General features: G+C 38.7%; 8 protein-coding genes across 15 annotated transcripts; 6 read left to right on the top strand and 2 right to left on the bottom strand.

Annotated features, from left to right (window-relative positions):
• The first annotated feature begins 3915 nt into the window (after positions 1-3915).
• LOC124132858 lies at positions 3916-5090 on the top strand. The gene is made up of 2 exons (XM_046497001.2): positions 3916-4434; positions 4904-5090. Exons 1-2 carry the CDS (start codon positions 4109-4111, stop codon positions 5088-5090), a joined length of 513 nt encoding a protein of 170 aa, XP_046352957.1. The 5' UTR covers positions 3916-4108.
• Positions 5091-10858: 5768 nt separating this feature from the next.
• On the top strand, positions 10859-20374 carry LOC124132766. Its single transcript, XM_046496881.2, has 7 exons — positions 10859-10976; positions 12057-12437; positions 14389-14433; positions 15005-15385; positions 17068-17112; positions 17450-17511; positions 18620-20374. Exons 2-7 carry the CDS (start codon positions 12098-12100, stop codon positions 18773-18775), a joined length of 1029 nt encoding a protein of 342 aa, XP_046352837.2. The 5' UTR covers positions 10859-10976; positions 12057-12097; the 3' UTR covers positions 18776-20374.
• A 992-nt stretch (positions 20375-21366) lies between these two features.
• LOC124132767 lies at positions 21367-33510 on the top strand. 2 transcript variants are annotated; one of them, XM_046496882.2, is made up of 5 exons: positions 21367-21601; positions 28955-29266; positions 29535-29594; positions 29856-29914; positions 30982-33510. In XM_046496882.2, exons 2-5 carry the CDS (start codon positions 28993-28995, stop codon positions 31105-31107), a joined length of 519 nt encoding a protein of 172 aa, XP_046352838.1. In that variant the 5' UTR covers positions 21367-21601; positions 28955-28992; the 3' UTR covers positions 31108-33510. The 2 variants fall into 2 exon arrangements, with proteins under 2 accessions (XP_046352838.1, XP_046352840.1); XM_046496884.2 differs by lacking the exon at positions 21367-21601 and adding an exon at positions 28436-28638.
• Positions 33511-34322: 812 nt separating this feature from the next.
• LOC124132768 (FAD-linked sulfhydryl oxidase ALR-like) lies at positions 34323-38997 on the bottom strand. The gene is made up of 3 exons (XM_046496885.2): positions 38853-38997; positions 36705-36913; positions 34323-35318 (listed from the first exon to the last, which is right to left on the bottom strand). The coding sequence occupies exons 1-3, from the start codon at positions 38964-38966 to the stop codon at positions 35156-35158; spliced, it is 486 nt and encodes a 161-aa protein (XP_046352841.2). The 5' UTR covers positions 38967-38997; the 3' UTR covers positions 34323-35155.
• Positions 38998-49411: 10414 nt separating this feature from the next.
• LOC124132769 (serine/threonine-protein phosphatase PP1-like) lies at positions 49412-152968 on the top strand. Of its 5 annotated transcripts, none has more exons than XM_046496888.2 (11): positions 49412-49614; positions 116767-116896; positions 117876-118081; positions 118735-118842; positions 124230-124318; positions 139201-139271; positions 140972-141049; positions 142154-142267; positions 143384-143422; positions 150905-151009; positions 151752-152968. In XM_046496888.2, exons 2-11 carry the CDS (start codon positions 116825-116827, stop codon positions 151800-151802), a joined length of 933 nt encoding a protein of 310 aa, XP_046352844.1. In that variant the 5' UTR covers positions 49412-49614; positions 116767-116824; the 3' UTR covers positions 151803-152968. The 5 variants fall into 5 exon arrangements, with proteins under 5 accessions (XP_046352844.1, XP_048248402.1, XP_046352843.1 ...); XM_048392445.1 differs by lacking the exon at positions 49412-49614 and adding an exon at positions 56753-56775; XM_046496887.2 differs by lacking the exon at positions 49412-49614 and adding an exon at positions 109050-109145.
• Positions 64354-85829, top strand: LOC124149300. Of its 2 annotated transcripts, XM_048392442.1 has the most exons (16): positions 64354-64402; positions 71101-71182; positions 72915-73670; positions 74078-74216; positions 74590-74726; positions 75641-76013; positions 77167-77235; positions 77520-77573; positions 77856-78040; positions 79584-79863; positions 80371-80471; positions 80848-80897; positions 81448-81541; positions 83377-83441; positions 83889-83969; positions 85365-85829. In XM_048392442.1, exons 2-16 carry the CDS (start codon positions 71126-71128, stop codon positions 85534-85536), a joined length of 2613 nt encoding a protein of 870 aa, XP_048248399.1. In that variant the 5' UTR covers positions 64354-64402; positions 71101-71125; the 3' UTR covers positions 85537-85829. The 2 variants fall into 2 exon arrangements, with proteins under 2 accessions (XP_048248399.1, XP_048248400.1); XM_048392443.1 differs by lacking the exons at positions 64354-64402; positions 80848-80897; positions 83377-83441; positions 83889-83969; positions 85365-85829 and having other exon boundaries at positions 71090-71182.
• Positions 152969-156864: 3896 nt separating the features above from the next.
• LOC124132770 (methylated-DNA--protein-cysteine methyltransferase-like) lies at positions 156865-170122 on the bottom strand. Of its 2 annotated transcripts, none has more exons than XM_046496890.2 (4): positions 170044-170122; positions 160963-161169; positions 159351-159508; positions 156865-157486 (listed from the first exon to the last, which is right to left on the bottom strand). In XM_046496890.2, the coding sequence occupies exons 2-4, from the start codon at positions 161121-161123 to the stop codon at positions 157224-157226; spliced, it is 582 nt and encodes a 193-aa protein (XP_046352846.1). In that variant the 5' UTR covers positions 161124-161169; positions 170044-170122; the 3' UTR covers positions 156865-157223. The 2 variants fall into 2 exon arrangements, with proteins under 2 accessions (XP_046352846.1, XP_046352845.1); XM_046496889.2 differs by having other exon boundaries at positions 170008-170121.
• A 2024-nt stretch (positions 170123-172146) lies between these two features.
• Positions 172147-228420, top strand: LOC124132772 (ubiquitin carboxyl-terminal hydrolase 43-like). Its single transcript, XM_046496891.2, has 11 exons — positions 172147-173111; positions 203345-203662; positions 214198-214403; positions 214765-214882; positions 215214-215314; positions 215889-215969; positions 216511-216637; positions 217438-217560; positions 218452-218674; positions 219812-221044; positions 221390-228420. Exons 1-11 carry the CDS (start codon positions 172236-172238, stop codon positions 221848-221850), a joined length of 3867 nt encoding a protein of 1288 aa, XP_046352847.2. The 5' UTR covers positions 172147-172235; the 3' UTR covers positions 221851-228420.
• The last annotated feature ends 1036 nt before the right edge of the window (positions 228421-229456 follow it).

Here is a 229456-nt window from a genome sequence, read left to right as displayed (position 1 = left end):
CTAAACTTTTTTTCCACTAGTGGCAAACTGACTAGATGTGATGGTGCGAAGTGCTGTGGACCGTGAATGGGCGATTGCATGTAACAGTTTGCAACACAGTGTGGCACTCACAGATTTTCTGTTAATATTAGCATAAGTAATTAGTATTAATATTAACATTTAGATATTAATATATAATATATAGTGTATATCGTGTCTGATGTTGTTGGCATTAGTATTAATAGTAGCATGTTGTCTCTGTTTTTACACGCAGTAATAAGAGCGTAGACCTCGTGTATGCATATCCTATAATGCAATTCAGATGACGTTTCATGTTCTTTTTTTATTTGTTTTATTTTATAATCTTCTTATTGAGTGTTATTGTGTATTTCAGGGTGTAAAAATATAAACACACTATTTGATGACTAGCAAGTCATCAAATAAGCGGAACTCTCATTCGTATAGCAGTGTTGTTAATTTATTCAGCCACGCCCACACCTGCTACAACAGGACCCTTCAGGTCGTGGTGACGTTCCTCCGCCTGCAAACCTGCAACAGCGCGTCGGAGTGTGTAATGGCATGTGACTTTCAAAAAGGTCCCTCACATACTCCGTTCAACATAGGGGTATTATTTGATTTGTTTACTGGTGTCTGGTTAGAAAGATTCTTCCATTAAATGCCACAGTATCTGAAATTACCCAATGTCAGTGTGTTCTGGTTGTCTTTGTAGTCACTGAGATATGATGGAACCCCCGGACAGAGAAATATAGCACACACCTGCCAAGGACCACGTCATCAAGCCCCAAGGGAGGGGGGAGAATTGAAGAGAGGGAAGAAAGATATCTGGAGGTTCTGAAACATATATAGCAATGATCTTTATGACCTCGAGACATGATGAAAAAAGGTGTCATGTGTATGCCAGGAGATGATGGCACAAGCATCCATCAACTGTTGAGAGCTGCCCAAACAAAGAGGGCATTTATGAATCCCAGTAATAACTGGTGATAGAGTATTTCAAGCAATAGCCAAAATATCCGTTTTAGTTGTATAGAGGATATTTGCAGATTAAATGTAATATTGCGTGTGTTTCTGTAGTGATGTCATCAACAAAATGATTAAATACATGTTTGACAAGTTAGAAGTCAGTGGAGTTGGGCAGCTGAAATATGAGGCTTCACATGTTGAGTCAGTCGGTTTAGGCGTCTTACCAACTAAACCACAGCCTCGGTGGCATTCGTGACCAACTCGTGTTATTCCGGGACAAGCCGAATAGCGACTCGTGCCCCTCTCGTGGCCATTTTTGCGACCGGGTTCCGTCTTAGCGCAAACGGGCATACCTAGAACAATTGTCAACTTGTTGCGTAATGGTTCACATATATTTCCCCGAATATTATATATATATTTCAGATGCAATTTAAAGCACATCTGGACATGCTGAATTATACAGTATGTTTAAACACATTTAACTGTGTCTTGGGTATATTTTTAGATGCAAGACATATGTAAAATCAAATATTATTTCTGAGGGATTCTTTGACGAAGAACTTGAAATCATACGCGCATTCTGATTGGTTTGTCGTATTTTCGCACATAACATTCATCGGTAGGGGGACGAGTCTTCTTACAGGTTACGGAAAGGGGCGAGTAGTGACGAATGCCTCTGTGGTCCATATAAGCCGAGGAACCCATCGTCACCAATCGCCCCTTTCCGTAACCTGCATATCGGCTTGTCCCGGAATAACACGAGTTGGTCACGAATGCTGAGGAGCCTTGACTCTCAGTTGATTTTATCATATGTTTGATTTTCAAATTAAAATATCTAGCTACCTGTATATATAAACCATGAACTGTATTGTATCATAGTCAGCACTTATTTTTTTAATTATAATTTGATTTAAAACTTCTTCGTTTTAATGTTTTTCGCATAATAGAATCTACGTAATTGCTGATGGTTGGTTATCTTAGACATGTTATCTTTAAAAATCAATAAATTTGCTTTTTTGGCACATATTTCAAACATGATAGGAGTAGGGGTTTTATTCCACATTTATGTAATTGCTGCCATGTTGACCAGTAAAGCCAGTTATTTAACAAACTACTCCTGTTTCACCTATAGATATTCATTATGACTAACATTTGACGACAATCTATTTGAAACGTCGACCGACAAGTGATATATCGGTTAGAATGAATATTTACTTATATTTGCATCATTGACGCCTTATTTTGCCATGTAAACTGCCCAGCAAAAGAAAGCATACACCCATGTTTAATGGTGGCTGAAAATTTAACAAACAAGAAATGGTTACGTGGTTGATGTAGTTGATACCATACAAGGTGAGGTGAGGTGAAATGGGGTTTAACGTCGCGTCCAAGATTATTGCACTTCTGTAGCCACATGCATGCAATTGCGTGTGTGGCTGCTTGTACAAGCCCGGAGTGTTGCCGATTTTTAGTGCTAGCCCACTGAGATACCATGCCTCAGTTCAACATGAATACCCCACTCAGACACAGTATAAGGACTCCGAGCTGACCAGTCCTTGTTTTATCCCCTTAATGCCGAGCCCCAGAGAGGGTAACAACAAGAACCATCTTTTAACGTCTTTTGGTATGATCGAACCCCGGGCCTTCCGCTCTCCGGGTGGACGCTCTACCACTAGACGACGGAGGACCATACAAGGACTGCCAGCTGACTCGAGTCTAGTAGCCCCCTAAGAAGGTAGTTTAAGTCCTGCAACCCGTCATCCAACGCGCCTCATCGTGTGGGGAACACTGGTTGCACAGTCGCACAAGGAGGCGCAATTCGCGTTGCAAACTTACGTCCCTTAATAGTGCTAGGATCTTGTTATAGTGGGTTCCAATTCCAGATTGGCCCAATGTCTTTGCCAGCAAAACAGCAGAGTTCTTAGCTGTCACCAATATGACCTGTGCTAATTTTTCCATTCATGACTTTCCTCCTACTTTAAGCGGACATGATGTAATGTAACTGAATAGTGTTCAAAGCGGCTTTGAATCCAAGTCTCGAACACTCCATCTTCGACTTTAGTCAGCGGATTCTGTAAAGACCATTTCGGTTGAAGGCATACCCTCCAAACCCGCGCGCTAAACTAGTTTGAACCTCACATCTCAGGTGGGTGGTTGAGTGTCTGGATATACGAGCACAGGAATAGAACCCATGATCAGCGGATCCTGAAACGTCTAATAACCGCAACTCTGTATAATGGATTACGGCGACTTTGAGACAGTAAGTGTATTTACGAATCTAACTGTAGGCTGTGTTTAAGAAGGAGAAATAGAATAAGGGCATTTCTCTATTCACAGCGCTTCAACCTACGGGAATAATGCTTGCAGTGACAGGGTCCGTGGACGTTCACAGCTTTGATGATACCACACACATACGTTCCATTTGTTTCAGTCAGTGTTTGATGTTTGAATTGAATGTCTATTCGTGCCTAACATCTGCAGAATATTCAGTGAAACCAGCACAGCGTGTCAGAAATATAATTTTATCGTCATGCGCGTTGCACAAACACATTGTTTATTTACATATGAGTCATATAATTATAGCTCTGCTGTAATGCTTTCTGTACGAACACAGCAAATGTGCCTCTGCCCTGTCAAGTACTGTAACAGGAAGTTTATCAAGAGGGGGTAGAGAGGTGACGATTTGTTAGGATGATAAATATTTCTTTTTGTCTGAGACACAACACCTGGTGTGACGCTAGCACGACTTCGTTGCTGTCACATTCATATGCATTGATCACCCGTGATCCCTGATGGGGCTAAAACGAACATGATTTAAAATAAATAAGATGAAATATGAGTTACGTGATAATAAAGTAGATAAAAGATGCAGGGCTTTGGAAATAATCGCATGAACACAAATTGAAAATCACAGACATAGATGTGTGTCCAGACACGTCTGGGACTCAAACCGAGGCATCAGCTGTGTCATCATCCAGTTTATCATCTAGTGTGTGTCTCCCTGTGTGTCGTCCATTGTGTGTTCTCCAGTGTTTTATTCATTGTGTCATCAAATCGCCCAAAGTGTCCTCACATTACTTTACTACTCTTGTGGTAGAAACTCGGACGATGGTTGAGGCGTCAAGGGCGTCCAGATCTGTCTAAAATGGGATGCAAACAGACCAAGGTTAAGCCTTTCAAGCAGACATCTCCCGAGGAGGCTCTGACGGGCAAGATCAACTGTCCTCACGAGCTGTACTACGTGACACCGTCAAAATCCCGACTGTCACGGACGAAGATTCTTCAACAGTTACGAGACGAGGGTTTGGTCCCCGACCGTCAGTCAAGCGGAGGAGTTGCCTTCTCTGTCCCCGCAGTGGAGGGGGTTGTTCCCCGTGGCAGAGCTCCCCGACGCCTATGGCGAATTCCATTACGAGGTCATTACACGTCCGAAGAGAAGCAAATCATAGCGGATGTTTTCAGATATGATAAGTAGGTTATTTGTGGTTCTATACGTCACTGATTATTTCAAATATAATGTTATCGAGTAAATTACTAATCACAGTTGAGGAAAGAATCCCACCATGGGACTTTTCAAGAAAGAAGTTTACATAAATAAACAGCATAAGATACAGCCTGATCCTACATGTAACATTTATGTATATATATAGAGATGGGATTTAATCGAAAAATGATGGCTTATATATAATCTAGTCTGGACCAGGCTCAAGAAAACCATATTAAATGTCAAATGGTATCGGTTGGTCAGGCTCGCTCACTTGGTTGGTGAATGTCATCGTATTCCTATTGATGATGCGTAGAGGATGTCAATCAATGGGATTGTCTCGCCCAGATTCGATTATTAACAGACCGCTGTCATACAGCTGGGATATTGCTTAGTTCGGCGTTAAGAAACAAACAAACAAACCAAAATAAACATGATTGAACTGATTTTAAACAGGTTGGTGGAGCAAGTCCAGAGGAAACAACTGGACAAAGAAATAAAGCACAAAGCTGTCAAGGACGAGAAGAAGCGTCGCCTTTTCATCAAGAAAATGAAGGCAGAGTATCAGCTTCAGGTGAGGGAGGAGAAACTGAAGAGGCTGGAGGAAGAGCGGGCGGTGGTGAAGAAGCCAGCCAAGAAGTAGAAGTGGTGGTCAGGCTCGCTGACTTGCTTGATGCATATCATCGTATCCCAATGGCGTGGATCGATCAATGGATTGTCTGGTCTAGACTTGATTATTTACGTTGTCTTACGACAAGCATAGTCGCCTGCTACGGCAAGCATGGGTTGCTGAAGACTTATTCTTTCCCAGATCTTCTCGGGTCGCACACGAAGTAGACATCTGGGATTCCAATTGTGCACACGAAGTTGTTTGACAACGGTATAAGGATCTATACCGAAACGTCGCACTTTACAGTATTAAAGAAGTTGTTATCCATAACATTGTGTCTACCATATTTACACACCTGTCATATATGTTCATGGTCACTCGGGTGCTCTTTTATCTCACGACAAGCGTAATAAATGCAGGCGGTCAAATTATCCGTACATTTCAACCGCTGGTCACATGGATTACACCTTAATTTCCTATTATGCACAAATTGGGGTAAACGCTGTCTCTTAGTACATGCCACATAGTATTGTGATGCTGTTTAGTCAGCGAATCCGAGCGGACCTTTCCTCTTCGAAGGACGGTGTCGCCACATTGGCTATTTTACGAGCACTTCTTCCACCTCCACTGAGGTAGACACGCGTGGGACTAAGAGTGATCTCCAATCGCTCACTTAAATTTTGGATTCAACGCAACTTCGACACGCATTAGTTTTTGAAACATACAAATAGATGTTAAACCATATCATGGAATGGACTACTGTCTACCTCTTCTTTCACAAAGGATAGGATTGCCTCTGTCACGACACACACCAACTGGGTGTTGTTGTACAAAGGGATCCTAACGCTACGGTGATCGTAACTCCCATACTTTAAGACTTACGATCATCGTTGCGATAAGGCTGTTAGTTTTGTACTAAGTCACCCTGGTCAATTTTTCGGTGCCCTTTTTCACTTTTGTCACTGTTTTCAGATTATAGAAAACAAGCTAAACATGATGTCGCTGCCCCCCTGGGGAAACTCTTTTACCATGTATTTTTTAACACAAATGGTCGCTTTTTCTTGAAAAGGGGGTACGGGGCACAGTTCAAACACAATTTATTTTTCTGACCACACACTGATGTTCACAGCGAAACCTCATTTCCTCTAGTTTTAGGGGCGGTCGAGTAGCCTAGTGGTTAAAGCGTTCGCTCGTCACGCTGAAGACCCGGGTTCGATTCCCGACATGGGTACAATGTGTGAAGCCCATTTCTGGTGTCCCCCGCCGTGATATTGCTGGAATATTGCTAAAAGCGGCGTAAAACCATACTCACTCACTCCTCTAGTTTCATTAACTCGAATTATAAAAATAACTCGATGAAAGCTTCCTGGCACTTTTCTAGCCTATGGCCAACTATTTTTTTGTGTTATGGCCTACGTTATGTCTTAATTGAAAGTAAATTTTAATTTGTTACAACGGGAAATACAAGAACTAAATAAATGCGACAAACCCTTTCCACTCTGATCGAAGATTAGGAAATGTCTTCCAGGCAAGGGGCAACTAACGCGGGATCGGGTGGTCAGGATCGCTGACTTGGTTGATGAATGTCATCGTATCCCAATTGCGTAGATCGATGCTCATGATGTAAACCACTGAATTTTCTGGTTCTCGGTTGTTTACAGACCGCCCTCATATAGCTGGAATATTGAGTGTGGCGTTAAACAACAAACAAACATACATTTGCAATTTCGTTTGATTGGATATGTCCTATTTGGACGTTAATGTCTAGTGGTGAGATGACAGCAGTAGTTGTGATTCAGAGTCGGATGTTGTTGTATATACATTGTAGATCGCTTGAATGGACTAGGCTGCAGTGTAACGGACACAACCCTACTCTCACTGGGGTCAGGCAACAGCGCTGGCGGTCATTGTTTGGATATAAAAAGTAAGATTTGGAATTAACTTGCAATGCTGGGATGACACAGCACCGTGTGTACAGTGTCAGCCGATGTAGTTTACCCCTCGCTCTTACTCTAAGGTGAGGTGAAATTGGGTTTAACGTCACGTCCAAGATTATTGCACTTATATAGCGACGTGCATGTACGTGTGTGGCTGCTTGTACTAGTCCGGACTGATGCCGATTTATAGTGCTAGCTCACTGAGATACCATGCCGCAGTTTAACATGAATATCCCACTCAGACACAGTAAACTGACTCCGAGCCGACCAGTCCTTGTTTTAGCCCCTTAATGCCGAGCGCCAGACAGGGTCACAACAAGTACCATCTTTTAACGTCTTTTGGTATGACGCGGCCGGGGATCGAACCCCGGACCTTCCGCTCTCCGGGCGGACGCTCTACCACTAAACCACGGAGGCGGCCTCTTACTCTAAGGACTTAAAGCGTTATTATTATACTCCTTATGCTGTGAGTTTGTGGCCGTCGCAGCATCAGGAGTCCGGCTGGTTAACTTGACTTCCTATCTAATTGCAGAGTGAAATACTGAACTTTTGAGATAAGAAAAAAATCCATCGAATCATGTCATCTCACCGAAAGCAAACAACTTAAACGATGCTTTCATTTCACAAGCCAATTTATCCTTGAGAGTCTTTCAAATAGCAATTCTACGAGTCACTCGGGCCGCCAATATTTGGTATTTGGAATATTAGCTTGGCGGTAATCCATAATGGAAAAATAGTTGTTGTGCTGACAAACCTAGAAAAAAAATCAAGGCGAATGTAGGTTGTGGCACTCCTAAGGGACGCCACTCTTCAGAGCGTATTGCTGCGCTTGTGACGACTGTGGTGAGATAAATTGACTATAACATATTATGCATATGAGATGAACTGCGGTATTCATTCGTCACGAACTCGCATTCTCTCAGCAATGGATGTATGTGTTTCACAAATAACATCCCTGAGCACACTTTTCTAACGTGACATGACAAATAAGCGCGGGATTTTATTACAAATTACTTTTTATTCTTTAATAAGCAAATATTCATCAATATATGGTGTAAAGTGACTTAACTCACTTAGTCCACCTCAAGGTTCTTAAGAAATATTAAACGGCCTATGAGTTATGCTACTGGGGAAAGTTTCATTCAAAAGGGTAAAAATACATGTCACCGAACGCTCTAATTATAACCAGTGTTCGAAATACCTGCCTGCCCGACCGTCCGAGACGGGTTGATTTCAACTCGGGCTGCCAGATTTTCAAATCCACCTGCCCGACGGTCGGGTTATATTTCATATGTGACAATATTCTAAATATTTCCCGATGATAAGCATTAATTCACATGTAAAGATGAATGATAAAATGTAACCAAAAAGAAACCCCGTTAGCTTATCCTGAGAAACATATGATTATAGTGGGCAGGCAGGTTTTGGTCAGGGGTGGCAAGTATTTCAGCTAGCCAGTCCTGTGGTCTGGCTGTGAAGTTTTTAGGAGTTTCATACCCTGTTATAACCAACAGGGTGTGTCTGAGTGTGTCGTCACATTTGCAACTCGTAGTGCAGTTTGCTCTCGTGCCTGTGAACTAGTTCATTATTTCACACATACACACATAGCCACATGTAAATATAGCGGTTTGACAACTGTTCATCTGGCTATCCTGTTACACGAATCGAATTTCAACGTACTACGTGACCATGATGGGAAAAACCAAGGCGCTCCGGTCTATTTCCGCACTGAGTCATCGCCTTGTTTAATTAAGCAGGAGGAAGTTCGGGTTAAACCAGGGTATTTCCAAGTATGTGTATTTATAGAATGACTGTACAACACAAATACATATTTAATGTTTATGCGGGATTTGCACAAATGCACTCAGTATGGTATTCTTTACTGGGTGCCTGAGTGATTGACTGTGGCGCTCTTTCCTTTTCCAGTCTTTCATTAGAGCGAGTAAGTGAGTTAGCTTTATCAAATCATTTAACACTAATTCAGTGATATCAGGCAGTGGAAGCTGAAAGTAGGAGACAAACACCAACTGATGCCGGTCGTGAGTCTTTACCATTATGGTGAAGTCGTTTAGGGTCACTTGTTTTTTCCTTTTTTCCTTGAAATTTCAAGATATTAAGTTAAAATTTCAAGATACTAAGTTGAAATGTACTAGGCAGTTAGATAAGAAAATGCATCAGCATTCTCATTAATTGTCTTCGTTCCGTTTTGCAGGTTGTTTTTTTTCTGCCTGCAGTCTCAGTTCTAGTTGGCGATATTTAGATTTCTTTGGGCGTTGCTTGCCCTTGCCGTGTAGCTTGATATAATTGTTTGGTGTAGGCTTGCTCAGATTTGAAGATGTTGGTGAGTTTGAAGATGTTGGTGAATTTGAAGATGTTTGGGTGGGGAAATGCTAATGTTGAGGTTACATTCGAGTGTCATTCCTCGGCGTGGTTGGTGGTACGTTGACCTTGGGTTTTGAAATGGTTCCACGATGTTCTGCTGTAGTTGCCCTCTACCCAGTACGCAGTGACATAGTCTGAAAATTGCAACACCCTAAATTCTACCAGGGCGCGTACCCACACATCTTCTAGGTGGTGTTCTGGCATCAACGGCAGGGTTACTGCTCTTCTGACTCATTGCTGATCTCGGGAACGCCTTAGAATCCTGTCTGCAAACCGCACCTTTTTGGTAATATTCCAGGAATGTCAGGAAGGGGGCCACCAGAAATGAGCTCCACACATTCTACCCATGTGATGAAACAAAACCCGGGCTACACTGCCCTGATTCTTGTTCTGAAGCAGCGCAATCTCAACACACTTTACCTCACTGGCAGTATGGTAATTATCCAATCGCCCCTTTCCGTAACCTGCAAGAGGACTCGTCCCCCTATCGATGAATGTTATGTGCGAAAATACGACAAACCAATCAGAATGCGCGTATGATTTCAAGTTCTTCGTCAAAGAACCCCTCAGAAATAATTTTGATTTTACATATGTCTTGCATATAAGAATATACCAAAGACATAGTTAAATGTGTTCAATCATGCTGTATAAATTCGCACGTCCCGATGTGCTTTAAATTGCATCTGAAATATATATAATATATGTGGAAAATGTGTGAACCATTACGCAACGAATTGACAATTGTTTGAGGTATGCCCGTTTGCGCTAAGATGGTTGCAAAAATGGCCACGAGAGGGGCACGAGTCGCAATTCGGCTTGTCCCGGAATAACACGAGTTGGTCACGAATGGGTAATTATCGTGTAATAATGTTACGGGACATTCTATAAACTAAACTACAGCAACTGCTGTGTGAATTCTAGGGTTTGAATATGTTATAGAAAGCAAACTGTCATTATTAAATGTAACAGCTATATTCATATGTGCCTATAGTTGCAGAACGAGGGCCCACTGGTCTGAGGCACCTGAAACTACTAAACATAGTTTCGCCCTTAAAGGGCAATCCCACGGTATTGGTACAACTTTTGCATGGTTTTAGTTGTATAAATTAAAGTGGCATGCAGCTAGGCGTTCACACAGTGATCAGTTGAATACAACTCTGATTTCGTAAGATCTTGGACTTCTTCAGAAGAAATAGTTGCCCTGGCTGGCTAACTGCAAACGTACAACTTGTCTCTGAAAGACGGAACATATCCTTTGCCGTACAACTTACGTCCGACAAATTGCATACGTCAAAAGTTGGCCCGACTTGCAGGTTCAGACGATACAAGGTGTTGCATGCAACGGATTGTATACAGCTAGTTGTACGATGTGAACGTTCCTTTCGCCTTGCTGTCCCCATATGTTCTCGGCACGTGGTTTACTTATTGACGACGGGTACATATAGACGAGTATGTTCACCGCACGTGACCATTTTCAAAGTGATTTGATTGGGTGTATATCAAGGAAGTTATACGCTGATATAGATACACAGTCATACATCAGAGAGTTAGAGATTTTCTCGGAGTATGGCGATTAGGGAAGGGAGGCTGAGCTTTTGAGGTAAAAAAAGTGATTTTCAATATACAGTAGCAAATCCGTACATCTCTGATAATACCTGTATATAGGTGTGTCGCCAACAGACTGTATTCACTGTTCGTAGAGCACTATAGATTGCTATGTAGGTCGAGGACTAAGAAGGAAGTAGTTCTAATAATATGCTATTGTACGCAACTTTTACAGTAGGGAGTGGTTTTGATGTGTTTTTATAAGTACTTAAATAAGTGCCGGGTATTGAATTTTTTTCCGAATGTTTCAGGCCTGTCGTAAGTTTGTGGCGTGCGTCTGTGAGTTTCAGAGAGGCATTTCGACCAAGACTTTTACACTTTTGTTTGAAATGTCTCTTATCTGTGTTACGGGTTGTGGGATAGCCTGTGGTTAAAGAGTTTGCTCATCACGCCAAATGGCAGGGTTCGATTCTCCACATTGGTACAGAGTGTGAAGCCAATTCCTGGTCGATCATGACCAACTCATGCCAACAGGCCGAATGTAGCTTACGAAGAGATGCGAGTAGTGACGGTGGATTCCTGGAGTCCCACCGCCGTGATATTCCTGCATGGATAGCGACAAACGTATAAACATACACTCACTCTTCACTATCGATACGTTTCACGTGTTCCACTTGTTTTAAGTGAGTGAGTGAGTATGGTTTTACGCCGCTTTTAGCAATATTCCAGCAATATCACGGCGGGGGACACCAGAAATGGGCTTCACCCATTGTACCCATGTCGGGAATCGAACCCGGGTCTTCGGCGTGACGAGCGAACGCTTTAACCACAAGGCTACCCGATCGCCCCACTTGTTTTAAGGGAACACAAAAGGAGACCGAGGTTTGGGATATATCAAAGACTTATTAACGGGTTTTTTGGAAAGGGATCATTATGTAATCATTAGATTTTCCTCTTACGTTTGAACAGGCGTTTATATATACACGTGGCTGGCGTTTTACACAAGACATATATTTTGGTGCGTCAATCAATCCGGCATTTATTTTGGGCACAGTTTACTCGGGAATTTACGATTCTGCATTATTATATGTCATGGTGGTCGTGACAAATTCTAACTTAAACATGCACAATTCAGGTGTAAACCCAGATGATCTGACGACGACAGTGGGTGACGCAATGTCTGCACGGGACGACAATGTCACTGATGGCATACACAAAGAAATTTTGGAAATCTTTTTAAACCAGTGTTGCGCAAATAAAGAGCTAGCTTCCAAACTCAAATTACACCAGGACCAAAGGGAAACTCGGAAACGTTACTCTGGGTCCGACGAAGGAATTGACTCTCGTCCCAACTCGGAGAGTGTAGCCAGTGCAGGGCCTGTCCTACTTGTGTCCAGGGCTATGCGCATACAAGATTTGGGCAGGGAGCTCAAGGGGGTCATAGACGAAGTAGTGGCCGGCGTTCTCAAGTCATGTGGAGACGAGAGTCTACAAGCAGTTGGTGCTAGAATGTCGGGTAAGGTGCTTCTATACTTCAATTAAACGATTAAACAATTAAACAATTAAACAGTGGTCGAAATTTGAATGACAGCTGCATTGTTGCATTTGCCACAATCCGGCACGATTTTATGACGCTTCAATCACTTCGCACGATAAGTTCAATAACAACCAGACTGACTTGCGATCACATTCGTGACCAACTCGTGTTATTCCGGGACAAGCCGAATTGCGACTCGTGCCCCTCTCGTGGCCATTTTTGCGACCGGGTTCCGCCTTAGCGCAAACGGGCATACCTCAAACAATTGTCAATTCGTTGCGTAATGGTTCACACATTTTCCACATATATTATATATATTTCAGATGCAATTTAAAGCACATCGGGACGTGTGGAATTATACAGCATGATTGAACTTAACTATGTCTTTGGTATATTCTTATATGCAAGACATATGTAAAATCAAAAATTATTTCTGAGGGATTCTTTGACGAAGAACTTGAAATCATACGCGCATTCTGATTGGTTTGTCGTATTTTCGTACATAACATTCATCGATAGGGGGACGAGTCCTGTTGCAGGTTACGGAAAGGGGCGATTGATGACGAATGTTGCGATCACACACACACGCGCGCACACGCGTGTTTACGTTGAAGCATACCGAAAGTAGTTCCGACAGAAAGTGGTATTTCGATTTTGTGTTGTCAGATAAATACAGTCTCATCACTTAATACACCTTACATGTATGAATTATGTCTAGAAATGATTTACATTTATCCAGTTGATTTACACCGAATCAATTGGTGATATTTACCGTAATGTTCTAATGCGTCTTTTATGAATGTATGATTTGTTCTCGTCGTTATATGGGTGGGATATTGCCGACGCAAAGTCTACCTTTAACACACTCACTGACGCCCTGGCACTAATATGAGTAATAATAGTATTGCTCTATCCACCTGATCTGCATCCAACGTGGTCTAGAATTTCACACTCTTTCGCCCTTTGTGGCTGTGCAGAGGTACATCCATTGACCGTGCCAGGATCCGCTGGTCGTTGATTCCTGGAATCGCCCAGATTATAATCATGGTTTGTTAGCACCATACCCATGCCCGTTGGTTTCCCAAGGATATTTTCTCAGTAAAAGATGACCACTTAAAAACACTTTTTTTTGTTAATGTGTAGACTTTAAAAAAATAAAACAGATGAAAACCATAATGTGATTTTTTTAATGGACTGTGTAAGATGTGATGAGAAATTGCGCATGCAGAGGTACTAGGTTGATCGCAAGGAACTCTGGGTAGGAAAGTGGTTTAGCTTTCACAACGTGAGTGAGTATAGTTTTACGCTGCTCTTAGAAAATATTCCAGCAGTATCACGGCAGGGGACACCAGAAAGGGGCTTCACACATTGTACCCATTTGGGGAATCGAACCCGCGGCTTCGGCGTGACGAGCGAACTCTATATATAACCGCTAGGCTATCCCACCTCCCAGTCACGACGTGAGGTAACATTAATTTTCAAAGCTTCGTTAAACCAAACGCACTAGCTACTAATATGTCGTTGTGCATGCCAGAGATGAAAGGTATAATCTGCTTGTACAATGTCATTTCGTGTGTGTCTTGTATTCAGTTTATCGGTCCAACTGTAACTCTCTTCTTTTGCTTTTTCAAGAGTCGAGGCGCCGCGATTCGGTGTACAGAGTTGCTTCCCTTGGGCACGCCAGAAACCTATGATGTGGGTTCGAAACCCGGTTCGCCCCGATTATGTATCTAGGTTTGTCAGCACCATACCTGTGCTCGTGGGTTTCACCGAAGTGGTAAACGTCTGAGGTCTGCATCACTTCGGGCTTTCCTCCCACATTAAGCTGACACGGCCCGATATAACTGTAATACTGTTAAGAGCGGCGTAAAATCCAACTCACTCACTCACTCAATAGTCGACATATATTGTTTTCGTGATCGTGTTTCAGTCGCATCAACTGACAGCGGTCATGCCAGTAACAGAGCGAGTGGAGGTAAGGATGACGAGGTTTTCAATGTTGATAGAACCGTCATCTATTCACGAATCGACAGTAAAACAAACTAATTGAAACAAGAGTCCAGCAAGATGGGTAGAGTATGTTGAAAGTCAAGACCAAACGGAAAAAGTTAATTTTTATGTGATCAATTCAGAAGGGTATGCTATTTTATCTTATCTAAATAACGCATAATAATAAAGACGACTATAATGTACCCGGGGATTGTGTACCGCCTTATTGTGACGAGCGAACGCTTTAACCACAAGGCTACCCGACCGCCCCTCTTGTTTTAATGGAACACATAAGAAGTCCGAGCTTTGGGATATATCAAAGACTTATTAACGGTTTTTTTGGAAAGGGGGCATTATGTAATCATTAGATTTTCCTCTTACGTTTGAACAGGCGTTTATATATACACGCTGCTGGCGTTTTGTACAAGACATATCTTTTGGTGCGTCAATCAATCCGGCATTTATTTTGGGCACAGTTTACTCGGGTATTTACGATTCTGCATTATTATATGTCATGGTGGTCGTGACAAATTCTAACTTAAGTATGCACAATTCAGGTGTAAACCCAGATGATCTGACGACAACATTGGGTGACGCAATGTCTGCATGGGACGACAATGTCGCTGATGGCATACACAAAGAAGTTTTGGAAATCCTTTTAAACCAGTGTTGCGCAAATAAAGCGTTAGCTTCCAAACTCAAATTACACCAGGACCAAAGGGAAACTCGGAAACGTTACTCTGGGTCCGACGAAGGAATTGACTCTCGTCCCAACTCGGAGAGTGTAGCTAGTGCAGGGCCTGTCCTACTTGTGTCCAGGGCTATGCGCATACAAGATTTGGGCAGGGAGCTCCAGGGGGTCATAGACGAAGTAGTGGCCGGCGTTCTCAAGTCATGTGGAGACGAGAGTCTACAAGCAGTTGGTGCTAGAATATCGGGTAAGGTGCTTCTGTACTTCAATTAAACGAATCTGAAACAGTGGTCGAAATTTGAATGACAGCTGCACAGCTGGATTTGCCACAATCTGGCACGCTCACGAGATTTTATGACGCTTCAATCACTTCGCACGATAAGTTCAATAACAACCAGACTGACTTGCGATCACGCGCACACGCGTGTTTACGTTGAAGCATACCGAAAGTAGTTCCGACAGAAAGTGGTATTTCGATTTTATGGTGTCAGATTAATACAGTCTCATCACTTAATACACAATACATGTATGAATTATGTCTAGAAATGATTTACATTTATCCAGTTGATTTACACCGAATCAATTGGTGATATTTACCTTAATGTTCTAATGTGTCTTTTATGAATGTATGATTTGTTCTCGTCGTTATATGGGTGGGATATTGCCGACGCAAAGTCTACCTTTAACACACTCACTGACGCCCTGGCACTTATATGAGTGAGTGAGTGAGTTGGGTTTAACGCCGCTTTTAACATTATTCCAGTTATATCAGGGCGTGTCGGCTTAATGTGGGAGGAAAGCCCGAATTTATGCAGGTCTAAGACGTTTACCACTTCGGTGAAACCCACAAGCATGGATATGGTGCTGATAAACCTTGAAACAACTGATATGAGTAATAATAATAATGCTCTATCACCTGCTCTGCATCCAACGTGGTCTAGAATTTCACACTCTTTCGCCCTTTGTCGCTGTGCAGAGGTACATCCATTGACCGTTCCAGGATCCGCTGGTCGTTGATTCCTGGAATCGCCCAGATTATAATCCTCGGTTTGTTAGCACCATACCCATGCCCGTTGGTTTCCCCAGGATATTTTCTCAGTAAAAGATGACCACTTAAAAACACTATTTTTGTAAATGTGTAGACATTTCAAAAATAAAACAGATGAAAACCATAATGTGATTTTTTTAATGGACTGTGTAAGATGTGATGAGAAATTGCGCATGCAGAGGTACTAGGTTGAACGCAAGGAACTCTGGGTAGGAAAGTGGTTTAGCTTTCACAACGTGAGTGAGTATAGTTTTACGCTGCTCTTAGAAAATATTCCTGCAGTATCACGGCAGGGGACACCAGAAAGGGGCTTCACACATTGTACCCATTTGGGGAATCGAACCCGCGGCTTCGGCGTGACGAGCGAACTCTATATATAACCGCTAGGCTATCCCACCTCCCAGTCACGACGTGAGGTAAATTAATGTTCAAAGCTTCGTTAAACCAAACGCACTCGCTACTAATATGTCGTTGTGCATGCCAGAGATGAAAGGTATAATCTGCTTGTAAAATTGTCATTTCGTGTGTGTCTTGTATTCAGTTTATCGGTCCAACTGTAACTCTCTTCTTTTGCTTTTTCAACAGTCGAGGCGCCGCGATTCGCTGTACAGAGTTGCTTCCCTTGGGCACGCCAGAAACCTATGATGTGGGTTCGAAACCCGGTTCGCCCCGATTATGTATCTAGGTTTGTCAGCACCATACCTGTGCTCGTGGGTTTCACCGAAGTGGTAAACGTCTGAGGTCTGCATCACTTCGGGCTTTCCTCCCACATTAAGCTGACACGGCCCGATATAACTGTAATACTGTTAAGAGCGGCGTAAAATCCAACTCACTCACTCACTCAATAGTCGACATATATTGTTTTCGTGATCGTGTTTCAGTCGCATCAACTGACAGCGGTCATGCCAGTAACAGAGCGAGTGGAGGTAAGGATGACGAGGTTTTCAATGTTGATAGAACCGTCATCTATTCACGAATCGACAGTAAAACAAACTAATTGAAACAAGAGTCCAGCAAGAAGGGTAGAGTATGTTGAAAGTCGGGGCCAACCGGGAAAAGTTAATTTTTATATGATCAATTCAGAAGGTATGGGTATGCTATTTTATCTGATCTAAATAACACATAATAATAGAGACGACGATACTGTACCCGGGGATTGTGTACAGCCTACACCGGAAATTTACGTGAAACGTGTAGCTTGATAAAGATGGAATATGCTGAGTGCGCAACATTGATGAAACAACATTCATGATATTGTTGCAGGAGACCTGCACTTAGCTGAAACAACAACGGCGGAACAGGATCATGAGCTCCACAATCCGCCAGTAAGAAAATTGATTTATGGTTTAAATTTAATTCTTGTTGTATTCAGTCCCACTCGTGAAAATGTAACTTTATAGCTCTGGCAGAGATCCGGCTTGATTCGAACTACAGATTAGTCGACATATTGCCAATGGCTCTGAGTATGTCATGTAAGCGAGTTTTCTGTGTAACTCCTCCAAACCACCTGATACTTAGTCATTTAGCCTACCCGTCAGCAGTGTCTCACTGCGGGCTGGTTGACCTTGTAATGAGGCAACGTAATATGGCGTCTGTATTACCAAAATAAATATTTAGCCAAAATTAATCAGTTTGTTTACCTTATGCAAAACGAGGAGATACAACATTGCCTATAGCTGCACCAGTGTCCCTGATGTTTCGACGACGTATGGATGTAAATATATCATAATAATATAATATTAATTTATTACTTTTACAAAGCACTGTTTCCAGCGGTCTGTATCCGAATATTACACTGCGGGTCGTCTTTAAGCATTGTATTGCAGGTTATATTAAGATATTATATCGTGGGTAATATTTGATATTGTAAGTGCAGGTTGCTCGTGTGACCCAATACTTATATGTTTTAAATATGTGATTTAATTTATAATTTGTTTATATGTTAAATGTCTCTCATAACCCTGAATGGGTGGCCATGTTTTATCTTGTTGTGTTATGTATTTTGTGACCATGGGTGAGACAAAAATAAACAATTTTCTTCTTCTTCTATTACCAGACCTCTCTCAGCCGTAATTGTGGTTCGTCCTTACGTAGCAATATTAAATAGAACTAGCAGATCGTTAGCGTTCGTCACCTGCTACACTGCTGAAATAATGGGATGAACGGTAAAACCTGTTTAACTTTAGATACGAGAATGTAGGGGCAATACGGGATTTGAGCGTATCAATGCTCTATCAGTCATATTGTCCCTCGGCAGGGTGTATTGCCCTGCAAATAAAGCCTGCCTCTGGCCAATATGACTGACCTTGAACCTTAAACAATACAGATAACGTCATCCCAAGGCCAGCCAGGCCGCGCTTTTGCGTGTGTCATACTGTTGGTATAGCGGCCATATTACTTCCGGTATCCTAACCTCGCGTTACGGTGTTGCAGTTGTCGTTAGTCAGAGACTACGAGCTGGTGGAGAGGATGTCGGCAGCGGCCCTGAGCAACAGACTGACTCTGAGGGATGGACACCCACGACAAAGTGTCCCTACGGAGCACACCGAGCAGGAGGAACAGACAGTGCCCAAGAGACATGAGCAGTGAACATTTAATGGCCACCAGAATCGACGCTGCATTTATTAGACTTTTTGTAGGGAGAGGAAATTCAAAACGCGCTTGTTATCTACAAACTAAGCTATCCTTAGAAATGCGTGTACATCCATCTACTATTGATAAGCCACAAGACAACCCACAGTAACATGTAACATCCTTTTTATATACTAGTATTTCCATATAAGATTTAAAACGGCTCCTTTACAGGTTTAACGTCACTGGGACGTCAATTATATCTGTATGTCAATAATTGTTCATTCCAAAATACAATGTCAGCATCATTCCCGAGCCATCACGCAGCCTAAACATACTGGGGTCTGGGCCGTGCACATGCAACAGTGCTGGGTGGCATAGGGAAAGATCAGTGCGAACAGGGTATACGAGCAACATGCAAAGATGTCATAGTGACCGATTCCGGACAGCCGTCTTCAGGATGAACATTTAATGCCACAGTTAATTACCATGTAGCCATGGTATGAATGGCGTACGACTCTAGAATCACTCAACGGCCATTACTTATATGATGTTAATTCCCATTGTTAATCACCATTGTATTGTATTTACATGAACGAGGTGTGCTATGTCTTTGCTCATTAATTACTGTTGTATATATTCAAGACTTTATCCATGTCAGCATCTTCCTTCTACCCACACTGGACTTTTAAAGCCAGTTAACTCACTTGCCTCGGGAAGATGCCATGTCAGATGACCTTAGCCTCATATGTGGCAGCTGAAATATAATGTAAGCAAGAGTGCAGTTCTATACTTTGGATGCCCAAACAATAAGGTTCAAACCACTAATGTATCAATTGGCGATATGCATGTTCCACAAACGAAATCTATTAAATATGCAGGTGTATATCTTAGTATAGATAAATCATCACTTGAACGTACAGAATCTGCATGCGAAAAGTTACGTGTACTCATCAACACTAACCATAATAATGGGTTGTACTTTGGTGGTCTGAATCCCTTATCTGCAGCACGTATCTGGGAGATGGTAATCTTATCATGTGCTCTCTATGGATGCAGCGTTTGTGGTAAACTTCCTCTTAAAGAGTATATAAACGTCAATTACAACGTCAATTTTGTAAAAAAGTTCAGGGACTACACAGTCGCACTCCCAGTATTGGTGTATTGGATGCTATCGGCATCATGCCACTACAGTATTACATAGATAAAAGAGCACTCTACTTCTTAAGAAAGCTATGTAATCAAAGTATAACTGTGTTTTTAAAGTAATGGTTCTAGTTCAATGGGTCAATTTATGTGTACAGATAGTTTTACATGCAATGTATGGAGTAGAAAATCTCCGATATATAATATGCTACAGCTTGTACAGAAGTATAACCAAAGTGATACACTTGTTAACTATGTCAATAATTGTCAATTTATAAATAAGAAAGGCTGGTCCAAGGCCGTGAATGATGCTATTAAATCTCATCGAGATGATGTATGTTATGTCCATCTTTATTCAAGACTCAGTCTGTCACGATATGTTAGAATAAGATCAAGTAATGATTGTGCTGATTGTCACATATATAGTGTCTTGTATTTATCTACTTGTATATAATAAATTATTCTTGTATATATCGCACTCATAATTACTTCCCCCAAAACGCCACGTGTCGATATTGCAAGCTGCGTGACTCGGTATACAAAGCCACACATTTGTGCAGAGTCGGACAATAAAGCTTTGTAAAACGCAGTCAACGAATAGCAAAACAATAGCTATTCAAATCCTCAGAATTGTCTGGTTTATTGACGAAATTGCCAGAAACAAGCCTCTCGCGGACTTATGAATGACAGCCTGACGCACCTTGTTTGAATTGTACACGCTACACGCGGATATCAATTTTACAGGCAAGAAATTGTGTGTAACTTTGTGTGTACCTTTTAAGGCTATATTATAAAAGGGATTTTGTCAAACTATATACAAATGGGTATGAACGTGGGAGAGCACTTTACAATGAAGATTATGATATGATGTATGGGCTTTGTTGGTTTAGTTGACGGCATCTTGGGTTATACGTTATATTAAATCTTCATAGTATCATACATCATAATAGCACGACGATATGATACACTAGATAATAGAGATGTATTGCGGCGTCCTGTAAATAATGGAATCTTGAGCAGAAAAAACAGTTCATGTCAATATTACATGTGTGCAGTGGGGTACGACGATTCACAATGAAACAAGTTACGGGTGTGACCTCCCGATCCATTTAGTCGCCGCTTACGACTATAGGTTGCTCGGGAATGGGGATCTATTCTAACCAAAAATACTCAGGGGCCTCGCCATGACAATATTTAATATCACAGAGAAGTAATTAATATAAGGAAAATGTATTTCGTACTGAATGAACGTAACCTTGAGCTGTTTTGTGTGTGAGATGTTTTCCGCTTTCCTTTTAATCTTTCAATCGATTCATGATAAAACCTCCGCAAATTCATTCATTAAAGAATGCCCAAAACATCCGGGTCGGTCCTCATTGGTTAAAAACCAACCTACCCTTATCAAAATCCTCCTTTTGTCGACGGAAGGTTGTAAACCATTGCAAAGATCGACACGTTGTAGTTTAGACATCATTATCGTATGTTTATAAATCCCGCGAACCGATGTCATCATAACGATCTATGACATGCCGCGTCAGCAGACGACATGTCACGTGACTACATGACCTCTGACATGGAACAGTTTATCGGTGTAGTGAAACGTGTGGAGACTTAGATCCCTCTTCATACGGAAACAACTCCCAACTGGAATACATTCTTGGAATATAGACGTCACGTACACCTGTATGGTCATAAGCAGTGAGTGTCATCTGTTGTTTATTTGATTTTGACATTATTATACAGTGACAAGTATGTCATATTACCATGGGAATGAAAAATGCTTGTTTTACGTAACATAACATACCTCAAAATGTGAAATGTGAGATCAGACTTCTATTTGGCTAATATATGCGTGTCTTGATCCGAAGTCGTTCATGCATGTAGACATTGACCTAGATGGTTCTCCATTTGACTTTTGCGACATAATACCAACCATTTTAGGTCACTCCACGTTTTGATAATGATATTGGATATATCGAATGTGTTTGTATTTATGGATTGCTTTATCGATAAACCAATCGTCATTGAACAAGGCATTGACGTTACCGTGTCCGGGGCATGAGTCATGCGAACTATATTTAGGTCAACTGAGAATATCGAGTGTGACAGTTACGTGCCTTAACAATGTCGTTAAATCGCCCAATCCCTTAATTTAGGCAGTTATTGGACAGAGAGTGTCGGTATTCAAATTCAGTTGTCAGAAATATTGTCATGCAAGAGTGCGTCGTGTTGCTGGATACTGTCAGAGAAATTTATGGCTACCTTACGCAGGGTCATTCTGCGGGCTTGCCACACACATATCTATTCCCGGGCACGACGGAGTTCGGGTTGCTGTGGGAGTTATGAGTGAGTGAGCTAGTTTAGCTCCACTTCGACCAGTATCTCGCTTACATCATGCTCATTAGAGGGAAGCACAACGTTGCTCAGCCCGTGGACATGACGCACGTCGGTTGTTCACAAACCCATGAACACGGGAATAATGTAGGCAGAATGGTCATTATCGGGACGAGTCTGGTACTAGAACCCATAACCTTGATCCTTAACTGTATAGTTGAGGGATTGTGTTTCACGTCTATCCATGTAATAGGATGTCGTAGACGACATCATGGGGATGAGGATGAGGATGTTGAATACCTTCTATATATTTCTATGACTTAAACACGTGTACATGCAAAGTTAATGTCGAGCCCGGCCTCTGAGATTATTTGTTTGTTTGTTATTCAACGCCGCATTTAGCAATATTCCAGCTACATGACGGTGGTCCGTAAATAAAGTCTGAACCAGACAACCCAGTGAGTGACATCATGAGCATCGATCAACGCAATTGGGATCGATGGCATGCATCAACCAAGTCAGCGAGCCTGGCCACCCGATCCCGTTAATCGCCTCTTACGACAAGCATAGTCGCCTTTTATGGCAGGCAAGGATTGCTGAAGACCTATTCTACCCAGGATCTTCACGGGTCGCCTCTGAGAGTAATAGACGCTGGCTTTTATAAACTGTGTCTACACTTTAGATCTACTAATTGGTACTGTTTGATAGATTTGTTTTATACAGTAGTAATTATTTCAGTCTATTCGTGCATTGGTGAATAAGTTATTGTTTTAAAGGTCCGGTCTTGTCTTTTCGTTCTTATAATGAAATTATATATATTCACGGTATACAAAGTAGTGTCAGGGTGACATTTCTTGTTTCGGTTCCAGTATCATGTACCACTACTAGAAATAGGGGTGGGGTTGAGGTGTGTGGGGTGGGGGTGAGGTGGGGGATGAGTCATAGCCATGTCACACAGAATATCTGGTCTGTTTGTTTGATAATGAATGACAATTAAAATTCATCGTTTTAGGAATAAGTACTAGTAATGATTAATCAATACCCCTTTGAAAAGAAACTTCGCATACATGCGATATCTCTATTTAGTTGATGCCGACAAACCATCGAAGGTCAAGGTCACCACGGCGTCATTAAACAAACATTGCAGGGACCTTGAACAACTTTATATACTATATCCTTCAGCGGTCAGAATGTGCTCGGATTTGAGCAGAGATTGTGGAGTTTCAAGTTACAAAATGACATTCCATTAACAGGCTCAGTGCTTGTCCTTATGCAGAGAGGGCTGGGGATGGTGTATCTTGAGACAGATAACAGAGATCATATTACCAAACAAAAACCACTGTGTAACAAAGTATTATAATATTGCAAGGCAGTTACACCTAGGTTAGGTATCAGGGATACACATAGGTACCTGTATATGTCTAGAGGGCAGTGCTCTACCTGTAGCCTTCGCCGATTGAAGTGGCAAGCAGACGACTCGAAGGGTTGTGTACAAAGACTACACGTTGAAATCCAATATCTCGTCTCTCAAGGATCTACCGACTTCTGAACGCATATCGATGACCCGGATCCTTTTAGGGCCAAGGACACATTTTGGACGCCAGAGAATAATCAGACTCGATTACCTGCCGAAACAGATTTCAATGGGCGTTAGAGGCAAAATAGTGGTTACAATTATATGAATGGATCACTGGGAACCAATTATAACACCAGGTGTTCGCGAAAAGGGTAAACATGTCCTGATCTACCGGTCGCAACCGCCACTCGCACAGTTGGCATATAAAGGTAAGTGTGTTGCCTGACGCCGCACAAGCACAGGACACACATTTGGCACAAAGTGAAACTCCGTTAATCCAGACGGTCCCCACTGAAATCGTCCGGATTAACAAATGTCAGGATTTACGAATAATGGGAACATGGTAATATTTGTTTGTTTGTTGCACTCAGCAATATTCCAGCTATGTGACGGCGGTCAGTAAATAATCGAGTCTGGACTAGACAATCCAGTGATTGACATCATGAGCATCGATCCACGCAATTTGGGATACGATGACATGCATCAACCAAGTCAGCAAGCCTGACCACCCGATCCCGTTAGTCGCCTCTTACGACAAACCTAGTCGCTTTTTACGGCAAACATTGGTTGCTGAAGACCTATTCTATCCCGGATCTTCACGGGTCAGGAACACGGAAATTGTATAAACGTCCCCGGCAGTAATTTCCGGAAGGTTAGGTTTCCGGTTTAATTCAGTTTCACTATGTTTAGTCATCTTCAACAACGCCTGCTATGTGTGTTTCATGGACGAACAACAACAATAAGGTCATAAATCAGTTAATCAACGATTTGCTTTGAAATTCTACTGCAGTATGCACGTGATTTCACAAACCCAATATGTGGAATGTGTATGAACTTTACACGTTATCCTTTGAACTTTAAGCAATGTGACTTGAGCTTTGTAATGGCATGGGCTTTTGGGGAGGAAATGTACCAATGAGGATGGATAATGGGCCTGAATTGGAATGACTCTTGCTAGTTTATCTATTGTGGAATGTGGATAATGTCAAAAGTCAAATACCAATCATCTTCCCGAGGCAAGAGAGTTAACTGACTTTAAAAGTCCAATTTCCACCATTGCCGAACTAGGCTGGAATTAAGGAGTTAATATTTTCGCAGGACTGACGAGTTCATGCATAGTCCAATCGAAATCCCGGTTTATTAACAACATGACAACTGCCGCGCCGAATTCATTCGATTGCAGGATTTGCAGAACATGTGTACCGTCAACTCGGCGTCGACAGATATTTTCCAAATGTTTTCATGTTTTTAATCAAGGTGCTCAAGTGATGTGATACACTTCGCGAGTTAAAGCCCGTTTTAGTACAATGAAGATCGATGAGATCGTCTTGACTGGTCGCCGTCATTTTGTTAGAAGCAAATGTAAATGATATGAGAGTTGGAATCTGATTGGTCAGTAGTAGGGGCATAGAAGGGTCATAACTCGTAATAACCACTGGTTGCGCTACGATCAAGCCAAGATTGGTTGGTTGGTTTGTTGTTTAACGCCGCACTTAGCAATATTCCAGCTATATGACGGCGGTCTGTACATAATCGAGTCTGGACCAGACAGTCCAGTGATTAATATCATGAGCATCGATCCACGCAATTGGGATTGATGACATGCATCAACCAAGTCAGCGAGCCCGACCACCGGAGTGAGTGAGTGAGTGAGTTTAAAGTAGTTTTGAATTTCAGTTACATCACCGTGTGCTCGTTCAAGGGGGAATTCCCGAAGTTGTGCGCCGGCCTTAATAGACGTTAACCAACATGCAGAGATGTGTCTCTTAGCGTTTTGACATGTAACCAAAACAACTTCCAGCCTTCATTTTTTTTGTTCTTATGAGAAGACGAAATGCATTTTCTGTAACACAGCAGTAGCAGTAGCAGTAGCAATGGCAATGGCAATACCAGGAGCAGCAGCAGTAGTAGTAGTAGTAGCAGCAGCAGCAATAGAAATAGCAACGGCAGTAAAAGTAGCAGTGTATATAGTAATGGCAACAGTAGTACTAATATACACCAATAACGTTCTTTATGAGGAAAACCTATTCAAGGGGGTGTATTACAATAAGTACAACCGCCTTACATTCTTCACATACTCGCCAGCATTAAAAACGCAATAGTGTTATAACAGCAATATCACCTTTTGAGCACGAACCTAGTAAACGATGATCAACTTTGAATTGATCTCCTAGCTGTTGGGTGTTCAAACCATATTTTATCCAAAATAAATATCTGGTGGCAAAACACAATGTTGAACATGTAACACAACCACTTTGAACAAAGTTGTGCTGCGCGTGCAAACTGTGCATCTTTAAAATCATGTGGCAGCGTTCAATTGCTCCACCAAAAATGTTGATTTTTCCGAATGCCGAAACATCCCAAAGACAGGTTACAGGGCGTTATAGTAGTTTGCGGCGCGTAGAGTCATGACAATTTGAGGTGCACCTCGTGTGACCGGAATATCCGTTTTCAGCACCTTCGAAATCGTGGCAGGAATGCTGTTTCTTCTACCACAAATATACAACCATCTTTCTTAAATGTCCGCGTTGTAACGTGTTGTGTTTTGTATGAGGTTTGATTGTAACAATATATACTACCGACCCAAAAGAAGTTAAAGAATAATGGGTTCTTCTCTGCTACTACAGTTAATCTGTCAAGTTTCGTCGTGAATAATTTTGTCACATTGCTGATTCGGCGTCAAGTTAGTATTCATTCACGATAAATGAAATATGTACTTGTTCTACCAAAATATAGTGTGTGTGTGTGTGTGTGTGTGTGGCATTAAAATGGATGTCGTGATATGCTGCAGTTGGCATTATTGCGTTACATTACAATATATGACTGCACGCGCGTGACTAACTTTATTATTTTTGCGAATTGCTTAATATTTTGAGATAAAAATATAACTATACAAAATCTGTCCACCCTTGATGACGAAAGTGGACATCTTGATAAATTAGACATAGCACAGCAACTAGATTTATGTTTGGCTACATCCGTGAACGTCTGATATGGCCCTCGTGTAGACATACACGTATACATGTATATCGTGATAAGACTCCAAGCAGGATGTGCGGCGTAAAATAAATAATTCTGTTTCATACATGGTGATATATCGATGTTAAAGGGCCCGTAATAATTGGCACTTAATTCAAAAGTGAATTTGCTTTGGATATCTTACCTTATTTCAAAATATAAATCCACACTGTAACCGTTAAAACACACTTAAGAAGCACGTTTTCATAATAGGCATAACGCATGCAATGCACAGTGAACAAAACATTTTGGTGCATATATACTTCTCAAAAAAGTTAGAGGGCACATGATTCTTTCATATTATTATTATTGTTGACCTGTCATGGCATTGCATGATTAACTTTAGTAATATGAAGCATCGGTGTTCTTTAACTTCTTTTGAGTAGTATATATACTGATGCGGATGGGGATATTTCAAGAAGGGGATTTAACTCTGATAATTACCATCCCTTTTTACATGTACAGTAAACTACGGTTATAACGAACACGCTTATAACGAACTGGCGGATATAACGAAATTTGTGGTCCCTTTGAGTTCGTTATAACCGTAGTTTACTGCATTTAAACTTCTTTGATAGGCATTTAGAAGTTGGAGTACTAAGTAAGGATAAGATAACGGTGTTAGAACCTTCACCGAAACGTCGCTCTTAAATTGTAATAAAGAAGTTGTTCATCCATAAATTCTTATCCTTACTTATATTTGAAGTTCAAAACATACGTCAAAACGAGGGGCAAGATAATTTTACCAAAATGTCTAAAAACTACTGCCACATTTGAAGTTATTACGTTTTGGAATGAACATAGATCGCGAATTTCAAACGGGATCCTTCATCATTACACTGTTTGCGTGTGCGGGATTTACTTTGAGTTATATTCAAGTTAGTGTTTATGAGACGTCCATCTCTGGCTCCCAGTAGATAACGGCACAAGCCATGTTCAATCCTATGTTAATAATGAGCTGCAGCAAAAACTACCAAATGTATGTCAGACGATTGGTCCGATACTGTTGTCTGTTATCCACGATTTTCAGTGTATTATATCTCCATCATATTAATCATGATGTAACTGTGATAATACGAGAATGTCGATGTCTGTGACAGTACCCAGTTATGCATGAGGACGAGTCCCCTGGTGGTAGATTGCCTGGCAACCTTCTGGGAAGTTATGTAAACCATATCGGGGGGCGTCTCAAAACCGCGATTCCTCCATTAAAACTCCACATTTTCATTTACAATCAAATTATGATCGAACCTTTCGTCATAAACTAATCGTTTAATATGTACTGGTTTTAGCTTCATTGATAAGATACCTCGTACAATTGGGCAACATATGTTTACTCAACTGTAATTAGAGCAAAGTACACGCTGATATCGTTGGGTGTACTATATCCCCTTTCTGTTTGTCAGATACGAAAGGTAAACAATATCACTATCAATAGATTCTTTGACGTCAGCTCTGACGTCAATCAACTTGAACTATGAACCTCAAACAAAAAGTCGGTATACATAGGTATCTATTTTTAGAAACATTTGCATAATATACTATACTTAGCCAGTCACGATGCTGTCACAGGCTAAATAGATCGAAGTTTAGTTGTTATATGCATAGGGATTGTAAACAAAGCATGTGCTTGTATGTTTTCCTACATGGTGTGTGTGGGCAACGCAGCGTGTTTATAGAGAGCCTTAAGCCTACAGATTTGTCAACGAACTGAGAAGGGGAATCCCCTAGTGTGGGCCGACCGATGGCTTTGTATTGTGTTATACACATTCTGTCCTCAAACTAATCCTGGCGTTCTACCGAGAAGGTAGGATTTCGAATTATATCGGTAGCATCTTGTTAACTTGCGACCAGTTTGACCTAAATGTGTTATCGTGGACTTCAAGTGGTTTTAACCAGAGACCATATACCGATCGAATATGGTCTCTGTTTTAACTTCACGTGTGCAGTTACCCTATAGGAGTCTTCGGTCTCCATAGCCTGTGTACTGCCACTGCGAGACCAATGTTACACACGCGGTCGTGCGTATGTTAGGGCAGTCTAGACGCGACATCGTACACATAGATGTGTAGTATATGTACTCACAAACATACAACCTACATAATTACATTTCCATATTTCAGGTAAACGGTAACCTATATTGCGGTGCTTGACTCGCAACATGACTGCCCCTACAGTTTGGCAGCTGGGCGAGGAACTGAAGGGGAAGCTGTTGCCCTTCCTCAGAGAGGCCAAGGAGATGAAGTGCAAAATTGACCTTGAGATCAGCAACAAGCAGGACGAGATGGAGTACAGCTCGGTGGTGCTGAGGACGTGCAAGGCGCCGGTCCCGGAGGATCCTAGGAAGATTAGGAGGCTCTGTGAAAGTGTCATCGAGAACATCCAGGCCACGATGGACAGCTATGAGCGTCTGCACAGGATAGCAGAGCATGGTGGTGGGTCGTCTTGCACATCTTATTGTATTTTTGTTTCAAATGTTACATTTTTTTGTGTTTGCTTTTTCTTCTCCTCAGCCTCGGTAAAGTTTCATTTGTTCAAAGTACCAATAATTTACAATGTCAAAAGATTTCCATTCAAGTATGTGTGTGTGCATGCGTGTGTGGTGTGTTACAGTGAGTCTGTACAAGTCCTAGATGAACTCCCTCTGTGTATGAAATATGTGCATGATGTTGCACTTTTAATTCTAATTCCTTCCATCTTCAGGAGTGCAAGAGACTGGTCAGGTGACCACCACCTGCCCCGATGAGCTGGATGATGAAGCAGGTCAGTGTCCATTCTGTCAAATAATGAATGAATCCAAGATCCTTTTCTCGGATGCAATAAAAAGTAACTGTTACAGCTGTCGTATGCCAACTTTACATTTACTAGTTACGACAACCAACGTTACAGTAATAATTAGTACTGGCATACCCGCATGTTACCATGGTTACAGTTAGTACTGTAAAATTCATGCTGCCACCTGTACAACAAATATCTGAGAAATAGTTCCTCAACATGATGAACTGATCTTATCTTCCCCTACAGAGAAAATAATTCTACCAACTCCAGAAACTGAACCACCGAGCCATTTCTGTGAAATAATGGTAAGTCTTCTCCTTTGTATTGAAGTGAGTGAGTGAGTGAGTGAGTGAGTGAGTTGGGTTCAACGCTGCTTTGAACAGTATTCCAGTTTTATCACGGCATGACAACTTCATGCGGGAGGAAAGCCTGAAGTGATGCAGGCCCAAGACGATTACCAATTTGGTGAAACCCACACACAGGTATGGTGCTGACAAACCTTGAAACATAATTGGGGTGAACGGAGATTCAAACCCACAATCATAGGTTTCCAGCATTCCCAAGGGACACAGCTCTGCACTATGAATAGCAGTGTCTTTGACGAATGGGCACCCATACCACACTGACTGTGTCAATGCAGGACAAGCCTAACTGACTTCCAGTTAAACACACGAGTGACAGGTCATCACCTTTAACATTCAACCACAAGATCAAATGCATTCTTTGGGATGATCATCACAATGCCTACTAATCCTGGTCCTTGTTCTACAAGCGTTTTTTTCACTTCAAGTAAGTATGGGAGTTACGATCATCTCAGCGCTAAGATCAATTGGTGGAACAAGGGCCAGGGCCCACTTGCACAAAGCGATCTTAGCGCTAAGACTATTGTATGCCTATGTTAATGTATGGGAGTTACAATCATCTTAGCGCTAAGATCACTTTGTGCAAGTGGGCCCTTGAATCTATACTGATCCATTAACTGAAGATGGTTAGTTGATAGCAATGACACAATTTTCTGGATCATAACTACTGCAATGACAAAGAGGTTTGTATGAATAAAGCACTATCACTCTGTGGGCACCTTCTGGAGGTCAACAATAAATTCCGTGATATGCATCTCCTCTATCTCCAAAGTAAAAGTAGGAATCATGGGAGAGGAGGGGGAGCATGTCCTTTTCTTAAACATTGCCTCCTACCTGTATATATTCTGGTCAACCACACTTTGTATATCACTTGCTGGATAACGGTGTTAGAACCTACACCGAAATGTCGCTCTGAATTGTAATAAAGAAGTTGTTCATCCCTAAATTCTTATCCTTACATACTACTCCAACTTCTAATCAATCAAAGAAGAAATTCATGAACTTTGCAGGATACCCAGGATGTGAGTGAGACTGACATACCAGATAGACAAAGGCGGACATCTTTACGCCCACAGCTTGTACGCAGGGGTGCAGTGGAGCATGTCGAGCAGGAGACGATTGACCTTGGGAAGTAGGTCAGCTGATGTAGAGACGGGGAAGGGGGACTGCCGTTGGAGGGCCATGCACAAACAGAAGGGATCTCATGGAAGTTACAGGTTCTTATTAAGGATTAATAGGGGACTGTACATTGGGCACTGACAATGACTGTACACTTTAATACTGGAAGGTAAAAATATTTTCTGTGTGAAAACCTACTCTATCAGGCATTATTTGTCACTTTTGTGGCCTCTGGTAGAGTTGTTTCACCGTGTCAACATGGGTTGGAGTCCTGTCCACAGATCCAACTCAGTACTCCTGTCAAGTCTAGCTGTTGCAAACAGCCGTACAGCCTTCCAAATTCATGCTAGTCCACTAGCCCAAGACTACTAAATTGTGCAAAGGGCAGGTAAAAAGTAAATGTTGATAGTATTTGAGGGTATCATAACGCCTATAGTTTTATATACCCCATGATGCACTAAGATAGTCCACTGCTAATATTGCTCAGATAAACCACCTACATGTCTCAATTCAATCAATGTCTTTGCACTTGACCCAATCTTTTGCTAATATGAAGTGATGAACCTGACTAAAAAGACTAAAGTCAAATTGGCAAAGATATAGCATTCAATATCAAACAAGAAGTGAATTCATTCCCATTTCACTACAAATTATAATGACCTTGTCATGACCTAGTTTATCTGTTTCAGGACAACTTGTTATAATATGTATGAGGTTATCATATGTATTCTATCTGTACATGATTAATATAGAGTCATCACCACATTAAGGCCATATCCAGGCTGTTTCCATACACACACACAATATTTTCAAAAACCATTGTCTCAGAACTACTTTTTAATTTTTATTCCAGGGCTTTACAAGGAATTTTTTGTCTGAATTCCAGACCTTTTCAAGGTAAACATTTGTATTCCAGGCAAACCATGGTACATGTACCTACAATTTTGTATACCAATAATGCAAGTGAACTGGTTCATCTTTTCCTTAGACTATGCATAGCTAATTAGCTAGGTTCTTCGTCCTTGCGTGTGACTTAACATGTTGCATAAAAGTGAGATGAATTGAATAAGGTGCTAATATATCTTTCACAAAATATTCTAAATTATTTCACATTGCTGCCTGTCTCAGATGTATGGCAGTTTTAGTATGAGTAACAGTGGTGTTGTAAGACAAGGCAGCTTGTTTCCTATAAGATAGGCATGCAGTCTTATATCTGCCCAAACACAATTGTGCACAGTATTTTTACCATAAGTCTGCTCAATGTAGTATACCCTGTCTGGCGCTCGGCATTAAGGGGCTAAAACAAGGACTGGTCGGCTCGGAGTCAGTATACTGTGTCTGAGTGGGGTATTCATGTCAAACTGCGGCATGGTATCTCAGTGAGCTAGCACTATAAATCGGCATCAGTCCGGACTAGTACAAGCAGCCACACAAACACATACACGTACATGCACGTCGCTATATAAGTGCAATAATCTTGGACGCGACGTTAAACCCCATTTCACCTCACCTCACCTCAATGTAGTAAGTACTAACGAACTGCTGATGTATTATCACTTCTTTTATGATCTCTCTTGCCTATTGTTTACAAAATAGGAATTCCAATGTTGTTAAAATGTCATTAAAATCAAATCATTTCTATGAATCAACACCTGTAACCATGGTAACTGTCAAGATTGCACACACCCTCAATTGGTCACTTCAGGTCAGCTGTCTAGTCAGCCAATGACCGAGTTGGTTCTAAATTCTTGATACGAAGCATGCCTCTAAAAGGGAATTTAAACGGGTAGTCCCAAATGGGGTATAATAAAGGTTGGACCATACATGATGTGGATATTTTATACATCCTTTTTTTTTCGAGTGCATTGCACCCGACTCAAAAACAGTTGACTGTCAAGGGAACATTTGTGTTTTCATTGGATTTTCTTTTAAGATTAAAATTTCCAGATTTAAGAGAAGACATAAAGCAGAATCCTTTTAGAAAGCTGACATTCATTTGTTCAAGAAACCACATGACCTTCCTCATGAATGGGCGGTCGAGTTCACTAAGGGTTCACCTAACATGACCTAGAGGGTTTATCACATCTTCACAGAAAGGTACGGAATCGGAGTCAAAATCTGATTTTGATAAGCTTGAATGCCATAATTGTCATCAGAAACATCATAATTCAAAGGGTGCTTTGCAAATATCACATGAAGATGATTTTTGCTGTGTTTATTGTCCTGCTTCATTCCATAACCTATTGCCATGATTGCTTGTCAGAAAACCATACTCTCATGTATGTCAAGCTATGTATGAGTTATGTACAAAACATGTGTTCACTCTTAACATCTTATTCGTGAGGTGGATCATATTTAGTTAAATCTTGAAAATGCTCATTTTGTAATTTAATACTTTGGAAATAAATGTTTCAAACATACAAGACTTATGTATTCTTTGAGTGAGGTGAGTTGAAAAAATGGGTTTCATTATCATGTTCAAGATTATTGTGTGCGTGCATGCATGCGTGTGCAAGTCTGGACAACTGCCAGCCCACTGAGATACCATAGTTTAACATGGATACCCTACACAGGCTCACTATACTGACTCGGGGCTAACCAGGCCTTGTCTGCCGAGTGGCCGGCAGGGTAACAAGTACCATCTCTGTACATTGTTTGGTATGATGTCACCCTGGGATCAAACCATCAACCTTCAGCTATCTGGGCAGACAATCTATCTACTAGACCATGGAGGCAGTCTCTGTATTCTATAAGGGCAAAGCGATACTTCATTATCGCTCAAAAGTGAAGTGACTTTGTCTTACAGAAATTGTTTACAGAGGGCACGGGTGGCCCAGTCGTCTAAGGCGCCGCAATTCTCAGAATTGCATTCCTTGGGCACGCCAGAAACCAGTGATCGTGGGTTCAAATCCCGGCCCACCCTGATTATGTTTCTTGGTTTGTCAGCACCATACCCGTGGAAAACGTCTTCGACTTGCATCAATTGGGGCTTTCCGCCCATGTTAGGCAGACACGCTGTGATACACTGGAATGCTGGTCAAACAGCGTTAAACCAAACTCACTCAGTGTTGACCAAATGATTGATGTAATGGTGGATTGTAAAGTGTTCAGTCCCAGACTAGCCAAATAAATGGTCGCTAACTTGATCAAAGATCCATGTTGTCTGTGTATCGTGACATCCATTCAGTAATGAGGCGCTGTATATAACAGACATGGTACAGGTAAACATTACTTTGTGGGACCAAGGTACAAAAATAGATGCCATTTTTATTACAGTTTTCAGTAACAAGTATATAAAAAAAGCATTTACATCCTAACACATGACAAAAAAAGTACATTTCACATTCATTGCAACATAAGCAGCACAGAGGACAGTCATGAACAGTAGAATATACTTTATTCCAATCACATTGGAACTATCACAGTGATAAACACTTCTGGTTAATACTTCACTAATAAGGGCACTACCTCTCTAGAGATTACAAATTATATTTTAAGTTAATCTATACTGCAGTTATAGACCCTAACAGGAGGAATATATCAGTGTTTTTTGTTTGTTTTGTTTCTTGTTTAACGCCGCACTCAGCAACATTCCAGCTATATGACGGCAATTTGTAAGTAATCGAGTCTGGACCAGACAATCCAGTGACTGACATTATGAGCAAAAATCCATGCAGTGGGGATACGATGACATGCATCAACCAAGTCAGTAAGCCTTACCATCCGATCCTATAACTGTAGTCATATGAAAACATTGGATGTTTAACTTCTTTTGAGTACCCGGTAGTATATATACCTAACCTGGATGACAGTGAAGATGTGAACAGAGAAGCCACATATAACAGACAATTTCAGGATCAATCTTTAATCCTGTGAGCTATATTTCTAATTGTCGAATTATTGATGCAATTGTTATTTACATTATACAACATACTCTGATTCAAAGTCTCCTCTTGTTGCCATCCGAATACACAAATTACTAGCCCACCAGTCAGCTGGTCAACCAATGACAAACACACCAAACTGTTCAATCACACTTTTAAAAGAACCTAGATCTGTCCTTCGTCAACCACATGATCCATCTTTCCATCCATCCTTCCATCGCTCATCAACCCGTCTACAATCGAATTCTGGTTTCCCAAGTTTGCGATTCACGTCATTATGAAGACGGCATAGCCATTGTGAAAACTGATGTCTATTGCTTGTATCAGGAGTGTTTGTCTTCAGGCTGAGAAAAGAACAAAAACAAATATGTCATGTGTTTGTTAACAAAACAAATAAACTCTGCTGTATACTTCCTGAATCTAGCTATTACAGCTGTGACGTCACTCTGTTATTTCAACTGTAGAATATCTGTACCGAAATGGCAAATGCAAATTTTAAACTTGTCAAGTCAAAGGACATGCATTATGATTATACTGGCTACAAATCAAATCTCACAAAATGTTCGTAAAATATGGGATAGTTCAAATGCAGCTTTCATATCGAAGCACAAAGTTAAAAATTCTTGTGCATTACCGAATACCTTATATAGGTGTTGTATTTATATTCATTTATTTATTGATAGATTTTAAATATGTTTAAACATTTTTTTATAATTTCAAGTCTGTATAGATAACGCACACGAAACTAGACATTTGTTACAGATATTTGTAACATTATTATTACATTATTTGAAACATATGTCCAGTTTCTTACACCTTCACATACCTCTGAAAAGACAATTTGTTCTCGGAGGGGAATCAGTAAAAAACAGTTAATGAGGACAAGGTTGACTTTTGGATTTCAGCTTCTATATTCTTTCAAATTCTTTCAGGTTTGGCGTAACACTGCAGACATAACTGCACATTCAACTAAGTCAAAAGCTGTAGTAATGCATATTTGCATATTATCTAAAGAATGTGGGCATGTATCTGTATTTTAGTATACATTATGCTCAAAGTTTTCATCACAGCTTCCTGAACATTGTAAACAATAGGGGGAAAAGTGTATATTCCTAAAGATAATATATCTAATTATCACCCAAGATTGGCTTCCACGGGAGATACAGTGGAATTGCATCACAATGCTAAGCCATTGTGATGTCATTGTTTACCATTTCACCATCATGAAATGACATCACTAATCTCTCTACCACTGAAGCTGGTTAGCTTTTCACACTCAAGACACTGCTTATTACTTATTACAAACTGGAAGGAAGGTTTCGGATGATGAATGGAAACTCACCCTTGTGTCTTTTGACATCAAATATATAAACACTCATTGAGCGGCAAGCCTCAAAGTTTTAATCTTTTATCAACTCGTGTTGAAATATTTGATATCAAAAGACACTCAGTCAAAGTTCGAAATAAGCGCCTGCCCATAGGACCGTGGACGTCTTGTGTCAGCCCCTAGTTTCAGATTTGTATGGGTCATTATGGCTTGCAGTAAAATTGTGTGTCGATTTGTTTGTCACAATAAGCTGCAGTTTTTTTAATGAGGGCCTGATGAGTTTGTTGAGTTGTGGCCGGACACTTCCAAAGTCTGTGAGACCTGATGGCCAGTCACTTGGAAATATTTTTTATATTAAACACAGCGCTCGGGTGAATTCTCTGTATTAAGGTAGGTCTCTTACTTTTGCCTCAGGTCTTCAGCACAGTAATCACAAGGGTAGTACTTGGAGAAGAGATGGACAAAGTCCTTCATCTCTTTCTGCTGAACCTGTGAAGGAGACTCTGGGAAGTAGGCCGCCATCGTGTGTAGGAATGACCATGTATTCCGACCCAAGTCATCACGATCTAGAGGGCACTCAGCTGGTAGTGGGGCAGAATTGGTAGTTTCTTCCTGAAACCATGTTCAATCAATAAATAATTCAGTATCACTTCAAATTTTACCAGATATATTTAAATACTGTTCACAGTCATACTAAATAACCTTGGTTTAGGCTATTGTACTGTTCTAGTTTACTGTATCAATCTACTCAGGTGCTTGAACATGAACAAAAGGGCCAGATGATGCTGAAGTCTCCATCTTTCTTAAACAGGCAAAAACATATCTGAATTAATACAGAAAACTGTATCTGTTGATAAAGGTTGAGAATATTAGGTGAACAAAATTTGGGAACCAATTTTAACCTGGGACTCAGCGTGTTATGTTGTGCTCCATGAAGACATCTTTATTGTGGAAACTTAATGGAGTTAAACTGTATGGTTTTTTTGTTTTGTTTTTTGTTTTTGGGGTGTGGGGGTGGAGGGGGTGGGGTGTGTGATACTGTTCTATTTTATCAAATAACAAAATTATCGGGATGGGAGGGTCATGAATAAATGTTATATGTATTAAAGGGCATGAGAAAATGTAACATAACATGACGGCTCCACAGCCCTCCTGTGTGTATACATAGTGTCAAATGTGACCTGTACATCATTTGAAGTGAGGACAGAAATTAGCTTCTAAGTAAATTTTCATTGTACTACATGATTATTCTAGATAAGTGAAATTTTACTCATCAAAGTCTGCAGTTCTTTAACAGAAGTGCACAGTATCAATTCATTTCTTTAAACTGCTGAAGGATACTGTAAAATTCTGTAATAGTTGAACCAGGTCTGGATTCAACAATAGAGATGTATGTGTAAGAGTGATTATTATCACTGCACACCTTGTAATCGCAAGGCAAGGGAGGTAACCTGTGTTGTATTTTCCAAATGCCAGCAGTATTATGAATGCAATAAAACTTTCAGATACATTTTTTCAGTTAAATGCTATAAATGTGAAAAAGTATAAAAATGGAAAGTGTCCCACATTCATTCCTTATGCTACTGCTTGCATTTATACTTCTCTGGTTTCAAAAATTGATCTTATCAACTTTGAACACAGCAACCATTTACCTGATTCACTAGCGAGGTAATGACTAGATTGGACCATTTGGATCCTCTGATGTCACATCACAATGAATTATAAACAAAATTTGCTTAAAACAACACAATTTTGTTGATATATATACAATGTGTTACATGTTACATATATTCCAAACCTATAGCAAATCCGTAATAATACAAGAGAGTACTGTTGTGGTCGAGATGTCAAACATCCAGTAACCTGAGTTCAGCACCTTGAAATCTAGTGTTGTGTCCGGAACTGTTAACCATGTTAACCAGAGTCCATATACCCGGTACCGATCGGAGTTTTCAGGCGGTTTCACAATTCAAACCAAGACGGAAATAAAAGTATGACCACTCCTGCTTGGGATACTTCTCCTTGTTACACACAGTCTCCTGATATTGGTGAACTGAAACTGTAACGTGTATAATTTTGTTTGATTTTTTTAAACGCCGCAGTCAGCAATATTCCATCTTTCTGACGGTGATAGGTAAATAATAAAGTCTGGACCAGACAATCCATTGATTGATATCATGAGCATCGAACCACGCAATTGTCACACGATCACATTCATCAACTAAGTCAGCAACCCTGACCAGCCGATCCCGTCATCCGCATCTACTCGCCTCTTACAAGCATGGGTTATCGTCACGGGTCGTAACTTGTACTAAATGGGTATTAAGTAAGTGAGAATTAGAGTTTTTAATTTAAGTCAAACATGTTCAGGTGCATAATTTAGTCGATAATTCTAATCAGTTCACTTTGAATAAATCTATTACAGTTGAATACATCAATGATCAATGATTGACAGTAGCTTTCATCAACTGATGCATGATGAAATTGATGATGAGTCATGCCCACAACCATTGTGTCATGTTACAATTTAACACATATACTCCATCTTAACCTTTTTAGGGGTTTTCCCTTGCATTTTCATCCATGTTGTGAAATCGGTGCACGTTCTGCAGGGTTTCTTAGATTTCTGATCATGTTTACCAAAATCAGGCATGGGCGCCGCCATGTTTTATCAACACTTCCGTTTTGCATTCGGAACATTCTCGCATCAGTTAATAAACACACGATACATTTGTATCACCCACAATGCCGTAACTAGCCGATAAAAGCCGAACGACCCACTTCCTGTTGAAAGTGCGCATGTGTCAATAGACCATCAAAATGGCCGCAAGGAGTGCAACGAAAGGTAACTCACAAACAATTGCGACGATTAAACAGTCTTTAATGAGTGTATATAGTTCTATCAGTGTTCTAATTCTAACTTAAAAACTGTTAGAGAGTTGAGCTGACTGTCATGAATGCACACCATATTATGGAGTGACACTTTTGCAAACGCTTCAGATACCAAGTTTTTGTTTCACCTTGAAATATCTTCATTTACTAAAGGATATAGAGAATATATTATTCTATATTAATTATAATGTTTCTCTTTTCTGTTGTTGACTAGGTGTATCTCTCATCAAAAGAGGCTGGCATGAAATTCCTGAAGTGGTTGGTTCAATAGCCATGTGTGCATTAGGTTGGTATTTCAGGCCATAGATGTGTTAATGTAGATAGTTTAGGATACTAGACGATCAGATCCATGGAGATTCGTACCTACAGAAAATTGCTAAACTGTTACAAAAATTCCTGTCCAATTTATACCTGTGTTGGAGCATTCATATATTATTTGGCCCAAGTGTACACAAATTTGGAGGACCCATACACAAACCTAGATGATGCTTACACAAATTTGGAAGACCTGTACCCATTTATTTTCAATTCACATTTCACTCTCTATGTTGATTGGGATAATTGGTGTTTATCTCTTTGACTTGTGATTATCCCTTAGACTAAGCATCAATTAACACATTCAGTGTCCCACACAAGCAGTTCCCACACATCAATTAGTGATCTTTTTCCAGCGATCTTGTTATTTTAACTCTTTGTCATGTTGTTTTAGTATAAGTACTACAAGTCAGTCGAGGTAACAAGAAGTCTACACAGTAGATAATTGGACTACCCATGTGTTGTTAATTAAATACAAAACAAACAATATCTCAACATGCTCAATTGAAAACCTGTTTTGCTCGACAACAATATAGGGATCTATACCAAAACATCGCCTTTATAGTAATTAAGGAAGTTGTTATCCATGAGTTGTGTCTACTCTGTTTAATCAATGTTTTGCAGTAGAGCTAAAACTTTTCAGAGCAGTTTGGAAGTGCTAAACAGATTTTCGGGAATTCAAGCTATTGTTTCAAAATCACATCCGGTCACCACAGCATCTACATTTTCAAAGATCACAACCGGGTAATTGCTACAGATAAGAATAAATTAAAAGAAGTGAATAATGTTTAAAATCAAATAATTTGCATTGTGTATGAATAAGCTTTTTGAGTTGTCCAGTTGATTAGGTGCGGGTGGGTATGGGTTATCCAACATTTGGGTATGAGTCCACCAAAATATACAAGGTAAGGATCTCTGGGAGGAGTGATTGTCCAGTTCCTGTTTAGATAAATCTTCTGCATATTTGCCTGTTTACACCCTTAAAGGGGAAGTGTACACGCAAAAATCACTTTCTTTCTTTTTCTAAACAAAACGCAATTTTAGAATTAATTAGTATCTGTGTTTGAAAATATACGATCATTTTTTTCACAGTGAAAGTAGGAAGCTCACAATAGTGTGAAAATGATATGCCGTTATGAGGCCTTCGTTTTTCGAGCTAAACAGGCCTGAGTTATCCCCCTTAGATTATGACGTAATTGGTGCCAATTCAACTGGGTCCCTGTCTATTCTCAACGCAAAAGATATCAAGTACCAGTTTGCGGTAAAACAACATGGCCTACGACACACTCCGGCGCAGTGGTGACTCAGCATAACACTATGCTGGCTGGCATCTGAGACGCTAGAATCACACATCTAGACCTACACCACGTGAAGCGGCTCTAACAAAGCATGATGACGTCATAATGTTTATCAATTGGCACCAATGACGTCATATTGCAAGGGGCATAAGCCATGGTGTTTTTGTTGTGGAAATAGAACACTTGGTAAATGTGAAAAATATAAATCGTTTTAATGCGAAAAATATGTTAATTAATTGTGATATTTTTATATTTTTGTCTATGACACTTCTAGGTTAACACTTTTAATGTGGAAAAAGTACAAGAAAAATAGGTTAATTTCCGTGTGAACTTGCCCTTTAACACATATAAGGGACTGTTAATTCATTATAGTGTGTGTGTTTGAACAGGGTGTAAGCAAAATTTATCACAATATACCCCCATCTGCTATAGTACATAATAAATTACCAGACCTGTTCTGTCCTAATTTATTGATGAGCCACATGGCTCATGTTTACATCATTAAGGTCAAGGTCACTTAATGACAGGGAGTTCACATCATGTTCTGACATCATGTTATTACATTAAACATGTCCTTTGTTTACCAAAGACCAAGCTGACAAAGTTTGGGCAGAGGTCATTTGCCTACAATGCATGTGCTCTATGAAACCATCTCCCTTCAAATGTGAAAGCGACCTGTGAAGATACGGGGTAGAATAGGTCTTCAGCAACCCATGCTTGATGTAAGAGGCGACTAACGGGATCAGGAGGTCAGGCTTGCTGACTTGGTTGAAGCATGACATTGTATCCAAATTGCATGGATCGATGCTCATGATGTCAATCACTGGAATGTCTGGTCCAGACTCGATTATTTACAGACTGCCTTCATATAGCTGGAATATTGCTGAGTGCGGCGTTAAACAACAAACATCACATCAAATATGAAAGCAGAAGAAACTCCAACAATCTTCCAGTCCCAAGACATTCCTGTACACTCTTTTTATCAAATTTAAAATCAACACCAAGTGTCACGTCTATTTGTCTTGTATCTATGACCTAGTAGAGTTTTCCTCCATTTTATGCAGTGTTGTGAGCATCCATCTAGTGTAGGCATTACAAATGTAATTATTGTTATTACTGATGATGATGATGATGATGACGACACTATGCCACGCCTGTATTCAGTTTAGACTGCAATGTTGCGGGAAGTAAAGGGTCTTGGGGTTTGAGCCAGTTGTTTCCTTGGGTACAACCCTGTAAGATGACAGAGAGGTACAACAGAAATAACAAGCCCCCAGAATGAATCGATTGAAACATGATCAGATTATGTAATTGTATTACTCTTGCAGACTGTTCCAAAAACTTTTACCCAACTAGACATTCCAGATAGTAAAAAAATTTAGCCACAAGCCCTGGGTTAGTTCAGTGGCCCGTTATGGTACATCATTTAGGGACTTGTATGCATGTATCTCAGGTTAATCACAGGCTGCTAATTATTTAGAGTAGTACAGTTTCAGAACCATTGCATTGTTCTGCTGCATAAATGTGCATTAATTTGACAAATATTCTGTTTCAGTTATGTTTAATTCATGGTGTAGCAAAGAACGTATTTTGCCTATTCACCATGTTCACTGTATTAGTTTCAACTGGTTGATGACAGATTCATGTGAGGAAAACATTACTAGACCAATCAGGCTACCACAGAGAATGCTCCAGTAGTCCAACAGGCTGTTGTTCTGGACGCTTTGGACTTAAGCAGTGGCTAACATCACAGACTGCTCTTACCTTACCTTACTCTTGCCATTGACAATCAAATCACAAGAATGATCATAAGTTAACTGATTCAATTTATTTATTGTTCACCATGCCTTTTCATGTAAAATAAAGTGACTGAGCAAACTTTTTGCATGTTAAGTACATGAAATATGTGATCTTTACAGCATATGAGCATACATGGTTAAGGGTGCCATGCAATAATATCCTGTAGCTTCTCTGTCACATAGACCTATAGATCTTCCCGAGGCAAACATATCCACTAGCCACAAAGCCTAGTTTCTACCCTTGCCACATCTAGGCCACTTTTCTCGGCGCAACCCTGGCACCCTTCACGTAGATCACAAGATGTGCCCCTTGTAATAGAAATCAGATCGCAGTTCTTATCTTATATAGCTTCACAAAGATGGCGACTACCATAGGCGATGACCCATTCACAACTTCATCCCTGACAGAAAAAGATAGGCAATCGTTGAGATGTTTAAACAGTTAAAAGATGAAAAAGACATATTCCTGTCAACAAGGACATGCAGTGGTAAATCACTTTCATATTAAGGTGTACCAGTCGTTGATCATGTGTTGATGTTGATTTTGATAAAAGTTCTCTGATTGGACTATCCATATGTACGATAGTCCAATCATATTAAGCACACGAAAGTGGGCTTGATGTGGCAAGAGTGGAAACAAGACTTTGATAAAAAGGCTAGTGAACTCTCTTGCCTTGGGAAGATAAGACCCTGAGAGGATTACAGGTCAGAATATGTGATTATGTTTCCAGTTTTTTCTGCTTGCTGAAAGAGTCCCATTCTAATAATGGGAACTTGGCTGACTGTGTGTCATCCATGAGCTGTTGCTCATGCTTTCAATCACTGGTTTATTGATGGGTAAACATGGAATACTTCTGCTGTGTTAATCAACATTCCATTACTAACTCTCACATAGAATTTCCTGTTCTCTGAATAAAGTAGTGAATTATTAATACTATAAATAATGATACGACTCACAGAACAATTTTAATGAATGATATTATTTTCAGGTATAGCTTCATTTGGAGTTGGAGCCACCATATGGTTAAGAGACACAGAGTCGGCTCATCAACATAGATACACCTACTCAGGTAAAGATGAGAATTTAAGGGCAGCATTATTTCTGGAAATGAAGCTAAATGTACCTGGTGGTCATACTCAGGATTTCATTGATAAACTGTTTATTGTGAATAGTTTTCATAATATCAATCACTAGTCCAGATTATTTACAGGCCTCCGTCATATGGCTGGAATATTACAGTGTCAAACAAACAAAACAAGTCAATGGCTGGATTGTTAGTGATGGGTTTTTGAATTAGTGGAAATGTAACTAGGTTTTACAAGAAAACTGGATTTCACTGTTTCAAGACAAACAGGCAAGTGACTCAGAAATGTTGATGCTTGTTTGGTTGACAAAACTAGAATTTCATTGGTTTGTTTGAGCAACATTTAGACTTAGTCATCCTTAAAAACATGAGTACTCCTCAATACTACCGGTTGTTTCCTGTAGTCTCAGTGAGTCAACTGGTCATTCATGCAGTACCTAAGGCATGTAAGGGGACTTTAGGTTTACCGGGTATAAAAGTTATAAACCATCAATGCACTACTAGTTAGTTTGTAAAGAAAATCGTACATGGATTTCTAATTAGCATCTCGTGGGAAGTATTTTATGAAAATTCAAGCTCTTCACATGGATCATAGGCTATGTTGAGTTATCTCCCTTGTATCAGTTTTCCAGATTTCACATGACAAGCTGTCATATTTTAAAAGATGTTGCAATTAAATGTCAGGCGAAACGTCTAGTTACTTCCTAAGAATACTAGTATAATGAGATAGTAACTGAGACAGTGACTACAGCAAGGCAGACACCATGAGTTACATGAACTTGTCCAAAGGTCATTTTTGACTAGAACATTCCAACATAACTTGATTTTGGGAGAACACACACCCATCCAGAAGTTGAGTAGTAAACTTATGAACCAATGATCATGTCTACCCCTTCTAACTTTGTTTTAAATTTTTTAATTCAAGTGATTCAAAACCTGCATGGCTTCGTGCTTAATCAAAGTTTGTGATATTGTTGCAGCAGCTAATGATCACCCTAACTACACAGACACTGTGTCAGTTTCATCTTGTGTCCACACAGGGCAGTAATTACAACATCCATGGAATGACACCAGGCTGTGTAGCCTGGTTTCTTTCTTTTTTTAAATATGACTGCACAAGTACATTTATTGAGTTGATCTTTATTTTCCAGTTGTGCGAACATCTGATGTGGACCCAAATAAGAAAATATACAACTAGAAATATGTGATGTGTGTGCAGTGATCAGCTGTGAGGCCATCTAGCACCAAGATGTTGCTCCAAGGACACTGTCAGCCTGTGTGTATATAGAATGTCTGCTAGTAAATTTGTTGAAACAGCAATTGACGTTGTCCTTGTTTATCACCTGTTTCTGACCGCCTCCATGGTCTAGTGGTAGAGCGTCTGCCCAGAGAGCGGAAGGTCAGGGGTTCGATCCCTGGCCGCGTCATACCAAGACGTTCAAAAGATGGTACTTGATGTTACCCAGTCTGGCACCCGACATTATGGGGCTAAAACAAGGACTGGTTGGCTCGGAGTTAGTATATTGTGTCTGAGTGGGGTATTCATGTTAAACTGTGGCATGGTATCTCAGTGGGCTATTACTATAGATCGGTATTAGTCCCAACTACAACAAGCGGCCGCATGCACGAGCAATCACGTCACTATATAAGTGGATACTGGACTTCTATAGACATTTAAGGCCCTTGCCTCGGGAAGATGCATAATATCAATCAGAACAGGTCCTTATGCAGCAACACATGCTTGGAGAATAGAAGACTCAATGGATTGGTGGTCACACTGGATGATTTGGTTGATTACATGACATCTTACAGTCACATAGAATACTATCTATCAACATGAACATAGTCCCATCCGTTGTTCACCCACTTCTATACTGTGTACTATTCATTCTTCCCAGTTAAGCTTAGAACTGTCCAGGCACTCCTTGTAATACAGTAGCAATTAGGGGTTGGTTGGCATGTGTTCAATATCATGTGTGATTATACATTGTAAACCAATAGTTTGTGTGTTCCGCAATCTGATATTGCAATACCTCGCCGATTAGCCTTCTATTCCCACAAATCCACATTAGCCTCTTAACTGGGTATGAATAAATGAACGGTACTATTCCTCAAGACAAGCCAAAATATCTGAAGATAATTTTTCAATTTGGGAACCTATGAGGAAGTTTTTGGTTTTGACATGGATGATGTCATACTGGAAGAAGTCCTGAATGATGGTGGCAAGTATTTCATGAGTAATAGACGCCTCTATCAAGTTTACATTTAAGAAGTAACGCTGATTTCACGAATACTATCTTCATGATGTAACGGCGTTAATCTGTAAACAAACTGTTGAAGAAATACATCTCCAGATATAAAATGAATTTGCAGTCGTTGAGTGACAATAACATTCGGCAAATGTAACAAACGTAACTGTTTATCTTCTAATAAACGTGTAATGCTCGGTGCGTCGCCATATAATATGCCACGGTGTCACGAGGCCATGTTTATAATATAAGGGGGAACTGTGTGAACAAAAAGTAATAATTGAAAAATATATTATGTCCTGCTTGTATTACAGTAGGTTCAAACTACTGTGTTTTCGATTTCTCACATCTACTAAATATATATTTAGTTGGTCAAATGATCATTTCATAAGATGATGTGCGAATGGCACGTCATCTGTCGTATGTGTATCAGACAACAACCTTGATATCGACATGTGTATCACATCTCAAGGAATTGTATCGCATATGCCCTATTTCCCCGCATGGTGTGAAGCCCACGACTGGTGTCTCCCTGATACTAATGGAATATTGCTAAAAGCGGCGAAAAACCACACTCACGAAATCTGGCAGAATCGTTTATTTAGCCTTATTTGGTTACATTGCCTACACTTTTCTTATGTTGCGCTGATGCAGACAGGCGCAAACAATAGTTCAATCAAATATCATTTATTCGACATTCAGTGCGGCTCGTAAAACGTGAGATTGATTTATCATCCGAAAATTAACTGGGAGATATGACTTTGGCGAGATCAAGACATATCTCCAAGGATATATACAACTACAGTGAAATTGCAGCGCAATGTTTTGCAGACCATTTTGACCTCATCGGTTACCATGACGTCACTGTATTCTCTGCCACACTCGTTATTCCTTTTTACGAGATCCGTGACGATCCGGGGCAGAATAGGTCTTCAGCAACCAGGGCTTGCCATAAAAGGCGACTATGTTTGTATGAGGCGACTAACGGGATCGGGTGGTCAGACTCGCTGACGTGGTTGATGCATGTCATCGTATTCCATTTGTGTAGATCGATGCTCATGATGTCAATCACTGGATTGTCTGGTCCAGACTCGATTATTTACAGACCGCCGTCATATAGCTGGAATATTGCTGAGTGCGGCGTTAAACAACAAACAAACAAACAAACCTACTCACTCTAGCAGACTATGTATCCTTATCTCCTCGGGCCGTTGTACCCTTCTCGTGCAAGTATGGGCAGGTACACGCAGCATCTTAGAGGATATTACCAATGGTAATTAACTCATATACCTACTGAGTGATTTCGATTACCTCACATTCAGTAAGTAATGAAACAGTAATGAAATCGCTCTAATTGATATTACCCGCAGGGATGATAATCTTCCCTTTGTTGCCACTGAAAGGATGCAGCTCATGAGTTGTCGATTGAAAGGCAAAAGCACCAGATTGTGTTGTGCTGATATTGATTTCCCCGCGTGGTACCGTTACTTGTGTTTCAACATGTGAGTAGCTGTTGTGATTCACACTTTCTGTAGGCCAAACAAATTTGTTTGTTCTACATTTCACCCCCGCCCAAAAACTTTAGGGGTCTACCATGGTTGGTTGGTTGGTTTGTTGTTTAACACCGCACTCAGCAATATTCCAGCTATATGACGGCGGTCTGTAAATAATCGAGTCTGGACCAGACAATCCAGTGATTAATATCATGAGCATCGATCCACGCAATTGGGATCGATGACATGCATCAACCAAGTAAGCGAGCCTGACCACCCGATCCCGTTAGTCGCCTTTTACGACAAGCATAGTCACCTTTTACGACAAGCATAGTCACCTTTTACGGCAAGCATGGGTTGCTGAAGACCTATTCTACCCCGGAATCTTCACGGGTCGTCTATCATGGTGCATCATGGTGCATACTAAATTTTAATGTAATAATTAGATCCACAGCAAGTGTTTTTACAAGTTACAAAGGTGTAACATGTATACATTTTTTTAAATATGATTATAGAAAGGAAGTAATATATATTAGAATCCAGAGAAAATGCAGATACAAAATATTAGTTTCGGTTCTTGTATTTAACTAAGCACTATAACTAAACTAATATTTTGTATCTGTATTTTCCCTGGATTCTAATATATATATTACTTTCTGTTCTATAATTATATAATAAATGTGTATAAATGTTACACCATGGTAACTTGTAAAAACACTTGCTGTGGATCTAATTATTATATGAAAACTTTGTATAAATGTTGCACCATGATAGATCTGTATATTGTTGTCATTGCTTCCAAGTGTGATACAAACCTTTGTACACAGAGCCTTTGACGACGAGAACCCTGTGGAATGGGCTCCTGGAGGTATCGAACTTCAGACAGCTTGTGTTTTCCTTGGCCTTAGAGTTAACAAGGCATACTGCATTGACATTGGAGGAAACTGTTTCTTTCTATGTACGATTCATGATGACACTGACATGCATCAACCAAGTCAGCGAGCCTGACCACCCGATCCCGTTAGCCGCCTTTTACGGCAAGCATGGGTTGCTGAAGACCTGTTCTACCCTGGAATCTTCACGGGTCCACCATATAAGAAGGGTTTATAGCAGCTAAATGAATGATAAAACCATGCTTGGAAAACAGGTAATGGTGCCCACACTGTTCCATATTTATGCAAACAGGGGCCATTCTGGGAAGGACGGGCGCCCAGTTCTCCATCATTGTGGGTGTTAACACAAATTACAGACTGGCGGTTACTATATGGATGTCCTGCCTGGTTGTCTATCGCTGTATCCGAATGACGCGCAGCGTGGCTCATGCTATCAACCACTAGTTGAATGACTCAAATTGACATTTTCTAGATCAGTTGATGTGGCATGACAATTGCTGATAGTCGCTTCAGTTACACTGTGGCCCCTGGTGTATCTCCTCTAGACCAGGGGGCACGGGTGGCCCAGTCGTCTAAGGCGCCGCGATTCGCTGTGCAGAGTTGCGTCCCTTTGGCAGCCAGAAACCTATGATTGTGGGTTCGAATCCCGGTTCACCCCGATTATGTGTCTAGGTTTGTCAGCACCATACCCGCGCTCTTGGGTTTCACCGAAGTGGTAAACGCCTGAGACCTGCATCACTTCGGGCTTTCCTCCCACACTAAGCTGACACGCCGCGATATAACTGGAATACTGTTAAAAGCGCCGTTAAACAAAACTCACACACTTATCCCGACCAAAATACAAATATGATGAAGGCATATTGAGAAGTTGTGCTTTGGAGTATTTTTAGGTCATTCCGTCACCTTGCCAGCCACCTTGATCATAATATCTAAAACATTCCGTATCAGCACAACTGTTTTCACACTGTATGTTACTGGCACGCCCCTGAGACGACAGCTGGGGATATGGCAGCTGTTACCTTGCACATACGGTGTTACAATACCAGAGCTGCATCCTGGCCGAGACCACAATAATATCAACACTGAGTGAGAGTTGCATGGCGGAGCTCCAACACATTTAATACTGATTAGTGTGATGGAGATTTTTTCTGCCATTGTTGATACTTAATCTCACTATTTTGTCTGGATGATTCAGTTCAAGTTGTTATGAGTTCCACGTAACGTGTCTGGATACACCTTAACCAGTACAGCATGGCTGGAACTGGAGGCTTCAACTGCGATATATTCAGGTATGTCGGGGATCATTCCTGTGGGATTCTGGGGCAGAATAGGTTCCCAGTACCCCCAACTCTTGTTCAGAGTGACGACTGTGGGGGAGGGAAATTAGGTTTAGTGTGGTGGGCGCCTGGTAGATTTAGTGTGGGGGGACACCTGGTAGATTTAGTGTGGGGGGACACCTGGTAGATTTAGTGTGGTGGGACACCTGGTAGATTTAGTGTGGTGGGACACCTGTATATTTAGTGTGGTAGGCCACCTGGTAGATTTAGTGTGGTGGGACACCAGGTAGATGTAGTGTGGTGGGAGACCTGTATATTTAGTGTGGTGGGACATCTGGTAGATGTAGTGTGGTGGAACACCTGGTAGATTTAGTGTGGTGGGACATCTGGTAGATTTAGTGTGGGGGGACACCTGGTAGATTTAGTGTGGTAGGCCACCTGGTAGATTTTGTGTTGTGGGACACCTGGTAGATTTAGTGTGGTGGGACATCTGGTAGATTTAGTGTGGGGGGACACCTGGTAGATTTAGTGTGGTGGGACACCTGGTAGATTTAGTGTGGTGGGACACCTGTATATTTAGTGTGGTAGGCCACCTGGTAGATTTTGTGTTGTGGGACACCTGTATATTTAGTGTGGTAGGACATCTGGTAGATTTAGTGTGGTGGGACACCAGGTAGATGTAGTGTGGTGGGAGACCTGTATATTTAGTGTGGTGGGACATCTGGTAGATGTAGTGTGGTGGAACACCTGGTAGATTTAGTGTGGTGGGACATCTGGTAGATTTAGTGTGGTGGGGCATGTGGTAGATTTAGTGTGGTGGGACACCTGGTAGATTTAGTGTGGTGGAACACCTGGTAGATTTAGTGTGCTATGACACTTGGTAGACTTAGTGTGATGGGGCATGTGGAAGATTTAGTGTGGCGGGACACCTGATAGATTTAGTGTGGTAGGACACCTGGTAGATTTAGTCTGGTGGGACACCAGGTAGATTTAGTGTGGTGGGACACCTGGTAGATTTAGTGTGGTGGGACACCTGTATATCTAGTGTGGCAGGACACCTTGTAGATTTAGTGTGGTGGGACACCTGTATATTTAGTGTGGTGGGATACCTTGTAGTTAAGTGTGGTGGGACACCTGTATATTTAGTGTGGTAGGACATCTGGTAGATTTAGTGTGGTGGGACACCAGGTAGATGTAGTGTGGTGGGAGACCTGTTTATTTAGTGTGGTGGGACATCTGGTAGATTTAGTGTGCTATGACATCTGGTAGATTTAGTGTGGTGGGGCATGTGGTAGATTTAGTGTGGTGGGACACCTGTATATTTAGTGTGGTGGAACACCTGGTAGATTTAGTGTGCTATGACACTTGGTAGATTTAGTGTGATGGGGCATGTGGTAGATTTAGTGTAGCGGGACACCTGGTAGATTTAGTGTGGTAGGACACCTGGTAGATTTAGTGTGGTGGGACACCTGGTAGATTAGTGTGGTGGGACACCTGTATATTTAGTGTGGTGGGACACCTGGTAGTTTTAGTGTGATGGGGCATGTGGTAGATTTAGTGTGGTGGGACACCTGGTAGATTAGTGTGGTGGGACACCGAGTAGATTTATTTTGTCATGATACAATGTACAGGTTGATTGTCTTTACAACTGGTAGATTCAGTTTGTCATGACATCTGGTAGATTTAGTTTGTCATGACAACTGGTAGATTTAGTTTGTCATGGCAATTGGTAGTTTAGTTCGTTAGGACATCTGGTAGATTCTGTTTGTCATGACAACTAGTAGATTCTGTTCGTTCTGACTACTGGTAGATTTAGTTTGTTATGACAACTGGTAGATTTAGTTTGTCATGACAACGGGTAGATTCTGTTTGTCATGACAACTGGTAGTTTTGTTTGTCATGACAACGGGTAGATTTAGTTTGTCATGGCAACTGGTAGTTTAGTTTGTCATGACAACAACCACGTCACCTACATGTAAATACGCATTGTACTATAGGCCTGTGGCCTTTTAAGTACTGAATAAAACTGATTGATTGGACAACAGATTAGTTCGTTATGACAAGTGGTAGATTCTGTTTGTCATGGTGCCTGGTTGCTTAAGATAGTGAATAAACGAGCTCAGTTTTACCTACACAAAACTAAACTAAACATATTTTTTTTAAACTATTTTAACTATGTCACATCGGGAGACACCAGCAATCTTTCACGCACTGTACTAATGTAGTGAATCGAACCGCTTAAATAAGTAAACCAGCCGAGCCCAAGACGTTGCATGTGATTCAAAACACCTTGCATAGAATTATAGATTATTTCTAATATTCAGTATATATAATATATAATAAATAATTCAGTTAATTTAAAACATCAGGACATTAAATACACCTTTAAAGCTACATTAGTACACTACATTCCATGCAATACAGTCGTGCTATCTTAACTATAAATAATTTATGACAAGATGCCACGGCTCAAATATAGCTAATCATTCCAAGGTCAAATTCTTATAGTTCGAATTCCACATGGAAAAGAATATGAATCAACTGACAAGCATCTATGACACTGATCTATCGTAACAAAAGGTCACCTCATTCATCCATCTTTTTGGTTCAGGTAAGGTAAATATAATCTGTCGCAGTTAAATGCTGCCATTAACTACATGTTGCTATTCCGGGGTACGTCTGTTCCAAGTAACCTTGTGCTCGGTGATTTGATGGCTGATTGAGTGTCACCGTACCCCGACGGCCCGGGACGGTGTTCATGACATCACCCCCTGGTTTGTTTGACCCATACTCGATTATTTATAGACCTCCGTACATATAATGGACTATCGCAGAGCAAAACGGTAAGTATGTGTACTGCAAAGTAAAGGTGCTCAGTTGCTAGGCATTAACACGATATGGTTTAATAACACAACGGCGGCCTATTGTAAACATAAAAGAGAAACTTATGTTGTATCAGAAGCCGGCGTCTTTCCTGATTTAACCAATTAATAACACAATCGTATATCGTCCATCATTTTATGATGTCTACAGCCCAAGATAATGTCACTGTAGACATTCTGGAGCTGATGTTGTACTAATGTAAGATAACATTTGAAGACCGTATTCGACCAAACCTTATACTTATGAAATAACAGTCCCTTATATGTCGAAAGGCTGTGTTTGTTTGTTGTTTTACGCCTCACTCAGCATTATTGCAGCTGTATGGTGGCGGTCTGTAAATAAATGAGTCTGGACCAGACAATCCAGTGACTGACATCACGAGAATCGATCCACGCAATTGGGATACGATGACATGCACGAGCCTGACCACCCGATCCCGTTATGACAAGCATCGTCGCCTCTTACGGCAAGCATGGGTTACTGGAGATCTTTTCTACCCAGGATCTTCCGGGGTCTGATTTAGTGAATGTTGTCAACCGCCGCAGTCACGATTTTCCAACAATATGTCACGGCAGCTGTAAATAGTCGGGACCAAACAAACCAACGAATGAGCTACCCACGTCATCGGGGTCAGATGAGTGTCCCTCAACCACATGACAGAGTCTGACCACCCGATCCCCATGTTGTCTGCTCTTCCTGGGAACCCCCCCCCCCCCCCCCGGATGAATCCCGAGGGGGGAAACGTTAAAAAGATAACAATGATTAAATGATGCAAATGACACGCGCTATATTGTGCCAAGGCGGTTAGTCACTCATGCTATCAAGCACTGTTTTGTCGGTTCCAGGGTCGAGTAAGTTCAAGGGGTCGGAATATAGCTGTGTACAAATATAGGGCTAGCTGGGGCACTAAACAACATTCATTCACCCATGTGCCTGGTATGTGTAACTAGGATATTTCACTCGGTCAAAATAAAAATGCAGATGACATTAATCTTAAAGACTGGGGCGGTAGGGAAAGCGTTCGCTTGTCACACCGAAGGTCCAGTTTGGATTGCCCAAATGGGTACAATGTGTGAAACCCATTTCTGGTTTTCCCAACAGTGTTTTGTTTTTGTTTGTTTGTTGCTTAGCACCGCACTCAGCAATATTCCAGCTATATGACGGCTGTCTGTAAATAATCGAGTCTGAACCAGACAATCCAGTGATTGACATCATGAGCATCGATCCACGCAATTGGGATCGATGACATGCATCAACCAAGTCAGCGAGCTTGACCACCCGATCCCGTTAGTCGCCTTTTACGACAAGCATATAGTCGCCTTTTACGGCAAGCATGGGTTTCTGAAGACCTATACTACCCCGGATCTTCACGGATCCCCAACAGTGATATATACTGGATTATTGCTGGATTATTGCTGGATTATTGCTGGAATATTGCTAAAAGCTGCGCGTAACCATACTCAATCATTTGTAAATTCAACAAAGGCTGAATCATTCATTGAAACAATAGCGCTTATACCGATTATATTTTTAGCCAACAGTATGTCTAACTTCACAAACTAGTTTGCAATCTGTTTTCGTGATGTTCGCAATGATCATGAATGTACAAGCATGTGTGTCGTGTGTAGCCACCCATACCGTGAGGCTAGGACAAGTTACCTTCGGGTTTTAAGGTTGAGCCTATACTCAACATATAAAATAGTTTTTTTGTTGGTTGTACATGAACCTTAATTCTTTAAAAAAAACATTTTTTTACATCCTGTCTCTTGGCAATATTGACCATGAAATTCGTAAAAACAGGAAAATGAATTGGTCTGGCTACGAATTTGTAAAATAATTAATGGACTTTTCGTGGAACAAGCAAATGAAACATAATAGAAGCCAGTCTCGAAAATAGAACATGCAGGTCCAGACTCGCGGGTCTCGCCTCGAGGTAAATGACGCATTTGCAATTCGCTCAATTTACACTTATTGCTGACGCAGTTATAGTGTATCACTGCTGATCGAGCTTACGTAGGTCAGTGATAATATATCGTTTAAAATACTGCCTCTGATAAGAGCAATTAAATTAGCCTTGCTACAGGTCTGATGATCATATAAGTTAATATATATCTGCCAAGATTTTTAACAAGAATGAAAGTTCACCGTAGTTCAATTTCGAGGCGTTGGTTTTGTTTATCCCATGTTAAAGGTTTCGTTTTAAGGACTGAACACTGTAGCGATGTTAGACATGTAAACATGATAAATGAAATCGAGGCTACATTGGCTCCAATGTCGGGTCCCAATTTTTCCGTTTACGTCCGCTGCAGATAATGTACTTTGTGAATGAACGTAAACAGTCCATCAAACAGATGTCTTAATTTCATAAACATAAATAATAATAATAATAATAATAATAATAATAATAATAAGGGTGACCTTGAACTTATTGCCAATGGAGGATCCACACTGAAAAACAGATTCTCATTGTCGGGTCACGTCTAATGATATTGTCCTTTGGACTCGACAAATGCAACAATCTTCATCTGAAACGTGGCAACGTATTACTCAAATTACTTGGGGGAGGAGTTATTGACCATCTCGTGGAAGGTCAGGCCTATACTGTGGGATGCAGGATAGGAACAAACTCCAGAATGCCCATATCAAGGAAAACCTTCAGAGCGGAACGCTCGCAATAAAGTCAAAGTCACAAATACTTATGCTGTATCCGTCCTTTCGTATTCTTTTGGTGTTTTTCGTTGATTGGACGAAACAAGAAATTCAGGGTATTGACACCCTCACACGAAGAATCATGTCAGACAATAGATCCCACCACCCCCGCTCTTCCCTCAATGGCTTATACTTACCAATTATAATGGGAGGGCGTGGTTTGATTAACGTGGAGGCTCTTCATGATAGAATTGTACTGTGCACTTTTGCACACATTTATTTGTCTGTTGATCCTCTTATGAAGAATGTAAAGACATTCCACAGTTTTCTTAAACGAACCAAGGATGTGGGACATAATCCCAATGTCAATGTTGATTTTGTTGTTGTTGCTGGACGGTACAGAAATGAGTGTCAACCAAGCGAAGTGCCAGATCAAATCGACCCAGACTCAGTTTTTCAGGGAGAGGCTATCTGAAAGACCACTGCATCGCATTTATGTGCAGTGTGTAGAGAAGACAGGCAACCCTGGGGAGTCCTTCGCATGGAGGATGTCGGCTGGCCTGAGAAGTGAAACCGAAGGCTTTCTGATTGCTGCTTAGGACCAGTCAGTTCACACCCGAAACCGTCAATGAGTGATTTTGCATCGAAATGTAAATATGAAATGTAGATTTTGCAATGAATTTATTGAAACTGTCTAACACATTGTCAGTGGATGCCAAGCTTTGGCAAAAAACACAGTATCTTAAGCGACATGATGGAGTGGCTTGATCATTTTATTACCCTCTTCGCCACAGATGTCCATCCATGGTACGACCCACAATATGTAGATATATTATCGAAAATTATTAATACAAAATTCATTGGAATAGGCCCTTACACAGCCTCAAGCCTATCAAGGTGAACAAACCTGGTCGGGTTTGTTGTCAGGAATACAGCCCTTCTGACAATCTGGGTAATGCAGAAGGCTGCGGTGTTGGGGAGTCTTCACATTCTCCGAAAAGTTCTGTTTGGGTTTGACTAGGCAGCGTTTCCTAGGAGAAGTCGCATTCGCTGTCTGGGTTGTGTGTAAAGGGGGCCATATATTACCTACATTCAGCACATGAACTCGTTATCGGTCAGTTTGTGTAATGTACGATCCCTGGACAGTGAAAGTAAAGTGACCTCTAATGTTTAGGTCTTCATGTCTGTCTTAGACAAAGACATGAATCTTGGGGTTCTATTAATATACCACAAACAGTGAGTGTTTGGTGGACATACTTTACTCACTAGGCAAGATGGCGGAACACCCGAAAGTTGTGACGTCATACACATGATATTATACAAATGACGTCATACACAAATGCTGCTAGTAGTGTGACTACTTGTCAATCTAATACTGTACCGGGACCGTATATTACTCTCTCTGACTAATAATAACGAGGTCTTGTGGTGTAGAAGTTATGGCGCCGAAGCCGCGAAAAACAATTTTTTTGGTTGAAAATCGGCACCAATTTCCCCCAGAAAAAATGCATCGTGCCAGAAGTACCCTGCAGGGGAGTTAGCTATGCCAATTGTGTAGTCCTGTTGGAGAAACGACAACCATTACTCCCTGTATTAGACGCGTGCTACTCCCTATCATGTGCTGCCCCGAGGGGATTCCCGGTGAGACTATTGTGTTGGTCCCCTTGTCGCAAAATATATTTTAGGAGGTGACCGGGTGGTCAGGCTTGGTGACTTCGTTGATTGCGTGTATTTACTCATAATGTCAATCACTCGATTATTTACAGGCCCTCATATAGTTGGAATATTGTGGAGTGCGGCGTTAAACAAGTAACAAACAAATAATATGTGTTACACAATCCGAAGCTTCCCCTCTTATCTACAACGTTTGCCTCCGATTGCTATGGCTAACAACGTGTAACCAGAATCGCTAACGGTCAAAGGGAGATCATTCTTCCTGTCAAATGTCAGAGTTATTGCCCTTTGACCATTAATGTTTGTTTTTCACCGAAACATTTTAAATTACATTGGTGCATATATAAATCAACCATATTCAGTTTTCGTTTTGGTTAGCACTTCTTAACAGTCGTATTTGTCGGATTATAAGTGTCATATACTCTCCAAAATAAGTAGGGCTCGTGAAATAATAAAATAACGATCGGTCGTCAGGAGAAAGATGCGCCTTGAAAAATGACTGCCAGAGTTAGAACTTTTTTGGAACCAAAACCCAACATACCTGAAACATTGCCATGGAGAATGCAACCCCTGCGTGTTCATTGATACTGGGGTCATTCTAGATTTTCACACATCAATTGAAGGTCGCCAGATCACACTGAGCCATAAATATTGTTCTGTTTGTTTCACTATCCACAGTAACACGTATAAGCTCTTGTGACCGCCTCCATGGTCTTGTGGTAGTGCGTCCGCCCAGACAGCGGAAGGTCCTTGGTTCGATCCCAGGCCGCGTCATACCAAAAGATGGTACTTGTTGTTACCCTGTCTGGCGCTCGGCATTAAGTGTACAAGCAGAAACACATTCACGCGTGCATGCAAGTCGCTATATAAGTGCAATAATCTTGGACGACAACGTTAAACGCAATTTCATTTCAAGTCTACTTTAATGCGTGTGTGATCAGATTGGGAATGCGTCGTCTACAACGTGATGAACGCCTGAGGGCTTTTGGAATGCTTCTAACTGGCAGAACACAACGAGATTTAGCCGTGTTCAATGTGTCTCTGTCTGTGATTTGCGGGAACATGTTTCTGGAGACACAAAATGTTAAAGTCCAGGATCGACGAATCAGAAACAGGCTTTAAGAAATCGAACTGTTCACTTGCGCCAGGCCAGCCGAGTTCCAAATGGTGAACAAACGATTAGAATTATAGAAAGCGTATGCATGCATGAGCCAATCCATGTAATCTGCATTCTCGGCGGCCACGTGTAAACAAATGGTGTTTTAGAGCTTAGAAACTGGGGGAATCGCCGATGGTCTCTTGTGATGTTTTCAGATGAGTCCAGACTCTCCCGATGGACTGTCTGGATAAGCGTGGACGTATCTGGAGGCGTCCATATTGTCCATGGAGGGTCACTGGACAGTACAACCGAGAAAACATACGGGCGCCATGTCTCTCAAGATGCTAACGTATCGTAACTGACCTCCAGCAGCAGAACAACCCTAAAAAGGCAAAGACCAGCCAAAGGTCTCGACCTTTCTCCCCTAGTGCACGTCTGTTGTGCCCTTAAACCTACAATGGTCTTAAGTCTACAATATTCATGAGTGGGCGTGGCTTGTGTATGCACGTGACACTATCTTCCTCAAAGCTGTTGATGTCTAACGAACGCATCGCTGTCTCGGCTGTCATTGCGCGATACGATGTTTCCCTCACAATGTCTACATCAGGTATATAACATGTAGTTTATGTGTCTTTGAATATTGTGCTGGACTATATTTGCGAGCCTCGACTTCGGACAGATCGAAAGTTCCGAGAATTACAGAGTCAACCCAACTCGCCTCACTCCGAAACATTCGGTGGTGTACATTAGCCCTCATCGAAACATTGACATGTCTTTGCTATTACTCGCAGATCCAACACATTAAAAACCTCTTGTCATCATGCTCCATACTTATACAATATACCTTTCTCTACTTGTTATATTCAAGAGCAAAGCAATCTCTGCTATATTCAAGAGCAAAGCAATCTCTGCGTGTGGCAAAAGTTGGTCAACTACAAGATGCAACTATATATTTTTTATTTCCGAAACCCTGAAAAGATTCCAGGGAGTAGATTCACATGGTGTCCCAGAAAAAGAGTTATCATGCTTGTGATATAAATATATAAAATAAAATCCAAATGGTGCCTAGAACAATGTTTATTAATCAGGCCCATGGCTCAGGCAATTAGGACTTGCCAAATCATTCTAGACTTGAGTTGGCTGCCTTTCTCCATTTATTCTAATGTGTCTGAGAGACAGAGGTTCAGGAATGTGCAATCTTCTTTCTGGATAAAAATAACCATATGAACAGATTCTGAACAGAAAATGAAGTAAAAAGTATGAAATTCAATTCCATGTATTAAAGTGACACAACTTTAATCTCCAAACAAAAGAATATATGATATGATGCCCTATTTGTATAAAATCTGTTTGGAATTTATTTTTCAAATTCAATATACATCTATGAATAACCATTTGGCAAATAATAAAATTAGATATAATACATGATCAGTGATGATATTTTCCATTATTCCAGATAATAATAGATGAGCATCTAATTGGATCTAATTAGATATGAGCACATGCAGTTTAATGTTACTCAAGATGGAAGATCTGTCGAAAAGTATGAACAACATGAAATTAAAAAAACCCAGGTAAAATAGACATAACCGCATTGATCATGATCTGACAGTTTCATCAGAAATAAAAACAGATTTGTTGGTATTAATCATTGCAGAAGTCTCAAGTAACTTGAAATGCTTTGACATAAGTTTAGTCCCAGTCAAGACTACTATTTTTGTAAAGGTGCAATTTTTTCATGTAAATTGTTATTATGACATTCACTCTCTCTCCCATTTCAGAGAAAAAATGGTGGCTTCCTTGGCGTATCAACAGAAACCCTTGAAGCTACAGAAGGTCTAAAGTCTACAATGATGGGGTGGCCCCTCCCTGGACCCCCCCAGGCAGTCATGGGCTGTTGCATAGGCCCCTCCTGATCCCTTTGACCATGCAAAACCCCATCTTGGCTGAACAATTTCATTCACTCTCTCTCCCATTTCAGAAAAAATGGGCGGCTTCCTCGGCGCGTCAAGACAACAGCCAGTGTGCACCTCAGAGGTTCTTCCAGCTTGCCAGGTGAGCTTCAAACAGCCCAAGGCACCCTAGGAAACTGGTCAAAAATCAAATCAAAATTCTTTTTCTCTCTGTCTTTTTTTAAAGAGCTTGTGTAGACTTAAGACTTTCAGCAGGTTTAAGGGCAGCTATAGGAGCCCTTAAACCTGCTGAAAGTCTTAAGTCTACAATGATGGGGTGGCCCCTCCCTGGACCCCCCAGGCAGTCATGGGCTGTTGCATAGGCCCCTCCTGATCCCTTTGACCATGCAAAACCCCATCTTGGCTGAACAATTTCATTCACTCTCTCTCCCATTTCAGAAAAAATGGGCGGCTTCCTCGGCGCGTCAAGACAACAGCCAGTGTGCACCTCAGAGGTTCTTCCAGCTTGCCAGGTGAGCTTCAAACAGCCCAAGGCACCCTAGGAAACTGGTCAAAAATCAAATCAAAATTCTTTTTCTCTCTGTCTTTTTTTAAAGAGCTTGTGTAGACTTAAGACTTTCAGCAGGTTTAAGGGCAGCTTTAGGAGCCCTTAAACCTGCTGAAAGTCTTAAGTCTACAATGATGGGGTGGCCCCTCCCTGGACCCCCCAGGCAGTCATGGGCTGTTGCATAGGCCCCTCCTGATCCCTTTGACCATGCAAAACCCCATCTTGGCTGAACAATTTCATTCACTCTCTCTCCCATTTCAGAAAAAATGGGCGGCTTCCTCGACGCGTCAAGACAACAGCCAGTGTGCACCTCAGAGGTTCTTCCAGCTTGCCAGGTGAGCTTCAAACAGCCCAAGGCACCCTAGGAAACTGGTCAAAAATCAAATCAAAATTCTTTTTCTCTCTGTCTTTTTTTAAAGAGCTTGTGTATACTTAAGACTTTCAGCAGGTTTAAGGGCAGCTATAGGAGCCCTTAAACCTGCTGAAAGTCTTAAGTCTACAATGATGGGGTGGCCCCTCCCTGGACCCCCCAGGCAGTCATGGGCTGTTGCATAGGCCCCTCCTGATCCCTTTGACCATGCAAAACCCCATCTTGGCTGAACAATTTCATTCACTCTCTCTCCCATTTCAGAAAAAATGGGCGGCTTCCTCGACGCGTCAAGACAACAGCCAGTGTACACCTCAGAGGTTCTTCCAGCTTGCCAGGTGAGCTTCAAACAGCCCAAGGCACCCTAGGAAACTGGTCAAAAATCAAATCAAAATTCTTTTTCTCTCTGTCTTTTTTTAAAGAGCTTGTGTAGACTTAAGACTTTCAGCAGGTTTAAGGGCAGCTATAGGAGCCCTTAAACCTGCTGAAAGTCTTAAGTCTACAATGATGGGGTGGCCCCTCCCTGGACCCCCCAGGCAGTCATGGGCTGTTGCATAGGCCCCTCCTGATCCCTTTGACCATGCAAAACCCCATCTTGGCTGAACAATTTCATTCACTCTCTCTCCCATTTCAGAAAAAATGGGCGGCTTCCTCGACGCGTCAAGACAACAGCCAGTGTGCACCTCAGAGGTTCTTCCAGCTTGCCAGGTGAGCTTCAAACAGCCCAAGGCACCCTAGGAAACTGGTCAAAAATCAAATCAAAATTCTTTTTCTCTCTGTCTTTTTTTAAAGAGCTTGTGTAGACTTAAGACTTTCAGCAGGTTTAAGGGCAGCTATAGGAGCCCTTAAACCTGCTGAAAGTCTTAAGTCTACAATAATGGGGTGGCCCCTCTCTGGACCCCCCAGGCAGTCATGGGCTGTTGCATAGGCCCCTCCTGATCCCTTTGACCATGCAAAACCCCATCTTGGCTGAACAATTTCATTCACTCTCTCTCCCATTTCAGAAAAAATGGGCGGCTTCCTCGGCGCGTCAAGACAACAGCCAGTGTGCACCTCAGAGGTTCTTCCAGCTTGCCAGGTGAGCTTCAAACAGCCCAAGGCACCCTAGGAAACTGGTCAAAAATCAAATCAAAATTCTTTTTCTCTCTGTCTTTTTTTAAAGAGCTTGTGTAGACTTAAGACTTTCAGCAGGTTTAAGGGCAGCTATAGGAGCCCTTAAACCTGCTGAAAGTCTTAAGTCTACAATGATGGGGTGGCCCCTCCCTGGACCCCCCAGGCAGTCATGGGCTGTTGCATAGGCCCCTCCTGATCCCTTTGACCATGCAAAACCCCATCTTGGCTGAACAATTTCATTCACCCTCTCTCCCATTTCAGAAAAAATGGGCGGCTTCCTCGACGCGTCAAGACAACAGCCAGTGTACACCTCAGAGGTTCTTCCAGCTTGCCAGGTGAGCTTCAAACAGCCCAAGGCACCCTAGGAAACTGGTCAAAAATCAAATCAAAATTCTTTTTCTCTCTGTCTTTTTTTAAAGAGCTTGTGTAGACTTAAGACTTTCAGCAGGTTTAAGGGCAGCTATAGGAGCCCTTAAACCTGCTGAAAGTCTTAAGTCTACAATGATGGGGTGGCCCCTCCCTGGACCCCCCAGGCAGTCATGGGCTGTTGCATAGGCCCCTCCTGATCCCTTTGACCATGCAAAACCCCATCTTGGCTGAACAATTTCATTCACTCTCTCTCCCATTTCAGAAAAAATGGGCGGCTTCCTCAGCGCGTCAAGACAACAGCCAGTGTGCACCTCAGAGGTTCTTCCAGCTTGCCAGGTGAGCTTCAAACAGCCCAAGGCACCCTAGGAAACTGGTCAAAAATCAAATCAAAATTCTTTTTCTCTCTGTCTTTTTTTAAAGAGCTTGTATAGACTTAAGACTTTCAGCAGGTTTAAGGGCAGCTATAGGAGCCCTTAAACCTGCTGAAAGTCTTAAGTCTACAATGATGGGGTGGCCCCTCCCTGGACCCCCCAGGCAGTCATGGGCTGTTGCATAGGCCCCTCCTGATCCCTTTGACCATGCAAAACCCCATCTTGGCTGAACAATTTCATTCACTCTCTCTCCCATTTCAGAAAAAATGGGCGGCTTCCTCGACGCGTCAAGACAACAGCCAGTGTACACCTCAGAGGTTCTTCCAGCTTGCCAGGTGAGCTTCAAACAGCCCAAGGCACCCTAGGAAACTGGTCAAAAATCAAATCAAAATTCTTTTTCTCTCTGTCTTTTTTTAAAGAGCTTGTGTAGACTTAAGACTTTCAGCAGGTTTAAGGGCAGCTTTAGGAGCCCTTAAACCTGCTGAAAGTCTTAAGTCTACAATGATGGGGTGGCCCCTCCCTGGACCCCCCAGGCAGTCATGGGCTGTTGCATAGGCCCCTCCTGATCCCTTTGACCATGCAAAACCCCATCTTGGCTGAACAATTTCATTCACTCTCTCTCCCATTTCAGAAAAAATGGGCGGCTTCCTCGACGCGTCAAGACAACAGCCAGTGTACACCTCAGAGGTTCTTCCAGCTTGCCAGGTGAGCTTCAAACAGCCCAAGGCACCCTAGGAAACTGGTCAAAAATCAAATCAAAATTCTTTTTCTCTCTGTCTTTTTTTAAAGAGCTTGTGTAGACTTAAGACTTTCAGCAGGTTTAAGGGCAGCTATAGGAGCCCTTAAACCTGCTGAAAGTCTTAAGTCTACAATGATGGGGTGGCCCCTCCCTGGACCCCCCAGGCAGTCATGGGCTGTTGCATAGGCCCCTCCTGATCCCTTTGACCATGCAAAACCCCATCTTGGCTGAACAATTTCATTCACTCTCTCTCCCATTTCAGAAAAAATGGGCGGCTTCCTCGGCGCGTCAAGACAACAGCCAGTGTGCACCTCAGAGGTTCTTCCAGCTTGCCAGGTGAGCTTCAAACAGCCCAAGGCACCCTAGGAAACTGGTCAAAAATCAAATCAAAATTCTTTTTCTCTCTGTCTTTTTTTAAAGAGCTTGTGTAGACTTAAGACTTTCAGCAGGTTTAAGGGCAGCTATAGGAGCCCTTAAACCTGCTGAAAGTCTTAAGTCTACAATGATGGGGTGGCCCCTCCCTGGACCCCCCAGGCAGTCATGGGCTGTTGCATAGGCCCCTCCTGATCCCTTTGACCATGCAAAACCCCATCTTGGCTGAACAATTTCATTCACTCTCTCTCCCATTTCAGAAAAAATGGGCGGCTTCCTCGACGCGTCAAGACAACAGCCAGTGTGCACCTCAGAGGTTCTTCCAGCTTGCCAGGTGAGCTTCAAACAGCCCAAGGCACCCTAGGAAACTGGTCAAAAATCAAATCAAAATTCTTTTTCTCTCTGTCTTTTTTTAAAGAGCTTGTGTAGACTTAAGACTTTCAGCAGGTTTAAGGGCAGCTATAGGAGCCCTTAAACCTGCTGAAAGTCTTAAGTCTACAATGATGGGGTGGCCCCTCCCTGGACCCCCCAGGCAGTCATGGGCTGTTGCATAGGCCCCTCCTGATCCCTTTGACCATGCAAAACCCCATCTTGGCTGAACAATTTCATTCACTCTCTCTCCCATTTCAGAAAAAATGGGCGGCTTCCTCGACGCGTCAAGACAACAGCCAGTGTGCACCTCAGAGGTTCTTCCAGCTTGCCAGGTGAGCTTCAAACAGCCCAAGGCACCCTAGGAAACTGGTCAAAAATCAAATCAAAATTCTTTTTCTCTCTGTCTTTTTTTAAAGAGCTTGTGTAGACTTAAGACTTTCAGCAGGTTTAAGGGCAGCTATAGGAGCCCTTAAACCTGCTGAAAGTCTTAAGTCTACAATGATGGGGTGGCCCCTCCCTGGACCCCCCAGGCAGTCATGGGCTGTTGCATAGGCCCCTCCTGATCCCTTTGACCATGCAAAACCCCATCTTGGCTGAACAATTTCATTCACTCTCTCTCCCATTTCAGAAAAAATGGGCGGCTTCCTCGACGCGTCAAGACAACAGCCAGTGTACACCTCAGAGGTTCTTCCAGCTTGCCAGGTGAGCTTCAAACAGCCCAAGGCACCCTAGGAAACTGGTCAAAAATCAAATCAAAATTCTTTTTCTCTCTGTCTTTTTTTAAAGAGCTTGTGTAGACTTAAGACTTTCAGCAGGTTTAAGGGCAGCTATAGGAGCCCTTAAACCTGCTGAAAGTCTTAAGTCTACAATGATGGGGTGGCCCCTCCCTGGACCCCCCAGGCAGTCATGGGCTGTTGCATAGGACCCTCCTGATCCCTTTGACCATGCAAAACCCCATCTTGGCTGAACAATTTCATTCACTCTCTCTCCCATTTCAGAAAAAATGGGCGGCTTCCTCGACGCGTCAAGACAACAGCCAGTGTACACCTCAGAGGTTCTTCCAGCTTGCCAGGTGAGCTTCAAACAGCCCAAGGCACCCTAGGAAACTGGTCAAAAATCAAATCAAAATTCTTTTTCTCTCTGTCTTTTTTTAAAGAGCTTGTGTAGACTTAAGACTTTCAGCAGGTTTAAGGGCAGCTATAGGAGCCCTTAAACCTGCTGAAAGTCTTAAGTCTACAATGATGGGGTGGCCCCTCCCTGGACCCCCCAGGCAGTCATGGGCTGTTGCATAGGCCCCTCCTGATCCCTTTGACCATGCAAAACCCCATCTTGGCTGAACAATTTCATTCACTCTCTCTCCCATTTCAGAAAAAATGGGCGGCTTCCTCGGCGCGTCAAGACAACAGCCAGTGTGCACCTCAGAGGTTCTTCCAGCTTGCCAGGTGAGCTTCAAACAGCCCAAGGCACCCTAGGAAACTGGTCAAAAATCAAATCAAAATTCTTTTTCTCTCTGTCTTTTTTTAAAGAGCTTGTGTAGACTTAAGACTTTCAGCAGGTTTAAGGGCAGCTATAGGAGCCCTTAAACCTGCTGAAAGTCTTAAGTCTACAATGATGGGGTGGCCCCTCCCTGGACCCCCCAGGCAGTCATGGGCTGTTGCATAGGCCCCTCCTGATCCCTTTGACCATGCAAAACCCCATCTTGGCTGAACAATTTCATTCACTCTCTCTCCCATTTCAGAAAAAATGGGCGGCTTCCTCGACGCGTCAAGACAACAGCCAGTGTACACCTCAGAGGTTCTTCCAGCTTGCCAGGTGAGCTTCAAACAGCCCAAGGCACCCTTGGAAACTGGTCAAAAATCAAATCAAAATTCTTTTTCTCTCTGTCTTTTTTTAAAGAGCTTGTGTAGACTTAAGACTTTCAGCAGGTTTAAGGGCAGCTATAGGAGCCCTTAAACCTGCTGAAAGTCTTAAGTCTACAATGATGGGGTGGCCCCTCCCTGGACCCCCCAGGCAGTCATGGGCTGTTGCATAGGCCCCTCCTGATCCCTTTGACCATGCAAAACCCCATCTTGGCTGAACAATTTCATTCACTCTCTCTCCCATTTCAGAAAAAATGGGCGGCTTCCTCAGCGCGTCAAGACAACAGCCAGTGTGCACCTCAGAGGTTCTTCCAGCTTGCCAGGTGAGCTTCAAACAGCCCAAGGCACCCTAGGAAACTGGTCAAAAATCAAATCAAAATTCTTTTTCTCTCTGTCTTTTTTTAAAGAGCTTGTGTAGACTTAAGACTTTCAGCAGGTTTAAGGGCAGCTTTAGGAGCCCTTAAACCTGCTGAAAGTCTTAAGTCTACAATGATGGGGTGGCCCCTCCCTGGACCCCCCAGGCAGTCATGGGCTGTTGCATAGGCCCCTCCTGATCCCTTTGACCATGCAAAACCCCATCTTGGCTGAACAATTTCATTCACTCTCTCTCCCATTTCAGAAAAAATGGGCGGCTTCCTCGACGCGTCAAGACAACAGCCAGTGTACACCTCAGAGGTTCTTCCAGCTTGCCAGGTGAGCTTCAAACAGCCCAAGGCACCCTAGGAAACTGGTCAAAAATCAAATCAAAATTCTTTTTCTCTCTGTCTTTTTTTAAAGAGCTTGTGTAGACTTAAGACTTTCAGCAGGTTTAAGGGCAGCTATAGGAGCCCTTAAACCTGCTGAAAGTCTTAAGTCTACAATGATGGGGTGGCCCCTCCCTGGACCCCCCAGGCAGTCATGGGCTGTTGCATAGGCCCCTCCTGATCCCTTTGACCATGCAAAACCCCATCTTGGCTGAACAATTTCATTCACTCTCTCTCCCATTTCAGAAAAAATGGGCGGCTTCCTCGGCGCGTCAAGACAACAGCCAGTGTGCACCTCAGAGGTTCTTCCAGCTTGCCAGGTGAGCTTCAAACAGCCCAAGGCACCCTAGGAAACTGGTCAAAAATCAAATCAAAATTCTTTTTCTCTCTGTCTTTTTTTAAAGAGCTTGTGTAGACTTAAGACTTTCAGCAGGTTTAAGGGCAGCTATAGGAGCCCTTAAACCTGCTGAAAGTCTTAAGTCTACAATGATGGGGTGGCCCCTCCCTGGACCCCCCAGGCAGTCATGGGCTGTTGCATAGGCCCCTCCTGATCCCTTTGACCATGCAAAACCCCATCTTGGCTGAACAATTTCATTCACTCTCTCTCCCATTTCAGAAAAAATGGGCGGCTTCCTCGACGCGTCAAGACAACAGCCAGTGTACACCTCAGAGGTTCTTCCAGCTTGCCAGGTGAGCTTCAAACAGCCCAAGGCACCCTAGGAAACTGGTCAAAAATCAAATCAAAATTCTTTTTCTCTCTGTCTTTTTTTAAAGAGCTTGTGTAGACTTAAGACTTTCAGCAGGTTTAAGGGCAGCTTTAGGAGCCCTTAAACCTGCTGAAAGTCTTAAGTCTACAATGATGGGGTGGCCCCTCCCTGGACCCCCCAGGCAGTCATGGGCTGTTGCATAGGCCCCTCCTGATCCCTTTGACCATGCAAAACCCCATCTTGGCTGAACAATTTCATTCACTCTCTCTCCCATTTCAGAAAAAATGGGCAGCATCAAGCTGGACAGTCATTGTACATGTCTATGTTTAGTTCTCCATGTGATGTAATTAAATTGAAGGAAATTAATATTAAAACTAAAAGTTTTAATGTTAGTTATTTCTTTGTTTGATTATGGATTTACTGCAGACTCAATGGATATTAAACGCAATTGTCCTTGTGCCTTATAATGGTTCAGGTTAAACTATACTTTATTAAACTATATATGAGGATAGAGCAACCTTTATATCTGAAAGACATGCTCCATTTGCTTTATCTGCGTGGTTGAACCTTGGCTCTATTAATATCAAAGTTGGCAGTGTAGCAGAGGATGACATCAACCACATATTAGAATGGATCCCCTACTCTTTTACAATCCATCCACTGGTTTAGATAGAGGGGGGTTCAATTCTCTTGTGTATGATGTTTCTTTGTCCCAATTTCTCCGACAGATTGATTTTTTTATTAATTGTGCATGTACATCTTTTATGCATGTAGTCTGGTGATATTTTTTGCAGAGTATTACACCCAGAGTGAGCCACCTTATCGCAAGCACAGAGTCAGCGATCTAACCCACTGAGTCTTCCACAAAATGAAAGTCCAACAACTGGTAGTCTGATTTCGTACTTCATGTACACCCCCCACCCTATCATAACCTGTAATTTGTCAGTGGAGGTATTATTAGATCTTACCCTGATTGTAGGAAGAAATGTTACAGGAAAGAAAGTTACAGAAATAAAGTTACATGACCAGCATAGACTGCTTGATACCCAACCTGGAATACCTGTTTCCTGTGCTATTATGTTCTGTCAGTATTGGGTGAAAACACATTGTGTAGTAGTATGCTAAGTGTCTGCACCAAGAATAACTTCCTAGTAGAGAACTTAATTGTGAGGCAGTTAACATTAAGTATAACATTACATGCTAATTACTCACTCAGAACTAGAAATTATGAAATAACTTTTTCATGTTAATTATTGTGGAAAGTATCTTTTTATCTTTACATGAATATATTATGCCTTATTTCGTGTGGTTTCTCTAAATTCTTATATTCAAAACTACAGGGTAAATGTAGAAATAGAAATAAACTTTAAATTTGAAAAATAAATAAATGCCATTATAAATGCATTTGTGAATATGACACATGAAAAAGTTACTTCCTTTTCACTATTTACCAATTTTGTCAAATCCTGACAGACTTGGTTCAAATATATTTAGATTTAAAAATGTGATTAAAAACACGACTTTATATCTTGCATGTCATTGCAGAATATTGTAGAATATCATAAGGACTGGTAATTTATATATTTATTGGGGGGGTGATCATGAAGAAATTACACAGCAAATAAAGGATGGGGTTGGGGAGGGGCGTTTTAATGACAACATGTAGGGGGTCACCAAAATTTATCACAAGTATATTTGGGGGAGTGGGTACGTACAACATAAATGACATGGTTCTGTATTATTTTGAATAAAAAGGTTAAATATTTCATTTGTTATATGTTATAAATGTCCATGAAAATGCAATCTGTATATATTGGGGACAAAATAAATGCACATAAAATGTGTGTGTGTGTGTGGTTGGGGGGTGGGGGGTGGGGGGGGGAGGGTCTCATCTAAATATGGTCCTAACCAGGTTGATAATTAAGGTCCTCTACCTCCTTCTCACACAGATACCTGTATATTTCCACCCCTTTATGTTTGCATGGTGCTCTCACATGGGGGCAATGTGTTCTTTCGTTCAATACACAACATGCTTTTGATCTAATTAATACAGAGAGCTGGCATGTTGGTGTATGTAGGATGCAATATTATGCAATCCTCAGGACCATGGTTTATGGTCACTGATCTGGTACTGTTCATTCCTCGTTTCTGTCAATCATGATGAATTAGCCAATGAAAACACTTGTTTCATTGAAAAGGCCAATGACCATCGCTTCCTGAAGTTAGCAGCTAAGAATATAAGATTGTTGTATGTGGTTGTTTATGGAATGTGAATGACTTTTCAACTGTGCCAGGTACTAGTCTGTATCAACAATCCATGTGTGTAACATTGAATCATATCTCCTTGTTATATTTCTCTGTTGGATTGGCGCTACAATTATCTGTCCTGATGACAGTTAAACATTGCAGGTTAGTAATATCATTGCTTTAGGCACAAACGTTTCAGCATATCTTTAATGATTGACACATCTCTGGTAATTAGCAGTGATAATTGCCATGTATGATACTTCCTCATATCAAATAATTCTTGTTTTGGTAATAATACATATTTTGAAAGTCTTAAAGAGAAGACCTCCAAACCTGAGTATTTGCAGCACCATGTTCATGGGATAGAAGTAAAATGCGGTTTCGCAATTTGGACCTGTATTCTTCATTTGTTACAAAAATATGAAAGTATCATATTTTCCAATGTTTCAAATTGTTTCTATTTGAAGGATTTGTAGAACAATTTAGGGGGTCACATTATGTAGAGAAATAATTGTCTTTTATTGTAAAAAATTAGTAATGAAAATGAAACTGTTCAAATACTAGTCCAAATTTCTTTTCGATATGATCTGTGGATTAAGGGGTTCTTTACTTTTTATTGCTGTATCCAGCAAGTGATATTATTTGATTGATAACGGTGTTAGAACCTACACTGAAACGTCGCTCTTAATTGTAAGAAAAAAGTTGTTCATCCAAAAATTCTTAACCTTGCTCACTATACAGTTTATATATTTTATGCATGTCATTATGTCATAAGAGTCAGTATTACACTAACAGTCAATATGTAGTCACACATAGTAATGTAATAATGGATAGCAGGGGTAAATTAAACAACTGCATCATTTCTAGTTTGATATAACTTATCTTGGTACATCAAGATTGTATTAAGTTTACTGAACAGAGTGTTTGCTATTTATAAATGAACAGTTTTTAAAAACAAATATTCATAGGACTGAAAATGCAATCTGTATATATTGGGGACATAATAAATGCACATAAAGTGTGTGGGGGGTGGGGTGGGGGGGGGCTCATCTAAATACGGTCCTAACCTCAATCACATTATAAATTACCCATACCTAAGGTTGATAATTAAGGTCCTCTACCTCCTTCTCACACAGATACCTGTATATTTCGACCCCTTTATGTTTGTATGGTGCAATGGGGGCAATGTGTTCTTTCATTCAATACACAACATGCTTTTGATCTCATTAACACAGAGAGCTGGCAGATTGTAAAAACCAATATTCATAAGACTTGTATACTTCATACTGATATGTCCACACTGAAGAGAGGTACTGCCAGAGACTATGGCAGGATGGGGACCCCAGCAACTGATAAATGGCGATCACATTACAAATGTTCTCCCTGGGTCTGGGCAAAAAACACAAAGCACACATATTCAACAATTGTCAACAATTTAGGAAAACTAGTTTCATGTAGTATCATTTGTTTGCAGATGAGATTCCTGAATATCTGTCAGAATGTCAGATGATTTGAGGAAACAGACAGAGTCCAGTACATCCCAACCAATGGCAAGAGTAAGTACCAACACTATGAATTCATACAATGATATGTATATGTTACTTTTTTTAACTCTTTGTTTAGATCAAAGTTAATTTGATTAGGTACTTATGTTTACAAGTTCTACTTACATTAGATATCTAATGTTTTGGTCATTATTGTAAGATAGGATTTGTAGGTCCAGAATAAAATATATTCCTTTCCATTTTGTAAGGCCTTGTAATGATTACTGTCAGTACATCATTTACTTCAGTTCCCACCAGTTTGTAAGTTCAATATTATTAGAACTGACATGCATTGTAACTAAAACAAGTAATGCAAAGTGCATGGTGGAACCAGGCCTTTATTTCTTAGTCTGAAGAAAAGTGATAACTTAATTGTTTCATGTAACTACTTCGTACACAGCAATATTTAAAATTCGGCAATAGCTGAACTATTGTGTCATGATGACATCTTGATATGTTTGTTAAGAATGGTATAATTAGTTTGTTCAATAATCATTAGAACAGAACAGGTACTCATACATCTCATGTTCATCTATTTTTCTGAAGTAATATTGCTTAGCCTTTGTATGATGTGGTGATAACTTCATGGTGTGACAATCTGTCCATTATACCATACTGTGAGTATGTATACCCAAATAAAGACACAAACTAAAGAGGAATCTTAGAAGATAATCATTAGCTCACCCTGGGGTTAGGCTGTGTGTCTGCTACTGATCTACATAACACATTCTGCATGTAATTAGCTACAAACCACATGGACATTTCCCCACACAGACAGTTCCCAACACTGACATTTCCCTACTCAGACATTTCCCTACATGACAATCTGTTCTTGTATATTGAGGGTCCTTCTACTTCTACAACCTATGCTAAATAACTTGTTAATTTTTATGATTTTCCCATTACCATGAGCCTATGATGTGTACTTTTTATAGTGAGCATGACATTCTATACAGTTCTGTATACCGTAATCTAGTGTTTTAAGTATGAATACTTGACACTAAAATAGGGGCCATTTCTGCAAGTAGTAAACATTTTGAAAAGTTCTTTTCCAAGATGTGATTATGGGAAGGTTTTCCTTTCTTTCTTTACAATCATTAGGATAACCTGGTATTCTGAAAAACTGAAATAATGCATAGAATTAAGGGTTACGTGTTTACATTGCCTGATTGTCTTTATTTACCATATATATTACAATATGAACACATTTCAGTGAATCTTGTGATTTGAAAGGCTGATATGGCATTCATTATGAAAACAGTTACTCTATATGCAGTTTATTTTAAGACTAGCACCATGTACCACATTCACAATCAATAAGAAAGAAATAGTTCTGAGTGTCTGTTTATTTGAATTTTCCTTGAATCCTAGAAATATGATTGTGGAAAATAGATTGTTAGTCATCATTCTTTTGTCAGCATCAGCAACCAAATATGAGGACATGTTGAAGAACGTTATCACAAAATCTCAATGAACACTCGAGTACTTATTGGGAATTACAGTATGTGTTTTGAACAAATCATGTACTATTTCTCTTCTCTGGCTCAGCCTAACATGTGACATGTACATTGCCCAATGAGGGTGAGTTTCTGTATCTTTGGTAATGTGTTTTTGTAGGATGACTAATGCACATAGTCAATAAATTTAGTAATATGAAAGAAAAGCCTGGTAAATATGATTATGGACATCATGTATGACATACAGTTGAACATGATGTAATAGGTTTGCTTTTAATGCATTTCAGGTAAAATGTTCAAGAAAAAGAAGTATTGGTGTGATTTCAAAGGAGAATTACGACTGCCTTAGATTAAAACTTGAAGGAGGTGACATTCCCAAGGATAGCAAGACTGTCAAGTTTTACCATGTCTGCCAGAAAATACAGAAGTTCAATTTATCTTTGACAGAAATTCACAACCCTGTCCAAGGAGAATATAGATTGGAGATTATTGATGGGGACAGGAAAATAGTGATATCAAAGTCAGAACTTGATAATGTCATCTGCAAATTTTACACTGAGTTGCGGGGTTCTGGAGCAAAGAAAATAAGAACATTGATAAACCAGTATTATGCTGGCATTTCTCAGGAAGCCATACAAGACTTTATAGACAGGCAAGATGACAGGCAACTGTTACATCCTAAATTTGTTAATGCTGCCAAACTAAAACCGGTTATTTCAAGAACACCAATGGGGCGACATCAGGTTGACCTTGTGGAACTAACTGGAATGCCTGCAGAAAATGATGGTGAAACATTCATTTACATCTTGTCTGTTATTGATGTTTTCACAAGATTCTTGTGGCTTCGGCCTCTTTCCAACAAAAGAGCCTGTTCAGTGGCATTGGAACTCAACAAAATCTACTTTGAGTATGGATGGGGAAATCCAAGAATCTTACAGTGCGATCAAGGCTCCGAGTTTAAGGGAGCAGTCAACCAACTCTGCATAGAAATGGGAACGAAGATTGTCCGAAGTCGGGCTCACCATCCACAATCTCAGGGAAAGGTGGGTGACAAATTTCAATCAAAACATGCACACTATAAATGTTGAGGTAATAGATGTAGATACTTAATAGTAAGAACATTAATGTTGATGTTATTTGGAACATGTCATCTTTAGGGCAGAGCCACACTTGCATGTGTGTGACAGATGACACCGGTGGGGCAGGATACACTAACCTTCGTGAACACCTGCTACTATCACTATTTTATGTTGATTCATAACACATGCTTATGATATTGATGGAATCATTAAGTGGACCCAGCTTTTAGAAAAGGCTTCTTATGATTATGGAAACTGTTTTTGTTATATATTTCATATATTTCATATATTTCATATACATGGTATAACACTTGTGCACACTTTTTGTGCCTGCCTAATCTGTTTACTATTTAGATGTTAATTTATTTCAGAGTGAACGATCACACCGGGATTGGAAAAGCCATCTGGAATTTGATCACAGCAAACATGGTGATGGAGAAAACTTCAACTGGGTGGAAAAGTTGCCAGCATATGCTAGAATACACAATGAAAGCATTCATTCTGCACTTGGTAAAGTTTGAATATATAGCTTTAATTTAATGTGGGCATATGTCACAAAGTGTGAAGCACATAATGTAAGCATATACTTTTCAGACTGTAAGCATGGTAAATGTGGATGTGTGACATTGAATTTATTTTACGCACTGACCAACAAATAACCATTATGACACAGTTAAATGATGATGGCTCATAACAGAAGGTACAACAGTTTCATAGTTGACCAGGTATTGACCAAAATATAGTTGCATGCACCCTTCAGGCTACTGCAAATTTATAGAACTCTGGAAATATCAATATTGCCACAGTGCAGTTGTGACATTTATTGTTGAAGAAGACATGAGAAACACAGGCTTGTATTTAAACATAATTCCTATGTTAACAGGTTGTTCACCATACAAGGCCATGCTGGGCTGCCCTCCAGTACACTTCAAGAATTTGTTGAGAGCTGGAAATACAGTTGATGCGTACTCTTGCTCTGAAGAAGATGAGCAGTGCGAACTATCTGCAGAGAGTGATGAGGTATGGAGGATTTATGTCATTACGCATAACAAGAGACAAACTCATCTATATACCCCGCCCATTGTCTAGTTTTAAATACAATGATATGGGCAATCAAATGTGACATTGTAAATTATCAGTTTGTCTCACCTCCTTGTAGAAGAGGTTGAATACAAGAGCTAATATAACATCTCCATAAACTTTGTACATCTGCCTTAGTAAAACTTTAATGATAAACAAAGGTTATAATCATCTTCAAGTTTGTGTAAGCTAAGAATATTTAGATATCATGCCTGGTATTGTAGAGCATTGTTTTCAGGCAGGTATTGTTGCAGCCCTTTATAGGTACATGTAGTTACCAGAGTAAGGTACACGGTACAGATAAGGTACAAAAGTTGTAAGCATGCTGACACCTCAAAACCTGGTGAATTTCTAATACATCTACAATTAATGCTTTTATGGATTTTGTTGCAGTGTCTACTGGTGTGTCATTTAATTAGAAAAGGAAAATAAATCATATTTTGAAGTTTTTTAAAGAAAAAAGACTCTATAATAGCCATAGACTGATATTGTACACAGTTTCATGAAGATATCTTGAACAGTTTTCGGGTTCTGCTCTGGTAAACCCCACTGCTTCCATTCAGTTCAGAGACTAAGTCAAAATTTCAAAACTTTGTACAAAATAAAAAGACAAATTTGTAGGTGCAGGGGATAATAACTGTCATCGGGTCCAGTAAACCTGTGCAATAATGACAGGAGATGTGACAAGTAGAGACATGTACATAGAACTATTTCAATTGCAAGATATTAGAAGTAATGATATGTTTAGAATATGAGGTAAAACTACATGTGAAGTGGAAGTGATATTATTTGACGTTTATGTTAGATATGTGGATATAAAAACATGGTAAATGTAATACTTTATTATTCTTTAGGATACTGGAGACGAATATGGCATTAATGAGAGAATAGAAGCAATCACAAACCTCAGGAAAAATGTGCTGCAGGCGTCACTGACCAAATCATCAGAAATGATTAAAAAACACCACGAAAACAAGGACACATCAGTGTACAAGATAGGGGATGAAGTTCTGGTGAGGGTTCATGGAAAAGATACCAGAGTCAAACGAGGTGGGCCAAAAAAAGGGATGAAAAAATGCAAGGAAGGAACTATTGTCGAAATAGATTCCCAGAACTCCCAATTCAAGGTTGCCTATCCGAACAAGCATGTGCAGTGGGAGCAGGTGTGTGACATTACTTCTCGGACAAGAAAAGAAGAGAAGAGGAGAAGAATGAGGACATATGAAGGTACATATTTCCAGTAGTAGTTTATGAATATTATGTAATTAGCAAGTATGTTTAATAATGTATTTTAAATAAAATAGTTCTTACAGAATAGATGACATCATCTATCTTGGTGGACTGTAAAGACATGATGTTTGTAATGTATTTGCTGTTTTTATCATTTCCTCCACCCAGAGTAAGTGCAGTTGGAGATACAGAAACGAGATCAGTGTGTCCATCTGTCACATTTTGTATCAAGAGCATTCAATATTTCCTCATGGACCCTCACAATTGGTGCCTTTTCCCATGCTGGAATGTTTATAATATTTCATTTGCATTTTCATGGCAACAAGTTGGTTCAAATGAGGGTGGGGTTTGTTTCCAGAGCACAATTCATAAACCATTGCGTATTTCTTCATGAAACTTTAGACAACATCAGGCAGGTTCTGTTATTCTGCTATTCAGTTTCTTTGGTAGACTTTTATATTTTGCATTTCTAAGAAAATACCAAGTTGGACAGCTAATTAGAACAGTTATCAAAGATGATACAACTCATGTTGCTACTGCAGGTTGAAAAAGGTCTCCAGCAATACATGCTTGAGGTGACTAATTTGACCAGGTGATCGGGTAACTTGGTTTATTCTATGACATGGTACCCAGACAGTGTGGATGTTGCTAATACTGCAGTGTTAATTAAAAGAGAAGGAACAACATCATATTTAAAATCAGGAACATACATTAATTAATGTTTTTTATGGTTCAGAATTTTGAAAGTATTATATGGATCATAGCAAATGTAATTACATGCCATTACTAATTCACGACTTTGCAAGGTATTGAAATAATTTGGTGTAGTCATTAATTGTTATGTCATTTGTACTAAAATCTTAGGATTAATGTAGTATATGATACTTCCTGTGATATTATACATTACTTACAAGGGACATTCATTGGTTTGTCTTCTTGGAACGAAAGCTAACATTGACACAGGAGGTTAGGTGGTATACAAAACACAACTGATCAAGGGTCTGGAATCAAACTGCAGTCAATGGTTGAAGCATTTGATGATTTTCAGTTCAGTTCAGTTCCTTAACCAGTTAAATTGGTTGCTCTGTGATATGTTGGTATGTGCAGAAGAAGGCATAAATGTGATAATTTTCATATATTTTTCTAACAGATGCTCGGCCAGATGCAAGAGAAGAGGGTAGAAAGCCACTCAAAAGGGGAAAAACACAGGATGAAAAAGGTATTACAATTTGAAACACCTCATAGGAATCTTCTGGAACGGTTAGTCTCCAAAACATTAGGCATATGCATGAATACTTGCATGCATGCATGCACAATAAGAAGGGTAATCAATACTTGTACAAATTTTCCACCTTTCAGAGTACATTTACACATATTGAACACTTCAACGGAATAAATGTTTTAAAAAAAAAATGAATGTAAAGCATTACTTTATCCTGAAGGTATATGCTTGCACTTGGTGATGTATGCTTGCACTTGGTGATGTATGTTTGTACTTTTAAGGAAAGGGAGAACAACAGGCTCAAACCAAGAGGAGAGACAATGCAGAAACAAAAGGTAATATCTGAATACAGATGGGTACGATCAACAAGACTGATCAATCCTAGATGCATTATTATATCTGTTGGAAGGAGTACACAAATTCTCCATATGATGTTGTGTCAGTTACTCATATGTCTTCCTGTATATCATGCACATCTGAAATGGTTCATTGTCTCAGCTGAAAAATACTACATCAGTACATGTATTGCAGAACATTACAGTTGTTTCCATAAAAACAATATACTAAGAGATATATTACAGGTCAATTTGTGTTACTTATATAATGTGTCTATGCAGGACGCAAGAAGACACCAACTATGAAAGAACTGGAGATGGAGGCCTCATTCTATGACCTTGACATTGTGGACAATGAAGGGGCTGGTAACTGCATGTTTATTGCATTGGCTCAACAGCTTCAAATACATGACATTGACATAATCAGCCATAAACATCTGCGAGAAAAGGTTGTGCAATATGTGCAGGTAAGTAAACAATAATGCATACTTTCAATTTTCTTAGGGTAGGAATTTGATATAGTGAATAAAATGTGAAAGCCTAATTGGGCTGAAGCCATGTCCTATTTGTTTGGAATCATGTTATTCTAAGAATCAGTGGACCAGCTGAAAATTTGGCATGCAAGTTTGTTCAGATTATTACACCTCAATGGATTTAAAAAGTTTATATTTGTTATCATTATGAACATTGATATGCAGTAAGAATGTTTTTTACAATAACGGCAGTACATTTGATTTGGTGAATTTCAATTTTTATCCAGTAATGAATTCCACATATCTTTTTTTGTGTTACTGAAATTTTGGCTTACAGGACGAAACCTCAAAGCTTATGAAGCAAAGGTTTGCCTGAATAGTATTAATTATTATTGTCTCTGAAAAGTACTCACATATTTTGGATCTTATGTTAAATATGTCAATGACAATTTGCTCTCAACCTTTCCATCAAATATATTTTCATTAATTCCTCTTACGTTATGTGAGCTAGAGAGTCATGGGGCTCTATTGGTGATGCCCTTGACATTGATTAAACTTCTTTATTTAAAACAAGATAAACGAATGGTTGTCCCAATGAAGGAAACATCCCTCAGGTCAGCCTGTTTAGTAGGGTATATTACTTTCAAATGTTTTGGATATATTATGAGACACCTCTTAATATTGAGAATTTAAGTTTCAAAATTGCATGACAGTTGTCAGATAAGGTGTGTAAAATAAGCTGAATATTCACTTTTATCTGCCACATATGTACATGTACAGTTCTAATAGGTTTCATACTTCCGCAGCTCATTTATATTACATTATAATATTTGTTTTACTTTTGACCTCATAAAGTGTTATCAGGACCTTAAAAGGCATTTAAAAAATGTGATGGCTGAAATTTTGTACAGAAAGGCTGTATACACATTTCTAAATGAGCAAGTCGAAAATTATTATGCAAAGTGGCTCTTTTAGGTTACAGTATAAACCACTGACTTTTTATTCAGTTGGGCTGTATGAATAATTTCTGATACTTTATGTTTACCCCAATAAATAGGTTCAAGTAAATTTTGAAAGGCATATAGATTGGGATGAGGTGAAATGGGACTAAACTTTGCATTTAAGGTAAATGCACTTATACAGCAAGCCAGTGAAAACTGTTTTTTCATTAGCTCATCTTGAATTTTCACTTTTTCCAATTTTGGGCAAACATAAAAACACTTGAACAAATTCATGGAACCTGATGAATTGCACAATTTCAATTCATTATCTATGCATGTTGCATTTAACATAAAGATGCAAGTACCAGTACTTCCCCATGGGGGTCATGCAAAATGGTATCTTCTGACAATGTGAGGTTTGTCACTTGTAGAGATTTTGTACCATTTTAGCTTTGAACTTAGATGACTATACAACACAACATTGAGTCATGTTTTTTTGTTGTTGTTTTTTTTCATTTTATGTGTATTACATGTAGTATAAGAAGAAAGAAGAACAGTAACATTTCTCAGTCTCACACTAACTGAACATGTTTTAGGGCAAGCGGCGTCTGTTCAAGGACTTCGTGGATAAAAACCATTATCCAACATTCAGAGACTATATCATCAAGATGAAGATGTTGGGGGAATGGGGAGACAACATCATTCTGCAGGCAACAGCTGACCTCTATAAGGTGACCATCAGGATCATTACAACAATTGCAAATGAGCCTACATTCATTCGTCCAGCTGAATACCGAGGAGACATGCCAGTACTAAGCATAGGCCACTTGTGGGAGCTGCATTATGTGACACTCATACCAATGTCCACAGAAGGAGGTTTGTCCTTTATTGATGGTACAGTTAAAATAATTATGGCAGGTCACCATGTCAAAGCATTCAGAACTTTTGTAGGTTTTTGCGATATATACCTATAACATTACATATTACTCAAAACAGTTGACTCTTCACGCTGAAACAAAGCCCAATAATGCCTAGCATTGTGCAAGTGCCAGCATGTGCATGTTCTTTAAGTTAAGAACTAAATTACACTTGGATCGTCACATTGAGACCGTGGCATGTACCTATTATCAGATATAAATTTATGACATCTCTGACCACAGAGATATCAGTATATTACTATATTGGTACTGAACATTTCATATATTCACAGACTCATTGGAAATTAAGGATAGAGAGCTAATATAAGTATACTTCTGACATTAACCATTTCATACTTATCATACACAGAAAAAACATTCTTGTGTTCATTCACATGCTTGTTACTTGTACAAGGATTACGCATACTGGTTCCACATCTCACATACAATCATGTTTCATTTTAAGAGAAAGAGATGGAAGCAGCTAATGACACCAAAATGGACACAGAAGATGAATCAGATTCAGATTCAAAGTATCCAATCAACACTGCTGTATGGGAACACAAGGTATGTCCAAACCCAATGCAACACCTGCAACAAGACATTTCCTGATTATTGTGTCAGTTGCTTAATGATAAATCCATTAATGTTTTCAGTATGAAATATTAACCAAAGATGATTTCAGATGTACTTTTGTTTTAATAAAAAAAATTCTAAAAATTATATCTGAGTAAACAGTACTCTTGTATTACCTTCATAAATGTTTTTGCCATGGTGCCTTCATATTTCACAATACATTATTTGAAAGTTTAGCTTAACAATTGTAAGAGGCACATGTCAGTTGCTGCCATTAGATACCTGATAAGAAGGTATTATTCACTCTCAGTAAGATGTTTTCTTAAACTTGTGTTAATGATGTTTCTCTTTACTAAAATTTATACAGAAAGAAAATGTAGTGGCACACCTGCAGAGAATTGCTGCAAGAGATGCACCGTGAGTTTTGTTGGCAGATAACTTGGAATGACTTTCAATCCAGATATAGTAATAACTGGGTTTTTATTCCAGTTGCTTCTCATAGTGTTTGATTTACTCCTAACCTGTGTTTGTGGGTTTTACCAAAACGAAACAAGCTAAAACAATGAATTATTGAAGTACCAATAAAACACGAAGCACTAATTGAAGTCCTGAATGGATACTGTGTTAGAACTAGTCCCTAGCAACCTATGCTTGTCACACCAGGAGACTTAATGGATACTGTGTTAGAACTAGTCCCTAGCAACCTATGCTTGTCACACCAGGAGACTTAATGGATACTGTGTTAGAACTAGTCCCTAGCAACCTATGCTTGTCACACCAGAGACTCAATGGATCAGGTGGTAAATCTCTGTGACCCTGGATGAATTTATGACATCATACATTATGACTGTGATAACTTTGCTCATAATATCAAAACACTATTTGGTCTTGTTGAGACACAATATAGTATTGATATTGCTGAGTGGGGCACTGAACAACAAACACTCATTTTAGATATGTTTTTCAGTGAGGAACAACTTCAAAGGCATGATGAGTTTGTCAGCGGCTTCCCAACACCAGACCGAAGAGTCAATTTTGCAGAGGGATATCTGTCTCAATATGTATGTACCTTCTCAAATGTGACAGTTGCCTCATATATTATTTTTAACAAACATCCTCCCAATCATTGCTCATGAAAACGTTACATGAAAATTTGTGAGCTTCAATGCAAGACCATGCTTTAAGGATTGTGTACATGATAACTTACAGCCCTGTCATTTGGGACTCCTTATAGGATCTGGTGGAATAGGAGAGCTAATGTTGTCTTCGGGGATATTCTCATGTATATATATTCTGGCAGCTTATTGATTCCTACAATCGATACCACCTCAATTTCAAAGGAATATCAGTCAAGCTGTCCATTCTTTTGATATATAAAAATGGGTTCAATCTGTCATTGTATTCTGTTGAGAACAGTGCACAGATTATTGAACAAATACCCACCTGAAGGTTTTTGGTTACACCCACTGAGAAAGCATTACTACTTCCATCACCAAATGAGACTTGGTAAACTACAATAACATGAAATTTCATGTAGGTAAGAAGATACTATGACAATGCATTGAGATAACCTGTCAGATAGTTTTAAGAGTGAATAATTCATTATAGGTACTTTAGTACATTCAGGTTTGGAAACTGTGGCATAATAAGAATTGTTTTCCTATGAATAACACTGTAGACATAGAAGGAAGTAATCAACCAGTGTGAGAGCATGGAAGTCATACTGCATACTGCATTAAGTATATGTTTTGTCTGACTTCTAGTAACGTCTGTACCATTTTTATTTAGATAATTTAGTTCATGCAATTACTAGGTTAATTGGAATTGGACCTTCTTGTTGGATCTGTTCCTGTAGTAGCCATGTGCTCAGGTCCTTGCCCATCTGTTTCTTTATGCATATGAATCAGAACTTCTGCTCGGATTGGCAAAATAAAAAACACAGGAATTCAGTCAAGAATTTTGACTTTAGATTCCTGTATATCAATGATCTGAAATTGTTCAATAATGTAAGTAGCCATTCCCTTCCACTGAACTGGAAATAAAAGAGACTAGTACATCTGTTTTATATTTTGGTCTATGCATAAAGATTCAGAGTGACAGTAAAGTATACACAAGACTAGAACAAATAGGATGACGTCAACTTTCTAGTACTCAACTATGCTTTTATGTCTGACAATTTTCAAACAGCTACAGCCTTTTAAGGTACAATTGAGCGTGCTCTTTCTACAAAGTTTTTCAAAGAGTGCCATACAACTCTTGCTTCAAACATGTTTGATCAAGGCTACAATATTCAAGGCCTCAGCAAGCTTTCAAAACATTTCATGGTAGACATGTGGAAGCCATTTCCAACTTTAATGCATTAATGACCAAAATGATGTCCCATGCAATTCCTTTTTTTGACTTGTACCATATGTTCCCATATTTATTTAGGTGTCACGAGTCTTGCCTTTGCATGTGTTTGTGATTGGTGTCATAAGTGGGAAATGACACCCTCACCTTTCTTTGAACACCCTGTATTGACAGTTGTTCATAAAAACATGCTTGTGATATGGTGAAACTCGTAAAAAAGACTTCCCTTTAAGCAGAAATTTCACATGATAATAGAAAGGGATTTGTTGATTATTGTTTTTTATGTTTATGAAAATGTTTTTTCCACTTTTATTCCCACACACAGTATTTTTATCTGAAAGTGCATGGTGGTAAGTCATGAGGAAATTGTGGTGCCCCTGTTGTCACAAGTACAACTTAAACACGTTCCAAATTAACTTGTGCTTTTAACTAAAACGAAATGTTATTAGTGTTGCTATATCTGCTTATATTTGCTTAACTACTTACTTCATTACATAACAAAACGTGTATTCCCTATATATTTTGCATACTTTTATTATTGTTTCAGATGCAGCAAAAAATGCTTCAGTACTTGATATCAGCTTTGACATTAACAAGACTGAAAGATACACGGTATTTAATATTAATATTTTATGACACTTTGTGAAACAGGTTGTTTCAAATAATTCCTGATAACATACATTATATTTAAGTTTTGAGGTTATACCAGAGGAATGAGACAGATACCATGATTGGCTTAATGTTACATTTATTTGCATTTACTAAAAATGTATTGTAGGATTGGCTTTCGTTTTCATTCATGGAATGTCATGTAAATTTCTGATGAAGTACTCTACACATGACCCATATTGCCATCAAATAAGCAACAATGCAGGCAGTTAACTGCCAAACACACTGACATATAGACACTTCCACTTGACATGTAATAAACCAAGTCATCGAACCTGACCATCAGATAAATTAGGTTAGCATATGTTGGTATGGACCTATGTTCTGTCCCATGGGGTACTTACCCAACAGTTGACTATGATGAAATGATGGATTTCTTTGTTGATACAGGAGGATATACTCAGGAAGTATGCGACTGTTCAAGTGCAAGGTTGAAAAGAAGCTGAAACTTTTAACGCAAAAGCACATGATGTAAGAATACCTTTATGTTGAAAAAACACATGATTTACGCCACCGTGGTCTAGTGGATAGAGCATCCACCTGGAGAGAAGAGGGTCGTGGGTTCGACCCTCAGCCACGTCATACCAAAAGACGATAAAAGGTTGTACTTGTTCCTACCCTGTCTGGTGCCCGACAATAAGGGGCTAAAACAAGTACTAGTTGGGTCGGAGTCAGCAAACTGTATTAAAGGTTACACAATTTGCGTTAGCAATCTTTTAACGTCTTTTGGTATGACGCAGCCGGAGATCAAACCCTAATGTTCCTGCTCTCAGGGCAGACAATCTTCCTATAGTCCATGGAGGTGATCAGCTATTTTTCTTTTACTCACCAAAAACCTTATTAAGGTATTGATAAGGAACATAAACTGTCATAATATGTTATGTTATAATGTCTTTCAACAATACACATGAGGAAGAGAATTTATGGATGTCAACTTCTTTATTATGAGGAACACAACGTTTCAGAGTATACACTTACTCCTTCATCAGGTGAATGAATGCTATGAGGCAGAGAACATGTATGTATGTATGTATGTATGTATGTATGTATGTATGTATGTATGTATGTATGTATGTATGTATGTATGTATGTATGTATGTATGTATGTATGTAGGTACGTACGTACGTACGTACGTACGTACGTACGTACGTACGTATGTATATGTATGTACCTGTAAGAACAACAAAAGTAATAAGATAACAAAGGTGGTAACTTAACAAGGGAAGCCAACTGATAATTGGTGCTGATAGGTGATTACCAAAGAAAAAATGGAAGCCAACACTTAACAGTAAATTGGCACTGACAGGTAAAAGAATAGAATGTTGCTCATGGGGTACACAGTTCCAGTGACTGTCATGTTCAAATAACAAAAGTCAGTAAGAGATGGTCAAATATTTATGCCTGTCATTGTACCCAGTTAATGTCATGGACTGGTTATCTGTCATCTGAGTAAACATCTTCTCCTTTGGGGTGGTAGGGCAGCCTACTGGTTAAGCATTCACTCATCAAGCTGAAGACCCGGATTCGATTCCCCACATGGGTACAATGTGCGAAGCCCCTTTCTGATGTCTCTCTTCTCCTTAGAAACCACATAAACAATGACACTGAAACATCACATACTTGTTCCAATGATGTCACATGTGTTAACCAAATATTTCAGTAAGGCTGCAATTTCTGGATATATTCATTGCGTTTTCTTTAAATAGTTCTATGACAATGAATGAATGACAATGCTTACAACAAATCCTGTTAGATGACTGGCTTTGTTGATATTTCAAACTGTTGCCTACATGTGTTGATGTCTTTGTGAGCTACGGTGCTTAGTCAATTGTTTTTACATAAACATATGTTTTTTCACACTTCAGAGCTGCCACAGATTACCTGATGTATGTTGGGGTAAAGGAAGCTATAATTCATATTCTGATGGATGTGCTGAATAAACCCTATGAAGAAGTCAACTATGAATGTAAATCAACAGAATTTGATGCCAGTCAAGTTCCAGGGAGGGGTGTCCACATCACTGTGGATGACGAATAATGATGGCTTGGTTCACACAGGGAGGATTAAAATGCCACTGTTATACAGGATGACTGACTTGCTGGATGTGTTGTGATGATTGTGCTTGCACACTGATGTCAACACCCACATATATTATCTTTACAAGAAAAGTAAATGGATGTACATGAACCACAGTGACATGTCATTTTGTAACATTAGTATTTCTTTGTATGACAATGTGTGAATTTACTAGGGTTGCAACGGGTAACTCACGAACTCTATGCTTACACTAAAAGTCACTCATGTTCGCATTTCTTTCTGACTATGCACCCATTCCTTCTGACTTAGGCTCTTCTTTGGGCCACTGATAGTAAATGCCATTTCTAACTTGAGAGCAGAATATGAATGCTATGGGTCAATATTTCTAATTTTAAGAGATTTTTGACTATATTATTACTCATGTCCCCTCAACCAGAAATGGGATAACGCCTATAAACTCGACAAATAATGGAATCTGAAGATTTTCTTTTAGCTACTGATAGTAAATACCATTTCCAACCTGTCAGCAAAGCCTGAATGCTATGGGTCAATATTTCTAATTTTAAGAGATTTTTGACTATATTATTACTCATGTCCCCTCGACCAGAAATGGGATAACGCCTATACACTCGACAAATAATGGAATCTTAAGATTTTGTTTTGACTACTGATGGTAAATCCCATTTCTAACTTGAGAGCAGAATATGAATGCTATGGGTCAATATTTCTAATTTTAAGAGATTTTTGACTATATTATCACTCATGTCCCCTCGACCAGAAATGGGATAACGCCTATAAACTCGACATATAATGGAATCTGAAGATTTTGTTTTGGCTACTGATAGTAAATGCCATTTCTAACTTGAGAGCAGAATATGAATGCTATGGGTCAATATTTCTAATTTTAAGAGATTTTTGACTATATTATTACTCATGTCCCCTCAACCAGAAATGGGATAACGCCTATATACTTGACATATAATGGAATCTTAAGATTTTGTTTTGACTACTGATAATAAATCCCATTTCTAACTTGAGAGCAGAATATGAATGCTATGGGACAATATTTCTAATTTTAAGAGATTTTTGACTATATTATTACTCATGTCCCCTCAACCAGAAATGGGATAACGCCTATAAACTCGACATATAATGGAATCTTAAGATTTTGTTTTGACTACTGATAGTAAATGCCATTTCTAACTTGAGAGCAGAATATGAATGCTATGGGTCAATATTTCTAATTTTAAGAGATTTTTGACTATATTATTACTCATGTCCCCTCAACCAGAAATGGGATAACGCCTATAAACTCGACATATAATGGAATCTTAAGATTTTGTTTTGACTACTGATAGTAAATGCCATTTCTAACTTGAGAGCAGAATATGAATGCTATGGGTCAATATTTCTAATTTTAAGAGATTTTTGACTATATTATTACTGATGTCCCCTCGAACAGAAATGGGATAACGCCTATAAACTCAACAAATAATGGAATCTGAAGATTTTCTTTTAGCTACTGATAGTAAATACCATTTCAAACCTGTCAGCAAAGCCTGAATGCTATGGGTAAATATTTCTAATTTTAAGAGATTTTTGACTATATTATTACTCATGTCCCCTCAACCAGAAATGGGATAACGCCTATAAACTCGACAAATAATGGAATCTGAAGATTTTCTTTTAGCTACTGATAGTAAATACCATTTCCAACCTGTCAGCAAAGCCTGAATGCTATGGGTCAATATTTCTAATTTTAAGAGATTTTTGACTATATTATCACTCATGTCCCCTCGACCAGAAATGGGATAACGCCTATATACTTGACATATAATGGAATCTTAAGATTTTCTTTTGGCTACTGATAGTAAATGCCATTTCTAAGTTGAGAGCAGAATATGAATGCTATGGGTCAATATTTCTAATTTTAAGAGATTTTTGACTATATTATTACTCATGTCCCCTCGAACAGAAATGGGATAACGCCTATAAAGTCGACATATAATGGAATCTTAAGATTTTGTTTTGACTACTGATAGTAAATGCCATTTCTAACTTGAGAGCAGAATATGAATGCTATGGGTCAATATTTCTAATTTTAAGAGATTTTTGACTATATTATTACTCATGTCCCCTCAACCAGAAATGGGATAACGCCTATAAACTCGACAAATAATGGAATCTGAAGATTTTCTTTTAGCTACTGATAGTAAATACCATTTCCAACCTGTCAGCAAAGCCTGAATGCTATGGGTCAATATTTCTAATTTTAAGAGATTTTTGACTATATTATCACTCATGTCCCCTCGACCAGAAATGGGATAACGCCTATATACTTGACATATAATGGAATCTTAAGATTTTGTTTTGACTACTAATAGTAAATGCCATTTCTAACTTGAGAGCAGAATATGAATGCTATGGGTCAATATTTCTAATTTTAAGAGATTTTTGACTATATTATTACTCATGTCCCCTCAACCAGAAATGGGATAACGCCTATATACTTGACATATAATGGAATCTTAAGATTTTGTTTTGACTACTGATAATAAATCCCATTTCTAACTTGAGAGCAGAATATGAATGCTATGGGACAATATTTCTAATTTTAAGAGATTTTTGACTATATTATTACTCATGTCCCCTCAACCAGAAATGGGATAACGCCTATAAACTCGACATATAATGGAATCTTAAGATTTTGTTTTGACTACTGATAGTAAATGCCATTTCTAACTTGAGAGCAGAATATGAATGCTATGGGTCAATATTTCTAATTTTAAGAGATTTTTGACTATATTATTACTCATGTCCCCTCAACCAGAAATGGGATAACGCCTATAAACTCGACATATAATGGAATCTTAAGATTTTGTTTTGACTTCTGATAGTAAATGCCATTTCTAACTTGAGAGCAGAATATGAATGCTATGGGTCAATATTTCTAATTTTAAGAGATTTTTGACTATATTATTACTCATGTCCCCTCAACCAGAAATGGGATAACGCCTATAAACTCGACATATAATGGAATCTTAAGATTTTGTTTTGACTACTGATAGTAAATGCCATTTCTAACTTGAGAGCAGAATATGAATGCTATGGGTCAATATTTCTAATTTTAAGAGATTTTTGACTATATTATTACTCATGTCCCCTCAACCAGAAATGGGATAACGCCTATAAACTCGACATATAATGGAATCTTAAGATTTTGTTTTGACTACTGATGGTAAATCCCATTTCTAACTTGAGAGCAGAATATGAATGCTATGGGTCAATATTTCTAATTTTAAGAGATTTTTGACTATATTATCACTCATGTCCCCTCGACCAGAAATGGGATAACGCCTATATACTTGACATATAATGGAATCTTAAGATTTTGTTTTGACTACTAATAGTAAATGCCATTTCTAACTTGAGAGCAGAATATGAATGCTATGGGTCAATATTTCTAATTTTAAGAGATTTTTGACTATATTATTACTGATGTCCCCTCGAACAGAAATGGGATAACGCCTATAAACTCAACAAATAATGGAATCTGAAGATTTTCTTTTAGCTACTGATAGTAAATACCATTTCAAACCTGTCAGCAAAGCCTGAATGCTATGGGTAAATATTTCTAATTTTAAGAGATTTTTGACTATATTATTACTCATGTCCCCTCAACCAGAAATGGGATAACGCCTATAAACTCGACAAATAATGGAATCTGAAGATTTTCTTTTAGCTACTGATAGTAAATACCATTTCCAACCTGTCAGCAAAGCCTGAATGCTATGGGTCAATATTTCTAATTTTAAGAGATTTTTGACTATATTATCACTCATGTCCCCTCGACCAGAAATGGGATAACGCCTATATACTTGACATATAATGGAATCTTAAGATTTTCTTTTGGCTACTGATAGTAAATGCCATTTCTAAGTTGAGAGCAGAATATGAATGCTATGGGTCAATATTTCTAATTTTAAGAGATTTTTGACTATATTATTACTCATGTCCCCTCGACCAGAAATGGGATAACGCCTATAAAGTCGACATATAATGGAATCTTAAGATTTTGTTTTGACTACTGATAGTAAATGCCATTTCTAACTTGAGAGCAGAATATGAATGCTATGGGTCAATATTTCTAATTTTAAGAGATTTTTGACTATATTATTACTCATGTCCCCTCAACCAGAAATGGGATAACGCCTATAAACTCGACATATAATGGAATCTTAAGATTTTGTTTTGACTACTAATAGTAAATGCCATTTCTAACTTGAGAGCAGAATATGAATGCTATGGGTCAATATTTCTAATTTTAAGAGATTTTTGACTATATTATTACTCATGTCCCCTCAACCAGAAATGGGATAACGCCTATAAACTCGACAAATAATGGAATCTGAAGATTTTCTTTTAGCTACTGATAGTAAATACCATTTCTAACTTGAGAGCAGAATATGAATGCTATGGGTCAATATTTCTAATTTTAAGAGATTTTTGACTATATTATTACTGATGTCCCCTCGAACAGAAATGGGATAACGCCTATAAACTCAACAAATAATGGAATCTGAAGATTTTCTTTTAGCTACTGATAGTAAATACCATTTCAAACCTGTCAGCAAAGCCTGAATGCTATGGGTAAATATTTCTAATTTTAAGAGATTTTTGACTATATTATTACTCATGTCCCCTCAACCAGAAATGGGATAACGCCTATAAACTCGACAAATAATGGAATCTGAAGATTTTCTTTTAGCTACTGATAGTAAATACCATTTCCAACCTGTCAGCAAAGCCTGAATGCTATGGGTCAATATTTCTAATTTTAAGAGATTTTTGACTATATTATCACTCATGTCCCCTCGACCAGAAATGGGATAACGCCTATATACTTGACATATAATGGAATCTTAAGATTTTCTTTTGGCTACTGATAGTAAATGCCATTTCTAAGTTGAGAGCAGAATATGAATGCTATGGGTCAATATTTCTAATTTTAAGAGATTTTTGACTATATTATTACTCATGTCCCCTCGACCAGAAATGGGATAACGCCTATAAAGTCGACATATAATGGAATCTTAAGATTTTGTTTTGACTACTGATAGTAAATGCCATTTCTAACTTGAGAGCAGAATATGAATGCTATGGGTCAATATTTCTAATTTTAAGAGATTTTTGACTATATTATTACTCATGTCCCCTCAACCAGAAATGGGATAACGCCTATAAACTCGACATATAATGGAATCTTAAGATTTTGTTTTGACTACTAATAGTAAATGCCATTTCTAACTTGAGAGCAGAATATGAATGCTATGGGTCAATATTTCTAATTTTAAGAGATTTTTGACTATATTATTACTCATGTCCCCTCAACCAGAAATGGGATAACGCCTATAAACTCGACAAATAATGGAATCTGAAGATTTTCTTTTAGCTACTGATAGTAAATACCATTTCTAACTTGAGAGCAGAATATGAATGCTATGGGTCAATATTTCTAATTTTAAGAGATTTTTGACTATATTATTACTGATGTCCCCTCGAACAGAAATGGGATAACGCCTATAAACTCAACAAATAATGGAATCTGAAGATTTTCTTTTAGCTACTGATAGTAAATACCATTTCAAACCTGTCAGCAAAGCCTGAATGCTATGGGTAAATATTTCTAATTTTAAGAGATTTTTGACTATATTATTACTCATGTCCCCTCAACCAGAAATGGGATAACGCCTATAAACTCGACAAATAATGGAATCTGAAGATTTTCTTTTAGCTACTGATAGTAAATACCATTTCCAACCTGTCAGCAAAGCCTGAATGCTATGGGTCAATATTTCTAATTTTAAGAGATTTTTGACTATATTATCACTCATGTCCCCTCGACCAGAAATGGGATAACGCCTATATACTTGACATATAATGGAATCTTAAGATTTTCTTTTGGCTACTGATAGTAAATGCCATTTCTAAGTTGAGAGCAGAATATGAATGCTATGGGTCAATATTTCTAATTTTAAGAGATTTTTGACTATATTATTACTCATGTCCCCTCGACCAGAAATGGGATAACGCCTATAAAGTCGACATATAATGGAATCTTAAGATTTTGTTTTGACTACTGATAGTAAATGCCATTTCTAACTTGAGAGCAGAATATGAATGCTATGGGTCAATATTTCTAATTTTAAGAGATTTTTGACTATATTATTACTCATGTCCCCTCAACCAGAAATGGGATAACGCCTATAAACTCGACATATAATGGAATCTTAAGATTTTGTTTTGACTACTAATAGTAAATGCCATTTCTAACTTGAGAGCAGAATATGAATGCTATGGGTCAATATTTCTAATTTTAAGAGATTTTTGACTATATTATTACTCATGTCCCCTCAACCAGAAATGGGATAACGCCTATAAACTCGACAAATAATGGAATCTGAAGATTTTCTTTTAGCTACTGATAGTAAATACCATTTCTAACTTGAGAGCAGAATATGAATGCTATGGGTCAATATTTCTAATTTTAAGAGATTTTTGACTATATTATTACTGATGTCCCCTCGAACAGAAATGGGATAACGCCTATAAACTCAACAAATAATGGAATCTGAAGATTTTCTTTTAGCTACTGATAGTAAATACCATTTCAAACCTGTCAGCAAAGCCTGAATGCTATGGGTAAATATTTCTAATTTTAAGAGATTTTTGACTATATTATTACTCATGTCCCCTCAACCAGAAATGGGATAACGCCTATAAACTCGACAAATAATGGAATCTGAAGATTTTCTTTTAGCTACTGATAGTAAATACCATTTCCAACCTGTCAGCAAAGCCTGAATGCTATGGGTCAATATTTCTAATTTTAAGAGATTTTTGACTATATTATCACTCATGTCCCCTCGACCAGAAATGGGATAACGCCTATATACTTGACATATAATGGAATCTTAAGATTTTCTTTTGGCTACTGATAGTAAATGCCATTTCTAAGTTGAGAGCAGAATATGAATGCTATGGGTCAATATTTCTAATTTTAAGAGATTTTTGACTATATTATTACTCATGTCCCCTCGACCAGAAATGGGATAACGCCTATAAAGTCGACATATAATGGAATCTTAAGATTTTGTTTTGACTACTGATAGTAAATGCCATTTCTAACTTGAGAGCAGAATATGAATGCTATGGGTCAATATTTCTAATTTTAAGAGATTTTTGACTATATTATTACTCATGTCCCCTCAACCAGAAATGGGATAACGCCTATAAACTCGACAAATAATGGAATCTGAAGATTTTCTTTTAGCTACTGATAGTAAATACCATTTCCAACCTGTCAGCAAAGCCTGAATGCTATGGGTCAATATTTCTAATTTTAAGAGATTTTTGACTATATTATCACTCATGTCCCCTCGACCAGAAATGGGATAACGCCTATATACTTGACATATAATGGAATCTTAAGATTTTGTTTTGACTACTAATAGTAAATGCCATTTCTAACTTGAGAGCAGAATATGAATGCTATGGGTCAATATTTCTAATTTTAAGAGATTTTTGACTATATTATTACTCATGTCCCCTCAACCAGAAATGGGATAACGCCTATAAACTCGACAAATAATGGAATCTGAAGATTTTCTTTTAGCTACTGATAGTAAATACCATTTCCAACCTGTCAGCAAAGCCTGAATGCTATGGGTCAATATTTCTAATTTTAAGAGATTTTTGACTATATTATTACTCATGTCCCCTCGACCAGAAATGGGATAACGCCTATACACTCGACAAATAATGGAATCTTAAGATTTTGTTTTGACTACTGATGGTAAATCCCATTTCTAACTTGAGAGCAGAATATGAATGCTATGGGTCAATATTTCTAATTTTAAGAGATTTTTGACTATATTATCACTCATGTCCCCTCGACCAGAAATGGGATAACGCCTATAAACTCGACATATAATGGAATCTGAAGATTTTGTTTTGGCTACTGATAGTAAATGCCATTTCTAACTTGAGAGCAGAATATGAATGCTATGGGTCAATATTTCTAATTTTAAGAGATTTTTGACTATATTATTACTCATGTCCCCTCAACCAGAAATGGGATAACGCCTATATACTTGACATATAATGGAATCTTAAGATTTTGTTTTGACTACTGATAATAAATCCCATTTCTAACTTGAGAGCAGAATATGAATGCTATGGGACAATATTTCTAATTTTAAGAGATTTTTGACTATATTATTACTCATGTCCCCTCAACCAGAAATGGGATAACGCCTATAAACTCGACATATAATGGAATCTTAAGATTTTGTTTTGACTACTGATAGTAAATGCCATTTCTAACTTGAGAGCAGAATATGAATGCTATGGGTCAATATTTCTAATTTTAAGAGATTTTTGACTATATTATTACTCATGTCCCCTCAACCAGAAATGGGATAACGCCTATAAACTCGACATATAATGGAATCTTAAGATTTTGTTTTGACTACTGATAGTAAATGCCATTTCTAACTTGAGAGCAGAATATGAATGCTATGGGTCAATATTTCTAATTTTAAGAGATTTTTGACTATATTATTACTGATGTCCCCTCGAACAGAAATGGGATAACGCCTATAAACTCAACAAATAATGGAATCTGAAGATTTTCTTTTAGCTACTGATAGTAAATACCATTTCAAACCTGTCAGCAAAGCCTGAATGCTATGGGTAAATATTTCTAATTTTAAGAGATTTTTGACTATATTATTACTCATGTCCCCTCAACCAGAAATGGGATAACGCCTATAAACTCGACAAATAATGGAATCTGAAGATTTTCTTTTAGCTACTGATAGTAAATACCATTTCCAACCTGTCAGCAAAGCCTGAATGCTATGGGTCAATATTTCTAATTTTAAGAGATTTTTGACTATATTATTACTGATGTCCCCTCGAACAGAAATGGGATAACGCCTATAAACTCAACAAATAATGGAATCTGAAGATTTTCTTTTAGCTACTGATAGTAAATACCATTTCCAACCTGTCAGCAAAGCCTGAATGCTATGGGTAAATATTTCTAATTTTAAGAGATTTTTGACTATATTATTACTGATGTCCCCTCGAACAGAAATGGGATAACGCCTATAAACTCAACAAATAATGGAATCTGAAGATTTTCTTTTAGCTACTGATAGTAAATACCATTTCCAACCTGTCAGCAAAGCCTGAATGCTATGGGTAAATATTTCTAATTTTAAGAGATTTTTGACTATATTATTACTCATGTCCCCTCAACCAGAAATGGGATAACGCCTATAAACTCGACATATAATGGAATCTTAAGATTTTGTTTTGACTACTGATACTAAATGCCATTTCTAACTTGAGAGCAGAATATGAATGCTATGGGTCAATATTTCTAATTTTAAGAGATTTTTGACTATATTATTACTCATGTCCCCTCAACCAGAAATGGGATAACGCCTATAAACTCGACATATAATGGAATCTTAAGATTTTGTTTTGACTACTGATAGTAAATGCCATTTCTAACTTGAGAGCAGAATATGAATGCTATGGGTCAATATTTCTAATTTTAAGAGATTTTTGACTATATTATTACTCATGTCCCCTCAACCAGAAATGGGATAACGCCTATAAACTCGACATATAATGGAATCTTAAGATTTTGTTTTGACTACTGATAGTAAATGCCATTTCTAACTTGAGAGCAGAATATGAATGCTATGGGTCAATATTTCTAATTTTAAGAGATTTTTGACTATATTATTACTGATGTCCCCTCGAACAGAAATGGGATAACGCCTATAAACTCAACAAATAATGGAATCTGAAGATTTTGTTTTAGCTACTGATAGTAAATACCATTTCCAACCTGTCAGCAAAGCCTGAATGCTATGGGTCAATATTTCTAATTTTAAGAGATTTTTGACTATATTATTACTCATGTCCCCTCAACCAGAAATGGGATAACGCCTATAAACTCGACATATAATGGAATCTTAAGATTTTGTTTTGACTACTGATAGTAAATGCCATTTCTAACTTGAGAGCAGAATATGAATGCTATGGGTCAATATTTCTAATTTTAAGAGATTTTTGACTATATTATTACTCATGTCCCCTCAACCAGAAATGGGATAACGCCTATAAACTCGACAAATAATGGAATCTGAAGATTTTCTTTTAGCTACTGATAGTAAATACCATTTCCAACCTGTCAGCAAAGCCTGAATGCTATGGGTCAATATTTCTAATTTTAAGAGATTTTTGACTATATTATTACTCATGTCCCCTCAACCAGAAATGGGATAACGCCTATAAACTCGACATATAATGGAATCTTAAGATTTTGTTTTGACTACTGATAGTAAATGCCATTTCTAACTTGAGAGCAGAATATGAATGCTATGGGTCAATATTTCTAATTTTAAGAGATTTTTGACTATATTATTACTCATGTCCCCTCAACCAGAAATGGGATAACGCCTATAAACTCGACAAATAATGGAATCTGAAGATTTTCTTTTAGCTACTGATAGTAAATACCATTTCCAACCTGTCAGCAAAGCCTGAATGCTATGGGTCAATATTTCTAATTTTAAGAGATTTTTGACTATATTATCACTCATGTCCCCTCGACCAGAAATGGGATAACGCCTATATACTTGACATATAATGGAATCTTAAGATTTTGTTTTGACTACTAATAGTAAATGCCATTTCTAACTTGAGAGCAGAATATGAATGCTATGGGTCAATATTTCTAATTTTAAGAGATTTTTGACTATATTATTACTCATGTCCCCTCAACCAGAAATGGGATAACGCCTATAAACTCGACATATAATGGAATCTGAAGATTTTGTTTTGACTACTAATAGTAAATGCCATTTCTAACTTGAGAGCAGAATATGAATGCTATGGGTCAATATTTCTAATTTTAAGAGATTTTTGACTATATTATTACTCATGTCCCCTCAACCAGAAATGGGATAACGCCTATAAACTCGACAAATAATGGAATCTGAAGATTTTCTTTTAGCTACTGATAGTAAATACCATTTCCAACCTGTCAGCAAAGCCTGAATGCTATGGGTCTATTTTTCTAATTTTAAGAGATTTTTGACTATATTATTACTCATGTCCCCTCGACCAGAAATGGGATAACGCCTATACACTCGACAAATAATGGAATCTTAAGATTTTGTTTTGGCTACTGATAGTAAATCCCATTTCTAACTTGAGAGCAGAATATGAATGCTATGGGTCAATATTTCTAATTTTAAGAGATTTTTGACTATATTATCACTCATGTCCCCTCGACCAGAAATGGGATAACGCCTATAAAGTCGACATATAATGGAATCTTAAGATTTTGTTTTGACTTCTGATAGTAAATGCCATTTCTAACTTGAGAGCAGAATATGAATGCTATGGGTCAATATTTCTAATTTTAAGAGATTTTTGACTATATTATTACTCATGTCCCCTCAACCAGAAATGGGATAACGCCTATAAACTCGACATATAATGGAATCTGAAGATTTTGTTTTGACTACTAATAGTAAATGCCATTTCTAACTTGAGAGCAGAATATGAATGCTATGGGTAAATATTTCTAATTTTAAGAGATTTTTGACTATATTATTACTCATGTCCCCTCAACCAGAAATGGGATAACGCCTATAAACTCGACAAATAATGGAATCTGAAGATTTTCTTTTAGCTACTGATAGTAAATACCATTTCCAACCTGTCAGCAAAGCCTGAATGCTATGGGTCAATATTTATAATTTTAAGAGATTTTTGACTATATTATTACTCATGTCCCCTCAACCAGAAATGGGATAACGCCTATACACTCGACAAATAATGGAATCTTAAGATTTTGTTTTGACTACTGATGGTAAATCCCATTTCTAAGTTGAGAGCAGAATATGAATGCTATGGGTCAATATTTCTAATTTTAAGAGATTTTTGACTATATTATCACTCATGTCCCCTCGACCAGAAATGGGATAACGCCTATAAACTTGACATATAATGGAATCTGAAGATTTTGTTTTGGCTACTGATAGTAAATCCCATTTCTAACTTGAGAGCAGAATATGAATGCTATGGGTCAATATTTCTAATTTTAAGAGATTTTTGACTATATTATTACTCATGTCCCCTCAACCAGAAATGGGATAACGCCTATATACTTGACATATAATGGAATCTTAAGATTTTGTTTTGACTACTGATAATAAATCCCATTTCTAACTTGAGAGCAGAATATGAATGCTATGGGACAATATTTCTAATTTTAAGAGATTTTTGATTATATTATTACTCATGTCCCCTCAACCAGAAATGGGATAACGCCTATAAAGTCGACATATAATGGAATCTTAAGATTTTGTTTTGACTACTGATAGTAAATGCCATTTCTAACTTGAGAGCAGAATATGAATGCTATGGGTCAATATTTCTAATTTTAAGAGATTTTTGACTATATTATTACTGATGTCCCCTCGAACAGAAATGGGATAACGCCTATAAACTCGACAAATAATGGAATCTGAAGATTTTCTTTTAGCTACTGATAGTAAATACCATTTCAAACCTGTCAGCAAAGCCTGAATGCTATGGGTCAATATTTCTAATTTTAAGAGATTTTTGACTATATTATTACTCATGTCCCCTCAACCAGAAATGGGATAACGCCTATAAACTCGACAAATAATGGAATCTGAAGATTTTCTTTTAGCTACTGATAGTAAATACCATTTCCAACCTGTCAGCAAAGCCTGAATGCTATGGGTCAATATTTCTAATTTTAAGAGATTTTTGACTATATTATGACTCATGTCCCCTCGACCAGAAATGGGATAACGCCTATATACTTGACATATAATGGAATCTTAAGATTTTGTTTTGGCTACTGATAGTAAATCCCATTTCTAAGTTGAGAGCAGAATATGAATGCTATGGGTCAATATTTCTAATTTTAAGAGATTTTTGACTAAATTATTACTCATGTCCCCTCGACCAGAAATGGGATAACGCCTATAAACTTGACATATAATGGAATCTGAAGATTTTGTTTTGGCTACTGATAGTAAATCCCATTTCTAACTTGAGAGCAGAATATGAATGCTATGGGTCAATATTTCTAATTTTAAGAGATTTTTGACTATATTATTACTCATGTCCCCTCAACCAGAAATGGGATAACGCCTATATACTTGACATATAATGGAATCTTAAGATTTTGTTTTGACTACTGATAATAAATCCCATTTCTAACTTGAGAGCAGAATATGAATGCTATGGGACAATATTTCTAATTTTAAGAGATTTTTGATTATATTATTACTCATGTCCCCTCAACCAGAAATGGGATAACGCCTATAAAGTCGACATATAATGGAATCTTAAGATTTTGTTTTGACTACTGATAGTAAATGCCATTTCTAACTTGAGAGCAGAATATGAATGCTATGGGTCAATATTTCTAATTTTAAGAGATTTTTGACTATATTATTACTGATGTCCCCTCGAACAGAAATGGGATAACGCCTATAAACTCGACAAATAATGGAATCTGAAGATTTTCTTTTAGCTACTGATAGTAAATACCATTTCAAACCTGTCAGCAAAGCCTGAATGCTATGGGTCAATATTTCTAATTTTAAGAGATTTTTGACTATATTATTACTCATGTCCCCTCAACCAGAAATGGGATAACGCCTATAAACTCGACAAATAATGGAATCTGAAGATTTTCTTTTAGCTACTGATAGTAAATACCATTTCCAACCTGTCAGCAAAGCCTGAATGCTATGGGTCAATATTTCTAATTTTAAGAGATTTTTGACTATATTATGACTCATGTCCCCTCGACCAGAAATGGGATAACGCCTATATACTTGACATATAATGGAATCTTAAGATTTTGTTTTGGCTACTGATAGTAAATCCCATTTCTAAGTTGAGAGCAGAATATGAATGCTATGGGTCAATATTTCTAATTTTAAGAGATTTTTGACTAAATTATTACTCATGTCCCCTCGACCAGAAATGGGATAACGCCTATAAAGTCGACATATAATGGAATCTTAAGATTTTGTTTTGACTACTGATAGTAAATGCCATTTCTAACTTGAGAGCAGAATATGAATGCTATGGGTCAATATTTCTAATTTTAAGAGATTTTTGACTATATTATTACTCATGTCCCCTCAACCAGAAATGGGATAACGCCTATAAACTCGACATATAATGGAATCTGAAGATTTTGTTTTGACTACTAATAGTAAATGCCATTTCTAACTTGAGAGCAGAATATGAATGCTATGGGTCAATATTTCTAATTTTAAGAGATTTTTGACTATATTATTACTCATGTCCCCTCAACCAGAAATGGGATAATGCCTATAAACTCGACAAATAATGGAATCTGAAGATTTTCTTTTAGCTACTGATAGTAAATACCATTTCCAACCTGTCAGCAAAGCCTGAATGCTATGGGTCAATATTTCTAATTTTAAGAGATTTTTGACTATATTATCACTCATGTCCCCTCGACCAGAAATGGGATAACGCCTATATACTTGACATATAATGGAATCTTAAGATTTTCTTTTGGCTACTGATAGTAAATCCCATTTCTAAGTTGAGAGCAGAATATGAATGCTATGGGTCAATATTTCTAATTTTAAGAGATTTTTGACTAAATTATTACTCATGTCCCCTCGACCAGAAATGGGATAACGCCTATAAAGTCGACATATAATGGAATCTTAAGATTTTGTTTTGACTACTGATAGTAAATGCCATTTCTAACTTGAGAGCAGAATATGAATGCTATGGGTCAATATTTCTAATTTTAAGAGATTTTTGACTATATTATTACTCATGTCCCCTCAACCAGAAATGGGATAACGCCTATAAACTCGACATATAATGGAATCTGAAGATTTTGTTTTGACTACTAATAGTAAATGCCATTTCTAACTTGAGAGCAGAATATGAATGCTATGGGTCAATATTTCTAATTTTAAGAGATTTTTGACTATATTATTACTCATGTCCCCTCAACCAGAAATGGGATAACGCCTATAAACTCGACAAATAATGGAATCTGAAGATTTTCTTTTAGCTACTGATAGTAAATACCATTTCCAACCTGTCAGCAAAGCCTGAATGCTATGGGTAAATATTTCTAATTTTAAGAGATTTTTGACTATATTATTACTCATGTCCCCTCGACCAGAAATGGGATAACGCCTATACACTCGACAAATAATGGAATCTTAAGATTTTGTTTTGGCTACTGATAGTAAATCCCATTTCTAACTTGAGAGCAGAATATGAATGCTATGGGTCAATATTTCTAATTTTAAGAGATTTTTGACTATATTATTACTCATGTCCCCTCAACCAGAAATGGGATAACGCCTATATACTTGACATATAATGGAATCTTAAGATTTTGTTTTGACTACTGATAATAAATCCCATTTCTAACTTGAGAGCAGAATATGAATGCTATGGGACAATATTTCTAATTTTAAGAGATTTCTGACTATATTATTACTCATGTCCCCTCAACCAGAAATGGGATAACGCCTATAAACTCGACATATAATGGAATCTTAAGATTTTGTTTTGACTACTGATAGTAAATGCCATTTCTAACTTGAGAGCAGAATATGAATGCTATGGGTCAATATTTCTAATTTTAAGAGATTTTTGACTATATTATTACTGATGTCCCCTCGAACAGAAATGGGATAACGCCTATAAACTCGACAAATAATGGAATCTGAAGATTTTCTTTTAGCTACTGATAGTAAATACCATTTCAAACCTGTCAGCAAAGCCTGAATGCTATGGGTAAATATTTCTAATTTTAAGAGATTTTTGACTATATTATTACTCATGTCCCCTCAACCAGAAATGGGATAACGCCTATAAACTCGACAAATAATGGAATCTGAAGATTTTCTTTTAGCTACTGATAGTAAATACCATTTCCAACCTGTCAGCAAAGCCTGAATGCTATGGGTCAATATTTCTAATTTTAAGAGATTTTTGACTATATTATGACTCATGTCCCCTCGACCAGAAATGGGATAACGCCTATAAACTCGACAAATAATGGAATCTTAAGATTTTGTTTTGGCTACTGATAGTAAATGCCATTTCTAACTTGAGAGCAGAATATGAATGCTATGGGTCAATATTTCTAATTTTAAGAGATTTTTGACTATATTATTACTCATGTCCCCTCAACCAGAAATGGGATAACGCCTATATACTTGACATATAATGGAATCTTAAGATTTTGTTTTGACTACTGATAGTAAATCCCATTTCTAACTTGTGAGCAGAATCAGTTAGTCACATGATATATTGTTTAATAACAAAATTTATCTAGAACTCTATGGTTACACAACATGTCACTAATGTTCGAATTTCTTTTCATATGGTTGAATAAAGATATATAACTTAAGTCACCTTCAGTGTATGCATGACCAGATTGTTTAATTCATGTATCTAAATACGTTTTGCATGTACTGTGGTAAAAAAAATCACAATCGGACATTTTGTATCTCTTGAGACCTTACAGGTCAGATAATAGTGGGGTGGGGCCCCGGGTTGTAAATTTGGACTCGTCCCAGCTCTAGAATTCATGTACAGTTATTTGAGAGAGATGGTTTGATATTTGTGTATATTGGATGTTGCCATGTAATGACCATTGGAATAATAAAGTGATGCCACATTTCTACTCTGTCTGAGTTCTGCTCATGACAGTAGATCATGAAGACTGCACCAACTCTATGCATGTCTGCCAAGGGAAGTGTGGGAAACTGTGGCTTTCTGCCACAACTCAGAAAGTTGTTGATGTGTAATTGTTATATATGCACAGAATGTCTGATGTGTGACATTATGCTGTACATTTTCATATTGTTATGTGTCAGTTTAATAATAATGTAATAATAATGTCTCACATTTTTACATATTTTGTTTCTTTGGACCATTTTCTGAAACGATTACTTACTGGTAAATAACATGGACACTTAATACGAACATGGAAGGTAATACAAGTGGTTGTATGAAAGTAACTATTAAACCACTACACAAAGATTAATTATTTGGGGGATTATTCTTCACAAGAGTTTTTCAAAATGTTCCTGGGGAGTTGTTTTGGTAAAATGTCCATGACACAAGACAAACACAATTGTGGTTACGCTTTGCAAGTAGGGGGTATTCATGCATTTATCAAAATTGTATATGCCTTCTTTATTATGTGTACTTGCTTTGTTTAGGCTTTGGTTAAAATTATTAAAGGTTAAGGTCTGTGTTCTGATATTTTCAAAACACATTTTAATTACTGTATGAGGCATGGTTTTCTCTGTAGACATGAAACTATATATGTACATCCTTACAAATACTGCCACATTAAATGTAAGTGCTATATATGTCAATGTTCAAGGTGACATTTGAGGTTATTGGGACACATGGTTGTATTAACTGTATTACTTGTGTAATGCAGAGACTGGGTTATATTTGGACGAAGAAATTGTGATGGTTTGGACTTGAAATACATGGTAGTTTTTTTAAGACATTTTGAGTAAATGGAAATGTTTCTGATTTTCCAAGTATTTTTAAACATTTGCTAGTTACATTGGTTTGCATTCTAGAAACATTTAATTTCCATGAAAATGACGTGTATAATGGTCTTTGTCATATTTTTGTAACCTCCAGGTTTATGTTCATTTAATGTTAAGGAGCCAATGGCTATCATTATTCATCTGGCATTTCTTGTGTGTTAGATTATTTTGCTGACTTATTTCAACAGCCATAAAAATATATTTGTGTCTACCAATTAAGCGCTTGAATACCACATATGATTATATTTAACATAATAATCATTTAGTCTACCTTGTTGCAATACGGTTTAGAACAGGACCCCAGCAATCTATTCTTGTGATAACAGGCGACTAAATAGATCTGGATGTTAGATTTGGTGACTTTATTGATTGTGTGTCATCGTACCCCGATGGTGTGGATCGTTGCTCATAATAGGAATGACTGATTTGTCTGGTCTGAATTTGCATACAGGTGGCTGGAACATGGCTGAATAAAGCATTAAACAAGAGTGAAAAAAGTATAAAAAATATATGATCATGTAGTATGCATAGGTTGTTGTTAGCTAACAATTTCTTATATGTTTGTTTGTTTGTTTCTTATGTGCCTCAGATTTGTCATCAATAATATACATAGGTTGTTTTGTATTTTTGTAATAAAACATCTTCAGTGAACTTCATTTCTTTTGTCATGTGAAGTGAATACACCAACAACTAACCCCAGGAGGTGATGGATGTCTACAATCTGACTTCTCACACAATGTCAACCTTGACAAATGTACCTTGAACAGCTTATCTATGTTCAGCTACATACACTTCTTTCTTGTATTAAGTTATCATTGCATGAATGTCCAATCGTGTGTCACAAACTAAAAGCCAATGTGAAGCTTACACCATCTCTAACTAGAAAGTGTTTTTACTCGTAAAAACATATGTCTCCCCCCACTCCCCTAACCCCCATTCATTCGTTAATTTCACGTTAAACCCCATCTCTTCATTCCCACCCTCCATTACTAAATAACAGAGACAAAAATAGAACTCCTAGAAATTTCAAACAACTAATGGGCACCACTTCAGTGCTGGATTAATGTGTATACAAAGTTTCGCGAAAAAATATTAAACGGTTTCTGAGTTATGGTCAGGAAACAAAGCTTACCCCCATTCAGAGCCTATGTTCAACTTATCTCCATGGAAACGAGAAAAAACTAAAAATGTCAAAAATCTCTAAATAGCAAAAGGCACCACCTCAGTGCTGGGTTAATGTGTTTACAAAGTTTCGCGAAAAAATATTAAACGGTTTCTGAGTTATGGTCCGGAAACAAAGCTTACCCCCATTCAGAGCCTATGTTCAAGTTATCTCCATGGAAACGAGAAAAAATAAAAATGTCAAAAATCTCTAAATAGCAAAAGGCACCACTTCAGTGCTGGGTTAATGTGTATACAAAGTTTCGCGAAAAAATATTAAACGGTTTCCGAGTTCTGGGCCGGAAACCAAGCTTACCCCCATTCAGAGTCTATGTTCAAGTTATCTCCATGGAAACGAGAAAAAATAAAAATGTCAAAAATCTCTAAATAGCAAAAGGCACCACTTCAGTGCTGGGTTAATGTGTATACAAAGTTTCGCGAAAAAATATTAAACGGTTTCTGAGTTATGGTCAGGAAACAAAGCTTACCCCCATTCAGAGCCTATGTTCAACTTATCTCCATGGAAACGAGAAAAAACTAAAAATGTCAAAAATCTCTAAATAGCAAAAGGCACCACTTCAGTGCTGGGTTAATGTGTATACAAAGTTTCGCGATAAAATATTAAACGGTTTCTGAGTTATGGTCCGGAAACCAAGCTTACCCCCATTCAGAGTCTATGTTCAAGTTATCTCCATGGAAACGAGAAAAAATAAAAATGTCAAAAATCTCTAAATAGCAAAAGGCACCACTTCAGTGCTGGGTTAATGTGTATACAAAGTTTCGCGATAAAATATTAAACGGTTTCTGAGTTATGGTCCGGAAACCAAGCTTACCCCCATTCAGAGTCTATGTTCAAGTTATCTCCATGGAAACGAGAAAAAATAAAAATGTCAAAAATCTCTAAATAGCAAAAGGCACCACTTCAGTGCTGGGTTAATGTGTATACAAAGTTTCGCGAAAAAATATTAAACGGTTTCTGAGTTATGGTCAGGAAACAAAGCTTACCCCCATTCAGAGCCTATGTTCAAGTTATCTCCATGGAAACGAGAAAAAATAAAAATGTCAAAAATCTCTAAATAGCAAAAGGCACCACTTCAGTGCTGGGTTAATGTGTATACAAAGTTTCGCGAAAAAATATTAAACGGTTTCCGAGTTATGGTCCGGAAACGGTGGGAACGCCGACGCCGACGCCGACGCCGACGCCGACGGGAACCGTGCCAAAAACAATATGTCTCCCTCCATTCTGGGGGAGACATAATTACACAAACATTATTTAGTTCCTACATAGGAGTATCCTCTTCTTTCTTCAGATTTGAACACACAATTTAACAGCAGACAAAATGCATGTATAATTTGATGTAAAGAAGGTGTTCTATTCATGGTAATACATGTGCTTCACATCCTATGTATAGATGTGAGTGTAAAACTAATAATATACACAGATGTAGGGCACAGGTCCTGCTGACTGGTATGTGACTTCACCCCACCCACATGCAAATGTGTACACTTGGTGCCCTCTACAGTGATGTGACTGGCATTATGCTTATAGCAGCATTAAAACAAACTACCTCACTGCTGCCACAATTTACTTTGTTTATGTTTTCACAGGATGTCCCAAACACTTACATTAACTAATGATGTCTTATAAACCAACTGAGACATTTGTACTGTTTAATTTGCCTAACTTGTACAATGGGTAGCCTGTTACATTTGCACAAGTCTCGAAGGCAAAACGTATTAGTTTTAAATAATAATTTCTAGATTATGTAAAGAGTAAGAACATTTTGACGTTGGATTCATCTAGACTTGCCCACAATGAGTATAGAATTACAAGGAGCCATATACTAGTAGCCTGTATACAATACTTCTAATGCATACCAAAAATGCACAACTAAATTCCAGTTTATTGATTAAAAAAAGTTATACTTTATCTGACCCTAACATGAACACCAATATAAACACCAGTTCCAACTGGTAAGACCTGCAAACAAAACAAAAACGAATTCAATATAATTTTTATGAATATACAATACTGATATTGATCAATCATCTTGTGTGTGTGTGTGTGGGGGGGGGGGGGGGGGGGGGGGGGGGGGACACATCACTTTCTTGTCCTCTTCAAATTATCTGATGGGGAATGAAAACCACTGACATTTAACCATATTTAATGTAATGAATATGAACACTACCAGCCTGGATTAGAATTTGAATTTTGAATTGAATGTTATACTGGATATTTAGAAAGTTATCGTGTCCATATTTAGCCCATCCAAATACACCACAACTGAAAACGCTGAAGGAAACACGGAGTGCACGAGAAGTAGTTGGTATGGAACTTGATATATACGTTGCTATACGGGAGTTATGACACACTGCTAACGAGAAGGAATATTTCCTATTTTAATGCCCAATTCCCAGTGTTTATTTTCCATGAGACAATGGCAAAGTGGAAGGTGATACTGGGAATAAAATTCCTTAAAATTCCACACTTGCTTACAAAATACACGAACGTTTTACAAAAATTTTGATTTATTTCCTCTTAGTTTTGCATAAAAAAATGATAGTTTACAGATTGATAAAAAGGAAAGTTTCTTCAGGTTCTGCTGTACCGCAAACAATGCAGTCTCACTGCACGCTGTGTGCTGTCACAACACGGCAGAAGTTCGATGCACTTCCGGGTTCAATTGAGAAGCAGTGCGTACGAAATAAGTGTCGTGTGCATACACAAGCCACGCCCACTCATGAATATTGTAGACTTAAGACCATTGTAGGTTTAAGGGCACAACACACGTCTGACACATGAACGGGAGAGATATTAGTCGGCGTCAAAGGCCACCCGCTATGTTAGCCGAAATGGCCAGACGCAGCTGGAAAAGTGGACACGGCACCTTCAAATTGTCATTGGGATATTGGTCTGGACCACGCCACGCCGGATAAACGAATGTTTGACCAAACGTGGGGGCGTGACTCATTACTTACAAACTCATGTCAAATTATTTGACTACACCCCCCTGTCGGCTTTTCTTGGTTGTTTGCACCCTTACAATTCACTCCCACGTGTGCAATTGCGGCATGGTATCTCAGTTGGCTAGCACAATAAAACAGGCATTAGTTCGTACAAGTACAAGCACACACACACACACACGCACGCTATAGATAGGTACAATATTCTTGAACGCGACGTTACACACCTTTTCAGCTTACCTCAACTCACCTTCCCCCACCCCTAAAGCTGGTTAAAATATAAACAAACTCTCAGTCATATGTTTATCGTAGGCCTCATGAAAGGGTCCGAAAAGCCCAACTAAAATATATCAGTTGTACAAAAAATACACTCGTGGTTGATATGCGTCCTCTAAAGTAGAGACAGGCGCTTTTGATTATTCATACGCTTAGATCATCGACTTCCATGTTTGGAAAACGCTCATTCTGAAATAAACAAACAGGCTCAAGATCAATATTCGCACTTTAAGAAGAAAAAGGATAATCGATATCGATCTCTGATCATTAGTTGTCGTGATCCAGTTATTCCACTGCAAATGAACAACTATCATAAATATAAAATGTATGTAAATATTTAAGTTTCATCTAAATGTGAGCTCAAAGTGATGAAGAGGGACGTTTAGGTTGGAATGAGGAATAAGCTGGTTAAATGATCGAACGAATAACTGCCTGAAGAAATGTAAAAATAACTTTGATTTTACCACAACACTATACGTTTGAACGAGGAATAAGCTGGTTAAATGAATGACCATATAAATTGATGACCATATACAAACTAATGACCATATACAAATTAATGACCATATACAAATTGATGACCATACAAATTGATGACCATATACACATTGATGACCATACAAATTGATGACCATACAAATTGACGACCATATACAAATTGACGACCATACAAATTGATGAACATACAAATATAGCGCCTTCATATAGCTGGAATATTGCTGAGTGCGGCGTTAAACAACAAACACATTGACAGAATAATTGTAAGTTTGATTTAACCATATCTATATAAGTTGGAATGGAGAATAAGCTGGTAAAATGAACGAATAACTGGCTGATTAACTGTAAGAGTAAATTCGGTTTAACGATAATGTTATATATTTGAATGGGGAATAAACTGTCTAAATGACTGAACGAATCGCTAACAGAATAATTATCAGTGTGATTGATCAATAACCGCACAGTGACTAGTAGAAAAACGTATAGATCTGATATGGATACGTTTTGATACTAAACATGAAAACACATCTTTTGTTGAAATAAACAATAACAATCATATCCTTGTAAACAAGTCAAGTATTGTTTCTACATAAGCCTAATGACAGAACATGCACACTTTGCAACTCACACCGAATGATCCCGAAAGAGAACCTAACTGTCAATATAACTTGAGTCACAGCCGGTGTGATAATACTGTCGCGCCCGGGTATTTAATTAATCCGAGACAAAGAAAATGTGATCATGTATATTTAATGAAAGTCCTTACGAGAACTGACACGGGCAAAATAAATCAATCGCGTTATTCGGCTCTGTCCCACTGACGATTACATAAAAATGAGAGTCATTTAGGGAGCTGGGTTGATGAAAAGAGGTCGGTGCGTTGAAAGCGAAATGAGTTGCTAGTGGCAACCACCACGTGACTAATGTCAGAATCTCATCATGGCGCGGAATCGGAGGAGTGGATTTTTGTGCGATTGACATGTTTTACCAATGGTTTGTGAAAATTCTTTCATTTTGTGATCGGAAGTGTGGCAGGTAATGTTATTAGGTGATACACTTGATCCACGATATGCCATTCCATCACGAGATACCTCAGGATATGACTAGATCAAGTGAATTGAACTCATCGAGTTGACTGTCGTAGCAGACGCCTCTTCTTTTGACCTCGCACTGACAGGTCATCGGGCTGTCAATTCATGGTTTGTCGTGAGAGACAGTTTAATGCCATTGTTTATGTTCATATCTGTATTATTCTGTATGTATTCTGTGCGTAGCATGATATTAGCATTGTGAACGTTTGTTTGAAGGATTCTGTCATAACAATGCATAATAAGAACTCTCTCAGGACCGAGCACAAAAATAATTATCATGTCACCTTCTGCATATTTATGTCTTGAATTCTGATGTCTAACATGAATTTGGCCGCGTGTCGTAAATTGATGAACATGATGTGCGGGACAATATTGCATGTTTGGATTGAATGGCCAAATTATTCTTATTTTGAGTTATTTCACAAACCATTTTGCTGCGTGCGTTACGTGTGTTGACAATATTTCCCAAAATATTCGAATATTGCATTAAGATTGGCCAAAATATTAATGTTGTATCAACAAGGAAAATGTGCTTGCGCTAGTATTCTAACAATACCCAAAGAGGATTCCCAGACACGTTCTATGATATTTGGGGATAATTGTCTAATGGCACTCTTCGGCTTATTGACATTCAGCCTTTCACGTGTTTATTAATGTCTATTCTGTGGTGGGATCTTGTGTAGTTGTGAGGCCCTACTCAGGTTTCATTGAGTCAGTTGTGTGACTATTCAAGTTTCATTGTATCTTTCTCAACTGTACAAGTTTATGTTGCGGTGTACTATAGATATGTAAGCAAAGAAACTAACTCAGTCTTGTCTCAGTCATTATGGGAAATGTTCCGGAAATTTATGCCTAGGAAAATAAGTGCTTCCAAATATATCGCCCGTATCTAATTTAAAGATGGACTAAGCCATGGTTGTATGCTCCAGTCTGCTGTGTATTTTCAGCAAAAAATATCTTAATTAGTGACATTGTGTTCATAGGGAAAACGCTACAGCAAGATTGATATTCAAACAAATTATTCATTATAGAATTTGTGTTGGAAGACAAATGTGTTTGATTTAATCAAACTTGCTGGAACTACCAATTTGCCAAGCCTGGTCTCCAATTTAGAAATAACAAAACAAAACGCACACAACAATATGTATAGCAAAAAAACACTAACTTTAAAGTAGTCCTTGAACATAGTTGCAGGGTTCGTAGAAGTTAGTAACTAACTTTGGAAATATTCCCTTTTTTTTATTATGTGTACTCTAAACCACAACTTTTTTATGAGGACTTATGTAATTTCTATTTTTCCTTACATTACTCTTGTAGATTTCTTACCAGTTTCTAACACTGTCTTGTCATCTGAACAGACACAAAGTATGGACATTCAAGTGTCACTTGTCAATAAATCTTAGCAAGTTGGCAATTGTCATGACTTAGTTTTTTATCAGCCCAAAGATATTTTTCGGTAACTGAACTTTACCCAAGGTGTCAGGCTTGTCATAAGACCTGACTACAATGGGGATTAGCTGGTTACAATGCATGACTAAGGTGACTAGTGTCTGTCGGTGTATCCCTAACAGCATGGGTTATTGATCATACCATCAACCACTGCTTACTAACATACACCCTTGATATTAGTGTTGTAGAAAAACTTGATGGACTTGATATTTTGTCAGATGTTGTCATAGCTATTAGTGTTCATAAGTTAATCATGTAAAGCTAGGTCCTATTTATGATCCTTATGTTAAAAGTTAAAGATTTAGGGGGTCTCTAGATTCAAATAAAATAGGGGCAAAAATTAAGGGTCCTGGACCCTAATTTCCAACACTGGCTATGTTCTGATATTTCTTGGAATGTCTGACAATTTGAGTACAAAGGAAATATAATTAAAATCTTTCTTGCAACTGTATGGCTATGAAATTAAAGTTGAAGTAACCTTCATTATTTGTTTATCACTGGCTACAAGTTCTCAGAGATGTCAGGTGGTCAATTAAATTGGCAGTAGTTTTGAGTTTCTGTGCAGAATGTTTTTAGTTACTTTGGCAATATCTAGGTATCTGTGTGTTTGTTTGTTTGTGAACACTATGATATGACTGATAGTGACTGGGTTTTACTGGATGCAAAATATTGCAGCACATAAACATATATAGATTGAGAGTGGGCACAAGTAATATGCACTGAGTCGCATGGGATGCAAAGAGTATGCATGTTTGAATCATTTAAAATAATTAAATCGTACATTAGATTTAGCACATATTTTTGTTCTGATAAAAAAAAAACACAATCAAAGTTAAGAGGTTCATTATACATTTTCTTCACACAATATGTTGTTATTCAAACAAGGAAATCTCCATGTATGTCATGCAAATGGCTGCAGCATATACTGAAAGTTCTTAGGACTGACAAATAGAAAGTCCCAGGGAAATCTACAAGTAAGCATATTGTTGACTGAGGCATGAAACATCAACACTAACACTCATTTATTTATCAACTACAGCTAACGGTGATTGATTTGTTTTGTGAATTTCCAGTGATGCTGAAACCGAACGGGACTCAACTCAAAATAGTACTAGAATCTGTACTTTACTAAGAAAGTGTTATCCCAAATATAACATGTGTTACATTTGACCACTTTCTAAATGGCATTGTGTATTCATAGCAGCTATGGGAGCCGTGCAAATTTACACTTGTCAGAGGGGTACTCAAAGTACGTGATCTAGACTACCAGTTGTCGGACTTTCATTTTTGTGGAAGCCTCGGTGGCTGAGTGGGTTAGATCGCTTACTGATTTCGAAAATTGGTCCTGTTCTTTATTATTTTAGAGATTATAGCCCTTGCTCCTTGTTTTTCAACTTAATGCACACTGTGTGAAATAGGGACAAGCTTTCTCAGAAACTACTGAAGTTACATGAGTGAAAGTTTGAATACTTATCTAACTAATAATTGTCAAGACTGAAGTTTGAAAATTGGTCCCCTCAGTTATTTTTTACAGAATTACGACCCTTGATCCATATTATTTTACTTTGTGCATAGTGTGTGCAATGGGGAAAAGTTTTCTCAGAAACTACTTAAGTTTATGAATGAAAGTTTGCATGCTTTCATGTCTATGAAATACTTGTCAGGACTGATTTAAAAAATTGGTCACGAAAAATATTTGTCAAGTAAGTTTTCTCAGAAACAGCTGAAAATTAGCTTATCTAAGAGATACTTATCAAAACTGAGTATATTGGAAGAGCTAAGAAAATGTGTTTCACCTAACAAACTTGAAGCTAATAAATCCTAAATTTGAAACAGAAACAACTTGGACTTGAAGCTGTTCGGTGCATTATCAAGCTTGTATAATGACAGGTTAGAGTGGTGGAAGCAGAAATGTGCTGCTGTGACACAATTGTTTTTGGTAACAACACTCTTGTGATGTCTTCTGTTACATAATTCAAATTTGTTTAATTGGTTTGGAGGGATAAGTTCATGTGGACATTTGACCTATTTGGAGTTTAAAATTATAGAAGAAATCATCAGGGTTCAAATACACAATAATATTATCCTTGTGTTATGGGTTTTTGAGCACCTAAGAAGTATTTCTGATTTTATGTGTAATAACAATCCCAATAGACTAAAATTAACTCTTACCTGTGAGAACTTTTATTTCTATTACATTGGTGGTCAAGTGATCATGTCTTGTTAATTTTAAAGTGATAATATCTCGCCGAGTGGGTCAACTTGATCAGGCGGCATCTTATTACCGTCACATGATTTCGATCCCCTCCATTACGGTCAGGTTAAAATAGATGCACAACATGATCAGTCACATGACACACAGGAAGTTTACAAACAGCATCAGATACATCATCTCTGCAAACAATGGTTTTGATGCAAAATTAACATCAGATCAAGTTTGATAAAAATGTGCATAAGTGAAAGTAAGTTTTGAGGTATGATTTCATTACTTATTAAATATCTTACCTTGTGTAGCTTAATTCCTACCATCACTTCTGGGGCTAGTTGCGAACACTTTTCCGTTTTAAGTGGGCTTTGAAGCGTCTACCTTGATTGTAAGTGCATGGTCACGTATTGTTTAGGGGCTCGAAAATAGGTGACACTCACAAAAAACATGTCACATGGGGATCCATATAACATCCATTACTATGTAAGCCAAATATTTCAGCCATTATCTACTGTTCAATATTTTCAGTTACAGAAAGCTGTTGCACAGTAGCTATGTAGGGAGAATTCAGGAAAATGATATGTGACCATTGATAAATGTAAACCAATGAAGAATGGGAGATATAAAAAACACCTTGATCAGGCTAAAATATAGTCTTGGTTCTCAGGCATAGCCCACATCATCATAAAGTCTTGTCACATGTTTAATTTTTATTTCCATTTTCAAAAAAGATATAAATTGAAAGAAAATATTCCACCAAATATTGTGATTTGTTGATCAGTACTTACACAATTTCGCAGATGGATTACAAACATATGTCTAGATAGACAATGAACACTTTCATTGCCTGATAGTGTAATAGGACTAACTTGCATACTTCAGTACAGAGTTGTTGACATGTTCACGATAATGTTACATGCTCACGATAATGTCTTAGCACTATATTGTCAAAAGCCATTGCCTGAGAACCAATTGTTTTATTTTTTTAAACCTCAGTGGTTATGCATGAAATTAGGAAAGTAGTCTTCATGTCCATAGTCAATAAAATAAGCAGATTTACCCTCTGTAATGGTGAGTCTCATATCTACTGGCCTGTCAAAACCGGCCCATCTTCATGGATGATAATGGTAAAATAATAGCATTTGTTCCCAGCCAATTTTCATTGTTATTTGCAGACCACTTCAATTTCGAACAAATTTGTGTCAATGAGTCTGCAATACACTCAAAATGTCAAAAATAGTTTGGTGACAAAAAGGTTATCAAGATATGATGCGTTAAGAGAAGTATTATTATCAGGACATCAGTCCCATTGCAGACCTTTCTAGATCCTACTCTTTTGATTTTAGTGAAGGGTTACTGCTTTTAGGCATTTTTGTGCTTGGTGTTATCTCATGTAGAACTGAGAAAAGTAACTTTGTGTAACATGCATGCACACACTGGGGTCCTTGTCATAGATCTGATGTTAAAAGGTAACAATTTAGGGGATCCCTACGAATAACATAGGAGCAAACCTCAGGACCACAAGACTCCACTTAATTTCAAACGCTGAATTATACTGAACACCATCTCAGTCCATAATAATATAATTTGTTTCTTGAGCAAAACTAGAATAATTTCAAGTTTTCCTTTATAAACTTGGCATTTATTATAAGTTAAATCAATGAAATGGTGAAGAAGCAAGTTGTAACCTTTACTGATTAGGTACCCGGTAATATATAAATTGCCACTTTTAAGATTTTTATGAAAACACAAGTATTTCTGTTCATTGATGAATTCTCATGTTAATTTAATTATTCAATTGAAATAATCACTTATTACATATATACATTTAACGAATGGTGCACCTATTGTATGTTTACATAATTTAGGTTAGTACATTACTAGTAAAGGTGGTGATATCCTTTATCAGATACTCATGGTGGATTGTTATGGAACAAAACTGCTTTAGGTGTCAGGTTAACACAGTTTATGTTAGCATTGGAAATTAATCAAGGTGGCCGAATTCAAGGAGTTGTAATGTCATTTTGAATGCAGGGTTATTTGTTTACAAACAATGCTAATATCAGGACATTATATTTTACTTGTTTGACAGTTTCATTCTTGGTCCTGTTTAGAATTGAAATTGCCATAAAGGTAGCAGGTAGTGATACCCTGGCATGCATAAAGGAAATTATTTTGTCATAGAATAAAAGTGATTTTGAACAATGATTATACAGCAGTGGGTCATTGACCTCTTAAATATGTGATGTCAAGATCAGTCATGGGCATCTTGTTACATACCTCAAACATATGCACCTGTTAACTCTTGTTAGTTTGGGTGGTGCAAAAGTTTAAATACACAAAAGCCAATTTTGACTATGAAATTTGTAATGTGAATTCTTGGAAACACTACTCACATGAGTATATTGTATCCAGGCTTTAAACGACGCAGAAATGTGCGTCCAGTACCCACAAATGTTTTGAATGAATGCAGAAAAAATACATATTGCATCCCGAGGGACGAACAATAATATTCAGAGTACCAAATTCTTGACAAGAAATATGGAGTTCCAGTATTATGAAGTAAAGTAGTTATTACATCTTACAGTACAGTACTCAATATCTTTTCATTAGTTTACAGGACCCTCATATTTTCTGTAAGGACCCTTGAAAAAAGTAATTGGCAATCCTCTTGACTCCTAGATTAGAAGGTCAATGTAAAACCCTGGTTTCACTTTTAGATTAAACACTATTTCATCATAACTATATTAATTGACAAACGTATCTACCTATGTAAGTGATAAAATACTCCCTTTTTTGTTAAAACCATGCGAACGAACACAGAGTAATTTTGATTTTACTCTCAGGATGAAAGTTTGTGCCTGCGTTTGGACTATTAGTTACATACAATATTACTAAAACATCATTTGTCAAAAGTTAATCAATAAGATGACCTTCTTGAATTTCCATACAAATTTTGGAATGAGGAACAATAAAATGGCATTTTTGAAACATAATTTCCTACCCAAATTGATCGACACCATGAACTATGCCCAACAAGTCCACAATCAATTTCAGATTATTTGTTTTTGTAAGAATAAAATTACTATATTTTGTGAGAAAACTACTATTCCTAACTGGTGTTTATAGCCATGACTTATATATATATATATATGAATAAAGTTAAGTCCAGCAACAACACAGACTTTGACACACTGGGAGTAAAGCTTATGGTTGAGCTAATGGAGAGGAGTGTGGTGGTTGTTGCCGGGTTTCTGAATATCACTGTTGCACATTGTCAACAGAGCCTTTGTCCACCTGTCACAGCACTGTTGTCCACACATACACTGCAGTTGAATTACTGCCATTTTCAATACTCAATGCACAGTTTTTAGCCTCTCTCTTGAAAATTGCCTGGTTATCCATTGAGGCCCTACTGGGTCTGGATGGTCAGGAAAGTAATCGTGTTTGCATTCAGCAGATATTGGATAAATACATCAAAAGAATTGGAATACGCAGCAACCCCAAAGGGAAGTTTATTGAACCCACATAAACATTTTCAGTTAGTATTCAATCTATGAAAATACACTTTTGAACAAATAGCTATCAGTAAGTAGTAATGAATACACTGAAGGGGATGTAAACATTTATAGGTGAGTGGTAGGGGCAGTCAGTATGACTTGGTTTAACTTGCTATGTCCCAGTAACCCGTTAAGCTAACAAAGCCTAACCATATGTATGTGGCCTTGTTATGTATTACAGCAAATCTATCCATGTATAATATTGCTTATTCTACATGCTAATGTGTAATGCTTTGTATAGAAAGTTGTCGATGGTATTATATTAGTGTAACCTGTGTGTGATCGCTTGCTTTTGTTCATTCCCACAGGCCTGCACATTACTAAAAACGGGCTGATTGGTCACAGTATAGCTTGAAGTCAGCCATCATGAATAGGGAACTAAACGTGGATTCTATCATTGAACAGCTGCTCTCTGTCAGGGACTCTCCAGGGAAACAGGTAAAAACACATCCAGATTAATATTTTAGATCTACTTGTTTAATGTTATTACACTGTAACTTCAGTTTTTTGAGTATTTGTCTCACCTTGTTTTCCCCAGTGGTGCTGATTAATGGCTGCAAGACAAGTTAACAAGAGATACAAGTGTAGTTTGTACATAAGTGATAAACTGTTGATCGTGTTGATAGTTTAAATATCTTGTCTCCTGTTCATTCATCTTAAAATTTTAAAAATACTTGATGACACGTAACTATTGCACATTTTAGTTGTGCTTGCCTTTGCAAGTACATGCACAACTATGGTTTAAACATATTTTTATTTCAAAAGAAATCTGGATCAGTAAAAAAGCAAAACTTGCTTATGTAAATACCTCTCCAGGTAATAACTTTACAACAGCTGGTTATATATAAGATTATATGTAAGATAGTGCTAAACATAAACATACTAAATGCACAAATGAAATATATGAAGCCAATACAAGTGGTGTCTGTGAAATAAGATAATGCAGTTATCCATTACTAAATGCATAAAATTAGGCTTTTGATAATGAAATCGTGAACTGATTTACGAATAGTCATGTTTGTAGAACTGCTAACTAAACTACTGCCATGTAATATTGTTTTTAAATCATACCCATGTGTGTAGAAATACATAGTGTTTCTGATATTATCATATTTTTGACAGGTATAGAAAAAGTGAATTGTGTCTTCAAAGTGATACCCACAAGTGCAGTCTGATATGTCTGATACATGTCGTCTAAACTTATCAGCGTTTAGGTCACTGCAGCTGAGCCCAACTGTATACTAGAAACTACTAGAAACTAATCAAATTTCAAATTCTATATATTTTGGCACTATAGTTTGCTTTCTGTTCTAAGCCAATTGTTGGCATGTGTTTGAAAACATCAGATTGGTTTACTTGACATATACTCTACTGCATGTAAATAAGATATACGTCAAGTGTTGAATTTAAATTGTAGGTTCAACTTCCTGAGACCCAAATTCGCCAATTATGCCAACTGTCCCGAGGAATATTCCTGGAACAGCCCATGCTGCTGGAACTGGAATCGCCTGTCAATATATGTGGAGATATACATGGCCAATACGAGGACCTGCTGCGACACTTCGACAAATGTGGATTTCCACCAGATGCAAATTATCTTTTTCTTGGTGATTATGTAGACAGGTTCGTGAAACCTTTGAATCATTACCCTGCAGGCCTTTGGGAATTTAGGGGTTGCCAGGATACCATTTCAACCATATTTGTGTAGCATTGGTCTGAAAATAGGTCTGATTGATTCATTGACTTAAAGGGTCAATGTGTTTTCCTGAAGTACATCAGATGAGTCAACAGAAGCAGATTATGGATAAGGCCGAAATTAATTCAAGATTTGTTGATGCTTAAAGATTTATTATGATAAAACAAGCTATTAGTGATTAAAGCTGTTACAAAGCTTTTGTTATCTTGAAATATTGTTATCTGTAAGCTATATCAGTTGCAGTTTAGAAGTTCATGTTAATCAGGCTGTGTAGAAATGTTGGTGATGTTTCTCATTTGTCCTTTGCACTTCAACACATTGTAAAGCCATGGCTTCCTGTAGAGTGTTCTTAATGATTCATATACTGTTGTGAGCAAAAAGTTACAGATATAACACCTATGCCTACATAATAAATGCATTTAGATAAGGAACCATACCAAGTGTGAACCATTGATCACTATTAATGGAGCTCCAGAATACAATGGTAGTCAAAATTCTTTCAGTTGAATATGAATAAATAATGTGCACTAGTGAGAACTTGAATACTTGCCTAATTGTTATGTTTTATTTATATTTTCAGAGGTAAAAGATCCCTTGAGACTATATGTTTGGTACTAGCATATAAGATCAAATATCCAAACAACTTCTTTTTGCTACGAGGGAACCATGAATGTGCATCAATCAATCGGTACGTTATCATGTTTTCTTCAACTGTAGATTGTAGGGAGCACATTCAAGCTGGAAAATGGAAATTTCTAATGAATGATTATATCAAGGTCAGGGTTCACTCTAGGAATTTTCTGACACAGGCCTTTTATGTGAAAATTTCATATCTTCCAAAGGTACACCCACACTTGCCCATACAGCAGTTAAAATGCCCCATTGTATTTGAAAATGTGGGCCTTTTTTCAAAGTTAGGGGCTAAAAGCACAAGGTCCAACCCTAGAATTATCCCTGAAAGATGTTATTTCAGCTTATAATAGAAACTGACCATAAAAGATTCATTGCAGCTTGTGTCATGCTTGATCTTAACATACCTGCCGTAGTGATAGTGCATTTTGGCATTTCCTCTTAGGTTATGAAGCTGAAACTTTCTGTATGTAGTCCCAGCAATGGCATGTATAGACTGTTTATAGAATTTATATCTGATTTGAATGTATTTGACCTTTACACAGTCATTTCTGCACCTAAGAATGTGACATGGGCAGTTAATATGGGAATGTAAAGTAAACAATTTGTTTTCCGTATGGTGTTGATGATCCCAGGAGTAGTAGTTTTCAATAAACTAATTTTGGAAGTCTAATCTGAATATTGATATGGCAGGCATGTTTAAGGTGGCATCTTATCCAGATTTGATATAAAACATGTCACTATTTGAGCTATGATGTGTCGTGTTTATAACTATTCAAGTGAAGTCTCTAAATGGCATTTAGAAATGATACACATATGAGAGAGAATTTATGGATGTCAACTTCTTTATTATGAGGAATACAATGTTACATGCACAGTAAACTACGGTTATAACATACTCAAATGGGCCACTAATTTTAGTTCGTTCTAAACCGCAGTTCGTTATAAGCATATATACAGCATATACTGTAAATCTTTGAAATATACACGAGCGTGAATTAAATCCGAAAAATTTGAGTGGTCTTGCTTGAGAGGAGAGGGGTGTCGCATTCATATTGAATCGCATTTATGGCTAGGGGCCAGTGGTCGTATCCTTTTGGAGATGCATCAATTTCACGATTTACAGTATATAGCAAATGGCACAACCACAAAAAACTTCCTTATATCCTTCAATTCGGTATAAGCGTGTTCATTATAAACATATTTTACTGTACATATAAAAACAAAACAAGAAACGCAAAAGTAGTTAAATTGTAAATATCTGACAGAGTGGTGCTTATATCTACACAAAATTATTACCCAAAATGAATTCATCATTTCTGCATGGATTGGGATTGATTCATGTAGAAAAGGTACTGCAGAAATTTGGTGAAAAGATGGAAAAAAACGCAAAAACACAACCTCGTGAGAGCCTGATGAACACACCAACATGAAATGCATGTGCAACATAACATTTTGGGCTATAAAAACGTTGGATTTTTATTTACATACCATCACAAACTTAGAAAGTGACTTCAGCAACCCATTCTTGCCATAAAAGGCAACTATGCTTGTCGTAATGGCGACTAACGGGATTGGGTGGTCAGACTCGCTGACTTGGTTGAAGCATGTCATCGATCCCAATTGCCTGGATTGATGCTCATGATATCAATCACTGGATTGTCTGGTCCAGACTCGATTATTTACAGACCGCCGTCATATAGCTGGAATGTTGCTGAGTACAGCGTAAAACAACCAACCAACCAACTACAGCAAGTGAAAGGCAATAACATGCTATGACTGAAGTAAGCCCAACACAGCAATGCCATCAGCAGACTGCATACAGGCAAATCATTTTCGGCCGTGGCCAGGTTATTCCACATAGCACCAAGCACCAATACAAGACTGTGGAACTGTGGAATCTTCTCAGATCCGGTCAACCAGGTGTCACTACTAGAGCACAGGACAGACTCTTACGGCTATACCACTTATGTGAAAGAACCACCACGGCCACCTCTACAACAATGGCAATACCAGGATTGCGTAGGATATCAGCCCAGACAGTTAGGAACCGTTTACGTGCTGAAGGAATTTGCACTAGACGATCAGTTTCGAGGTGTCATTTTGACGGACCTGCATCATCGGCTGCGACGTCAGTGGTGTCAAGGTCACAGAGTATTGCCACAACAGCAAAAGTTTGGTTTAGTGATGAGTCATGTTTTATGCTTCGTCATGGGGATGGGAGACGTGTTTACATTCATCATGGGGAACGTGACAGAAGTGGACAGATTTGGTGGTGGAAGTGTGATGATGTGGGCAGCCATACTTGCACTTGTAGAATGTAGATGGTGCAAGTTCAAGGGAACTTAACGGCACAACGTAACAAGGATGAGATTAATTCAGCCATACTTCCTTCCCATTATGCAACAAGCGAACATAATTTTCCAACAAGACAACGCCCGACCTCACACAGGCAAGACTGATGACAGACACTTTGAGGAATCACTCCTGCAATGGCCCTCCAGGTCTCCAGATTTAAACCAGCGGTAGAAACTAACAGTTTCAGTCCACTAGTCCTTATAATGATAGCATATAGCAGAACCTTTAAAAATGTCAAAATTCTACTAGTCCTTAGGATACCTTTACTATTGGGCAGTTTGGCAAGGACTATAGGACTAGTGCCAATTTCTAACCCTGTAAACCCAATCGAACATTTATGGGATGCGCTGGATAAACGACTGCATGACCACAGAACCTCCAGCAGTTGGCACAAACACTGCAGGAAGAGTGGGTGAACATACCCCAGGCCACAATTCAGGATCTGATTGCTTCCATGGGATGACGATGCAAGTCAGTTATGGACTCAAATGGTGGCCATACAAGATATTGAGCACAGATGACCTTCACCTTGGAAATGTACTGTTCCATGTGTGCCATATCAAGCCTAGTTCAATGAGAATATGTCCAAATTTTGAACAATTGATTACCATCTGTTGATTATTTATATGATATAAAAAATATACAAAATAAAATCATTTTGCGTTTATTTTTTGCAGAGTATATATGCTCTCTGCACCCCATTTACCTGAAGAAGGAGTAAGTGAGTGTATACCCTGAAATGTTGTGTTCCTCATAATAAAGAAGTTGACATGCATAAATTCTCTCTCTTATTGAAGTGAACTTTTAGAAGCAGTGATTTTGTAGTTAGTATGTTTGTACATGCCTTTACCTTTGATAAACTTGTGTCCAGAGGGACCAATTATTTAATTTCATGGGTGTTAATGAGAGATGTAAAGGTTCTACCGTACACCATGACCTGTCAAACTTTACATTTTTTTGTCTTTGGGACTTTTCAAACTATTGATTAAATTAATAACATTATTTCATGTAGAATGTTTATTATTTGTGTCTCGCTCGGTATACCGTTAATTTGTATTCTTTATCCAAACCATGCATTTGTGGGTACTTAACACACTGTCATGTTGAACCCTGAAAGCAAAGAAACTGTTAGGCATATTTCTGAATAGCATTTCAGAAAGCTCTTATTATTCAGTTTGTTAAAGCAGTGTATAAGGTAAGGTCATTATTCTACTACAATTTCAAGGTATTTTCAGGCTAGTTCAATGCCCTGTACAATCTACGTGCCATTATTGATTATTGATTGACCATTGCCATCACAGATATTATCAATATCCGAACATGTAGTTAATCTATGGCAGCTTTCATATACCAGAAACCATGGGTGGTTTTGACAGGTTGGTCGTATGACCTCCAGATAATTACTTCATTATCAAGCAGGCCATATTACATGGGTTGGCTGTCTATACAAGATAAGTCAATATGACCAGATATAAGCCGCTGTGTAATGTTCAACCTGGACAAAGAATAATCAGGTTGTAATCCCAGGAATCAGGGGATTATCTCACTCAGTCCTGACTTTCATCACATCAGATTATATATTGACTTAAGTGGTGTGTTTGGGTGCTGGATTATTCCAGTTTGACAATTAATGCCTGGTATTGATTTGTGTTTGAATGGTAATCATGGTATTGTGATTGTAGTTCTGGTGATTTGGGTGATTTTATTATTTGGTTTGGGATAGTGACACTCCTACTTGATTAGATATGTATGTTTTCATCATTTCTTTATATCATGAAACTGTATACAGCATCTTGAACTAATTGTTTGTAAAGTCAAAAGAATACTTTGTTATCCACTGGTGTTTGTCAAGCTGCAATGAATCATTAAATGTCAATTTAATTCATTCAATAATTCATGGAGGGGGGATATCAATCGTGATTTTGAAGAGACTTTTTCAAAATCAAACAATATGTTTAGATCTAGGTATAGACATTTGGATATGGATATTTAGTTTGAAAACGAAACATGATTCTTAACTATGAGGACTATTTGTCTGTACATGTTATTCCAATTAAAGCTTTTGGTATGCATGACAAGGAAGCATGATCTGGTTAACTGAAATAAACAGAACAATTTAGGACCTACATGTTTTTTTCTGGCACAAATTCTACTCAGTACTGTTGCTTAGGAACACTTGTTTTCTAGATAGATTTCTTAATATGCCCTTCAGGAATAGACACCACAGCTCATTTTGGACTAGTGGTTTATGTAACATAACTAACTTTGGGGAGGAAACAAGATTTCCACTACTACTACAAATCCTGAACCTGCCCTTGATATGTGCTGTCAGTTACCGTATTCGACGTAATAAACGCCCCGCTCTAATAAGCGCCCACGGCGATAATTGTTCATATTTTGGCTAGTGAACAATCCCAATTAGCACCCAGTCCGATTGATCAATGTACACAAGACTTATTTATTTGCGCATAATTTGCACTCGTGTGTTATATGCACCCTTAATTATGGGCAATTAAATTCTGAAAAAATATATCTGTCGTATATAAACATTTCAGTCTGTCAGCATGAACCACGAAATTTATCTTTCAAATCTGTTTTTTCCACCAAAATAATATTCTTATAAGAGCCCCCTGTTTCTAATTTTGAGAGCGCCCTAGGCGCTTATTACGTCGAATACGGTAATACCTGGTGTCATTTTTGGCTTGGCATGAGCATAATTATTAACAGTGTTTGAAATTAAACAGTCAAGTGAAGGGATCTTTGTCATGACCCTTATGTTAAAAGTTTGAGATTTGGGGGCTTCTTGATTCAAGTACCATAGGAACAAATCTCAAGGAGCCTGGGACCTAACTTAATTTTCAACACTGATAAACTTGTAATGGTGAAATAAGATCTTGATGTTTGCCACACTACTTGATGCATTAATAAGCTTTATGTAACTTATCATTTCATATCATTTCATTTCATTTATTTGGTAGGTTCAATTACATAAACCAGATTGTGTATTGTGGTGTTTTCTATTCACACATACTTCTGTTTATTCACATGATAATAGTTTTCATGTCGCTTTTATGATATTGATTTCAGAATATATGGTTTTTATGATGAATGCAAGAGAAGATACAACATTAAATTATGGAAAACTTTCACAGATTGCTTCAACTGTTTACCTATAGGTAAGCTTTTTAACAACATTTTAGTTTTATTTCTCTAAGAACATTACTTTGAGTGAAAAACTCTTTGTCATTGAAACCAATGTTTCTTTCAGGTTAAAGAAAGTCTGAAAAATATAAATCAATGAAAATTTGAGATCTTTTTATTGGATTGGATTTATCTTCCTCAAATTGATTTGGATAATAATATATTTGTACCTTTACTATTGGGCAGTTTGGCAAGGACTATAGAACTAACACTGGTATGTATGCTAGACTTGCTCTACAGGAATGTCTGTTAGTTTGTTTCACAACAAATGTATTCAAATAATTATCATCTTTGGATGAGAAAGGTGTGTTAAGGATGACCTCGCTAAGTCAGTCAGAATGACAGAGCGTCATAATACATGTTCATCCGGTATTAAGATGTCAAAACAGGATAAACGACTCAGGGTTAGAAATTGGCACTAGTCCTATAGTCCTTGCCAAACTGCCCAATAGTAAAGGTATCCTAAGGACTAGTAGAATTTTGACATTTTTAAAGGTTCTGCTATATGCTATCATTATAAGGACTAGTGGACTGAAACTGTTAGTTTCTACCGCTGAACGTGACGGGACAAATTTCCTTAGTTGTTCCTTAAACTATCACTGTCATTCTAGACATGGATAAAGCTGATACTACGACAGTTTGGATGGACATTTCTATGTTTTTGTCCCCCGCCGCGCGAAAGCGCGAAGCGGGGGATATAGTATTCACGACCGTCCGTACGTCCGTCCGTACGTCCCAACTGTTTGTTGCCGCGATATCTCAAGAACTAAACACTGGATTGTCTTCATATTTGGAACTATGGTGTATATACAGACTCCGCAGACACCAGTCGGTTTTGGTGACCTTGACCCCATTTTCAAGGTCACAGCAGGCATATCTGCTTTTGGAGTTGGAAAACGGTGTTGCCGCGATATCTCAAGAACTAATCGCAGGATTGTCTTCATGTTTGGAACTATGGTGTATATACAGACACCACAGACACCAGTCGGTTTTGGTGACCTTGACCCCATTTTCAAGGTCACAGCAGGCAAATCTGCTTTTGGAGTTGGAAAACGGTGTTGCCGCGATATCTCAAGAACTAAACACTGGATTGTCTTCATATTTGGAACTATGGTGTATATACAGACTCCGCAGACACCAGTCGGTTTTGGTGACCTTGACCCCATTTTCAAGGTCACAGCAGGTAAATCTGCTTTTGGAGTTGGAAAACGGTGTTGCCGCGATATCTCAAGAACTAATCGCAGGATTGTCTTCATGTTTGGAACTATGGTGTATATACAGACACCACAGACACCAGTCGGTTTTGGTGACCTTGACCCCATTTTCAAGGTCACAGCAGGCAAATCTGCTTTTGGAGTTGGAAAACAGAGTTGCCGCGATATCTCAAGAACTAAACACTGGATTGTTTTCATGTTTGGAACTATGGTGTATATACAGACTCCGCAGACACCAGTCGGTTTTGGTGACCTTGACCCCATTTTCAAGGTCACAGGTAAATCTGCTTTTGGAGTTGGAAAACGGTGTTGCCGCGATATCTCAAGAACTAATCGCAGGATTGTCTTAATATTTGGAACTATGGTGTATATACAGACACCGCAGACACCAGTCGGTTTTGGTGACCTTGACCCTATTTTCAAGGTCACAGCAGGCAAATCTGCTTTTGGAGTTGGAAAACGGTGTTGCCGCGATATGTCAAGAACTAATTAATCGCTGGATTGTCTTCATATTTGGTATTTTGGTGTATATACAGGCGGGGGACATTTCGTCACTTCTGTGACAAATACTTGTCTTTCAAGGATTGGACGTAGCGAGGATATTGGTAAACGATCATGCAGTCAAACTCTCTGATGTTTCTAAATGTATGCTAACATGCCTAGTTTACGATTAAAGGGTCTAAATGATCAGAAACAACACCTCTGTATGTATTCGTGCCCAGGGGTTCCCCCCGGAATGTGGAAGTAGTCCGTCCGTTAGTGTTTGTCAGTATCCTGAGTTTGTCATTTCAAGAATAGGGTCTCGTGGAAAACGTATGAACGTCAAAATGTGTCGTTCATACACTTATGAATGTCAATTTTGCAGTCATGTGACAGACCTCTCGTCCAATGGAAAAACTGTATATCGTGTTATCTTTAAGGTAAAAAGGTATTTGTGTATAATGCAAATTTTTCAGAAAAATACAGCTGTGTACTTATTGGGGGAGGTTATTATGCATGCAGACATTGAGCTTTGACTCTTTGTCCAAAGCTAAAACAGTGCAGGCATGTTAACATTACTTGACACAAATAAGTCAGTCTTTTCCTCGAGGGTGTTTTTTCCATTATGCGAGTAATCATTGATCGATATCAAAGTGGGACCAGTGACAGTGTTCCACATATAAATGGGTGATGCCAAATACTTATTATGGACTTACTATAATTGGAAATACTAATAAGATTGTCAAACATCTTGTCTTGTAACCTACTATTGCAAAATGTTTAGTTCAGTTGACATTTGAAGTTTGTTCCCTCCCACTCTGACATCATGGTACATGGCTTTATCGTCGGATGATATGTTTTCAGACATCATATGTTTTTGAACGGCCAAGTTGACATGATTATTTGTGCTATAACGATGGGTGTTGCGCCACACAGACATTGTAAATACTCAGATGAGGGCTTGTTTTCAAGTTAAAGTTATCTTTTATAAGTGAGTGAGATATGTACAGTAGTTCATGTGATTAGTGAGAGAAAACTATGAATGTTTCTTAAGCTTCTAATAACCCATTTTACATGGATAATTGTCAATTTTCTGAGCGCCTAGGGCACTTATATGGCAAATACGGTACTTCAGATTTGTTGGTATATCACATCAAACTTTCAACCACACATGATTTGCAACAAATTGATGGTTTGGACAGCTAAACCAGGGTCATTGGCTTATTATAGATGTAGTGATATGATTGAGAAATAATATATTTCCATGAGTAAATAATTTGTTGGGTAAATGAAGATTTGCATAATAGCCTGCCCTTTTTCTCTGTTGTATAATGAATGAGTGGAAGATATTGGCTTCCTCCTCATGAATACTATTGATCTTGCTGAGTACAGGATGAAGTTCTGGAAGCTTCCTTTGTTGATATCCAATCTGTTATTGGGGCATTTATGTGCATTACTTATATTTATTTGTATATTTTCACATACCGGTATCACATATTTTGTGTCATACCTCCCATGGGAACTTTCCAGTTATTCTAGTGTTTTCTTGTTTTATCTCTGGCTAAAAGGTGTAAATCTTGCTACACTTCCTTATGTTTTGTCAATCTGCAGTGGTTTTAGAATTACTTGAAAGTCACTGAAACCATGTTGCTTGCATATTGACCGTCATTGATGAAAGGAGCTGAAGACCACTTTGATCTACACACAGAATTAGAGTGTGTTTTTATCACCTGTTATGTACTGAACTGCTCTTGTCTAGCAACAGTACAACACAACGGACAATGTACAAGAGTATTGATCCCAATACATTGCTGTGTTTGGAGAAACATTACTTGACTGACACTGTATGGGAATCTTCCCCTGAGCTACATCTGGATATCAAGTTCCGAGTCTTTTGTCATCCTGCTCAGCCTTATGTCATGAACACAGGATAGATGATTTGAACATGATCATCAACTTAGAACAAGATCAATGTGGTGCTGGGAGTTTCATAATGTACAGATCTGATGAGAATTGATTTGTCTGTTATTATGTTTCTGGGTACATCAGTAATAGCTTGAAAGATGAAAAGACCATTAGGGTGGACATACAGGTGACTGTCTCATTTGTGACAATTTATCAGAAGGTGAATTTTCAACAACAAAAATGATACATGAATGCCTCTGATTCAGCAGTGAGCCTTATCAAAACGTATTTGGAATTATATACCGTTCTTTGTCAGGACAAATAACAAAAATAATTTAGACAGTAAATGGGATTGTTTTGAAAATGTTATTGTATTCTGAAAATTCAAAAGGTTTCAACTCACAAACATGATTGTGGTTATCATCAGGGTAAGTCATGTGTGGCTATATTATATGATTTTGATATTACTTATGACCTTGTGGTCTAATAAAGTTACTTACAACCTGACCTTCATAGTTAAGCAGGGTTTCCCCTGACGCAGAATTCTTACGTATATGACTCTCAATTAAGGAAAAATATGTCCAGAAATAAATGACTACGTCATGACTGACGCAATTTCAAAATATCTATGTTGTTGTTTACCAGCTTTGGAATGAAAATATTACAACTACTCACCTGAACCTAATTTATAAACATTTTCCGAAGACAATATATGCAAACGTCTTAAAATTTACGTCTAATGTAATGTAAATGTTTTTAATTAATCGTCGTTTTTAGAAGTAACACATGACCAGACTTTTCTCTCGTTTTTTAAAACAAACGCTAAAATCAGAACAGCCGGGGGCTTTACATATTGTTTTGCATAATTATATAGATATGCTACTAAAACTGTGCGACTTTGAGGTTCACGACAGAATATATTTATTCATCAAAGTGAACGTAACTCTCACACTCCGTGTGGCTTCGATGACAGCACATGATGTAAACAAAGGAAAACTACGCAAATGGACAAGGTTTTTCACGTTTCATCATATTTTCTCACTAAAAGTTAACCATGACATATGTTTATCTAGATGTGTAGACTCGTAAAAAATGAAACAGAAGAAAATATTATCATTGTTGCGGTGAATAATGTGATTTGGCACGGTCACAGTATGTGGTTAAGCGGAACCTATGGAACGGGGTAAACGGAAGTTGTAAGTATTGGAGGGACACATGTTTTTGCCGAAATTTAGGTAAACATTATTGAATGAAATTTTTAAAAAAATTAATAAAATAGATGACAAACATAAGGTCAGATATACAGAGAACACATTTTTATTACCAGATAGTGTAACAACAGGATTAACTTGCGTAATTCAATTCGGATTTGCTATGCTATTTCCGATGACGGATCATGACAGCCTGAAATGAGACTGAAGAAAAGTCTGTGCATATTATACACGAGAAATATTTTTTTCAGGATTTAATTGCCCATAATTAGGGGTGTGTATTATAAACGAGTGTGTATTATACACAAATAAATATGGTATATACGAAATGTAAAGCTTTGGGCGTGTTTGTTGTTGCTAATAAACTGTATTCAACCAGAAAATATTACGAGTGTTCACAATTCTTCAGTTCAACTTCATTGTTGATAGATAATACAAGATAGCTAGATAAAACTATTAAAAGATGTAAATGAGTTAGTGGTATTAAATTATAATCTGACATGAAATGTATTATAATATCCATCCATGATTAAAATTTATGTCTCACAGTTAAGACTGATGTTATTTATTCATCCTGTATTACTGTCACTGTAAATTGTTTCATGAGCTGTGAAGTAATTAAAGATTGTGAAAAAATAAAACCAACAAACTTTGTTTTTCATTCATATATCCTTTATTTCTCTGTAGTACAATCAGCTGAGAACATTAATTAGCACTTGTTAACTTAAACTAAAGACATATAATATTTAAAAGATACTTATCTTTAAGTGTAACATTAACAGTGAACACTTTAAATTTCATTAATCATACAATAAAACATTTGACTCTCAAAAAATATTTTTGACTCCCAAAAATTCATAGGCTGAGTCAAGGTGACTCTCAGATATTGGAGTCTAGGGGGAACCCTGGTTAAGATTTGCAGTTTTATTCTGATTGAAAATGCAATTCAGACTATTTTTTGTCTTTCTAATTTTGGCTTTCACAAAAGAATATTAGTGCTACAACTATTGAAATCTGTGTTATAGATTATGAGTAACAATAGCCTTAGTGCTACACTGCTAAGACCATGGCAGCATATTTGTGTCGAAACTCTAGATTGTAGCCAATCTCTGTGACTTGGCTATCGCATGTGTTCATGCACTGATGGTCTGGATGGTTTCTTGTCTTTTCAGCAACTGGTTTGCCTTGTTAGGACACAATTATTTACAGGACCACATGATATAGCTGGAATATAACTGACTGGCATTAAACAAGAATAACTCACACATACACTTAATCACTATAATTGTCTTAGATTGTGATGATCACTATCTAAATACATGTATCTTAAATATTTCAAAAAGGAATATACCACCTGATCACATAAGAGAATGAAGCAGAAATTCTGCCAGTAATTCTACAGGAATTCATCGATTCAAAACAGTTATTTAAAGCATTAGATTTACGGCTGAACAGTGTTAGCAGTTTCTGCTAAAGTCTAGGCGCCTTGATAAATATTGTTTAAGATGTTATATTGATCCACATCTGTTAATGACTGTTATCAGGATTTATCGATGTCCTAAGACAACAAGAACACATTTAGTACAGGTTTATATCAATATTGTTATCAAGAATTATAACATTGCTTCAGATTCCTTTTTCACTTTTCATGATCTGAGGTATAACAAGGGCTAAGTTAAGTGCTGACAAGTTTGTATCTGAACCCTCCTCTGCTGTAAGAAAACAGACAACTTTATTTTTTATTTTTTAAATTTTTAAATTTTTTTTTTAGAAAGACGCACCTGTTACATAAATGGGCTTCCGCCCAGGGGTCTAAAAGCCCATGACATAAAGCACAACTTATCAGTACATCTTACTTTGGTGTTTTTTTACAGAAAATAACATACTTCTCACTCACACATTCACTCTAGTTTATATATCATATTGCAGTTTAGGAAAGTACATGGTCTCAAACATTAAAATCTTAAGTACAAAACTTAAATTAAATTGAAAGCTGCTCCTCATTTTCGAAAAGTTGATGATACAGCATCCAAGCACCATAGAATTTCTGTTGATTACCTGTCTTGAAAGCAATATCTTTTTCAATGTTGTATCGTGAAAAAGCTTCCTTTTTATAAACATGAAAATAAGGTTTTGTATTTTGGAATTTGCATCTATAAATATAGAATTTTGCAATTAGTAAAAGTAAATCAAACACTTTATCTGTTTTTATGTTCTCTTTAACTCCAAAAAGTATCAATTCTGCACAAAATGTCATATTATAAACATGAAAGCACTGGTCTATCCATAATGACACTTCATCCCCAAAATGGCGAAATCACATTCCCAAAACAAGTGAGTAATTGTTTCCTTTTCATTGTGACAAAAGGAGCACAAATCATTCTGAGCATAATTGAGTTAATACAGAAAAGTATTAGTGGTGAGAATTCTGTGGGTAATTTTGTATTGAAACCATTGCAGTTTGACATCCTGTGTTGTACTGAAAATTTTATTACAAATATTGTTCCAGTTTAAGTTTTCAAATTGCAATTCCCACTTTTCCTGCCCTTTAGTTTTTACTTCTGTAGAAACCAATGAAAAATAAATATGCTTTGAACCGGACTTGGAACTACAAATAGTTTTTACCACACAGCGCTGATCCTCCACAAAATCTGTTGGAACTCTAACTAAATTTAGAGTTCCAAGGTATTGTTTAACGCTGCTAACAACACCAAAAAACTCCAAATAGGATGAACAAATACCATACATATCATTAAATTCCTCATATGACAGAAACTCCTTATTGGCCTTGACCAAGTCTATAATTTGGGAGACGCCCTTCTTAAACCAGTATTTCAAGAAAAATGATTTCCTATTAATTTTGATATTAGGGTTATAAAAAAATTGGTTCAGTTAAAAAAATACTGAAAGATTCTGGCTTGATTTTCTTATCAAGCACTATAAATGACTTAAAACATCTTTTCCAGAACTCATTACTTATCAAAGATAATTTTCTCTCAAAAAACGTCACACCAAACTCACCAAGTTTTACACAGTCTCCTTATCCATGTGGCCTTAAGAGATGTTACGTATGAAAAAATATTCACCATACCTCAGCCCCCTTGCTTAACAGGTTGACAAACATTAATCCTCTTTACTTTGTCTCGTTTATCACTCCAAAGAAATTTTAAAAGCATAGCATTTAAAGTAACAAGAAAATCATTTGGGGGATCAGGCAGTGATAACAGTAGATAATTGAGTTTTGAAATCAACAAGGATTTAAAGATTGCCACCCTACCAATTGGTGTAACTATCCGTTTCATCCACCTATTCATAATCTGTTTTAACTCAAATAATTTGTCTTTAAAGTTCAACTGAACCATTTTTTTTTCAGATTTGTGCAAAATTTGACTCTAGAATTCTGAACTCTTCTGGATTCCAACTAATAGGCAAATCATCTTTGAACTTTTCCTTACAACCTCTCTTGGAGCCAAGCCAGATAACTTGAGTTTTATTATAGTTAATCTTAAGACCAGATATTTTGGCAAAACAATCAAGAGGTTTAATACATGATACAAAGGAGGACTGACTACCATCAAGTAATAATTCCATATCATCAGCATACTGACTAAGAAAATTCTCACTACAGTCCACCAGGATACCTTTGACATCTCTGTTAGAGCAGATCATATTGGCTAGTATTTCTGCACAGATAATAAATATATACGGTGACAATGGGTCACCCTGTCGGCAACCGCGTCTGATATTAAACCAAGATGACAACTGACCATTGATAGACATACAGCTTTTTATATCATTGTAAAATACCGATATATATTTTCTTAAATTTTCACCAAATCCCCAAAAGGATAAAGATTTGTCTATAAATGACCAAGCAATGGAATCCAATGCTTTCTCAAAGTCTATAAGAAGAAGCATACCAGGAATGTTTGATTTTTCTGTACATGAGATGGCATCATAGATTAAGCGAATATTGTCACCAATGTAGCGACCTGTCATAAAGCCAGTCTGATCTTCATTAATGATAAATGTCAATCTTGATTTGATTCTATTTGCTATGCATGAAGATGCCAGCTTATATGAAACATTCAATAGTGATATGGGCCTCCAGTTAGTTATGAAGCGTTTAGGCTTGTACCCCTTTGGAATACAGACAATAACCCCTTGTTTCTGGGTAACAGAGAGTTCACCTGATATTAAACCACAATTCAATAATCGCAATAAAAATTGTCCAATATCTTTCCAAAAGAATTTACAAAATTCAGTGAGAAAGCCATCTGAGCCTGGGCTTTTGTAATTTTGCATATTTTTCAAAGCTTTTGCCAGCTCATCAAGAGTTAATAGATCTTCCATCTCTTTCACATCACTTTTATTTAAAATGGGGAGAGAATCTCTGTCCAACAGGGTATTCAAATCACAATCTTGCACCATGTGTTCTTTGCAACTGTATAAATTCTCATAGAAATTGGCTGCTTCAGCAATAATGTCACTTGAATTTAGCAATGTGGTGCCATCGTTTAACTCCAAATGAGTCATAGACTTGCTGACAAAATTCCTGTTCTCGAGGTTACAGAAATAACTGCTAACTCTTTCAGCAACCATAATCCACTTAGTTCTAGATCTTATGGCAATTCCAGCCATCTTGTGTTTCCTAATTTCCTCCAATTCTTTTCTTTTATCTTCCAAATCATCAAAATTAATAACACTAGAAGTTTCAAGAATTTCGATCTGTTGAATCAGGTTTTGTTCTTTTTCAATATTTTTTATTTTTCTTGAAGGAAGAATAAGAAACTGTTTTTCCTCTGATTTCCAGAAGCAGGACTTCAAAGAATAATTGATCATTTATATTAAACTGAATTTCATGATTAGGTATATCATTAATATTTCGAGCATCACCATACATTTTAATATACTGCGATTTAACCTTTAAAATAGTTTCTTTCACTAGATCTATGTAATACTTATCTTTCAACAAAGAAGTATTAAATTTCAAGTATGTATTACACTTTGGACAAGTTTGAAATGAAAAACTCAGATCAATGATTGAATGATCAGTTCTATAACCTGCAGTGATTTTTGGCTGTGTGGCAAAAGAATAGAGTCTTTCTGAGATGAGGAAGAAATCTAATCTTGCTTGTTTTAAGGGTGACTTTTTACGCCAAGTAAACCTTTTGATTTCTGGATTGAAATCTCTCCACACATCTACCAAATCAAAATCACCAATTAATTTTAATACTTTTTCACGAGCACGAGGGTTATTGATATTCTGGTAATTATGAACATCTAGTGACTCATTCAAAACAAGATTCCAATCTGCAGCTAAAATATAATCCTCATTTCCCATGACACGAGCTTGCTCTTTAACCTGCTCATAGAATTCTGGTGAGTCTAAATTGGGACCATAAATATTCACATGTGTTACCCGTTGATCACTAATAGTTATATCTAATATAAGTAAGTTACCATTGTCATCCATGTAAGTCCTATGATTCTAATAGTCCACATTTTTGTTAAACAAAATCGCAACACCCCTGGACTGGCTGTTTTTGGAATTGAAGATGCAATCAAATCCGCACTGTGATCTTATAATTGGTTCTTGTTCTTTTGTAAAATGTGTATCCTGTAGTAGATAAAATGAGTATGCTTTATATCGTAAAAAGTTAAAAACATCCTTTCTCTTGGCATTATCTTGCAGTCCCCTACAGTTCATAGAGCAGCAGGTAAAACCTAAGTTAGCCATTGTCAATTAAAGATTTGTTCACATACACAGGCCATATGAAAGATTGAATTTACACATTTTCTACACATACATACACTTTCACAGCTATCTGAAGGAAAAGCTTTAAAACCAAGTAAAGCATCGTATGATACAAACTGGCACCATGTGGCTACCACCAGAAAAAAGGGGTAAAATCTTCACCCAAAAGTATCAGTGGCATATAACAGAAAAGACCAGGAGCAAAAATAGCTGTCATAATGATAAGTAAGAAGCACACAAGTGTCAAACCAACACACAACTAAATACTGTCCAATGTGAAGCTAACATCCCACATTCACAGTTACTAGTGATTCGGCTGAATATTCACTTGACCCATATCACTATAAACTAAATTAGGCTGTGGCATACAGCGAGTAGGCACTAACATAGTAATAAAGAGAAAAGTAGAAAATAACCAAACCAACACACTGTCCGATATGTAATTTACGAGTTTTACACACTTACAAGTTCTCTATTGATCAAAAGTTTAACTGATGAACTAATGATTCAATGCATATAAGACTTATATCTGATATTATGTAAATAAGTCTTATCATTATTATCTCATACAGTAATTCTACAGTATACTAGTTTGTTTTTTAATAGATATCTCCAGTTTTTTGTGTTTGTTTTTTTTCATAACGAAACAAAGTGACAATGGATCTTCACATGTCCCAGAGCGAGATCAACAAACCCGAACATGTTGATGTTCACTAAAATAAAGTTAACACTTATTTGTGATTTATAATAAACAAAATAAAAATTGTGCGAGAGAATGGGTCACTCATCATCAGTAATTCTACAGTGTATTCGTTATTTTAAGCTCACCTCCCAAAAAGCGGTTATCTCATTTTATTTTTCACAACTTATCCATGAAAGAAATATTATAAGAATATCGTCCTTTCCAAGAGTCCTGCGGGCCGCCATTTTGAATGGTCACGTGACAGACGTACCCACCTTGGTCATGTGATGTGCAAAATACCAATGTAAAAAGTTCTAGGAAGCGTCTCCGGTAACACTGTGAAACAACGTGACAGTGGATCTTCACATGTCCGAGAGCGAGATCAAGAAACCCAAACATGTTGATCTGCACTTAAATAAAGTTTACACTAGATTTGTGTTTAAAACAAACAAATAAAACATTGATCGAGAAAATGGGTCACTCATCATCACAGACATTGACTTTAGCTAGGTTAGATTCTTGGTTCCTCGTCCTCTTTGAGAGTTTTCCATGTGCTCCTGGCATCCTTTCTGTAATACAGGGTAACAACAATCCCCTTTTCGCGAACCTTTGCATGTAGTTGTTGTTTACGTAGTTCAGCGGCTTTTCGTACCAGGCGGCCACAAAGTTTTTTAAAGTCGACAGGCAGGTCTGTACGAACACTGAGCCGGTCTTGCGCCAATTCCCTCCCCACAGAATAGGTAGTCTTCAAAATGAGATCTCTGTCCTCCATGCGCACGAATTTAATGATGATAGGATTAGGTTCTTCGCTTGGTGTGAATCGAGGGAGTCTGTGAATATTCAGAAACAACATGTTGTCCACCGCATGTGAATCCAGGTGTAATTATCCCCCGCCCCAACAAAATTGGCGGGGGATATAGAAATGGGTTCCGTCCGTGTGTGTGCGTGTGTGTGTGTGCGTGTGCGTGTGCGTGTGCGTGTGTGTGTGCGTGTGTGCGTCCCGAAATCGTTTCCGGAGCATAACTCAGAAACCGTTAAATATTTCTCTACAAAACTTTGCAAGTCTATCAGACTCATGCTGAACTGGTGCCTTTTGATATTTAAGAATTTTATAAATTTTTATTTTTTACGTTTCCATGGCAACAAGTTGGATTTAAGTTCTATAAAGATGCTGTTCGTTTCCGTAGCGCAACTCAAAAACCGTTAAATAATTTCTTACAAAACTTTGCATGTTCACCAGACACATACTGAACTGGTGCCTTTTGCTATTTAGGAGTTTTATAAATTTTTATTTTTTATGTTTCCATGGCAACAAGTTGGACTTAGGTTCTATAAGGGTGGTGTTCGTTTAAGGGTGGTGTTCGTTTCAGGAGCGTAACTCAAAAACCATTAAATACTTTCTTATAAAACTTTGCATGTCTACTAGGCACATACTGAACTGGTGCCTTTTGCTATTTAGGAATTTTATAAATTTTTATTTTTTACGTTTCCATTGCAACAAAGGGGACTTAGGTTCTATAAGGGTGCTGTTCATTTCCGGAGCGTAACTCAAAAACCGTTGCATAATTTCTTACAAAACTTTGCATGTTTACCAGACACATACTGAACTGGTGCCTTTTGCTATTTAGGAGTTTTATAACTTTCTATGTTTTACATTTCCATGGCAACAAGTTGGACATAGGTTCTATAAGGGTGCTGTTCGTTTCCGGAGCATAACTCAAAAACTAATAAATCCTTTCTTACAAAACTTTGCATGTCTACTAGGCACATACTGAACTGGTGCCTTTTGCTATTTAGGAATTTTATAAATTTTTATTTTTCACTTTTCCATGGCAATAAGTTGGACTTAGGTTGTACAGGGGTGGTGTTCGTTTCCAGAGTGTAACTCAAAAAACGTTAAATACTTTCTTACAAAACTTTGCATGTCTACCAGGCACATACTGAACTGGTGCCTTTTGATATATAGCACTTTTAGACATTTTTATTGTTTATGTTTCCATGACAACAAGTTGGATTTAAGTTTTAATATAGGATTGGTTTACTTAAGTAGTATAACAAATAAACTGTTAAATATTTCCTTGCCAAACATTGCATGTCTAGATATAAACTGAACTAGTGCCATTTGATATTAAGGAGTTTTAGAAATGTTTATTTTAGAATTTCCATTGCAGCTATTTTGACATGGGCTAACAGAAATGTTTGGTCAGTTACCTGGTTTGGGACCATAACGTGTTAAAATGGGTGGGGGATATAGATGATTTTGTCAACTATACGCTTGTTTATCCTTGAAAATGTTTCTACAGAACTTGTCAACATCTGTGATTGTATTAGGTACACTGTAGATGAGTAAGTTGGATTTACGGGAATACATCTCTGAGATCAGTAGCTTTTCTCTAAGCTTGTCGATTTCGTCACGGAGGCGTTGTTCTCACGCCGCCATTTTGTCACCAAGGTCGTCGATAGATTTCGACATAACTTCCATCGACGAGTCCACTGAAGATACCCGTTTGAACAAGTCAGCCACTTCTTCTTTAACAGAGTCGATCTTGGAACATATCTGACTGGTCTGTTTGTCCAATTCCTCGCGAAGGAATGTTTTCAAGTCGCTGGGTGCAACGTCAGCAGGCGGGGAGGACGAAGGTGAATGTAAGGGCAGAATAACGTCAGAACTTTCCTCCTCATCTGTCAGCTCCGGGCGCAGATACGAGCTGATTTTATGTGTAGCAGTACTGCTGGTGGTAGATTTGTTGTTCTGTTTGTTTGTATTTCGTCTCCCCGCCATGCTTGTGTGAAGATTGAAGTGGATTACCACGAGAGGGCCAGTCGCACATCTTTACGCTTCGAGCTCCATACCGGAAGTCCAACAGACAACTTTATGGATAACAGATTCTGGTTCATTGCATTGAGCGATGTTTCGAGGTAGATACTACATTTGCTGTGTCGATGTAGAATCTACATTGAAACATAGCTATATGCAATAAATTAGAAGTTGTTATCCATAAAGTTTTACGTTTTCTTACTTACTCACTAACTTCTAGAATGCCAATCAAACACTTTCTCTGCAATTAATAGTTGCCCTTATTTATGTTGAGAGATACTTTTATTTCACTATTGGTATCTAATCTCAGTGGGCAGATTGCTTCTGTACCCAAAACTTTCAAGTCTACTTTCCTGACATAAACCCTAAATACATGTTTTCAACAGATTTTTTTAAAACTTATGTACTATTACCTCTCCTTTATCAGCCAAAAATATCTGGGTTTCAGGCAAGAGATTATGGTCAGCCAACCATGTAGCCTAATCCCTGTGTGAGCGAGTTGTGTTTTATGCCTTTTTGAACAGCATTTTAGCTATGTATTGGAATGTAAGCTAAATGTGGAAAGAAAGCCCCAAGTGATGCAGGTCTTAGACATTTACCACTTTGGTGAAACCCACATGGTGCCAACAAACTAAGAGTCATAATAAAGGCAAATCTATGATTGAACATGATTATAGAATGTCTCAGACGATTATGCCATAAGACCACTAGAAGAGAATTGTTTTGGGATTTATTAGGCCAAGCTCTTGTGTCGTCTTGAGTTTTAATTGTCCAATTGATATATTTCAGCTGCTGTTGTGGAGAGCACTATATTCTGTATGCATGGAGGATTATCTCCCGATCTCTCAGATCTACAACAGGTAGGTGCAAGTTGGAGTCATGAACATGGTGAGCTTTCAAATGTATAGATAACCTCCATTCTGCAGTTTCCATAACGGCAAACACAAGTTGAAATTCTTTTATATCACCAAGGTGTGTTATAACCATTCCGTTCAAATGGGTAGGAGGGGTTGGATATTATGTATGGAGAACAATTAATAGTTCTAAATCAAATGCACAGTCTGTGCCAAAACCTTTTGCGGATGCTGTCCTGATAATGGTTCTTAGCATCAGTTTCAGAAGGTTTTAGTAATTTTATATGGATTATGTTTCGGTGAGCTTACTAGACTCGGACAAACAGCTAAGGTTAAAGACTGAAACAATTGTAGAAGATTCGAAGTTATTATTTAACAGATTAAATCATGACATAGTAATAGAAGATATGGCAGCTGACATGAATAGATATCATTGTAATAACCCTTTGTCGCTTCAAGTTGACATGGTATCTTCACCCTGAATACAACTGGGAAATCTTGGATATCAACTTTGGAATCTTTTATCATCCTGCTCAGCCTTATGGCATGGACACAAATAGATGATTTGCTAAACATGGTTATCGACTTAGAACAAGATTAACAAGATTGTGGAGTTGGGAGTACATATCAGGAGAGAAGTGATTTGTCTGCTGATATGTATATATCTGTAACTCCAGATATTAAAAGATGAAAAGTGCAAAAGGGTAAACCTAATGCAGCCTATAACATTTGTGACACTGTTTACCGGAAAGTGAATTTTCAGCAGTGAGCATCATCAGATCTTTCAAGACGTTATATATAATTCTTTATCATGGAACATTAATTGATTGACATTGTGTAGGATTCTTCCTGCAAACTACTACTGGATATCAATGTTTGAATCTTTCATTATCCTGCTCAGCCTTATGTCATGAACACAGGATAGATGATTTGCTGAACATTTATTCAATCATATTTTGTTTTAATCAGAAACTGAATATTACCGTTTGAAAACTCTGATTGATCAATCAAACTCAAAAACAGTCAAACACTGTTGTGCTGAACTTTGATGTGTCGACCTTGTGATTCATTTGAAGTAAAAGCTTGCTCCTGATGGTACAGCTTCTGTTTTCCATCCTCCATAGACCGAAAGCTCTTTATCAATGCTTTACTGAGCCTTGTCTTTGTTCAGTTCTTTTATCGAGTTCCATATACAGATCCAGAGGATGGGTGAAAGGGTTTGCATTCATCTAGGGCATTGGAAGCTTTCAGAACACCCTCCCCTTCCTAAAACGCTGTATCCATGCTTGTAATATGTCCAATCCTATGCATAGGTGTATCCTTCGTGATAAGGCAATATGTCAGCATTCTTGATGAATCTGAGTTAGGGATGGGGCTTCTGATTGGAATATTCTCCAACATGGTCAAAGAATTGTTTTGCAGTTTAATTCATAAATGTTGGGGGGCGGTCGGGTAGCCTAGTGGTTAAAGCGTTTGCTCGTCACGCCGAAGACCCGGGTTCGATTCCTGACATGGGTACAATGTGTCAAGCCCATTTCTGGTGTCCCCCGCCGTGATATTGCTGGAATATATTGCTAAAAGCGGCGTAAAACCATACTCACTCACTCACTCATAAATGTTGGCCTACAGGAAGCTGTCTTTATAGATTCACTTCTCATCAAGAATGTCAGGGCATGTTATGTACTGGTTCTGTTTGTTGGTTTCAGATAAAGGACATTGAACGTCCAATTGATGTTCCAGATCATGGTCTGGTTTGTGATCTGCTTTGGTCAGACCCTGATGAGGTGAGGGAAAGAGATGTGTGTGTTGGTTTGTCCAGTGTTAGTATTGGGTGACATTGTTATGTGTTAGACCAATATGTCATAAATAAATGTCTGTATATTATTACTATGAATAAAAATTGTGTCTGTTCTGTCCGTTTTCCCCGTTATTGGAAAAGAACTCCCATACTATTGAATATTTCTAGGGTCAACTGCAGTGTTTGGGTCCCCACATCGGGGGTTTCCGTACGGAAACTGTCTTTGAAGGCAGCTCTGCTCTTATATGTAAGCGCGGACCCTAAAATGAGCTGGATGTGAAAAGTATATTTTACGAGAGTTTTACGATAGAAAGTAAAGCCGATTTATCATGGTGTCGACATTATGGGCGGAACATAAATGACGTCTGCAGTTCAGTATTTTCTTACACAGAGAACACATTGGGTTTCCATAAGGAAACCGCTACCTTTGGCAGCTCTGCTTATATATAAGTTCGCTTGCGCCAGCGTGCCAAAATCCGCTAGGAGGCATTTTTGAGCAAAAAGGAAAGGACTTCAATGAAAATGAGACCAGTGGTCATTTCTGGAGCAGAACTCCAAAACCGTTGAATATTTCTTGATGAAAGTTGCTATACAGAGCAGTCTAGTGGTGAACTGGTGCTTTTTGATGATTTGGGATACTAAAAAATACTGAACAGCATTATGTTTTTCTTCACTGAACTAAAGGTAACCAAAAGTGGGGTTTTCATAGCCAAACTCAATTCCAAATTGCATTGAGTTAAAATTTAACATCACATCTGCAATATCTCAGCCATTAAGTGATTGAGGCAAGATAAGTCACAACACAAACAAGATAGAAGGGAAATCTAAGAGGCTTCGTCTTTAAAGATTTTTATCCTGAAAATACATATCAAATGAGAAAATGCCATTATTGACCTTATATATCCAAACCATTGTCAAGCATAGCAACTTAGTTTGGATTGCTGAATTACTTTGTATATATATTTATCATATTTGTAGCATTCGTAATTGGTGATGGTTTTCTTTATTGATAACCAGGTTTGATTTCAATGGTCAAATGAAGACTTGTCACATTCTTATTTTTGTTACCTATATGTATCCCATGTTGTAGGATATCACTGGCTGGGGAGAGAATGATAGAGGTGTGTCCTACACGTTTGGAGGGGATGTAGTCAAGGACTTTCTGAAAAAGTTTGACTGTAGTCTCATTGTCAGGGCTCACCAGGTAAGACTTTCCACCACACAGGTGTGGCAGTTCAGATGGACTGATCAGTGGCTGCAGAGGCTCACATTGTTGATACAGTGCTATATTGAAGTATGTTATAAGGCTGTTTAAACAATACATTAATTTCCAAGGAATACGTCATGATACAATGCCGCCTCCGTGGTCTTGTGGTAGAGCGGAAGGTCCGGGGTTCGATCCCCGGCCGCGTCATACCAAAAGACGTTAAAAGATGGTACTTGTTGTTACCCTGTCTGGCGCTCGACATTAAGGGGCGTAAACAAGGACTGGTCGGCTCGGAGTCCGTATACTGTGTCTGAGTGGGGTATTCATGTTAAACTGCGGCATGGTATCTCAGTGAGCTAGCACTATAAATCGGCATCAGTCCGGACTAGTACAAGCAGCTACACACACACACGTGCATGCACGTCGCTATATAAGTGCAATAATCTTGGACGCGACGTTAAACCCAATTTCACCTCACCTCACCATCATGATACAAAAATTATTTTGAAGTGGAAGTCACAAGTGTGAATAATATGTGAAAATTTGAAAATTATTAAATGGATTTTAATAGTTAATATAACTTTGATAGTTTGACCATATGAGTTATTTTCAAGCTGTTTGTTACTTAACTCATTGGAAATTCCGAGTTAGAATTGGTCCCTAGCAACCTATGCATGTCATTAAGAGGCATCTCAATGGATCACGCGGTCAGACTTGATTGATTGCATGTCATTGTACCCAGGATTCAAAATTGCAATAGGTCCGCTTGTCAGAGACTAGTAAAATTCAGGAAGGACAAAAGATATTTACTTGGAGACAATCACTTTTCTGTTAGGTATGTGAGAATATTCTTTATCATTTTTAATTGCTCATATCAAGCACTGGTTTGTCCGGTCCAAACTTAACTATTTACAGGCCTATGCCACATATCTTGAATACTGCAGTCCAGCGGCAAAGAACAAACAAAATATTTCTTGTGATTTTATCAAAATAGAAAAACATCCTTCAAATTATCAATATCAGTTTAAGGCAACCAGGTCAGAAATGACCTGATTGACTGTCAATTTTTCAGTGTACTTAAGCGCTGCAACTGTTTGATCTATGTTAATTTAGGTTGTCGAAGATGGGTACCAGTTCTTCCAAAAGAGAAAGGTGAGTATGTATGCCACTTATGAAAGTACTTTTACATATGCCATATATGTTATTTTAAACTGAACTAGGCAGTGAAATTGTGTTATGAAATGTTATTTTCAACAGTGATGAAAAAAGTTTCAACTACAATTTCAGTTTCCAATAATGTCACAATGGTGTCTTTAATGAAGGTTCAAGTTCTAGAGATTCCTGGCCAGAAAAAATTGAAATTTATTGAAACCTTAATTGCCTGAATGTCAAACATTTGCCAAACACCCTTCGACAGAAATATTCTGCTTCAAGGGAGATAATCCTGGCAGTAGTGTTTATGGTGTTCTGTCATAATCCTTTCATGTCATAAACCTAAAGATTGATACAGGGACTATGCTGCATGGTCTGGCATCCTTTTCCAGTCAAGGCCTAGACATTCATAACTGTGTGTGTAACTAAGACATTGTCTCTGGATAACTAGGATAAATTAGATTTATATAGATAATTAAATGTGAGTTAGCAGATATAAAGTGTGTCATTTGAAGGCAGAAAGATTGTAGTTCTTCTATAAGGGTTCATTAGCTTAAAATATTAATGTCAACATGTAACAATGGTGACTTAATGTCTAACACTGAGAAGTAGTGATCAGTGATGGTCATAGGGCTTAGGTCAAATGAGGAATTTACTTGCAAAATGAAGTCATGTAGAGTTATATCCCTTTGGTAAGCACAGCTCTATGACTAATCTCCATTTTGTGAAAGAGATTTATTTGCATGTGGCTTAGAAATGCAAATGCAGATAAACATGACTGATTTCAGTATTGTTCAGAGGGACATCCAGATGTTTATAGACTTTAAACTGACAGAAATCAAACAATAGTTATCATTGTGAATAATTCTAAGAATACCACCTCTATCACATCAGTGCCATAAATTCCTGTTTATGCTGAGAACCACACTATAAATTTTTATAAATTTTCAACAGACGTCCACTACACTGCCAATATATCCATAGTTGTGAGGGAAACCCTATCCCTTGCCAGAGGCGCCACTGCGCATGCGCAAGGCGGGAATCTAGTCACTTCTTTCAACCCATACTCTCATCAACTAGATGCAGATATTTGGGGAGGTGGGAGGGATTAATTCCTGATGTGATAGAGGTGGTATTCTTAGAATTATTCACAATGATAACTATTGTTTGATAATTCTTGTGAATACCTCACCTCTATCACATCAGTGCCAGTATACACCAGAGGGACCGGTGGGTTCTGGTATCTAGCATCCCATAGATATTTGGCTAGTGGAGTGGTAAAACCAAGGATTATATGCCAAAAGGGGTCTTAAACGGATGCGTCTAATAGTCTACTTACAAGACTTAGACGTATATAATGTTCAAGGTGTCATGTGAAGGGTATATGTATATTCCCTTGTGATACTTAGACTTTTTGTGACGTCGCTTCCTGTGATGACGTCATCTGTGACGTCACTTCCGGTGATGACGTCATCTGTGACGTCACTTCCGGTGTCACTATTCTCCCGTATCACTTATGACGTGGTTTACCGTTATGCCCTTTTTGGATAGTGATATTTAACGTATCTTAACGTTTCTCCGGTGTGATGACTCCTATGACGTCACTTCCGGTGGTAATACATTAACCTTCCTATCATGTAGATTACCGTATATCACTTAATCCTTCGATCTCTGATTTCAGTGTTGACATTTGCCCTGTTTTACTAACTCAATAGCGCAGTCCAGTAACAAAGTACAACTTACCCTGAGTTCCTGAGGTACTTCTGAAATCTTCACCCCCCCCCCCCCTCTCTTTTCCCTTTCCTGGAAGAGGGAGGGAACAGGTTACTTTATTTGGTAACTATCACCTGGGCGGCCACCAAAGGCCCCAGAGTGTATAGTCCATTTAGATCGGTCTGTATGTCTCGTAAGTAAAAGTTTGAAAAGGTGTTGTGGGACTTCCACTGGCAGCTGGCCACGATTTGTTCGATGGATGCAGTATTCCATGTGGCTAGGCTTGTTGCCAGTGCTCTGATTTCGTGGGGTCTGCAGCTACCCCAAATCGGAGTTGAGATTTGTGCCGTTTTATAGCTATCTGTGATAGCTGTTTTTAGCCATCCCGCTACAGTGCCCTTTGCGATGTCCTTTTCTGACGAGGGCTTGCAAGAGATAAATAGGCGTTTTCTCTGCTTTCTGTGGGGTTGAGTCGCTGTGATAAAATATCTCAAGGCTCTTATGGGGCAAAGCAATCTATCCGGGAAGTCCACACTTTTACTTAAGGCTGGAATTGTGTATTGCCGATGTCCGAGTGGGCCGAAGGTTGACGACTGGTTTTTGGCAATACATTCAGGGAGCGATCTGAACGACACTGATTTCCATTCTTTGGTATGGGTTACAGTGGAGATGTCAATAGCGTGTAGTTCTGACACGCGAGCCGCCGTAGCCATGGCTAAGAGAAAAGCAGTTTTCTTGGAGACTGATAGTAATGTCGCACTACTCATGGGTTCATACGGTGCTTTCATCAATGCCGACAATACTATAGATAGATCCCATTTAGGAAAAGTATGTGGTACTTTTATATCTTCCAGGGCAAAAGACTTCATAAGTCGATTTAGTACTGGATGGGTACCTATAGATAGGTCATCGTGTTGTAATACTGATGACAGGGCTGATCTATATCCTTCGATAGTGCCGTGTCGTAATTTCTTGTCATTTCTGAGATGGAGCAAGAAATCGGCTACTATAGGTATGGTTATATCTCCATGTAACTGTTTTCCTCTTCTCCATTCGATGAACTTGTCCCATCTGTTATTGTATAATGCAGATGAGGTTGGTCTCCATGAGCTAGCCACTCTTCGTGCAGCTGATTCAGAGTAACCGGCTGCTTGCATCTTATGCGAGATAACTTCCAAGCGTGAAGATGGAGGTTGTCGAGGCGGCCGTAAAATATGTCCGTCTTTGGTTGTCTCAATAGGTCGGGACGTACTGGGAGTTTCAGAGGTACTTCTAGCAGCAGTTGTAGGAGTCTCGGAAACCAAGCCCTTTTTGGCCAGGCCGGGGCTATGAGGATTATGACACAGTCCGTTTCCTCTATTTTCCTCAGTACTCTGTCTAGGAGAGCCCATGGGGGAAATGCGTAAGCAAACATTCCGTTCCATTCCATGGAGAGCGCATCGACTTGGAGTGCTAGTGGGTCTGGTACCGGGCTGACATAGACTGGTAGTTTGTTGTTGAGACATGTGGCGAATAGATCTATGTTTGGACTGTCCCATACCTGGGTTATCCACTTGAACACCTCGGGATGTAGTGACCATTCTGTGGGTACTATCTTGTTCTTCCGGGATAGGTAATCTGCTAGTATATTTAGCTTGCCCGGAATGTGTCTTACTTCGATCTTGCAACTCACTGAGTCTACCAAGGCATATAAACGTGTAACCTCCTTCAGTAAAGGCTGAGATCTTGTGCCTCCTTGGTGCTGTATGTAAGCGACCACGGTTGAGTTGTCTGTAGCTATCTTCACTGACGAGTGGTGTAGAAGATCTAGCCAAGCTGTTAATGCTAGATATATTGCTCTCATTTCTAGACAATTGATGTGCAGCTCTTTGTCTTGGGAGGACCATTTCCCTTGAATGGTGACATCGTCCATATGGGCACCCCAACCCTCTCCTGATGCATCTGTGTAGAGTTGATGTAGGGGGGTGGGGTAGTTTAGTGGAATACCTGGCATGACATTTTGACGATCTAGCCACCAAAGGAGTTCTGAGATTCGAACTTCTGGGGGTTGGATTAGTGCTTCCAGCTCTAGGTTCTTGGTGGTGTTCATCCAAATCTGCAAGGACCGCAATTGTAGCCTGCCTCTGTAGGTTAGGTCTTGGATAGATGTGAGCGTGCCTAGGCAAGACATCCACCACCTTCTCGACTTGACGGGCTGATCGAGTGCGCTCGTAATCATGTGCTGTACCCTTGCATATCTGTCCTCTGGGGGTGCGACTATGCCTTTGTCGAGAATAAATCTTGCGCCGATGTAAGTGATGGTCTGTGTGGGTACTAGCTCTGATTTTTGAGAGTGAACCAGGAAACCTAAATGTGTGAGAAGTTGGATGAGACACACTGTGTTTAGACTGAGTTGTGATTTGTCCTGATCGACCGATAGGAAATCGTCTATATATCCGTGCAGCCTTATGAGCTTCATATGGGCGAACCCAATGACGGGATTGGTGATCCTGGTGAATAACCATGGGGCGATGGAAATGCCGAATGGTAGTACTCTGAACTGGTATCTCTGACCGTTGACAGCGAATCGTAGGTATCGACGATGGCTTGGATGGATGGGGACGTGAAGATATGCGTCTTGGAGATCTATGCTTATCATCCAATCTGCTTGTCTTAGGGAATTCTTTAACTTCTTTATAGATTCCATCTGAAATGTGGGTGGTTTTTCCAGGTAATCTTTGTTCAGAGTTTTTAGGTCTATTATTAATCTCATCTCTGAAGAATTCTTCTTCGGTACCAGAAAAACTGGGGAGTAGAATCCGAGGGTGGTGTCTGACTCCTCTAGGGTGCTGATAGCTCCTTTTGTGAGTAATTCTTGTATGGCCACTTCTGCTGCGATGAGCTTGGGTCCTGATAGCTGGAATCGGGGTCCGATAGGATGAATGACTAGTTTTGGTCGTTTTAAGAAGTGAAGTTTGTAGCCTCTTCTTATTACTTCGATTAACCATGAGTCGTCTGTGATGGTCTCCCAGTTGTCTGCGTACTGCATAAGACGGCCCCCGACAGGCCCTGGGATAGGATGAGATTTGAACTTGGGAAGTCTTGAGTCGATGTTTGTAAGGTTGGCTAGTTCGACTGGATTTGGAATAGACTTGTCCTTGGTCTTCCGTAATGCTAAATCGTTGTCCGTAGGGCAGGCGAAGTCGGTAGGATCTGGATGGGTCTGTAGATTTATGGTGAAGTCATCTCCGGAGGGGGCCCCTACGGGAACTGCCTCTTCCTCTGCCAAGTCCTTTCTGTGAAGTGGGAAGATCAGCTTTGGAGCTCTTGTACCTGGGTTGATACGATCTGTTTCTCTGTGTAGAGGCTCGAAAAGAATCCCGGCTGGGCTGTTCACGTCGGGGTCCAGGACTCCGTCGCTGGGGTCGAGTAGCCGCCGGTTGTCTCTGTAACTTGGATGCTAATGAGATGGTGGATTCCTGAAATCTCTGGTTAGTTGAAGAGATAATGGCTTCCTTCACCGACTTCAGTCTACCGTTGAAAATCTGCGATGACGTAATGGGCTGTGACATCATGGATCTCTTTAAGGGGTCTGGCATCACATGATGAACTTGCTGAAGTAAGTGTCTTCTTTGCATGATCAAAAACTGCGATGACATCCATACTTGAGTTGATAGGAGGTCTTCCTGCATCTTCAGTATGTGGTCTAACGAGCTGTGGATAAATCCCGTCTTCTGACTAGTCATCTCCGTGGAAGTGTCTAAGGTAAGATCTTCGCTCTGGTTGCACGGTGGTATGACATGGCGAATACCAGCTGCTAACCAGTTGATGTAAGAACTGGTATTCATCATTTGTCTATTGACCCTATCTAAGCTCTTGATCTTGGACATATCAATGCGCATATTGGGGTTAGGTTTCTTAACCAGATCGAAGTAATCTTCATCAATGCTAGGCTGTAGTGAGAACGGATCATCATGTGTTTTGTAAGCAGATTTTATAAATACAGGTCTCAGTTTCGCACTAGGTCCCGCTGAACAATTCAATTGATTTTCAATTTTCTTGATGACGTCATCCAAATATGACGGAGGGGGAAGCGTATGGTATGGTTCGGTCCCTTTATCGGGTCCCTCATATCCTGCACGTTCAATCAAGGGTTTAACGGGTGTACAGTCCTGATCTGGTTTTAATGTGGGCATTAGTTCATAAAGTTCTGCTAAGATGTCTCTAAGGGAGTAATTGTTTGATCTAAAATCCTCCTCTATAGCAGTGTCCCCATAGCCTGAATGCTCCTGTGTAGATCGGCACCCCCTACTCTGGCTGTGCTGGGAGTGGGTCGTATGGCTGAGGGTATCGTAATCCCGGCCGTCTAATTTACGACAAGCTGTGCGAGAATCACGTGGTCTATAACTGTATGGTGATGTCATATTTCCCTCGCTTTCTTCGCCCGTATAACAGGACTGTGTGGCAGTATGAGAGGGTGCACGCTTAGGATTACTATCCTGATATGCACGAGCTTTGTCAGTGCGTCTATCATAGTGGCTTGACGGTGATTGGTGCGTATTTCTATGCATACTTCGGTGTGAAGACCGTGATCCCTATGGTATGCGTGGTAGGGAGAAGATCTATGAGATTCTCGGTCTCTTAGTATAATTCTCCTACTGTCCTCATAGTCTGATTCATCGTAACCTTGCTTTACATGTCTGCTGTATGAGGGTGTACTGCCATATTCAGCCTTAGATCTCTGTTTACTCTCGTGATCGATCCCTGATTGGCCAAGCCGAGTTTGATTAACTGATTCTTTTAGATCTGAGATTTCTCGAGACATAGATTGCATGCGTGTGTCAATCATAACAGACATAGAATTTGTTATTCTTTCCGTGAACTCATTTACGTTAAAGGGGGAACGCGGCAGAGGGTGAAAGTCGTTAGTTTCTGTCCAAACTCGACGATCGACCGTACCAGACGTTGCCGGATGCAAGTTAGAGGTACTTTCTGATTGACCTGTAACATGCATCTGCTCCTCAACATTATAGGGAGAGTGGGATGAGCGACGTGATCTCTTCTCCTCATAAGGTGAGATGGCGCCCTCGCGCGACACTCGCTTGTCACCCACGTGATTAATTTTTGCCGCCTCGGGCTTAATCACTTGTTTTCTTGATGTAGATGCTCTAGTGACTTTCTTAAAATCGGGATTTTTGATCCATGCCTTGGAGAGCTTGTCAAATTTTTCTTTTGACAGATGCTCGCAATAACTGCACCTTGACTTCTGTGTACAGCTGCTTTTCTTGCATGCGAGACATCTAGGGTGAGGATCCCCCGGAGCTTGGTGTTGTCCACAGCCCGAACAGACAGGTGTCTGCTTATGAGATGAAGATCTCATCCCACAACACCTTTCTTAACTAATTACTTACTAGAGACTCCGATCTTCTATACCCCCGTTCTGCTTGTAGAACTGCTCTTTGCTTGTAATCTATGAAGCTTGAGATGATCTAATGCTTGTAGTGTGGAACGCAATCACGTGTTCGGATGTGCAACAAAAAAAAAAATTTCCTTGTTGTCATCAGGACACACAGGAAAGAAGTGACTAGATTCCCGCCTTGCGCATGCGCAGTGGCGCCTCTGGCAAGGGATAGGGTTTCCCTCACAGCTATGGATATATTGGCAGTGTAGTGGACGTCTGTTGAAAATTTATAAAAATTTATAGTGTGGTTCTCAGCATAAACAGGAATTTATGGCACTGATGTGATAGAGGTGAGGTATTCACAAGAATTACCTATATTTGTATTGCAGCTTGTGACACTGTTCAGTGCTCCAAACTACTGTGGAGAATTTGACAATGCAGCTGGTGTCATGATCGTGTCAGAAGACCTCACATGTGCTTTCAAAATACTTCCTGTGAGTACCAGGTCTACATAATCAATATGACATTGTTTTGGATTCAAACAAACAACATTAACAGCATAATTAATACATGTATTTTCAGCAACTGTACTTACACTTGGGGGACAAGATTGTGTGTGAAAAACCTAAATTTTATTCCATACCTAAAATTTGTGGTCTTAGGAACTATTGTTTACACATGCAATGCATATATTGTGGGAAGTAGTTTCACAGTATCAGCAGACAGATAGGCTAACCTGTCAACGTATTAGGTTATCCATTTCTGATCAGAGAATAATAATTAGATCTGATCATGATTTTAAACAGCATTATGCAAGTTATGATGTACTGCCATGAATATATATATATATATGCAAGTCTAGACTATGCAAGTTTGCAAAGGAACCGGTTTGTTGCATTGTGAACATAGACTCATCCTGACTTCAACACTATTTAATGCCTCGCGAGGGTACATTTTTATTCTGATTGTTGTTAAGGTGAATGTGTGTATACACAAAGGTACCTTGGTCACATTCTGTATTACTTGTGCTGACAACCCCAACAGCGTAGGTATCAGTATTTTACACACTTCATGTACATATTAACTGTTTGATAGGCATTACTTAGAATTCATGTGTAAACTTGGCCTTCTCTCATGAATTTCCAAAGAAAATGTGTACTGGTCATGTCTAAACACCTAGTCTTGGATGAAAATATCAGTTTGGATTTTGTAATATTTGTCTGTCTCCCATTTCAGCCAGAACGAGGGAAAGTGATAGCAGTGAACACAAAAAACAGCAAGAAATAGCACAGGAGTCTTGAAGAGCACTTTCTGTGAGTTCAGTCCTGGGGAGGTGTATCCAACTTGAATCACCTGAGCTGCAAACCCTGAACAGAAAAACATACAGCTCAAGAACAAAGTGTTCTATTGTCATTGAAGTTGATGCTACCACCAGCCGAGTGTTTCCATCCTCCAGGATGGACTCGTGATGTAGACATTGTGACAATGAACTGAAAGCATATTCAAAACTACGCATTTTATATGCATTACTTCTGCCAAAATCTCATGCATTTGCCCAAGTGCTAAAAAATCATTTATTGGGGAATTTACTCACTCAAAGATAAAGTATGTTTGTAAACTTTGTTTTCTCATCCTACACACACAGAAAACCTTTTTTACATAGTTGTGTATTTGATTGTAGTTCAATTTAAAGGTTGAAACCAATTGTTTGTGTGGATGCAAGTGCCAAAATATCTTTTCATGATTTGCATGTCTGGCTATTTTCTTTTCACAATCAATTTGCTTTATCAAAGTACAGTGTCTACTTACACATTTATTGGAATATTACTATGCTGCGACATGTCAGTATGATTCAGATAATAATTTTCAGTCCAAGTGTCTCCTTACCATCACAAAAACAAGTCAACTTTCTGGCTTGATGCACCACACCTATTAAGCATTGTATTATTTTGTAAAACTGACAGACTGAAAATATATCTTGATAACCAAAATGATTTGGAATTATGGCTATTGTTATTATAACCTCAACATGTAGCTTAAACATATCAGGACTTAAATGCTTGTGTTGTAAGCAGTAATATTTTATCAGTTATTGATGTCTAGAATCTTTTCTTTGTGAATAGATCAAACATTTCGTCTTTCTAATTTTTTCCGCATTGCTGCTTATACTTCTCATACATACCCCACTAATCTTCCAGATAGTACATATGTCCATAAATGAATACAATCCCATGGACAATTTGCAAGACACAGAATTGGATTAGCAGTTTGTGGCAATGTTGTACCGTCAAACAGAACCTTCTTGTTTTTATACATCCACACTGCTAAACCAACTGTGATAGTTGCATCTTTTCTTTTATGTCAGTTCTGGAGTACCTTAAACTTGAGAAATACTGATGTCACATGGAAATGTTTATAGTATATAAAAATATAGGTGTTTGGAAGAGACTAAGACTGTCATGAGGTTGATAAAAAGTCACATGGTGTTTACTTCAGCATGTTCAGAAGTTTTTCATGAAACATGAACTTGTTGCTGAAGGTTGAGATAATCTACCTTTGCCCTATGCTTTTCTTACTAAGAACTGTAATTTATCTGTTAATGACTTCTAAGTTATTGTTCAGATTACATGACATGTATTATGATGTAGGAAGCAACTCTATAAGGCGGTGTCATTTGGGCACTTTACCAAGTTTCATTTTATATGTCCTACCTGTGTGCAATTGTTACTGTGTACAGTAGGTGGATTGTATGTTGAATAACATTTATTTTATCCTTTTGTACTTGTAAATAGTTATGACTTCTCTGTGATTTCAAGGTGTGCAGACCTTTTTAGTGTTGTCATTTGTCTAGCCAAGATAGTTTGCCATGGTATAGGACTGTCAACTGAAGGCACAAATCGTATCAATTCCTAACACCGGTATTATAGAATTGAAACACAAACTTGTTGCACATGGTTTAGCACTATGGCATACAAGTGTATGTGAAATTAGGTGAGTTACGATAGTTTCAGGGATTTATCTAGACTTGCAAAGAGGGCAATATTTGGCCCAAGGCTGCAGCAAATGTCATTAAAAAATTTCCGAATTAGAATTACAATTTCCCAATTCATGTTTAACACTATTAACTAATCTTATGTTTTGTGGAATTAAAATAACACTAAATAAAAATGAATAGTTTTTAATTCTTTGTTGTAAATTATTGCAAAAAAAATACCTCTGAATTTAGAAAATTAAGAACATTTAAGAACAAAATATAATTTTTCCCCCCAATCTGGCTGCCAGGAGCACTTTATTTAGAATCCTAGAAAAATCCCTTGTTTTGGCTTATCACAATGTCCCAGGCTCGTAGAGCTTGTCACTGGCGTATTTGCTGCAGTGTCACTTGGTAATTTAGTTGAAACTTTTCAAACCATATGTCACAAACTGACATCAGGAATATGTTTTGCAAAAAGGATCTGTTAGTAACCTACATAATACTTTTCTTGAATGTTAACTTTAAGATTTAAATGTTTTATCCTATACAAATGCTTTGGACATTTGTTTACTCTTTAACCATGTTAGCCATGAGAGTTCTTCTAGTCACATGTACATTTATTACTGATGTTCACCCCGTGAAATTTGTTTTATGCATTAACATGTTAAAATTAGTGAGACTTACAGACTTGTCAGTTCAATGAAAATTTCATTAAGCAGTTGTGCAATTTGTTTGATGATTCAGACTAAAAACTATCAATCTGCAAGGGTATAATCAGATAATGTAATTAGTTTGAGTGCTAATACTTGTTCATTGTCAGTGCTCACATACATCAATCAGTTTAATGCCAGATAATTGATGAGATACGAAAATGTGTCACAATTGTATGGAGAGCCATTAAAAACTTAGTTCTATATTTTCAAATAAAACGGTTATAAATTTGAACTTCCATATTGTTGCAACCACAACATGAGTCTTGTGATAGAAGATCAGACATATTCTAAAGCCTTTGCATGGATGCATTTCATGCTGTGTCATGCTGTGTTAGTTGTTGGTCTTATTGCATAATGGGATCATCCAGCCAGTTCTTCACTTCATGATGAGGTTAGTCTTGTGGCACACCGATGATTATTTCCTGTCAGTCTACATAGAGCCTGGTACATTCCAGTAAGCTATATGATGGAACTTTGTATAATAAGATCAAAATCATGTATAAGCACAAAATGCTGACCTTTCTAAACACGTTTCTTGCTCTGGTCAATAATATTATTATACAGTGCTGCTTGATATTGGATAAGTTGGTGATAACCTTGTTTTTCATTCAAAGGTTTCGAATGTAGATTGGCTGAATATTACAGGTCATCCTCTTGGTTGGCGTGTATGTTTCCCATGTTTGAATTATTTCCTGTACCCCTGAAACTTGTATTAAAAATTCCCTTTCAGGTTTTATGGGGACAAACACCACTGATCATAACTGGGGTGTAGAGCAGGATGTGGTTACTTGACCAAACTATTGTTGCTATTTTCACTGGCATACAAGCTATTCATACATGGTAGTCATTTGCTTAAGAAGTATGAATGTTCCTTCATTTGGGTTCAGGCCCTACTTACCTGAAGTAGTGTTGAACCATGGGGACCACGAAGTATCTCTCCTTTATAGAAATAACCATGTGGCTGTTTCAAAGCTGTTAAATCTTTTACAGTTACTGTTGCAAAATAAAAACATTAAACAAAAGAGTGTTGCATCTGTTTATTTCACAGACATGTTTAGAATTAAGTAAACAAATCTACCTGTCATGCTCAGGTTGCCATCCAACTTCGAACAGATACGTGCGACATACAATTTTTGTAATATGGACAAAGATCCAATCCAACTTCTAAAGATCCAATCCAACTTCTCTTATATCACAGATATTCTTCTTATAGTCGCCAATCTGGAATAATTATTTCTTGTGGTTTTGTTCATGGTCTGTACGACTCATTTCCCCTTAATCATAATACTCTGTGCTTTATACATATTTTGTCTGAGTGAATGTTGTTTTATATCATTTCAACACTGTCGTTGACAGTAAAACTAGTCACATTGGTTAGACCTTGCAAGCATGGAACATTGCAAGGATGGAACAACGGGACCTGTTATGATGCAGAATCCCCACATTCTGGCAAACAATGTGTATCTTGATTCCAAACACTTTACCAAATAGTAAACATATACAAAGACAGTAATATTAACCCAATCTTTGACGACAATATGACTGACTTACAAAACCATAAACAGATGCTAATTTAACATAAAATACAAGATAAGATGAATAGTCATAAATCCTGACTACATCACTAGCACATCTCCTTTAGCTAAAGAAACAAAACCTCCATTTGGGACTTTCCTCTCGACACAAAAAAAAGTTAAACAAATTCATTTATCTTGTATAAATGCAGGCATTTCTGAAATTTCAGCCATCTTCGATTATTCAGTGAATTATAACCCCATTCTATTACGATATATACCCTGGACACAATTGCCACCACAGCTTCATCTAGAGTCTGATTCAACAACACAACGCTTAAAAAAAAGGTGTCCAATCCATGAGCGAGCGAGGGAATTTTTCGTTAAATTGCCAATAAGAGATTTGAGATGGTGATGTCACTTCCATAATAAAGCTATGGTTGTCAATGGATCTGGGGTATATATCTCAATAGAAAGGAGATGATGGAATAATATACTGTAATTGAGTATGACTGTCAGCATGTTTTGGAAAGTCTGTACAGGCTAGTAGGAATATCACTCCAATAAGGCTTGCACAAGAACTTGTTCCTGACAAGCCATCAATTCAAAAGTATGTTCACTGGAACAGCAGTGTTTCTTTCTAGACTGAGCATACATGAAGATATCCCCTTTGTATGGATCAATTTAAAATGTTGCTTTAAAAGATGTACATTTATATAATCTATAAAAAAAAGAAGATAGCAAAATAGTATCACACTGTACCATCCTGTACTAAGTGTAGTGCAATTACCTGTCACATCGCTACTATTCGTACGCTTTTAAATCATTACAGTAATACCACCAGTATTCCCGCTGGTTTTGAAAAAATTACCAGTCCCCCCTAATTTATGCCAGTCCCTACTTTCAACAAATAAAAAAATGTATGAAAATTATTTGGTTTTAAATCTTTCAACATCATGTTCAGTGCAAAGATGTTATCTCTGAAGTAAAGTAGTTAGATCTTTACGTCATTCACACAAACTTCAGTCACAATTTTCTCTCTCTTTTTTAAATATTTCGCGACGAAGTAGCTACAAATGGATATTTAACCTAGAAATAAACAAGGGGAAACCCTGATGGTAACAGACAAGCTTTGACTTTGTTCGAAAAATGTACCACCTATGTTTTGTTCAACAACAAAGATTTATAAGGTACTTTATTTGCTGGTCCACAGGGACTGGCAGTCCCATGAATTACCGGTCCAAGCCTAATTTTACCGGTAAAAAACTGGTATTTACGGTAAACAGGAACGCTGAACACAAAGTCAAAGACTGTCACCACACCTTATAATTGCTGTTTAATCATTATTTGGATTAAAGGTCTTTGGGGAGCAGGAGCCAAAACACAATATATGTATCCGAAGTGCATAAATCATCTTCTGAATAGTTACTGTGATATGATATCCGGGCACTGCATTGATCTTTGATGAAGTTGCACAGGACGAAATAGAAGAATGTCACTTGTACTTTCAATGTATAGCCCCTTCATATCGCAGTAGCCAGTCTTTGACTGAGTTTTTCTTGCCCCATGCATAATTGCCCAGACATCCATTGCTGTTAATGACACGATGACATGGCATAATCAGCTGAATGACATTTGTTGCCATTGCCATACCCACTGCTCGGCTGGCTTTAGGGCTTTCACAAAGCTTGGCTAGTTCTCCATATGATATTGTCTGTCCAAATCCAACTTGCTCTGGAAGTGTTTTCCAAACTCTGGCTGTAAATGACCCTGCAACAGGTTTGATAACAAGTTCTGTATTCTATCACATGATGCACACTATGTCCCTCCATTACCTTTGGGTTGGGTTCATATGACTTCTTTGAGTGAGTGAGTATGGTTTTACGCCGCTTTTAGCAATATTCCAGCAATATCACGGCAGGGGGACACCAGAAATGGGCTTCACACATTGTACCCATGTCGGGAATCGAACCCGGGTCTTCAGCGTGACAAGCGAACGCTTTAACCACTAGGCTACCCGACCGCCCCCTGACTTCTGTGAGATATACCATAACACACCCTATTTTCATTAGCTGATGAAAATTAGACCTGCATTACTATTACTCTGGACAGTGGACACATGTATTCATGGGTGATGGTTGGTTGGTTGGTTTGTTGTTTTACGCCGCACTCAGCAATATTCCAGCTATATGACAGCTGTCTGTAAATAATCGAGTCTGGACCAGACAATCCAGTGATTGACATCGTGAGCATCGATACACGCAATTGGGATCGATGACATGCATCAACCAAGTCAGCGAGCCTGACCACCCGATCCCATTAGTCGCCTTTTACGACAAGCATGGGTGCTGAAGACCTATTCTACCCCGGAATCTTCACGGGTCTCATGGGTGATGGAGGAACATTGTGTATACAAGTCTGTGAAGTACTAATGATATATATTGGTTGGCGCACTGATTAAATGAATTCTTTTCTCACAATTTGATTACATTTCTACTTACTTTCAGTTCAAGGTCATGGAACATTGTCATTCTTCTATCATAAAATCTTGATGTGTGTAAGAACACAAAAATATCGGTGAAGTTGAAACTTTCCAGAATAGCAATCCAACTAAAACATGGCCACCAAAGCAGCCATTTTGAAAAGTCCATTTTGGGTCACACAGATATTTACAGAAGCATCATTGTACATCTTACAGCACCAATATAGAATATTCTAGATGTGCATAATTATATAAGTGCTGTAAGATGTACATTTAGTCACAGTTGATCCTCGTGACATGATGATCAACTTACTTCTTGTTCTGCGCATGCAGAGTTTGGAAGGCTGCAATCTGTGTGTATTAGTGCTTCCATTTCCATATTTCCAGCAGTGTACTCTCAGATTTAGGGTGATGTTCCTTAGTCTTTGGTTACATTCTAATTGTTTCATGTTGCCAATTCCTTGTGTATTGTAGTTTTGTCTATGACAGTTTTTTTCTGCAGTGTGTCAGTATTTATTAGTAGGCCTGATTGTGATATGCTGTAAGGATAATTAGATTCCACTCATCTGTCTTGTAACATTGCTTCTTACACAGTTTATCAAGAGATATTCAGACAGCAATACTGTCATGAGTGAGTGAGTTGGGTTTGATGCAGCTTTGAACAGTATTCCATTTTTATCATCAGCTTAATGTGAGAGGAAAGCTCAAAGTGATGCAGGTCTCGTTTACCACTTTTGGTGATACCCACGAGCACAGATATGGTGCTAACACACCTTGAAACATAATGGGGAATCGAACACACGATCATCATAGTTTCTGGGACCCGTGAAGATCCGGGGTAAAAAAGGTCATAAAAGGCGACTATGCTTGTAGTAAGAGGTGACTAATGGGTACGGGTGGTCAGGCTCGCTGACTTAGTTAATGCATGTCATCGCATTCATATTTCGAGGGTCGATGCTCATGATGTCAATTACTTGACTATTTACAGACCACCGTCATAAAGCTGAAATACTGCAGAGTGTGTCATAAACAACAAACAAATTCATAGGATCCTGGCGTGCCAAAGGAACACAACTCTGCACAGCAAATTACGGCGCCTTAGACAAACCGAGCCTCCAAAACAGTCAAAAAACATATATTTTAAATCCCTACCTTCTTTGACAACCGATGGACATATCCGTGGCATGACTGGGTCTTTTTCCATGTTTCCCTGATGGAAGTAAGCTGTCAACCAGTCGACACACACCAGGGCTGGCTTGTAGGTGTACCCGTTGTCCTGGTACAGCTGGGCTTGCACCTCCACTTTCACACTGCACCACACAAAAGAAGAGAGGGGTTGTTGCTGCTGAAGGGGTCATTGTCTGACAGGTACAGATCCCGTTAGTCGCCTCTTACGACAAGCATAGTCGCCTTTTACGGCAAGCATGGGTTGCTGAAGACCTATTCTACCCCGGAATCTTCATGGGTCCTACAGATATGTACGCCAGGTACTCCAGTATTAGACTCCGGTATTTGTCTGAACCAGTTCTGTGCCCTGCAGAATGGACTCATCCCAGGATACTGTTCTGTATTCTGATGTTGGTTAGAGTACATTTCTGCATACCAAGCATTATGTGGGGTACATATCTTTAGTCACGCCAACGACGACTCCTTCAGCATTAGTGCATCCATCAACTTGGTCATGCTTCGCAAGTTAAACTCATGGCCAAAACAGAATCAGTCCCAATGCCAAATGTTCAAATCATCCGACTGCCATACTGTGACAAGTGAGTGAGTTGGGATTTATGCAAGAATTTATGGGATGGGAGGCGAATTGGAACAAAATGTCTTTTGAACAAAATTGGAAATACAATTATTAAATTTAGAGGTATGTTAATATTACAACTAAGTACAGCTACAATAAGGCCAGATTTAAATTTTTTAAAATTATTATTATTAGTATTATTTTTTTTACAGATTTTTTAATAAGAAATTCAGGTTGGTTGGTAAAAAGAAATTAATAAAAAGACTTTCCAATTCGTTTTTGTTTTTATCTTTTAAAAAATGTGAAGTTGGTAGGAAAACAGAAAAACAAACGAAAAGTAGAGGAAGGAGTTTTTAAGACAAATTTTGAATTGGTTTATTCATAATATTTAAATCAATCACTTATTTTGATGGTGACAGTTATGAGGTTTTTTTCACATTTTACTTTTTTCTGGTTGGCAGAATGAAAACCCCACTGTTTTTCTTTTGTTCCCATTTCAAACTTTAAGAGTCAGAAATTAGTAAAAAAAGTTTATCAAATATCTGGCCTTTAACACAGGGTGAATGTCTATTAACTCTGCCATAACAGAAACTGAACTAGTTCTGCAGAGCTAGAGGCCTCCTACATTCCACAAACCCAATACAACTGGGTATTTGTCACAATACGTACTTTGGGCACTTAGGAAATTGGCACTTATTAAAACCACATATGACAAGGTAAATTTGTTTGCACAGATCCAGCCTTAGTATCCAATTATTTTGAAAAATGGACAAAAACATTTTTGATAGTTGTTTCCAGGTAATTATATACCTCTGCTGTTTTCTAAAAAATGTGCAATTTACGAAGAAAATATGGACAGTCATGTAAATGTCTATGGGGGTGCTTACAAAGATACTCTGCACATTGCTCTAGAAGTTGGCATTACTGAAGCAGGTTCCATAACATGGCAAATATGGTAACCCCCTATCATTGGACCAGCCATGCTAAAAGACAGCAAACAGGTTACTACACAGGAATTACCTTAAGTCTGGCTTAAAGTTTTCATCGTTGATGCTGTCCCCTTGATTGAGAAAATGCAGACCCTTTGGGCAGCTGATCAGTTCCATGTTGCCGATAGGTGTTGTCACAGTAAACGTGTTGGTTGGACCATGGTGACATGCCAGTTTCGCTTTGCCAGGCATTGTGGAGAAATGTTGACACACAGACCCACAAAACCGTACTTTATTCCTGAAAAAAACCCAATTGCCACCCAATGAAAACTAGAAAAGTATTTGCAAACAAAACTTTATCAGCCAATTCAGAAACGATGTCATACCACCAGGCATTTTCAGTCTGGTACCTGTCACCAACTACTTAGATATACATATTTTGTTGCCATGGAAACTAAAAAAATATAATTTCCAAAAATCCCACTAGATACATCTATGTGCCAACTTTGGTGAAGAAATCTTGTACAGCTTTCAAGATCTGTTGCGGAAATAGCACTACCCCCATTTTCAGTCTCAGTCAAAGTTGTTGCCATAGAAACTCAATTTAAAAATAAATAAATTTAAATCCAAAACTATCAAAAGCTTGGTGAAGAAATAGCAGACATGACACCTTACATATCTCATTAATAGTGATCTTGACCCCAATGCATAGGTCCCTTTAAATAAGCAAGTCAGTATTTAATGTCGCAACAGCATTACTTCGGCCATACAGCAACGAGGTCGCATTAAACTTAGGATTCAGCCTCACTCTCAGTTATGTTTGCTTGCTGACATCCTGTAAATATTCCAGTGATTGATGTTATGAGCAACAGTATATGATCAACACTAAATGTTGTAAAACGATTTTTCAGGCTATGACCTTGAGGATGACCTTGACATAACTGATCAAATGCCTCAATGTCTGATATAATCACAATATTGATCTGCATGTGGATCTACAAAACAAAGTTATAAGTGATAATAATCGATGTTTTATAGGTTGGAAGACCCAATTTTAACCAGCAACTAATATTGTAAATTTGTAGTTGTACATGCACCCAAAAGTTAGAACCAAAACATATGGCCTATATCTATTTATCTTAAACTTCGCCTAATTCTTTATCAGATACAGCCTGACTAGTATCAGACAAGTTCTTGTCTGTTCTTAGTATGTATACAGGCATACATTCAGTGTAGTTATGGGCTTTCTGATGACATTCTCACTGTTGGTTTTCTAAAATAATTCGGCTTCATTTATTTTCTGCCTTGATTCAGAAATTTCAATCTCTGTCAGAAAAAAATGCCACTGAAAGCATATATCCATCAATAGCAAATCTTTCGGGTGGAGAAGCCATGGCGTTCTCTTATTACAAGATGTATAAACTGTGCACAAAGTCTGTTGGAAAACAAGGCTCCTCACAACTAAAACATGAACTTTTCTTTCTGTTTTGTTTTCATGTTTAATTATCAACTACAACATATCAGTAGCAAATTGTCATATGGTTGTTGTTGTTGATACTCTTACACTGTCCTACGTTTCCATGGAAACATAATAACATAAAACCACTGAAGTCCACTTTGTTCATTCTGCCCTCCTTATCTATTTCCTGTCTACAGATAACCATCTATGTTACATCATAAATAATACAAAATCGGGAAAATGATTAAAGCAGTGTTGATATAACATCGCGGGCTTGATCAGTAGATCGGATGTTTAGTCGGTGGGCAGGGGATGTGTCAAAAGTATGCATGTAATTTCTAGACACTGATGTTGGCTGATTATGTGCTTGCTGCCTTAGCACATGATGTGTGTACAAAGATTCATGTGCACCTGTACATAAGGCTGTCGTTCACAACCCTTAATACTTACTTAGATCAATCCCAGATCTGTTAGCTGATTCCTATACATTGTAGTTTCAAACAGCAGCTGTATTGACATTGTTTGAAAATATCTAAGTAAATTTTCAAAACATACCGTCCATGTCCATAAGAAAGGCGATTCTCTATTACTGATTTGGAGACTTTATTGCACTCAAAAAGAACCCACTTATCTGATGGCAGATGACCAGATGGTGGAATCATGAATACATTTAAGGGCTGGATTTAGCTATATAAAACATGCACTAGTACAACCCTTATTATTGAAAAATGCAACCTAATATGTATGTCTACATGCACCAAGTACATGTAAAAAGAAATCTGACTAACTGTCACTTTGTCCACTCTCTCTCTGAACTCTCTCTCACACTCACACTCACACACACACACACACCATACTACATCACTAATCCCTGTGTTCCGTGTAATTTGTCATACTTTTCTGGGATTGACATCATCAAACTGTGAGTAGTTCAAGAACATGTGCACTTGTTCCTGTTACGAATCACACCAATGTGTCGTTTACATATGCGACACTGGCAGCAGACAAGCCTATGTTTCAACCGTGATAGGCTTATGGGACCAGGGTGCAACCTGGTTTGGTTTGGGGCAACTTGGTTTTCATGGCAACATGCACACGGTGCAAGTTAAATCAAGTTCCTTAAATCAATCCCTGCATTCATACACTCGAAATTCAAGTGCCAAAATGTGTGGTGTCTCCCTGGGCAAGTGACTTAGTTCAAATGTGCCTCTGTTCACCCAGCAGGGAATGGGTACCCGATAGAAATCCTCTAGCGCCCGTAGGCAGCATGGGGTTGAATGAACTCCAGGGAGTTGAGAATGAAAACTGGAATGCATACGGATCCACTGGTTGGCGAACAAATAAACCTCATTTGAGCAGATACTAGTGTCTGGATAAGTGCGGTATATAAATGTATAATATAATGATAACAGATCACTGTAAACAATCAGTGTTTAGAAATGCATAGAGATAGTGACTCTAAGTTTATTTCCACTGTCCTTACAGACGGTAGCCCATTCTCTTGTATTGCTAAGTTGCGTTAGCCTGCAAATCAACTCATGGCAGCTAGTGAGCCTTAGCGGGCAGTGTTAGACAGTCAGGTAGGGGCCAGAGCCTAGTGCCCCTTTAATGGGGTGGTCAGTGTCCAAACTAAAACAAATATGGTGGAAATAGCATAAACACTTTTGACATAGTCCCTGTAAGTTATGTATTACTATTGTAATTATACTTCTTATTTTGTACCAACACATACACATAAACCTGTTACATGGTCCAGCTGGTGAAATTGAAGCTGAATGCTGGAATTATATGAACATATATCTCACACAAAGGGTAAGCAAAGATTCAAGTATGTTTCTGTTTTAGCACATAAAGCCTCATATCCAGAGCTACAGATAAGCAGCGTATTTGCGTAAAATACCCCAAAATATATTAAAACCCAATTACTTTCAATGAACTTGCGTACTGAAACGCATGCATTAAATGAAAAACTCAAATTATAAAAACAGCTCGCGTAAATACCCAATGAAGCTTTTTCGGCATGCGTACAAAGGAGCTAATTTCCGAAACACATTTACGAGCTAATTCACTTTCTGAGTCAAGCCTATATATTTAGAACAATTATATACATCTAAAACATTATTTCATTTTTTCAAAATCTTAAAATGTTCACTAATTTTGGGAAAAACCCAATAGAGTGAACAGATGAGTGAAACAATATTGGTTACCCAATGAAAAATGTAATAATCCAATTAAAATAGAAACCATAGAGTAAAAACTCAATTGCTCAAAAAGTTATCTGGAGCTCTGCATATCACTTTTACATACATTGAGGTTATCATGCGAGTGTGTCATTATTTAATTCTGTGCTTGAAAATCACTTTCCCTCTCTCACAAACATAACCGAAACATTGCGAGTTTTCCTAGAATGCGCACATTAATATCTATAACGTCACAAGGTAAGTGATGTGTCAGTCAGACAGTGGCCAATATAGTTCCAACTGAAATCTGTTTCTTATACTGTGACGAAGCAACATATAGGCAAAACAACAATTGTTTTTACTTGCCTCTTGTGGCAATCCATCTGTCTGTCCGCTAGAATAACCCTAGTCAGCATTAGAAATTGGCACTAGTGCCGTAGTCCTTTGCCAAACTGGCCATTTTTAAGGTGAGGCGAGGTGAAATTGGGTTTAACGTCGCGTCCAAGATTATTGCACTTATATAGCGACGTGCATGCACGTGTATGTGTGTGTGTGGCTGCTTGTACTAGTCCGGACTGATGCCGATTTATAGTGCTAGCTCACTGAGATACCATGCCGCAGTTTAACATGAATACCCCACTCAGACACAGTATACTGACTCCGAGCCGACCAGTCCTTGTTTTAGCCCCTTAATGCCGAGCGCCAGACAGGGTAACAACAAGTACAATCTTTTAACGTCTTTTTGTATGACGCGGCCCGGGATCGAACCCTGGACCTTCCGCTCTCCGGGCGGACGCTCTACCACAAGACCACGGAGGCGGTGCCATTTTTAAGGGTTTTGCTATATGTTATCATTATAAGGACTAGTGGACCAAAAATGTTAGTTTCTACCCCTGCTAGTCTATGAGACATCACGGCCACGTTCAGAGGTTGTTGACAGTCGGCCTGTCCTGTCATAACCTTACGAAGTGCAGTCAGGTGTGCAAGGTAACAATTCTGGCCAAATACAACTATTTTAATTTGTGGAAAAGGTTCCAAGCCGCAGAGGTCTACAAGCACAGATATGGCTACTGATCCTGCTTGGCTAGGACTAGTGCCCTCGCAAAATTGTTTCGCAATTTATGTCTCCAAAGTTGCCCAAACTTGTAAAATGCCTTAGCTACGTCACAGACACTGGTTTTCAGTATATTAGACTTTTGATAATATCAATTATCCCAGATGGTTAATTCTGACTCGACCGCCAAATGACAAGGGCGACACCATGTTTGTAAACAGTGAAAGTAGTCCCTACTTGACCTTTGATATTTGCATCTCTATCCGCATATGACCCCAACAGATATCGTTTTTATCCATTGGCTTTATCCTACAGAGAAACCTAACCATTATATGATAAAATCCTATATCAGCATGTCAATTTTTGACAGTTTCAATTTGAATTCAAATATCAGATTGCTCGTTGTGCAGTAAATGTGAAAATATTCATTTAATAGTTTCAGACTGAATTTAATGGCTTTGACAAATCTGCTCTTATTCATTAAACGAAACATTTTGACGTCAATATGTGTTTCAATAAATGTTACTGGGGAAAAAGGGTGTACACAAATAGGAATTTAAGAATGGTGCTAATTTGAAAGAAAAAGAAAAGAAAAATGACCAATTATCTGGGGTAATGAAATGAAAACTGTAGTCTGTAACATCAGAAGTTAATTTTGTGTTCTGATTCGTCATCAGAACTGAATAACGAGTATCACACATTATGTAGGTTTAATGTACAAATGACATTTAGTAAGGAACTGGTAGTAGATTAAATAAGCATCCAATGGCAAATGGTAACAATATGAAATAATACCAATTTCAAATGACAATAGACTGTATGACAAACACTGACAATCAATGATAATCAGGCAATGAAACAGAAAAAAAGAAGTTTTTCTCTGTAAACATACATGACAAAAATAATGAGTTTGCCACTAACGTGGATATATCCCCCGCCCCTGTTGCAGAATTTATGACATAATTAAATCTAAACAAACCCTAACCTTTTTTAACCGAGGTGGAACTTGTTGTCATGGAAATTGTAAAAAAGAAGAGTTTGCCACTAGGTGAGGTGACGTGAAATTGGGTTTAACATCATGTCCAAGATTATTGCACTTAAATAGTGACGTGCATGCACGTGTGTGTGTGGCTGCTTGTACTAGTCCGGACTGATGCCGATTTATAGTGCTAGCACACTGAGATACCATGCCGCAGTTTAACATGAATACCCCACTCAGACACAGTATACGGACTCCGAGCCGACCAGTCCTTGTTTTAGCCCTTTAATGCCGAGCGCCAGACAGGGTAACAAGAAGTACCATCTTTTAACGTCTTTTGGTATGACGCCGCCGGTGATCAACCCCGGACCTTCTGCACTCCAGGCGGACACTCTACCACTAGACCACGGAGGCGGTCAGTTTGCCACTAACGTGTCCAAATCTCCTGCCCAGCAAATGAAGTGTATATTATGTCAACAATAGTGAAATTTGATCACACAAACACATACATTTGAAAATATTCAAAATGTTGTAAGGTGTAAAAGGCAGCAGGGGAGCATTTACTTGATGTAAATGCAAAATATCCCGAAGAAACAAAAAAAATGCTGCAAAACACAATTTCTATGAAGTTCAAGAAAAAAATGAAACCTTCTCCACAAAAAAAACATGATGGAAGTACAAACTGACAAAACCAGTTACTACATTTACTACTGAATTCATTAGGGTGGGAGAAAGAAAAAACATTACAAGTCATGTTACCCGCACTCACTGCGACGAAGTAGGCTGCCATGAGTGCCACACACATTCTATGTTGTGGCTTTTTAACAATATGGTCATACCATGTGATATGATAAAGTGAAAAATAAAACAAGACAATATTATAAATGTGAATGTTAAAACTCTACAGCACAAAAGTCTTCATATCAACATGTGCTGAAAACTGTAACAAGAGTCATCAGAAAGATGACATATCCCCCCGGCAGCTGTCTGTAAAGTAACCACAAGTAAATGTCCAATTCTGTATGTAATGAGTCAAGAGTTGAATGTTCTTGAAAAAGCATACATTGTTTACAAACAAAAGATCCTCCATAGTCGCATCCATATGAAATGGAAAGTAAAACAAGTGTGTTTCTGTGGGTTTTTTTTATGCAAACAAATGACAAATTACAAGAATCAATAACTAAACAAGCATATAATCAACGAAGCCATCTATATCCCCAGCTCATTTTAACACGTTATTGTCCCAAACCAGGTAACTGACCCAACATTTCTCTTAGCCCATGTCAAAATAGCTGCAATGGAAATTCTAAAATAAACATTTCTAAAACTCCTTAATATCAAATGGCACCAGTTCAGTATGTGATTCATATATAGACATGCAATGTTTGGCAAGGAAATATTTAACAGTTTATTTGTTATATTCCATAAGTGAACCCACCCTATATTATAACTAAAATCCAACTTGATGCCATGGAAACGTAAAAAATAAAAATTCTAAAATTCCTAAATAGCAAAAGGCTCCAGTTCAGTATGTGCCTGGTAGACATGCAAAGTTTTGTAAGAAAGTATTTAACGGTTTTTGAGTTACACTCTGGAAATGAACACCACCCTCATAGAACCTAAGTCCAACTTGTTGGAGCAAAAGGCACAACTTCAGTATGTGACTGATAGATGTGCCAAGTTTAGATCAAATACACTGAACTGTTTTCGATTTATGCCCCGGAAAAGGAAATGATTATGGACAGAAGGACGGACAGATGGATGGACGGACAGACAGACAGACTGGCTGATCGCTATATCCCACCGCATTATATGCCAGGAGAGGGGGGATAAAAAGTTTCATAGAGAAGTATGCCATCTTATTGCACACTCATCTCTGTCATAATCAATGAAGAAGTAGGGATGATGGATTTGATAATGAAGTCATTAAACGAAAGTTACCCTGAACCATTATTGAGGCACATATTGACAACTTGGTAGAAGGCATGCAGAGTTTCCCCTACTATGGGAGATACCTAAAACACAAAATATAGGCACAAAAAAACCACTTTATTATGACTTGTAAGATTCCTTAAACAGGTTAATTGGGTATCAAGTTGAATGAGAGAGAGTTCGCGTTCGCTGCATGCTCACAAAAACTGGTTGCTTAACATGTGAATTACAGCAGAGATTGTCCTCACCACAAGGAGTGGTGCTGTATTGTAGACATGCTCATATTGTACTGATGATTTTTCTGTGATTTTTGATTTTTGTTAGTTTGTTATTTAACGCCGCAATTTTCCAGCTATATGACGGCAGTCTGTAAATAATCAAGTCTGGACCAGACAATCCAGCAGAGCTCCAGAAAAGCTGCGTATCTGCGTAAAATACACATCAGAAATGCAGAAATATGCAGTAAAATAAAATCCAAGCATATCAAATACGCAACGAACATTCCAAATACGTTACAAAAATAAAACTTGTGCGTATCATCAAAATATTGTGAAGTAACCCTGCTTTATTCGATTAGCAAATCAGCAACTTATTTTGAAATTATAAACGGGCATTCCGTCAACCTTGCCAAACTCCACGATGACAGTTACATCATGATCATTTGCCATCACACTTTCTTGTGGAAGTATCGTGGTATTTTTGAGTCATATAAAGCTCTTGAACCCACACGACACCAGTTTGCAGGGATTAGATGAATAGTGTTTTTAAATATTTAACTTAAATACCCACATGTGTAAAAACTAGTGGGTAACAGAAATTTGAATTCCCACATAGAATTACTGATACCAAATGATTTTAAAATGCATGGGTAAAATACCCACAACACTAAAAGATTATCTGGAGCTCTGTCCAGTGATTGACATCATGAGCATCGATCCACGCAATTGGGATATGATGACATGCATCAAACAAGTCATCAAGCATGACCACCTGACCTTGTTAGTCGCCTCTCACGACAAGTTGTGTTTTGTGAACTTGAGACCTAACCTCAACATTAAAACTGTTAGACATTTTCTGATTTCATGTATTTATAGATCTACTTTTCAATTATGAAAATAGATGTTATTACAAATACTATGCAACTTAATTAAAGAGCTGGTAGTCATGTAGCATTCGTGAATAATAATAATAATCATAATAATAACAATAATCATAATCATAATTAAAAAAAAAACAGGGCTTACAATCAAAACACAATTAACGTCACTTAATTACAAATATAATGTGAAAAATGTAACATGACAAACTGCTTGGCTGCCTAATGTTATACAGTATATTCATCTGCAGGACTGATTATGTTTGAAATCCAAATGTTTTTAACTCGTACATGATCAGTATACTGATGGCCTTGACCCTGGTACTCTTTGACAATACGGGTCACTGATAAAGGTATTGCTTTCGATATTCCAGCCCGTTCAGTTGAAACAAAAATATTTGACCTCATTGCATTTAAGACACATCAAACAACCTACATTGACAAATTACAAGCATGTCATTGGAAATAACACCTGAAACTTCTCGTCAACAGGTGCGAGTGCCCAGAACATTCACCGGCTTCCCGCCATATTACAAGCTGGAACAGAAACCTATTTTCCTAACGAGCTATTACAAGATTAGTTTTCCAATAAAGCGCCTGCTGTTTCGTTGTGACAAGGTCGATTTGGTCATACAAAATAGAACGCGTCCATAAGACAATCAATATGGACTCATATATGTAGCATCTACATCTATCCCCGTGATAGCACGAATACTAGAATAATAATAAACCATTGTATACACGGGAACAATCTTCTTGGAGATGTGTACTGGCAACTTCTGGTAGCATAATTTGCTTCTTCTCAGCGCATGAGACTCGCATGAGACTTTTGATGGTGTCAGAATAAAACAAACATCATCAGCCACTCAGTATAGTTATATAAAATTCAAAATACCTTATTACATTTATTTTTATTTTTTCTACATAAATATGTAAATGGAAAATATAACTTTATTTCTATTCACACTCCAACATATTTCCTTTTATTTTCAACTGCATGGACACAAAGAATGTCAGCACCTTGTTACGTCCGTATAACCTGACTTCCTGGTGTATTGCTTTTCCGGCTTAGATGTTCTTGTTGTCCTTACAACACGGGAACTCGTTTGATGGTAAATATATTGTAAAACTGAAGCTTTTATAGTGTTATTATCAAATACCATTCCCTTATTCTTTGTAGTTGACCTTTACACCATGTAGCCTCAAGGTTCATTAAGGGCGAGGTCGGTCCACATGGGTTAATTCATAACATGTCATGAGTAAAAAAATATGCTTATGAGATTGGATTGACAAACAGACTCGAGTTCCGCGATTTCAGTGTTGAAATGAATCAAATATTAAACGCAATCTTTTAATGTGTTATTCACATTGAGTTCCGCAAGGTTCGACACTTTTCGTGAAGACTCGGAAACACGCTTATATAACAGCACAAGTATTCCGATCTGTAGTGACATGTGAAGCTTGTTCCGATTGGTATGTCAACACGTCAAAGCTAGGCGACACGTCGGTTGTTTAGCCGTTCACAAACTATTCTTGGAATGTAAATATAACCGTAACAGTTAAACACTCGCATAGATTTGTTACATGCATATGTGTTTATATGAGCAACTCTCCATTTTCGTATTCAAGTATTCCGCATTAAAAGCGTCAACCAAAAGCTGATTTGGCGGGTAAAGGTAGGCCATTTTCTTTTTCAAATGTTCCTTATTTCATTTAAATATTATCGATACAGTTTTCGGTTTTATTATTGTTCGTACTTGATTTCGTGAGTCTGTATAACAAACAATAATGTGAAAGAATTGTCAAGTAATACCGTCTATAAATAATACTTTTCAAGTAAAACTAGGATTTAAGAAACAACAAAATAATTGCTGAACCAGATACCATATCTATTTTATGGTCTCTGGCTGAATTATCTATCAAGTTATGTGATTATTTTAAAAATGTTAGTTGTGTTTTATTCTCAACATAATACATGCAGGCAACCATTGCAGGAAAACACCGTAAGAGAACTAAATGCCACCCCTTTTCGGATAATAGTTGTGGTCGTTCAATTTAGATTCGGTCCAATGCATTACTTCCAATCGGTTTAAGTAAAATCAAACTATCAATCAATCAAATACTGTATTGCACAGGAATTAACTAGGCGTTTACTAGGGCTCCCTAGTAATCAGTACGCGTTAATCACAGATGTAATAAAACTGCACTATCATTAATCTAATAAACAATAGGTGTTGAAGTGATAAGGTGCCAGCAGTGCTTACGTAACGTTAATTGGACCGTCGTATTAAGTGTCCATGATTGGACAGACGCCAAAACAGTAAGTCACTCGACTGATTGGGCTAATTAGACCTGATCACGTGACAGACGGTTTAAACTTTGAAAAACAACAACATTTGGTCAGAGCAATGTAATTACTATGGTGTCTACATAGAATTTATACTTCGGTTACGATGTTTGTGATCATTAGAATCAACAGAAGCCTTAGAAATAAAGTTTAAAGACGGTTTGCTGTTAGGGGAGTATTTTGTGGGACACGGCCTCGTTATGGGAATCAATTACCCATCATGCTTTCGTAAACATGGATGTCAAGCTAAGTCTACAGGTGGAAACATATCTCCGGTAAAAAGAGTTTTTGTCCCTTTGTTTCTTCGTTCCTTCGCAATGTCTGAAACGATTCCAGGTGGGAGACAAAGAGCGTCATCTGAGGGGGATATTTTGGATGACGACGACGACGATGGCGCCTACAGCACAGGAGTAGGTGCCCCTTTGAACTCAGGCCACCGAAAGGTAAGCACAAGCGCAGTGTTGACAACTGTTGACAGACGAAGTCAAAGAGAAGACTACTATTCCGATGTTCCTGAAGAAAGACGAACCATAGGGCCATCAGAAAGGCGAAGTAAGTCGCGTAAGACATCTTTTAAATCAATAAAGAAACTAATGAATCGTGTAATGAAGAGTTCATCTTCTGCGAGCTCAATACACGAACAGGATCCGTCATCTCGTGTGACATGGACACCAACACTCCGACGACGAAATGACAACATTCACGATGCACCTGATCTTCGAGGATCGAGAAGAGGAAAGCACGAGAAGTCTGAATCAACGTCAAGACCCCTCATCACCGACCCAAGCTTCACAGGCCCGAAGTGGGAGAAAACCCCTGGAACAGTTGGCCTTAACAATCATGGGAACACTTGCTTTATGAATGCGATTTTACAGTGCGTGGGGAACACAGATTCATTTGTGGAATACTTTGTTGATGGAGTGGTTAAAGAGGATTTGAGAAACCTGAGAAATAGCAGGAAAGGTGCCATAAAAGCAGATGTGACTGAGCATTTAGCAGTGCTTCTGAAATGTTTTTGGTCAAACCGATACAGTGCTGAAGTGTCTAGGGATTTTAAGTCCATCGTGGGGAAAGCTAATCATCAGTATGAAGGTAGTTCTCAACATGATGCACAGGAGTTTTTGTTGTGGCTGCTGGACAGACTGCATGAAGATCTAAACTCCAACATTAAGAAGAAAAACAAACCACTGAAGGTACGTATCGAAAAGCTCTTTTTATTTGATTTGTGTTAAACAGCATTTTGTTTTGAAAATGTGTGACATTACCGCTGTAAAGATCGCTTATTGGCACAATCCCATAATGTCATTGTATTTTACACACATAATAACACTGACATTTTCCTATGTGTGTGTGTGTGTGTTTGTGTATGTATGTGTATTGAACATTCAGTGTGCCTCAAAATTTAATATAATAACAATTTGGATAAGTCATTTCATATGTCACAAGAATTATATCATTTCAGAGAGTAAACAGTCAAAGTGTCAAGCATTACAAGACAAAATTCAAAATATTTTGGATGACAGACACAAATTATTGATAATGTGGAAAGTAGACAATTTGTTACTATCCTGAATGTCTCAAACAACATTAAATATATCAAGTCTGAATGAATGAAAATCATTAGTGTTTATGAAGTTCAAAATGACTTTGTATCAGTGAATTGTGTAATGTGTTTCTTTTCAAAGACTAGTCTTCACCGACTATCCCATGTCCTATTAGTGTACACTTCCTGGTTCATGGTGGGGCCCACCTTTAATAGCTTTCTAGTTAGGATCAAAGGTCAGGTGAAGGTCCCCCAAGTCAGCTGGTCAGTGTCCTGCTGTCTATCAATCGGTTGTCATCATGATCCTTCAATCTAATCACAACTACATTATCATGAAATGACGCAGGTTCAGAGATACAATGACATGTAGGGTTTAGATAGATGGTAGTAAGATTTGGTTAGGTGAATGAAAAATATGTTGTTAATGCTTGTGATAGAAGAAAATTATACAGAACATATACAGAAATCAATAAAAAGAGTGTTTTATAGCCCTTAGGTGTCAAGATTTATGGCTCAAGTATAATATATGGTAGTTTCAATAAGCCATGATGTATAACATTATTTCAATGTCAGAGAAATATTATTCAGTTTGCAATACATATACATACATGGCTGTATGAATCCTTTGTAATCATACTTAGTAATAATGGGAATTAAGTGAAATGGTATACATGGATTAATGAGATTTATGATCTCTTTAGGCAGTCAATAATTAGCCCTAATAAAGCTGTCAAATTAGGCATACTAATTATCATATTAGGTCATCTTGAAAAGGTAGTTAAATTTATTCTGCCCCTTAGGGTACATACCAGTATCCAGTAAGTTAGATAAATGGTCTCTGAAGTTAAATGGTTGTGCATTGTTCTCTTGCTGTTCTTGACTGTTTTGGTAAAATCTGTGGTCATTGATAAATGATAAACGACAAATAGAAATAAAGTATATGTGAATGAAGCTTTGACTGGTTTCAATAACCCTATATATGCTCAATTTTTTTACACAATATGTTGTGTTCTGTAAAACCCTGATGATGCATAATCTCTTAATGGTTCCAAACATACCAAAAAAATGTGATATTTCAGTGGCTAACTCAAATGTCCTTATGTTTGAACTGTGATCTACTGAATGATATCAATAGACAATTTAGGGCAAGAAGACTTGAATGTTTTGTGGAAGACTTATATTGAGACTTAATAAAGATAGCGTAAATTAAATCCAAATAATCTGCTCCTCATTTTGAATGTGTGGTTGATGTGATGTAATTAGATTGTGGGTGAAAACAAGTAGACCTTCACAAATTTTAGATTTTTGTAGTTTTGGTCCAGCAGTCTAAACCTGGAATTGTAATAGAACTAACTAGTAGAGAATAGAGACTAGCGAATTAACTTCAGTTTTAGTCCCTGATGGTAATAGTCCTATGGCATAGCCACAAGTCAAGCAGACTGAAGCCATACTCCTTTGTTCTTTAAGTGAAAAATAAAAACATCTGAAACATGTTTTATTCATTCAGAGGAAATATCCTTGAGTGATATTATTTTGCATGTGACTTCAGGCATGTTTGGATAAAGACCCATGGTGAAACAACACTTTGTTTATATCTTGCATATATCTGTCATATTCCAGGTAAACTGTGTTGGCATTTATGACAGCTTGTTTGCCGAAGGTGGTATATTTCACATAGCTGTGTTTGTAGCAAATGACTTCACTAAGTGACAGGCTCTGCATCAGTGGTGATTCTTTTAGGGTTAAAGGTTCCTGAACCTTGAGAAAGTTAAGTGGCTGACAATTTTGTTTAAAGGCTTTTGGTGGCCTTTAACTTCAAAGAAGATGTTTATGTCTGATTGTTTTCAAATATTTTTTTTTAACTACACTTTGCCATTTTCCTTCATCTTCCCAAGGCAAGTGAGTTAACTGACTATAAAAGTCCAGTTTCCACCCTTGTCGAACTAGGCTGGTATTATGGAGTTACATTTTGGCTGGACTAACGAGTCTATGCCTAGTCCAATCGAAATCGCGCACCAAAATCGAAATCCATTCGTTAACTGTCATGCAGATTTTGGTCTAATGCAGGATTTGCAAAGCATGTGCACCGCCAACTCATTGTCCACAGATATTTTCCAAATCATTTCATGTTTTTAATAAAGGTGCTTACAGTATGTAATGATTTGATGCACTTCACGATGTAAGACTCGATTTATAACAATACAGATCTCGTTTATCGATCAGATCGTCTTGACTGAGCGCTGCCATTTTGTTTGAAGTAAATGCAAGTGATACGAGTGGTGGAATCTGATTGGTTCATAGGAGAGGCATAGAAGGGACATAAGTCGTAATAGCCACTGGTGGCGCTATGATCGAGCCAAGGAATTCCAGCCTAGTTCGGCAAGGGTGGAAATTGGACTTTTAAAGTCAGTTAACTCTCTTGCCTCGGGAAGATGTTTTCCTTTTGTGAGTCCAAGACTTCGACATGAGCCTGTACATGTAGAATTATCATACAACTTTAGCCTGTACTTGTAGAATTATCATACTATTTTAGCCTGTACATGTAGAATTATCATACTATTTTACCTATCATTAATAACAACAAATCTATACAACATAAAAAATGAGATATTTTCTGCTACCACAAATCAGGGTGTCATAACAATTTATCGGACTATCTATATATTGGAATTGACCGTGGCTCAGTGCCGCTGCCTGTGTGATAGGTAAAAGATATGCACTATCTTTAATCAGATATTGAAGTGGTTTTGGGAATAACTAATTTCTTGTGTCATCGTTATGATTCTTATGTTTCAAGCAAATATTCCCTAATGATAGTAAAGTCTATCTTAATTTATCATCTCATCCTATCTTATGTTATCTTATCTTAACCAAGATGACTAGTTTGTAATAATTTTGCGCTTTCATCTTAGTTTCATAATGATGCAAAAATATTGTGACAATGTTAAATGAAATCAATATAATCATTACAAATTCTGATTAGGTCAATTTTGCATGTTTTGGGGGTTCACTAACTAGACATCGATGGAATTAATTAACATTATTTGTACCCATTAGCATTGATTAAATCGATCTGAATACCATGTAGAATGTCGTTCAAATGTATCATAGACAGATACAAGGCTTAAACACATATTTTACTCACAAAGAAGACATTCATGCAAGTTTTGAATACACAGAAGAGCTTCTTAAACCAGACCTACTATAATTCCCATTTGGCAGTTGTTTCCTTAATATGGTTTTAAAAAGTAAAACACATTCAGAAGGAATGAAAAGACTGAACAATACCCTTTATTGTGTTGAAGATCTGTACATACTTTTGAGGTAATGAAATAAGTGCCAAGTTGACAGAGCTTCAATTATTTAAGAGTAACAAGTATATACCACAGTTAAACATCTCAAATTGTTTGAGAGTTTGTGCAGTCCAGTTCTCAAGGAGTTTTGTGTCAAAGTGACCTACATTCCATATGCTTTTCATGCTTATGAAGTTTTATGCCAAATAATATTTCTTACTAAACTACTCTTCCCAAATATGAATATTTGACTGCTTTTATAAAAGAAAGAAGTATTTTGGAACCATTTACCCAGGCTGTTCTAGTGCTGCAGATAATCTGTGTATTTGTGTAAAATACATAAAATATATCGTCATCACCCAATTATTTGTATGAAGCATTCAGAAAACCCAATAGTATGATGACACTGTGAGTTATGACCCAATATAGTCTTTTCTGCTTTCTACCTGTATTTCTTTCTAGATCTTTATTAGGCATCACATTTTGGGTTAGCGTATTTGCCGATAAATCGTATTGCAATATATCGCATACAGAGAGGTGTATTGTGATACATGTTGTATACATATTGGGGCCCAAATTATATATATTTGTACATTTTTAAATGGTTCTTTCCTTAATCAATAATCCAGACTTCAGATTGTGAGGTGGGTAGTATGGCTAACAAGACTACCTTTTAAGTCCTTTTATGACATCAATACAGAATTTTAATGTAAACAGTGTGAAGTGCGTGAAGTGTGTGCTGTTTACATGGTTTAGATAGGAACCTAGTCCATCCAAATGCTTCAAAATTGTAGATATTATTTACATTATAATATTATTTTTTTTTCTGACACTGTATTGAAAAATATTGATACACAAGGGTTGTATTTTGACACATGTACATTTATTGCTGATGGCCAGTTTGCAATATACCGGTGTTCCAGTTATATCGTACACCCCTAATCACGTATACATGATCTCCAGCGCAGTGAATAATGCACAAATGCCATAGGTCTTCTTTATTGTAACTGAGACATGTATAAGGCTGTTGCGAGTATATACGAGATATTGCACACATGTTGGAGCACCCAAAATTTAGAAGTCCCCTGAGAGCATTTCAGCCAGGATTATTTCTGAATAAGCTCTACACTTTCAATTGTTTGATAGGCATTGCTTAGAAGTTGACGGATGACAAGATAGACACAATTTTATGGATAACAACTTCTCTAATACTATGAAAAGTGACGTTTTGGTATAGATCCTTATACCGTTGTCAAGCAAGACTGGAAACCGAATCGCACTTTTCACAGTATTAAAGAAGTTGTTATCCATAAAATTGTGTCTACCTAAGCTCTACACATTGGTATAATGACACCCAGTAGATCCAAGGGAGTACAATTACATTCAGTACCCAAGATAAAACTAGGAATACCCTATGTGAATGATACCATGTGAGTAAATTCTTAATGGCTCAAAAAATATTATGAGCCCAGTGTTTATTTTCAAATGGTTGCCCTGACAACTGTATTATATTCTTGGATAACATCACATGACTTTTTTGAAAAGAAAGTTGAGAATGTCTTCCTTTTGATCATTAAATTTTAAACAATATCACCACAAGAAGATAGTGTTGTAGGTTGACACAAGACATGAAACTGTGTTGAAGAGAAGTCATGTTGTTGTATGCTCCTATGCCTAGTATTGCATGCCTTGTGTGTGACAGGTGTGTTTGTTTGGTGGAGGTCGTGCTGGTTCATTGAGAGCTGCACATCTATACACTGAAACCAAACAAACTAATTTCTTGAGCAAACCTCACCTTGCTATTATCTAAACATTGATCAAGGCTGATACTCTCACAGGTCATTTTGTCAAGTCACAGGTCATGAAAAACCAACACAAGCTACAGGGCTACTGATGTGGCCTTGTGCTGGAGCTGTTCCACAACTTATTGACATATACTTTTGAAAACTCATTTCTTGTGTAGTTTTGTTTGAATATTACTGAAATTTCTTTTTTAATCAGGCTATTCACTGCAACACTGTGACCATTGAAATTGGTAGGCTCCCCAAATTTTAGACTCGCATGATGGACTATCCTTAGTATTGCTCAAGCTTGTACTGGTTTCACATTTAGAAAATGTTGGATTACCTTATGCAAACATCGCTTCAGAACATACTGTTATTTTAAGTGCTTACATCAGTTTGAAAGATGATACAATACATGATAAATAAAACAAGATTGGCCACCATATAAAAGCCTTTGTTTCAGACATCATGCCCACCCTGTAGAATAGTTCTGTCTGAAAAGTCTTTTACCTGGTTTAGTATGTTTTGTTTATATATGTATTAACAACCCTAAAATCAGCTATATGTCCGTCTGTTCATAATAATTTCATGGATTCCATGAAAAATATTAACCCCTAATCTATCTACTGATATTTATGATGGCCTAAGAAAGCCGAGGATAATTTATTGTGTGATGTAAAGATGATGAAATTCTGTGAAAACTCGATCGTGACCAAAATTGGGTAACATTGTGTTAAGATTTCTTATATCCTGAGTGAGTGAGTGAGTATGGTTTTACGCTGCTTTTAGCAATATTCCAGCAATATCATGGTGGGAGACACCAGAAATGGGCTTCACACATTGTACCCATCTCAGGAATCGAACCCTTCTGCGTGACGAGCGAAGTCTTTAACCACTAGGCTATCCGACTGCCCCTCTTATATCCTGACTATGACACTAGAGGAAAAACAAGTAGACTGAATTAAAAACAGATTGGTATTATGGCCTTGTGTTGGCATACAATAAAAATCAACCAAACTCCTCTTGTAGCCTCACTCCATTGTCAGGCATAGCAAATGTGTTGGTAGTTGTCTGTGGCACAGCAATTTGTGTTCCTTAGCCATGCCATCACGGTATGATCATCAGATCGGATCTTAGATTCACCCTGGTTAAGTTGCTTGGTTTGTGAGTGTTCACTTAAGCAACTGAGCATTAACTCAAATGTTACTATTCACACTGAGTGTGCTTTGCTCTTTTGGGTCCAGTTTATTGCAGCGTTACAAATTGGCACTTGTCCTCACAGTAGTCCTTGCCAAACTGCCTAATAGTTAAGGTATCCTAAGGACAAGTAGAAATTTGCACTTTTTAAGGGTTTTGCGAAATGTTATCATTATAAGGACTAGTGGACTAAAAATCTTAGTTTCTTTCACTGTTTTGGGTATTTTACTCCAATATGCAGACATTTTTCAGAAATACTTCAGCTTCAAATGCTCTTTCAAGTGACTTCTAATTTGTATCTGTTTTTGTGCTTCCCCAAGTGTGTAATGTTTCATAGACTCACAAGTGATATACATGTCTAATCAATGATAAGTCAGACCTTTGTTATACATTATTCACTACAGTAGTTCAAGTTTTGTAAAGAAATGTAACAAGTTCAAAAGGATACAGATATGTTCCGCTGTGTGATGCTAGTGTTTTGAATTTTTTCATGCGAGCATTGGGTAATTATGATTATTTTGTGTGTATATTTTATACAAATATGCATCTTGTCTTGAGCATGTTGAGTACTCAGTGCTTATTTTTCAAAGATGATAACTTTTGAGATTTGCTTCCCTCAAGGTCTTTCTCTCACATCAAGCTGACACCCTGTAATATAACTAAAATTCTGTTCAAGAGGTGTTAAGCCAACTGACCATTGCTCCTTGTTTTTGCCTGATTGGACATTAGATTCTGACTGTAACAATGTGGTAACAAAATAGGTCCCCACTAACTGCTTTTTGTGAAAGGCGACTAAGCTTGTGGAGATGGAGTTTGTACGTGTGACCTGGCTGAATGTGTTTCATCTTACGCTGACAAAGTTGATCATCGCTTATGATTTGTCAGGTCCATGTTCAATCATTTACAGGTTGCAATGGTATCTCTATAATAATGCTGTCTGTGGCCTTAAATAACATTCTTCCACTCACATTCAATTGATTTTGAGGGGTGAAATGAAGAAATTCCATTTTGAAATCTTCGCTAACATCAAGACAAGGTTCTTAAAATAGGCAATTATTCCTGAGCATCTCGACATATAGGTGAGACAAGATAGCTGGGCAGTTTAACCTAGTTTTTGTTTGGTCCTTGTCTCTCAAGAAGAAGTGTTAAGTGCGGTTAATTGTTTCATGATTTCGTCCATGTTCGCACCTAAGTCAGATACCGAGCTAATGACAAACATTCTAAATAGAGTGTGGACCTCATCCGATCATGCTGCGTGACAAATGTGACCGTGAGGTGACCGAGCAATCCTGTTAGCATATTTACACACCTCCCTGGAACAGTGTTATTGATAGCAATTGTCACCTGTACTATTTACCGCTGTTTATGGAAGTGACCACAAAGACCGCTTGACCACAACATGACCAATATGGAGTCCAGTGTCCACCTCTCTTCATAATCCAGGCTTTGCCTTTGTCAGCTGGCTACAAATGTCTGTCTAGTGGTTTAGTTTGTAAGCTTTATTCCCATATTGAGTTGAATACTATGGTACTCAGAGTTTATAACTGTTAAAAATTCAGAACGCGTCTGTGGCATGTGAAAAGGCTTAAAGAAGTTGGAGTGTTTTCAATGAGTGTGTTGATGACCTAGTTTTTACAGCCAGGGGCTGTATTTGGCACACAACATTAGATAAATATGATTTATTGTTCAGGGTGTGTGATTTGTAGTTTGTTTCAGTTGCTTTGTTCATAAGTGGCCAAAGAAATTGATCTGAATTGTCAAATGCCAGACAGGAGAAAAAACTAATTTTGTGACTTCACAACACAGGTGTTTGTTAAGGATTTAGGCCATGAAACAGGTGACTTGTACCTGGCTTCAACTGAAGAGCGTGTAATTTGTCAGGCATGTTATTGTGAAGCAAGGACATTAGGGTGTGAGGGTTTTATCAGTAGGAATGGTGTTATCTACTCAGTTTGAATTTTCTTGGCCCTGACATCTTAGATATATTATTGGGAGCAGAAGCATGTTATGAATTACAATGAGGCCTTCCTCAGACAGTAGTTAGGAACTGAGCAAGGTTCCTAGACATGCAGGAACTGTCTCATATCCATGTTGATATACCTAGATTACCCAGTGTATAGTATCTTCATTCTGTTATGATAAAGATCCTGGACGCATTTCCCACTGTCATGACCGTAGCTTCGTTTTGGAAGTGATGTCACAATCTTATCTCCTATAACCAACTGTATGAGAGCACAGAATTGCGCTCGCTCAAGAGCGTAATTTGATTGGACAGCTGATTTTAGCATTGTGTTTTTGAATTCGGCTTGATGGCATCAAATGGGTCTAGGGTATTAACCTAGTAGAAGGTCCAGGGTTTGATCCCCGGCCATGTCATACCAAAAGACTTTGGTCTTTGGACATTGAGTGGACTCACCTCACCTCACCTCAAGTCACCTCAACTCAACTCAACTCAACTCAACTACCTGGAATTCCCATGCAGGGAAGGCACTTGCCCATGAAGATCCTGCGTAGAATGGGTCTTCAGCAACCCATGCTTGTCGTAAGAGGTGACTAACGGGATCGGGTGGTCAGGCTCGCTGACTTGGTTGAAGCATGTCCCATTTGTGTGGATTGGTGCTAATGATATCAATCACTGGATTGTCTGGTCCAGACTCTATTATTTACAGACCCCCGTCATATAGCTGAGTGCAGCGTATTGGGGCGAGTACAGGAAAAAGATGATAATCTGGGGTTTTAAGGGACATCGTCTTCCTGCTATGGTGTATTGTAATGGGCCTGTGTTTGTGAAGACATGCTGTAGATGTTGATGCTGCAACTGATTATGCCATTTGTATTCATTTCTTACACAGTTCTGTCTGAGGTTTGAGAAATAGATCTGGGTTACGTCGTCCACTCATGCAATCCTTTGTAAATAGTGTACATGGATCACATTTATCTTACTTTGAAGTTATGTAGGTCACTTCTGCTGGAAGTCAGTTTGAACATAATTAACGTCATGTTGTTGTAAGGAGTCCATGCTTGGAGAGGGTTGTTGATTTTCAGAAATGGAAATAGGTTCAAGCACATGTTTCAAAACGTTGCCTTTGTCTTCTCCATCCCCAAACTAACATGGCTTGTGTTGTTTTCTACATACAGGAATAGAAATTAGCTTGAGTAAGTATTCCTAATGTTTTAAGGTATCATCAGGGGTAATGAGGGTGTTCAGAAACTTTAAAAAAAATGTTTGTTGCTTTAAGCCAGTAGACTTTCAAGGTTGATGTTTATCCCTGACTGACATGAAGAATGCATCCATCAGCTTGGAATCATGTCAACATCACTATTACTAGTTCCAAAGTTACTCGTTTTAACTCACAACTTTTGGTGGTACGATCAGTTTTTGGCTCAAAATGGCAAAGTACCTTTGCCAGGATGTTGTCAAGTGAAACGGAATGTTCTATGCATGTCAGCAGCTCAAAAACTTAATGCACTGCATACAGGAAAATTATTTTAAGTAACCAAATCCTCGTAATGCTGCATGGAGCTATTGTAATCTTCATTGACACTGACAATGAGTACAGTTATATGAGTTACATTGAAATTGGGGGAAAAAACAAATCAGAAAGCGGGATCACTAATGAAGTTATTTATTTTTGTGTCTACACATGGGAAGCAATAGAATTTAGTTGCCACAAGATATTTTTCAAGGTAGTCATTTGGCAACCTCTGAATTTTTGTTGGTAGACAAATTGACATTTATGTCACATTGGTGACCGTTTTAGTTGCAACTTTGAGGCCTGTTTAATAACATTTTTTCTGGACAATACTCCTTCCTATGCTTTTACGTTGACTTTTTATTAAAAAAAAGTGTAAATTTACCATGGTTGGTTGGTTGGAAGGTTGGTTTGTTGTTTAACGCTGCACCCAGCAATATTCCAGCTATATGACAGCAGTCTGTAAATAATCGAGTCTGGACCAGACAACCCAGTGATTTACATCATGAGCATCAATCCACGGTCATGAGGAAGAACAATTAAAGTACCAGACATTTCAACACAGACTATGGTCCATCCCTGGAATATAGGAAAAATAAGCTTTAAGTTCATGAATTACTCTTCCTTTTCTTTCTTCCTGAATGCATTTCCTTAGGTGATGATATAAGACTATTATTAATATTATTCACACAAATCAAAATATTGATGGCAAGTGGAATATTAATCATATTTTGAATTGACGATGCAGGGAAATTTACCTGTTTTGCCTGCACTCTTTTGAATAGTCAAAATAATTAAGTCATTAATAATGTCATTAATAATGTCATAAATAATGGTAACCAATTAATACATACATTTAAAAAGAAGATATTTTACACACTCCCTCAGGCTGAGTGAATTGCCTTGAGTGAGTAAGCAAGTGCCAAATATTTTGACAGTCTGTTTAGTTTTCATAAAGTACACATGCTGATATCCCAAAGCCATGAAAACATCTAAAGAAAAAACGTGATTACAGGTAAAATGAGTTGGAAAGATGGGAAATGCTAGAGGACTTCTATAAACATCTTCAACATTTTTAGTTAATCATTCTTCACACAGATCCTGTGATGTAAACTGTCGGTCACTGCAAGACTAAATCAAACCTTTTTTTATTGTGCATTCATGAAATAATTCTTGTATTGTACATGCTGTGATCTATATTTTTTACTGGCATTGTTAAAACATTTTCATTGTAAGCAAACCTTATCCAATCCTCAGGTTTGTGGTTAAAGTCACGCACTGTTGAAATACTAACCATATCATGTCCGTCCCCCAAATATAAAGTGTTATGTTCCTTCATCAGACATACTCAAAACACGGAAAACCTAGTATCAAATCAGGTGATTGCTGTAAGTAGACATTGACATCACTGTTTTGTATCATTGACAGAGGGTTTAATTAACACATGCTAGGAAGAATGCTACATACAGACAGTGAGGATAAGTGTCACTTTCAGTTGGCCGTGACCTTCAATCCAACTCGGGAGTTGTATATAGATGTGAGAAAAACTGGGTTTGCTGCATCGGGCTTGATAAGTTTTGTAAACATGTTGACACAAGGCGATGCGACGTTTTTGCTAAACATGTTTTAGCCACATGCCCAAACAAAATGTTGACTTTGAAATTAGAACCTCCTTAATATGAATAACTCTCATTGCATATTTAAGGAGGCTGAAATTTTGCTGCCTCGGTATGAAATTTGTGGTGACATGGATGTGTTTAGATTTGCTGTTGACAGAGATGGAGGGTTGGAGATGTTTGCAGTGGGTCAAAGTTAAACTCTTGTCATCATCATGATCATGTTGTTTGTGTAAGAGAGGTTTGGTCCTGCAAGATGCAGGGGAAGATGTCGCTAGGAGACTTCAGGAATTACTTGCTCATAATTATTCAGTGCTTTCAGATTCCATGTACACAAGCTGATATCGGGATGTCTTTGGTACTTGGCTGAAGCTTTCAGTCTTTTGATTGGCACAGTTTCAGCTGTATCCTTTGTTGTTCCAAATTCAAGCCCCTAGAAATAACGAATTGCCAATTAAAAACTGGTTTTGACTTGGTCAGAATTTTCTTGATTCAGCAGAAATCCAAAGCATAAAACTACTTTTCCATAAAAAAATGTGATATATTCCAAACTCATGTTTTGTTTGAAGAACAAGGAAGGTCTATTCTTGTGTGTTTCTGATCAGGAAACTACAGGGACATGCTGAAAAGATCAGATGTGTTGAAAAACAGCCATGGAGAAAATGAGTTCCATCTAATCTATGAGTTTTTTGACATGTACGTTCCCAGGTTGCTGGTTCAGCTATGTAAGAAAATCTGGTGATTATTTAATCATATCAACAGTTGATTGATTTGGCCAGGAAAAATGTTCATCCATCATGTGGGACGTCTAATTAGTGTTTTATTACTGTCTGGGATGTGACATCAAGATAGTGTGGGTTTGGAGTTGAGGGACAGAAAATGATACAAAAAAATGGATGTCAGCCATGAATGTCTTCTTCAAAGATTCCCATGATCACCACACAAGGTGTCTGCTGATATGAGAGGCTAGTATTCATATAGGCTCGCTAGGTTTGTGCATTCGGGAACCTTTCTCTTAGAACACAAGCGCGTGTTTGTGGAAATTATCTCTGGGAGGCACTCATTATCATGATAGATAAAAGAAAATATGGAAAAATTAAGTAATAGCCACAGATCTGTATAGATCCTATTAAAAAATAGATATTTGTTTCTAAGGCAGCAAGTAAATTAGTGAAAGTTTCGTTTTTTCAGCACTCAGCAATATATAGATTTATACATATAGGCAAACTGGGAAAGAATGAGAAAGTTTCATGCACCACAAGGATACCTGTATTATGTACTTCAGTCTCCCTGCAGTGAGGATATTTACTCAAGATAGAAATTATGTAATCAGACAAAAATATGGCAATTCATTTTCAATTATATGATTGTTTCCATTAAAGTCATAAAGTGTTATACTCTCCAGTGTGTTTGATCATGTCTCCATCATGAGTAGGTGATATGTATGATTGCGTACCAATCTATTCGTAGAGTTAAGTATGATCTCAGTAGCCTCACATGTAGTTTTACAGTACATCAGTGCTAACTTGTAGCCACAATTTACACCCTGCAGTCTGTTCGGCAATTATTGAAATTAACGAGGAACATCAACAAGCTCAAATAGTGATAACATATATATAGCAATACCCCCCAAAATCTACTCGCCCAAAGATGTCTTTAACATTAACAAAACTGATCCGGGCTTGTGGGCTAGTGGTAATTTTCATCCCTGTTAGACATAAATAAAGCAGAAAAATCTCTGGTGATGAATAACAACTCGATTAACATGATTAATATTTGAAAACATGTTGGTAGCTGAAATTGTACTCCTTGTGATGAAAATCAGGAAGGACTTCGTTTTGTCGGCTTGAATGGTTGAGGGGAAACCCGTTCACTTCTCATGAAGGAACTCTTTAGTGCCTTGTGTAGCGTTGTCAACAACATAATAAATTCTCCAATGAAACTGAAACACAATACTCTTCTTGTAAGTTGTGTTGACACAGTTATTAATGCTGGCTTGTACAACATGTTTCCAAACTGCCCCAAGTAACTTTTATTAGCTTCAAGATCTCAAGGTGATAAAAGCCCAACTAATATCTCCTCTGTTCTCATTTCCTCACGGATGAGTATTTAAAGTATATTTAAATATGTCTGTTTTTTCCACATAACATAATGTCGGTTTTGTTTGTAACATTGTGGTTTTGTCCAATTTTGTCCCATCAAACAATCAATGCCAAATGGAATTGTAGACAGTCATTGCATATTGTGATCTATTTATATAGTTAATGTATTGTTGTGTTAGTGCTGTAAGCATATGAGTCAGATGGTGGCCAGTTCAATTTATTTTGACATGCCACAGACGATATATTGTATTTGCCACAGACCATTGACATTTGCACAGAACATAAAGCATCCCTGCTCTGTAATGTAAACATTGGCCCAAACATACTTCTCTTTGTACCTTGTAAACTCTCTGCTTCAGTGCTTCTTTGGTATTGCATGCTTTTTGAGGTTGATACAGCAGATGTTATTTTCCTTTATAAAAATGCATACCGTATTCAACGTAATAAGCGCCCAGGGCGCTTTCAAAATCAGAAATAGGGGGCGCTTATTAGAATATTATTTTGAGTTGAAAGATCGTAAATTTCGTGGTTTATGCTAACAGCCTGAAATGATTACATACGACAGATATATTTTAGAAGAATTAAATTGCCCATAATTAAGGGTGATATAACACACGAGTGCGTATTATACACGAATAAAAAAGCCTTGTGTACATTGATCAATTGAAAGGGGTGCTGATTGGGATTGTTCACTAGCCAATATATTAGCAAATATCGCCGTGGGCGCTTATTAGAGCGGGGTGCTTATTGCGTCGAATACGGTATATATATATATATGTACATCTGTCGTAAAGAGTATGGATAGGTGGCAGCGATAGTTAAGGGATCATAAGCACTATTAGACATTTGCCATTTTCAAGAGTTTTGTGATGTGAATACATGACACTTTTTATGGATATTAACGTCTTTTATTCTTTGTCACAATGCTTCGGAGCTACTTCTTGCTCCTTCATCAGGTGAATGCTGAGTGAGTTGATAGTTATAATATATATATTTATAGAGAGAGAGTATCGGAGAGGGATATTTGTTGTATAGAGTAGGAATCTGTTGTGTAGATTATGGATTACGAGGTTTTGTAGAGTTGAAGTATTTGTGTAGAATATGTTGTATAGATTATAAAGCTGTATGTATTAAACATGGGTCTTTTATATCGTGTATGGATGTATTATATGTTGTATTGTTGGGACCATTATCGTTATGTTCAACATAATTTTAACATTGATTATATTGAGCACATCGAAACTGATCAGATTGATATGGGAGGGAAGATCACTTTACCCTATTAAGAGGAATGCTTACATTGTCCTACATCATGCTTTTTTATCCCACTGAACATACGTGTATATCACTTTCTACAATTCTAATGTATTTCAAGAAAGATATTAAAAAAGATCTAAACTTATTGTCTTTCACTTCTGAGAAAGTTACATAGCAATGTTTTTCATATTATGCATGGTTCAATTCATTTTAGTCTGCTTGTCCAAAACGTACAAGTAGAAAGCACGGAGGTACAAATAACATTTCCTTGTGGACTACAGCTTTTGACATTTGATAAATGACAGCTTTGTAGCACATCAGTTTTGTAGATTTGTAAAAATAAAAATTAATTTCTGATCCCAAGTTTTCATTAAACTAATGATAAAAATTAAGGAATCTTAATTCATACTTTATGGATTTCTAACATTTTAGTGTTTGTCTATCTGAAATGTTGAAGAATGTTTTTAATTTGACCATGTGTTGGTCATTTGTCCATTTATTGATGTTCTCTTTCCATTCAGTAACAATCTTAACAATGGACATGAAGGAATGTTGCCTGTGGTACATGGTGAAAACTACAGGGATCTATCTTGTGTAGTGACAACTCCTGGGATCACTCAGTAATAAACATTAGGGGGCTCTAAGGCTGACCAGTGTACAAACAGCCAATAAGATACAAAGTTAATGTAATACCTTATTCTTATTTTAGTTTGGGATGCACTTGTTTAAAGATAAACTTAGTGATTGCTTGAAGAAAATCTGACTTGGACTGTTTGAAATTTGATTGTATTTCACATCAGAACAGAAATCAAATAAACCTTATGTAATGCTTCAATTGGATTAGTTCCATTTATTCAAACATCAATACTGGGACTTCCAGTGCATATTATTTGCATCCAATCTTCAGTTTTATGTGTATAGGACACAATAGTTTGTGTCAGGGAAAACCCTGTATAGGATGTCTGCTTTATAAGGCTGCTAATATTATGTATTTCACTGGTGATGACATCAGGAAATATCTTTGATGTGTTTACTGAAATTTGGATGGTCTATCGGTTAAAGCATGAACACTCCATGCCAAACTCTAGGTAGAGTGATTAACTCTGGTCTGCCCTATGTGACATGGCTTGAATATATGAGACTGGGTTGGATTGGGTACAATGATATGGCAGGACCTTTGCTAAAAGCAGCATAAAACCATACCTTTCTATCTGGTTACTGTTCCAGAATTCACTTGTTTTGTTCAGGTTCTTGGTGTATTCTCATCAAGAACCTGAACAAAACAAATCCTTTATATCTCCGAAACATATATATTGGTTCCATATTAGGCCTTGTAGTGTCTGTCAGATTTGAATATGCTCAGTCCTACTTTTATGACATCCCCAATTGGATTTGAAAGACCTATGGTTTTATTACATTGAGCTGAAACTGACTCATGGAGGTCAAGCAGGTTCTTCAGTATATTATTTGTTGCTTTAATCCTGGTAAACCAGATGACCTTGACATGTGGGTCAAAGGTCATGAACTGAGACAGATGGGAACTACACCCAGGTTATTAGATGACAGGGTAATCACTTAAGTAGATTTGAAATAGTCCAGATAACCCCAGATGACCGTGGTCATTTTGAGGGTACCTGTGATGGAGCCATCCATCTGCTTCGCTGACAACCAGTTGGTTCCCTGTTTGCATCAGCTCCATCTCTCTAGAATTGTTTGGCATAACTATTTCGAAATGACAGCTGAAACTAGTAATTGCCTATGCTGTTTGTTCAGGGATAGAAATTCACTTTGAAAATCTACAAGCCTGAATAGAGAGATGATGTATGGGAACACCTTCAAGGATGACCATGAGATAACTCCAACTGGTCAACTCTTGTTGAGCCTTTGAAATTCACGCGTGTACGGGCTACAAGCTCTGAGGAATAGTGATAAAAGGTTTACACTAGTGCTCTGAACTTAACTAAGTCTTGAGACAAAATATTTCCAAGAATATTCAGTATAGATTAGTCTGTAATATTTTGGGAGGGATTTAATAGTTAGTAGTGGCAGAGTCAAACCCTCTGTTGCACACACCTCGCATTCCACATGCCACATCCCACCCCAGCCCACCCCACCCCTACCCACCACAGCTGTCTCAAACCTTCCAAAAATCTTCAATTCTTTCTTTGGCATATCTTATGTTTTGGGTGAACTTACTTGGTCAAACAAGGCTATTGCTCATTTCTCTCCCTGCTACCCATCAGGATAGTCTAAGAAACTTGTTTGCATCATGACTTGGTCATAATAGATTTTCACACTAACTGTTTTATCCTGTCCAAGGTCTTGTTCCTAATGTGATCTCAGTAATATGTTATAACTCTCCAACATTTGGTAGTTGTAGCACAAGGCTGTCAGAACCTGTCCTGGAAATTGAAGGCTGAAATCAAAGTGTAAAGACAATGTCTTATGAGTGGGCAATAATATTGAAAAATATTTCTTCATTTGTGCCCTTAACATATGTACTTAGAATTAACATGCTTTTGGGAAACATGCTTCAAAGTCTCAAACTCGTGGAAACTATCAGGTTGTGGATTTCTCTTTAAAATTTGCTCTATGTTACTGATTTATCATACTTAGTTCATGTAGTATGGGCTGCTGGCCTGTTACTGAAATAAGTTGTTTGTCTGCCTGTCTGTATAATATTGAATTGAAACTGAACTGTTCTTGTGTGTCTGCTCCTCAACGATGTCTCTTACATTTGAAGTCCTTGGCATGGTAACAAAACCAGATAGCAGTTTCAGTTGCGATCATTCATATTCATGCTGGTTTTCCATGGACTGGAGGTGTTTTTTCCCAGGCCTATTACAGTTAGTTCTCAGGTCGTCTGAGAAAGCGTTTATCTTGTGACCCCAGGTATTGTCACACCGCTTTTGTTGTAAACTTGAGGGGGTAGTTGGCTGGCACTTCTGTCACCGTGGTTATTACAAACTGTTAACCCTCTTCATCCTCACATTACAGGACTGATGCAGTATTAGCTGTGATTGAAAGGGTATGATATGGTCGTATTCATCACCTGGGGATGGCATGTAGACTGTTCTCAGATGGGTCATGGTCAACTTACGGCCTCTGTGACTGAATCTGAGTTTATAGTGTAGGAATTAAGGGGGATCAAAATAGTGTTGAGGTTTTCAACAAAAGTATTTATTTCTAGACAGCTAAACTCTAATTTTTTAACTTATCCTGCATTACTCCGTATTGCATTTACTGCTATGTTTGACAGAGAGACGAACTGTGTGAGATCCAGCTGCTGAAGAAAGTTGTCCCAACCAGCCCAGGAGGCAGCGCCCTCTCACAGTCGGCACGTGACCCGGAAGTCATGACGTCACACCAAAAGACATAACTGCTTTGTCACCTCCACGGACGGACGTACTTTGTATCCCTTGTGGAAATTAAAGCTTATTATTTGTTTTTTATATTTTGCGTGTTTCTACATTCATTATATGCTGCTACATTGTTACCTGTTATGGGCCGTGACCTTAGGGTCTTCCCATTCGTAAATTGTAACGTTTATCGCTCGTCTGTGGCTCACGTCACAGTAATTTACGGGCGCAATGTTGTTCCCGCCATTTTGTTTTCTTTCCCGCCATTTTGGCCATTCACCACGAGGCCACGTAATGTCGTGTTCTGCGTTTTGAATTCTCTCTTTGGCTTGGGTAATACATTACATTTATGTATGTTGTTTGGTGTGCTTAAAGCCTTGCCTTTTCGCTACCGCTCAGCGTAATTGTTTCTTCTCATAAACTTCAATATAATACGAAGTTTATGAGTTACATTATGTCTCCCGTACTCTGTGGTTTTGCCACATGGTTACGTGTTTGCTTAAGGCTTTGCCTTTTCGCTCCCTTTTAGCGTACTTGTTTATCTCATAAACTTTAATAAAATATACTGTTTTTGAGTTACTTTATGCTTCCCATACTTTGTGATTGGCCACACATTATGCTTCCCGCACTTTGTGGCTTTGCCACATAGTTATGTTTTGCTTAAATTCCAGATTTTCTGCCTCGCTGCACTTGTTTCCGCGGGAACAAATCTGGTCGGGGCCGCCCCTTCTGTCGTGATTGTACGACGCCCTGTACTTTCACAAGGCAGTGCCGATGTTGCAGTCATTCGTCGCTGTGATCCTTCAGCTCATGCGAGTATCCAGGACACACCTCGCTCAACGTGCTCGTCGACCCCCACCTACGTTGACGGCAGCAGCGCTCAGCGGAGCTTCACGGCGGCTCCCAACGTAGAGTCTGCCTCCCATGGCACGACATACGACCGTTCACGGTCTCCTACTCCACTGGCGGCTCCAGTGCTCCCAACGTAGAGTCTGCCTCCCATGGCACGACATACGACCGTTCACGGTCTCCTACTCCACCGGCGGCTCCAGCGCTCCCAACGTAGAGTCTGCCTCCCCTGGCACGACATACGACCGTTCACGGTCTCCAACACCGTCAACGCTGATGTCTCCGGCGCCCCCGGCGCCTCAGGCGCCTCCGGCGCCTCTGATGACGCGGCGCCTCCGGCCCTTTGATGACTCGGCGCCTCCGATGTCTCGGCGCTCCCGGCGCCTCTGATGACGCGGCGCCTCCGGCCCTTTGATGACGCGGCGCCTCCGATGTCTCGGCGCTCCCGGCGCTCCCGGCGCTCCCGGCGCCTCTGATGACGCGGCGCCTCCGGCGCCTCTGATGACTCGGCGCCGCTGATGTCTCGGCGCTCAACAAGCTTCATGACTTGTTCATGACAAGCTGATGTCTCGGCGCCTCTGATGACTCGGCGCCTCCGGCGCCTCTGATGACACGGCGCCTCTGATGTCTCGGCGCTCAACAAGCTTCATGACTTGTTCATGACAAGCTGATGTCTCGGCGCCTCTGATGACTCGGCGCCTCCGATGTCTCGGCGCTCCCGGCGCCTCTGATGACGCGGCGCCGCTGATGTCTCGGCGCTCAACAAGCTTCATGACTTGTTCATGACAAGCTGATGACTCGGCGCCGCTTATGTCTCGGCGCCTCCGGCGCCTCTGATGTCTCCGCGCTCCGGCGCCTCCGCATCCTCTGATGTCTTCGGCGCTCAACAAGCTTCAGATCAACAAGCTTTATCAAGCTCAGATCAACGAGCCGACCATCCGATCTTCTACTGCGGCTTAAGGGGCACCATCGGCAATCGCCTCCCCGGCGCCACTGCCCTCTTCTCTTGCTGCCGTCTCATAACTCGTCACACGGAGAAGCATGGTGAAACAACTGTCGCCGCTCCTTTCGCTACTCTCCCGTCGGTCTTCGGGATCGTGACTATCGTTCTACTTCCTGGGTGGAATCATTTCAACCAATAGACAGTTGGTCTGATTCAACTTGCCCACTGAGACGTTATCCATAATCCCGTCGTTTAAAGCGCTATGATTCCGGAGAGATGACCTGCGGGTTTCCATCGAAACAGAGCGTCATGTGAACAGCGTCTGTATCAGATTCGACGACGACATCCACTTACAAAGAGTTTACTTCGTCGACATCGCAGACATCAACGCTGTTCTACCCTACCCTAGCGCCAGCGTTCCTGAGAGAGACTCTTCCTCGGCGCTCCCCGGGTTTTCCACGACGCCCATGGGTTTCCGTGTTTTATCGCAAAACTCGGGTACACCACTTGATCGTCTCTCACACAGTTCATTGAGGATTGTCTGTGTGTGGAGTTTACACCTCAGTTCCGACTCCAAGGCGGTTTTCTCGGCTACTGCGCAGAGTGATTTACATGTCACGTGTCAAGTACTCGGACTGTCAACAACTCCGACCGGATTTAGGTCAACTTACCATGGCAAGGGGTGCCATGTATTTCTACAGATTGGTTTCCATGTCTACCTGTACGCTTGGTGATACCACTCAACCAGGCGCCTGTCGCAGTCCATCCATGCACGGATGTTGGAAACAATAGACCTCCTCTACCAACACGGCTGTCACGAGGAACCTTGTTTCATCAACCCTTCGCTATAAGAACGATAGCGCCTATAGGCGTTCAAGGGATGGAAAAGATCGCCTTCCTTCGTCCGGTTTGATCTTTTCGACTACAACACCTTCCTATCTTCCGCCTTGACTACCGGACACAGTGTCGATTTGATACTTAAAGTCCCTCGGCCGTCCCACTGACCCCTGTTGCATACCTGCCTCGTATCGTGTTGTCGTCCTCCATCGTCACCTCGATATAAGAACAGGAGTACTTATACGCCGCTTCAGGGATGAAAACGATCTCATTACTTCGTGCAATGGCCATATTGCCTCGACTTCCTACTACCCGGTTACGTCGATGCCCCGGCGGTCGATTGTGAAGCTGGTTTACTTCGTCTACTTGAGGTTGGCTCGCAGGCGATCACACCTTTTTCCGAATCGTACCGACGGTACGCAATCGCAGACCCCTGTTGCTGACGACCTCCCCTGCCACCTTGTCAGTGGCTAGTGGCCCACGCCAGCCCACATTGTGACCACCTGTGATCCAGAGATCAACACCATTGGCACAGCAACAGCCTCGAGATAAATGCTTATCCAGGACGGCACTTGCTGATAGTGCATTCTCGGTCACGCCCTGTTGATCGTGTCCACTGACAACGTCACCGTAGTGTGGTGTTTGCGGACCCAGAGTTCTCGCCCCTCTCCCGGCGCCACAAACTCGACCGGCGCCCCCGAGAATCACCATCTTCGGCGTTCCAGGCGCCTCAAGCTCTCCGACGCCTCACGCTCTCCGGCGCCTCGGGCCAGACTATGTGAAACGGTCGACACCCCAACCCTAGATCTGTTTGCCTCATATCTGAATGTGGCCAGCTGTCGTCTTCCATTCCACCTGTGCCGGATACGACCGCTGTGGCAGTCGAAGCCTTCCATCGTTCCTGAGAAGGATTACGCGCGTACGCTTTTCCGACTCCGGTTCTCCCTCCCACGGTTCTTCAGAGATCCAGGCCACTCGACACCTGCCATTGACTTTGGTCTCGCCTTATTGGTCAGCCAGAAGTTGGGTTATCGACCTCCGAAACATAGCCAGAGACAACCCCTGGAACTTCCGGTGTGGTCCAACCTTCTGCTCCATCCACACGGTCTGTTGCCACACCCTCATACCCGCATGTTATCGTCTGCAGGCCTGACACACATGCAGAAAGCCAAGGGCTATTCGGCTAGAGCGACCAAGGCTATTGCTTCAGCCCACCGTCCATCTACAGGGGGACTGTATGCTGATAAATGATGCTTGTTCCAGGCATTTTGTTCTGACAAACACCAGGATCCGATGACAGCGTCACCGCAGATCCTGGATCAGTTCCTTCTGTACTTGTGTAGCACCCATCGGTTGAAGGGCTTACCACCCCCACATACCTGGTCGCCATCTACTCCTTTCTGGCCATCCCGGACGATCGGAGAAAGACGAAAATTCCCGACCCACGGGCCTGGCTGCGCTCGTTCAGTCTTGAAGACCTGAAGACCAAGTTCGGACCGCCTGCGTTGGATCTGAATGTGGTCTTCAATGCCCTTCGAACCACTCCCCTCGTCTTCCTTCTTCGACCTTAAGTAGAAGACGGGTGTTTCTACTGGTTTTGACTACTGCCGCTCGAGTCCATGTACAGCACGCCCTCGACGTCTCCCATGCCCGGTTCGAATGCGGTACCCAGGGCGCCGCGTTCATCCTGGACCGTACTGGGACGTCAGCGTAAAGACTCAACTCCCAGGACAGCCTGATAGATCATTCCTTGTCCCCTCCCCCCTCGTCCAGTGTGGGTGCCGAGGATGAGGATGAGCGTCATTATGCCCAGTAAGGGCACTGAAGGTTATTCTACGATCTAAAGACTGCCGCAAGTCTAGGAAACACCTTTTTCTGCCGGTCTCCCCTTCGTCGCTGTCGTTGGTCAGCCGGAATACTTTTCCCTGTGGCTCCGGGCGGTCATCCTTAAAGCGTATGAGCCGCCGGATTGGACCCTCCCCCCAAAGGCTATTACCTGAAATAAAATGAGATCAGGGCGATCGTATTTACACTGGTTCTTCACGGTATACTGTTCCATCCCGTCGTTCAGGGAAGCCTGTTCGTGGCGATCGGACACCGCCTTCACCAACCACTACTTCCGTGATGTAGCCTTGAAAGTTGTCGCCGGCGTTCACAGTTTTGGTCCCTGGTTGTAGCCCAACAGGTCATCTATCTCCGACGCCACTGATTCTCCGATACCCTGAGCGGGGCCCGTCGACCTTTCTGGTGTTTATCACCCCAGACGAGACGGCTCTCTTGCGTTCCGCATTCGCTCTTAGGTCAGTTTTAGTTTTGGGTTACCCGACTCATTCTATTGCTGTCACCTATCCGGGTTTTACTTTTTGCATCAACTCTCGTTTCCTGACGACAGGAATGGTAGTAGATGTGGACACCGGCGCCGACGCCAACGCCGCTGCTTCTCTGGTACCTGAGCGGTGCCCGTCGACCTCACCGGTGTTCCTTGCCTCCAGCCTAGAGGGCTCTCCTGCGTTTCGCATTCGCTCTTGGGATTGGTCGTAGATTTTGCCGCCGACGCCGCTGATTCTTCGATTCCCCGAGCGGGGCCCGTCGAACTCTCTGGTGTTTATCACCTCAGATTAGCTCTAGGTTCTACTGCGTTTCGCTTTCGCTCTTCGGTAAGTTATATATTTTGGCTACACGCCTCATTGTATATCGGTTACCTATTCGGGCGTTTCGTTTTTGCATCGACTCTTGTTTCCTGAAGACAGGAATGGTCGTAGATGTTCCGGTCATCACTTGTATGCGGTGCGGATTCATCGGACCTTGACGAGGGTTTAATATGGTTCACATCTGCAAGTATGCCCACCGGCCAAGCCGTCTGATAAAGATGCAATACGGAGTAATGCAGGATAAGTTAAAAAATTTAGTAAAATCTAAATATTTTTTACATTTGTATACTTATCCTGCATTACGAAGTCTAAGTTCCCTCCCTTTCGCTACGCTACCTCCCCACGAAGTTTCAGATGTTATGTTTAAAGCAGTTATATCTTTTGGTGTGACGTCATGACTTCCGGGTCACGTGCCGACTGTGAGAGGGCGCTGCCTCCTGGGCTGGTTGGGACAACTTTCTTCAGCAGCTGGATCTCACACAGTTCGTCTCTCTGTCAAACATAGCAGTAAATGCAATACGGAGTAATGCAGGATAAGTATACAAATGTAAAAAATATTTAGATTTTACTAATATTTTAACATGAGATAGCTTCCAAAGACTCTAGGACTCTCCTCCTTAATTTAGAAGACTGTTTTATGTTTGGATTAAACCCTAATGGGCTTTCAAGATATGACAATATTTAGTTTCCTTCTAGGTAGAATGTTAAGAGTTGTAGTTTGTTGGGGTTGTAAACCATTGTTGCATAGATCGAGTCCCACCTGTCATTCTTTCAACTAAACAATATTAGCACCATGCCTATTGCAAATCATGTAGAGCAGGACCAAACCTTCTGTAATACCTATAGGCTGGATATATGAACTTTATCGTTTAGTAACATTGTAGTAACATTGTATCATGATTGATGTGTACTACTGATATGTTTAATGTGCTGCCATTAAGTGCCTGTTTACTGTAAGAGTGGAGACACACCTGTGTGGCATTCAAGGCAAGACATTACACCATTTATTATGACATCTCAACGGAAAATAGTTCCTATCTAAGTAATAAGCATACTTTAAATACTTGGCAAGCTGCCCCAGGCTAGCAAACTATTTGAGGTGTAGCCTTTGTAAGAAGATGTATATATTTAACACAACTTCCTTAACCATTTGAATGTTTTCTACCCTTGATTGTTTTGAAAGTATGACTAGGAACGAGTGTCTCCACAGGCACGCAGCAATGGAGTGTGTGGCCGTGACATTGTTTGGAGGACTTTGTTCGATACTGAGTTGTAGTAAACATACCAGGTCAGGTGCACACATGTGTACGATACTAACTATGCTACAACCATTGATAAATATCTTGTAGTGGTTGGCCCTGTTACCGTACACTTCGGTATTTGGGAAGACAATTTTGGGTCATCAGAAGAATCTGGTGTATCAAAATTCAGTTAAATATTCATACTATCCTTGACGAAACTCAGCCTTTTATGCCAAGACTTTCATGAATATTGTTATCTATTCCACAGTACACAAGTTTGATAATCTAATAAAGGCTGACATTTTCTGGTTTATCGGTATTGATAAGAGACAGGTTCTAATTTGACACAAGGAACTAATTTGACAGTTTAGTCTTTGAAATGAGTCAGACTTGAGACCATGATAGAGATCACTTTCAAGAAGAAACTTTTCATTAAAAGTGGGTAGTTTGTTAGCAATTTCTAAGCAATTTTACTTGTTGTTTTTCCTTTAACAGCTCCATGAGGTGACCTAGTGGCTAAAACATTTGCTCCAAATTCTTTTTGTGGGTTGAAAATGGTGGTTAATCATGCTAGACATTGAATAAATTCCTAGGAAAGGTATGGCTGATAAAACATGTCAGTCATGAGATAGGGCTCACTCAGTGGGATGCAGCACATTGTAACAGTGGTGTGTGCTACTCTAGAGGAGATGGATTTCCACAACAGCAAGTGAATACATTCATTGCTGCTTGTTTAGCTTGATATCAATATTAATTTGCAATATCAATGAACTACAGCATAAATGTATGTGTGAGTTGACTGGCCACATGGCCACTAACATCAAATAATGAGTGAGTGAGTATGGTTTTACGCCGCTTTTAGCAATATTCCAGCAATATCATGGCGGGGGACACCACAAATGGGCTTCACACATTGTACCCATGTCGGGAATCGAACCCGGGTCTTCGGCGTGACGAGCGAACGCTTTAACCACTAGGCTACCCGACTGCCCCACATCAAATAATGACAAGTCCTATTTCTGCAGGCCTTGGGCCAAAGGCCCTGCAGTAAAGCGTACCCCTATGGATGTTCTATGAAATATGTGATGACATCAACTTCATCTGTGTGGGATACTATGTGCTGCCACTCCATCTACATGCTGAATTATAGCTTATTCAGTAGCTCTCAGTGGGAGTATAACAAGGAAACTGCACCAGTTTATTGCTGTACACTTGTTCTACAATACAGTCTTGTTCAAGATATGGTTCATGCAGGTCTATGCAAGTTATATACAGTGATAAAAAAAATATGTTTGACTTTCAATATGCTGGTTGTTTATTACACAACACTGGTTGTGATTGCTTCCTACCAGCTGATATGAATGTAAAATATGCCACTCCAAAGAAGGTAAAGAATAACCAATTCTTTCATATTACTATAGTTAATCTGTTATGGCATGTGCAATACAGTCATCATGAAGCACAATATGTACGACCGCGTCTGTGGTCTAGTGGTAGAGCGTCCGCCCGGAGAGCGGAAGGTCTGGGGTTTGATCCCCGAAAAGTGAGTGAGTGAGTAGGGTTTAACGCTGCTTTTAGCAATATTCCAGCAATGTCACGGCGGGGGACACCAGAAATGGGCTTCACACATTGTACCCATGTCGGGAATCGAACCCGGGTCTTCGGCGTGACGAGCAAACGCTTTAACCACTAGGCTACCCGACCGCCCCTCAGACGTTAAAAGATGGTACTTGTTGTTACCCTGTCTGGCGCTTGGCATTAAGGGGCTAAAACAAGGACTGGTCGGCAGTATACTGTGTCTGAGTGGGGTATTCGTGTTAAACTGCGGCATATTATCTCAGTGAGCTAGCACTATAAATCGGCATCAGTCTGGACTAGTACAAGCAGCCACACACACACACGTACATGCACGTCGCTATATAAGTGCAATAATCTTGGATGCGACGTTAAACCCCATTTCACCTCACCTTCAGTGTATACATGACAGATTAACAGCTGTGTCAGTGTGACCTATTGTGTGCTTTATGTTTGATATATACTGTTTAGCAAGGTTGGCTTCAGGGTTTACAACCTGGGTACCTAACGCACACAATTGGAGAGTCACTGTCCATATAACTTTTTCATTGATATGCAAGCAGTTTACCTGACTGTTACTCTATTCAGGTAACTCTGTGAAATAGCTGAAATAAGTGTTGACACTTAAGAAGGGTGCTTGCATCAACTTACAGACACAACACCTTCTTGTCAAGTCTGAACTGAGTCAATGGACCATGAAACTGCCACCCTTGTGGATGTCAGGCTGTTGCTTTGTCCACAATCAGGTCACTTTTTTATTGGTCATTGAACTGTTGTCAGGACACCCATGATGGTTATGTTGTTTCTTAATTAACTCTTTGTAAGACAATCATTCCCTTTTGGTTCTTATTGAAGCTACTTCTCCAGGAGCATCTTGGTTTGCCTGAAAAATGTATGCTCAAAACAATGACAAACCATTGTAACAATAAAAAAAATATATGACACAGTTTTCTTTTTAAATTCACGTTTATATTTCATGGTGCCCTTTTTCAAAATTAGTCCATCACTCCAGGGCAAAAGTAAATTTGCAAGTGGTCATTGTTGTAAACAACAGGGATATTTGACAATGCCAACTGTAAATTGTCAGTGTGCCAGGTATTTGGCAATCTTGTTTTTTAAAAATATGGCTTGCGCACAACAGATAAGAGCACATGCAAGTATTGTGATACATATCGGATCATGAGAAAAAGTATTGTGATATGTATCAGATTGCACAGTTGGTGTATTGTCCCAGCCCTAGTATGTATATGTTCCATCGGCAACTTTAGCCACTAGTCCGGACCCCGAATCTAGTAAAATTCTGTTTGGTCTAGAAAGCTCAGCTATTAATAACCCACATAATAACCCTAAATTCTACTGCGAATTATGCAAAGAGCCATGTTTGGGCTGGTAGTCTCAAAAGTCTTTTGCACAGACTGTATGTTGGGTTAAATTTGATGTTGCTTTGAAAGATAGGGATGCCTGTCGTCTCAACTTCTGCAATGCATCTAAGGATGACCTGGTGGAAAACTAAGTTCGGCATAAGCTGAATTGGAATGATGGATTTGTCTATGGCTCAATACTTGCTAAATAGCTGGTTTTCAGATTAGGGAATTGGTCTGATTGTTAGTGGCAGTCATCAGACCAAGCTCAAACACATCGGTTTCGTTTTTCGGTTCCATTTGTAATTAAGCGTCTTTGCGGAGTTGGAATGTTCCGTGGGCCATGTAATTGTTGGCTAGTGGAGATGGGATGGGTTGTGAAGGTTCATGAGATCAATGTTACTGTAGACATAGATGCTGTAGACATGCTGATGGATGATACAGCGGCTTGAATTGGACACGGCATGGAGATGAGGGGAGTTATGCCAGTCAGCTACACTTGTGAATGAATCCCAATTCGTTAATGAAGCTATTTATAGAGATTACTTGGTACTTGTTGTGATGGTTTCATATACCAATGTACAGAATCAGTTATTGACATATTTTGGTGAATGGGGCTTGCAGAACAAATCATGTGGACAAGCCCACTATATATTTTACTGATTGTTTGTGCAGTGTCTCATTTACATGCTATGGTGTAGTGAAATCCTGTTAGTCTGGCCCCTGATATACCAGGAACCCAGCTGTCTGGGCAATAATGTTGAGAACATTTGTATCTGAAGCGCTGATCCAGACAAAATTATTGGAAAGGGACCATCTGAGTGTATAGGATTACCTGGAGGGAGGAGGGGGTGGGAGATGATCAAATAAGCAGTTTTAAAGGGATGCCTCTTGCCATGGTGCATTTTAGATATTGTTGAGACCCGTGAAGATCTGGGTTAGTATAGGTCTTCAGCAACCCATACTTGCTGTAAAAGGCAACTGCTTGTCGTAAGAGGCGACTAACAGGAATTGGTGGACAGACTCGCTGACTTAGTTGATGCATGTCATCGTATCTCAATTGCAGAGGTTGATGATCATGATGTCCAGACCACCGTCATATTGCTGGAATATTGCTGGAATATTGCTGAGTGCAGAGTTAAACAGTTGGGTCTTAACTTGTGCTTCCTAAACTTTTTCAGTACATTTCATTTTATTCATGGGTTGTGTTAGTTCAACCTGCTCATCAAGGGGACTGTGTCTGTGGTGAAGTGGTTAGAGCATCTGCCCGGATGTAATACCAAAAGAGTTTAAAAGATGGTACTTGTTGTGTCCCTGCCTGGTGCTCTGCATTAAAGTAATAAAACATGGACTGGTCATCTCGGAGTTATGATGCTGTTTATGTTAGTTAACCTGTGGCATAACATATAGTTGGGATAGAACTATAAAACCAGCATTAGTCAGGACTAGTTCAAGCAGCCACATATGCTTACACATGTGGCTATGTAAGTGCAGTAATCTTAAACACAGCGTCAACCCTCATTTCATCTCACCTCGCCTAAGATTACTAGATTGAAAGTTACTTCACTTGACTCAGATTTAGACATGGGGCCAGGGTCACAGCTCCGCCCAAAATATAGAAGTAAGCATGATAAACCACTTGACCACTGGAAATTCAGGGATTTATGAAGATCTGCTCAGAGGCTGATATTTGGCCCCAATTCTACAGTAAATGTAAATAAAATATTCCCAATTTGGAACTTAACATTTTTCCAATTCATCTTACAATGTATTAATATTATATATAACTAATAACTAATTTTATGGCTTTGTAGAAGTAACCTTTGTTCACTTATAACAAGACCAATAAATAGGAACAGGTATAAAGCTTTATTCCATTAAATGCAATCTCAAAATCCCTCTTTGTTTTGTACAAACTAATGGCTTTTTCCCAATTTGCTTGCCAGGGGCAATTAGTTAAGAATCAATCCGTGGAACAATTACCTTAATCAGGGCGTCTGTGCCTGCTCCATATCAAAGTGAAACCAACTTGCTAAACAGAAGCCAGCCCTCCATTGCACAATGTGACTGTAGCGCCGAGACTTAGGCTATCGGCGTTATGACAGTTGTGGCACTGAAGAAGCTTAGTGAAAAGCAAAATAATAACATAAACTTAACAAAATAAACACTACTCTGTTGATTGGCTGCCATTTGTTATGAACATGAAATGAGAGATTTCTACAACTTGTGTTTTAGCCTAGTGGTTTGCTCATCTAAGGTCGGGGTTTCGATTCTCAACCATGATATTATGGAACATTGCTAAAAGTGTCTTAAAACTCACTTGTTATTGTTTGCTTTTGTTTCAGAATACAGCAATGCGACCTGACGAGGAGTTGGCCAATGAGGCACTGTCCTCAAGTCAGGGAAGTTTTGTGTCACATCTCTTCAAGGGGCTCCATCGGTCGTCACTGACGTGTCCCCACTGTGGGAAGCACAGCAACACATTTGACCCTTACCTGTGTGTATCACTGCCGCTTCCACAGAAATGTCCTCGACCAGTCTTTGTCAATGTTGTGTACTCAGGACAGAAACAGCTGAAAATAGGACTGCGTATGAATACTTTTGAGTCAGTCAGAGACTTACGACACAGGATTTCAAAGGACATTCGGATACCAGAATCTGAGGTTGGTATTCTAGGATATATATTAGGATGTGTACCACACAATCATTTTTTAGATCTGATAAGTTTTCATGTGCAGCAAGACACATCATATGCTACTACTAGCTATGTAGGCTGCTGAGCTATCTGATGTAAGTAATCAGGGACGGTTGAATTGCTTGTGAATAAGCATTGGCTTGTGAATAATGTGGTACATGGGTACAGTGTGGCTAGCTTTTGGGATCATTGGCTTGTTGTACTTGTGCACTGGGTTCAATTCCTTACATGGGTAAATTGTGGCAAGCCTATTCTGGGTGAGCTGACTTGTTGCACTCAAGAGATGGGGTCAATTCCTAACATGTGTACATTGTGGCAAGCCTTTTCTGGGTGAGCTGACTTGTTGCACTCAAGAGATGGGGTCAATTTCTAACATGGGTACATTGTGGCAAGCCTCTTCTGGGTGAGCTGACTTGTTGCACTCAAGAGATGGGGTCAGTTCCTAACATGGGTACATTGTGGCAAGCCTCTTCTGGGTGAGCTGAATTGTTGCACTCAAGAGATGGGGTCAATTCCTAACACGGGTACATTGTGGCAAGCCTCTTCTGGGTGAGCTGACTTGTTGCACTCAAGAGATGGGGTCAATTCCTAACATGGGTACATTGTGGCAAGCCTCATCTGGGTGAGCTGACTTGTTGCACTCAAGAGATGGAGTCAGTTCCTAACATGGATACATTGTGGCAAGCCTCTTCTGGGTGAGCTGACTTGTTGCACTCAAGAGATGGGGTCAGTTCCTAACATGGGTACATTGTGGCAAGCCTCTTCTTGGTGAGCTGACTTGTTGCACTCAAGAGATGGGGTCAGTTCCTAACATGGGTACATTGTGGCAAGCCTATTCTGGGTGAGCTGACTTGTTGCACTCAGGAGATGGGGTCAGTTCCTAACATGGGTACATTGTGGCAAGCCTCTTCTGGGTGAGCTGACTTGTTGCACTCAAGAGATGGGGTCAGTTCCTAACATGGGTACATTGCGGCACACCTCTTGCAGGTGTGTTGGTGCCTACTTGAGACTTGGGTTAAATTCCTAACACAGGTACAATTTGGCAAGCCTCTTCCAGTTTTTCTCCACCAACAATGATGATCATGGTGCTGGTATATTGCTTAAAGGGTTGTGAAGTCTTACTCTCCCAAAAGCCAGACACTGAGTCTTTTGATGAATGGTTACCCAGAGCTCCTAATGAGCTTCGTATCTGCGTAAAATACGCATCAGAAATGCAGAAATACGCAGTAAAATAAAATCCAAGCCTATCAAATATGCAACGAACATTACTGATATGCTACAAAAATAAAACTTGTGCGTATCATCAAAATATTTTGAAGTAACCCTGCGTATTCGATTAGCAAATCAGCAACTTATTTTGAAATTATAAATGGGTATTCCGTCAACCTTGCCAAACTCCACGATGACAGTTACATCATGATCATTTGCCATCACACTTTATTGTGGAAGTATCGTGGTATTTTTGAGTCCTATAAAGCTCTCGAACCCACACGACACCAGTTTGCAGAGACTAGATAAATAGTGTTTTTAAATATTTAACTTAAATACCCACATGTGTAAAAACTAGTGGGTAACAGAAATTTGAATACCCAGATAGAATTCCTGATACCCAATGATTTTAAAATGCATGGGTAAAATACCCACAACACTAAAAGCTTATCTGGAGTTCTATAAACCATTCTGTTGATGATTCTATATTGGAATCATGGTCCAACAACAAGGTAAGGTTTTGGTACAAATAGTGTTGACGATAATAAATACATGTTGATATAGAAGCTCCAAGTTTGTTGAATTGTCAAAATGACCTTGTTATGAATACAAAGGATTGTAATGAAAACATTGTCTGCACATTTAACTGTCTAAATGGAAGATAGAATTGTGACAATTATATGGTAATACAGTGTATGTGTCAGCCAGCAGAGGTGATGAACAGCTTAAATTACAGACTTCACCTTGACCTCGTAGCGCTCATCCATCACAAATGCTTCTCTCAAGGCAGGTCAGGTCTAGAAACAAACATTACCGATCTTAAATTAGTCTTAAATGGCAGTTCACATGTTTTAATTTCTCCTAAGTGACATACGTATAGGTTACGTAAATGGCTTTTCTGTTGACGTGGGACATGCCCATTGGTGTAGGGATGGGCATAATTACTTGCAAGTATTTAATCATGTCTGTTTTTGGGACAATGTGGGTTAATGCATTTGAAACTGGATTGTAAATCTGACATTTGACTCAAGATTTGTTCAAAATGTCACTTCTGTTGATGTGCCTTTTTGTATCCAAGCACAGAGGACCAACATGCTTGAATTTATTCTTCCACTCATCAAGTGTTATTGGGGCCAATGTTATTCTTCTAGATAATAATTCTAACCTTTGTAGTCGGAAAATTTTACAATATATTTTTTATTTGATATTCTGTTTCAGTACATAAGTCGGATAATTTTGAATAAGTAAAATGTAAGATGTACACTTTGATAAATATGGTGGCAAGTGACAAGTAAAGTAAGTAAAATTAAGTGTTTCATGTGAATAATATTTCTGAGGTTGTCTTGTCTTTTCTGAAACTGGATTGGTCTTGATACACTTAAAATCGACCCATCCAGGAAAATTCCCAAAATGTTTCACAACCATTTTAAACAAAATCCCAGATATAAATTTGAAGGGGTAATATCAGAATGTTTTTACAGAAATTCCTTTTCTGGTGTAGACATTCATATATTGGTTACAACATATTGGTTGTTTTTAAACAATAACAGCGTGTTTCCAGTCCCTTGCTAACAACCCAACCCCATGCATACTTACAGTCCAGACAATTTCCTAAATTTACCTTGGCTTGTGTTTGCTTTGTGCAGGATAACAGTAATCATATCTCAACTTCTCTCTAGGTGGAGATTGTAATTGTGTGAGTCACAAGGGAAGTAATAGATAGTGTTGTCAGAGGGGGTGGGGTAAGGAGGTGATGTGGGTGGGGAAACCTGGTCCAGCTGGAGAAGGGGAGATAACTCATGTCTTGACATGACAACCCATGACTAACTAACCATGTGTCTGTGACATGAACGAATGTTTGGAGGATTCCGGGACGTTCCTTATGAATGTGTTCATATTTTGTTTGTTTTCTCTTTGGTTTCATTTCATTTGTATATCAAAACACACACTGGTATGTTTGCAAAAAAAACATGCAGCCATTGATATGGGAAATTGGTCCAAAATGAAAAGGCAAACATTTGTTGGATTATTGTAATGTAACTTGTTGCATATGTATTTGATGACTTTCTGAACTAAATGGTTAAGGTTGTCTTCATGCTCATGCACTTGCTCGAAATGTTGAATTTTGAATTGGAGCAGAAGGAATTGTGGTGTAATTTGAGCTTGTAAGGATATTACAGTGTTAAAATTAAGATGAGTCCTTGAAGTTCACTGCTATGCCATGTGAATCTAGGGTGCCCTGGGACTCGAAATGTTGAACACTGAGGCCTCTCATGCTTAATTTCTGACACTACATATATGTATATTTCATTACGTTTAACATGACCACATTTCCTTCACCTCCAAATCAGTTTTTGTAACAAATATTCATCAATTTAGGAAGGCTTGTTCAGTGATAGAAGGTCAATAAACTTAAATAGTAATACAAGGATCATGGAAGGAAAGCACCTGATGTGCATGAAAGCCAATAGGCCCAGAAGATACTTTTAACATTTTGTATCCTGCCACAGGCTAGCACCTAAGTGTCAAAATTCATCCTCCGATTTTACAGATAACTTATCACAATAATTAATAGTTATCACATCCATGTCTAACAATGTTAGACATGCTTAACATTATAATAATAATAATTTCTGTTGGAAGGTCATTGGGCCATGTGCTGTTTCAATAATCAAGACCTTTTTGACAGATGGACATAATGCCTTAGCATTGTATTTCTAACAGACCTTCCCTGGATTACTGAGCACAAATAGTGAGAATATTATTTTGGCTACAAGTTCATATTTCATGTTTTACTTCATAGGGATATTTTTACTAATAACAAGTTCTACTCTTGTAGCTGACATTTAATGCTTTATTTAAAAGTTTAATTATCTGTGGTATTTTTGAACAGCAAGATATTCTCCCCAACATGCCCAACAGAGAGCTTGTGCAGCTTGCATTTTGTTCAGTGAGGAAAAGTATGGAAATGTAATCTGTTTGATCCTTGGAAATGAATGCTCTTACATGCTCCCATGTCTCATGTGTCACTTCTAGAATCAAGGCAGTTATTTTGAAATCTCTAGAGATAAAGTTTCCAACTGAAACAATTTCAGCAGTGATGCAAGCAGACGTAGTATGTTGCAATTTGGGGTCTGATCAACCTTTATTCAGTCCATTTCTTGCTAATTCCCCCATGGTTGTTGGGGTAGGTAGCGTGGACACAGATAATCACTGTATCATTGTCAGTGATGTCTTCCAGTCTGTGGGGTCTTGGGTGGCCTAGTTGTCTAAGGCGCAGCGATTTGCTTTGCTGAGTTGCGTCCCTTGGGCACGCCAGAAACCTATGATTGTGGGTTCGAATCCCGGTCTGCTCGATTATGTTTCTAGGTTTGTCAGCACCATACCCCATTGATACCCGTGCTCGTGGGTTTCACCGAAGTGGTAAATGTCTGAGACCTGCATCACTTCGGGCTTTCCTCCCACATTAAGCTGACATGCTGTGATATAACTGGAATACTGTTAAAAGCGGCGTTAAACCCACTTCACTCACTCACTCTTCCAGTCTGTAAACCTGAATCCAGTCTTTGACATGAAGCATGAAAGTCTGGGGGTACTTGTCATAACCAGGATGTTAAAAGGTAAACATTTTAGTTGTCCCTAGTTTCGAATACTCTGGTAGGTAAGACCTGAAGGACCCTGGGACTCCCTTAATTTCAAACACTGTTAATCTGTTGTATGAATGATATGGTCATGTCAAAAACTGTTAAGCTGCATTTCAGGGGTGTTTTAATTGTGTTCGAAATTAGCATAAGTTGATGACTTAAAATTTAGGATTTGTGACATTTCCAAAATGTGGTCTACCACTTTTAATTCTGTTGGAGATCGTTTTTTTTGTCTAAATGGAAATAATATATGATTTATGACCTTGGTCTCCGTTTTTGGATAGCGACTAAGGTAAACAAATCGGTTGAGTTAGTACTTAGACACTTTTGTATGAATGTTAATTGTTTTGGGTAAAGCTTGTGTATTTTCATTTTGCATGTTAGCATTTAATCAAATTCTTCACAAACTGAATTAGAGCACTGTAATATCACAGGGACCTGGAAGGTTGTTCAGGTCACAGCTGTGTAATAGATTTTGGTGTGATTTCAACACATGGCCTGTACAATCAATCATATTTATATGTGAAAATGATGTATGTTACAAGGTTCTAATACAAAGGATACAACAGCAGTTCTTCATGATAAATGACTCAGAATGTCTAATGGCTTTTATCATACCCACAAGATTGCTTTTTGTCATCCGACACATGTGTTGCAGTAGTGTACATGGTACATGTGTATCATTGTCACATGTGTTGCAGTCATTGTCACATGTGTTGCAGTAGTGTACATGGTACATGTGTATCATTGTCACATGTGTTGCAGTAGTGTACATGGTACATGTATATCATCATGATCATTGTCACATGTGTTGCAGTTGTGTACATTGTGTATGTGTATCATTGTCACATGTGTGTTGAACCTGGTTCACGTGGTCTGTCCATCATCACTGCAGACAAGGGCATCACAATTACAATGTCTCGTGTGACCCAGTTGGGATGTTGTCTTTGTTTACAACTCAGGTAGAACACAAAGAAACATGGTTTGTGGTGTAGATTTTCACAATCTGTTCAGATGTGAGTCATTAATTTGTTTTGGAATTATGCCCAGATGGAGAATTGGTTTGGAGGAAGTTTTAATCACAATGACACTGTTGTGAGGATTTTTTGACCACTTCTTGTGTATGATATTTTCCCACATCCAATCGACTTGAATTTTAATGTTATAAATTATTAATGTTTATATACCCCATTTTACAATTCATGGTCATTTATGACTGCAGTGCATTATATCAATGCAGTTTTATGACTTTCTGCTTTCATTCAACAAGGAAGTTGATTTGAAACGTACCTTTATATTACTAACAATGCAGGTAGATTTACATTAAAATTGTTTTTATTTTTATTTCTTGAACAATCAATTTCTCAGCAGTTTACAAACTTGTTTACAAACGTCTGCCTGAAGCTAAGTTCCAATGAGATATCCACTCAAGCTTGTCTCAACACCACAAACACTGCAAGTGATATATGTTAGTGTTTTTTTCTGTGAGAAATCTGGGTTGTGGCTTGTTGACCTGACATTCCGCTGGCTTCAAGTTTGGATGATGAAGTGCGACCCTACTATGACACATAGGGACTTTGCATAGGATCTGATGTTGATGTAAGGCAGAAAGTTAGAAAATGTGGTAAATTTACTATAATTGATTGGTTGAGGTAAACCTGGACGTTATGCTTGACATCTTTGGCATGAAGCCTATTTGATGCATTTATGTAAGTTTTTTGGATCACATTTTGTTGTCCAATATAATATATCAAACTGATTTATTTTTAACTTACTTAAAATTTGATATGAAAGGGATAATTTTATACAGATTTTCCAGAAACATCTTATCAAGAAAACTCATCAAAAGGTATATTCAAACAAAATATACAAGGAATTACCTGAACTCAAACAGGTATATATTATTATAAATCTTCTCAGATAATTTTGATACTTTTCCAAAAGAGTTTCAGAATACACAGACAGAATATCTCCGTTTAGAAACAGCCAAGATGTCCATCTTCAAAATAGAGATGTAATATGGCCTACTAATAACTTAACAAAAGCTTCTGGCGAAGATAAAAGGGAAATAGTCTTTAATGAAAAGCTATCTTCGGCCATTGTCTCCCGTCGGCTTCCATATTGTGTACATGCATGGCTGAAAAGGAAGAAAATAAGCATCTTCATCGGATGGCCATTGATTTTCCACTCCCATCAGCTTTGTAAAACCACAAAGCTATTAAGTGGACTGAGAGAAATTCCTAGGGTCATTTACACAGTCGTATCTCATCATAATTCCCCATGTACTGATGATCTTATTGGATTCCAGACCTATATGCATATTGTCTTCCTGTTGCACTAAAAGGCACTGTAGCTGTGTTGAAGTAATTTCTGTAAACACCCCCTCAGCAGGAAGGATTGGTGCATGGAGAAGGCTCCAGAAGAAAGCTTATGTTCTTTAAGGGTTTATGTAAGCTTACATGTTGAACCACCGCTGTGAAGGATTGAATCCCTGGCATATGCTTATCTTACTTCAACTATGTGTAGCAGCAAATGAGCTTTTTGTTGATGTGCAAATAAATGCTTTAGATGCCTGTTTTGAACCACTTCACAGATGTATTCCAGACATGTGTTTGTTGAAGGCTCTGCAATTATTGGTACATCGACATGTCTTTAGATTAGTTTTTATTAAAGAGGCACATTGTGTACTGGAATTGGATAGACATTTTTCATGTTTCCAGATTTTGATAGTGAAAATACATTGTGCAGTTTTGAATCATCTTAAAGCTTTGGAAGTCTAGAAACATTCTATTCAGTCTTGTAGGCCCTGTTAATAGTAGTTCATATTACAAAAAAAAACCCTCTGAATTCTCCTGAAAATGATGCTAAGAACCAAGTTTAGGCTGATTGTCACATGTTTTTAGTACCAACTGTATACATGGAGTCAAAATAACCTTGGGTCAAGTGTGGGGGCCAGGATGTAGCATGGTCCATGTACAATAACAGTTGCAGATTGGTCCAGATTTTATGCCATTGAATAATTTTCAGAATATCCTTAACAATTTAAAAAGACTCTAGCAATGGAAATCATGGTAAGGAAGAATGTTTATTAAAACATCATGAACTGACAGAAATGCTCTTCAACCATTATTCTCTGCAAATTCTTTGATTGTGTGTCTCACAAATCAACTTTGTTTTTCTGTTGCATTATTGATGTCTTGGAGACTGAGAACATTTTTTGTATCGTTTGTTTGACAATACATTTCTTGCACATCAATACATTCTACTGGCAGCTGGATATTGAAATAAGATACACTGTTTTGTTCCTGAATTAACAGTGAACAAATGTACAGTTTTTATGTGTGTTTTTTTACAAATAACACAAGGCAAAACCTTTTTATCTGCCCGGTTTCTCTTAAGATATTTGATGCCATTATTGAACTAAAACTGTTAATCAGCAATAACTTATTCATAGGAATAGATTGTATTTATCTCTTGAATACAAGGCTACTGTGATGCGTCTAGTGTTAGCTGCCTACTGGAGGTATCGGCAACAATCAACTGATTGAAATTCAATGGACATGCCCTCTACAGATGCCTTTCCATGAATTATAGATTTCATCTTTTCTGGGAAGCTTATCTAACGGCTTGATATTCTTCAGATGACTGATCAAGCGTGAAACACTATTTTGCTTGGGAATTTGTTCAGTTGGAAAACAACCGAAAACCAATACAGTTGTCAATATGTTTGTAGGAGGAAAATGGGAATGTAAGTGGGACAGTTTTATCATTAAAGTTAATCATGCTCCAAGCAGTTACTAAGTTTTTTCTCCAAGAATTTGCCAAAAAGAAAAGAAAAAGAAGGTCAGTAACAAATTTGAACATTTATTATTTTGTAAGGCCAAGCTCCTTGTTATGCTTGGTTGTACAAACCGCAACATTCACCCTCTCGCTGTGGCTCAATATTATGGTGGGTAAGTACAAAGACAGTTTCGGGCTGTTATGTTTTAAAGCTCTTGACATATCAATTTGTTGCCTTTATTAAATGAAAGTGGATCAGCTTGTCAGTCATCTCCATGTACTAGGTCCTAACCATGGGTACATGCATTGGGTTGGTTTGTTGCACTGTGCTCTATCAGTTTTAGATTTCATATTATCGTAATCATATTATGTCTTGTAAGATAGGGTTAGGATTCACTCACTCACTCACTCACTCACTCACTCACTCACTCACTCACTCACTCACTCACTCACTCACTCACTCACTCACTCACTCACTCGGTTCCAGTGTTAGGACAACTTTGGGGAATGGGGCTAGTTTTTGTCCTCTCCCCTTGTAGTCTGACAACTAGGTGCACACCGATAGCTTGTTGCAGTAACTTTAAAACATGCACACTGACACACCTAAACAAGACCAACAAAAGCAGTTGTTGAATCCTTTAGGGTACCATATTGATGCAGACCTTCCACCTTGCAATCCGAAAACAAGCCAACATACTTGATGATCTGAACATAATGTATCTTGGTAATGACTAGGGCAGGATGGTGGAGGCTGAATGGGGTCCTTTGTGGCCCCCTAAACAGTAGATACGTACAAACAATCTGTAGATAAGGCTGTTTATATTGATCTGGGATGGGAAGCTAAGTGAGTTGGCTGTGGTGGATGATGTTGCTGATGCTGCTGGGATGATGTCCTTGCTGGTTATACAATATATTGATTAAAGTGGGGGAGGGAGGGGAATAGGTTTAGGCAGGAAGGAGATTGGAGCTGAGGGAAATTGCTGCTTCCATGAGGGGAAAGAAATTAACACTAGGCTTTGACCATGAACCATTTTGAGTCTTTGGACAAGGGCTTGTGAAAGATGTGATTTTCAGAGACATATCTTTGATGTTACTGGTTTCAGATTGGTTCATTTTGTTGTACATTGTTGTCCAAAATGGCCTAAAGTTGAATTTAATTTTTTATGATCTGCAAGAGTGTCCTGTGATCATGAAAATGTCCTGACATTTGTCTCCATCAAAATAAATTGTATTTATGGTTATAGGAAATGTCTGTTTCTACTGCTAGGGATATGATTTGTGTAAACAAGCTGGTGTGAGTGACTGAGTTGTTTTCTGCAGTCAACAATATTACAACTGGACCTGAAAGTCGGTTGTTTGAGCTGGAGGAACAGTCTACATCATGTGAGTGACTGACACACAAACCAGAACATACATTGTAGCCGTCCCATACCTGTTTCAGTTTTGGAGAGGTTGGGACCTATTCTGCCTGCGTCCAGATTTGAACCTGTGTATTTCAGCGTCATGCACCATTGCAGGAGAAACTTTAGTGCTAAATTCTGCTGTTGAAAGATATCTCCCTGTACATTTTTGCATCAGTTTCACATCATTTCCTTTGTATCCCTGGGGAATTCTAAGTCTTGCACGTGTGGTAAGAGTCCATTAAACAGGAATTGCTTTGTCAGGCTCTGTGCCTTGCAATGTGGCTGATTGTGTATAATTGTGCCCTTTGCACAGTGGGACATTGCTCATTACATCAACCATTGGTTTCCAACAAATCTATTTACAGGCTGCATTGATTTGCTGCATGAAACAACAGACACCTAATTCTATAAAAATACTATCAATCAAGGTGAAGAGTTTCATACAGTTGTGACCTTGCATTTTACAGATTGTGCTGTGTCAGATGTCGGAGGAAGGGTTTCGCTCAACATATGGAGATGACCAGCCTCTTTCTGACATCCCAGAGACTGAAACAGTTTATGCATTCGAGACGTTGCCAGACAATGACCCTGCCAGTGCTTCCTCCCGCTACGAGACACCCTTCATACACATCCTCCTAGTACATGTAGAGAAGTCGACCAGCCCACAGGGACTGTAAGTTTAATTGTTTGTTTGTTGTTTAACGCCACACTTAGCAATATACCAGCTATATGACGGCGGTCTGTAAATAATCGAGTCTGGACCAGACAATCCAGTGATTGACAACATGAGCATTGATCCAGGCAATTGAGATACAATGACATTCATCAACCAAGTCAGCGAGCCTGACCACCCGTACCCGTTAGTCGCCCCTTACGACAATCTTGGGTTGGGACGTAAGTAGCTGAATAGGAATGTAATATTACCATACCTAGTGTCCACAATCATCATCATCATCATCATCATCATCATCATCAGATGTCTTTTTCTTCTTCTCTTTATCTCTCCTTTCCTCATTCTGATTCTGTTTTTTCAGTTTCCGCTTCTGCAGTCCAAGTGTTTTACGAGTACCGCGAGACTTTACTTATAAACGTCTGCAGAAAGAAATACTGCACTGCATGGGGGATGCAGTAAAGCCAGAAGCCCTCACCCAGGTGTGGATTGTCTCCCTTTCATCAGCCAATACAGCAGAATATTAGGAATAAATGTGTATTAATTAACCTTACAATTTTTATCATTATTAAACATATTAAAAGTTTAGAGAATTACACTTAGTTATTGTGGGCTGCCAATTCTGTAATTAAAAGAAATTTTGGTATGTTTCCAAAATATTTAATAATCAGCAAATTCCTTTCTCTCAGGTGAAAAGAAAAAGTACAAAGTTGATGCTGCTCTTAAAAGGACATAATCTGATTCAGTATGTTATTTTCATTTGAATACCGGATGTAGATACCACTATAACAATATCTTTGTTCACTGTTGCAGAAATCAGTATTATTCAACTTGCGAGTTGTGGACTGTCACCCCAGCAAGGCGTACCTCCCGTTAGATGTGGAGATGCCTCTATACTCACAGGCAGTGGACAGGTAGGGAACTTTGACAACAGGAGAACTTGCTGTATTACCTCATTTAGAATAGGGAATCATTCTCCAACAATAACCTAGTTTGCAAGAACCGAAAAATACTTTGTTTTTAACTTATATGTATCTGTGTGTCAGTTCCTTGTCTCACTGCTTTGTTGTGCACTGAGATGTACGTGCAACAATACATACTATGATGTCATTTGGAGTAAAAATATTGCATTGAAATTACATTGCATATAATAATATACAATATGTTATCATTGTAGTCCAAAAACTTTTCAGTCTTTTATCATGAACTTGCCTCGAAGAGTTTATTGTTAATATTTGACCTTTATTAGCTGAGCTTGCACCAGACAAATGTTTTTACTAGACTTTTGCTCTGGGCTATTGGTTAACATTAAAGCATGTATTGTCAGTAATTTTGCAGTATTTACTCATTGAGGTATTTTTGCTAATTTTATGTATGGACTAGAAAGAGAACACAAGCTGTTTTGAAAAACTATTTAATGTTTCTAAGACTAGGAATTCTGTTGTTTCTTAATCCAAAATATGAATGAAATGTTGTGATCTGTTGCAGAGTAATGACGTACTACGGAGAGGACTATGGGCCTGTCCACGTCAAGTTGATGGCTGAATGGGACACACAGATTAAAGAGGCGTACGTTACAGTTTGTAATGACATGATTGCACAGTGAAGTCTGATGATTCATAGTCACACATTCAAGAACGATAGATATCAAATAAGCAGTCCCACTGGTTGAAAATATTTAAGAGCCATTTGTAATATTAGCTAGCTGCAAAGGGTAATGACTAAATCATTTTTGAAAACCTGTTTCATCCACCATGTTGGTTTGGTTGTGACTGAGCAAAACCCAAATAAAGTTGAGCAATAGTTCTTGTGAGCCAGTTGAGTTAAATAACTGTTGTGGAATTTTACGGACATATCTTAAAATTTTACTGCCACTGGTAACACCAGTCTAATGTTGCTTGTTCAATGTATAGTTATTTAATCACATGTGTGTGCCAAATTTGGCTTTGATGGCTGGGGAATGCTACAATTTGAAATGTGTAATTATTGTTAAACCATTGATGGTCATGTATGAAGAAATGATGGAATAAAAGCATTTATTCTAAGAAATGTGTGTGAAGTTTGAGAAACAGCTGTGTAGTTTTATGCAGGATGTGGTTGTGTCTTGCAGGTTTGTTGTCGAGGATGATGATAACATTGATGAACACGCGTCAGTCCACCACCTCCGTATCTCCCAGCATTTGAGTCCGACAGCATCGCTAGATGAGTGCTTCAAACTCTACACACAGGAGGAGAAGGTGAGTCAGTGATAAACCCATTGAAGCATTGACCTTAGTCTGTCAGACCCTGAAACAAATATTTTCAAAACAGTCCATGCAAGTCTATAAAATTTAGCAAGTCTAGATTAATGCAGTATATGAAAATGAAGAAAGTCTCTTGGCTCCTTTTTGTTACATTTTTTAACTATAAGTTTGTTTTTTTTTGAAATAGTTCGTTTAATGTAAGTCTGCATTGACCTGTGTAGATACAATGTCAGTTTGATAAGATCAAAGAAGGCATATTTGTTCTATTTTTTGGTGACATTTGTTCCTTCATCTTTTCCTGAGTGGCAACTAAAATGGCAGCTATGTATGGATTCCACTTGCATTAAGGACCACTGATGTGTAGCTCTTGTGAGTCTGTTATAAGGCCTTGATGGTGGGCTGTCTGTTCAAGACCTGGTGTCTTGCAGATAGTTAACTTCTAATATTGTTGCTCATAGTGTAAACTTATGCTGGACTTGCTGTACATAATTGAGTCCCTCAGCTAATAAGATCCTTCAGTAAGGCTGAATCCAAGTTAGTGATAACCAAGTTCTTGGGCTCACCAAATGGATTTTCCTGAAACATTAAGTAGTCAGACCATGATATAACCTAAGTTCAGTGAAAAGAGTTAACATATGTAGACCAAAGTACGCGATACAAACGTTGTGTTACAGCTATTGTTAGTCTAAGTTTGAGAACAGTAGTTATGCCAATGATAACATTGCTTTGGAAGTATCTCTACAGAATGAATTGTTTCTAGTCTGGGATGATGTAAGATTGACTTGTTGTTTCAGTTGAGTGGTGACGATGCCTGGCTATGTCCCCACTGTAAGAAGCAGCAACAAGGCACCATCAAGACCCTGGGTCTGTGGTCATTGCCAGATGTCCTAGTCATACACCTCAAGAGGTTTAAACAGGTGGGCTTTCAGGATGATCATAGTTAAGAGATAAACATAGCTGAGAAATCATGAGATCAATTTCACCCATCATGCTCACAATGCAAGTTGATATGGGAGGCAATACAGTCAGTGATGATTGCAATACATTGAAGGATGGTATTCCTCCAAGCATTTGGTAAGTACTTGATTTTGATAGGTCAATCAGAGGTTACATGTCACAATAACCACCGCTGGTTGAAAGAACTGATTTGATGTCCGGATCATATTACTTTCAGAACATAAACTAATTATTCTAAATTCAATGTCTGTTTATCTCAGGTCTGCCTCTTCCCTACAAACATTTAAACATCAAACTTGAAACAACCTGATAACTTTCCTGAGACACCCAACCTGCTTGTTTTCATGACAAGTTGGACTTTACTAAAAATGAAGGGTAATGGACGTTTCTGGAGCAGAACTCCGTAACTGTTGGGATATTGCAGGGATGTGAAATCTCTGCGGAAATGAGGAAAATCGCTTTTTTTTTTAAACAGTAGTCCTCGGAAAAAAATCATCTTAAGTCTCCAAGTCCTCGGAAAAATATAATCAAAGATTTAAAAAAAATATTCCGGCGGGTAGCTGGGTTCGCGGAAGCTATGCCCGATTTTTTAAAAGTACTGATTTAACTTCGACCGGGGGATATGACAACTCTTGTTGCTAAATCATTGTTGGTATGCACTTTGAAATGTGATATGTACAATGATATGTTAAACAATGCAGAGTTGCGGTCACTACAATATTCCAAGTAGGTGTGCAGTACAGTCTGGGCAGAAAACAACATTGTCATCATCAGCTTGTGTTTTTTCATTTATCAGCTTGTGGCTTATTGGCCATTGCATGAGCTATTATCACTGTTCATCATGTTTTCAGGTTGGCATGAGAAGGAACAAGCTGAACACTTTGGTGAACTTCCCTGTTAGTGACCTGAACATGACTGAACACGTGGTCCAGAGGGAGGACATACTGAACGGTCACCCTGGACACAGATTGACCAATGGCAAGGACACCTCAGGAGGGAGGGATGATGACATGGTTTATGATCTGTTTGCTGTTTGTAATCACTATGGAAACATGAATGGAGGCCATTATACAGGTATGGACAAATATTAGAAGAGGATTGTACAGTGTCTCAAATAGTAGTCCATGATCAGGACAGGATCTGACAGCCTTGATTTTGAAGTTGATCTGTTATGGTGCCTGCATGTTTATGAGGGGGACTGTTGAGTGTATTTGTACTATTGCAATATGGTTGCATGAGCTTCAGTCACTATTGCAATACTATTGCAATTAGGTACATCTAATGTACAGAAATATTTGAAATGTTTAACCTTACATATAGTTATGAGCAAAACATTGAAAGTTTGTGGTTGACATTAGATGATCGATGTTTTCAAAGAACAAAAAAAAAAAAGAACTGAAAAGTCTTCAACCTGAAAGGCTGATACTAGTGGCCTTGTTCCGAGTTTTTGTCCTAATCCTGGTATATATATACACTGGTATTTATTTTAACACCACTTCTAGAATTAACACTGTTGTTTAGTAATGTGATTGTTGTTAGAAGTGAAGGACAGAAAACAGTTTTTGTTATGGTTTGTGATACCTGAGACCATAGATTGTGTTCCTGTTGCTTCATACGTGACGTTTCTGATGACCTTGTCCCTGACACTCCCGTTGTGTTCTATGACGTAGAGTAGAGTAGAGTAGTGTAAAGCACTTCTGTAGTCATCAGTTGAACTCTTGGAGCTAACACAGCTTCTTTTAAGTGAGCTTGTGTTTGTGAGTGGGAATTTGAACAAAACTGAATCATTTGTAATTCCATACAGTATTATTATGTATTACCGTATGCCCATAATTGTTCACCATATTATAGATTTCCCTTACTAAGATTGCATTTTGAATTTGTAAGTATAATCACACAATAGTTTGAACAAAAAATGGATGTAAGGAGCAAAGATGAATCTATGGTAAATGTTTTCAGAATTTCTGATGATGCAGGTTTTAATTTATGGTATTTTCTATTTGTTTTGTTCATGTGTGCCTTTCACATATGGATGCCAGGGCAAAATAGGTCCCCAGAACCCGATTATTAAGAACCACACTGCAATGGGGATTACTATGGTGCACTTTGTTTTATGATGCTCTATTGGTTTGTTTGATAAAAGTTATCAAGCTGATGCCTGAATTGTAAAACACCATTCACTCACTCATGTCTTTCTTTGGTTGCTTGCAGCGTTTTGTAAGAACCCTATTGATGGCCAGTGGCATGAGTATGATGACACAAGGGTGAAGGACATGTCCCAGTCACAAGTTACATCTAAAGCAGCCTACCTGCTGTTCTACCAGCGGCGCAGCCTATCCAAGTGTTGCAATCAAAACCTGCATACTGGCAAACACTGGATCTTCCGTATGTACACCAACAACAACAACAATAACAACAACAACCATGTTCCCCCCAGCCCTTCCAGTCCGACCAGTGCCAAGTCGGTACACTTTGACACCTCCTCACCCCAGCAGATCCCACGTCACTCCCAGCCTATGACGCCCAACACGTTGCGGAGGGAAATGGGAGAGCATCCCATCAAACCTATCCTGCGACCTCTCACCCCTCAACCTCCACGAAGACAGAACTACAGCCCACAGGAAATAGATTATTACGACCACAGTCCAACATCTCGGGGAAGGGAGGTAACTCAGGAGTTCCGAGTACGAGCTCCACTTGTTCGGCAGCACTCAGAGCCTGATGCTCATAAAGGGATGGGTGCATGTTTCAGTTTAAATCGGACTTCTGGACACAATAGTGAAGTGTACGGTGTCAAATCTCCTCAGTTACCTGAGAAGCACAGCCATTCCTCTAACCTTCTGAATGGACACGATCACGAGAGTGGTACATTCAGGAGAAGCTACAGATCACAGGAAAGGACAAGGCCTAACATTAGTCATGATGCCAATTGCCACCGCCCTCCCCGCCCTCCAACAGACTCCTATTCTTCACGGGATTCAACGGACAGTTCAAATCACACTTCTCATTCAACAAATGACAGTTCTTCCCACCCTGTGCGAGCTGTGAATGGCTCAGGGTATCTTTCCTCGCCCAATGAAAGCCCAAGCCATACATCAAGAGCTTCGTCTGATCTTAGGCAACGGCGCAGCTCCAGTGAAGGGCCTGTGGTGGTGTCTCATGTGCCGCAGGACAAGATGTCTGTCATGGTGGCTGAGTCAAAACAGATCGTGCCTCCAAGTCCTGTGATGGCTGCACCGTTACCCAACGGAACAAGAGCCTTGGAGGAGATGAGAATGTTGGAGAAGAGAGGATCATCTGAGGAGAGGAGGATAAGTGAAGAGAGGAGAGTGCCTGAGGAGAGAAGGCTGTCCGAGGAGAGGAGAGTGTCCGAGGAGAGAAGGGCATCAGAAGAGAGGACATATGTCCATCGAGACTTCAAGACCATTGACACTCGCACATCAGGTATGTCAGTCCTGGTATCAGACATATAGTGCATTGATAATTTGATTTTGCAGTGAAGAGCTGATTTCTTCTGTTGCTGTGTTTGAATAGTGATGTCTTAGATTAACTTGCCACCTACACACATTAAGGATATATGCTTAGTCGATGCTTATGTTCGTAAATGATTTAGTGGTTACCAACTGTGGAATATGGAAATGGATGTTTCAATGTTGTGTGTATGTAAGATCGAAATGAGATGCATTTGTAATATGATTCCTGGTATAAATGATAAAAAATATGATTTGTTTTAAAGGTATTTGATTATGTTACCAGTAATAATTCACCATCTTGAAATTATTTTTAAAGGCTCTGCACGTAATTCTGAAGACCGAGAAATTCCTGAGAAGTATGCTACCGTCGGTCGTGACATTCAGATGAGAATTGATGCTCTGATGGATCATTCACGCAACACACAACAACACCAGACAGACAGTAACATGAACACATATTCCCGACCTCCCCGACCCCACACCGTGCAGCGACGGCAAAATGATGCCTACGTGATGGAGCCGCGTGAACGGGATAACATGTCTATCTCTAGTCTCAGTCAGAGGCAGAGTCGCAGTCGCTCAAACATTGATGCAAGAGACACTATGTCTGTGAAAAGCTTTGGGGACCAGGTTTACAATGGCTATGGCCGAAGAGATTCCAGTCGGGGCCCAGTGCGGTACCGACCACACATACACAAAGGACACATGCATGCACAGATGCAGGCAAGACGCAGCATTGAAGTGCCAGCACCTTGTTTAAAAGAGTCGTCTGTGTAGTGGATCGCTAAGGTGGATGCTCATCCTTGGTGAAGACATGAATCCGGGTTTCTGTGCTTGTTTAGGGGATGACATTAATTGTTGAAGACAGAAACCAGTATTGGAATGCATTAATGGGATAACATAGGATCTGTTTGACTGTTGTGTTGCATAGCTTGGATCTGCGGCAGGATGTTTACCATTGATTGATATGTTTAGTGCTAAGCTTCTTCTGATGGAAGATGTTGTGGAGACTTGTTAATGATACGTGACAGTTGCACTGCTGATGTCTATGGAACTTGTATTGTAACTCTGAAGGTAAACCTGGCTTTAAGGGATTTGCGGTAGTGTGAGGTAGAACATCCCAGGAAGAGATTATAGCATGTTGGTGTTGAAAGCGACTGCTGAGCAGTGAAATGTTGGACTCCTCGAACTATAGTGCTGTGATGTTGTACTTTGTTGTGACGTCAGGTAAAGTAGGATGTGTGTCTGAATACATGGTCCGCCGGCATAGCTCGTGTGCCATGTTTGTTCATGAAGCAACATGAAAAAGGATGAATATTTTGTTTATACATGTACTCTGTGAATCCTATATTGTCACAGTATAAAAGTACTATCATGATCAGTTTTCACAAATTTGTGTTAACTCCTTGGGACTAGTACAGCTGAATCATTGAAAACACTTGGAGCATTCTGTTCAAGGTTTTGTAACCTTGTTTTTTATGGAAGGCTGATAAGAGATGCCAGTTTTTTGTGTGGGTATTGTATTGTGGAGATGCATGTGGGATGTGTCTAGGACTGTGCATGTTTGTTTGACTTGATTTCTCACTTGTTAATGACACTATTTCACCACAACCATGTGTATATAATAGATCCCAGTAGCTGCACTGTACATAGACACAGCAGGCACATATCATGTACATACATCTACAGCGTGGAGTTGGACAGCCTGGTGTGTAAAGACTAGAGGCATGCACTGCCTTACTGTTGACAGTAGATATCAGAGTAGTCCATATCTTCATATAATTGTGTACAGTAATTTTCAATATTTGAAAATCTAACTGTTCAGTGAATAGCTAATATATATATATATAGTTGTTGTATATTCTTACACATGCTACTCACTGACTGCAAGTACCAGTGGATGTGACTCTGTGATTAAGGGAGACATTTATCAGAGATACTGTCACAGTGATGTGCTTCAGTATGTTTTTCAAGAAATGTGAACTAAAGTTCAAGCAATGTGTTTCAAGAGCAGGACCTAAACTTGAACAAACCACTTCCAAAAGCTGTGCATCCTTCCTGTGGAATGTGTGGGTAATCCTGATGACATTGCAACTTGACTCTCATCAATTGTCAAAAGTTACCTCCCTTTCAGGAAATGCCATGGGAATAATACATGAATCCTTCCACATGATTGACAAGATTGGCAAATTTCAAAATGAACTGAATGAGTTGGGCTCAAATACCTTCTCTGGCCCAGCTCTCCATACACAGTATTATTGTTTCCTTTCCACAAATATCAAATTCAGTCTTCATGGGTGAGTCGGGAGTCACATCCAGGGGTATCGACCAAGTACAATGTGACACTGTTTTGTCCTTATGTCCATACAGCAATGCAAGTGACCATACCTTGCCTTGTGCCATAGGTACACTACCACTCAGCGACAACGATTTACATAATCAGTGTGTGCAAATATACATCATCACAAAGTGTTAGTGTTGCTGTTCTATCTGGGATGTACTTAGTCATTGTTGATGAAATTACAGTTAGTATGAAAGGTCTTTGGCTAGGAAGGGAATTTGAATGTCACCGTTGAACCGACCTGTTCTTGTTGAGTTGCTGAAGGATATAATGTTTCTATTTGTTTACCTTTCTGGACATGTGTTAACTGGGTAAATAAAACAATGTTACATTTTTTATACTACCCAAAAAAAGTTAAGGACCACCATTTGGGTGTTCCTTAACTTCTTTTGAGTAGTATAAATTGGTAGCCTATCAATCTAGTAATTTTCTGGTAAATATATCTTTGTGTAGCTATGGCATGACATATAAGATATTTTTTTAGCTGTCATATTTTGGCTTTTAGACACTTCATCCCTTCAACTTATCCCAAAGTGGGTAAGGATTGTTGAAGCTCCTTGAATTACCTTAATTACATGTACTTGGAAGGATGTTTGTTACATCAAATTTGGAAATAATCAAAATCATCATTGATCAGTTTCTCCCTTTTCCATTTACCTAAAGCTAGTGTTATGTGAGTGTGGTTGAGTGAACACAACGGAGATGTTTCCAGTGTTTTGCAGTTACTGTTGATGGTGCATATCTGTGTGAGGACCAGTGTTATGTGAATGGTGTTTGTTGCTGTATGTGAATGAAGGCTTTGACTGAATATTGTACAGCCAGTGTTTTCTGCAACACTATTGTGTTCATTGTCATTATGATTCCATATCATAAATTACCCGGTGAAATTTATGATGAATTGTTTTTCTAGGTATATCAAATATCCATGAGTTAGGATTTTGAGAACCTTTGAAATACATGTATATTATGATTCACTGTTTAATAGGAATTCCACATCATGAATGAATGACAGGTAGTCACAATTGCAATTATTATATCATGTCAGACATATTTTAATCAGTTATTGGTCTGTGTGCATATTTTGATTAGTTTTAGTATTTTTGTGTAGATTATTGTGAATAGAATAGCTGTAAATAGTTGTAACATGATTTGGGCAGCTAGCACTCGAAGAGACTCTCTTGTATTGTCTTTTTCAAGTATTTTCATTTCTTTTCAGCCTTTGTTATGCTATCATATCCTTTCTTCAATATTGAAGTCCCAACAAGAATCTTTCAATTGAGAAAATTTCATTTGCAATAAACAGGACAAAGATAGCATTTTTGGTCATGAAAAGAATTAATGATAAGGCTTTTGAGATGGTCCCTAAGGGTTAGTTTCCCTCCATTTGTCCATGACATTGTTCCCAGAGAGACATTAACATGACTGAAATGGCATTTGTTTGTTCTGACATTGTTTATCATCCAGTAGATTGGATGTAGACTTGTCCATTTGGCTTTGTGTATCATAAATAGCCTCATGAATCTTCACTGATTCAATCACTCATTTTAACCCCATCGCAGCATAGATCCTTCAACTGCTAATCCACCTCAATAACTTTGGTTAGATTTGAAGTATATACATGCCATCTATTATTGTGGTCAGATTGGGAATTGCCAACTAATAAGATAGTTCATTGATGGACGATTTCAGTGTTTTTGTCAACAGACTATCTTCCAGTTGATATTCAGTTAATGGTTGATTTAAGTGCTTGATTGTAGTGCACAGTACTGTAATTTTGTCCACTATATCTATTTATTGAGTATTCTGGGTACATACTGATTCCAGGTGGTATGCCTGACTTGCTATTCCTATATTGATGCTACCCCTATATTGATGCTACCTAGTGAGAGAACATTCCACAGCTTCCTGCAGCATTGCTACAACAACCACAGTGTTGCACAACCAGGACCAGCCACCAGCCATGACAGCTGTTGATGAGCGTTAGAAACTAGAAATTTACAATCACTTGATAAATGTGTTTTGTTTTAAACCAAACCCACCCACCCCCCAAAAAACACTTTTTTTAATAAAATATATATAGTGTCAAGTCAAAGAGTTACTTCGCCTCCAATTTTTGTGTTGCCCCAACTTTGAAGATTTTTCATTAATTACTCAACAGACTTTAAAACTTTATTCAAATTTTGTTGGTGAAACCGTAAAGCAAGAAATTAGAATAACCTGAAGATGATTAGGAACTAACTTTATTTATTTAATTTGTCAGAATAATGCTCTTGGTTGTCACACATACCCACTACCGGTTACATATGATGTTGTGTGACTCACAAATACTAATAACTACAGTCAGTCACTGATTAATATTAGGTCAGTAAAAACTAGTTTCTTTGTGATTGAAATAAGCAAAAGAGGTAGTCGGCTTCTACGTTCCACTTGCCCCATGAATATTGTACTGCACACATCAAGTTTATTTTCTGATGCTGCTATTGAATCAGACTCCATCAGAAAAATTATGATGTCTAAGTTGATGGTTGGGATTGATTCTTTGTTGATTAATGCTTTTTCTTCGTTATTTTGCAAGGAAATATACTGTTTCTATCATTGATGCAATTTGTTCGGAAGTAACATGGGCAGGTAAAGAAACGTAATTCTCCCTTGGGAAACAAAAATGAATTCAATGAGTAATCAACCAAGACTTTTATTATTTCTTGAAATACCAAATGTTGTTAGCAGCAGAAGTCTATATATACCAACTTGTTTTGTACTAACATTAAATGGTTTACAGTATATTTAGAACATGAAAGAATTAATGGGGGAAAAGGATTGTTGAGTTGTCAAAAGATGCCACTATTTGTTGGACCTGCTGGCATTTGTGTCCTTCTGTGTCTGTGGGTTTCACCTAAACGGTATACTATCACTTGTGTCCCTTGTTTTTCTCCCACACGATTGAATTATTTACTTAATTTCAAAATAATTCTCGCAGTCCATAAGAATGAACGTGTTGGGTAAGGGAAAAGTGTCATGGCTTCACTTGACTATTGAACTGGAAGCAATCCTTGGAAACTGTAACAAACATTACTTTCTTTACATGCTTGTGTGTTTTCTGATGCATAAAATTCTTCAATTTTTAACTGTTTGTGATATTTTACTAAGAAGTAACCAAAATGTATGGTTTAATATATTACAATTTTGTGTCGATAACATTCCACATTTTATGTACATGTGCAATTGCTGTTTATGTTTAGTTTGTAGTGATTGTGTGAAGACCAACACTGTGCTGCTTCTTGTTTTTATGTCGTATGTCACTATTTATTTTGTTTCAAGTTTGCATATTCTTCCAATTTCATTCATCAATTTAAAGTGCTGACATTTTGTTTTTTTGTACATGAAAATCAAATGCAATTCATAGAAATATGACATATCTGCAGGCCATATGCTGCAGCCTTAGTGATGCTCATTATTGACGACAATATCATATATGTTTGTACGAATGCTGTTTTGAATCATATGGCTTAAAAGTGGCTGGAGTCACTATTTCCTGTGCTTGCCTCAGATATGGATTTCACGTATCTATTTTGTCTCCTACTAGTACTACTGATAATTACCCTCAAATTACCTGTATCACCTTGATCAAAAGGGGAACTCTTGGCATGGCATCATATTTACTGTGCTAGGCATCAGAGTGGCTACGCACATTCCAAGATTCGCCCTGCATTGGAAAGGTGTCATTTTGGACATGGTCAAATGTAAATTATCTTTGAATATGAGGTGATATAGCTGTTTGATTTATTTACTGGTAGACATATAGACATTGCTTGTCTTCTCTCAGGATTACTTCTTAATGATTAATGTCTCAAAAACAATGATATGAATCAGTGATGACATTTTAGAAACTTATCTTTTTCCCCCTGTTAATCATTGTCTCACTTTTTTTTATATAGAACTGAAAAGAGAATAATCAAACAATAGTTACTTAATCCCTTGTTTGTTGTTAATTTTTCTTTTGGAATTGATATTTTATGAAATACAGTATGATTATTGCCATGGAATGATTTTATTACTTAATCATTGATATCTTTACTCAGGAGGAATTCCTCATGCACAGATTGAAATGTCCTCTAGTCTAAAGGCTGGTTCCCAGACAGGCAGTTCTATCTTGTCCAGTGGGATCCTGACACTTGGCAGTCCTATGTTCAGGATCTGGTGTAGGAGCTGTTATTGCTTGTACAGTTGGGCCCTTAACATGCCCTTTAATGTGAAGCCCCATTATCTCAATGTTCCAAGAACCAAAGGACAATAGATGAGGAGAGATAAAGGCGACCTCTGATGTTCCATGCAATATCTGTCCTTGCATAGTAATACCAATGGACCTAAGTCACTGGACTCGTTTCAGTTGAAAATTGGAATGATACATTATTTATGTACATTATTAATTTGTTCCTTAATTTCAGATCTGAAAACAATTTTTTTAAGTAATACATTTTGTGGTATTTTATTTGTTAATCAATGCATAATTGCTAAATTATCTTTTTGTTGTTAATATTTTACTGCAGATAATCTTGATGAGTGATATTGTGTCAAGAGGTATTACTAGGCACAAATATACCAGTTGGGGTCTGAGGATGAGATAATGGGACAGGTGTGGTCATGCCCACAAATTTACAGTGTTGGACTTGACCTGATGTTCAAGTGTAAATTTGTTGTGCAGTAAGTTTACAGTTTCTGAAATGTCTACATATTAAACAAACTCTTAGTTTTGCTCATGGCTTTATCACAATAACTATTCCATTTTCTATCAGCATTACTTTATTTGTGGTTAGTTGGTATACTACTATGTATAACAATGTTAAATGTGTAATTCAACAAGCTAAGGTAGTTTTCAATGCAATAATGTTCATGTGATTCATGTTCTTTTCAATATCATGTCTTTTTAGGACAATTAAATGTACATTTAAATATAAATTTTGCCATCATTAAGTTTCCTTGTTAACAGTATGTAAAATAAAATAATTCAAAAATAACAAGTTGTTTTGTGGTGCATGAATTGATAAAAGTTCTCAGATCCCGATTGACTTCCAGGAGTAGTCCCAGACTTGTATCCAACAGTCCTCATCAAAACTTCATGGGCTTGTACACACCTGGGAATGCATATGACCAGTGTGTGGTGTAATAGTGACGCATGTCTATTCAGTCACGTAATGAGATGATTCTGTGCATTATGCCCTGGAAGTCAAATGAGCTTGACTGTGTTCATGAACAGAACCCTATATGTGTCTACCGTTGTCTGAGATTGAACCAGTGTCTAAAGTAGAGGCTAAAAGGCCATGGAACACGTTGCACAAGAAATGTGTGTATTCACTATGTAAACAGACCCATAAAGTATTGATGATACATAATCCATTGACTAGTCACTTGGAATGAAACATTTCTCAGTTGTGATGTAGCTTCTTTCAGTGTCCAAACATGACCACTTTGCAAGGATGCTTATTGCAAAACAACTGGACAGTGTGTGTGTTACATGCTGTAGTCAGCGTGTTCCACCTTTTGTTTGTTTGTTTTGTTGTTTAACGCTGCATTTGGCAATATTCCATCTACATCATAACGGTCTGCAAATAAACCATTATGATGATGTCACGCTATTGTTGTTGAAGTTGATTCTGTGCCAGGAATATTTACGGGCCACCACTGAACAAAATATAACAAGTAAAACTGACACAAATGTAGGTCACAATGCCAAACTATAGAGAAATCATATATCAACAATAGCATGGTTTAAGTCGTTCAGGGCTTGTTGATTCTACTTTTGGAATCAATAGATTTGAGTCATTTCTCCATAACATTATCGACTCTTGGCCAGGCAATCAAGTACCAGACTTCAGATCACTCGAAATGTACCCAATGAGCAGTAGGTCCACACCTGTCATATTTGGATTTAAAGATTAGGTAACAAGTTGAGGATGAGAATGCATGTTATGTAATTTTCCAGAACAATTTAATTACAGTAAACTACATTTGTAACGAACATGCTTATAACAAACCGATGGATAT

The sequence above is a fragment of the Haliotis rufescens genome, unplaced genomic scaffold, assembly GCF_023055435.1.
Source record: "Haliotis rufescens isolate VD_foot unplaced genomic scaffold, xgHalRufe1.0.p SCAF_11, whole genome shotgun sequence".
NCBI lineage: Eukaryota > Metazoa > Mollusca > Gastropoda > Lepetellida > Haliotidae > Haliotis > Haliotis rufescens.
This window is presented reverse-complemented; position numbering and strand designations above follow the sequence as displayed.

Excerpts from the sequence above, each read along its gene's own strand:
- LOC124132858 (XM_046497001.2), top strand. The coding sequence starts at position 4,109 with ATGGGATGCAAACAGACCAAGGTTAAGCCTTTCAAGCAGACATCTCCC. Across the intron at positions 4,435-4,903 it reads GATGTTTTCAGATATGATAA|GTTGGTGGAGCAAGTCCAGA; the intron begins GTAGGTTATTTG and ends GATTTTAAACAG.
- LOC124132766 (XM_046496881.2), top strand. The coding sequence starts at position 12,098 with ATGTCTGCACGGGACGACAATGTCACTGATGGCATACACAAAGAAATT. Across the intron at positions 17,113-17,449 it reads CAGTAACAGAGCGAGTGGAG|GAGACCTGCACTTAGCTGAA; the intron begins GTAAGGATGACG and ends ATATTGTTGCAG. Across the intron at positions 17,512-18,619 it reads ATGAGCTCCACAATCCGCCA|TTGTCGTTAGTCAGAGACTA; the intron begins GTAAGAAAATTG and ends ACGGTGTTGCAG.
- LOC124132767 (XM_046496882.2), top strand. The coding sequence starts at position 28,993 with ATGACTGCCCCTACAGTTTGGCAGCTGGGCGAGGAACTGAAGGGGAAG. Across the intron at positions 29,595-29,855 it reads TGAGCTGGATGATGAAGCAG|AGAAAATAATTCTACCAACT; the intron begins GTCAGTGTCCAT and ends CTTCCCCTACAG. Across the intron at positions 29,915-30,981 it reads GCCATTTCTGTGAAATAATG|GATACCCAGGATGTGAGTGA; the intron begins GTAAGTCTTCTC and ends TGAACTTTGCAG.
- LOC124132768 (XM_046496885.2), bottom strand. The coding sequence starts at position 38,966 with ATGGCGGCGCCCATGCCTGATTTTGGTAAACATGATCAGAAATCTAAG. Across the intron at positions 36,914-38,852 it reads AAGGGAAAACCCCTAAAAAG|GAAGAAACTACCAATTCTGC; the intron begins GTTAAGATGGAG and ends ACATGGTTTCAG. Across the intron at positions 35,319-36,704 it reads GCTGAAGACCTGAGGCAAAA|CCTGAAGACAAACACTCCTG; the intron begins GTAAGAGACCTA and ends TTCTTTTCTCAG.
- LOC124149300 (XM_048392442.1), top strand. The coding sequence starts at position 71,126 with ATGTCAGATGATTTGAGGAAACAGACAGAGTCCAGTACATCCCAACCA. Across the intron at positions 74,217-74,589 it reads AAGCATTCATTCTGCACTTG|GTTGTTCACCATACAAGGCC; the intron begins GTAAAGTTTGAA and ends CTATGTTAACAG. Across the intron at positions 76,014-77,166 it reads AAGAATGAGGACATATGAAG|ATGCTCGGCCAGATGCAAGA; the intron begins GTACATATTTCC and ends TTTTTCTAACAG.
- LOC124132769 (XM_046496888.2), top strand. The coding sequence starts at position 116,825 with ATGAATAGGGAACTAAACGTGGATTCTATCATTGAACAGCTGCTCTCT. Across the intron at positions 116,897-117,875 it reads GGGACTCTCCAGGGAAACAG|GTTCAACTTCCTGAGACCCA; the intron begins GTAAAAACACAT and ends TTTAAATTGTAG. Across the intron at positions 142,268-143,383 it reads TCATTGTCAGGGCTCACCAG|GTTGTCGAAGATGGGTACCA; the intron begins GTAAGACTTTCC and ends ATGTTAATTTAG.
- LOC124132770 (XM_046496889.2), bottom strand. Across the intron at positions 159,509-160,962 it reads AACTTTAAGCCAGACTTAAG|TGTGAAAGTGGAGGTGCAAG; the intron begins GTAATTCCTGTG and ends TGTGTGGTGCAG. Across the intron at positions 157,487-159,350 it reads TCCATCGGTTGTCAAAGAAG|GGTCATTTACAGCCAGAGTT; the intron begins GTAGGGATTTAA and ends AACCTGTTGCAG.
- LOC124132772 (XM_046496891.2), top strand. The coding sequence starts at position 172,236 with ATGTCTGAAACGATTCCAGGTGGGAGACAAAGAGCGTCATCTGAGGGG. Across the intron at positions 173,112-203,344 it reads AGAAAAACAAACCACTGAAG|AATACAGCAATGCGACCTGA; the intron begins GTACGTATCGAA and ends CTTTTGTTTCAG. Across the intron at positions 215,315-215,888 it reads TACTCACAGGCAGTGGACAG|AGTAATGACGTACTACGGAG; the intron begins GTAGGGAACTTT and ends GATCTGTTGCAG.